Source organism: Pleurodeles waltl, chromosome 7, assembly GCF_031143425.1.
Source record: "Pleurodeles waltl isolate 20211129_DDA chromosome 7, aPleWal1.hap1.20221129, whole genome shotgun sequence".
Lineage (NCBI taxonomy): Eukaryota > Metazoa > Chordata > Amphibia > Caudata > Salamandridae > Pleurodeles > Pleurodeles waltl.
Genome location: NC_090446.1, coordinates 570215741 through 570504098, shown reverse-complemented (window position 1 = coordinate 570504098; position 288358 = coordinate 570215741). Strand labels below are relative to the sequence as shown.

Here is a 288358-nt window from a genome sequence, read left to right as displayed (position 1 = left end):
GGAGAGCATCTATTTGAAGCAATCCACTTTGGTTTGTTGGTGGAGCCGACCTAGCCGGGTGACCTACTTTCAACGATGTTCCCCGGAACTAAAGGGGAACATGGTAAACTGAAAGTGCTTGTGGTCTGCCTTGAACTGCAAGTAATGCCTGTGGGCCGGCGGGACGGGATGTAAAAATATACATCCTCCAAGTCCAGCGCTACCATCCAGTCTCCTTGGTCTAGAGTAGACAAGACTTGAGCAAGAGTGAGCATCCTGAATTTCTCCTTTTTGAGGAAGAGATTAATGTCCCGCAAACCCAGAATAGGTTAAAGACCCTTGTTCTTTTTGGGAATCAGAAAGGAGCGGGAATAACAACCACTGCCTACTTCTGACATTGGGACCCTTTCTATGGCTCCCTTGGCCAAGAGAGTCATAACTTCCTCACAGAGCAAGATTAAGTGATCCTCCATCAGTCGTTCTTTTAATGGAGGAATAGAGGGAGGGAAGGACTGGAAGGGGAGGGAATAGCCCTTCTGTATGATCAGAAAGACCCATTTGTCCGATGTTATTGACCACCAGTGAGGGAGATGAAATTGAATCCGCCCTCCAACTGGATGTGTGTGGTCTTGCAGAATCATATTAGGACAACTTGGGCACTGGGGACTAGGGGGGCTGGGTGGTGGCCGACTTCTGGCCATAACCTCTGGATCTGAAGGTACCACAACCTCGTCCTCGCACAGGATGTTGAGCTGATGGTAGCTGATTTGTGGATGGCGTGGTACCCCACCCCTTCCGAAGCCTCCAAAGGGTTGAAAAGCAGACTGGTGGTGAGCGGGCACCGAAAGGCCAAAGGATCTGGCCGTAGCCCGAGAATCCTTGAACCGCTCAGGCACAGAGTCTGCCTTTTTTCCAAATAGCCGCGAGCCATCGAAGGGCATGTCTATAAGGTGTGGCTGGACATCCCCCCAAAAGTCAGATGTACGGAGTCAGGCGTGGTGACGAAGGGCCACCGTTGATGAAAATTGCCCTACCCAGCGTGTCCAAACCACACTGTATTGTAAACTTTGCTGCACCTCTCCCATCTTTAACAGTTTATAAGAAAGTGTCCTACACGCTCTCTGGGACCTGGGACAACACCTCTGCCACTGTATCCCATAAAGTATGTGAAAAATGGCCCAATAGGCATGAGGTGTTTATAGACCTCAATGCCAGGCTAGAGGAAGAAAACATTTTCTTTCCAAGCTGATCCAGCCTCTTGGATTCCCTATCCGCGGGAGCGGAAGAGAAGGCACCATGGGAAGTGGAGGCCTGGACCACTAAGCTCTCCGGGTGGGGTGTTGGGTGAGGAAACTAGGATCCTTAGGAGCTGGTTGATGGCGGCGGCCAATTGTCCTATTTACAGGAGCCCCTGTGCTGGGTTTGGACCACGTCCCCAGCAGAACATTAGTGAGGACTCCATTAAAGGGTAACATCGGTTCCAATGTGGAAACCCCGGCTGAAACACCTCAGTCAGAAGGTTAGTCCTGACCGGCACCGTAGGCAAATCCTACGCACCACCATAGCGTATGAAGCTCCCTCCTCTGGAGCCACAGTAGGAGGTGGAAGCATGCCAGTATCTGAAGAAGTATCCAGTTTGCTGGCGTCCCCTAGCTCCTCATACCCGTCCATATGCTCCAAACAATATTCTATAGGGTCCTGAAATCCCTCCCATTCCTCACCTGTGCCTGGCTGATCATAATACATCTCAGGCAATGATCTGGCCCCTGTCGGTGCCATTGAAGTCAGAATCGGCGTTGTATGATGCCGATCCAGCTCCAGATCATCAGGAATGAGGTTGGCGCCGCCAACGATTGGTCTGGCTCTAATAGTTAGGTCTGACTGACTCTCTCGGTCTCATATATATTTTGACTCCTCAGTTCCGTACGCGGAGACGTCCATGGGGCTGAGGGTTTCCGTCACCACGGGATAGGTGCATCCTATTGCTTAGTGGTTGGTTGTTCAAGCTTGAACTTTAAAAGGAAAACCCCGATATTGGTGTGCCTTCTCTGACCTAGAGCTATTTTTTACAAATGGCGAATCCTAATGTAGTGAATATAGCAATCAATATGCGTCACCCGCTCACAGGCCATCTGATAGCACATGGACTGACGGTCCAGGGGGGTCCGGTCACTTTTGTGGTGGACGCCCATGCAGCCTATAGAACAGAACTTTTTTATTCTTGGGTCGTATTTCCAGCAGTTGATGGGGGTACAAATACTTTTCACGAATACACTGTTGCGAATGTCCCTGGACAGTACAGGGCTTACGCATACTTAGAGATACCTTTATCTTATCAAGAACACCATAATTGGCTTGATGGCGCCCTCCCACACACAGTAGCACAAGTTAGGTTAGGTCCGCTGAGTAATGATGGTCCTACCTGGCCTTTATTGGCTACATATACACCTCATCCTGCGGCTGCTCAATTGACAGTGGTTGAAGTTCATCGTTTATATACAGACTTAACGTCTACATATAGACGGTTAGTTCAGTTTGTCATGCAGACACTAAATACAAACGCAGCGTGTGCTGCACCGGCGCACCCACAGGCGGTAGTTCCGGGTATCAATCCGGCCACTGTACACTCAGTTATGGGTAAGGTACCGGCTAAACGTGAGGAGACTCCATTTTGGCTGGCGCAAAAAATTAATACGCTGGAAGCAGTGTTTCCCCATACGGGACCTCAGGATAAACATAGAATATTGACGATGTGTTTGCCATATGGGATGGTTCCTCCGGTGGACCTTTGTAATACCTGGGGCACGGTGTTTGCTGCGCTCTACACTACGGCACACGGTACACCGACATTGGCTAATTTACCGGACGTGCTTAAACAAATTCAAGATGAATATGGGGCTGCCCCTGCCTTAGATTTGGGTATGCAGTTAATGGGCAATTTTGCCACGGTTTCTTCTATTATTTTGAGTAATCTCAAGGGAGAGGCTGTAGCACTAGCAGTGCGAATGCGTCTTCGGGACGTTCCGCAGATTAATCAGTAGCGGGAACTTCCGAGAATAATAGCAGAAACCTATTTTAGTATTGGTCGCGATAGCCTAGGGGCTAGACGCAGAAACCCCAATTGCAGGGTAAAAATAATAAAGATAATGCTAAACAACAGCAACCTGAGGGTACTAAAAAGCGCTGGGAAAAGAAACAGCAAACACCTAAAAAAGATGGGGGGCAGTCTCCGCAACCGGAGACCCCGCAGAATAGGGATAATCTTAGGAATAGGGATACTTTGAAGACGCCTGATAGATATCAATATACTGATACACGCCAATCTCGTTCCTTTCAGGACTCCTCGGAGAAGAGAAGTGAGAGAGGTGGGCGGTCAGAGCGGAGGACGGAGTACGTGAAACCGAGACAGGATTCACAACGCTCGGCGGAGGTTTCTATTAAACAAGAAGAGAAACCGCTGCAACAAAAACAGCAATTTAAAAAGAAGAAAGTGGCAGCAGTCTCGGTTAGACATGCCGCTCAAGAAGAGAGTTCTCTTGACGAACAAGACATGGGCGTTAGCACTGTTAGACAGCGCGGCAGAGGTCACAATAGTTCGCCTGAGTATTCTAGAGCATCTGGAGGTGAAAGCAACTGATGACTTCATACAAGTCGAAACGGCGGATATGCGAGTCTCTGATCCTGATAGAGTATATCAAGTGACTCTGCGATTAGAAGGGGACATTGACCGCACTGTACACGCCATCTTTTGGGACCATGTGGTAAAATTATATGATGTTCTGCTGGCCGAACAAGATTGGCCACCTGACTTTGTTCGTGACTGTCCGGTTGGGGAGGAGGTTATTACGCCTTCCTTCTCACCACTTGTTCCGAGAGAACTAGCGGAGTCCTATAGTAAAACATGGGCTCTAGCACAGGCTCCCGCCCTATTTAGAAATAACGTGGGGTGGGATAGACAATCACCTTATCATGTAATTCCAATAAAGGGCGAACCTCAGCCACAGCCGCAGTATCCTATAAAATTTGAAGCAAGGGCATCGGTTAGGAAAATTCTTACACAGTTGGAGTACCAGGGTGTAATTGAGCCCTGTGTCTCGCCGATGAATAATCCCTTATTTTCGGTTGCTAAACCGGACCATTCATTTAGGATAGTGGTGGATTACAGACATTTGAATAGTCATACACGCACATATGCAATACAGAATTCACATAGCGCAGCGCTTATGAATAATATCGTACGTAAGAAGTACAAAACATTGGATATCTCGAATGGATTTTTCTGCCAAAATATAGCACCCGAAAGTCGGGACTATACCAGTTTCAGTGCGTTTGGCTCTCAGAAAAAGTTTTGTCGTTTGCCTCAGGGGTATAAGAATAGCCCCGGACTGTTTTCGGCTCGTGTGACTGAAATGCTGCACGAGTTGGACCCTGAAGCGTTATCATATGTTGATGACATATATCTGACAGACGATGAGATCCTGCAACATCTAAGGCGTGTATCACGCATTGTTGTGGGGTTTGCTGATATTGGCTATAAGTTTAATTTTAAGAACTCAAAGATTGCCTTCCTCAGCGTCATTTTCCTGGGATATGAGTTGTCGAGTGAGGGCAAGAGCTTAGCGCCGCATTTTTGGGAGAAATGTGCTTTATTGCAGCCTCCTAATACGGTTCGGAAACTCCAGTCACTGTTGGGGTTTCAGAATTTTGGCAGAACTTACATTCCTGATTATGCTACGTGTATAAAACCCTTATACGAATTGATTCGCCCAAATTTTTCAAGTAGATTTTGGACGATTGAACATACACACATACTACGAGAGTTACAGACTGATCTCTTAGCAGTTAAACACTTACACACACGGGACAATAAGACACATTTAGTCATCAGGGTGATACCTGGGGCTGTTGGGTTTACGTATGTGACCTTTTATGAGGGTGAGACAGTCCCGATTGCATACAAGTCTCACTTGTATTCTGCTGCAGAACAACGATTTGCACCGACTGAGAAAATACTCACTGCAGTACAGATGGCTGTGATTAAAGAAAGACCGCTTGCCCAGGGCCAACGCATCATTGTCGTTTCCCCGATTCCGGCCTTAGAGGCAGTTACAAAAGCGAGTGTTCCTAATTCGAAAGCTTTACACCCGCGATGGATACAATGGGCTACGTCTTTGACAGCCACTGATGTAGATTACATATTTGACCCTAAACTGCAGACTCAAGAATTTCTTCAATATGAAATGGAGTACCCAGTTTCCGCTGGCACATTGCCTATTGACCAATATCAGGTGGTCATGTATACCGATAGCTCTGCGCAACCAGCGGTTGGGACTAAACAACAGTATTCTGCTGCATGTGCGGTGGTGAGCGGCACTATTGAGGGGGACATGTTCTGCCCCCCACATACTTATACTAAAACCTTGGGGGATTGCACGGCACAGCTGGCTGAGCTCAAAGCTCTATTGTTAGCGTTGGAACATGCGGATCCGGCGATTTTGACCTTGCTGATCTGTGACTCCTACTACTGTGTACAGTTTTTCAATGAATATCTACACTATTGGAAGATGAATGGGTTCAGAGATTCTAAAGGCAACACCATTAAACGCAAATTGTTGTGGGGTAAGGTTGCGGATCTGAAGGAGACGCTTCCTAAGGTCCATGTTGTACATACACTTGGGCACCAGTGCGTTGGAATACACGTTGCTGGGAATACTTTGGCTGATGAAGCTGCGAAATCAGCACTGGCTGTCGCCACTGTGGCCGCTGTGACTTGTTCGAGTTCCAAACCAGACACAGAGATTTCGGCTGCCATAAAAGCTACGGCTGATGGCACGCCATTTCCTAAAGGATTTCCTTCTAAATATAGTTACTGCTTGAGTAGTGCGCTGAATGCTGTTGTTAATATTCCAGGCATTGGTGTACGTGAACTACCCAATAAAATTGAGAGACCTCGATTAATTTCTGCAGCACATGAGGGGGTAGCGTCTGCACATGCTGGTGTGGCTGCCACGATTTCACTTTTACAGGCTCGTTACTGATGGCCTGGTCTCTATAAAGAGACTAAGCAATATGTCCTTTGTTGTGACGTTTGTCAACAGATTAAAGCTTCGTCGGCTAGACGCCCGCAGCAGACGCCCCTTCTCATTTCAAATAAACCTTTACAGTGTGTGTACTTGGATCATTGTGGTCCGCTGACACCAGATAGTGCATACAAATATATTTTGGTTGCTGTAGATTCGTGCTCCAGATTTGTGTGGGTCTGGCCACAACGCTCGGCTGACGCTCGGACTGTTATTAAAGATTTGCGCATCTTTGTCGATACATTTGCAGTTGCGGCTTTTCATTCGGACCAGGGCCCTGCTTTTGCCTCTAAGACATTCAGGGACACCATGGCTTCGTTGGGGGTCCAACTCCAATTCTCGTCTCCATTTCATCCTGAGGGAAATTCTGTCGTGGAGCGTTTAAATCGTGATTTAAAGCAATCCTTAACGGCCAGAGTTATAGGTATGGGTCGTGGTTGGCTAGCCCACCTGTATGGAGTACAGAGAGCACTTAATAACTTGCCTAGAAGGTCACTGGGGGGTCGTACTTCATATGAGTGCCTGTTTGGAACACAAATGTATGTTCCTGATCTAGATGGTCCTGGTGTGGAGGCGGCAGATACGCCCTTTGACTTAAATGATCGTGTCACTGTTTTGCAGGATTTACAACAATTCCGTGAAGATAACTCTTCTGCAAGTGCTGCCTCCTCAGGAATTAAGGATGAGCCAGTAACACCTACTGGTTGGATACCCAGGATTGGGGATCTAGTGCGTGAAAAGGTCGCAGTAAAGAAAGAATTTGGTCCTTCTTATCGAGCACCTGTCCCTGTGTTAGGGGTGAGCGGCACGAGAACCGTGATTTTACCGCCGCTGCAAGGGGCCAAAGCACATCGCTTTGTTTCCATTGATAATGTCAAGTTACAACATGTGGCCGATTCTGCACAGCAGACCAAGAGGGACACCCAGTAGTTCCGGAATCCCTCTCACTACTGGGGAAGAAGTCCCGCTGCAGGTGATTTACACCAACGCTGTTTCCTCTCCGAGCTTGGGGAGGGTGGATGATGATCTTGCGATTGTTCCACAGACGACAATTAATATGGAATCTTTTGATCAAGTTGCTGTACGTCTACTGATGTTTCTGAACATGTGGTTTATAGCGTGCCTAGGCGAGAGCCTCCATCTGCTTCTTTGTTCACAGTTGCACCTTTTGCAAGAACTGCCTCTGGCTGCTTCAACGACACTGATGATGCAGTGTCCCACTCCTTGTCCTCGATGTCTTCTGCCCGAGGTCCACGTAAGCTGCTGGGTTGGCTTAAACGCACATATTTTGTTTTTCCTTGGAACTATTTGTGGCTTTTTATGGCTGTAGTGACTCTTTTTTTATGGTTGGGATTTGTGGTTACTTTTTTTCTGGTAATACATGGTCATTTTCTTCCTGATCGATCTGACATTGAGCACGTGGAGACTGTGTTAAAACCACATTTTTCGTCTCATAAGGTTCGAAGAGACTTGTCCACTGTTAAAATTTCTGCGATACCGATTCCGGATGGGATTGTGTGGGATAAAGTAATGTTTGATATATATGGTCCCACTGAATTGATTCAAATACCGTATGTCCTCAAGTTATCAATGAATTATATTGTTATACCCGACATTGTTTCTGATGATTGGGATGTGAAGACAGTAGATGCTATGCTGACAGATTTGCAATATTATACTGTCTATGACGATGAAGATGCTTACCAATTTAGAGATAATCATGGTGACATGTTTTGCTAAAACTATTATGGACACCACTTTATTCATAAAGCTAGTAGCCCTAAGTCCATCTTTAATTATGTGCAATGGGAACATTGCTCGACTCCCCCACAAGGGAGTTCGAAAACGTATTATGATAAATTTGCATATTTTTCTGGGCATGATCAACGAAATGCTAAGTCTTACTATTTTAAAGTTGCACCGTATTCTAATAAGCAAATGTTATTGACCGATACTAAATTACTGTATTCGAATTTGTTTGTATCTAAACTTTCGGTCGAGGGGTATGAATACTGGTTTAAGACTGTTGACTTGAAAAGTGTTTGGGGTTCGAAAAATTGGCAGATGCGAGGCAGGGACACATTATTTCATGCATGTATTATCCCTGTACAGATGATTTTCCTCAATGACACAGTACAACAGACTAGCTGTTTGGGCTTGGCGACAATTAGGGATTTAACTTTGCCTAGTATACCTGTCCCTTCCAAATTAAACAACTGGCAGCACTATGTGAATGCTACTTTTAGTGAATTTGCACATTGGGTCCAGAATGGTACGCTTAACACTTCATCGATACATCCGGGCGGGTGGTTATTATGGCCTGTGGACACTAATAAGTGTCATCAACGTTTTGTCACCTCTTCAGGGGGGTTCAGGACTAGTAGGGCAGACCCTCGTTACATTTCACCAGAACATGCTGATATTATAACTACATACAGCGTGGGGAAGCTTTGTCAGCAATGGTTGAAGTCATCCACGCTGGATGCAGTTAAGTCACATCTCATGTTACTGTCTAATGATACTGATTTGCAAGATTTTTTGTCAGGTCCCAAGATACCACGGAAGAAGAGATTTTTATACGAAGTTTATAATGAGATTTGGAAGCTTTCACAACAGGAGGCTGCAGCCCGGTTGAGGCAGATTGATCAGGAAAACCTGATGCAGACTTTGTCTGTTGTTGATAATGGCATGCATACCCTTTCTGACCGTGTTTATACGATTGACAGCATTGTTTCCTCTGCTATTGACATTATTAAATCGGACATGTCTTCTTTATATCATGGGCAGAGTCAGACGCGGTCCATCATGCAGCTGGGTTGGACTCTTCAGACCTTGAAGGCAGGTCGCGTTCCATGGCAGCACATTCGTGCCAGAGAGATCTTTGTCTCCTTTAATTTGACTCGTCAACAACAGCTGATGGCTAAAAAGGAAGCGACTTATGTTATGTTGAATATTGAGAAATTGGAGAAACTGCCTTTCACTGTGGCTGAGATTCCGTCAGCTGAGTGGTTGATTCATGGGGTTATTAATCTGCCTATCTCCACTCTGCAATTTACTTCTTGTTTGAAGCACATTCCGGTGGGTAGATATGAACTATTGGGAGACAGTTACATACACGAGGTGTGGGAGCTTCCCTTTCAATACAGATGTGTTAATGGTTTGAGGGAGGTTTTTATTAGCGGCAGCGAATGCGAAGCTTCTGTCAGCCATTCCATGGTTTGTAAACAGCTGTCCTTGCACGGAGCGTGTAACGCTTCGATTGCTAACTTAGCTTGTTATCTGAAGGGAGTTCCAGTCCCGGTTATTAAGAACACTTTCCAGGTGCTTTCTAACGGCAGTTACATTGTTCTTAACAGCGAACGCTGTCGTTGTCAACAAGGCCGTTACGTGCTGCGGGAATGTGTTGTTTCCCCCCACTCAAATTAGGGAGGTAGCGGACATCTGGCCTCATATTGCTACTTCCAAGGTTAATTTCGACAAGTTGAGTCGGCTAAAAGCTTAACACCTTAACAGCTTAAGACCTACACACTTCAGGTGGCGAGGTCATCGGCGGAGATACAGTCCCTTTTGAATACTAACTTTCCGAGTCACTTCGGTGAACTTGTGGGACGTATATTTAATGCATCCAGCACTGCTGGTATTGCACATTTTTTCAAAGCCGTTGGTGTTGGTTTTGCTCGCACCTTCTCTTCAATATTCAGTTTGATACCTTCGGCTATACACTCTATTTTCGGAAGCATTTTTGGGGGTTTCCCGATTACTTTGGCTTTATTGGCTGGAGTCTTGCTGTTGTTGCTATTTTTTCGCAATGGCTGTCCCGCCATGACGAGATCCTATATTGCTGCTCCCGTCGGCGCAGCTGTGTCGTGACCGCATGATGCAGCATTTTGGAGCGACACTCCTGGGCCATTTGAAGTGTGACTGGTCTCTGTCATTCAGACCGGTTTTGGATTGTGTGCAGCCCGTGTTTCGGTGCCTTTGGTGCTCGTTTGAACATGCACTGGCTCTCTGTCTCTCACTGCGGCGCCCTCCGGTGGTCGATCCTGATCTGTTGATGTTCCCGATTAGGGCTCATTCCCAGACTTGTGCACTACGGTTGCGTTTGCTTCGTGAGGCAGTTAATGAGATTCCCTTCCTGGAGGAAGATGGTTTCGTCTCATTCATAGGCCCTGCACGGGGTGCCACCCTGAATGGTTTTGGGGCTTTGGAACACACCTGCTCCATGGAACTTTGTGCCGTGGATCTTCCGATATTGACATATATCGAAGTGGAGGAGCTCCTACTCTCTATTGCTTCTGTTTAACAATTGGATTTTTTTCCCCTCCTGCGAAATTGACATTATATTGAATTTGGCTTCTTTGTCACATGTTTTCTAAATTTATGACTTTGTTGTCTTCTGACCTTGTCGAAATATGTATATAATTTTAGGTATTGTTTATATCTGGGGCATATTTTTATATTATTGGAACCACTTGCTACCGACAAGGGGAGGGTGTAGTGTGGTTTGTTTTACGTATTCTTTGCACGTTAGCTTCAGGCTTTAGGCCTTTGTGCACTTTGCCCTGGATGTGTTTTATTCATTTGCTGGAAGCTTAGAGCCTCTGTGCACTTTGCCCTATATGCTTTTTTATTAGGCTTCGTACTGTTATTTTTCAAATAGCCAGTTCTACGTTTTTTTTTTTTATTCATATCATACTGTTTTGCCTACTTCAGCACTGGAGTTCTCCATAACACATTCACTCTGTGCATCAGTCAAGGATACAGTCTGGTACATTGCCGATAGACGTGGCAGGAGTTTAGACTTGGCATTCCTGCGTAGGGACATTTTGTGATCACACTGACATGTTAGTTATAAAATCACTTCCTTGTCCCAATACACGCAAGAGGGCGATTCCGACCAGGGAACCACAACTAGACGCTGACTGCCTCGTTGCAGATGCTGAACCAAGATCACAGGCCTTTGCTCAGGTATGAGGGCTGATGTCTCCCCAGTGATTCTGAAAGGCAAGCTAGAAGCTTAACATGCTGTGCTCTAAATAGAACAAGCAGAGGGAGAGTAGAAACTGTTAAGCACTATGATAGCTTTGTTCTTATGTTTTACTCTCCTGGTGACTATTTCAATCCTACTGTGTTGTATTGTTCTGGTTATTGCGCCTCACGCCTTAATATCTAAAATACAGTCGTTTTATTAAAACATTATATAAAACTTATACTGTCTTTGTCATTTATATATGAGATCATATTGTAAATGAGAGAGTTGGTTTGGATCTGAGTGACCACGACTTCCCTGAGAAGTTCCAAAGATGTCATGCGCTCGGCTGCCCAATCATCTCTTCCCCGTGGGAGAAATGAGGCACTGCTAGTTAGCCGGAGCAAAAACCGGATTTAGGGTGACAGAGTTCCTTACACGTGGGTCAGACTCAGTCCCCCACACCGTTATCGATCCTGCTGCCTAGAAATCCAGTAGTCTCATTTAGGATAATGAGAGCCCACGCTTTGAGGATTGAAATGGGAGCGTGACTGTTGCTATTGATGTTGTTGCCAGTGAGGGCTTTGAAACCTTTCTGCTGGAAGTCCTGTCGTATGGCCTGTACCGCTTGCGGAATTCCTTCTTTTTATCCAAGCCTGCCACTTTTAGAGTGTCCAATTCAGTATTCATCCTGGACAGCTCATCAGCATGTGAGCCAAAAAGAGTGTTTCCTGATAAAGGAAATCTGATCTGAAGACTTCTGCTTCTGTTTTGTAAGGCACAACAAGGATGACCTTCTAGCACACATGCCATGAGCATAACCATGTGCTGCCAAATAGGAGGCATCTGCAGCAATGCTTATAATTTGATTCGATACTACGCCCTCCTTCACTAATCACCTCTAAGAAGCCCTATCTGTTTTCTAAAGGCAATTTTTCAGTAAATCTGTTTAATGAATTACAGAGAGATCTATCATAGCGTCCCAAGAGAGTAGAAGAACTAGCCACTTTCATAAAAGATGCCCACACATATTTTTGCCCAGCAGATCCATGTGTTTGTTTTCTTTGTCCGGTGGGACCAAAGAAGAGGATGAAGAAGCTGAATGAGATTTTCTTGCAGCTGCCACTATCACCAATTATGAAGAAGGATTAGCTCAGAGTAACAGTGGACTTTGATCAGGAGCCTTATACTCTTTTAGAATTCTATATGGCGCTGGTCCTAAAGAAGCTGGAGATTGAAACAACTGCATTGCAGGTTCCAGAAGGCCAGGGACTAGAAGCAAGGGTGGTCATAAAGCTGTTCTGTGTTGTAGTGTCTTACAAATCACAGAAGATGATGTTGTTGCCATCGGAATGTCAATATTGACCCTCTTATCAAGATACTGTTAAATGTCAATAGGTCATCAATTGGTGAGACTCGCTGTGGAGGTGTGTCCGAGAGAGTGGGAGAATAATCTCTCACTGACAACCTTAACATAGAAGACCAGGATGGTGTTCGTCTTCTGCGAGATCTGGATCTTCTGGATCTAGACCTGGATCTAGTAGTTCTACGAGATCTAGAATGGTGTCGATCTGGACTTCTAGATCTTTCAGATACTTGAGGGTTTCCACAAAGTGTGGTACCTGTAGCTGTTGAAGGTACTGTTACTGTACTGGGAGAAAGTCTAGGTGATGGTGTACTCTTAGGCGATGGCATAATAGGTCTAGAAGGAGAATAAATCTGTGAATATCCTAAGTGTGATGTTGCAGGCCCTGGCCTCTTACTTAGACTCTGAAGCCACTTTGAAGAAACATTCATAGGTGATGCAGATCTATATACTGATCAAGGACTTGCAGAGACCAGGTTTATTGAAGTAATTTGGACATCTGGAGACTTTTGTATGGGTTCTGCAGCCTATGCCATACTGTTGATGTCGAAAACCGCTCCCTCAACGTCGTGCGGTGTGATGCTTCCTTTGTTTTCGACGTCAACTATTTTCTTGACGTCAATGGGATATTCTCTGCTATTGAATGCCTCGACGTCGAGGAATGCCTATGAGTTCCCTGCATTGACTTTACTAGCGAAATGCACCTTGACGTAGAGGAATGTCTTGCCATCAACTGATGATGTGACGTCGAAAGGAAATGTGCCCTCAACGGTGAAGTAGCACTCGATCTTGAGTGTCAGGTGTGTTCTGACATCGTCAGATGAGTTGACCCCACCTTTGACATCAACGGCGAACAGAGAGAAATTTATCTTGATGTCCTACCTCTTGAGGTCGATCTTCTCTGGTGTTTTTTCTCAAGATCTTTCTCTATGGGGTCTTTTTGAACGAGAGGAAGGCTCTTTATAGAGGAAAAGTGGTGTCCCTCAAGGCCTCTTGCTGTTCCTCTCTCCTGTAGTTCATGCAGCCTGATCTTTTCTCTGTCCTCCAAAGTGCGCTTAGAAAACTTCTGAGAGTAAGAACTGGAATGAGGGCGATGAGATTCCGGCAGACAAACTATACAAACTGCGTGAGGATCAGTTTATGCCTTTTTCTTTCCACATGAAGGACACGTCGCAAACAGTGAAGGCATTTGTTTGACAGAAAGAAAAAATATTTTTGGTGAAAAAAGTGAGCTAACAGTACAGCAAATACAAGTACCTGTGAATGAAATCAATTTGAAAAGGTTTTATATGAGTTTTTCAATAGTAAAAAAACAGAGCTCAGTACGCCAGGATCCTTACTGAAAGAGCCAAAAAAATGAACCAACCTGTCACCTGTGGGGCATGATAGGAGACAGGGGTGCTGTGAGATTCTTAAAGGCACAGCGACAGTTGTATGATTTCTATTACAACAGCAGTCTATTGGGTGAAAATGTTCCATATTCCCTTTCCTTTTGAATAAAGGTTTTTCTGAAAGGCTTCCTATGGTCAGTTTTTCATTATTAGCATGTACTGTATTGAGTTATGCTGGATTAAAGAAAGGAGAAAAGTAAAAGTATTCTGACCATTTTCTACCTTTTTTAAAGCTGGGCTGCAGATATATATATATATATATGTATATATATATATATATATATATAAATATATATGGATGGGTAGGTAAAGTACTAAGTAGAATGTTTCTACATACACATAAATATATTATATTTAAGAAGTAATTCGGGGTCCTCGCGTCTGGGTGGGACTATTCACCGCTCAGGACTATCGATGAGGATTTCCTGGAAGAGAATTCAGAGGTCAACAAAGGGCTTGAAAAGATCAGCAGCAAACATCCTAAGTAGATGAAACCACAAAAACTAGGTTTACAGTGCTGACATGGGCATGCAGAGGTCCAGTGCACCATAGGGGGCACAGCCGGTACCCAAGAGTACCCAGAGGGATCATGCAACATGCCAGTGATAGCGCAGTCCAAACTAGAGTCGATGAGGGCTATGCATGTGTAATGCGTGAATGCCGTGGGCCACCTCTGAGAATAATGCAGATTGTCCACTCAAAAGCTGACTTAGTGGGGGATCCTAGGGCCATGCAAGCCCAAAAATGAAGGTAATATGGTCCTAGTGAATAGAACTGAAGCAGATCAGTGTACGGTTATAAGATAGGTTAGGGTCTGCAATCATAAAGACAGAAGATTTAGAAATAAAACTAACCCAATTCTGTGAGAATGAGGTCTGCTACAGAAAGGCTTGACATGCCACCAGTTGCCCTGTTCACACTGGAGACTCCTGAGTAAGGTCTTGAAGGACACAGACTGATTCAAAACAGTCTACTAGGAGGCTATGTCTGAAATCCTGTTCTGGCTGACACTTCAATGTCTAAGGTGATTCAGGGATGCAGTCTTGTAATAAATACAGAACCCACATTTACAGTTGTAGCTCAGAAAAGAATCCGGAAAGGCAGAGCAGCTAGTGCTCAAAGCCAGTGCTCTCACCAGCAGAAAGCTTGAATAAACTGCCATTAAAGTTTATATATGTATTTCTAATAATTTGTGTTTTTGGAAATGTTATGATTGTTTTACTTTATATATTCCCCTGTGTAGGAAGTTGGCTCTGTGTATATACTATTTCAAAGTAAGAAAGTGTGTGCACAGAGTCCAAGGGTTCCCCTTAGAGGTAAGATAGTGACAAAAGGAGATAATTCTAATGCTCTATTTAGTGGTATTGTCGTTGAGCAGTAGGCTTATTAGAGGGTAGTGTTAAGCATTTGTTGTACACACACAGCAATAAATGAGGAACACACACTCAAAGACTTACTCCAGGCCAATAGGTTTTTATATTGAAAAATATATTTTCTTAGTTTATCTTAAGAACCACAGGTTCAAGATTTACAAGTAATACTTTAAATGAAAGGTATTTCACTTAGGTACTCTAGGAACTTTGAATAGTCACAATAGCATGTACAGTCTTGGTAAAAATGGCAATAAGCTATTTTAAAAGTGGACACAGTGCAAAAATCAACAGTTCCTGGGGGAGGTAAGTAAAGGTTAAGTTCACAGGTAAGTAAAACACTTACAAGTCTCAAGGTTGGGTCCAAGGTAGCCCACTGTTGGGGGTTCAGGACAACCCCAAAGTTACCACACCAGCAGCTCAGGGCCGGTCAGGTGCAGAGGTCAAAGAGGTGCCCAAAACACATAGGCTTCAATGGAGAACAGGGGTGCCCCGGTTCCAGTCTGGCAGCAGGTAAGTACCCGCGTCTTCGGGGACAGACCAGGGGTTTTTGTAGGGCACTGGTGGGGGGGGGTGGGGGGGGAACACAAGCAGGCACAGAAAGTACACCCTCAGCGGCACAGGGGCGGCCAGGTGCAGAGTGCAAACAGGCGTCGGGTTTCAGATAGGAAGTAATAGGGAGTCCCGGGAGTCTCTTCAACGATGCAGGCAGGCACGGGGGGGCTCCTCAGGGTAGCCACCACCTGGGCTAGGCAGAGGGTCACCTGCGGGTCACTCCTGCACTGGAGTTTGGTTCCTTCAGGTCCTGGGGGCTGCAGCTGCAGTGTTGGTTCCAGGCATCGGGTCCCTTGTTACAGGCAGTCGCGGTCTGGGGGAGCCTCTGGATTTCCTCTGCAGGCGTCGCTGTGCGGGCTCAGGGGGGTCGTCTCTGGCTACTCACGGGCTCGCAGTCGCCGGGGAGTCCTCCCTGTAGTGTTGGTTTTCCGCAGGTCGAGCCGAGGGCGTCGGGTGCAGAGTGGAAAGTCTCCCGCTTCCGGCGGGAAACGTGGAGTCGTTAAAGTTGTTTCTTTGTTGCAAGAAAGTTGCAGATTGTTGAACAGGGCCGCTGTTACTGGAGTTTTTTGGTCCTTGGTTGCAGGGCAGTCCTCTGAGGCTTAAGAGGTCGCTGGTCCCTGTTGGATGCGTCGCTGTTGCAGTTTTCTTTGAAGTGGGGAGACAGGCCGATAGGGCTGGGGCCAAAGCAGTTGTCATTTCCGTCTTCACTGCAGGGCTTCAGGTCAGCAGTCCTTCTTCTGGTTAAGGTTGCAGGAATCTAGTTTCGTAGGTTCTGGGGAGCCCCTAAATACTGAATTTAGGGGTGTGTTTAGGTCTGGGAGGGCAGTAGCCAATAGCTACTGTCCTTGTGGGTGGCTACACCCTCTTTGTGCCTCCTCCCTGTGGGGAGGGGGGCACATCCCTAATCCTATTGGGGGAATCCTCCTTCTACAAGATGGAGGATTTCTAAAAGTAAGAGTCACCTCAGGACACCTTAGGGCTGTCCTGACTGGTGGGTGACTCCTCCTTGTTTTCCTAATTATCTCCTCCAGCCTTGCCGCCAAAAGTGGGGGCAGTGGCCGGAGGGGCAGGCATCTCCACTAGCTGGGATGCCCTGTGGTGCTGTAACAAAGGGGGTGAGCCTTTGAGGCTCACCGCCAGGTGTTACAGTTCCTGCAGGGGGAGGTGAGAAGCACCTCCACCGAGTACAGGCTTTGTTCCTGGCCACAGAGTGACGGAGGCACTCTCACCATGCGGCCAGCAACATGTCTGGTGTGTGGCAGGCTGGCAGAAACTAGTCAGCCTACACTGGAAGTCGGGTATGTTTTCAGGTGGCATCTCTAAGATGCCCTCTGGGTGTATTCTAGAATACATTGCACACTGGCATCACTGTGCATTTATTGTGCTGAGAAGTTTGATACCAAACTTCCCAGTTTTCAGTGTAGCCATTATGGTGCTGTGGAGTTCGTGTTTGACAGACTCCCAGACCATATACTCTTATGGCTACCCTGCACTTACAAAGTCTAAGGTTTGCTTAGACACTGTAGGGGCATAGTGCTTATGCACCTATGCCCTCACCTGTGGTATAGAGCACCCTGCCTTAGGGCTGTAAGGCCTGTGAGGGGTGACTTACCTATGCCACAGGCAGTGTGAGGTTGGCATGGCACTCTGAGGGGAGTGCCATGTCGACTTAGTCATTTTCTCCCCACCAGCACACACAAGCTGTGAAGCAGTGTGCATGTGCTGAGTGAGGGGTCCCTAGGGTGGCATAAGACATGCTGCAGCCCTTAGAGACCTTTCCTGGCATCAGGACCCTTGGTACCAGGGGTACCAGTTACAATGGACTTACCTGAGTGCCAGGGTTGTGCCAATTGTGGAGACAAAGGTACAGTTTAGGGAAAGAACACTGGTGCTGGGGCCTGGTTAGCAAGGTCCCAGCACACTTTCAAGTCATAACTTAGCATCAGCAAAGGCAAAAAGTCAGGGGGCATTTCCTTACACCCTGTATTTCAATAGTGAAGTGCTTATAGATACAATTAGTATGATTGCATTTAAACCTTGTGATAGATTAGATGAAAGAAAATAAAATAGACCCATAAGCAATAACTTGTATGTAAACTATGCAGCAACTTGTATACATGTTAAGCTTATATATATATATATATATATATATATATATATATATATATATATATATATATATATACACTTATCTATATATACCTTAGGTGATATATACATTTGTTAAGCAGACCTATAATAATATATATATTTAAACCAGAATTAGTATATATAGTTGTGCAAAGAAATGCACATATCTAAATAAATGCATATTATCAAATGATACATGTTTACATGCACAGGAATATGATGTACATTTGTGTTTTAATTGTGGTCATGTAGGAAACAGCCACACTAGTCTTCTGAAGATTAGTTTTATCTGTGATAAAAAGTGGTCCTGTTCCATGCTTTTTGGATGATGCAAAGCAGCACAAGGCAGGGGAGAAGTGGGTGTCTGGCTTTACATGTAGGGTTAGCCTGGCAGCAGAATTCTGAATTCATTGTAGTATTGGACCTTGTAGGAAGGTAGCCTCTTTCTAGCCTTGTTACCCCCACTCTTGGCCTGTTTGTGAGTATATGTCAGTGTGTTTTTACTGTCTCACTGGGATCCTGCTAGCCAGGGCCCAGTGTTCATAGTGAAAACCCTATGTTGTCAGTATGTTTGATATGTGTCACTGGGATCCTGCTAGCCAGTACCCAAGTGCTCATAAGTTTGTGGCCTATATGTGTTCCCTGTGTGGTGCCTAACTGTATCACTGAGGCTCTGCTAACCAGAACGTCAGTGTTTATGCTCTCGCTCTGCTTTAAAATTGTCACTGCAGGCTAGTGACTAATTTTACCAATTCTCAGTGGCACACTGGAACACCCTTATAATTCCCATGTATATGGTACTTAGGTACCCAGGGTATTGGGGTTCCAGGAGATCCCTATGGGCTGCAGCATTTCTTTTGCCACCCATAGGGAGCTCAGACAATTCTTACACAGGACTGCCACTGCAGCCTGAGTGAAAGAACGTCCACGTTATTTCACAGCCATTTTTCACTGCACATAAGTAACTTATAAGTCACATATATGTCTAACCCTCACTTGGTGAAGGTTAGGTGCCAAGTTACTTAGTGTGTGGGCACCCTGGCAATAGCCAAGGTGCCCCCACATCGTTCAGGGCAAATTCCCCGAACTTTGTGAGTACGGGGACACCATTACACGCGTGCTCTACACATAGGTCACTACCTATGTGTAGCGTCACAATGGTAACTCCGAACATGGCCATGTAACATGTCTAAGATCATGGAATTGTCACCCCAATACCATTCTGGTATTGGGGGGACAATTCCATGATCCCCGGGTCTCTAGCATAGAACCCGGGTACTGCCAAACTGCCTTTCTGGGGTTTCCACTGCAGCTGCTGCCAACCCCTCAGACAGGTTTCTGCCCCCCTGGGGTCTTGGCAGCCCAGGCCCAGGAAGGCAGAACAAAAGATTTCCTATGAGAGAAGGTGTTACACCCTCTCCCATTGGAAATAGGTGTGAAGGGATGGGGAGGAGTAGCCTGTCTACACTGGTTCAGGGATTCCCCCAGCCCTGCTCTGGCATGAAACTGGACAAAGGAAAGGGGAGTGACCACTCCCCTGACCTGCACTTCCCAGGGGAGGTGCCCAGAGCTCCTCCAGTGTGTCCCAGACCTCTGCCATCTTGGATTCAGAGGTGTTGGGGCACAATGGACTGCTCTGAGTGGCCAATGCCAGCAGGTGATGTCAGAGACCCCTCCTGATAGGTGCTTACCTCTGTTGGTAGCCAAACCTCCTTTTCTGGCTATTTAGGGTCTCTCCCCTGGGCTATTCCACAGATAACGAATGCAAGAGCTCACCAGAGTTCCTCTGCACTTCCCTCTTCGACTTCTGCCAAGGATCGACCGCTGACTGCTCCAGGACGCCTGCAAAACCACAACAAAGTAGCAAGACGACTACCAGCAACATTGTAGCGCCTCATCCTGCCGGCTTTCTCGACTGTTTCCTGGTGGTGCATGTTGGGAGGGCTGACTGCCTTCCCCCTGCACTGGAAGCCAAGAAGAAATCTCCCGTGAGTCGACTGAATCTTCCCCCTGCCAACGCAGGCACCAAACCTCTGCATCACCGGTCCTCTGGGTCCCCTCTCATCCTGACAAGCGGGTTCCCTGGAACACAGGAGCTGGGTCCAAGTGTCTCCCACAGTCCAGTGGCCCTTCAGTCCAAATTTGGTGGAGGTAAGTCCTTGCCTCCCCACGCCAGACAGCAAACCTGTGTACTGCGTGATTTGCAGCTGCTCCGGCTTCTGTGCACTTCTCCAAGGATTCCTTTGTGCACATCCTAGCCTGGGTCCCCAGCACTCCGTCCTGCAGTGCTCAACCCGCTGAGTTGGACTCCGACGTCGTGGGACCCTCCTTTTGTGACTCTGAGTTCACAGATCTTCTAAGTGCCTGTTCCAGTACTTCTGCGGGTGCTGCCTGCTTCTGCGGGAGCTCTGTGAGTTGCTGAGCACCCCCTCTGTCTCTTCCTCCAAGGGGTGACATCCTGGTCCTTCCTGGCCCCCAGCAGCACCCAAAAACCTCCACTGCGATCCTTGCAGCTAGCAAGGCTTGTTTGCGGTATTTCTGCCTGGAAACACTTCTGCAACATCCACCACACCGTGGGACATCTTCCACCCAAAGGAGAAGTTCCTATCCCTTTTCGTTGTTGCAGAAACTTCGGTTTCTTCCACCCGGAGGCAGCCCTTTTGCACCTTCATCTGGGGTTTCCTGGGCTCCTGCCCCCTCTGGACACTATCGCGACTCTTGGACTTGGTCCCCTTCCTTTACAGGTGCTCAGGTCCAGGAATCCATCTTCAGTGTTTTGCTGGTGCTTGTGGTTCTTGGAGAATCCCCTATCACGACTATTGTGTCTTTCTGGGGTAGTAGGGTAACTTTACTCCTACTTTTCAGGGTCTTGGGGTGGGGTATTTTGGACACCCTTACTGTTTTCTCCCAGTCCCAGCGACACTCTACAATCTCCCATAGGTCTGGGGTCCTTGCGTGATTCGCATTCCACTTTTGGAGTATATGGTTTGTGTTGCCCCTAGATCTATGTCTACCTATTGCATCCTATTGTGATTCTACATTGTTTGCACTACTTTTCTTACTGTAACTTACCTGTTTTGGGTTTGTGTACATATAATTTGTGTATATTACTTACCTCCTAAGTGAGGGTATCCTCCGAGATACTTTTGGCATATTGTCACTAAAATAAAGTACCTTTATTTTTAGTAACTCTGAGTATTGTGTTTTCTCATGATATTGTGCTATATGACATAAGTGGTATAGTAGGAGCTTTGCATGTCTCCTAGTTCAGCCTAGGCTGCTTTGCCATAGCTACCTCTAACAGCCTAAGCTGCTAGAAACACCTCTATTCTACTAATAAGGGATAACTCGACCTGGCACAAGGTGTAAGTACCACAAGGTACCCACTATAAGCCAGGCTAGCCTCCTACAGACCTTGTGTGCAAATCATAGGCGGGGGAAGGTCCATCACTGAGTCTTCCAGTTGGCTGGAGCTCTATGCTCTTTGGTTGGAGTGTAGAGGGTGTGTCCAACCCCACACTGTGCACGGATAAAGGCCGTCCACGGTTTGGTTGTTGTCTGCCTGCGAGTTGGATGCAGGGCGGGGCAGCAGGCCAGGCCCCGCTGCCAACGTCAGCCATGCACGGCATGTGGTTGGCATTTTGCATCAAAAAAATATAAAAACAGAAATTCACTTAAAAAAAACTATGGTTAAAATGACGTTATAGTTAGGTACGGCAATATCTTACTTGGCATTAAAATAACATCAGAAAAGCACTGAAAAAACACAAAGGTTAAAGGGACGTTATAGTTAGGTAAAAATGGCAGCAAAGTAAGATAAATATATATATATATATATATATATATATATATATATATATACATATACATATATATATGGAAAATGTCACTTACCCAGTGTACATCTGTTCGTGGCACGTTCCGCTGCAGATTCACATGCTGTGCTGTACACTGTTCCTGCCATCTAGTGTTGGGCTCGGAGTGTTACAAGTTGTTTTTCTTCGAAGAAGTCTTTTCGAGTCACGGGACAGAGTGACTCCTCCCTTTCGGCTCCATTGCGCATGGGCATCGACTCCATCTTAGATTGTTTTCCCGCACAGGGTGAGGTAGGAGTGGTAGAATGAGAATAGTAAGATGTCCGTGCAATGGAATAGATATGTATGTACATAGTTTGCTAAAGGAATGTTTATTTACACATATATATATATATATATATACAAATTCAAATTGCAACTTAAACTGCTACAGGCTCCCGGGGAGGTGGAAGGGCGCATGTGAATCTGCAGCGGAACATGCCACGAACAGATGTACACTGGGTAAGTGACATATTCCGTTCGATGGCATGTGTAGCTGCAGATACACATGCTGTGCATAGACTACAAAGCAGTAATTCTCCCAAAAGCGGTGGTCAGCCTGTAGGAGTTGAAGTTGTTTGAAATAATGTTCTTAGTACAGCCTGTCCTACTGTGGCTTGTTGTGTTGCTAACACATCTACACAGTAGTGTTTGGTAAACGTATGAGGTGTGGACCAAGTGGCTGCTTTACAAATCTCTGTCATTGGTAAGTTACCTAGAAAGGCCATTGTTGCTCCTTTCTTTCTAGTGGAGTGTGCCTTTGGCGTAATGAGTAGCTCTCTTTTAGCTTTTAGGTAACAAGTTTGTATGCATTTGACTATCCATCTGGCTATGCCATGTTTGGATATAGGATTACCAACATGGGATTTTTGGAAAGCGCCGAACAATTGCTTAGGTTTTACAAAATGGTTTTGTTCTGTCTATATAGTACATTAGTGCTCTTTTAATATCTAATGTATGCAGTGCTCTTTCTGCTACTGAGTCTGGCTGTGGGAAGAAGACTGGGAGCTCAACAGTTTGGTTTAAGTGATACGGTGAAATTACTTTTGGCAGAAATGTTGGATTTGTGCAGAGAACTATTTTATGTTTGTGTACTTGTATAAAGGGTTCTTCAATAGTGAACGCTTGTATTTCACTAACTCTTCGTAGTGAAGTGATAGCTACTAGAAATGCCACCTTCCAGGTTAAGAATTGGATTTGGCAAGAATGCATGGGTTCAAAGGGTGGACCCATGAGTCGTGTAAGTACAATATTAAGATTCCACGAGGGTACTGGTGGGGTTCTTGGAGGTATGATCCTTTTTAGTCCTTCCATTAAGGCTTTAATGACTGGTATTCTAAATAGTGATTTTGTGTGTTTAATCTGCAAGTAAGCAGAGATTGCAGTGAGATGTAAACCCAAAAAGGAGGTGCACCGCCAAACAAGCAAGCACGTAGGATATGATAAACAGAGAGTCCAGTACTCCAGTGGTGAAGATGAAAAGATCCTCCTTTTAATTCTGTTCAAGTCCAATACTTGATATTCGCACAATTCCCTAAATACAGCAATAGGTGCAGAAAAAGGACAGCCAACGCGTTTCGCCCACCAAAGGGGCTTCTTCAGGGCACAGCGGTATCCAGTCGGTCACATGAATGAAGTTGAAGCAAGGAATAAAATGCAGAAAGGCTGGCAGAAGTATGGTTTGAGCTGAATTTAAATTAAGTAACTCAGTCAGAGCGACCGTTATAGTAGATACGGGGCCAGCGAGAGTGTAACGCCCATGTATCCGTGGTTATGTCTGACCAATGTTTGTGGTAAAATCTCAGTCTTCCTCTCACAGGTGATGTGTGCTGGGGGAGGCTGACAGGCAAGTCACCGCTTGTTATTAGTGGCCTGCTTAGTGTGCTGAAATTTCCCCCTTGACCTTGGGAATTGTCCCCTGAAGGACCCGCAAAACCCCCCTCTCTGATATTTTGATTGGTAGGTGGGTTTTGTTTGAGAGGTGGATGCTTCTGAAGGTTGTTGTCTGAAACCTCCCCTATATTGCGGTTTCCTGAATGTCCTATATTGGGACGAGTAGAGCGCACCCATGGCTTTGGCCGTATCAGTGTCCTTCATTTTCTCGATGGCTGTGTCCACTTGTGGTCCAAACAGTTGTTGTTGATTGAATGGCATGTTAAGTACTGCCTGTTGTATCTCTGGTTTGAACCCTGAGGATCTTAGCCAAACATGTCGTCTAATTGTGACTGCCGTGTTCACTGTTCTTGCAGCAGAGTCAGCGAAATCTAATGACGAACGTATCTGATTGTTCGATATTGCTTGTCCCTCCTCTACCACTTGCTGAGCCCGTTTCTGGTATTCCTTGGGGAGATGTCGGATGATATTGCTCATCTTGTCCCATTGAGCTTGGTCATATCGTGCATGGAGGGCTTGAGAGTTTGCTATGCGCCACTGATTTGCAGCTTGTGACGCTACTCTTTTTCCTGCCGCGTCAAACTTTCTACTCTCCTTATCTGGAGGTGGCGCATCTCCAGATGACTGTGAGTTGGCTCTCTTTCTCGCAGCTCCAACCACTACAGAGTCTGGGGGCAGCTGCTGTGTAATGAACACTGGGTTTGACGGTGGTGGCTTGCATTTCTTTTCGACGCGTGGCGTAATGGCTCTTCCTTTCACGGGCTCCTGGAAGACTTGTTGGGCATGTTTAAGCATGCCTGGGAGCATAGGCAGACTTTGGTAGGAACCATGCGTGGTCGCCAAGGTATTAAATAGAAAGTCGTCCTCCAATGGCTCGGAGTGCATTTATTTATTTATTGATTTTATATAGCGCACAGCTACCCGAAGGTTTCCCGGCGCTAAAAACAATGCAAGACAGAGGCAGGCTCAAACGAGCCGCTAAGGCAATTACTGGTTAAAGAGCCATGTCTTCAGCTCCTTTCGAAATCTGATGAACACCCTTTCATGACGTAAATAAGAAGGAAGAGAATTCCAGAGAGAGGGAGCTAGGAAAGCAAAAGAGCGTCCCCCCATCTTAGCACGTCGGAATTTGGGCACCTGGAATTTTAGTTGATTAGAAGATCGAAGAGAACGAGAGGGCCGATATTGTTGGACCAAGATTTTAAGGTAGTTGGGAGCTAAGCCCGTATTAATGTTATGCATATAGCATAGGGCTTTAAATTTGATACGGTTCTCAATTCTTAACCAATGAAGTTCATGAAGTGCACCAGAAGTAGGCGTGATTCTAGGAAGTTAGCAAAGAAGCCTGGCCGCCGAGTTCTGAACAACCTGCAATTTGTGAAGAGCTTCTTTATTCGCACCTAAGTAAAGCACGTTTCCGTAGTCCAGTCTAGAAATAACCAACGCTTGGACCACAGTTCTCTGGGCAGCCACAGGAAGCATCCAGAGAATTTTACGAAGCCACTTCAAGATAACAAAGCAGGTAGAAGCTACTTTGGTCACCTGTTTTTTCATAGTCAGCTGATCATCAATTAGAATGCCCAGGTTACGTGCTGAGAGGGAAGGAATTGGGGGGGCACCCAATTCCAAGGGCCAATGTTGGGGACCCCAGAGAGATTTTTTATTTCCAAAAATTATGAGTTCTGTCTTTTCTCCATTAAGTTTGAGTTTATTAGAATGCATCCAATTGGCTATCTTAGATAGTCCTATTTGCAAAGAGGGAGGATTAACGGTTTCTTTGGAGGAGAGTGAAAAAATAAGTTGAGTGTCATCGGCATAAGAAAAGATAGTTAGACCAGCTTGTTCTGCTATACTCGCCAAAGGACTGACATATATATTAAAAAGTAATGGACTAAGAATGGAGCCCTGGGGAACTCCATAAGGGAATGCGTGAGTCAAAGAGGAAGCTGTATGGGAGAAAACCTGAAAAGTCCTCTTAGCTAAAAAGCTGGACAACCACATGAGGGCTTTACCGCCAATGCCCTTGATATTAAGAATTTTTAGGAGAGATGAGTGAGATACAGTATCAAACGCTGCGCTTAGATCCAATAGGATAAGAGCTACAGTTTCTCCTTTGTCAATTTGTTGGCGGATGATTTCAGTCACGCCCAATAGGGTCGCCTCAGTTGAATAGCCAGCACGAAAACCAGATTGAGATGGATGGAGAATGTTACTAGTTTCTACAAACTGGGATAATTGAAGATTAACATGTTTTTCTAAAATTTTGGAAAAAACAGGCAGAAGAGAGATTGGACGAAAGTTAGAGAAAATTTCCGGATCAGAGTTAGTTTTCTTAAGTAAAGGGAGAACCATTGCATGCTTCCATAATGCAGGCACATAAGCTTCGGTAAGAGACAAGTTAAGAAACTGCATAATGAAGAGCAGTACGGGGGGATTTAGCTTTTGAAGTACTGTAATGGGGATAGGATCTTGCAGGGAACCAGATTTAATGCTTGTGAGAATATTAAAAAAAGAGGCAGTATCCATAGGGAGCCATTCATTAAGTGAGTTAGAATTATTAGCTTGGGTCGTTTCTTGAATGATAGGAGGAAATATAGAGTGATTGGGTTGAGATTTAATACTAATACCGGGATGATTAGAGTAATTGTGAAATTCAGCATAAATTTTGTCAATTTTATCCACAAAGAAGGATGCCAAATCATTAAATTTTTTGGAGTCCAAGTCAGGAGGCTTAGATAGGCGAGAGTCACCTGAGAGTTCCTGTACTACTTCAAACAGCACTTTAGGGCAGTTCTGGGATTGTAAAATAATGTCAGTGGCATAATCGGCGCGCGCAGTGTTACATAAACAATGATATTTAAGAAGGGCTAGTTTGTAAGTAGCTTTTCTATCTGGGTCATAACTTTTTCGCCATTTCCTTTCCAGGTTCTTGCATTTAGTTTTTTCTATTTTAAGGGTTTCTGAAAACCAAGGGGCGGGAGGATGCTGGTAGCCCTGTTTGTTCTTTTTATTAGATAAAGGAAGACATTCATTAGTGGCAGATGAAAGCCAGTCAACAATAACCCCGTCATCTCTTATACTCGTGATTGGAGGTAGGGTTTTTTCCAACATCGAGTTCATAACATTAATATCTAGATTTTTCCAATTCCTACAAGTGCATGCTTACATTATGGGATGCGGCAGCCCTAGCCAAGACTTGGGTGTATGAGGTGCTATCCTCGGGTGGAGAGGGTTTTGAAGGGTAGCACTCAGGGCTATTGTCCGACACAGGGGGATCCTCTTGCGACTGCACAGTGTGTGTGGGTGACTGTGCAGTGAGCGTGGCAAGAGGTGACACTGTTATTTGTGGTGAATGTGGAGGAGAAAGTTCTGGTGAAAAATGGCGAGATGGCGATTTTTCCCTGGGCACTTTAGCCTTTGGCTGTTCAGTCTCTGATCGTCCCTGGAAAGCCAGTTTCCTTTTTAATTTGAGAGGAGGTGCAGTTTTGATCTTCCTAGTATCCTTATGGATCTGTATCCTTGCCTGCGTTTCATCAAACTCCTCCATTTGAAGTTCCTCCTCAAATCTGTCTCTCTCTTTTAGTTGCTGAGATAGTCAATGTTCTTCTGGGGACAAGGCTTTTTTCGGCTCCGAAGCCGGTTTCTTCGGCACCAAAATGCCCATGCTGATGGAAGGCCTCAGCTCCGAAAGACTTTTTCGAGGCTTCGTCGACTCGACAAGTCGGTGTCGAGGCTTTTCAATGACGGGTTCTCGGCTCGAGTCCAAAGACTTTGGTACGATTTTGGCCATTTTCGGTGCCGAAGGTGTTGCTTGGTCACCGCTTTGTTTTTTATGGGTCGAGCCATGGCCTTCAGGCAGTGGCGTCCCCGAGGCCTTATGCTTCTTAGGCTGACTGTGGGCTTGGGTCTGGGCAGGCGTACTCACGTGTTGGCCTGCTGTAGGTGGTCGGTGTAGGAGGCTGGCCTGACTTGTAGTGGGTACCAAGGGGTACTTACACTCTGTACCAGGTCCAGTTATCATTTATTAGTGTAGAAGAGGTGTTTCTAGCAGCTTAGGCTGATAGAAGGTAGCTATAGCAGAGCAGCTTAGGCTGAACTAGGAAACATGCAAAGCTCCCACTATACCACTGGTGTCATATGCACAATATCATAAGAAAACACAATACACAGATATACTAAAAATAAAGGTACTTTATTTTTATGACAATATGCCAAAAGTATCTCAGTGAGTACCCTCAGTATGAGGATGCCAAATATACACAAGATATATGTACACAGTACCAAAAATATGCAGTAGTAGCAAAAGGAAGTAATGCAAGCAGTGTATAGTTACAATAGATTGCAATAGGAGCACATAGGTATAGGGGCAACACAAACCATATACTCCAAAAGTGGAATGCGAATAACGTATGGACCCCAAACCTATGTGAGCTCATAGAGGGTCGCTGGGACTGTAAGAAAACAGTGAGGGTTAGAAAAATAGCCCACCCCAAGACCCTGAAAAGTAGGTGTAAAGTGCACCTATATTCCCCAGGGAGCACAGAAGTCGTGATTGGGGAATTCTGCAAGGAAGACCAACACCAGCAATGCAACCAAAGTGGATTTCCGGACGAGAGTACCTGTGGAACAAGGGGACCAAGTCCAAGAGTCGCGACAAAGTCGGGAGTGGGCAGATGCCCACGAAATGCCAGCTGAGGGTGCAAAGGAGCTGCCACCGGATGGTAGAAGCTGTGGATTCTGCAAGAACGAAGAGGGCTAGAAACTTTCCCTTTGGAGTACGGATTTCCCACGTCGTGAAGAAGCTTGCAGAGGTGTTCCCACGCAGAAAGACCGCAAACAAGCCTTGCTAGCTGCAAGGGTCGCGGTTAGGGTTTTTGGATGCTGCTGTGGCCCAGGAGGGACCAGGATGTCGCCACTTGGATGAGGAGACAGAGGGGGCGCCCAGCAAGTCAGGGAGCCCTCACAGAAGCAGGCAGCACCCGCAGAAGTGCCGGAACAGGCACTACAAAGAGGAGTGAACCGGAGCTCACCCGAAGACACAAAAGGGAGTCCCACGACGCCGGAGGACAACTCAGGAAGTTGTGCACTGCAGGTTAGAGTGTCGGGGACCCAAGCTTGGCTGTGCATGAAGGAAATCCTGGAAGAGTGCACAGGAGCCGGAGCAGCTGCAAATCATGCGGTACCCAGCAATGCAGTCTAGCGTGGGGAGGCAAGGACTTACCTCCACCAAACTTGGACTGAAGAGTCACTGGACTGTGGGAGTCACTTGGACAGAGTTGCTGAGTTCCAGGGACCACGCTTGTCGTGCTGAGAGGGGACCCAGAGGACCGGTGATGCAGTCTTTTGTTGCCTGCAGTTGCAGGGGGAAGATTCAGTCGACCCACGGGAGATTTCTTCAGAGCTCCTAGTGCAGAGAGGAGGCAGGCTACCCCCAGAGCATGCACCACCAGGAAACAGTCGAGAAGGCGGCAGGATCAGCGATACAAGGTTGCAGTAGTCGTCTTTGCTACTTTGTTGCGGTTTTGCAGGCGTCTGAGCAGTCAGCGGTCGATCCTTTGGCAGAAGGTGAAGAGAGAGATGCAGAGGAACTCTGATGAGCACTTGCATTCGTTAGCTAAAGAATTCCCCAAAGCAGAGACCCTAAATAGCCAGAAAAGGAGGTTTGGCTACCTAGGAAGGAGGATAGGCTAGCAACACAGGTAAGAGCCTATCAGAAGGAGTCTCTGACGTCACCTGCTGGCCGCTCAGAGCAGTCCAGTGTGCCAGCAGCACCTCTGTTTCCAAGATGGCAGAGGTCTGGAGCACACTGGAGGAGCTCTGGGCACCTCCCTTGGGAGGTGCAGGTCAGGGGAGTGGTCACTCCCCTTTCCTTTGTCCAGTTTCGCGTCAGAGCAGGGCTGGGGGATCCCTGAACGGGTGTAGACTGGCTTATGCAGAGATAGGCACCATCTGTGCCCATCAAAGCATTTCCAGAGGCTGGGGGAGGCTACTCCTCCCCAGCCCCGACACCTTTTTCCAAAAGGGAGAGGGTGTAACACCCGCTCTCTGAGGAAGTCCTTTGTTCTGCCTTCCTGGGCCAAGCCTGGCTGGACCCCAGGAGGGCAGAAAACCTGTCTGAGGGGTTGGCAGCAGCAGCAGCTGCAGTGAAACCCCTGGAAAGGTAGTTTGGCAGTACCCGGGTCTATGGTAGAGACTCGGGGGATCATGGAATTGTCTCCCCAATGCCAGAATGGCATTGGGGTGACAATTCCATGATCTTAGACATGTTACATGGCCATGTTCGGAGTTACCATTGTGACGCTATACATAGGTAGTGACCTATGTATAGTGCACGCGTGTAATGGTGTCCCCGCACTCACAAAGTCCGGGTAATTTGCCCTGAACGATGTGGGGGCACCTTGGCTAGTGCCAGGGTGCCCACACACTAAGTAACTTAGCACCCAACCTTTACCAGGTAAAGGTTAGACATATAGGTGACTTATAAGTTACTTAAGTGCAGTGGTAAATGGCTGTGAAATAACGTGGACGTTATTTCACTCAGGCTGCAGTGGCAGGCCTGTGTAAGAATTGTCAGAGCTCCCTATGGGTGGCAAAAGAAAGGCTGCAGCCCATAGGGATCTCCTGGAACACCAATATATATTAATCGCGTACTCGCGTTTCCGGGTTGTCATGCAGTCTCACGGAGCCGAAGACAAGCGTACTCGCCTCTCCGGTTTCTGCTCGGTAATCTTGGAGCCTGATTTTGCTCATTTTCTCGATACGATCTGGAGTCGTAATAAAGGTTACTGTATTTGACGGTTACCGATTACTGGATTAGTCATCAGCATAGATGGTTCAAAACCGTACATTGGAGTATAGAAATCCTGTGATGATAGATAAGCATCACTTCCTTTTTGTGTGATATTTCGTGGATTGTGTTTGTTGAAGTTGGGTTAACCTTTGAAAAATTAAGAGCCCTGAAGAAGTCGTGTGGGATCGATTTGAAGTGTTCCCAAGACGAAACACGTGTTGGCTTGAATTGTACCATTTTGGAGATTTGTTCATACCTATGAGGAGCAAATATGTAAAGCATTGAATGGACTTTTTTTGAACTTGTATTAAAAATTGATACTTGAACTTGCAAAAAAAATTTTATGGACCATTTTGATTAGTGTTTGTTGGTGTGCCACACACTGTAACCTCCTGGAACACCAATAGCCTGGGTACCTCAGTACCATATACTAGGGAATTATAAGGGTGTTCCAGTATGCCAATGTGAATTGGTGAAATTGGTCACTAGCCTGTTAGTGACAATTTGGAAAGCAGAGAGAGCATAACCACTGAGGTTCTGGTTAGCAGAGCCTCAGTGAGACAGTCATCACACAGGGAACACATACAGGGCACACTTATGAGCACTGGGGCCCTGGCTGGCAGGGTCCCAGTGACACATACACTAAAACAACATATATACAGTGAAATATAGGGGTAACATGCCAGGCAAGATGGTACTTTCCTACAGTCGGTCTGCGTCGGAGTCGTCCGAGTCCGAACCTTGGATGGAGATAGCCATCTCCTCTTCTTTGACGTCGAGGTGCTCTGAACTTTTCGATGCCATTTGCATCCGTCTCGCCCTCCGATCCCTCAAGGTCTTCTTTGATCGAAAGGAGTTCCAGGCCTCACAATTATCTTCCCTGTGCTCCGGTGACAAACACAGATTACAGACCCGATATTGGTCTGCATAGGGATACTTGGCGTGGCACTGTGGGCAGAAACGGAAGGGGGTCCGGTCCATTAGGCTTCGACGTCTTCTGTGGTCGGGCCGACCAGGCCCCGGCTGGGCACGGAAGCCCCGAAGGGCCACCGAAGCAGTATCGTCGGCGTCGATGCAAGATGTTTCTCGATCGCAAACAATACCAATGCTTTTCGGTGAATTATAGTCTTTTTCCGATTTTAATACGGAGCGAAGAGGAACACGTCTGAACCCGATGGCGGAAAGAAAACAATCGAAGATGGAGTTGATCCCCATGCGCAATGGAGCCAAAAGGGAGGAGTCACTCGGTCCTGTGACTCGAAAAGACTTCTTCGAAGAAAAACAACTTGTAACACTCCGAGCCCAACACTAGATGGCAGGAACAATGCACAGCACAGCATGTGTATCTGCAGCTACACATGCCATCCAATATATATATATTTATATATATATACCTGTAAGCTTCCATTCACATATGTATTGTTTATCTGAGGTGTTGCAGTGACCCTTGATTTAGTGGTGGTACAACCTCAGGTGTGTGTGTCCTATTGTTACCTGCATATCTGCTAATAAGGTTAGGGGAAACAGTACGCGTTCCCTTACAAGCTACCAATTTATACATTAAACTCCCCAATAGTGAAGAGGAGGATACCCAAAGAGCCATTGGGCGCTTCTTCACTAACAGAGTACCACAGAAAAAAGATACAGTGCCGCTAAAGGAGCTTGTCACATCTCAGACTCCAGGTGAGGCTGTGTAACTAAACCATCTTGCTAGTGGATCCTCTTCAGAGGAAACAAGGGAACAGAATGAGGAGTATGGGTCGCATTGTCACTAACCCATAATGTGTTCAGCATGCCAGTTTTTGTAGTTTTTTTCTTGTCCCAAACACTTTCAATTTTGATTGGCAAGAACATATTGCGGGGTTTATGCATAGATCATCTCATCCTTAGCCTGGGAGCAATTCTTCCTTCTGGTCCAAAGCCTTTATACAGAAGATGAAAGTAGGTACTCCATCTCTCCTGGGGTAGTTGCAGCCTCCCTAGCAGGACATGAAGACTAGAGGTTCAGCTCTGATCTAGTGTCCCAGCCAAATTAGTAAATGGATAATGGTGCATGTTGAATTAGCAACTAACCTATGTTCACTTTTTTGCAATATTTCCTGTGCCCATATGTGAGCACTATCTGAAAGGGAGGCAGAACCCCCAAAGTTCATTACACTTGTTCCAGTTTGGGGACATGGCAATGCCATCTGGTTAATCTCTCGCATGGAGGACCAACTGTGGTTCCTGGGGTCAGTCAGGAAGATAGCCCATACTCTCTTCTCTGTTCCCAATGGCCGGCCATCCAAGACTGGCTTCAGTCTTGCGTTGGATGAGTGTCCTGGTGGTCAACTGATTTTGACACCACTGGTTCCTATTGTGAGGCGGTCCAACATGTGCTGGGTGAAAATAGACGGTTTACTCACCAGGTGCAGTTGTGTATGTCTGGCTACTTTTCACTGCCTTGAACAGCTCTGAGAGTTGGTCTTACCCATTAGACAGTCTGCTAGTGGCGTGAACAACTAGCACCTTCTTTCAAAACCCCTGTGGACTGCAATTCCTGCTATACATTTCAATAATAAATACATGTGGATTAAAACCACACACTTTATGCTTCACCCTAAGCCTTCCGGATCTATAGTTTAAATTAATCAGGCACAGGGTAGGATTCCAGGCCGCAAAAAGGCCTCCCATTCCAAGCCACCAACTTTCTCAGTTTTTACTGCATTTATAGCTCGGTATGGGTGACCACGTTCACATAATTGTCTTTCTGCTATCCTCAGGTGAACTATATCCACACTTGTAACCTCTAGCCCCTACCTCTTAAACAGAGACACACACACAAACCAGGGCTTTCCCAGTGGCCAACAACTCTTCTTTGTCAGGTCTCTTGACTCCTTGGTGTCCTGTGGACTCGGGCTCCTGACATACCAGGGTTTGGCATTACAAGAGCACTAATGACCTCCAATATCCAAGCGCTGGAAAGATACACGCTATAACATATAAGTGAGGATATGATAGCGCCAGAGGTTTAGTCAAAGATGAAAATTTTGCGAGTAATTCAAAATTGTACTGGTTGATTATTCTCTTTTTTTAACTAGGACTGTCATGATTGCATAATTTTTCCTGGCGAGTGCCACATTAAAAAGGTTTATTCAAGATTAGTGGACCTTCCTATCCAGGAGATTTGCAAGCACTGGTTTCCGTATTAATGTTATCAGTACAATGACCAGTACCCAATCTTGTCTTTCCTTATTTGTGTCACACCCCCTCCTTTAAAAGCATGGCTACCAACATACCATTTCATGCCATGTCCCAGTCTAAGGACTAATATCACTTGGGTGTTTTCTTTTCACAAGACCGTTTAAGATCTTTTGCTGAGCTCCTCCAGAAACTGCCTTCAGTAAGCCTATCAGGGTGGTACATAAAAAATTAAACTTAAGGTTTTGCTTGAGACACCTCACACATACCACTCAGAGTTAGAATGGAGCTCCTCTGCCCTTTTGAAGCATTGGCCCAAGGTTTCCATCTGGGATAATACCAGGCCACGCCAAGGACACTCCTCTGTGCCATAATCATGCTTATGCTACCTTTTACACCCTCTGGAATTTTTTCCTATAAAACAAAGACTTATTTTCAACAATAGACCGTCCGACTTTCTATTTATCCGTACATGCACATTTGAGACTTCATATAATACAACTTTGTATCTCTTTGTTTTTTCCATATACATGTATACCTTCTATTTAGGTATGTATCTATATATTTACTACTTTACTCCTGCTTTAAAAATAGAAAAAGGCCTTCAACTCTCTCTCATGCACTACTCCATTTCCAATCATATACTGCTCTCAATATATCCTCTACCTCCACTATGACTCATCCCAAACATCATTGTACTATGATTTCCCTTATAACCCTTTCTAGATTCTTCCCTCATCTATCCCTCTTTGACTAATCCCAAACCTCATTTTAGTACTAGCTCTCTTATAACTCTTTCTCAACTCTTCCCTCCCCTAACCCTCAATTGTCTCATCCCAAACCTTAGTCTTCTAATATGATCTCCCATATAACACTTTATAGACTCTTTCCTCCTCTACCCTATTAAATCCAACTAACAGACTCAAATGTACACTGCTCGAAGTAACAAAGTATATTTCCCAACTAGTCCACCACTAATCCATTTTGGGTTCCAAAGTAGCATGCTACTCCCTAAAAAGCACTTCAGCGCCTCGTCAGGGGTAGTAAGTGCTATATAAGGGAAATGTTAGTTACCCAGTAAGCATCTGTTTATGGCATGTAGTGCTGTAGATTCACATGCTTTGCATACTTCCGCCATCTAGTGTTGGGTCTGGAAGGCTGCATGTTGCTTCTGTTTGAAAATTCTTTCAAGTCACAAGGTTGAGTGACTCTTCCTCTTACTAGCAATGCGTGTGATCCTCGACCATTTTCAGACTGTTTACCCACAGGCAGCTGTGAATAGAGTGTAGTGTAAAGATAAGCAAGTGAAATGAACATGCGAGTGAATGTATATTAAGGAACTGTAACAGCCATAGGTGTCCGGGGAGGCGGGTGGGCCCATGTGAATCTGCCGCGCTACTTGTCACAAACAGATGCTTACTTGGTAAGTAACGTTTGATGGCATGTGTGGCTGTAGATACACATGCTCTGCATACACTGTAAAGCAATGCCTCCCAATAAGTTGTGGCAAACCTGTGGGTGTTACAGTACTTTGAAAAAGGGTAGGTAATACTGCCTCACCCTACACTGGCTTGCTGGTGTCCTAAAACATCCACACAGTAGTGTTTATCAAAAGTGTGTGGTGTTGACCATGTAGCAGCCTTACAAATGTCAGATATAGATATATTACCTAGAAATGCCATACATGCACCTTTCTTGTGGGATGAATCTCGTCTAGAGGCAATAGGCAGTGAACTCTTGGCTTTTATATAACAAGTTTGGATACATTTAACTATCCATCTTGCTATACTGGTTTTAGTGATAGAGTTGCCTTGATGTGGTGGAGAAAAGGCAATGAAAAGTTGTTTTGTTTTCCTAAAGGTTTTAGTTCTATCAATACAGAGCATAAGCGTTCTTTTCACATCTAACGTGTGGAGGGCTTTCAGCAACCGAATCAGGTTGTAGGAAAAAACTGGCAACTCATTAGTTTGGTTGAGATGGAACTGAGTTACTACTTTTGGTATACATTTTGGGTTGGTATGGAGAACCACTTTATGCATCTAGAAAAAAAGATTTTGTAACGTTAAGGTAACGTTAATGCCTTGAGCTCACATGCACATCTCAGAAAAGTGATTGCAACTAAAAAAGCTACCTCGCACAAAATAAACTGCAAAGGGCAGGAATTTAGAGGTTCAAAGGGTGGTACCATAAGTCTAGTGAGCACCACATTAATGTTCCAAGAAGGCTTTGGAGGTAATCTTGGTGGTATCACTCTTTTATGTCCTTCCATAAAAGCCTTTTATGATAGTGATTTTAAAAAGAGAAGAATGTTGTTTGTTCTGAAGATAAACGGCTATGGCTGCTAAATGTAGCTTTATAGAAGTATACACCAGGTTTGCTTTTTGCAAATGGAGAAGACACAAAATAATATTTTGTACCGACACTTGGAAAGGGTCCTAGTTTTTAGAAATGCAATAGAGAACAAAGAGTTTCCACTTTGCTGCATAACATGCACTCGTGGTTGGCCTTCTTGCTTCTTTAAGAATGTCAATCCATTCTTGAGTTAGACTTGAATACCCAAATTCTATGACTTCAGGAGCCAAATTCCAAGATTCAACTCCTTGGGATTTGGGTGCCTGATCTGATCTTGGTTCTGAGTGAGAAGGTCTGGGTCGAGGGGAAGCTTCTCATGTGGCACTACTGATAGGTCCAGCAGAGTGGTGAACCATGGTTGTTTTGCCCATGTGGATGGCACCAGAATTAGTGTGAGAGAAGTTTGTTTGAGCTTCAGAACTACATACAGAAGGAGAGAGAGAGGTGGAAAAGCATATGCAAATATTTCTGACCAGTTTATCCATAAGGAATTGCCCTTGAGGGGCGTGGGAACCTGGAGGCAAAGTTTGGGCATTTTGCTTTTTCCTTTATTGCGAACAGATCTATGTCTGGAAATTTCCACTTTTGGGAGTGCATTAGAAGGACTCTGAGGTGGAGTTTCCACAAGTGGGCTTGTTGCTGCATCCCACTGCGGAGGTCTGCAAAGTTGTGTGTCCCTGGGAGGTGTTCTGCTGACAGGTAAATGTTGTGACGAATGGTCCAATGTCAAATAAAAAAGTGAGTGTGTCCCCCCGTTTCTGCAGATAAAACATGGTTGTCATGTTGTCTGTGTGAATGAGGACGACTTTGTTGATGATATGCATCACAAAGGCTTTGAGTGCTAGGCAAACAGCTGGTAGCTCTAGATAATTGATGTGCAAAATTCTGAGTGTATGATCCTAAAGACCCTGGATTGGGAGGTTCTGGAGATAAGCCCCCCAATCCCATCTGGGAAGCATCCATTGTCAGAATGACTTGCTGAACAGGGCCCAAAAATGCTCACCCCTTCACAAGATTGGTTACTGCAGAGAGCGAAAGGTGCAATTGCCTACCAAAACTAAAACCACTAAGTGACCCTGTGCTTGAGATGATTGGTGTGATAGACATTTCTGCAATGGGCACATGTTAAGACGTGAATGTGGCATAATTGAAATGCAAGAAGCCATCTTTCTTAGAAGTTTCATGATTTACTTCAATGTGACTTGCTGGTTAAGGGCGAGAGAGCTGTGGGTAGGCCATATTTCTAACTGTGTGTTGAGTATGCCCCAAAGATATAGCTGTATGTGAAGTGGGGTCAGATGTTACTTTTGGAAATTGATTGTGAAGCCCAATCGGTTAAGCAAGTCTATTGTGGCTTGAATGTGACTGAGAAATTGTTTGAGTGAGCTGGCTTTGATGAGCCAATCATTTAGGTATGGGTAAATATGAATTTTCTGCCTGAGCAAGTGAGCTGTTACTACTGCCAGGCATTTTGTGAACACTCTGGTTGCTGTGGTGACCCTGAATGGGAGCACCTTGAACTGGTAATGTTGCCCTTCTATGACAAATCTGAGATATTTGCGATGTGCTGGGTGTATAGGAATGCAGGAATAAGCGTCTTTTAGATCTAGCGCTGATAGAAAGTTTTGGAGTGTGACCGTATGAAAATGTTCTGATATAATGTAATGGCTTAACGCTTTGAGATCTAGAATGGGTCTTAATGAACAGTCCTTCTTGGGTATGAAGTAGTAAAGGGAATACACACTTGTTTCTTGAAGTTGTACAAGAACTGGTTCTGGCGCTCCCTTTACTAGTAAAGACTGTACTTCTTGTTTTAGAAGAATGTGATCTTGTGAAAGTTTGTGACGGCGAGGTGGGATGTTTGGAGGTGTGGAACTGAGCACCAGACAATAACCATATTAGATAATATCCAACACCCAGTCATCTGTTGTAATTTGTTGCAGATTTTGGAGGAAGAACTGAAGGTGCCCTCCTACAGCTGTTTGGTAATCCAGAGGAAGCTGGAGTGAGTCACTGTTTCGAGGCAATGGCAGAGGTTTGAGGGGAAGGTATTTTACCTCTACCTCTGTAGTTCCCCCTATAGAAGCCCTTGTAAAATCCTCAGTGTGAGGATGTGTGTGGTTTTTGAATACTGTATGACAGAGACATTTCTGCTGTAGAGGGGTTAGAGGCTGTTTTATATTGGGGCCTACGAAAAGCACCACGAGAGGCAGGGAGTTGAAGTGCCCCCATGGATTTTGGCACCTCACTGTCTTTCTTCATCTTTTCTAGTGCCTAATCTACTTGTTAGCCGAAAAGATGCTCCTTGTCGAATGGTACATTCAAGATTGTCTGGTGTACCCCCTGTTTGAAACCGGAGATGCATATTGCCTCTCGTTGCTGTATCAGCCGAGACTAAAGCACAGCATATGAAACTGTTGGAAATAGGATGGCCTTCATTAACAATGTCCTGTCCTCTTTTCCTGTGCTCCTCTGGTAGGTATTGGAACAGCTGCTCCATCTCATCCCAGTGGACACAACCATATCTGGCAAGGAGCCCCTGTCTATTCGCAATATGCCAGGGACTTGCTGCTTGAGCAGGAATACATTTGCCTGAAGCATCACTGAGCTTACTTTCCTTACCAGGAGGAGGAGCATCAGTATTTAGAAATACCACTTACATATCAAGAACACCATGACTGGCTTCAAGGCACCCTCCCACAAGTTAATGATAACTTTAAATTAGGACCCTTTGGTAATAATGGTGCCTCACGGCCAGTTCTAGCCGCCTACACACCATTTCCAAACATAAAATTTACATGAAGCAGATCAGCGTCCACTATTTAATAATCTAGTGATAATATGTAGATGTTTAATACAATTTGTAATGTGGACCTTTAATATGGCCCCAGCGAGGGCTGCTCCACAATTGGCTACACCTGGGATAAACCCAGTTACCATTAATGAAATTACAGGTAAGGCTCCCACCAAACAGGAAGAAGGAAAGTGTTACTTGCTGAGTAGACATCTATTTGTGGCATGTAGTGCTGTAGATTCACATGCTTTTCATAATTCTGCCATCTTGTGTTGGGTCCGGAGTGTTACAAGTTGTTTTTGTTCAAAGAATCTTTTCAAGTCACGGATCAAGTAATTCCTTCTCTCGGTGATACTGTGCATGGGCAACGAGTCCTTTGTTAGATTGTTATCCCGCAGGCCGGTGAGATAAGGAGTGTATAGAGAGTAAAGAAAAAGAGATGACCATGCAATGTATTTACATACGTACAATATTTATATGTTAATGTAACTTCAAAGACTACAGGCATCTGCAGAGGAGGGAGGGCGCATGTGAATCTACAGTACTACATGCCACAAACAGATGTTCACTGAGTAATAAACACTTTACGGTTGATGGCATGTGTGGCTGTAGATACACATGCTCTGCATAGACTGTAAAGCAGTCCCTCCATTTAAGTGGTGGCTAGCGTGTAGGAGTTGAGTGAAAAAGTGTTCTGAGCACTGCATGGCCAACATTGGCTTGCTAATACATCTACACAATAGTGCTCAGTAAATGTAACTGGTGTAGCAGCTTTACATATATCTGCTATGAGGATGTTACCTAGTAAAGCCATAGGAGCCCCCTTTTTTCTAGTTGAGTGTGACCTGGGGGTAACTGGTAACTGCTATTTGGCTTTAGCATAGCAAGTTTGAATACATTTGATTATCCATCTGGCTACACCATTTTTTCATATTGGGTTGCCTTTACGAGGTACTGAAAAAGCAACACAAAGTTGTTTATATTTGCCAAACTCTTTGTTTCTATCAATATAATACGAGAGCCCTTTTAACATCTAGTGTATGAAGAGCTATTTCTGCAGCCGCGTCTGGCTGCGGAAAGAAAACTGGTAATTCAATTGACTGGTTGAAATGGAATTGTGAAACTACTTTTGGAAGGAATTTAGCATTTGTTCCAAGAACTACTCTATCTCTGTGTATTTGGAAGAAAGGTTAGAGCCTGAAGTTCACTTACAAGTCTTAGGGAAGGGATAGCTACTGAAAAGTCACATTCCATGAAAGTAATTGTAAAGGGCATGCATGCATTGGCTCAAAAGGTGGACCCATGAGCCTAGTAAGGACACAATTAAGGTTCCAGGGTGATGCTGGAGGTGCCCTGGGTGGAATGACCCCTGTGAGACCTTCCATGAAGTCTTTGATAACTGGAATTCTGCATATGGAGATGTGTTGTCTGTTTTGGAGGTAAGCAGCTATAGCTGCTAACTGAAGACAAATAGATGAGTATGCTAAATTTGCTTTCTATGTAAATGGACGGAGGCTTTCATTGGGTTAATGTTTAGGTTGATGATAGCATACAAAACATTCCCATTTTGCAGCATAACACTGTCTGGGTGTAGGTTTACGTGCCTCTTTTAGAATATCCATGCATGTCCATGCATTCTGATGGTAGATTTAAGTAACCAAACTCGATGACTTCAGAAGCAGTATCGCAAGGTTGAGAGTTTTAGGGTCTGGATGCCTTATCTGTCCTTGATTTTGAGTGAGAAGGTCTAGCCTGTTGGGGAGCTTCTCATGTGGAACTAATGATAGATACAAAAGTGTTGTGAACCAAGCTTGACATGCCCATGTGGGAGCTACAAGGATCATGGTGAGTGAGGTTTGTCTCAATTTGCAAACTAGAGACGGAATGAGTGGAAGAGGCAGAAAAGCCTAAGCAAGTATCCCTGACCAATTAATCCATAGAGCATTGCCCTTGGACTGAGGGTGTGGGTATATGGATGTGAAGTTTTGTCATTTTTTATTTTCTGCGGTGGCAAAGAGGTCCATTTGGGGTGTTCCTCACTTTTGAAAATTCTGATGAAGGACTTGTGGGTGGAGTTCCCATTCGTTGACTTGTTGCTGCATCCTGAGGAGGTCTTCAGTCTGGTTGTGAATGCCTGGGAGATACTCTGGCACCCATTTCCATATTGTCTGAGAAAGATGGGACAACTGAGAAGACGTCATCCTCCCTAATAGCTGCATCACTGTCTTCACTTTGTAAGTTTGGTCTTCTTGTAATTTGGAAATTAAAGTTTGAATTCGAGTTAGACTGGGATATGCTAACCGTATTTGAGCATTGAACACTGCTCCTAGATAAGGCTATATCGGCAATAGTTGGAGATGGGAATTGAGAATGTTGATGGTGAATCCCAGAGTATGGAGGAGATTCACTGTGAGTTGAGTGTGACACTGACAGTGTTATAACGTACTGGCTTCGATGGGCCAGTTGTCCAAGTAAGGGAAAGCATGAATTTGTTGATGTCTGAGATATGCACAACTACTGCTAGGCATTTTGTGAAGACCTTGGGAGCAGTTGTGACCCTGCAAGTTAAGACCTTGAACTGCTAATGTTTTCCCGCAATTAGGAATCTGAGATATTTGCGGTCTGCTGGGTGAATGGGAATAAGGAAGTAAGCTACCTTTAGATCTAAGGCTGTCATAAAGTTGCTTTGCTGTAACAGTGGAATGACATCTTGGAGAGTGACTATATGGAAATGCTTTGAGATAATGTAGAGATTTAATGGTCTCAGATCTAGAATTGGCCATAGTAAACCATCCTTCTTTGGTATGAGGAAGTATAAGGAGTATACTCCTTACCCTAGCTGTGAGAAGGGGACTGGTTCTATAGCCCCTTTGAGAAGAAGGGATTGTACCTCTTCATTGAGAAGAGCAAGATGTTCTTGAGTGCGAGGGAGAATGTTTCATGCCGTGGAAGTGGGCTCCAGACAATAACCATGTTGGATAATTAAGAGAACCCACGGGTCTGTTGTGATATCGGACAATTGTGGGTAGCACTTTTTCAGTCTCCCCCCCCCCACTACAAAGGTGGGAGGTGGTGGAAAGTGTAAGTAGTCACTGGCACGCAGTGGAGGCAGCTCCTCTGGAGATGGATGCCTTGCCTCTGCCCTTGTTGTTTGTACCTCTGTAGGATCCCCTAAAGAAACCTCTATTGTAGAAATGGGTGCTTCGGTGGAAGGCTCCTTAGAGGAAGGTTTGAAGCCTCCTCTGAATTAAGGGCATAAAAAATTACCATGTGTGGTGGTGAGTGATGGCACCATAGCTTTTGCTGTCTGAGTCTTTTTGAGTTTTTCTATGGTGTTATCCACTTTTTGGACAAATAAGTGTTCTCTGTCAAATGGCATGTTGAGGACTGCCTGCTGTATTTCTGGCTTGAATCCTGAACACTTAAGCCAAGCATGCCTGCATATAACGATAATGGTATTAATATCGCATGCTGCGGTATCTGTGGCATCAGTTGGACACCTAATGGAATTATTGGAGATAGTTTGTCCTTCTGATACTATCTCTTGTGCCCTTTCACAATGCTCCTCTGGGAGGTACTGAATGAGATCCTCCATTTGGTCCACGTGGGCCTGGTCGTACCGTGCCAACAGTGACTATGAACTGGCGATACACCAATGATTGGCAGCTTGCGCAGCTACTCTTTTTCCTGCTGCATCTAATTTTTCGCTTTCCTTGTCAAGAGGGGGCGAATCTCCTGTGGATTGACTATTAGCACATTTGCGTGCTGTACTGACCACTTTTGAGTCTGGAGGGATTTGAGCCCATGTAAATGGAGTGTCTGTAGGTGCTGCTTTGTATTTTTTAGCCACTCTTGGGGTGATAACTCGAGACCTTATGGGTTCTTTAAAAATATCATTAGCATGTCTAAGCATGCCGGGTAACATAAGGAGAAACTGATTCTCTTTATGTGTGGTAGTCAAGGTATCAGAGAAAATCCTCTTCAATAGGCTCAGTGTGCAGCTGGACATTGTGGTATGTGGCTGCCCTTGCTATGACCTGCTGATAAGATGTTGTGTCTTCAGGAGGTGATGGGCGCACTACATATAAATCTGGGTCATTTGGCAAGATAGGATCTGGATCATATAAATCCCATGAGTCTATGTCATGTGGTATGTCACCCAAATTATGGAAGGAGCAGTGTCCAAGGACTCTTCAAAGGTGCGCTTCCTTTTAATTGGAACAGGCGGGGAAACAATTATTCTCCCTGTTCCTTTTTTAATATGGAGCTGGAACTGACAAGCGTCCATTTTCTCTAAACTAGGCTCGACTGGTGAAGCTGCTTCGGAGGAATGACTGAAGTCTCTCAAAGGCACAGTCTTGTGTTCTGAAATTTTCGTAGCCAAAATCTTGGGTCGGGTCGCAGCTGTCGCCTCTGAAGTGATTGCACAGGCTTTTTTCCTCAGTGCCAAAGCGCTCGGTTTGATGGATCTGCTCGATCCTAAAGGTGCCTGTGATTTTGCAGACCGAATGTCGATGCCGAAGATGTCTTAGTTGGTCTCGGTGCCGAGCCTGAAGGCGGGGCATCCAAAGAGGATTTTCAGATTCGACCATAGCACGAATGCAGTGGCGGTCCATCAACCTGCTTCTGTTTTTTTTTTTTTAAGTCTTTTGATGGGGAGTAGGGGCTGTTCTACTAATGGGTTGTGTGGAGGTGACAGGTTGGCTCTCAATATCAGATTGAACATCCGACTCTGAGTCTTTGATGGAGAAGGCCTCTTCCTGTTCTGGCTCCTCCTGCGTGTGCTCTTCCCTGAAGATATTTGAAGTGGTGTTTTGGAGGCCACCTCCAACTGATGAGCTTTTAGGTCCCGGAGTGTCTTCTTGGACAGAAAGGAACAGCAGGTGTCGTAACTCTGTTCGTTGTGGTCTGGGGAGAGACACAAATTACACACCAGATGTTGGTTGGTATGTGGGAATTTAGAATGTAAGCCCTAGACGGGTGCGGATGCCCCAAAGGGCAGTGACCCGGCTACAGTTTGGAGTAGACCAAGCCAAGTAAATACCAGAGCCAGAGGAACAACCGTCCGAACCAGTCAGCGGAGAGAAAACAATCTAACAAAGGACTCGATCCCCGTGCGCAGAATCACCGAGGGGATGAGTCACTTGATCCTGTGACTCAAAAAGATTCTTTGAACAAAAACAACTTGTAACACTCCGGACCCAACACTAGATGGCAGAATTATGCAAAGCATGTGTATCTACAGCCACACATGCCATTGAACATTATGTTTTGGACTGCAGAAAAAACAAATCATCTGTAAGCAGTGTTTCCCCATAAGGGGCCCGAGACAAAGAGTTCCCACAATATGTTTGTCACTTGGAATGGTTCCCTCTATAGGTGACTGAGCCTACTAAGGGGACAGTATTTGCTGCAATTTACACCATGATACATGGCGCGCCGACAGTGGAAAAGTTACCAGATGTGTTGAAACAAATTGAAAATGAACACTGGGCTGCCCCTGTCCTGGATATGGGGATGGGACAGATGGGCAATATTGACAGTCTCCTCAGTCATTTTAAGTAACATGAAAGGGGAAGCAGCAGTATCTGCAATGCGCCAGCCACTCGGATACTTTCCACAAATAGATCAGTAACATGAGCTGCCAAAGATTATCGCCAAGACTTGCACTACTATAGATCGGGATAGACTGGGGCCAGACCAACTAAACCATAGCTTATAGTTAATTTAAAAAAGGACAATGCCAAGCAAGAGCAGGAAGGTTCTAAAAACAACACTGAGACAAACAAAAATCGTAAAAAGATAAAAGCAAAACAACAAGGAGAATGTCCGCATTCAGAGACCTCGGAGAAACAATACAATCTTAGAAATCATGAGAATTTAAAACAATCTGACAGGTATCAGTATACTGCTACAAACCCTTCTTGTATCCTTCCAGGCTCATCCGACAAGCATACCAAGAGAAGTGGGCGGTCAGAAAACAGAAATGAGTACGTGAAACCAAAAAAGGACTAACAACGCTCATCTGATGTCACAATAAAAAAGGAAGAGAAACTTCCACAGTTCAAATCCCAATTCAAAAAGGAGACGCTGCAGCACTTTCGGCAAAGTATGCCACACATACTTAGAACACTACTGAGAACATGAAGCAAAAGCCACAATGAGGAAGATTCTCTCACAACTTGAGTACCAGGGAACAACTGAACCCAGCGTATCAGCTATGAGCAACCCTTTGTTTCCCATAGTTAAGCCAGATCATTCTTATAGAATAGCTTTAGATTACACATTTAAACAGACAAACATACAGATTTCCTATTCAAAATTCACATAGCACAGGTCTTATGAACAATATTGTATACAAAAAAATAGAAAACTACTCTGGATATTTCCAGTGGATTTTTTGGCCAAAATCTAGTGCTGGAAAGCCGGAATATAAGAGCATTCTCCGCGTTAGGCTCTCAGTGTCGTTTTTGCAGCCTTTTTCAGGGGTATAAGAACAGTCAGGACTGTTCTCAGCCCGTGTGACATCAATATTACCTGATATTGATCCTGAGATGTTGTCCCATGTAGATGACATTCATCTGACAGATGACGACCTCAACACACATCTAGCCAAGGTACTAGCATATTACTGGATTACAGACCATACCTACAAATTCAATTTTAAGAAAACAACAATTGCTTTCCTCAGTGTCCTGCTTATGGGATATGAGCTAACAAATGAGGGGTAAGCTCTGGAACCACACTTCTTAGAGAAGTACTGTATGCACAACTACAACCACCAAACAATTTTTAAAAACTGCAATCCTTGGGAGGATTCTTTCCTTTTTGCAGAACAATCACTCCAGATTATGCTCAGTGCATAAAACCACTTTATGATTATGTCCTAATTTCTCAAGTAAGCACTGGACACCACAACATACACAAATTCTCAGATCATTACAGACTAATATGGTTGAAGCTAAACATTAACACACACATGAAAACAAAACAAATTTGGTAAACTGGGTCATCCCGGGTGCCATCGGTTTCATGTTACACATAGCGTACAAATCACATTTCCACTCAAATGCTGAAATGCGTTTTGCACCAACACAAAAAATGCTGGCTGCAGGTCAGATGGCAGTCATCAAGGAGAGACCAATAGCCCAGGGAATACGCATTATTGTTGTAACCCCAATACCAGCTCTTGAGGCTGTTACCTAAGCCAGCGTTCCAAACGCTAAAGCATTACATCCGCGTTGGATACAATGGATCCTTGACTGCCACTGATGCTGATTATGTTTTCGATCCAAACCTTCAGACGTAAGAATTTCTCCACTATGAACTTGAGTACCTCATGCCAACTAATGTCCTGCCTCTTGACCATTACAGAATCATCATTTATATTGATGGTTCAACTCAATCAACTGTAAGTACAAACACTAATACTCTGCGGCATGTGCAGCTTTTTGTGGAGTTATGAGGAATGGTAATTTCCAGCCTCTCCAAACCTACCCCTAGTCCCTAGGGGATTGCACGGCACAACTTGCTGATCTTAAAGCACTGCTCTTGGCATTGAAACATACAGATCCTGAGCTTCCAACATTTATTGTGTGCGATTGGTATTACTGTGTCCAAACCTTCAATGAAAACTTGCATTACTGGCGACTTACTGGGTTCACAGATTCCAAAGGAAACACATCAAATAAAAAATCTTGTGGGGGAAGGTGGCAGGTCTCAATGACAAACTGCCACAGGATAACACACAGTCTTAGTATCAAAATAAGAGCTGCACAACAGAGTGTGAAAGTAAATGTAGTCTGTCTCGCTCCATTTGGGAGCACATTAGTACAAAACTCTGCCTGCAACTGCTTTCATGAAGAATATCTGGTTCGAATGATATATGCATCCCTACTTAAAGGAGCCAATGTCCTGTCAAGGACCACATACTTGAATGGGCTAGAGACCCTAAATACATCCTATGGAATTACAACCAATGGTGGTGGGGTGAAACATATGGAACTTGAAGAATGACCAAGAGTGTGCGTATAAGCAAACCTACAGTACGGACAAGTCATGTGGCAGATAAGCTTCCTCTGCTGCAACAATGAAAAAAAACGTTTTCTCCCAGGGAAACCTGTTATGTGGCCCAAACCTCCGACCTGTCTCAGTCCTAGTTCAACAGTGAGCCTGACTCAACCTTCCCCCGAGGGCCACAATCATGTGTGGAGACACAAAGCTCTTCTTTCAGACTTATTTAGCAAGATGATGGTTCGACAATGGTGGCCACAACAGAATTTAAACTACAGATTTCTTGACTCCTTTTGGTAACTCCAGGCTCCTCTGACCTTGGAGACAAATGTTACTGTCCAAAATGTGCGGCAGTTCAAGTGACACATCAGTGGAAGATATTTTTCACCCTGAGCAGTAGTTTACAAGACATTAACCCCTTGCCTGCCAAGGACGTAGTGCTTACGTTCAGTGGTGCAGCACTGAGGCGCCACGGACATAACCACTACGTCCTGGCATGGGCCCTCGGGGGAAGCGCTGGTGCTCCCCCCAAGGGCCTTCAACCCCCCAGGGCAGGGCTGGAAGGGGAATCGCTCCCCTTTCCACCACCGCCCCCCTACCCCCACCCACCGAGTGACGTCTCATCAGAGGTCAACTCCTGGATGCAGCACGACCCGAGGAGAAACTGATTTGTTTCTCCTCGATACGGGGGGCAGGGGAGGCAGAGAGGCATGAAAAGGGAAGAAAAGGCTTTTGCATCCCTTTTCATGTCTCTCTGTGCATTCCTGCAGCATGATCACATAGCGCTCATGCTGCAGGAATGCCCACTAGACACCAGGGACTTTGTTTACTTTAGTTAAACAAAGAAGGGGAGCAGTCCCTTGGGCAAGGGTGGCGGGGGAGCATTTAATCTAAGGCCATTTCTGCCCCCCAGGGGCAGGTCGGCCTATATTAATTAGGCCGATCTGCCCCCGGGGGGGCAGAAGCCATTAGACACCAGGGATGTTTTTTTTTCTTCCTATATATTGAAAGGGGAGTGACCCCTTAGGCAAGGGTTGCTGCCAGGGGGGGGGGGGTATTTTTTTTATTAGGCCTTTTCTGCCCCCCGGGTGCAGATAGGCTACATTAATTAGGCCGATCTGCCCCCCGGGGGGGGGGGGGGGGCAGAAGCCACTAGACACCAGTGATTTTTTATTTTTAATTTATATTGTTGGGGTAGAAAGTCTACTAGATGCCAGGGAATTAAAAAAAAAATGTGTGTTGGCGGCTACCAACCAGTATGGGCATGGTGATGCCCCCACCCCAACTGAAGGGGGTAACAGTCTTTCAGCTCTCCCCCTGCACAATAAAACATCTTATCCCACAACAAGCAAGAGGACATTTGATTATTTTGGATTTACATTTGGGCCGTGAGAGCTTGGCTAATTCTCAAAATCGTCCCACTTGGAATGGTGAGGGCTGCACTTTTTGGACTTTGGGACGCTGCCATGTAGAAAAATCCACAAGCCCTAGACACATCTGAACACTAAACACCTGATTGAGTCCAGGGTGGTGTGCTTCACATGCACCCCACACCATTTTCTTACCCACAATGCCCTGCAAACCTCCAACTTTGCTAGAAATCACACATTTTTTCCACATTTTTGTGATGGAACCTTCCGGAATCTGCAGGAATCCACAAAATTCCTACCACCCAGCATTATCTAATCTATACCGATAAAACTTCTGCCCCACTTGTCAGCCTACATTTTTTTTTCCAAACTGACCTTTTGGACCCACTTTGGTTCCCCCTCAGTTTTGATTTGTTTTTGGCTCTTCCCTGTCACAGGCGCTTGGCCCACCTACACAAGTGAGGTATCATTTTTACCAGGAGTATGAGGGGACGTTGGGTGGTAGGAAACTGGTCCCAGTCTGGTGATCCCCACAGAAATGTGGGAAAATGTGATTTTTTTTTTTAGCTACTTTTGAGGTTTTCTGAAGATTCTGGGTAAGAAAACATTGGGGGATACACACAAGTCACACCTCCCTGGATTCCAGAACTTTCTGTCACTGAAATGTGAGGAAAAAGTTTTTGGGCTGAATTTTGAGGTTTGCAAATGATTCTGGGTAACAGAACCTATTGAGAGTCCCACAAGTCACCCCATCTTGGATTCCCCTAGGTGTCTAGTTTTTATAAATGCACAGGTTTGGTTGGTTTCCCTAGGTGCCGGCTGAGCTAGATGCCAAAATCTACGTCTAGGCACTTCGCAAAAAACATGTCAGATTTCAATGTAAAAATGTGATGTGTCCATATTGCGTTTCCTGTCGCGAGCATTAGGCCTACCCACGCAAATGAGGTACCAATTTTATCAGGAGACTTGGGTAAACACAGAATAGCAAAACAAGTGTTATTGCCCCTTGTCTTTCTCTAAATTTTTTCCTTCAAAATGTAAGACATTGTGTAAAAAAAGACGTCTAGTTGAGAAATGCCCTGTAATTCACATGCTAGTATGAGCACCCCGGAATTCAGAGATGTGCAAATAACCACTGCTTCTCAACACCTTATCTTGTGCCCATTTTGGAAATACAAAGGTTTTCTTGATACCTATTTTTCACTCTTTATATTCCAGCGAATGAATTGCTGTATACCCGGTATAGAATGAAAACCTATTGCAAGGTGCAGCTCATTTATTGGCTCTGGGTACGTAGGGGTCTTGATGAACCTACAAGCCCTATACATCCCCGCAACCAGAAGAGTCCAGCAGATGTAACGGTATATTGCTTTAAAAAATCTGACATCGCAGGAAAAAGTTACAGAGTAAAACGTTGAGAAAAATTGCTGTTTTTTTACCTCAATTTCATTTTTTATTTCAGCTGTTATTTTCTGTAGGAAAAACTTGTAGGATCTATACAAATTACCCCTTGTGAATTCAGAATTTTGCCTACTTTTCAGAAATGTTTAGCTTTCTGGATCCAGCATTGGTTTCACACCCATTTCTGTCACTAACTGGAAGGAGGCGGAAAGCACAAAAATAGTAAAAATGGGATATGTCCCAGTAAAATGCCAAAACTGTGTTGTAAATGGGGTTTTCTGATTCAAGTCTGCCTGTTCCTGAAAGCTGGGAAGCTGGTGATTTTAGCACCGCAAACCGTTTGTTGATGCCATTTTGAGGGGAAAAAACACAAGCCTTCTTCTGCAGCCCTTTTTCCCATTTTTTTTTTGTTTGTTAGAAAAACGAAAATTTCACTGTATTTTGGCTAATTTCTTGGTCTCCTTCAGGGAAACCCACAAAGTCTGGGTACCTCTAGAATCCCTAGGATGTTGGGAAAAACATATGCAAATTTGGCATGGGTAGCTTATGTGGACAAAAAGTTATGAGGGCCTAAGCGCGAAATGCCCCAAATAGTCAGAAAAAGGCACAGCACAAGAGGGAGAAAAGGCCTGGCAGCGAAGGGGTTAAGCTTTATACTCACCCTTGTTGGCGAAACAATTAGCAGCCACCGAGCCAGAACACAAACTCCTACACTCTCAGCTTACCAAAAGTAGCTTACCCTGCAATCACTGCATGTGTCTCGAGACCACCTGAAAAGGACCATGACTGGCTTTCACTGAAATCCATTGGGTAGCCCTTACTGGCGAAATGGGCTAGGGATGCCCAAATGGCGTCAGTGGACATTCAAAAATACTGACTAAAGAACCAGTCTAACTAACATATTTGTCTTTGCCAGTAGGGTAAGTAAACTGACTTTTGTCCCCACACTTAGAAGTAGAAGCCACTAAATGTCAAAACGGGAACAATGGCAACCCAAACCAAACCCTCTGCAGAGCTATCAGACAATCAGTCTCACAGGCTTACATGGCAGTGTATTTTAGCCCTAAAGAACAACAGAGGATTTCAATAGGAGTCAAAGCCCCATAACGGAAAGTGTTAGGCACTTGGGCCTACATTATGACATTGGCGGTAAGTACCGGCTACCGCTGCGGCAACAGCCGCCAAAAGACCGTCGCCGGGGCTAACAGATGTCCGCCAAATTATGACCACAGCCGGATTCCTGCCACAAGAAGGGAGTAAATCCATCTGTGGCCATGCTGACGGATGGCATTAACGTGGAGCTGCTACCACAAGCAGCGCCACACCAGTAGACCGCCGCCAGCCGTATTATGAAAAATAATACGGCCCAGCAGTGTTCTGCTGGCGGGCACTTCTGGCGGAAGCAGCACCCCGTCCCATCCAATGCTGGAAGAACCCCTGGATTCAGGTAAGTCGGATTTCCTACAAGGGAGGGGGGGGAGTTGTGTATGTGGGGGTGTGTGAATGAGTGTGTGAGTGAATGCGAATGTATGTGTAGTGTTGTTTGCGTGAGTGTATGCATGTGTGAGAATGTGTGTAAGTATGGATATGTGAATGCGTGTCTGCGTGTCAGTGTGAATATGGTGTGGATGTGTGCATGACTGAATGGATGGATGGATGCATGTGTGTATACCTGTGTGAGTGGGTGTGTGTTTAAGCGTGGTGTGTGTCTGTGTGTGTGTGTCGAGGGGTGGGGGATTGGAAGGGGGAGAGCGTGGATTGAGGGGGGTGTGGGGCGTCTGGAGTTGTTGGGGGGTAGGGGGCCTCCAATCAGTGACGGGCAAGGAATTCCCTGTCACTGATAGGGCCTACCGCCATGGTTTTCGTGGCGTTACGAGCACCACGAAAAGCATGGCGGTGGGCAGGGTCAAAATGCCTGAGGCGGTACAATAGTGGCCGGCATGGTGGTCGGAGTGGTCATAATGTGGCGGTATGTACCGCCAGCCTGTTGGCGGTACTACCGCCACATTACCACGACTGCCGGGGTCATAATGACCCCCTTGGTGTTTTCACCTTTGTGGTCTGCTACAACTGCTCTATTTCTGTACTGTTAAATGGAAGAGATATGCCCTTTCAAAGAAATAGCCTTGGCAGGACATTGATATTAAGTTGATAAATATTCTGTTCTGTCGTACCCAAGACACAAAACCATAACCAAGCCCGTCAGCACCTGGAATGCGCAATGCTCTCGGATCCCCGATTGTCTTTTTGAAAACCAGTATTCTAAGGAGACGTTACTTAGTCTTAACACTCTAGGTAGGTGCTCTAATTGTACGTTAATAGACCCAGAGGCACACTTAAGTACATTTTGTTGTACTGCCTGTAACTGCACTCTAAATGTGGTTAATTTTGAAAACCAGTTAAAAACATCTAAGCTCTTCAGGCGGATGGGGTCGGAAGAGCATATGAATACCCCCTTTAATTTTTTCCTGATCAATATGCGAGCTTTGGTTAAACATAGTATTGTATGTTTTGTGTTTCTAGACTCTAACACACCCAGCTTATTTCTTACTGAGACATGGCTGAGTGAAATCTCAGATCCAGACATTGTGGCAGCAATGCCAATTGGCTACACTATCAGTAGACTAGAAAGAGGGTAAACATGGTGGAGGTTTAGCCATAGTACATCACGACTCACTGACTTTATTATGCGATCCTCTTCCCCTACTAAACCGTGAGGCTCTCTCATTTAGGTTACCAAAAAATATACCTTCTATAAACTTGTAATTTATAGACCTCCTGGACCCAAGGCACCCTTCAGGCAAGAAATTTGTGACTATATTGAGGTCACCATACCACACTCCAACTATATTATTGTAGGTGATTTTAATTTTCATTTGGACGATTAGAGGGACAAGGATGCTGTAGCATTAATTGAAACCTTAGGTTGTTTTGACTTCACTCAGCGAGGGCCTATGGCTACTCATAAACTAGGCCACACCCTGGATGGCATTTTTCCGAATGATTCAAACCTTATTTTTGGAAATACGCTGCCGTTGATCTGGTCAGATCACACAGCAGTGCAATTCAATTAGATAATTCCAGCACCTATAAATGGTATCACTAAATCTGTTCAAATCAAAACTGTTCACCAATGGAACAAGTTAAACAATAATGTATTAAGGGGGTGGTTCAGTCAAACGTCACCAGAACTTGTTGCAGATCAATTGAAGCTGCTGCCAGATACTAAGAGTGGCTGAGTGGGGAAATACTGAACCTGGTACCAGAAAAAAATATTAAAGTGCCATAAGAAGCAGCCATCAGTACCCCGGTTTTCACCAGCTTTAACAGCGCTGAAACAAAAATGTTGGAGACTATAGAGAGTGTGGAGACACGACTATAGTGCGGATAGTAAGAAAACATATCAAAGAGCAATTGGGAAATTTAAAAACTAGGTCCCAGATGAAAATTCCAAATACTACAAGGCAAGAATAGAAAGGGCTTCAAACTCCTTAAGAAGATTTTCAAAGTGGTACAAATACTTTCCACTCCACTCTCCTCCCCAGGCCACCCTCCAGCCAGGTTTTTTTCAATAAATTAGCTGATTGTTTCAAAAATAAGACTGAAACAGTTTACAAAGAATTTGATTCAATCGTCTCCATCTCAGGTCTCAGCAAAACATCTTTCAATAATCTTCAATCGGCTGGTCTAGATCATTTTCCTCAATTCAGCATTGACGAAACGGTCAAGCTCATCAATCAAGTAAAATCTGGAGCACTATCGGCTCCATATCCACCCAAAGTTGTGCAGGCCGCTGCAAACTGCATCGCACCAGTTTTGACAACTCTATTTAATATGGTCATTTTGACTGCCATGTTTCCGACTATCTGGAAAAAGGTATCTATTCTGCCATTGTTAAAAAAAATAAAAACCTTATTAGATCCTGAAAATACATTACTGGAAACAACTCAACATGGCTTCCGGCCAGGTTTAAGTACTGAGACAGCCTTGATCACTATCTCTGAAGAAATGAGGACTAAAAAAAGATGAATGTGGTAGAGCGGCAGTGATTTTCTTCGTCCTCTCTGCCTTATAGAATGTGGTCAGTCACTCCATACTATTAAACCGTTTAACTAACATTGGTATCTTGGTTTTAGCTCACAAGCTTATTGCCTTCTTCCTAGATGAAAGGGACAGGCAGTGGCCCTTGGGAATTTCCAATCCAAATCTTTTTCTCTCCCATGTGGGGTTCCCCAGGGGTCATCATTCATTCCCACCCTTTTCAATATTTACATGGTCCCACTGGCTAAACTAATTTTACCTTATGGTTTTGCCTCAGCAGCATATGCGGATGACGCACAGATTGTGGTTTCGGTTCCAGGTAACACTGATCAAGTAGCTGAAAGTTTTAATAACTGTATTAAGACAATAGCTGGCTGGATGACCTTTAATTGGCTGAAACGTAATTCAGATAAAACTGAAGTAATAATTTTTGGTAAGGACTCCACTTTTTAGGGCCATTTTTGGTGGCACCCAGGATTAGGATCACCTCCAATCTTGACCTCAAAGGTAAGAAACCTTTGGGTTTTTTATTTACAAAGATTTATCCTTTAAGGAGCAGGTCAACAAGCTTTCATCTTCCTGTTTCTCGCAATTGAAGATTATAGAGAAGGTGCTTCCTTACATTCCGTTTGAGCACCAAAAATCTGTAATATTGGCTGGGGTCATGTCAAAGATAGATTACTATAATGCCTTATATATGGGGGCAAGACAAGCAGTACTTAAAAAATTACACATACTGCAAAATGCAGCTGCACGTCTCCTGAAGAAAGGGCCAAAGTTTATGTCAGTAGTGAATGTGATAAGAGACCTCCACTCGCTCCTGATAAAAAAGCAGGAGGCTTTTAAGGCATTGTGCTTGGCTCACAAAGCTATGTACAAGACCAAATCTGGATACATGGCAAAAAATAAAATCAGGTGGTATCAACCAGCTCGACATTTAAGATCTTCAGCATCCTATTTTGTATAGGTTACCAAGATAAACTAAGCTTCTTGAGGAGGTCCTGGCTTTGTTTACATGGTTATTCAGCTATGGAATAAAATGCCACTTCATCTTAGTAAATTAATCAAGTCTTCTGACGTTTCGTAAACCTTTAAAATCCTGGCTGTTTACATATTCCCTTTAGTAGGTTTTTTTCACCATCTTGGGTGTAGCAACACACACACACACACACACACTTGTTCCCATTGTTTACATATTGCTTCAAGCAGCTTGACATCATTCGAAGAGGCTCTTCCAATACTTCCAGATCATTAGTGCCAAGACACCCTCAGGTATTCATGCGCTTTTATAAATTCAGCTTCGTTCATTCATTCATTAATAACCATCATCTACTTTGAGGCCTAACTGCTCGACCAAAGCTCTGACATGTGGAGTCTTGGTGGTTCCTTGCAAACAAGAGTATCCTGGAACACGGAGGAGAAACAACAGTATTAAATTAACAATGTTCTTCCCTACAAGCAAAACGTCTTATGACATTGAGGAAAGGCCCGACGCCCCACACTAGGTCTAGAAACTCTGGAGCAACAAGGGCTCCCTAGTCTAAGCCACAGCATCTGTGATCATAACAGCCAGTCGACGAACGCTGTCCCATGTAAGCTTCCAAGTTATCAAGTTTCTCTTCTCACTAGACCCTGCTAACCACTGTCAGTGTACAAAGATTTTGTGGTGCTTGTGCCTTCGTAGTCGCCATGTAAATAAGCCTAGAACTGTTGATTCATCAAACTGCTGACTGGTAGCAGTAGGTCGACCTGACCTATGAAATCTAGGTAAGCAGATGAAAAGTAGTGGACAAGACCAATGCACAACACAAGGTTTTGTTCTACTGGTCCACTCAAACCACCCCAGAGTTCTTGTTCTGCAATACTAGCACCTTGAAATGGATGTATATCACTAAGCTACTCAACACGAGTCAGAATGTGGGGGGGGGGGGGGGGGGGAGTGACAAGCAACACCACTACAACCACACCAACCGTCTTCACAACACAAAGTAATGGATGCAGTTCTTTGTAGCCACCTCACCTTACATGGTAAACGTAAACACTGCTACGCAACAGTCAGAGGACTAACCACCTTGTGGAGGAAGAAACCACCCTGTGTCTCTGGCAACTCACATAACTTCAGAAATACCATGCACTGAAATCACGACAACACTCATAATTAAATTTTATTTTTTTCTTATTTAGCTCCACTCCCTGAGTGAAAATATTTATCATGAGTCCGGAGGGAAAGAAGTCTTCTGTATCATCCAACAACAGCAGCTAGCCCTCTGCCAGCTCCTCAGTTCATGATAAAGCAGCCCTCCACCTGTTCGGCAGTCGGTAAAAACCAGCCTTACATCTGGCCCTCAGTCTGCCAAAGCCAAGCTCACAGGTTCTCAGTCATCATCTGAGCTGGATTCTTCTTCGGAGAGATCCGCCACAGGGAAACGCAAGATGGCCGCCACACCAGTCAACTGACTCAACTCTACAGGAGGTAGGAGAAAAAAAAACATCATTATCATCAGTATCCTAAACCACCCCCACTTGCCCTATTATAGAGAAGCCTGTGAATGTCTACTTGCATCTGCTCTTTGTATGTGCTACTTATAGCCACACATAGATGATCATTCTCCTGGGCTAAGGGTGAGTGATGGAGGAAGCAGCACATGTGTGCGCATTAGTAGCCATTAAAGCACAGGCGGAGGTTCCAAGGTTCCAATGAGGAGCACTCGAGCTGCCATAACAATGACCCCCTAGAGCTATCACAGTTAGTCCTATCATGTGGTTCTGAAGAGGCACAGTCTATTGATCTTGTCATACAAAGACAGAGGTACACCAGTGGTAAATGTATGAAAGAAATGTCCGCATGGGTGGCTGAGAGTGCAGTAAGGACCAAGGTGTAAGGGTAGGGGGCCTGAGGCATGTGGAAAAGTAAAGTAAGCTACAGGGGAGGTGAACGCGGTGTTTGCATGAAGTGAGGTGCAATGGGTGAAGGTGTGAAGAGCACAGCAGAGATAGGTGTAGGATGAGGTGAGCTGACAGGTGAAGGTAAGGGAGGTAAGGCATCTGATAATGAGACAAGTGAGGCACTGAGGGAGAGTCGAGTGAGGCACTAGAGACGAAGTTGAGTGAGGCACCAGAGGGCAAGACAATTGAGGAACTGGGGAGGGGGGGTGAGGTGAGTGAGGCACCAGGAGTAGGGGGGCGAGTGAGTCACCGGTGGAGAGGTAGGTGAGTGAGTCACCCTGGTGCGATTATATCACGGGGAGGCGAGTGAGTCGAGGGGGAAGGGGTGATGTGGAGGGGAGGCGAGTGAGTCACTCTTTGAGGCAGGTGAGTCACTCAGGGGGAGGCGAGTGAGTCACTCTGGGGTAGGCAGGTGAGTCACTCCGGGGAAGGCGAGTCAGTCACCCGGGGAAAGGTGAATAATGGGGGGAGGGGAAGGCACCTTGGGGGAGGCGATTGAGGCACAGGGGAGGTGGCACAGGGAAGGTGAGACAGGAACGGCACTGGGAGAAAGACGGCGAGTTGAACAGCTAGGAAGTTGCTTTTCACAAACTGAGAACTCGACACCATTTGTTTCTTTCGGGGATGTTTTTCCTGGCGAGTCAGGACCTGCAGTTCCCACATACAAAGGGTGTGTGAGGTGGTGAGGAGTGAGAAGAGGGAAGGGAAGAGAGAGACAGAGGAAGGAGTGTTTAGTTGTGAAAATTCATCTTCGGTCCCTGCTCTGTCCACAGATATTTTGATATCTGCATTGTTTCTGGCCAGAGGAATCCCAACATACTTTAATGAGAAAGAAAATGAGCCAGTCTAATTTTCTATTGGCTTTTCTTGGACACCGAGTTACAGACCTTGTCCGCCAAGAGGGTAGCAACAGCAAAGAGAACGGTCGTAGTACAGCATGTCAGAAACCCTGCATAGTCTTTTTAGAAACTAGGTGATGTTACAGACTCCAGTGTTACCCTGCTTATTTTTTTGACAAACTGAAGAGTAGTTTCGCAAGCCTCCCCTCCAAGAAAAACACATGTACACTTCCATTTACCAGGTTGCGGTCAGCCCTTTTCACCCACTGCTCTATTAAAGTGTCACTCATATTTTGCTAATATCCAATACAGGCTTTCCTACGGGCTTTTCCAAAGCTTATGATCCCAGAGTTTTTACAATATACGAGTACATTTTTTAACCCAGGAGCACACAGCGGCTTCCCTGTGGAGAAGCCCAAATAGAATCTGGCAGTATTTGTTCTATGCGGATAAGTATTTTGTGTTCACGAACTTTAAGTCCGGCTTGGCATGGGGATGGGTAGGTTTGCAGTGGATGTGGAAAACGCTGCACTCTCCAATTTGCTACTCTTGCTTTTTAGGTTCACCTCCATCTTTCCTGCACATTACTCTGTCCAACCAATAGAGCCCTCTTGCGAGCTATTACAGTCTGTTCCAGCATAACTTTCTAGTCAGTTCGAGCCACAAAACGTTTTTTTTCATGAACCCCGAGCAGATGTTTCACAGGGTACTTACGTTTGTTCTACTTAGACTGCGATGGGACAGGTAAGGTTGCTCTTCTGTTTTCGTGTTTCCTGACTAGAGGCCTGTCTGCTGCTTCCTCTCACTATACGCAAGCAGATCTGATCTGGTTGTCCCCCGCCCACCCACTCCCCTTCTGTCAGTACACTGGGAAGGAAACATTTTGTTTAGAGACAATATTGAATCTCTAGACGCTACCCACTAGCTGCAGTTTGTAACCATGTGGTTCCACTATTCTTGCTGGCCTAAACCTCCTAAGTTACTTGGGTGGACCAGTCTAAGCAAATCCGCAAAGAAAAGGCTTCCTTCTGAAAAGGTTTTGGGATAAACTTGGATTTTGAACAGGACACTATATCCTGTTAAAACTTTGGAAAATCAAAGCACTTAGGGCCAGATGTAGCAAGCAGTTTTGCCCATTCTGTGTCTATGGGAAAATGTGTTCGTACATATGGCCCTTAGCCTCTTGTGTGTGAAATATAATGGCCCAGAGGTTAAGGGCAAATGGAATAGGCCTTCCAGCAAGAGACGCAGATGGATGTGGTTGGTCAAGGACCACAGGTGCTAAACCTTGAGGGTCCAGACACCCTCACCTTTTATTGGTCTGGCTACAGCTGCAGGATGGTTGAGATTAATGCTGGTCCCTTTTCCAAAGACAAACTTATTTACAATTTCAACTTTTAAGCTTCAAAGTATTACACTAAGGGTTTATTCCATTATTGCGTTTATTTAATGAGAGTTTTGTTGTTACTATAAGTTGTGTTTGAGGTTCACATAGTGCTTTGCATTTTAATTTGACTTTGAGGAATCCTGGTGGATGCACGGAACAGACAGTGGCGGTGAACCGAGAGGTGTGGAGAAAGTAGTTACCAAACACAGTAAAAGAGAAAAGTGTAGCAGTGGAATAGCGCAGAGAAGAGTCAACTATGGAAGAGGCAGGTAAGGAAGGGATTGACAAGGACAAGAGAGGCTAGAAAGAGATAAAAAGGATAGATGAAGTAGAAAGAGGTGAGGAATGAAGGAGCATGACAAGATGCGAGGAAGAGGTACTGAAGAAAGACGAAGAAGAGATGACAGTAAAAAAGAAATGCGAGGAAGACAAGAAAAACTGAGAAGAGAAAACGTGCTCAATGAGTTAAAGGAAAGAAAAAGTGACGTGGAGAACCAGAAAAGAGAAGCAAAAAATATTGCCAGTACTAAGACTACAGCCACTGCTGAGCAAAAAGCATGAGGCACAAAAAACAGGTGCAAACAAAAGCCAGAGAAGTAAACCAATAAGGAGAGCAAAAGCAGCATAGAGGAGGGTTACACAGAGAGGTACACCATCTCCCAGAAGAGGGGAGGGAAGACGACGCACAGAGAACTGAGAAGGAGAGGCTAAGAGAAGAGGCACAGAGAAGTGAGGAGGAGAGATGTAGAGTGGTAAGGCACAAGTAAGAAAGAGATGGGGAAAAGAAGTGGAGCAAACTGAGAGGTGGCAGCGAAAAATGAGGCATATTGAAATGGCAAAGAAGCGGAGTGCATAGAGGTGAACAAGATAATTGTAATGCAGAGAGGGGAAAGTGTAAGATGAGAAGATGTGTACAGAAAGGTATGGCCATAATTCAGTATTTGTAAGAAGACACATGCTCACAAAAACAGATGTCCACAAGAGTGAGACACTACCCTGACACCCTCTACTCATTTCCATGAGTGAGATTTACAGCCTCCACAACAGGCGTCTGTAGATTTGTATATTTATTAAAAAGGCTTAAAGCCGAAAGGCGCTTCGACGCCTAGTCAGGGGTAGTAAGCGCTATATAAGTACTATTACAATACAATACAAAGTATTCGCCCACATAAACTCACCCTTTCAAGGAGTACAAATGAGGGAAAGAATTCAAATAGAAATGTGTTTCGACTATGTAATGATGTCTCGGTGCTCTGCAGTCTTGTCTATAGAATTAGAATAATCTCAGCTATTGGACCACCCCGTCACTTTTCAAGAAACAGCCAAAAAAACAATAATGCACAATCTCCATTAAATTAATTCTACAAAACTATCCGAGTTAAGATATTTAAATGGACCAGAAATTTAAAATAACACGCTTGGCTATCTGAAGATTTAATAACAACCTTCAGGCTTCATGATTGTATTTACTCTCTTGGATGAAAAATACTTGCATTTATGTAATACGACTTAAAAAAACGTCTGTTTAAAATCCCTTTAACATTCAATAACATTCCAGCTAAAAGTTACACCAATTTACCCATTATGGAAAGTATGCTGATACTTCAACTTTGCAGCTGCCACATATTCAGATTATGTATAGGCATTTTCATTGCTGAAAGTCCTAATTCATTTAAAACAGACTATAGTTCGGTTACAGAGTCACCTTCAGCTAACATTTATGTGAATGTTATCCAAACTTGGAAAACAACATATTTCCAGCAAATGATGGTTTTTAACATTTTTCAGGTTGTCACACATTTTTCCGTTTTCTCACTTATTTAAACGTCACTATACAAATATGTTGGGTAGTTTGAATTTTCACTTAAGAAAATCTAAAGGGATGAAAAACAGGGAGAACTGGAAGGAGAGGGGGAACTCTGTAAAGGAGGTAACAACGCTTGAAAGAGAGAGCAAGCACAAAAAAACGTAAGTGAAAGAAGGGAGTGGGACAGTGAAAATATTTCTCACACTCCAACACACCCAACCCTTTTCAAGAGCCAAATAAAGTTAATAACTTTTTCTGATTACGTTTTCAGCACATATGTCAATTACTGCCAACATTATCAGCAAAACAAAAAATTGCTTTTCAAATGGACTTACAGATCTAAACACACCCAGGGTTGGTTTCACTTCATATCAATATTTTAAATGGTAATTACAGAGTTCATGGGGCTACGTAGGTCACAAGGAGTTAAGCAGGTGATGAATGGAGGGATCTACTGGGGCGAGAGAAAAAAACGGACAGATAGGTGAACTGTGAGTTTCGGAGAGAAGATCTGGCACCATCAAGGGAGGGCTGACATAAGGAGGCGGGTGGTGGTCTTAGGTCATAGGGAAGGATGTGTCCAGAATAGGGGAAGGTGCAGGCATAAAGGACGTAGAAGGTCTGAGGTGAAAAGAGATCCAACTATACTTACGTTCACCAGACACGTGCAGACTGGAGAATATTCTGTGAAGAGAAAAAAAAGATGAAGTCTTCTAATTAAAAATACGTATGGGTAGGGATGAGGAGGAGTCTTCGATGAGACTCACATTATTGCCTGTGGGGGGGAGAAACAACTGCTAGAAACCGCAAACATACCACATCCAACAGAAGGAGAGTCTGTACCAGAAGGAGGCCTCTTCCACAGTCAGACCCATCCACCTAAACCAGACCATTCCAGTCATTCAAAGAGACAGCCATCCCGTCCATGCAGGGAGATAACCGCTCCAGGTATCAGAGGAGACCAGTATTTGTGCTCAGGAGAGAAAGCGAACAAGAGAATCACCCCAACTCTCAGAGGGGACATCAATTCCAGATACTGAAGGACGACGACGCTCCAGTCCAGAGAGACTTCTCGTTAAGCCCTGGCCAGTTGTCAGCTTGGAGAAGTGGATACACAGAAACTGGCAGCAGTGTAGTCTTTCACAATCACTCCACATCTACACCAGAATCTCTCTTCCCAAGGCCCTTTCTCTCTACCCAACAGCCTCTTTCTTTCCTTTGAACCCCCCATTATCTATTAGTTCCCCTCATCTCCCTGAACTCCTCTCTGTCCCAGTCTGAATTCACCACACTACACTACACTCTGCGTCACTTTCCTCTCATCATCTCAAATAATCATCTTTCCAGGCCCCTCCTCATGCCCCCTTCTAAACTCTCCACCAGTACCCTCCACGTATATCAGCCCCAAGCTACTCATCAATACCTATCCCACTAGCCCTTTTGTCCCAACCACTCATGGTCCCTCCTCGTTTCTCTCTCGCCCCAGAAGTCCTCTAGCACTTCATTTCTCAAGTTCATGTTTGCGGAGTCTGTCACCTACACCTTCCTCTCACCTACCCCTATATCTTAGTTCACATCTCCTTAGTTTAAATCTTCACCAAGCTTCCTTCTCTCTTTAGCCCCCATCTCTCCCAATCCCTCCTACTTTCTCTTTCCTTCGTTCCCCGTCCTCTTGCCTTTAGTTCCTCCTCCCTTGTATAATCCTTTCCAGGATCATAAATTAGTATTTCCAGTTCCCCTAGACAAGTCCTCGGGACTTTCCACCCTGGCTCAACTATCACTGTCTCCCCATGATCTATCCAGCCGTTTTCTTATATTCCCCGATCACCGCCTCTCTCACAAAGAGTTCTCCTCTTCCTCATCAACACTCCTCTTTAAGGCACCAATTATCCCCAGTCCATCCCCCAGCTCCTTTCTCCTGGCACACACTCTCTCTCTCTGGTTCATTGTCTACTCTCCAGACCAAATTACCTCCATCTTTTCTACTTCAGTATCCACCCTCTCACGACCAATTACATTTTTATCGTCACCATCAATTCCACAGCCATTCTCCTAAAAGCTACCTTCTGTCTCTTACTGTTTCCCCTCTTCCCCGTCACTTTTCTGTTTGACCACCTTACTAGGCAGTTAGCCTCTTACATTAGACCACCCCTTTCTCAGCCTGTCTCCCCATCTAATCCATGCTCCCTCTCTTCTCCCATACTCACCCCTAATTGGCCCACTCAACCACACCACAAAACCCTTTGAACTACAGATACAACCACTCATTTATATTGTCCCTTTACTCCCGCCCCTAAAAGTACACCAATCCTCCTCCCTCCACATCCCTGTACCCCCACTGCCCCCTGTATTCTACAGTCTACATGCTTGTCTTACCGTACTGTACCAGCATTTTCCCGCACACTGTCAACCAGGCGGACATACCGAGCTCTGTTTGCGACGTCCTGGTGTCTGGGAAAAGAAAAGTGGTGAGCACATGGTCAGTTCCTTACAACACAAAGGTGGGTGTCTAACACTTATGTTAAAGTCTTGCCACTGCTGGGCATCCGGCCTCCTTTGGGAACAAGTTGACTTCATAACAAATCAATATCAAGAACAGAGGCTTGTGTGAATTAAGGTGGGCCAAGTTTATAAGGTAAGTTTGGGCAATGAGCTACTGTAGACCAGTGGTAGAACACTGGGTAAGGTCAGGAGAACACCAGGGACAAGCAAAAGAACACAGGGTACAGCTGAAACAACAATGATGGCAGGATAAAAGGCAAGGGGTGGGCAGTAGGTGTCAATGGATGGCCCTATGGTAAAGCATGGTGGTAGAAAGATGACACAGAAAACGGAAACATTCAACAGAAAGATCTGTGGTTAGACAGAGTATCCACCATAAAGTGTGTTACCAAAGGTAATTAACTTGTTCTTCCAAATGATACTGCTAACCAGAATGAATCCCACCCAAAAATATAGCCCTTAATGAAAAACAAGACCTCAGCTGTAGACACATGGTCCAAACGTTATTGAGGCAAGTTATCCAACTTAATAAAGTTATTTTCTGCAGTGCCTCAGCTTTCTTTTCCCCAGACAAACCCATAAACAGCTGACCTTCCACCCGATGTCTCTTGGTAGGATTGATGTAAAAGCTCAAGGCTTTCAGGAATCTAAACGATAGCGTCTCTCCTCCTCATTTCAGGTGTGGGTGTTGAGGAGGAGGAAAGAATGACAGAAGAATAATAGATTGTCTGACATGAAAGGTCATCCCAACCTTTGGCAGAAACGCCACCCTGGTCCGCAACAACAGTTTATCTGGAAAAAAGAAGTTGGATGGTAGCTGAATGGCAGATTGTAGTTCACACAGGTGACAAGCTAAAGTTATCACAATGAGAAAGACTGTCTTGAGTGATAGAAGAAGGAAGGTCAGCTGTGCATTGGCTTGAATAGGCTGCACATCTGAAACGTGAGACCCAAATTAAGGTTCCATTACGGCATTACAAAGTACTTGGGAGGAACAATATGAATCAAACTTTTCAGAAAACGCATCACATCAGATGACTTAAGCAAGGATTGCTGATCATGTAAGCAGAAATAGGTCAAAAGGGAGTACAACATGGCCCAAGACAAGTTGCTGTTGGGCTAAAGACATCACAAAAAGCAAAACATCCGAGATCTTTGCTTGCAACAGGTATGTATGGTGAAAGCCACACCAGGCAACAAACCCATCCCACTGCCCGGCGTAAACAGATTTTGTGGCTGGACGCCTTGCTTCCAGAATGATATCTAGAACCTCAGAGGGCAAGTCAAATACAGTCAACTGAAGCCGCTCAATCTCACTGCATGGTGGTGCAGGTTGAGCAAGCCTAGATGCAAGACACTGCCCCGATGCTGTGACAGAACAGCCTCTTGAAGCGGTAGCATGGATTGGTGGAAAGATGCTCTTGCCTAGAAGTCCCGAATACAACATTCTCCTGGTCCAATCTAGAGTCACTAGGATGACTGGGTTCTGAACTTTTCATAACTCAAGGCAGGGTGGCAGAGGTGGTAAGGCATGCTGAAGTCCCAAGCTCCGCACTATGCAGAATGGGTCTACAAGATAGAGCGCTCTTGTAAACTCTAGCGCAAAAGTGTGGACATTGTGTATTCAGCAAGAACGAGCCAGGGTTCTCAACACTGCTGCAAGTCACCCTGTAGCACCTCAGGGTGTAAGTGCCATTCATGATCCCCTAAGTATCGCCACCTGAGTTTGTCTGCCCTGCTGTTTAAAGATCCCTCGAGGTGGGTCACAACCAGGGAGAAGCCCCGATGGCACAGCTAGTTCCAGAGCCGCAGAGCCATTTGGCACAGGACTTGAGACCTCACTCCGTCCTGTATGTTGCAGAACCACATGGTGATGGTGTTGTCGGGGAAGACCTGAACCTCCCTCTGTCCGATGAATGGTAGGAAGGTCCTCAACGTCAAGCAAGTGGCCTTCAACTCCAAAAGGTTCATCACCAGGTCTACCAGATGACCTCTCCAACCCAGCAGTGACTCATCTGTCACCATAGTCAGCTCTGCGCAGGGTAGGTAGAGGGGTCTGCCACAGGCCCAATTTCGGTCAAGCAGCCACTACAGCAGATCTTTTGGTCCTCCGACACCTGGATTGAATCGGACAGGTTCCCTTGGTGCCGATTCCTCTTGGGTCTGATCCCTCTGAAACTTGAGATCTCACTACAGAGTCCACATGTGCCATCTGGAGTGGTCAACAAGCAGGGTGAAGAGGGCCAGGAGGCCATGAAATCTCAGGGCCACTCATATTGAGACCCAGGACTGGGTCTATGGCTGAATCCTTCGGATCATAGCCTGAATGTCCTGGACCTGATGAACTGTAGGGAAGGCTCAAAATTGCACTGTACCTAGAATAGCTCTGGTGAGCAGGAGCCTCAAGGAAGGAGTTAATTGTGACATTCGCATGTTGATTGAGGAAACCAAAGAGGAGGTTTGTCTTCATCTGAAGGTGGTCTGCAACTGACTGGTGTGAGCCCGCCTTCAGCAGCCAATCGTCGAGGAAGGGGAAGGCTTGTATACCCAACCTCTGAAGATATGCTCTGACTACCGCCATCACTTTTAGGAACACCTCAGGTGCACTGGTGAAGCCAAAGGGGAGCAAGGAAAACTGTAAATGCTCCTGGTTGACCTACAACCACAGGCAAAGCATGTGGGACTGCAAGATGGTAACATGAAACTAAATGTACAGCAGGCACAGCACTACCATCCATGGATCTTGGGAGGATAGAACCTGGGCCAGTGGGCCTTGAATTTGTCCTTCTTCAAGCAGAAGTTGAGACGGTGTAGATCTAAAAATAGGTTGAAGGCCTCAGTCCTTCTTTAGCACCAGGAGATACTGGGAGCAACATCCAGTCCTTACTTCGATGCCAGGACCCTCTCTATAGTTCCTTTGGCCAAACCGGCCTGGATTTCCTGTGCAGAATGGAAAAATGGTCTTCCGATAACTGCTCTGGTGTGGGGGTGGGGAGTATGCAGGGGGTCAGACAGGGGCGGCAGGGCATAACCCTGTTGCACTATTTGGAGAACCCATTTGTTGGCTGAAATGCTCTGCCTCCTTAGTAGGTAACAAGTTCAACTCCAACAGGGTACCCATGTGGTGCCTGGGTAAACTAAAGCAGCTTGGAAACTGAAGTGAAATGTTTGGGGGTATGGACCGTACCATGCTCATGATGACCTGAATGTTGCTGTCTGGATCCCTGACCCTGGCCTTGAAAGGATCGGAGGGTCTCTTGCTGGAGCGGGCATTGGTGTTGTCTTTGAGAATTACCCTTTCAGAAGTCTCAAAAGGGGTGATAGTTACTGGGAATACTGTTGCACAGGCAAAGAAAGGCCTCTAGAGAGCACTGTAGCCCTGCTTTCTTTAAAAATTGACAGTGCCACGCCTGTCTGATCTTTGAAGAGACAAGTGCACTCAAATAGCGTATTTATTAATGATGTGATCTGTGCTAGATTGGTGAAAAAATGGTCACGGACAGCTGACAAGATCTTGCTGACTATATCCCACCAGGCATGCAAGCATCTTCCTAAGAAGCAGCTGGCACATACCAAATGAAGGGCACGACTGGCAAAAGAAAACAGACTCCATACATTTAGATTCACTGTCAAGGAGAGTTGTAGGAAACTAGTTTGGGTTTAGCCTTCTCGCAGATGCCTGGAAAACCAGGCTTTTAGGTCTAGGATGTTTAGTAAGGAAGGCAGGATATAGTGGGGCAGGTCTATGGTGTCTAGCCACTTGCATATTTACTGGGCAGCAGGCAAGAGCAAGGTTTGGCCCAGGTGTCCATAACGTGAGAGGATTGTTGAAATGGAAACGGTTCTGTAGATGCCTGCCCAGGCTGCAGAACTTCTTTCAGCACATTAGTCTTGACATTATTAGACGGTGGCTGTGGGGCAAAACTTCAGCTGCATGTTAGAAGACCACAGCAAATGAGGCTGATTCTTCTGTTGAGAGAAAGGGGTAACTCATCCCAGTGTCAGGGGAGGTGTCCAATCCACTGACAACACGAAAATCCATGTACACATTGTTGTCATCATAATATTGGACATCATCCCCATTGTCATCTCCTAGGTTATGCAGGCTTTCATCAAAGTCTAATCTAAACAGGTTTTGGAGGAATTGTGGGTGACTCCCCGACAGAGGTAGTGTTCTGTCCGAGTTGGAAGGTGGTTGGAGCAACTGCACTGGGACTGGTGCATGACTTGGGATAAGGTCAGACTGGATTTGGCTTGGAGTCGGATAAAATAATTGTTTATTTCTCCGGTGTCGGGGCTGGCCTCAATATGGCAGGAAACAGCCTGGACTCTGGCCCAGCGGTTGAGGTTGGGGCAGATGTCAGACCTGGAGTCAAGGCAGACCTGCACCAGGGTCAAGAGGCACCTACAGTGTTAAGGATGGATCCACCGATGGTAATCCGACTGGAGGCCTCCTGAGATCAGTGTAGGAAGGGTGATGAAAATTCACAAAATAGCCTGTTTAAAAGCCTCTGTTGTGATGTCATCGACAGACCCGGGAATTCCAAGTACATCGCGATAAATTGGGGAATTGGTTCCTAAGTAGAAGACTGATAGACACCTTCACATCCCTGCAACTTCTCAGGTTGAGGGTGGCAGGACAGGGAGGACTCCTGCTTTATTTTCTTTTGTTTCTTTTTTAACTTTGACTTACCTACTGATTTCAAATGTGAGGAAGATATTTCACATGAACAGCCTCCAGAGCGAGAGCGAGAGCGGGTCTCTGCTCTTGACCGGGAGTCCGACTAGCGCACCTCTTACAAGATTTCGAATCGTGCCACGGCCTAAACAGCAGAGAGAGACATCTGTTTGTGACAATCCCTGAAAGGTTTAAACCCTGTAGTTTTAGGTGGGGACATGTACTCTCACACAATGTGAAAAATATTTTTTAGGCAAAAAATTGTTAAAAGAAGAGGTATAGTTTGCGAGCGAGCTCCAGATCAGTGTCAGAAAGCGCAGAAACAAAGAAACTGACAGCGCTATGGAGTTGTGGTTATATGTAGCTCTGGTGTCAGTTACCAGGAAGGATGAAGGCAAAGCACAACCGCATAACACCACCTGCTGGTGCGCGGAAGTAGTGCTCTGAAAAATTTCCGGTTCCTGTCTGGTGCTTTGGGATATCTACAAGGTGAATAATCTGCGATCAGAGGTATCATCAGAAATATCAGATTTAAAGGTAATTATAGGTTAGGTGGGAGTAGAGCGGTACACAACCTTAACTCAATCTTAACGCTAACAGATTACAGAATAACACTGCAGGGTAGAGTGGATCCTTGGAATCCCCTCCGGAAAGAATTTGAACCTGGAACCTTAGAAACTACAATGACAACCTCAAAACCTACTCCTGAAACCTTTAACTGCATGGCCTTAGCGATTCCTAACTTCTTGAACAATTGGCAAAAGTCTTTGATAAGAACGTCCCATGAAGAAAACAGCTACACTCGACAAAGCACCACATCAGCGGCAATATTCACCCAGGAGCTTGCAACATTCAATGCTACCAAGAGAAAACTCACAGATAGAGGAAAAATACTAAACTAGCACTATCTAAATTGATACACGTATCAACTACACATCTGGAGAGAGGTCATTAACATGACAAGCAAAGATAAACCCAACAGGCCTAACATTTGCAAGGCTCCAATGTTTTTTCTCTTTTTGTTTGCAAACATCGGCAATATGCAAAAAAAAAAAAAATAAAAAAAAAAAAAAAAAATACAAAACATCAAAATCTAAGCCAAGGGTGCGGACCAGCAAACCAAGCACACCAGCTCAGACAGTGAAGTGCACTCCTCTTCAGGCGGCTGCACACTTGATCAGGCAAAGTGTTGTCCCTCACAGTGCAAAGCAGCCGAAGGGTGAGGTGGACTAACACACTGCACCATGCTGCATGCTGTGGTGGGAGGAAGCAAAGTGTGAATGGCACTTGAAAAGTACAATGGATGAAAAAGCCTGATCAAAAGCCTCTATTTGTTTTTGGAAAACAGGAGGCTAGAAGCTAAACAGCTAAAGCTCTCTTCATACCAGACCTACAAAATATTCTGCCCATTGCATCTGGCACTGCAAAGGAGATTTTTCAGTACAAGCTCCGACTCTAAAGGCCTCTACAGCCTGCACAAATAAAAAGGTTCCATCACAACCAGTTTGAGAGCCACAGAGGACTCACTGGTTAACTAGGCCTCAATTAAGATGACCAACTCCAATTACCTCTGTGTCCGGAGGCTAATCTACTGGTGTCCTAAAACGTAAACACCAAATACAACCCTTTAACACTCAACTCCCAGGGTAGCGAGGTGAGCAGTCGAAGGGTTTCTCAAGAAGGTGTTGTTCGTGACAGACTCAGAACTAAAGAGTGTGCACAATAGCACTCAATTATGGATTGTCCGTTCAATGCTCACAGATAAAGGGTGTTACACTACTATTTGACCCCTTCGCTGCCAGGCCTTTTCCCCCTCAGGTGCCAAGCCAAATTTGCGTCCTTTTTTTCCAACATCCTAGGGATTCTAGGGGTACCCAGACTTTGTGGGTTCCCCTGAAGGAGACCAAGAAATTAGCCAAAATACAGTGAAAATTTCGTTTTTTTTTTTTAAATGGAAAAAGGGCTGAAGAAGAAGGCACGTGATTTTTTTCCCTGAAAATGGCATCAACAAAGGGTTTGCGGTGCTAAAATCACTAGTTTCCCAGCTTTCAGGAACAGGCAGACTTGAATCAGAAAACCCAATTTTTCAATAGAATTTTGGCATTTTACTGGGACATACCCCATTTTTACGAATTTTTGTGCTTTCAGCCTCCTTCCAGTCAGTGACAGAAATGGATGTGAAACCAATGCTGGATCACAGAAACCTAAACATTTCTGAAAAGTAGACAAAATTCTGAATTCAGAAATGGGTAATTTGTGTAGATCCTACAAGGGTTTCATACAGAAAATAACAATTGAAATATAAAAATATTGAAATTGAGGTGAGAAAAACAGCAATTTTTCTCTACGTTTTTCTCTGTAACTTTTTCATGCAATGTCAGATTTTTGAAAGCAATATACCGTTATGTCTGCTGGACTCTTCTGGTTGCGGGGATATATGGGGCTTGTAGGTTCACCAAGGACCCTAGGTACCCAGAGCCAATAAATGAGCTGCACCTTGCAATGGGTTTTCATTCTATACCGGGTATACAGCAATTAATTTGCTGAAATATAAAGGGTGAAAAATAGGTACCAATAAAACCTTTGTATTTCCAAAATGGGCACAAGATAAGGTGTTGAGAAGCACTGGTTATTTACACATCTCTGAATTCCGGGGTGCCCATACTAGCATGTGAATTACAGGGCATTTCTCAATTACACGTCTTTTTTTACACACTGTCTTACATTTGGAAGGAAAAAATGAAGAAAAAGGCAAGGAGCAATAACATTTGTTTGGCTATTCTGTCTTCCCCCAAGTCTCCCAATAAAGATGGTACTTCACTTGCGTGGGTAGGCCTGATGCTCGTGACACGAAACGCAACATGGACACATCACATTTTTACATTGAAATCTGATGTGTTTTTTGCAAAGTGCCTAGCTGTAGATTTTGGCCTCTAGCTCAGCCGGCACAAAGGGAAACCTGGCAAACCTGCGCATTTTTGAAAACTAGACACCTAGGGGAATCCAAGATGGGGTGACCTGTGGGGCTCTCACAAGGTTTTGTTACCCAGAATCCCTTGCAAACCTCAAAATTTGGCTAAAAAAACCACTTGCTCCTCACATTTTGGTGACAGAAAGTTCTGGAATATGAGAGGAGCCACAAATTTCCTTCCACCCAGCATTTCCCCAAGTCTCCCGATAAAAATGATACCTCACTTGTGTGGGTAGGCCTAGCGCCCGCAAAAGGAAATGCCCCAAAACACAACGTGGACATATCACATTTTCCCAAAGAAAAAAGAGGTGTTTTTTGCAAAGTGCCTACCTGAGGATTTTGGCTCTAGCTCAGCTGGCACCTAGGGAAACCTACCAAACCTGTGCATTTTTGAAAACTAGACACCTAGGGGAATCCAAGATGGGGTGACTTGTGGGGGTCTCACCAGGTTTTGTTACCTAGAATCCTTTCCAAACCTCAAAATTTGGCTAAAAAAACAAAAACACTTTTTCCTCACATTTCAGTGACAGAAAGTTCTAGAATCTGAGAGGAGTCACAAATTTCCTTCCACCCAGCGTTCCCCCAAGTCTCCCAATAAAAATTCTACCTCACTTGTGTGGGTAGGCCTAGTGCCCGTGACAGGAAGTGCCCCAAAACACTAACTAGTCACATCAAAATTATCAAATACAAAACTACCTGTTATTTTGGGGTGGGGGGGGAGGGGGGAGCACAACCGGCGTTTTTGGTCCTAGGCTCAGCAGCAATCTAGGGAAACCTACCAAATCCAGACATTTCTGAAAACTAGACACCCTAGGGAGTCAAGGAAGGTGCGACTTGCGTGGATCCCCCAATGATTTCTTACCCAGAATCCTCAGCTAACCTCAAGTTTAGCTAAAAAAAAAAACACTTTCTTCCCACATTTCTGTGTGGGATCACCGCACCGGGACAAATTTCCTACCACCCAATGTTTGCCTCAGTCTCCCAGTAAAAATGATACCTCACTTGTGTAGGTGGGCCAAGTGCCTGTGACAGGGAAAAGCCAGAAACATGTCAAAATTGAGGGGGAACCAAAGCGGGTCCAAATGGGCAGTTTGAAAAATCATTTTTAGGCTGACAAGTGCAGCAGAATTTTTATCGGTATAGATGGGACAATGTTGGGTGGTAGGAATTCTGTGGATTCCTGCAGATTCCGGAAGGTTCCATCACAAAAATGTGGGAAAAATGCGTGATTTTCAGCAAAGTTGGAGGTTTGCAGGGCATTGTGGGTAAGAAAATGGTGCGGGGTGCATGTGAAGCACACCACCCTGGAATCAACCAGATGTTTCGTTTTCAGATATGTCTGGGTCTTGTGGATTTTTCTACATGGCAGCGTCCCAAAGTTAAAAAAAAAGTGCAGCCCTCACCATTCCAAGTTGGACGATTTTGAGAGTTCCCAAGCTCTCATGGGCCAAATGTAAAACCAAATACCCAAAATAATCAAATGTCTTCTTGCTTGCTGTGGGATAAAATGTTTTATAGTGTGGGGGGAGAGCTGAAAGACTGTTACCCCCTTCAGCTGGGGTGGGGGCATAACCAGACCCATACTGGTTGGTAGCCACCACCCCACTATTTTTTTTTTAATTCCATGCCATCCAGTAGACTTTCTGCCCCCCCCCCCCCCGGAGTGTGGATCGGGGTAATTGCCCCATCTGCCCACTGGTGGACAGAACAACTTTGGCCCCATTTATTCGGGGTGAGGGTATGGCCATACCCCCACCCTCTTATTTTGAAATAAAATCTTCCCGCACTCTGGTGGGCTTTCTGTCCCCCTTGGGGGCAGATATGGCCAACAGTAATGTGCCCCTATGGGGAGCGACCCTTGCCCAAGGGGCAGCCCCCCCCCCAACAAAACGCACACACACACACACCAATCCCTGGTGTCTAGTGGTTTTTGCCCCCACTGGGCCTAATTATATTAGACCGATCTGCCTGGGGGGGGCAGAAATGGCCTAGAAACAATTTGGCCCCCCAGGGAGTGACCCTTGCTGAAGGGGTCGCTCCCTAAACATAAAAGTAAAAACAAACAAAAAAAGAAAAATCCCTGGTGTCTAGAGAATCATCTGCCCCCCCCACCCCCCGGGGGCAGATCGGCCTAATCATATTAGGCTGATCTGCCCCCATTTGCCCCCCTGTGGAGCGGCCCTTGCTCAAGGGGCTGCTACCCTTATGTTCATTTCAAGAACCCCAAAAAATATCCCTGGGGTCTAGTGTTTTCTGCTTTATTATATTAGGCCGATCTGCCCCCCCCCCCCGAGGGGGGCGCAGAAATGTCCTAGAAACAATTTGCCCCCCCAGGGAGCGACCCTTGCTGAAGGGGTCGCTCCGTAAACATAAAAGGAAAAAAAAAAATCCCTGGGGTGGGGGCAGAAATGGCCTAAAAAATATTTCCCCCCCCTGGGGAGCAGCCCTTGCCCAAGGGACCGCTCCCCTTATGTTCATTTAAAAAAAACTAAAAAAATCCCTGGTGTCTAGTGGTTTCTGACCCCCTGGGGGCAGAAATGGCCTAGAAACAATTTGGGCCCCCAGGGAGCGACCCTTGCTCCCTAAACATAAAAGAAAAAAAATCCCTGGTGTCTAGGGGGTTTTCTGCCCCTCCCGGGACAGATCGGCCTAATTATAGTAGGCCGATCTGCCCCCAGTGGGGCAGAAAAGGCCTGAAAACTATTTCCCCTCCCAGGGAGCGGCCCTTGCCCAAGGGGCCGTTCCCCATGTGTCCATTATAAAAAATAAATAAAAAATCCCTGGTGTCTAGTGGGCAGAAATGCTTGCAGAGACATGAAAGGAAAGGCCTTTCCTTTCATGTCTCTTGTCGCCCCCTCCCCCCAAGCGGAAGAGAAATGCTAAGCATTTCTCTTCCGCAATCACGCTGGAAGCATGTTTCCAGTGTGATGGGAGATAACCTCTGATGAGGACGGCACGCTTTTGCGTACTGACGTCATCAGACGTCACTGGGGGTGTGGGGGGGTCGGGGTGGAAGGGGAAGCGATTCCCCTTCCAGCCCTGACCTGGGTGGGTGGGTGGGGGGGCCTCAGGGGGAGCGCTAGCGCTTCCCCCGAGGCCCGGTATATGGACGCAATGGTTACGTCCTTGGCGCCACACAGGCGCAGCCATGGACATAACCACTGCGTCCATGGCGGCAAAAGGGTTAATATAGCACAAACCAATAATAAGTAAAAGGAGTATAATCACTGTAACATCACCAAATTCTACTCAATTCTACGAGGCAACTCTAGTTGGGGAATATCTTAACAGCAGCTTGGAGGTCAGCCTCTCTCCCATAGTGTACTGGCCCTTTAAAAAATAACCCTGGCAATGTTTAGAGCCCATTCCCTGATTATACAAGAGCCGGGTTATCCTCAATATCTGCAGTGGCTTCAGCTGCGAACCGCCCCATCCACAGGACGTCAGACCAGACGCTCAACCGCCTCCTCCTCAGGTGGAGTATCACAGAAGGTCGCAGTACGTTTCAGCTTACCCCCCAACACACCCGAGCGAAGAGTACAACACACCAACAGGTTCGTGCCATAGGTAATTGTTGTCCATTGGATGATTATAGTTTTTTTTTCCTACAGCCTACAATTAAGGATCCCTTGCATCTATGACATTGGTGGTCTGAGGTCACAGGCATACTTGCAAGTGTGGTTCACTCTCTTGACACAATCTTGGGGCATGGTGCAGTCTTGTTTCTGCACAGTACACCTTGGCGTTCAGACAGGATCCGCAACAGGTGCTGGGTGGGTTGCACAATTAAGGCCCCTCAGTCATTTCCTGCCTTGCTGATCACTCCAAGGCCCAGTGGGGGCTACTGGGAATGGACACTTGTGGACACGACAGCAATGCACACCTCGGGCTCTGGCAGCTCCTGTCCTCCTTAAGACGCAACAAGGTTGTTGTGAGCAGTAGGCTTGTTCTATCTGCTTCATTACGGACAGCTCCTCCACCAGAACTATAGCTGGGTTCTTCTTTGGGGAGATTCCTCTGGAAGGGACGCCTCCAAAGTCCATCTCAGCCAGCAGGATGACTCCTCATCCAAGCAGGACCTACGTTTCTCCAGAAACTCGTTGAAGACGTCTCAAGTGATGTCTCCTCCCATCACTGGGAGGCTGAGATTTCCAAACCACCCTGTGGGTAGTGCCTCTAGAAGTCAACAAAAAGTCCTGGTTTGATGACAGCATGCTTCAGTCTTTCTCAAGTACTCATATTCCATACTGGATCAGGCTGGAACGTTCATGTGGTGTATTTATCCTTAGTTCAAGTCACTTTGTCTTCAGGTGATGAGAGAGAGTAGTGTTGGCATTAGGAGCCATCTACTTCTAGCCACCCAAAACACAGGCTCAACGAAGAGGACAACCTTTGCACCCAGCATCTCTATTCGTGCCTGCTTGGAGTGTTGTTATGGAAGGACAAAAGGCCGGAGATGACCAGTGTCTATTCCTGTATTTCCAGGTAGGCAGCTGTCTCCACCCCTGCTATACAAAAGCTCCACTACAGGAAATATATTAGTATCAACCTCAGATGGATTCCACTTGGTTTTCATGCACACCTAGTTCCTATTACAACACACCAGTACTACATAAACACACAGCATGCATGCTGGATGTACTGAAGGATCCAGTTACATGAGGTTGAGCAGATTTTCAACAAGGAAATGCCAGCAGGTTGCTCAGCATCAGAAAGCACAAGTAAAAAGCACTGTCCAAATTCTAATTACATGCTATCACTACTGCCAATCTGGAGTAATCTGGCAAGCCTGAGGTAGTCACAGTTGCAAGTGCACCCCTCCACGCCGCAGAGGCCAACCTTGGTCTCAATGTCACTGACTGAAAAGGGTCCTCAACGTGCATGCATTGTTGTTGTGTGCGCCAGTGCTAAAAAAGGCAGCAAGTACAGCAGGCCTGTATGGATAACTCATGGCAGGAGGGCATGTTGCAAAACTTGCAGGGAACCTTCCCATTCCAACAATTTCTATCTCAACTACTGTGATTCTCTGGCATTTCATTTCACAGGAAAAGCCAAACACCTACATTTCTCCGCTCAAAGTTATCAAGAAACAACAAAATACTTTCAAACAGACGCTCATACCCCAACGACTGAAAGAACCATCTAAGGTACCTTTTCCACCATATTTGATAAATTAATTTTAATAAACTGTTATCACAGAGAAAATAAACCTGTCCTCCATGCAGTCAGGGCGGGCTTCAGCGCTGGTGGCACTCTGTGCGTCTGTATTTTTTGGCACCCCCCCGGCCCATGACCACCTCCTCGGATTCCCTTGCTACCACCCTGCAAATGTGCCCCTCATCTCTCCATAGAACCCTTTTCAATACATTCATTAGTTTTAAAGCGCTTGTGGAGGCTGGCTTTATTAATCCACTGCTAGACTAAGCTCCCATCTGTCTCCCTAGCAGGAACGTTAATTACAAGAGGTCTTGACATTTTAATTGTTTCCTGAAGGCTAGACGCACAAGGAACCTTTCAGTAGGTGCTTTTAAATCTAAAGTTTCGAAAGTCATTTCTAAACACAGCGCCCCCACCTGAGGTCAGCACCCCCCAACTCAGGTCAGCAACCGGTGCGGCTGCACCGCCCTAAAGCCGGTACTGCATACAGTTATAGCTGCACAAATGTTAACCAAGAGAGAACAATGTCAAGAAAAGCTAAAATCCTCATGCATAAACTGATTCTAAAGAAACGTGGTCCGGATACAAATAACCCTGCAAATTACAGACCAAAAGTAACCGGAGGCATCTTGGTAAATAGAAGAGATGGCATCTGGCCTGGTGCAGGCATTTATTGAACAAAGATCAGCAGGCCAGTTTCCATCCCTCTAAAAGTGAAGAAATCTATTCTAGACACAGGCTAATGCAAATGGGGCACTCGCCTTGATATTATAAAACCGCTTAACTGCATCAATCACAGTCAACGAAACAATACTGAATAGACTACAGATTATGGGCATCATGGAAAAGCCTTGAATTAAATGTTCTCCTTTTCCAACCGAGTCAACATAGTCTCCCTTTCTAGTTTCACCTCAGAGCCCTACCACCGGGATACCAGCATTGCTGGGGCTCTGCCTTTCTCTTCAACATCTAATTTACCCTTCTGCCTTGCTCTGATTTGAACAATGTTCTATCTTGTTAGAACTACGCAGAAAACACATTGATCATCCGTAAGCTAAAGAACCTCAAGAACACTGTGACATTGATATTAGCATGACGCTTGGTTGCAGTGAAAGACTGGATGACCCACAACCACCTTAAGCTCAAGCTGGACAAAACCGAAATTCTCACAAGTATAAAAAAATAATTCAAGCTACAGCCATGCTTGTGCTCGCTTTCCTTCGGTATATGTACTGGATAATAACGAGAAGCCTAGAAATCTCTCCCGAAAAAACTACAGGTGGAAAATGTGGCCATGCTGTGGAATTCTATTCCCTTTGATATTAGGGCCGATATTAGGGTCAAATCATCAGCTGTTAAAGTTCAGGAAAGCACTCAAAATGTGGTTGTTGAAAGGAATGTCATCCTACACCCTGAACAATACATTAGCTCTTCTGCAGCGCCACAAAATCCCTCTGGAGTAATAGCGTTTAAATAATAATGCTATTTCTACAAAAGCATTGCTATGACCTTGTCAATCCAGCAAATGTGACCTTGCACTGGCTTATAGTGTCTCGCCAAATCTCTATCAACGTGTTGTGCATAATGCATCAAGACACTGCACAGAACAGGACCAACATTTCTACAGAGAATATTTCACACTAACAGCCCTAGATGAACCCTCCACCCAAATACACTTGTACAACTCAAAGAGGTACTTTTCAACAAAACCTCACATGGAGGTCGCCGTTTCTCAGTCTAACCCCGAAAACTGTGGAACTCCATCACAATCAAGACACGTATACTAGAAAACCACTTCAGGTCCAGAAAGTCATTAAAACTAGCGTCTTCGCATTTTCATACAATTTAGTGATTGTCACCCAACCTAAGAAAACGCCCATCGACAAAAACTGGTGAACCACATCATGAAAAACAAAATAATACCCTCTGCAGGCACAAATTCGACAATTTTGGGTTAAATAAAGCTGCATAATGCACAACCTTCATGTGTAGCACATATCCCTTAAACATGAGAGCACAAACTTCACCCCGCAATGACAAGATCACGTCAAGACCTCACACAACTCATCCAAATCTTTCTACCTACATTTCACTACAAACAAACATTTCTCCAACCAAACATGCAGGTCCAAGGGTAATCACTCTACAATAGAGTGCCACGATGCCAAATTAGTTGCTGAGGTGCAATAAACAAATGTCATATATACCACAGGATAGCATAACATACAATGAGCCAAAGTTATCTGTCTCTTGGACAGACTTAAGAAATACGTTGTATGGTATAGGACAAAACTAGAGGAGCAATTGGTTGTATTATCCCACTGTAAACAAGCTAAGGGGATTATAGCATATCCCCCACCCCCAAAGGTATAATGGATCTGACAGGCAGGGTAAGTCCTTCTCAGAATTCATTCACGACACAGGTCAGTGAGGTGATAGCAGTGTTACATCTATGGTGACAATACAACCTTTCTGGAGGGAATCCTTACCCTTCTAAAAGGCCATCTTTAGTCTCATTATGCTACTGGATCTGCTTACTTGTGTATTTAGCAAATAGGTTTACAATATCTAACATCACTACCTTCATCTCCACTGCCTAATATCTGTATGGCTGTACATTTACTCATGGAGAAAACTAAATCCACTGCCAACACATGAATGGTAGAATGCGATCTAAAACCATCTCACTGTGCACTGAGAGCAGAAATCCTAAGTTTCAATTTGAAACACTTTGAGTTCATCGATTATGTGTAGCAAAGGAATCTCACCGGAATGCAACACCCAAGATATGGGAGACACAACTGCAACTTGACATTTCTCAGAAGGAATTTACTGATCAAACAAAGATTTGACTACAGATCCCAAGAATGCCATCTATCTGAAGGTAATCTATTTCATTACATGTCTATTTTACTTATTAGGACCATGAGATGTGGTATGTACTACGTGCCCTGCTCCTCGGTTGTAACCCTCTACAAATCAGATGCACCAATTTCACTGAATATGTCATGAACTGCTGATGATCATGCTTTGGTAGCCTTGTACTGCCACAAGGTTCTGCATTAATATGACCAGAGTGAAGTACTGGGTAGAAACATACTTGAAAAAGATTGCAACATTCACAGGGTACTGCTCGGAAGGAGTGGCGGGTTTGAAAAATGAGCATGTATGCAGCTTATGACTGAAGTGTGAAGCACAGGTGCCTCAGCCTGCGATTATTGGGCAGTCTTGTCTGAGAATCCTGTAGGTTTTGGAAGGATGGTGCCAAATAGGATTTGGAAGGTGGGAGTAATGGATACTGTAGGTTTTTAAATTGGGAGCAACAGCATAAGAACCCTCCTGAAGTTTACTATGGCACAAACATATACTGCTTGAGAGTATAGTTGTGTCTAAAACCCGAAATACATCAAATATTAATTCGTTCGTGTAGTAGGAGGGAGACATGACAGACACCTTTCAGCACCAATGCCGCATAAATATAGAAGGGAGAGGCTCGGAAATACCGCAGGGGTATCAATAAAGCAGAAAAAGGAAGATGGGGGAACTATTCAAATACCTCGAGAGAATACATAAAGTATCAGAGGGGAAACTGGAGCAAGGAATCCAGACATTTTAGGGTGGCTGTCTTTTAATCTCCAGACACCTGAAGTGTGTTTTTCGAGCACTGCCTCAAACTTCCCCAAACTTTCCGTCATGCTAAAAGTGTGTCTGAGAAGGCAGGTGTTAGACTCGCCCGGCCCCACCCCCGGCAATGCAGAAAGCAAAAGACCAAAGGAGACTGATAATTACACCCCTCCCCGCTGCTGACTGCCCTTGGGTGCTCTCTCCACACCTGTACGGGAGCGGGCTGCCGAGGACTTAAAAACGTCTGTTCCTCACCTGGATTAACCAGGCAAGGAGGGGTGCCTTTAAAGTGTGGGGATAGCTTTTAAAGTGTGTGTGTATTGGAGGGGGGGGGGGGCGCTTTGATCACAGTCCCTTTGATTTTACACTTTCAAGTATTTACCACAGGCACACCCAGCTATATAGCCTGATTGCTTTAGAGATTGAGGTTACCAACGCAACTTTCCTTGCCTTCTTTAGTGACGCGCCCCCACTCAATGCACCTCAGTCCTACAGCCCCTGCCCCTCCACTGATACCACTACTGGGACACTCAAACACCAATCTCCGTCCTGGCCTCCAGCCAGTACTTTCTATTATAGTACTGGGGTCCTTACACAGCTCTGCCAATGCACCTCAATACTTGTCTGGCTGCTCCCCTTACTCCACCTCCAGAGCAGTACAAGGACCTCTCGTGCAGCCCTGTTAATGCATCTCAGTCTTGACCTCCAGATAGATCTCAGACCCCACTTGCAGCTCGAACCTTCTATTTCAGTACTAGAACCCTGACGGACCTCCACCTGTGCACCTCAACCCCTCACCAGCAGTTGCTCTCTTCTGCTCTACCAGTAGTGAGATCTCCACACACAGCTTTAATAATGCACCTCGATCCTGGTGCAACAGTGACTGGCCAAAGTGTAGAACTGGCCGAGTTGCTAGAAGAAGACGACAAACACTGGTGCATCCACTGGCCAGTCAAAGTGTGGCACGTGGTCCTCAGGATACAAAGACCAGTGCAGCAGAGGATGTCCCAGTTACAGTATGGATCAGCAGGGAGGTTATGAGTGACACTCGTGGTCAGTCACAGTATGAATCTGGCTGAGGCATTGGGGGGGTGGGGGGGGGAGAACACCCATGGCCAATCAATGCATGAAAGACCTGGGCTGGGATGCAGGAAGGAGCAGGCAGACATTGGTGAAGCAGTAAAGACCAGTAGTCATTAACACCACAGCTTTAGCTGAAGCCCTGCAATGGGTACATAAATCCCTGTTCATCTGTGCTTGCTCATCACAGTATTGCACTGGATGAAGTCTTGTGGTGGCAGTGACAGGACGAAACTGGACCAAGTCGCCAGGGAGCAGACAGATGCTTCTCCTATTCTTTGACAGATGTTTGACCTTTTCTGCAACAGCTGTACTGGTTGCATGTATCTGCTTGTATTTCCTTTAAACTCTTGCCTACTACCAACAAGGCCATATATAGGTCTGCCCCAGCATTTGTAGGCCTTTGTTCGAGTGCTTAGATTGCTAAAGAAGGTTCTACCCGCTGTTGATAAATGTTATACAACTAAAGTGGATTGTCTCAGCTTTTTTTTATGAAAGCTGCTAAGATTTGGTGTTGTCTCCCTGACAATTAGAAAAAGTAAGGACCATATGATTTCTCGTAGAAAGGCTGAGCCATTCTCCCTTAGTTTTTTTTCTCGTCCAGATGGTTTTGAATCTGCGCTTATATGCCTCTGGGTTTTATAGCACTTACTAAGTGACTTTGGAATGAACTCAAAGGGAAGCAGTGACACCCAGGTAGCAGATACAAGATGGCAGGAGCTTAAGTTTGGAGAGACAACCTGTGGCCAGTCGAAGCAAAGTGGTGCCTCTCCAAACAGATGCCAAGGACAAGTGTATGGAGAAATGAATGAACGAAGCCGTGTACGGTCCAATATATTGGAGTCAGGAAGACAAAATTGGTTTTCATCTGCAGTCAAATTCAATGAAGAGAGTTGCAGGGCTCATTTTGACCAATGCAGCTCTATAGACTATGGCCCTTGGAGGAGCACGAATGTTAATACTCCTGACCTGGGCCTGGGTGTTCCTAATTTTGTGGACTGTTGAGTGGACATATTACTTAATGCACACTACTACGACCTCGATGTCTGATCTAGAATAGTTTAAAACCGTTTTGAAATTCAAGGACAAAAATGTGGAAAACTATAGAATTTTTTTGTGGGGGAATAAAGGGTACGGCTGCACACCCAGCTACGCAAGACACTACTGAGAGGAGAAATCTATGTGAGGTGCGGGCTGTTAAGCAGGGCTGGTTGCAACGGGCTAGTACCTGAGAGACATGGAACAAGCTATGCATGAACTGCTTGAGTCCCACCCTTGAGTGCAGTGTTGCCACTTGACCAGTATTTTACCAGCCTGCAAATATTTTCATGCAGAGAGAGATAAAAATAAAAAACACAATCAGGAAAATCATAAAAATCCGGTATTTGTTTCCTTTGAAATACAAACTGAAAGTAGCACATCCAAGATTAAAACACATCAAAATGTAATGTCATGTAGATGATTCCTAATGATTTTTATAAAATTGATGTATATATTAAAAAAAACACAGCATAGACGATTTTACACAAACTGTTATTCATCTAACAGACCCTAGCCCTTTGTAAACCCCAAAATACAAACAACCAATATTTTTCTCTGAGAAAGGTGACAACACTAAGGGTGAGATGTAGCAAAGTATTTGCACGTCGCAAACGGCGAAAATCGCCGTTTGCGAGGTGCAAATGCCTCTTTGCTATGCAGAAATGCATATTGCGAGTCGGTACCGACTCGCAATATGCATTTCCGACTCGCAAATAGGAAGGGGTGTTCCCTTCCTATTTGCGAGTCTGAGTGGTATGCAATACCATTTGCGACCGCCTACGCGGTCGCAAATGGCATCACAGTTACCATCCACTTCAAGTGGATGGTAACCCACTCGCAAATTGGAAGGGGTCCCCATGGGACCCCTTCCAGTTTGTGACTGGACCCACAAATATTTTTTCAGGGCAGGGAGTGGTCCAAGGGACCACTCCCTGCCCTGAAAAAATACCGAAACTAAAGGTTTCGTTTTTTTTTAAGTGCAGCTCGTTTTCCTGTCAGGAAAACGGGCTACACTTAAAAAAAAAAATAACTGCTTTATTTAACAGCAGTCACGAACATGGAGGTCTGCTGACGACAGCAGGCCTCCATGTTTGCGAGTGCCTATACTCGCTATGGGGCCGCAATTTGCGACCCACCTCATGAATATTCATGAGGTGGGTCATTGCGACCCCATAGCGAGTTGCAGTCGGTGTCTGAGACACCGTACTGCATACCAATTTGCGAGGTGCAAAGTGCGAGTCGCATGGACTCGCACTTTGCACCTCGCAAATTTAAAATTTGCTACATCTGGCCCTTAGTGTGGTTCTCAGGGCTTTACATGGGCCAGGTCCCTCCGGGTCTTTAGGTCTCAGACTCACTAGTAATTAGAAAGGGCCATTGAAATGGGTCTCTATTGGGCCTATATTAATGTAATTAAATTTACTGGCAAAAACACTGATCGATTTCGGAACAAAGAATGTAAAACACCTTAATCCATGTCAGCAATTTAGTTCCCGTTTATATTTTATGTTTTATTAATCTTCCATTCTCTGAGAGAGATTACTATTTCCAGGATGTTGTGTTTCTGTATTTTTTCCTGTAGCTTGCTCTTCTTGTACAGTGCGTACTATGAACTGAGTCGCCTCCAAATGTTTATAAAAGGGCCACGATTGAAAGCTCTGAAGTTGGGCAGGAAGGCAGTATGGGTTTCCCACAGTGACCATCAGTGGGTCAAAAATGTGCTCAGAATACATAGTCATCACATCCTTGGCCTCTTTGGGGAGGGCATAGAGCAATGGTCACCTATTTCAGTTGCAATTGTTATTCTGTGCAAATAAGTGTGAAGGTGCACCATCATCAAAATATTGGCAAGGTGAAATTAAAAGAGCTTACATGTGAGTGGGTATTTTTTTGTGTTTGAGGTGATGAAGCGAAAAAGATGTGAGGGAGTGCATTCAAGAGAGTGTAAAAAGAGGGGGCTGAAGAGGAAAGAGATGAGATTTAAAATATGCAGATGGACGAAATGTGGAGAGAAAAAGGGCATAACGTTTAACGGGGAGAACATAACAGGAGTGATTACGACACTCTGAAGGACACAATCCTTTCCAGGTTCCTCAATAATGTTTAATTCACTGGCTCACAATTTCAGAATTGAAAGATTTCCAATACTATATAGAAAAAAAAATTTTTTACTCATTTACCTTAAACAGCGAACAACCACTGATAAAGTCAGTAGACCTGGCTGGCTCTAGGTGTAAATCAGTTGTGTTACATATCTGGATGCAATAGCAGAAAGCTCGCAGAGGAATCATAGAACCCGGAGGCCACCAGAGAGCCCTCACCCCAACACCTGCCACATGCAGACCGACAAAACTTATTTGCTGGAAGGAATTTTATTTATATATTTTACCAATGATCTCATAAAACACAAACAGTAATAATTCACCTGCAAAACAATATTCAAAACATATTTATAAAAACAATTTCAATAAGGATTATTCATCAACCATAAATCAATGTCACAGGATCCCTTCGTGTCCTGCACCTCCTTTGGACCACACAGGTGAACCGTACCTCACCTGTATCTGTAGGAAAGTACCATCTTGCCTGGCATGTTACCCCCATTTTTCACTGTATATATGTTGTTTTAGTTGTATGTGTCACTGGGACCCTGGTAACCCAGGGCCCCAGTGCTCATAAGTGTGCCTGAATGTGTTACCTGTGTAGTGACTAACTGTCTCACTGAGGCTCTGCTAATCAGAACCTCAGTGGTTATGCTCTCTCATTTCTTTCCAAATTGTCACTGACAGGCTAGTGACCATTTTTACCAATTTACATTGGCTTACTGGAACACCCTTATAATTCCCTAGCATATGGTACTGAGGTACCCAGGGTATTGGGGTTCCAGGAGATCCCTATGGGCTGCAGCATTTCTTTTGCCACCCATAGGGAGCTCTGACAATTCTTACACAGGCCTGCCACTGCAGCCTGAGTGAAATAACGTCCACGTTATTTCACAGCCATTTTACACTGCACTTAAGTAACTTATAAGTCACCTATATGTCTAACCTTTACCTGGTAAAGGTTAGGTGCAAAGTTACTGAGTGTGAGGGCACCCTGGCACTAGCCAAGGTGCCCCCACATTGTTCAGAGCCAATTCACTGAACTTTGTGAGTGCGGGGACACCATGACACGCGTGCACTACATATAGGTCACTACCTATGTGTAGCTTCACCATGGTAACTCCGAATATGGCCATGTAACATGTCTATGATCATGGAATTGCCCCCTCTGTGCCATCCTGGCATTGTTGGTACAATTCCATGATCCCAGTGGTCTGTAGCACAGACCCTGGTACTGCCAGACTGCCCTTCCTGGGGTTTCACTGCAGCTGCTGCCAACCCCTCAGACAGGCAGCTGCCCTCCTGGGGTCCAGCCAGGCCTGGCCCAGGATGGCAGAACAAAGAACTTCCTCTGAGAGAGGGTGTGACACCCTCTCCCTTTGGAAAATGGTGTGAAGGCAGGGGAGGAGTAGCCTCCCCCAGCCTCTGGAAATGCTTTGTTGGGCACAGATGTGCCCAATTCTGCATAAGCCAATCTACACCGGTTCAGGGACCCCTTAGCCCCTGCTCTGGCGCGAAACTGGACAAAGGAAAGGGGAGTGACCACTCCCCTGACCTGCACCTCCCCTGGGAGGTGTCCAGAGCTCCTCCAGTGTGCTCCAGACCTCTGCCATCTTGGAAACAGAGGTGCTGCTGGCACACTGGACTGCTCTGAGTGGCCAGTGCCACCAGGTGACATCAGAGACTCCTTGTGATAGGCTCCTTCAGGTGTTAGTAGCCTTTCCTCTCTCCTAGGTAGCCAAACCCTCTTTTCTGGCTATTTAGGGTCTCTGTCTCTGGGGAAACTTTAGATAACGAATGCACGAGCTCATCCGAGTTCCTCTGCATCTCCCTCTTCACCTTCTGATAAGGAATCGACCGCTGACCGCACTGGAAGCCTGCAAACCTGCAACCTAGTAGCAAAGACGACTACTGCAACTCTGTAACGCTGATCCTGCCGCCTTCTCGACTGTTTTCCTGCTTGTGCATGCTGTGGGGGTAGCCTGCCTCCTCTCTGCACCAGAAGCTCCGAAGAAATCTCCCGTGGGTCGACGGAATCTTCCCCCTGCAACCGCAGGCACCAAAAAGCTGCATTACCGGTCCCTTGGGTCTCCTCTCAGCACGACGAGCGAGGTCCCTCGAATCCAGCGACGCTGTCCAAGTGACCCCCACAGTCCAGTGACTCTTCAGCCCAAGTTTGGTGGAGGTAAGTCCTTGCCTCACCTCGCTGGGCCGCATTGCTGGGAACCGCGACTTTGCAGCTACTCCGGCCCCTGTGCACTTCCGGCGGAAATCCTTCGTGCACAGCCAAGCCTGGGTCCACGGCACTCTAACCTGCATTGCACGACTTTCTAAGTTGGTCTCCGGCGACGTGGGACTCCTTTGTGCAACTTCGGCGAGCACCGTTTCACGCATCCTCGTAGTGCCTGTTTCTGGCACTTCTCCGGGTGCTACCTGCTTCAGTGAGGGCTCTTTGTCTTGCTCGACGTCCCCTCTCTCTGCAGGTCCAATTTGCGACCTCCTGGTCCCTCCTGGGCCCCAGCAGCGTCCAAAAACGCCAAACGCACGATTTGCGTGTAGCAAGGCTTGTTGGCGTCCTTCCGGCGGGAAAACACTTCTGCACGACTCTCCAAGGCGAGAGGGATCCGTCCACCAAAGGGGAAGTCTCTAGCCCTTTTCGTTCCTGCAGAAACCTCAGCTTCTTCTGCCCAGTCGAAGCTTCTTTGCACCCACAGCTGGCATTTCCTGGGCATCTGCCCATCTCCGACTTGCTTGTGACTTTTGGACTTGGTCCCCTTGTTTCACAGGTACCCTAGATTGGAAATCCACAGTTGTTGCATTGCTGGTTTGTGTCTTTCCTGCATTATTCCTCTAACACGACTATTTTGTCCTTAGGGGAACTTTAGTGCACTTTGCACTCACTTTTCAGGGTCTTGGGGAGGGTTATTTTTCTAACTCTCACTATTTTCTAATAGTCCCAGCGACACTCTACAAGGTCACATAGGTTTGGGGTCCATTCGTGGTTCGCATTCCACTTTTGGAGTATATGGTTTGTGTTGCCCCTATCCCTATGTTTCCCCATTGCATCCTATTGTAACTATACATTGTTTGCACTGTTTTCTAAGACTATACTGCATATTTTTGCTATTGTGTATATATATCTTGTGTATATTTCCTATCCTCTCACTGAGGGTACACTCTAAGATACTTTGGCATATTGTCATAAAAATAAAGTACCTTTATTTTTAGTATAACTGTGTATTGTGTTTTCTTATGATATTGTGCATATGACACTAAGTGGTACTGTAGTAGCTTCACACGTCTCCTAGTTCAGCCTAAGCTGCTCTGCTAAGCTACCATTATCTATCAGCCTAAGCTGCTAGACACCCTATACACTAATAAGGGATAACTGGGCCTGGTGCAAGGTGCAAGTACCCCTTGGTACTCACTACAAGCCAGTCCAGCCTCCTACATTGGTTGTGCAGTGGTGGGATAAGTGCTTGAGACTACTTACCACTCTTGTCATTGTACTTTTCATAAGAGAAAAATATACAAAACAAGGTCAGTGTATATACACATAGCCAAAAAAGGTTTTGCATTTCCTCTTTTCACTCTTTTCTAAGTGCTGAAAAGTACTCCAAAAACTTTCAAAAAGTTCTTAAAAGTTTAAAAAGTTTTTTTCTGTCTTTCCAAAAAGTTCTGAAAACTTTTTTCTCTTTTTCTATCACTTTAACTCTCTCTAAAAAATGTCTGGCACAGGCAAAAATGTTGAACTGTCCAAACTTGCATATGATCACCTTAGCTGGAAAGGAGCAAGGAGTCTCTGCATAGAGAGAGGTTTGAGTGTAGGGAAGAATCCTTCCTTAGAACTGTTAATTAATATGCTTAGAGTACAGGATAAGGCCATAAGTGCCCAATCTGGTGAAAAAGTAGCTAATGGTTCTCAATCTGATCCAGGGACTCCCCCAGGAAAAGGTTCAGGAAAGAAACTTCTCAGCCTGCCCATTACTAGACAGTCTAGCATAGTTGGTACAGAGGTTGAATCACACCATACTGATGGTGTGCTCTCACATTATACTGGTAGCCAAGCTGTTAGGGTGCCCTCTGTAAGGGACAGGTCTCCTTCTGTTCATTCCCATCATACCTCTGTATCTAGAAATGTCCCTCCCACCCACCCTGATGACAGATTGTTAGAAAGGGAGCTCAATAGATTGAGAGTGGAACAAACCAGACTGAAGCTCAAGAAGCAACAGCTGGATTTGGATAGACAGTCTTTAGAATTAGAGAAGGAAAGACAGAAGTTGGGTTTAGATACCCATGGTGGCAGCAGCAGTATTCCCCATAGTCATCCTGCAAAAGAGCATGATTCCAGGAATCTGCACAAGATAGTTCCCCCTTATAAGGAGGGGGATGACATTAACAAGTGGTTTGCTGCACTTGAGAGGGCCTGTGCTGTACAGGATGTCCCTCAAAAGCAGTGGGCTGCTATCCTATGGCTATCATTTAGTGGAAAAGGTAGGGATAGGCTCCTTACTGTAAAAGAAAATGATGCTAATAATTTCCAAGTTCTTAAGAATGCACTCCTGGATGGTTATGGCTTAACCACTGAACAGTACAGGATAAAGTTCAGAGAGACCAAAAAGGAGTCTTCACAAGACTGGGTTGATTTCATTGACCAGGCAGTGAAGGCCTTGGAGGGGTGGTTACATGGCAGTAAAGTTACTGATTATGACAGCCTGTATAACTTAATCCTGAGAGAGCATATTCTTAATAATTGTGTGTCTGATTTGTTGCACCAGTACTTGGTGGACTCTGATCTGACCTCTCCCCAAGAATTGGGAAAGAAGGCAGACAAATGGGTCAGAACAAGAGTGAACAGAAAAGTTCATACAGGGGGTGACAAAGATGGCAACAAAAAGAAGGATGGTAAGTCTTCTGACAAGGGTGGGGACAAATCTAAAAATGAGTCTTCATCAGGCCCACAAAAACACTCTGGTGGGGGTGGTGGGTCCAAATCCTCCTTTAATCAGAACAAGGAAAAGAAACCATGGTGCTATTTATGTAAAATAAAAGGCCATTGGACAACAGATCCCAGTTGTCCAAAGAAAGGCACCACAGCTCCTACCACTACAACCCCTACTGCTACACCTAGTGTCCCTACTAATAGCAGTGGTGGTGGGAGCAAACCTACTAATAGCCAATCCAAGGGAGTAGCTGGGCTCACTTTTGGTAATTTAGTTGGGGTTGGTCTGATTAGGGAGACCACAGAGGCTACTTTAGTCTCTGAAGGGGCTATTGATTTAGCCACTTTGGTTGCTTGCCCCCATAACTTGGAGAAGTACAAGCAACTAACCCTAATAAATGGTGTTGAGGTCCAGGCCTACAGGGACACAGGTGCCAGTGTCACAATGGTGATTGAGAAACTGGTGCACCCTGAACAACACATACTTGGACACCAGTACCAAGTAACCGATGCTCACAACATAACACAAGGCCACCCCATGGCTGTTGTAAATCTCAACTGGGGGGGGGTAACTGGTCCAAAGAAAGTTGTGGTAGCTTCAGATTTACCTGTAGACTGTCTATTAGGGAATGATTTGGAGACATCAGCTTGGTCAGATGTGGAGTTGGAGGCCCATGCAGCAATGCTGGGCATCCCAGGGCATATTTTTGCTTTGAGAAGGGCTCAGGCCAAAAAGCAAAAAGGACAGGGAAGCTTGGATCCTGGAACAATGGACCAAGTGCTCCCTAAAGCTAGGGCTAGTAGAAGCAAACCACTTCCTACTATCCCTCCCTCTACAGTGGATTCTACTTCTGAGGAAGAAGAATTCCCTCCCTGTGCAGAACCTACACCAGAGGAGCTGGAAGCAGACACTGCTGAGCTTTTGGGTGAAGGGGGGCCTGCCAGAGAGGAGCTGAGTGTGGCACAGCAAACCTGTCCCACATTAGAGGGTCTCAGACAGCAAGCTGTCAAACAGGCTAATGGGGATGTCAGTGACTCTCACAGAGTTTACTGGGAGGACAACCTCTTGTACACTGAGCATAGGGATCCTAAACCTGGAGCTGCCAGGAGATTAGTGATTCCTCAGGAGTACAGAAAGTTCCTCCTAACACTGGCACATGACATTCCCTTAGCTGGGCACCTGGGTCAAATGAAAACTTGGGACAGATTGGTACCATTGTTTCATTGGCCTAGGATGTCTGAGGACACAAAGGAATTTTGTAAGTCCTGTGAAACCTGTCAAGACAGGTGGCACTCCAAAGGCACCCCTTATCCCACTGCCTGTGGTTGGGGTTCCCTTTGAAAGGGTAGGGGTTGACATAGTTGGCCCCCTTGACCCTCCTACTGCTTCAGGCAATAGGTTTATCTTGGTGGTAGTGGACCATGCCACAAGATATCCTGAAGCTATTCCTTTAAGGACCACTACAGCTCCTGCAGTGGCAAAGGCCCTCCTGGGAATATTTTCCAGGGTGGGCTTCCCAAAGGAAGTAGTATCAGACAGAGGAAGCAATTTCATGTCTGCATACTTAAAGGCCATGTGGAAGGAGTGTGGTGTAACTTACAAGTTCACAACACCCTATCATCCACAAACAAATGGACTGGTGGAGAGATTTAATAAAACTCTCAAAGGCATGATTATGGGACTCCCTGAAAAACTCCGCAGGAGATGGTATATCCTTCTACCATGCCTCCTTTTTGCCTACAGGGAGGTACCCCAGAAAGGAGTGGGCTTCAGCCCCTTTGAACTTCTTTTTGGACACCCTGTTAGGGGTCCACTCACACTTGTAAAGGAGGGTTGGGAACAACCTTTAAAAGCTCCTAAGCAGGATATTGTGGATTATGTACTTGGCCTCAGATCAAGGATGGCTGAGTACATGAAAAAGGCCAGTAAAAACCTTCAGGCCAGCCAAGAGCTCCAGAAGCAATGGCATGATCAGAAGGCTGTTTTGGTTCAGTACCAACCAGGGCAGAAAGTGTGGGTCTTGGAGCCTGTGGCCCCAAGAGCACTCCAAGATAAATGGAGTGGACCCCACACAATTGTTGAAAAAAAGGGTGAAGTCACCTACTTGGTTGACTTAGGCACTGCCAGGAGTCCCCTTAGGGTGCTCCATGTCAACCGCCTGAAACCCTACTATGACAGGGCTGATCTAACCCTGCTCATGGCAACAGATGAGGGACAGGAAGAAGACAGTGATCCTCTACCTGATCTCTTCTCTTCCACAGAACAAGATGCTCTTGTGGAAGGTGTAGTTTTGGCTGATTGTCTTACTGCTGAGCAGAAAGATAATTGCATAAATCTCCTAGGACAATTTTCAGAACTCTTCTCTACTGTGCCAGGCACCACTTCTTGGTGTGAGCACACTATAGATACTGGAGACAGTTTACCTGTCAAAAGTAAGATCTATAGGCAGCCTGACCATGTCAGGGACTGCATAAAGCAAGAAGTTCAGAAAATGTTGGAACTAGGAGTGGTTGAGCACTCTGACAGTCCATGGGCTTCTCCTGTGGTACTGGTACCAAAACCCAATTCTAAAGATGGAAAGAAGGAAATGAGGTTTTGTGTAGACTATAGAGGTCTCAACTTGGTAACCAAAACTGATGCTCACCCTATACCCAGGGCAGATGAGCTTATAGATACACTGGCATCTGCCAAGTATCTAAGCACTTTTGATTTGACTGCAGGGTATTGGCAGATCAAATTGTCAGAAGATGCTAAACCTAAAACTGCATTTTCGACCATTGGAGGACATTACCAGTTTACTGTAATGCCTTTTGGTTTGAAAAATGCACCTGCCACTTTTCAGAGGTTAGTGAACACAGTCCTGCAAGGGCTGGAAGCTTTCAGTGCAGCATATTTGGATGATATAGCTGTCTTTAGCTCTAGCTGGGATGATCACTTGGTCCACCTTTGGAAAGTTTTGGAGGCTCTGCAAAAGGCAGGCCTCACTATCAAGGCTTCAAAGTGCCAGATAGGGCAGGGTAAGGTGGTTTATCTGGGACACCTTGTTGGTGGGGAACAGATTGCACCACTTCAGGGGAAAATCCAAACTATTATTGATTGGGTTCCCCCTACCACTCAGACTCAGGTGAGAGCCTTCCTAGGCCTCACTGGGTATTACAGGAGGTTCATTAAGAACTATGGCTCCATGGCAGCCCCTCTTAATGACCTCACATCCAAGAAAATGCCTAAAAAGGTATTATGGACAGCAAACTGTCAGAAAGCTTTTGAGGAGCTGAAGCAGGCCATGTGCTCTGCACCTGTCCTGAAAAGCCCTTGTTACTCTAAAAAATTCTATGTCCAGACTGATGCATCTGAATTAGGAGTAGGGGCAGTCCTATCACAACTTAATTCTGAGGGCCAGGATCAACCTGTTGCTTTTATTAGTAGAAGGTTGACCCCTAGAGAAAAGCGTTGGTCTGCCATTGAGAGGGAGGCCTTTGCTGTGGTCTGGGCTCTGAAGAAGTTGAGGCCATACCTGTTTGGCACTCACTTCATTGTTCAGACAGACCACAAACCTCTACTTTGGCTAAAACAAATGAAAGGTGAAAATCCTAAATTGTTGAGGTGGTCCATATCCCTACAGGGAATGGACTATACAGTGGAACATAGACCTGGGAGTAGCCACTCCAATGCAGATGGACTCTCCAGATATTTCCACTTAGACAATGAAGACTCATCAGGTAATGGCTAGTCTTATTGTCCTTCGTTTGGGGGGGGGTTGTGTAGGAAAGTACCATCTTGCCTGGCATGTTAGCCCCATTTTTCACTGTATATATGTTGTTTTAGTTGTATGTGTCACTGGGACCCTGGTAACCCAGGGCCCCAGTGCTCATAAGTGTGCCTGAATGTGTTACCTGTGTAGTGACTAACTGTCTCACTGAGGCTCTGCTAATCAGAACCTCAGTGGTTATGCTCTCTCATTTCTTTCCAAATTGTCACTGACAGGCTAGTGACCATTTTTACCAATTTACATTGGCTTACTGGAACACCCTTATAATTCCCTAGTATATGGTACTGAGGTACCCAGGGTATTGGGGTTCCAGGAGATCCCTATGGGCTGCAGCATTTCTTTTGCCACCCATAGGGAGCTCTGACAATTCTTACACAGGCCTGCCACTGCAGCCTGAGTGAAATAACGTCCACGTTATTTCACAGCCATTTTACACTGCACTTAAGTAACTTATAAGTCACCTATATGTCTAACCTTTACCTGGTAAAGGTTAGGTGCAAAGTTACTTAGTGTGAGGGCACCCTGGCACTAGCCAAGGTGCCCCCACATTGTTCAGAGCCAATTCACTGAACTTTGTGAGTGCGGGGACACCATGACACGCGTGCACTACATATAGGTCACTACCTATGTGTAGCTTCACCATGGTAACTCCGAATATGGCCATGTAACATGTCTATGATCATGTAATTGCCCCCTCTATGCCATCCTGGCATTGTTGGTACAATTCCATGATCCCAGTGGTCTGTAGCACAGACCCTGGTACTGCCAGACTGCCCTTCCTGGGGTTTCACTGCAGCTGCTGCTGCTGCCAACCCCTCAGACAGGCAGCTGTCCTCCTGGGGTCCAGCCAGGCCTGGCCTAGGATGGCAGAACAAAGAACTTCCTCTGAGAGAGGGTGTGACACCCTCTCCCTTTGGAAAATGGTGTGAAGGCAGGGGAGGAGTAGCCTCCCCCAGCCTCTGGAAATGCTTTGTTGGGCACAGATGTGCCCAATTCTGCATAAGCCAGTCTACACCGGTTCAGGGACCCCTTAGCCCCTGCTCTGGCGCGAAACTGGATAAAGGAAAGGGGAGTGACTACTCCCCTGACCTGCACCTCCCCTGGGAGGTGTCCAGAGCTCCTCCAGTGTGCTCCAGACCTCTGCCATCTTGGAAACAGAGGTGCTGCTGGCACACTGGACTGCTCTGAGTGGCCAGTGCCACCAGGTGACGTCAGAGACTCCTTGTGATAGGCTCCTTCAGGTGTTAGTAGCCTTTCCTCTCTCCTAGGTAGCCAAACCCTCTTTCTGGCTATTTAGGGTCTCTGTCTCTGGGGAAACTTTAGATAACGAATGCACGAGCTCATCCGAGTTCCTCTGCATCTCCCTCTTCACCTTCTGATAAGGAATCGACCGCTGACCGCGCTGGAAGCCTGCAAACCTGCAACCTAGTAGCAAAGACGACTACTGCAACTCTGTAACGCTGATCCTGCCGCCTTCTCGACTGTTTTCCTGCTTGTGCATGCTGTGGGGGTAGCCTGCCTCCTCTCTGCACCAGAAGCTCCGAAGAAATCTCCCGTGGGTCGACGGAATCTTCCCCCTGCAACCGCAGGCACCAAAAAGCTGCATTACCGGTCCCTTGGGTCTCCTCTCAGCACGACGAGCGAGGTCCCTCGAATCCAGCGACGCTGTCCAAGTGACCCCCACAGTCCAGTGACTCTTCAGCCCAAGTTTGGTGGAGGTAAGTCCTTGCCTCACCTCGCTGGGCCGCATTGCTGGGAACCGCGACTTTGCAGCTACTCCGGCCCCTGTGCACTTCCGGCGGAAATCCTTCGTGCACAGCCAAGCCTGGGTCCACGGCACTCTAACCTGCATTGCACGACTTTCTAAGTTGGTCTCCGGCGACGTGGGACTCCTTTGTGCAACTTCGGCGAGCACCGTTTCACGCATCCTCGTAGTGCCTGTTTCTGGCACTTCTCCGGGTGCTACCTGCTTCAGTGAGGGCTCTTTGTCTTGCTCGACGTCCCCTCTCTCTGCAGGTCCAATTTGCGACCTCCTGGTCCCTCCTGGGCCCCAGCAGCGTCCAAAAACGCCAAACGCACGATTTGCGTGTAGCAAGGCTTGTTGGCGTCCTTCCGGCGGGAAAACACTTCTGCACGACTCTCCAAGGCGAGAGGGATCCGTCCACCAAAGGGGAAGTCTCTAGCCCTTTTCGTTCCTGCAGAAACCTCAGCTTCTTCTGCCCAGTCGAAGCTTCTTTGCACCCACAGCTGGCATTTCCTGGGCATCTGCCCATCTCCGACTTGCTTGTGACTTTTGGACTTGGTCCCCTTGTTTCACAGGTACCCTAGATTGGAAATCCACAGTTGTTGCATTGCTGGTTTGTGTCTTTCCTGCATTATTCCTCTAACACGACTATTTTGTCCTTAGGGGAACTTTAGTGCACTTTGCACTCACTTTTCAGGGTCTTGGGGAGGGTTATTTTTCTAACTCTCACTATTTTCTAATAGTCCCAGCGACACTCTACAAGGTCACATAGGTTTGGGGTCCATTCGTGGTTCGCATTCCACTTTTGGAGTATATGGTTTGTGTTGCCCCTATCCCTATGTTTCCCCATTGCATCCTATTGTAACTATACATTGTTTGCACTGTTTTCTAAGACTATACTGCATATTTTTGCTATTGTGTATATATATCTTGTGTATATTTCCTATCCTCTCACTGAGGGTACACTCTAAGATACTTTGGCATATTGTCATAAAAATAAAGTACCTTTATTTTTAGTATAACTGTGTATTGTGTTTTCTTATGATATTGTGCATATGACACTAAGTGGTACTGTAGTAGCTTCACACGTCTCCTAGTTCAGCCTAAGCTGCTCTGCTAAGCTACCATTATCTATCAGCCTAAGCTGCTAGACACCCTATACACTAATAAGGGATAACTGGGCCTGGTGCAAGGTGCAAGTACCCCTTGGTACTCACTACAAGCCAGTCCAGCCTCCTACAGTATCCCTTGGGGGTGGGGAGGGGGGGGGCGTGTTTACGGGGGTGGCGGCTTCACCGTTCCTTGTCCTCATGCTCTGGGTTCCACCCCCTCCCGAAACACGAATCTGCCAAGGGGGTGTAACGGGGCAGCCAGGAGCGGGAGCCCCATGGCCACCCCAGCGATCTGGGCTCCCTAACCCCGAAGCTGGTGTGTACATCCACAGGTTAGTTCAGGACTTCAGGATCCTATCTCCGGTGTTATCCAGGGGCCCCAGCCTTGGGGACCCCTCTGTTGGTTATGGTGACTTTAGTACTTCCTCTCCCGCCACGAGGGCGACCAGGGGCCCAAAGGTCCTTCACCCTCCCCACCCCCAAACAAGCTGTGAGAGAAGGACCAAATATCCGCAGTAAATTGATCTGTTCCTGCGTCAGATAAATGTACCATATCACTGTGAAACATGTCTGGTCCTTTTAGAAGTTTGTGCGGAATGTTCCATAAGCGGCCAGGACCAGGGCACAGTCTTGACATTTCCGCGTTAAGCCTACGAACAGACACATTGATTGTCCTTGATTTAATGTCTGGACCCCAGTTGCGGCGAGGCACCATATGCGACCATGCGATGGCAGCATTCGGGAACTCTTTGAGTAACCTGGAGATTTCTGCAAAAATAGTTTCCCTGAGTTTTTTGCGTCCCATTCGCACCAAGTCATTTCCACCAATATGAATAATAATGAGATCCGGGATCTGAAGTCCCTCACACCTTCTTGCCATTTCCATGAGTTGCTGGAGCTGCGTGATTCCAAGTCCACCAACACCACACCAACGAAAAGCCACATCCTGAATCACCGCCGGCTTAGGCTTACGGAGCAGTTGCAACCTGTAGGCCGCCCGCCGGACAAAATAATGCCCTAGTACCCAAACCACGGGAGATGGCATTGAACTGAAACAAAAGAAAATTGCATGAGTAACCATCACAACATTCACAAAGCATGAGTGGGGGAACACTCATCACTGCAATTCAGCCCTTATAACAATTAGATGACCATCTCCTGATGGACTTTACGTCTGCTACTGACACCCCTGCATAGGCCGCTAAAGTTGCCGCCCCAATCCTGAAAGAATGGGAGGAGTACCCCAAGGGTCGACCCCTGCAGCCCCAAGGGTCACCTTCAATACTGCTAAAAATTGGTACCGTGATAAGCATTCCCCGATTGTGTTTAGAAAAAGGGCAGATGACCCAGAGAGAGGGCGGGCTGTCAAGTATGAGCCCAAGCGACCCACTGGGCATAACAGAGACCCAGGCGCCGCTCTAGGATCAATGTGTGACCTTTTTCTTAATTGATCTGTCTTGGACTTTTGTAATTGAATTGTCACCAACCCCAGGACGATTCACATGTCGGCCCACTGTAGGCCTCCTGTGTGGTCACCCTTGGAAGATCCCACTAATTTGCTAATGTGAAAAGCCCCATAAAAGGCTGTAGTAAATGCTGTGGCAAATAACGCTGCCTCAAAAGGTGTGGAACAAACATTGAGGAGACTGTCCAAGAGCCCCCCTAATAAGGGAGCAGTTATGGGTCACCTAGTGTCCTTTTTTTGCCCCATCTAGACGAGCCCAACCAACGACTGCCCTCTTAATGACAAAGGCGTTCAGATGGGACTCCGGATTCTGTAGTTTTGCAAAGAAACGAACAGCGGACAGGTGGGACTTCGCGAAGGAAACTGGTTTGCCCATTTCCTTCAAATGACTTAAAAAACCACAAATGGCCTGTGTCGAAAACAACTCAGTAATTTTTGACGAATTCAGAAAATGTCTGTATTGTTGGAATGATTTTTCATATGCCCCCCTGTTACAGGATGGATGCCAATGATCACTCAGTAGTCGTCAAATCTATAAGTAAGTGGTCTTTTATTGACTGTATGGAAAAGTTTGTGATGGTTGGTGGGGTTTTGCTTGTTGTATTCGTGCTCTCTGTGGTTCTTCTTCTGGCCGGTCTTTATGAACTTCGTCATCTTCTTTCCTTTTCCTCCAGGTCTCTCGGGAAGCACATGTGGAAAGAAGATGAATACACCTGGTAAGTGTTTTGTGTTTTCTTTTCCTATCTCTTCCTGCCGCTGTCTTTCCCTGGGTCTCCCTCCGCTATCTCTTGGTCTTTGTGCCTCCTTTTCTTTCCTGTGTTTGTCTGTTCGACACTACCTCTGTTTTCCTTTCTCTTCCTATGAGAGGGGATTTCTTGCTCTCTTCTCTGTCCTTACTTTTTCCTTCTTTGGTCTCACTATTTCGTTGTCCTATTGTCTGACTGTTGTTCTCGTTTATTTGTTACTTTTCCTTTAGTACATGCAATTTCTCCTTTCTTTTCTATGTATCTCATCTTCTCTCTTTCCTGTTTTCCGTCTTTTGTGCTTACTCACTTTCCCTCTTGTCCCTTTCTCTCTCTTGCTCCCCGTTCACCCTCCCTTGTGCATTATCGGTGTACATGTGCCCTTCACCCTTTTGTTTACGTCTCCTCCCGTCCTCCCAAACCTTACCCCAGAAAACCCAACGCACCTGCGTCTGCCATGCTTCTCCTGAAGCGTGGCTGGCACTCGCGTCCTGCTTCCCGGAGTCTGTCTCCTTCGTCCCTGGATGGGGCCACTGGCTTCTTGGTGTTCTCCTTTGGGCTGTAATCAGCTGACGGTGCGGCCGCCTCCGCCCAGCTCGGGGATCCGCTAGATACGTCTCTGGACTCACCGTCGTCCACGCCTTCCTTCTTCCCTTTGGTCGTCTTCCTTTCCTCTGCAACACTCCTGAACGCCAGCCCCCCAGGAAGAGTCGGCGGTCCCTTTAAACATCTGGGTTCCGAAAATGCTACATCCCTCGTAATCCCATTCTCCAACCACTCAACTGGCCAGTCCCCTCTGCACCAGTTGCTGCCCAGAATGGCTCCAAAACCTACACTGCCGGCTGCATGGGTGAACAGTCCCAGAGTAGGACTAGGAATTGGACGAGGAGGACAAATAACTGCCCCATTAAAATCCTGTAAAAAGGCAGCCCAGATTTTTAAATCCTCTCTAACTTCCAGCGACAGTCTGGTGTGATGATGCTTCTCAGTCAAACCCGCCATTGCCCTAGCGATAGACCTTGAAAAGGGGCGAGCCATGGGGATAATCCGTAAAGCGAAATTCAGTTGACCTACCAGAACTTGCAGCTGATGTAGAGTGACCTTCTTTTGTGCCAGTACTGAGCTAATGGAATTATTAAAAGCCAGCAATTTATCCGAGGGTAGGCAACACTCACCCGCTACTGAATCTATCTCAATCCCCAGAAATGTAATACAAGTTGTGGGGCCCTCAGTTTTGTCTGGGGCTAGTGGAACACCAAATTCTTCAAACATGGAAGTCAAAGCCTGTAGAGCCCACAGGCACCTAGCAGAAACCGCAGGACCCAGTACCAAGAAATCATCCAAGTAGTGTATCACTTCTTTGTGTCCTGTGCGCTTGGTGAAGATCCATTGCAAGAAGAAGCTAAACTGTTTAAAGTAACTGCCGGACACACTACAACCCACTGGCATGCATTTATCATAGAAATAAGACCCTCCAAATTGAAATCCTAATAAATGGTAATCATCCGGGGGTACTAGAAAGAGCCGAAAAGCCCCATGACCTCAGTCGCGCAACTTCACCAGAACCTGGTCTACAGTTGCATATCGGACTGAGCATAGTTGTGGGTCAATTGCTTCGTTCACAAAAGACCCCCACAGAGCTGAGAGGTTATGTATCAACTTGAACTGGCCAGGCTCTTTTTTCGGAACCATCCCCAAAGGAGAACAGACAACATTTTTGGCTGGAGGAGAGGAAAAGGGGCCCGCTAACCTGCCTAACAACATTCCCTTCTCTAACTTCTTTGCAACCACCCCAGGATTTCTCAGGGCTGATATTAAACTTTTGCAATACAGAATAGGAGGGACTTGTAAGGCAGGGATCCTGAAACCAAAAGAGAAGCCATTAAATAGAAGGTCTGCAGAGTCTTTGTTAGGATAGGACTGTAACCATGGGAGAAAAGCGTTAATCTGTATGGGTGATGGCAAAGTTGAGTCAGCTAGACGGCTTACTCCCCTACTTAACCTTTTCCTTGGATTTCTTAATGCACTTGAACTCTGGGTGGGAAGGGTGCCCGCAGAAGGAGTAGGTATGTCTGAATTTGCAAGACCCTGCTGTGCGAGAACATACTTTTCTATTGAATGCCCACCAGGAACCTTTTTTATCACTGGAATATTGTGTGCGAAAGGGCTGCTCACCAGGCAATTTGGTATTCACGCATTCTAGCCATACATTCACTTCGGTTTGGTCCCAACCTATTTCTGGGTCCTCTACCTTAGCCCACCTGACGTCCCTATCATATTCCATCCAAGCATTACCCTGATACATATGGTGCGCTCTTAAAATCTTATTAGCATAGAAAATCATTGATATTGCTAAGTCAGGCTTCTTCTCCAGCATGACGGACATATAAACATTAAACTCAAACAATCAGTTTGTTATGTTCTCTTCCACTCTGTTTTTTTTTTTATCACTAGAGGATGATGCCTTCCCATCCTTGTCTTTCACTTCTATCTCACTTCTTTTAGCTCTCTTTTCCAAATCTTTTCTTTTATCTCTGGCCCAACATGAGCCGCAAGCTTACCTGGTTGGCATAATAGAGTGTCTTGTCGGCTCCCGTTGCCGCAGTACCACCCCCAGATGTATTATTGTTGTTCTCAGTGATCTTACATTTGTCTATGCTGTTGGGGGTAAGGGACTGCACGTCCGGTGACGGAATGACACTCGGACCTGCAGTCCCAGAAGGCGCTGTTTTTAGCACTGCACGCTGCTGCAATTGCCTCAACCTGGCGCTTGAGATCTGCCACTGAATTCTTTAGAATGTCATTTGTGGCCCATGGAGCAGGAGGTGGAACGGGGGTAGATGGAGCATCAAGGTTGGACAACCGCAGCAGAGCTTGCGTGGTCGCATCCTGCGTAGGTACCTGGGCAGTGGAACTGCCCTGCCCTTGCAATGGCGGGGGAGGAACAATTGGTGCTGCAGTCTGGACTACCGGTATTGCAGGGGGTACAGTTAAGGTTGACAGTGTCTGCTGAATGTCTATTAGAATTGCCAAGAACCCTAACTCGGGTGTAGGTACTACTCTTTGCTCCACTGGGGGGGACCTCTGGAGTGGTGCATAAAGCTACAGCTAATGTATCCACAATAGGGAACTGTGCAGGAAGAGGGGTTGATGTTGGGGCGGCAGCTGGCTGCTGTATGTTTGAAACCTGCTTCTTTCTTCTGCGCTTCACAGGGGGGAATGCTCCCGGAGGGGGCACATGTGAGCACCTAGGGCGGTCACTCTCTGCATAATTGTTTTCCCCATCGGATGCGGAGTTCCCGCTGTCCGTATCCCCACTGCCCTATTTGGCTAATACTAATTTCAATAGCTCTGACAATTCAGGGTCCCTGCCCTTCCTCTTACCAACCTTTCTGCGGTTGCAAGCCATGATCCTTGAATTGCAATCAAGATTGCCACAATACAGGATAACGTATGATTTCTAAATGCGCAAAGATAATATACAACACAGTATTACTAGAGTCCCAATATAAATTTATTTTCTATCCTTATGCGCAAAATAATTATAATAAACAATTACACAGCGTTCTTACCACTATTACAACCCCTCCCCTCAATGACCCCACTTACCCTGAAATGATGAGCGTTCCTGGCCCAGACCAGGCCGACGTTGCATGGATAGAAAAACCTGGCGTCACCCAGCTAGGTCAGGAAGGCCTAGCAGTAACTAAGATCTGCAGAGTAACACGCAAATTAATTAAGGGTACGAGGGAACAAGGGCCTGGGTACCTGGGGGAAGCGTACCTGGTCAAGCACTACCAAAGAATGCTAAATAGGCCGGCAATCAGCGCAAGTCAAATTCCCCCTTGACTAGATAAACAGCAGAGGTAACGAAAGAAAAGGGGCCCAGAAAAAGCCCTCTTTAAAGAAAATTACTCCTAGTAACATACGGTAAAGATTTCAATAAGCAATAATCGTGCCTCGGTTAGATCTCATTGGCTACGACACTGGCATGCGTAAATGAAACAAATCTAGCCTTGGCGCGCCGCCTACTGTACTGTACTGTTATCAGCTAGTGCAGTCTGGCGACATGCGCAAATTCTTGCCAGCTGGCCTGTGCGTGAAATGCCGCAGCATCGCAAAAGAGGCAAATGGGGAGCCGAGTGGGATAACGCATGACAGGGGGCCCGGTATGGAGCGCGCGCCCAACAAACGCGCCGTGCAAACCTCCGGCCCACAAGCCAAGCGGCAGAAGGTGGAAGATCAGGAACAAGCACGCCGTGCAAACCTCCGGCCCGCAATCCAAGCGGAAGAAGGAGGAGAAGGTGATCAGGTCTCAGAGAGGCAAAGGGGGTGTCGAGCGGGACAACGCGTGTCAGTTGACCCGGTATGGAGTGCACTCCAACAAGCGTGCCGTGCAAACCTCCGGCCCGCAAACCAAGCGGCAGGAGGACGAGAAGGGGGAAGATCAGGTCGTCGATCCACATCTGACTCAGACACCACGTCCACCTGGTGTCCGACGTTCCTCAGCTGACTCCTGGGACCGATTCCTGGTGCTCCAACACTGGTCCCGGGTGCTCCGACTGGCACAAAGACAGAGCCTTTTTGGGGGGGTGCTTAAATAGCCCCCACTCCAGTGTGCGGCGGCCAGGCCCAAGAGTTACGCGGCTCCTGCGTGCCCCCAAGGTATTGCTTCCACCCCCACACCTCGCGAGGTGTGAGGGCAGAATGCCTACGGCCAGCCCGACGCACAACTAGTGCGTGAGGTTTGGGCCATGGCGACCCCGACTACTAAGGGGCAGCGCTCCCCCCATTTTGGGGGGCGCTCTACCAAAATATTGGTTGGGTGGCACATCACAGAATTTGAGTTTACATGTTTAAGCCACATCCTTAATTAGATAGGTCAGGCCCCTTTCAAAGACCCCCCTTACCACACTTTTTTTTACATCCAACTTAAAGCCCTAGAGGGTTTTACAGTAGTCACTAGTTTGTTTAAAAAACTGTAAGATTTCAAAGTGTTTTTAGGAGGCTGTTGTGTGCTGGCAAATACCAAGTTAGCCAAAAATTAAGAGCTCGTGTCCTTTTTCTCCTGCCACCCTAAAGTTCTTGTCTTTCTCACTTTGTCACTGTTTTCTTGCCTTTCTACTCTGTTTTTCTCCCTTGTCTTGTTAGGGGTCAAAACCTGATGAAAAATAACACCTCTCCAAACATTAATGCCAGAGCAGATGATGCCATCCATCTGTAACCACAGAGGAAAATCAAGCACTGGGGGCATTTAAGGATGCAGCTCTTTTAGGTCTGCACCTCTGCTGTTATTAACGGAGCACACAGCCCAGCTCGAGGGGAGTGAAGGGGAAACCAACAGACTATGGAGGACCCCTGGGTCCATATGGAGTGGAACTGTCGCGCCGCACCGCGCGGCGCGAGCCGAGCGTTCGGCACAAGCCGCGCGTTCGGCTCGGGCCGCGCTTCGCGTCTCTAAGACGCGGCGCGCCCCGAGCCTTTCTTGCACCCTGCGAGGCCCCAGGACTTACTAGGGGCCTCGCGCTGCGCTCTCCCCCCGTCTTGTTGGGGTGTCCTGACCCCTCTTACCTGTTTGGGGCTCCTCTTTCTTCTTTTCTGTCTTTCTTCCTTTTTGGGGCTGTTCTCTCCTCTGTCCTTTATGTCTTTTCCCCTTCCCAGGTTACCTCTGTCTTCCCAGCATTCCTCCTTCCCTATTCTCTATGGTTTCTGCTCCAGTCTATTCTATCTACTTTTCCCTATGCAAGATGGTGTCCTTTTTCTTCCTGTGGGTCACTTCCTGTTTTTTGGTATATAAGGGCTGTGTTTTTCCTCCTTCTTTGCGCTGCAACACTTTCTGCTCAGTTAGTGTCTTCGCTCCTGATTTCCTTGCCTTTTGGTTTTGGACTCAGCATTCTGTGTTTCTGATTTTTGCTTCTTTTGGATTCCTGTTTGTTTGCTCTTGTTTTTTCTCCAGGAGTCTTCCTGTTTGGAGGTTTTTTCCCCTTTTTAAGGGGTTTTTTCCCTCTGGCGCTACTTTCTGAAGGGCACGGTCTGTTCTTGGTGTCTCCATTGCCTACAGCACCGTGGCTACCAGAAAGAGTCGCCCCTTTTTGGGCCAAAGTCGAACATTGAAGATTCACGCCACCCGATCTGCAAATTCCAGGCGCAAGCAGCACGTGAGTCGTGACAGATTGCAGCGCCAAACCATTCCGACGTCCTCAAACACCATGGATAATACAGTGGCGGCTGCTGCAGATCCGGAGCAATCTCTGTTGACCACGATTCAGCAACAAGCCCAGGAATTGCAACAACTACGTAACGAAAATGCTGCGTTACGACAGGCTTTGGCCCTTCGCACCAGTGATGTTCCGACAATCTCCGCTTCTACCCCTTGTTTCTCTGGGGAACCAACCAAGCTTCGCGAGTTCTTGGATGCTTTAACGGTGTATTTCGCCTTCCGACCTACTCAATTCTCCCACGACAGGACCAAGGTGGGTTATCTTATCAGTGCCTTATCCGGTCCAGCCTTGGCCTGGGCAACCCCGATGGTGTCCTCCAACGACCCTGTATTGTCAGACTATTCCGCCTTTGTGAGTCGCTTCAAACAGATGTTTAGTCGTCCGGGATTGGAAGCCTCCGCTGAAGAAGCCTTGTGCGACATCCAACAAGGCTCCCAAGACGTCCTGCAATATATAACCCGTTTTCGTCAGCTGGCGGCAGAGACCACTTGGGTGGAACGTACTCTGGTAACATTATTTCGTAGAGGGCTCAAAGAAGAAATAAAGGATGAACTAGTGCATTCTACCAGAGCGGAAGATCTTCGTGGCCTGATGGATCAAGCACTGTCCATCGAATATCGTCTTCAGGAACGGAGATCGGAGAAGAAAAGGAGTAGAGGGTTTGCCCAGCCAAGTAGCTCACGTGCATACCTGCAGCGTTCCGAGGAACCTCGCACTCCTGCTAGAGACACCGAAGGGGAACCCATGCAGGTGGATACTACCCGAGGTCCGCTCTCTGCTAGTGAACGAGAAGACAGACGCAAGAGAGGGTTGTGCCTGTATTGTGGTTCTGCTGGTCACATGCTCCGTACCTGTCCAGTACGTCCGTCCAGGCCTTCGGGAAACGCCACCTCCCGTCCTCTGTAAGAAGGGAGGGGACGGGATCTACAGCTATACCTTCCATCAGCTCCTTTAATGACAATACAACTGCCTTGTTCATCTTTCCTGTCCTGTTACAACTTCCTGACGGTCGTCAAGAAAAGACTATGGCATTACTAGATTGTGGTGCTAGTGGTATATACATGGACAAGACGTGGGCTGCTGCTAAACTAGTTCCTACTCAAGCAAAAGAAGTACCCGAACAGGTACACACTGTGGATGGATCTTTGATATCCTCTGGTCCTGTAGACACCACTACCCTGATGTTAAGTCTACAGGTGGGAAACCATCACGAACACATCTCCTTCGATCTTATTACGTCCCCTAACCATACCATCATTCTTGGAATTCCGTGGCTCATCAGACATAACCCATATATAAATTGGGTTACCCGGACAGTCTCTTTGTCTTCGCAATTTTGTCATGAGAACTGTTTTACTTCCGACAAATATTGGTCTCCGAAAAGATCCTTAGCTACTGAAGGTGCCACTGGTATGTCCATTAATACGGTCCAAGGGATCCCAGACCACTATTTGGAGTTTCAGGATGTTTTCCAAAAACCGTCAAAACCTGTGCTACCTCCACATCGAGAATATGATTGTGCAATTCCTTTGGAACCCGGCACAATTGTTCCTTTTGGGAGGATGTACTCCCTCACGGAACCCGAAAAGGAAGTTCTAAAGGAGTATCTGGACGAAAATATACAGAATGGTCTTATCGTTCCATCGTCGTCTCCGGCTGGGGCCCCTCTCTTTTTTGTGCCCAAGAAGACTAAGGATCTTCGTCCGTGCCTGGATTTTCGAGGTCTGAATAAAATTACCATTAAAGATCGTTATCCTTTGCCTCTCATCAGGGACATTCTGGAAGCAATCAGAGGGGCCCAACGTTTTACTAAATTGGATTTACGAGGAGCCTACCACCTTTTACGCATAAGAGAAGGCGACGAATGGAAGACAGCATTCAGGACCCCATTTGGCCATTTTGAATATAGGGTTATGCCATTTGGTCTTACTAACGCCCCCGCAATCTTCCAGAGATTTATGGACTCAGTGTTTTCAGACCTACTGAATCAGACAGTCGTGATCTACCTAGACGACATTCTTATTTATTCTAGAAATCCTGAACTCCATACTTCCCATGTGAAACAAGTTCTTCAAAGACTTCGTGATCATCAACTATTTTGCAAACCAGAGAAATGTGAGTTCGACATGACGGAAGTCAAATATCTGGGCTATCATTTAAGTCCCACCGGCATAGCTATGGATCAAGAAAAGGTACAAGCTATCCTAGAGTGGCCTTCTCCTTCTACCATAAAAGAAACACAATGTTTCCTAGGTTTAGCAAACTTCTATCGACAATTCATTCTAGACTTTGCCAGTCAGACTAGCCACATAACTCACACCTTAAAGAAGGACAATTTAAAGAAGGGGTTTGTCTGGACTGAGGCTGCTGAAGCAGCCTTTCAAAGCTTAAAGAGAGCCTTCACCCAAGCCCCCATCTTAAGACATCCAGATACCACCAAGCAATTTATAGTAGTAACTGATGCTTCTGAGAGAGCCATCGGAGCTGTCTTACTCCAACGACAAGAGGATGACGGCCTTGAACATCCTGTCTTCTATTTGTCTCATATCCTTTCCACAGCTGAACAACATTATTCCGTACTTGAAAGGGAATTATTGGCTCTGAAAACAGCCTGCCTTGAGTGGAGACAGTTTCTGATGGGTTCCAAGGAACCATTTGAGGTGAGGACAGACCACCGTAATTTACAATGTTTAAGAAATTTTGTATGTCAGAATAGTCGTCAGGCCCGCTGGGCCTTTTTCTTCAGTCAGTACGATTTTTATATTACATATATTCCAGGGTCTCAAAACATCCTGGCTGATGCTCTGTCTCGCCGATATCCAGAGTGTTCTCCTTCCTCATCTCAGTATCTTCTAGAACCCAGTAAGATCATTGGAGTGGCTCAGTCTTTCCTGGAAGAAGTACAACAAGAATACGCCAACCGATCGGACCATGACATAGAAGAACTAAGACCATTATTGTACAAGAAACAAGGATATTTTTATTACCAAGACCTGATATTCCTCCCTACAAACAAGGTGCAAAAGAAAGCATTACAAATGTGCCATGATTCCCCTGTAGCTGGTCACAGAGGCATCAAAGCCACACAAGAATTACTTTCACGATTTTTCTGGTGGCCTACCTGGAAACTGGATGTGGAAAAATACGTTCAGGCCTGTCCCATATGTGCCCAAGTCAAAATACCTCACACCAGACCGGCAGGATTACTACAGCCTTTGCCTGTTCCATCGGCCCCATGGCATACTATCTCTACTGATTTTATGTGTTCGCTCCCACCATCAGCAGGAAACCGGGTTATCATGGTCACAGTGGATTCTTTCACAAAGATGGCTCATTTCACTGGCCTAAAAAAGCTGCCTACTTCTCAAGAACTAAGTCAAATATTCATAGATCATGTCTTCCGTCTCCATGGACTTCCGCATACCATAATATCTGATAGAGGACCTCAGTACATCTCCCGATTTTGGAAGCATTTTTGTAAAACCCTGAATATAAATAGAGCCCTGTCTTCAGGGTTCCATCCTCAGACCAACGGACAGACTGAGCGTCTGAATCAAGGACTAGAGCAATATCTTCGATGCTTTTGCAATTCTACCCAAAGTAACTGGAGCACTTACCTCTCTTTAGCCGAGTTTTCCTACAATAACTCAGTCCATAGTGCCTCCAAGGTCACCCCCTTTTTCTGTTCCTATGGTTTTCATCCTACCTCTTTCCCTACTTCTCCACAATCCAACTCTCCTCTACCTGCTATTAACTATTTCTCCAAACGCCTTCTCCAACTCCATAAACTAATTCGATCTAATTTGTTACATACCAAGAGGTATATGAAGAAGGCTGCAGACAAGAGACGTACAACCAATCCAAATTATCATCTGCAAGATAAAGTCTGGCTCTCCTCCAAATTCTTGCCCTCACGTCTCTCTCAAAACAAATTCACACCTCGTTACTATGGGCCTTTCCGTATTCTCCAGTTGGTCAATCCTGTCACTGTCCGTCTTCACTTACCCCATACATGGAAGATCCATCCGGTTTTTCATGTTTCTCAGCTTAAACCTTATGTGCCTGATCCTTACTCACGTCAGTTTCCTTGTCCACCTCCTGTCCTTGTGGATGATACTCCTGAATATGAAGTGCAGGAAATTTGTGACTCTCGTCTTTTTCATAAACGACTTCAGTATCTGATTCATTGGAAGGGTTATCCTCTCAGTGAATGTTCATGGGAAGATGCCTCTTCCGTTCACGCTCCTCTTCTGATTCAACGCTTTCACCGTTTATTTCCTTTCAAACCAGGGCCTTCGGGAGGGGGGCCTACTGTCGCGCCGCACCGCGCGGCGCGAGCCGAGCGTTCGGCACAAGCCGCGCGTTCGGCTCGGGCCGCGCTTCGCGTCTCTAAGACGCGGCGCGCCCCGAGCCTTTCTTGCACCCTGCGAGGCCCCAGGACTTACTAGGGGCCTCGCGCTGCGCTCTCCCCCCGTCTTGTTGGGGTGTCCTGACCCCTCTTACCTGTTTGGGGCTCCTCTTTCTTCTTTTCTGTCTTTCTTCCTTTTTGGGGCTGTTCTCTCCTCTGTCCTTTATGTCTTTTCCCCTTCCCAGGTTACCTCTGTCTTCCCAGCATTCCTCCTTCCCTATTCTCTATGGTTTCTGCTCCAGTCTATTCTATCTACTTTTCCCTATGCAAGATGGTGTCCTTTTTCTTCCTGTGGGTCACTTCCTGTTTTTTGGTATATAAGGGCTGTGTTTTTCCTCCTTCTTTGCGCTGCAACACTTTCTGCTCAGTTAGTGTCTTCGCTCCTGATTTCCTTGCCTTTTGGTTTTGGACTCAGCATTCTGTGTTTCTGATTTTTGCTTCTTTTGGATTCCTGTTTGTTTGCTCTTGTTTTTTCTCCAGGAGTCTTCCTGTTTGGAGGTTTTTTCCCCTTTTTAAGGGGTTTTTTCCCTCTGGCGCTACTTTCTGAAGGGCACGGTCTGTTCTTGGTGTCTCCATTGCCTACAGCACCGTGGCTACCAGAAAGAGTCGCCCCTTTTTGGGCCAAAGTCGAACATTGAAGATTCACGCCACCCGATCTGCAAATTCCAGGCGCAAGCAGCACGTGAGTCGTGACAGGAACGTAGGAAGGTCAGGGGAGGTTTGAGGAAGAAAAAGCAGGAACATTCAAATAAAACGGAAGGAGGGAAAGATATGTCCAAAACTCAAAGATGACAGCTAGATAAGCAGGGCAGAGTGGAGGTCCAGCAGGCGCAAGAAAAGGGGACAAGATAAGGAGAGCTTCTAAAACCTCAGGAGCACGAGGGGGGAAGTGGGGTCCAGTGGGAGGGTGACTTGTGGGAGGAGTCAGGGCCAGGAGCAGATTATACATTAGCATAGCATTCTGGGTAACTTTAGCCCGTAGGCCTTTGGCACCAGGTGGTGCAGGTTTAGGACGTTACCAATCTTTAACAATAGATTTGCAACTTGCCATCGGACAAAGACTACACGTATTGCACTGAGTAGTTGTATGGAGAAAGTGACCTTGGCGTTTCTTAATAGTCATGTCCCACATGTGCATTTTGCCACACACTAGAAACCTCGGATTGCTGGTTTGGAAAGATGTCTACGCTTCTAGCACGATACTGTTGCTAGGAACAGGGGTCCAGCAGGCAGACTAGAATATATGAGTGACTGCTTCCCTGAACAGACACACACGCATACAGAGCATCAATCAGTAGCAGAGAGCTTGAAACTGAAATTATTCGTAACAGCCAAGAGCCTATATTCCTTCGTGAAACCCCAACTCTTTGATGAAATACATTTCTGTGTTGTGGATGTCAAGTAATTCCAGTGCTCAGGACAATTCCTTTGTGTCTCAACAGAAAGAACTAGACCAGAATTTCAAGGATAGTGTGCCGCCAACATATAGGAATACATTCAGGGTCCAGGACACATGGATGGGTGAAGCTCCTACCAAATCTGTGCCAATATATGTGCCTTAAGAACTAGAAACTGTCACCGGTAACAATACATTTCACAACTACTAAAACTTTTTAAAAACAAAAGACCGTGGCTGATGCTGGACAATTCCAGGAACAGAAAGTAGGATAGTCATCCGAGAAATTCTAACCCAAGTTAAAATGAGCGAAATGTTTCATGATTATAATTGTTAATTAGAAAAGCAGACATTTCTTGCGATAAGGAGTTTACTTTTTGGGTTACGTTCTTCGATGCAGCAAGCCAGGGTTTACTTTTCCTCACAAACAAAAACAGAAAGCCTTTTCAGAAATAAATAACTCTTGACTCTATTTGCGATTTTTGATACTCAGTATGGCAAATCCAACGGGGAGGCTTATAACTTTCTGAAAGGGCTAACCAGCAACTAGAGAAAAAGTGGCATTATATCTGCTAGAACGGCGGTGTTAACCAGGAGGCTGAGGAGGGTTGGTTCCAGGGGAGTTTGCTGTTCCACAGCAGCAGGGAAACACTGCTTGGAGGGGGGAGTGTGACTGTAGCAATCCAGCAGGTCCACGCACATGGAAACCAATCAGTGCCCTCTGTTGCAGGTGTAACTGCTTGCTAGGGAAAATGTAGAGCTTTTCCTCTGCTCCAGTTTACAGCAAAACTATAACAAAGGCTAGTGGTATCGCCGATAACAACCTTGCCCCATCCAAGACCTCTTCTAGCCTACTGCCACAGTGACTCCACCTCCAAGCAGAAGGGCATGCGACTACAACCACTAATACTTCTTCCATCAACCCACTCTTACCCTCTCTCTTATGCTACGACAGGAAGTGCTAGACAGCCATCAAGGTTCAACCCCATATGATAAAATAGGCTTTGCAAAATTTCCCAGCATAAAAAAGTTTAAGTCTGTAGTTTGTATCGGTAGCCACATTTCAATTGTCTTCTGAATTTCATTTCATCCTCTAAGTTTATGTCTAATGAATATTTCAGTGTTTTTATTTTTTGGCCTTTCTCTTCCAATTCTTTTGCAATTCTCCCAACTCTCTGTTTTCTCCACATTAACCTATTTTGCTTCTTTTCTTGCCATAATTTTGGTGTTCACTTTTTTTTGTACATTTCCTTATTGAAATTTACATTTTGCATGAAAAACAACCGTAGTGAAATACAAAGTACTCCACTCCAACATAAATACTATACTAAGTAAGACCCCAAAATGGAACAAAAAAGAAAATAGGTAAAAATGGAGGAAAAATAATCCTATAAGGAACAAAAGAGTCATCTCACTTAACAAATACAGTTTAAGCAATGCTTAAGATAGCCTATCTCCACAAAGTATACACCCAAAAAACAAATGGATTAAACCACCAGCCTCAAACATTTTATCCCAGAATTATATCATAGATGAAAGTATTCAAATCGCCACCATAGTTGAGCGGATAAAAGAAGTATACATACATAAGAGGAAGATAGTTAAAAATCACATAACCTAAAAAATGGACCCCAAATCTCGTTGAATACCTGCATTTGATCTTGATCCTTATAAATCCAGCTTTCATATGTAGCTAACTGGCAATGTTCAGCTAGCCCGTCTTGATGCGTGGGCACCTGAGCTGTATACCAATGCCTTAAAATGCAAATCTTAGCCACCATACGGGCCGTCAACATCTATCTTCACCAATGAGAAGTAGCACTATCTGAAGAAATAAAATTGTGTAACAAGGCTAGCTTGTTCAAATCTTTGAAAGGAATAAAACTAGTTAAGCGTAGTGTCTCCCATACAGAATGCTTATATATGGCAAATACTGGGCATGACCAAGGCATGTGGTACGAATCATATGCAACGTCTGAACACCTCCAACATGTCATACTAGGAACAAGATGAGCCTTATATAGTTTGAAAGGACACCAATACCAGCTATGGAGGATTTTCAAATAGCACACGTCTGAGTGAACGATCACAATACTTAAGAATTTCTTTCCAGTCACCATCTCCGTACTCTACACCCAGCCACTCCTGTTAATGGGATTTAACCACAAAGCAACTATCATGTGAGTAGAGATTGTCAATGAGTATTTGGAACATATTCGTCACCCCTACCTTGGTAAAGCCTCACAACTTGAGGTTTTTTAGAATCAGTGGAGCCAAGAGATGAATCGGATCCCGGCCAGAGCTGTGACTGGGGAAGCGAAATTGCTGCTTTATCTTCTCAAAGAAGCGAAACAAATCTCGCAAAAAATGTTGAGCCAGATAGTGAAGCAGCATGTCTGGAAAATGGAGACCACTGGGCTGGTATCCGCATGAAACTCTGACGATTTAAGATGCAGTTTCCTGCCAGCCCAGATAAACCTCTTTATGCTCCGATTTATGTTATGAAGGGTACGCGCAGAAATCAAAAAGGGCAGCATACCAAAAACATAGTTACATCTGTAAGTCCCCATCTTAATCATCTGTACTCTACCCCAAAAAGAGACCTGTAGGGCACACCATCTTGTGAAGTCCTGCTCTATTCTATTCATCAATGGTTAGATATTATCAGCCACAATATTGTCCAACCCCTATTTATCAGTAAACTCAGTTACTTCAAACCTGGGACCTTCCACTAGAAGCTTAAAGCATCTTGGTGAGTTCTACAATCTTTATGCGCGAGTGGAAGTTCCCCACACTCAGACCAATTTATCTTATATCCAGAGAAGACTGAAAAAGCATAAATTAAATACATGAGTTCTGGAACAGAAGAGTATAGCTCACTCAGAGTCGATAAAATCTATATCTGCATTTAACAAGATTTTGCAGGCACCAAGAGGTTTTTCTATTCCCAGCACAAGGGGAAACTGACAGATTGCTGCTGCCAATGATTCAATTGCTGAAAGAAACAACAATGGTGACAACAGACAACCTTGTCTTGTGCCCCGCGAGATATGAAAGGCTTTGATAAATGACCTCCACAGTCAATCCTGAGTATATCCATCGGGAGTTTTGGACAGAAAGCCAGGCCCTATCCCTGCCCTGTTTAACGTACAGAAAATATACCTGCTCTCAACCAGGTCAAAAGCCTTCTCTGCGTCCAAAATGTTCATCTAAGTAATTTCGTATTTACATGCAAACTCTTGATCCACAGCTACAAGGCAATGCACAACATAGAACCGGCATACCTCAACCACCGCCTCGCCTTTTACATACCCAACAGACATCCCAGTTCTTCCCAGCTCACACTTGCAGCCGCTTCCAAGATCCAGAAAAGCAGAGCAGGAGGAAGATCCTTCTACCTAGCAGCCCGGACATGGAACGCATTACCTCTCAAGCTCAGGCAGACTGCATTACTGAAGCAGTTCAGGAAGGACCTCAAGACCTGGCTCTTCGACTAAGCAGCATGCCCACAAACAGTGCCTTGAGACCCTACCGGTGATTAGTTGCACATTACAAATCACTGATTGACTGATTGATTGAACAGAAGACGCATACGAATATGGGAAGAACGTTGCAGTAAAAAAAACAACCTGGGAGCTATGAATCAAACTGGGGAGAACTTTCTTGAGGCGGCTTGCAAGGACCTTTGTAAGAATTTTCTTGAGTGCATTGATGTAAGAAAATGGATGATACTATGAGCAGGTAGTAAGATCCTTATAGGGCTTCAAAATAAGGCAGTTAAAACAGCCAGGTCTTTAGCCATTTTCAAAACTCGACAAAGGAAGTACACAGACTGGGTAAGGCACAAACTAAGATTAGATGGTCTCATGCCATTTTGCACACTCAAAGACACAATAATATGTGTGCCTTTACGGTCATCCCCCATTACCCAAAGAATCTGGCCTCAAGCACATTTTGCAAATTCCACTGAAGAGTTCTGGCAACTTTGTGCAAATTTTACCTGATCTGTCCAACTGTTCTACGCTTGCAGCACATGTGCCTTCCAACTGTTCTACGCTTGCAGCACATGTGCCTTCAGCAAGGGCCTTCTGAACCTAAAAGAAGAACTATCCTGGACAACAGTCTTCATCGTTTCTCAGCCAGTTTTCAAATGATGATGCTGTTGCTAGGAGCAGGTTTTCAGAATTGCTAGGAGAAGGTTTTCAGAAACATATAGTTAAGGAAACATCTGTTAATGCAGTAACAGATACAAATGAATGATAGGGAGGATGTCGTCACTGGAATGTATGGTTAAGGTGATATCTTTTCCCAAGCTAATTAGTTTACTTAATTGGATTAATATTGTAGGAATCCTTTCAATAGGGGGCATTGACAATTAGAAACGAAAATATAGTTTGTTACAGAATGATATATATACACACCTCTATAGTATTATTAAATTTAAGTCTTAATGAAAATGATATAGTCTTGATTTTTTAGGTTTATCTGTGCCTTCATCACCAGGCCAAACTAAATTTATTTCACCCTATTGCAGCTAATGTCCGTTATTCAGTTGGTGCTTTTGAATATCCTGACAATCAAGAGACATCAACATTAAGTGCACTGCTTGATGCATCTAAAGCTTTCAAACTAGAGAAGTGGGATGTTTTGTAGTCTAGAATGGATTTATTCTACCTCCCAGGTAACCGAGGTACTATTTGCAAGATCGTTAGTCAACTATTTTAAATGGACAGGAGCACAATCCACTTTGATAGAGATCTGTGGCAGAGTTGTCAATCCTTGTTTATTTGATTAGTTAGTTCCATAGAAAAACGTAGCATAAGTGAGTTGATGGATTTAGACCAAAGAGCTATTTTAGTGATGCACAGGCACAAAGCTTCAATGAAGTTTTATTTCATTGATCCAGAGAGGCGATAAGCGGCTTGAAAGCATCACTTATAAACAAAATCCAGCCTAAGGTCTACAGGCGAGTTTTCAAACTATCTCAATCAACCTCGCCAGCGCAGCTTCATTTGGAATTAAGGTTAGTTTGGCAAGACCTGACAGCAAAAGCTGAGACAATAAAGATCTGGTATAAAATTAGTCGCTCAGCTGATAAATTAAACAACGCCCTGTGGTTGGCTTTGGAAACTGACCTGCAGTCAACCTATAACAAATATCTACAGTCATTCATTAGTCAACTACATCTGCAGGAGCTGTGGGTGGCAGCACCTTCATATAACACATTCACAAAAGGTGCCAATAAGGCCAGCAAACCTTGGTCTTTCATTCAAGATAAAACTAAATTCAGTGCCTGCTCCCACGCGTGGATGGTTACAAGGCACTATGTCAAACTAGAGCTGGCTGCATACCTTTCCATACCATACTCGCCGCTAATGAAAAACCAGCTATTGATAATGCGATTGGGCAATTTACCAACTACAGCAAACATTCCAGTATGGAGGAATTCAAGTCCAGCGCAAGGTAGGCATTGCAAACGCCACAAGGAAGTTCTCATTCATATAATCTGTGCTTGTCCATGTCTGTATGACATCCGGAGGAGGCTTCTCAAGAGAACGTTTAATAATAGAGGGTTCGAGACTTGTAGAGCAGCCATAGCAGCTTGCTTCAATCCACAGAATCCGCACGTTTGTTAGGTTTGAGGCTCTAGCGCTGCAGTAAAAGTGGTGCATATGTTCTTAGCTCATTGGAATAGTTATTAAAACAGTTTATTATTTAATCTCTTTGAACTAATAGCTGCTATCTTTGTTAGTATTTGCTATTGATACAGCACTTGCACTCTGGGCATCTGTAAAGGAACTATTACTGATGTTGGGTGCACAAGCGCACCAAAGGCACTTTAGTCTGACAATGTTCAATAGTTTAAAAAATGTGATGTGTCGAATTATAGCTGTTGGGGTGACAAGCACATTTTAAGCACTTTAGCTAGATTTAAATTATAGATGTTTTAATATTAAGAGCACTTTTCAAACTCTTTTAAACCTTTAGGGTATTAATGAACAGGACGTCATAGTCGAGCACCTGGACTTTCCACTTCTAGAGCCTAGGAGGGCTGTGGATAGTTAAAAGATAATTTGCTGTGCACACTCCACTTTAAAAGCACTGGAGAGATGTTAATGTCAAGAAACCTTTTAATTTTAAAGATGTCCATTTTGTAAAGGAATTTTAATTGTAGTAAAATGTATTTAACTAATATATAAGATGCACAATCGTTATGGTTTTAATTAAATGAAACAATACAATCAAATATATCATTTTGCTGTATTAAAGAGCAGGCAAAAGAACACAGAAAAAACTCTGGTGTAAAAAGAGCTCTGCATTAAGAACTAAGAATAAAGCTAGCTCTGGTGAATCAGTTACAATTGTCTTTCCCGGGTAGGGGACAATATGAGCTTTGGAGGGCCTAAGTCTGTGGGAGCGTGAATTAATTATCTACAGTGAATTAAATGTCTCACTTAGAAAATAAATTAAAATCATACAGACAACCACCATGCTTTTGTTGTTCCCACATGTGCTCAACAAACATTTTTTATAGGATAAATCAGGTAAAGATTGTATGGGTGGGAACAACTCACAACACAAGCAAATTACCATACTGTTCTTCGTGGGGAGAGGAGAGGACAGGAGAGGGAAGGGGAAACAATGTTGATCAGAACAATTTAGTCCTTTATACTTGCTGAGGTTAGGTTTACTCCCCCCCATCTGCGCTTTCCACATGGTTCCATTCACAAAAAAAAAATCTTACATTAGTTAAAGGTTCCTCCTGTAGGCATGGATCTAAATAGGCATACAGTAATATGCCACAGCATTTTGGGAAGTTCCACAGGGGGAGGGTTGGGATGGGGGGCATTTGATGGGGAGCAGGTTAGGGAAAATGTATAAAAAATGCCCTTGTTAACGCGTCCCTCTATGATAATTTATTACACATCAGGACTCGTTTTAGGCCAATGAATCTTTTGACCCAGTTGAGAGACACCTTAGGACGAGATAGTTAATCAATATGTCAATCAATACGTCAATAATGTCATCAATATTTATTATCACAATGCATTTTACTTTAGTCAAAGGCATTATTCAAGTCAGGACACCACCATGACTCTGCAGTCATGAATAACCACACCAGTTTAGTAGTATTTTATGAGATTTATTCCCTATTGATTACAATTCTAAAAGCAGATTTATTAATCTCACAACCAAGAAACACAATAGCATCGTCACGATATGGCAACTCTGATAAGACTTCATCAAAGCAAGAATCATAAACATCAGAACATAACACGGCTTGAACATAAACTATCTTTAGCAGAATATCGCCAACACAGCATTGATTCAGTCGTTTGTCTATTTGCGTCAGTTTTAGTGAATCCCTCTGAACTAACCTCTAATTAGCATTGGCATGTTGGGCTTCATGCAAAACAATTTAGAACACCAATTTGGAAAACATATAGCTATGATCTCTGTCAAAATAAGCAGTTGGTACCTAGAAAGGAAAAGCAAACAGACAAATCACAATTTCATTGTCATAGTTACCCTCCAAGGTTTGGGTCAGCACTCAGGTTCAATCTTCGTCTTCAGGACATCAGTTGATTCATCATCAGTCAAAACTCAGCTCTCAGGAGGAAAAGGGGCACTTCCCTCATAAGGAGGTAGTGTAAAATGGGCAATCTAAGGAAGAGTATGGTTTAAGTAAAACCAATAAGCCACCAAACAGAGTGACAAAGTTTCTGGATCAAATCAACAGCATTTCCCTAACCAATCTAAATGGCTCCGCGTGTCATAGGTTTTCATCCCTTTTTCGTTGTACATTCCCCTAAAACTTGATTGGACGGATGTTGCACCCCACTATCTCAATAAATCTTTCACCCCACATTAGTTCACAGACAGTTTATTGGTCCATGTGATTGACGTCTTCAGAGGTAGCACGTCTGGTATGATTTCATCCTTCTGTAATTCTTTGCACATCTTTTGGTCAGTAGCTCCATTGTCTGTACCGATCTGAGCGACCTTGTACATTACATTAATCTACACTGTTGCCTTTTAGCTAGTACATGTCTACAAGCAATATGAATTTCATGAGAACGGATCTACTATGGTTACATTCAGCTTCTAGTTCGAAGAAAACAAGAGGTCATGTCCTTTTGCAAGTCAGCACACTGCACGTTTAGAAAGCACATTTAATATGAGAGCCAGGCAGCTAAGCTTCGGCTCATGCTAACTTAAGGCCTACAAAACTTATTTAGCAAAAACAAAAAACTTCAATAACATAATCATTAATAATTAAAATAAAACTATTCAACTACAATAATTCATAAACATTAGTAGTTTTCATTAGTCCAGGTATACATTGACGGCCACTCCCCGTGGTCACATTTCAAGTGCACGTTTTAGCAAAATATACTAATACAGTTTCTATGCAGCATCATCACACATTAATTCATAAACATTTCATGTTAATATAGATTATATAAGCTACGCTCTCTCACCCTCTTCACCATCATTCTAATAAAGGGCAGAAAATATTGCATACTTTGAGCGAGAGAAATGATGAGGGAGATAATGATATTGACCTGCCATGTTAATGACCTTCATACTAAACAAAAGAAAAGACTGACAGAACAGTATATGCGGGATAATGAAGCCCAGGTTTTTATATTGGAGGAAACACATTTGACTTCATCAGATTAAGGCCATTTTTCGTAAACAGAGTTGGGTAAACCAAACAGTAAGCGCTAATCAAGCAATTAATTCTTAAGGGTGGCAATTCCTACTGAGAAAAAATAGCGGAGATTGCTCTGTATTTTAAAAGGTCTAACACAACAGGTAGATGAGTCATTTGGAAGCTTAGAGGTGGAAGGATAATTTGTACTTGTGCAGGATACTATGGTCCAAACTGTGACATCACAGCTCCTCTTAACACTCTCTGTTCGAATTTACTAGAGTCCCCAATCCCCACTGTGATCAGGGGAGTTTTAACACCCTCCAAGACAGTGAGCTAGATAGTTCAACCAAAGGGCAGGGAACAAATACTCCTACGGTAGCGAAGACGTTAAAAAACCTGATGCCGCATTATGGTTTATATGATGCTTGGTGTAAAGTATCTGGTTTTAACAGGGGATATACCTTTTACAGTAAAAAAATATACTGTAGCTTCTCCAGAATAGAACTATTTCTTGTAGCTAACACTTTAGCACTTAAAGTGAAAGAAGTCAGGTATATCCTGGTCCTTTGTTCTGATCACTCTGCTGTCCCCTTAACACTACAATGCCCTGAATTGAAAACAGAGGTTAGATGGACAGTAACCCAGATACTTTTGGCCGATCCCCAGATAATGCACAAGCTGGGAGAGCAAAGCAAACAATATTTTGGAAATAATATTGAGACTGCTGTTCCCCAGCAATGGTATGGGATGTCTTTAAGGCATGCATATGTGGGATACTGCATATAGTGGGATCACTAAAAGCATGGAACACCCGAAAGGAAGACAGGAAGCATGAGGAAAAAAATCATGACTTAGAGAACTCCTTTTTTGGAGTCTACCTCTCTGGAGTAAACAAAGGTCAAGAGGCAAAAGTTTTTCGAGAAATAAGAGGTCTTTAAGGAATTAAGAAAGAGTAGATTGAGAGCTAAGTGGCATGTGAGTCAGTTGGCATGTTATGAATATGGGGAAGAGAGTGACCAAACGCTGGTGTGGAAAATAGGAGCAGACAAGACCAAGATTTATATTGGTAAAGTAATAGTGGATGAAGAGGGTAATACATCAGATGATCTCAAGCAACTTGAACCAGGTGTTTTGGAATTTTTATACAAAGACAAACAGCCCTGACCTTTTATTCTTAACAGAATGGCTAGAAGATAAACAACTTCTGGTCTTAGCAGAGTGAGATGGAAAATTATCATTACAGAAAAAACAGCAGAAGTGATCTTAGAGCAGAGTCAATTCATCAAGCAGTGGGAAGGCAGCTGGCCCCAATTCCCTTCCAGTAGAACTTTATAAAGTGCTGAAAGACATTACAATTCAAGTTTGGGAGCATTTTTAACATAACACATTCAAACAAGGTGGAGATACCCCCGAGTTGGAACAATGCTCCAATCACTTTCATTTTTAAACGCAATAAAGATACGATAAAAGCAGATTGCTACGGATCAATATCTCTCCTCAATTATGGTTCTAAGATTAACCCATGGATTTTTGCAGTAAGACTCTCAATGACAGCTGGAAATGATATTCATCTAGACCAGAAAGGCTTTCTGCTGGGTGCACACATCCATGGCCTTACGCACCTTCTAGTATTCTCTATTCATAGGGAGACTTCATATTCTGACCTGTTAGCCACAGTTATTTAACAGTTTTAGAGGTACACAGCAGGTACTCCCATTCTCCCTGGTACTGTTTGGGTTACACATACACCACGCACAAGCCTGTAGAAAGGATGAAGGGACTGTTCCATACTCAGGATTTCTGAGAACAAGATTGCTGTGTACGCAGATGATATTTTCTACACTAAAGTTTCAAGTAAAACGGTCTCCTGAATGGAAGAGATTACAGACACATTTTGGTGTTCAATTAATAAGTCAAAAACCAAAATAATGGGCAGGAATTTAGCAAATATTAGTTATAAAAAACCGCAATCTGAGATCAGGTATTTGGGCATCGTAGTTACACAAAAACTTGAGGAGTTACCAATATGTAATCTGAGGAAGATAAAAGCGATCAGTGAGCTACTGCATAAATGGAGGAATCTCCCTCTGACAATATATGAACGAACTTGATCAAAATGCCGATTAACACATTAACATATTTGCAAAGATTCCGGTTAAGCTGTGCAGTTCTATATGGGCATCCAAGGGCAAGAGACAAGCTGGAAATAGTTGAGAAGGAAGCTTGCGGTTTGGCACTCCCTGGTGTGCAGATGTATTGCTACTGCTTCCGGTTTAAGAACTGTAGAATACTTTAGTTCAGGTTTGATGATTCACGTAGAGTAAGGGTATTCTCCTCTTTGATAAAGTAACAGTGCCGGGAAAGTTTCATGCATAAATTTAGTGATCCCATTTTCTTCAAACAAAGTTTGTCTGAAGGCACTGCAAGCTACTTCAGAGGTTCTGGCGTAACCTGAGAAAGATACTAAGGATTGAATACTACACAACATTTGCTCCCACCTAGCATTCCCCTGGTACGCCGGCTTTTCTGGAAGCCAATTTTAGCCTCTCACTAAGAGAGGAAGGCCTAGTACATTGGGGCAACTGGATAATCAATGGGAGGCAAGGTGCTAACTGAGGCGTAAAGTGGTACAATCTCAACGTTCAAATACCTTCAATTAATATCCTAGTGGTTCACACAAAAGTGGGCGGTATGCGAAGTTTGGAAATATGAGGAGAGAATACAGGATCCATCACAGATAAAAATGGAGGTGCGCTTGCAGCACTGGGAGCTAATAAAAGCAAAGGACAGGAAGTTGAAGACCCGCTACAACCCTGGGAAGGATACGTGTCAACATCAGAGCAGACACATTTATGGCAAGCATCTCTTAGTATTCTTTACTCCATTATAGGACCTACTACCTAAAAGAATAATAATTTTTATAAGCTCCACAGAATTTAACTGACCATAAGGAAGATAGCAAAATTCGCCAAGTGTTCAGTGCCAAGTTGTAAATGGTTTAGAGAGAACAGAGCCACCGACCGGGCACATGCTCATGACCTGTCCAGCACTTGTCAGCTTTTGGGAAGACATGTTTGGCATATTATTGCGTATTCTAGGCATGAGAATAAAGGTAAGCCTCTCCTTGAGCTTTTTGGCACCGATATCCGGCTCAGTGCACTTATATTGTTATCTCAGCAAAAACATCTCTGTGGATAAAGCATGCAGGCTGGGATTAGAATCCAGTGACATGACAATAGATAAAGACTCGTGGGCTGACTTCTTACTATGGCATACAGGATTTCAGTATCCCCATATCTCTTAGGAGTAACCCAATAATGGTTGAAATATTTGACTCTAGAAGTCTCATTGGACCGAAAAATACAACAGTGCTTTGCTAAGGGCTTTCCAGTCAGCCCACAATTACCATCTAATGGTGAGTGAGGGCAAAAAATAGTTAAATATGAACTTTTTGTGGACAAACCAGCACAACAGGAGAATTGAGTTAGTGTGCACAACAATTAAAGAAAAGCGAACAAAAATAAAAAACGTCAGACCCCAACCTAAGTAATAAGAACAAAATGTAATATTAGTTCTGAAGAAAATATGAAAAAAATAAGGAAATTAAGGTGGGCGGGGGCAAAATATTCAGCACTATTATAAAACGTTTGGGATTTTTACTATCAAACGTGCCCACTAGAGGGCAGTAGGTAACCAAAAATAACCAATGGCTAAGGAAGCGGAGCTCAAGGACGACCATAGACCACAAAAGAGCTAGACAAGGGTCAGTTAATTAGGGACCACGGGCGGGCTCTGCTTGTTTACTTTTTAGAAGTTCCGACATGGGGGCTGGCAATAGTTTTTTTGTAACCGTTATTGTTCCCACGTTGTTCGGGGCGGGTGTCTAGGGATCCAGTCAGGAAAGTTGATGCCAGTGGCGTATCTCCAATGGGTATTAAGTCTATGCAGCTCTCCCTACAGGCACAGCCATTATCCTGAATTCTGTGCCCTGGTCTAGGTGGTCTAAGGTTTTCAGTTTTCCGCTTCTGTCCTTTTAGGGAATTCAGTTCTTCCAGGAGACACCTTCTGCCCCAAGAAGAGATGGGTGAAAACATTCCAGAAATCCTGTTCAGGATGTGGCTTACAGACATTCCTTGATCCACACACAGGAAGCAAAGACTTGAGTAAGAGAGAGGACGATCTTTTCCAATGTTCTTGTAACTGGAAGTGGGCAGAACGACTGCTTTGTCATAAATGATGTCATTTCAGGTGTAGCAGTAATGTCAATAAAGTCATAGAACGCCATGCGTGATGGTATATGTGAGGTGGCAAGCAGTGCAGGGTAAGGATGCGAGTTGTAATTAGTTTAGGGCATTATTTATAGTTACTTGAGATCACCATAGTTGGTGAAATTTCAGTGGTTTCGTTTGTTTAAAAGGATGTGTTTCAACTGATGTTTTTACCTAACTAAAATGTCCCTTTAACCTTTGTTTTTTCTGTGAATTTGTAAGGTAAAGTAACATAATATTACAATTCCTAACTATGCTACCACTTTAACCTTTGTTTTTTTTCGAATGAATGTCACAGCCCTCGGGGAGTAATAAACCCCTGCTGTGCATTTGCGTGGGATTTGGTGCAGGGAGTGACCTGAGGCCATGCCCTGTGCCTTACTGCCTGGGAGCGTGCACAGCTACGTTATGTAACAATATATATAAAATGTGTCATTTGAAGGTAGGCAGACCTACTGTCTTTGTCAAAGGGTCAAAATATAACAAGCAAGGGCACTACTGGCTTTATCAAGGGGTCAGCACATCAACATTATATAAAGGAGACCGGATCACCTATTGGTGCTTATGTGTCTAAAGGAAGTGGGCTCTCTGTAAACAGCTACGCAGAGGACGAAAGATGTGCGTAGTAGGAGCTTTGGCGCATAATGGACCTACAGTGTCTGGAGGTTGGGGGCTCTCCTTGAAAACTTGTGCACATGGCGAAGGATGTGCACAGTGAGATAGTGTGTCTAGAGGGAGAGAGCTACAGTGGAACTATTTGATATAAGCACGTATGTTTATGTAATTTTTGTTTTAAATGATTCTGCACCAACCATTTAGTACTTATTTTTAAGTCTGTAAAGTTATAGAATAAACTGAACAAAAAGATTAGTGGATAATGTTATAGAACAGGTCATGGTAGGGGCGAACATTATAGTTTGCTCAGTAAACAAAAACTGGTGAATTTCAGTGTTTTTAGGTTTAAAATTGCATTTTCTAACTGACATTTCCACCTAAATATAACATTACTTCAATATTTCCACCTAAATATAACATTACTTCAACATTGAATTTCTCAGTTTTTTGTAAGGTAAAGTAAGATATTGTTACCTTACCTAGCTATAACGCCACTTTAATCTTTGTTTTTTTTCCAGTGAATTTCTAGGATTTTTGTTTTAACGCAAGTATGTTCTTACCCACTGGAGGCACCCACCCCTGACCCCCTTCCATGGAACAGCTAGCCAATGAGAGCGCTCATGACAAAATAAAAGGGTGTCATTTTAAGCAGGAAGCTGGGTTCTGGTAGAAGTACCCCCCATTTTTTGCCTGGTTTTTGATGCAACTTTGACTGAAGTGCACTGGGTTACTGCTAACCAGGTCTTCAGTGCCAATGTTTCTTACCCAAAACAAGACACTTAGGGGGTCATTCGCCACCGACCACGGGAGCACCGCCAACAGGCTGGCGGTGCTCCCACGAGCATTCTGACCGCGGCAGTTCAGCCGCGGTCAGAAGCGGCAAGTCGGCGGGCTCCCGCCGACTTACCGCTGCTCGGGGGAATCCTTCATGGCGGCGGAGCGCGCTCCGCCGCCATGAGGATTCTGACCCCCCCTACCGCCATCCTGTTCATGGCGGGAAAGCCGCCATGAACAGGATGGCGGTAGGGGGGGTCGCGGGGCCCCTGGGGGCCCCTGCCGTGCCCATGCCAATGGCATGGGCACGGCAGGGGCCCCCGTAAGAGGGCCCCGCAAAGTATTTCAGTGTCTGCCTTGCAGACACTGAAATACGCGACGGGTGCCACTGCACCCGTCGCACCTTCCCACTCCGCCGGCTCGATTACGAGCCGGCATCCTCGTGGGAAGGGAGTTTTTCCCTGGGCTGGCGGGCGGTCTTTTGGAGACCGCCCGCCAGCCCAGGGAAAAACTCATAATACCCTCGCGGTCTTCTGACCGCGGAGCGGTATAATGGGGGCGGAATTCTGGCGGGCGGCCTCCACCGCCCGCCAGAATCAGAATCACCCCCTTAGTCACTTGAGCCCCAAGTGGCCAGGTCCCTTTAGCACCTCTGTAAGTCCCTAGTAAATGGTACCTCTGGTAACTAGGGCCTAGGTACTAAAGAGGATCCCCAAGAGCTGCAGCATCCCTTGTGCCACTCTAAGGGACTCAACACCAACCACATGCAGACTGCCACAGCTGGCTGCCTGACAAGGTGCTCCCAAAAGTGAAAAAAAAACATGACACACAGCCTGTGTGCCATGCCCCTAAACACTGCAGGTAATATTTATAAACCACCTCTACACCAGGGCCTTACAGCCTTAAGACAGGAAGCATTACATTACATGTGTGGACATATCTGCAAGAGCAGATATGCCCCTGCTACATCTTTGTCAATTCTTATACATGGTAAATGAACTGTGAAGCCATTTTAAATACATGTGGTGGAAGCTGGTCAAGACGAGTTCCCGAGCTACATGTGGCTTCACTGAAAATAGGGATGTTTGGTATCAAACATCTTGTATTAATAAACCCTCACTTATGCCAGTGGTGAATTTATTAATACATATACCCAGGGGGCACCTTGCAGGTGCCCCCTAAAACACACCAACTGCTGGTGGGCTCACTTGACTAGCTGCCACCAACAGACAACGTTCTGACCCCAGGGGTGAAAGCCTTTGCTCTCTGGAGATCAGAAACAAATCCTACTCTGGCAAGGGTATTAACACACCCCTCCAAACAGGATGACCCACAAATCTGCATTCCAAAGCAGGGGAGCTTCAAATAAGCCCACCACCTTTGGTATGCAGATATGGCCTTCCTCCGAGGAAGATGCACAGTCCCCCCTAATCCCTCCCCCCATCCAGGGCCCTTCTGGTACCTGGACAGGGGGGAAATTAGCTACACAGGAGGCAAGTTGCATTTCCAGCCTGGACACACACCTAGGGTGGCCAGCTTGAGATGAACACAGCCTTAGGAATTCCACCATCTTGTGTGTGGTGGAATTAGGAATTCTAGGACAGGGTGATGCCCACTCCCCAATGGAAGTGGTCATCTAGGGGGTGTAGTGGCCCAAAGGTAAGGAGTCCATTGGCTACTCCCGTTCATTCCCCTTAACATCCCCTTAAAATGAATATTTAGAGGATCCCCCTGATACCAGCACATCATTTCTTCGCTAGACACAAAAGGAGTAGACAAGAAACATGCTTAACCCAAGAACCGAGGAACACGATGGACTTGGTGCCAACTCTGCTAGCTTGCCTGCTGCACCCAGCCTCGATGAGCAATTGACCTGACCTGCCGCTGCAGCCTCCAAGAAACCCAGAGAGTTAGCTGCCAATGCTACGCAAATCACCAAGAAGAACTTCTGTGGAGCACAGGAGCAGCTTCCCTGCATCTGCAGCCACAGCAAAAAAAAAAAAAAAAAAAAAACTGTGAGGAACGGGACTGCTAAAAAACAGACGCCAGACATCACCACTGCACCGACCCACCTAGCTCGACCTGAAGTAAGCAACGGTGTCAGTATGGTTCACAGGTCCTCCAGAGACGAAGCCCCTCTGAGTTTGCCCATCTTGGACTTCCCGACGGCGTATAGAGTCTGAATCTGCATACCACCCCCACCTTACAGCGCATGTGACCTGGAGACAAAGACCCGATGCCTCAGGACACCGCTGCACCCGTCCGCACCGGACCAAGGAGAAGTGAAACAAGGGTTTCCCCATGTCTCCCAGCCTCCATGAGACCTACTTGTTGGTTTGGTTAGCCTGGACTCCCAGTCTACACCTGTAGCATAGTTCTGTGGCCCCCCCTCCCACGGTGAGTAACTCCAGCACCAGACCCAACACCAAAAGACACCACTCCACCTCATCCCTGCAGCCCAAGAAGTGAACCAACGATATCCCCACATGCCGTAGGACCTGAAGAGTCGAGCCCCCCTGTGGGTTACCCCAGACTGACCTTCCAGTCCAAACTTGCAGCAACTTTCCGACCAGACCACTTCCCATTAAAGTGAATGGGACACCCAAAGCCACAACATACCTCAGCACCTGGACAAACAAGAGCTTCCTGAGGTGACCCGTTGGTGTGGCCTTGGACCCTGCCCCATACTCACCATAAGCCCTGGAGAATAGTCTTGTGAGTCGCTGTGAAGTGCCTGAAAGCAGTACAGGTTTTACCCCATAGGTTAACATTACAGATCCCAAAAACTGCACTGTCAACTCTAAAAATTCCTATCTCAAAAAGTACTCACCTGATTCCGGTGATCTAAATTTCTATAAAAATATGCGTTATTTTTATAAATTGGTGTTGGATATCTCCAAGTGTGTGTCTCACTGAATGTGTGTGTGTCTTACATGCTTAGCACTATCCTCTGATATAACTGCCTGCCCACAATACCATAAAAGAGAGCATTTGGGTTGTCATTTGTGCCTCTGTGATACCTATGGGATTTGCTTGGACTCTGCACAGTGTACCTCATTTTGGTCCACTATAGAAAGAGCCAGCTTCCTACACTCACCACATCAATATATAAAAAGGCATGCCTACTGGCCTTGTCTAGAGGTGACCACGGCAATATACAGGTCTACTGGTTTGTATAAATGAATTTTGGAGGGTGGGGGGGCTCTCCCTGCAGACCCCCACAACACTTTTGTGACGTATTGATAGTGCCCTGGCCCAGACTGGGCTGGCCACAATGCAGAAACAATATACAAATTAGACCATGAATGCCATTAAGGGGAGCTCCTGGCCCGGAGCTGTGAATAATAAATGAGGCCCTTTAGTCAATCACAACGCTTTAAATTTTGATTTTCAGCACAGTGGTCCAGACATCTATAAGTTATGAACCGTAATTTCCTCAAAAACTATTGAAAAGAATTACATCAAATCACAAAACGCACACTTTTTGGGTAAAGATCTAGCTTTCGGCCACATTTTGGTGTAATTCTGTTCAGCAATTTGTGCTGTAGTGCTGTTAAAACTGCCCTATGGAATTTGCATGGGGAAACTGTGTTTTGGGACCCTTCTTTTTACAGTCCCATGCTAGAGGGACCACTCCAAGAGTTTCCAGGAAGCAATTGTGGTGCATGAATTTTTTGGAAAGGAATATGACGTTTTGTCAAACAGTGCCTAAGGGCCAGATGTAGGTATATTCCAATTTGCGACTTGCAAATTGGAATGTAGGATGGTGTCCCTGACACCATCTGCGACTCGCAAGGGGGTTGCAAAGGCCCACCTCATTAATATTCATGAGATGGGTCGCAATTTGCGACCCCCTTGAGACCCGCGGCACATACAGGGATGGTGGCCTGCTGGAGACAGCAGACCACCATGTCTGTGACTGTTTTTAAATAAAGCAGTTTTTTTTTTTTTTGTAATGCAGCCTGTTTTCCTTAAAGGAGAACGAGATGCATTACAAAACTAAAAAATTAAACTTTTTCGTTTAATTTTTTCAGAGCAGGCAGTGGTCCATAGGACCACTGCCTGCTCTGAAATTTTTTTTGCAGTTCCATTCACAAAGGGGAAGGGGTCCCATGGGGACCCCTTCCCTTTTGCGAATGGGGTACCACCCATTTCAAATGGGTGCAAACTTTGATTGCTTTGGGACCGTGTTCGCAGTCCCAAAGCAATCTGGCACTGCACTGCGACTCGCAATTAGGAAGGGGACTCCCCTTCCTAATTGCAACTTGCAAACCCGTTTTGCGATTCGGTAACCAGGTTACCGAATCGCAAAAGAGGTTTTGTGCTTTGTGACGTGCAGACTGTTTGCTACATCTGGCTCTTAGTTATTAGTAAAACAAAAAAAATAACTTGCTACAGTAACTAGGCCCTAACTATATCTTCACATTGGTGACTGCCACTGTGTAATATATACACATCCACATGTACAGCACAATGTTACTCCATGGCTCAGGGGCTCAGTTTAATCAAAATAGGTTTAGCTAGTAAGTGAAAATAATTAGTATTAATTAACACACTTGCTGCAGATACCAGCAAGCAATCAAAATGGCCTTAATGGTATTAAACAAGAGTGTTTTCTTGCCAGCTTCTGAGGATTTCAGTGTCTAACATCCATTTGTGTGCATGATACATTTGTGACACGTGCCATACACACACATCCTTTATGGTAAAAAGATATTTAGATGTTGGGGAGGAAGTCTTCTGCATGGTTTTGGAGGGTGTGTCTCCTTACCCTATGCAGCACTATTGTCGAGGTACTGGGAATTTGCTGTAGGAGTTTCTATTTTTGCCTCAGATACCAGAAAATCACACATGTCTACTAACTTCTCGCTGTTTACGTGGACTGAGAACCTAGAGCTTGGTTCTGAGGTCAAGGGAGCATACAAAGTGCACCCGTCTTTTAGACAGAGTAGCTACTGCTCTCTCTGCCCAGGCTGTGGTAGACTGACAGTGGTGGTAGCATTATTCTATATTTGGAGGTACTCGTGTCCCATAAGAAGAGCTGGCTACCAGTCCCTCCAGGTAAATTCTTTGGATGTTCCCTTACCTGGGTTCTTTTTGCCTATTTCATGGACAGAAATGTGAGCTGAGACCGAGTATGCACACTAAATGGCGAGTTGTGTTTACTGTAAGATGAGCTTATATCTGTTGGACATTCTACCTTTCCCTGCCCCTTCTGAGTACATGCAGAAGCTTGATGGGTTGGGGAAGGACCAGCACTTATCAGTACTTAGCTTCGACCTGCGTTGGGACGCACCTCTTCCCTTCTGCTGGGTGATGGTCATGGTTTTCTGGGTGTTAATTAACATGGGCTTGCCCAAACAGGTATCGAGAGACCAGCGTGGAGGGCTGCAGGCTGTCCTCATGCACTGATCACACAGTGAATATGCAGGAAATATGCCAGAGGGTTGGAGGCACACACAGTTGTGCAATAAGTAGATATCCAAGAATGGGATCCCTTGGACTGTCTCTCTCCCTGTCAGAGTCTAGGCTTGAAATATATCTCTATGAAGGATTGCCTGAGGAAAGGAATTTACTAGTTGAACAGATGTTGCTTGGCTTCAGCTCATCAAAATGAATTCCAGGAGAGAACAAGCTCTCTGTAAGAACTGGGAGGTGTTTGGCACTTTAAAGCACTAGAAAACTCCAGGTAGCTGTTCAAGATAAGGAAACATGCTGCACAGCAACATCGAGGGAGACAGGAGAAACCCCTTACCGTCACTGCAGGTGAGACTCTTTGCCCCCAACTCCTCCCCTGTGCTGTGGGAGCCTGTGGGTGCTTCCAGGTAAAATCTGTAGTTGGGAGAAGAGTGCCCTGTAGAATAACTTACAATCTGAACCCTTGACCCCTGCACTGGGACCTGCATAGTCTCCAGATTTGTCCTTCCCTGTGCCAGCACTAGTAGCAAGCAGCAGTGTCCAAGTGGGTACCCTACTATTAGAAACTCTAGACTGAGTCCAGTGGGCTCTGTGGAACTGGTCCCCGCCCTTTTTGTGCCATCTGAGGATATCGAGTGTATTAACACCCTGACCAGCCATTACTCTCCTACAGCTAGCCCAAAGACTACTGGACTAGGGGGACTCCAGTAACTGTGCCAAGATACCAGGTATCCCCAACTGTACCCCTGACACCAGCAGAGAAGTATCCTCTCCAGTGAAGGGTGGGCACATGTGTCCTTTTAGAGTTGAACGGTGGGTGGACCAGGAACATTTGACTTCAAAACAACTATTGGTACTGTTGCACTAGCTTTAAAGAGTAACTCTGTGTAATCTGGTGTGTACATTGAAATGTTACCTCATTTTAAAGAGCTTTGTGTCTGTGTGCTGTAATACTGTTGGGGGTCAGAACTCTGACCCAGAAAGTTGTAAAGACTACTGGTTTTTAGTGTGTATTTTATGTTTAAGTGTAATTATTACCTTTCTCACGTGTATTAAAGGTACTTTTCTTTTATAAGGTAAATCACTGAGTGGGCGTTGATCTGATTAACTGGCATTACAGTGTAAACTGTACTATGAAAGTCTAATCCACCTCACCTTCTTGAGTAAGCCTTGGACGGCTCTGTGTTGCTACCCACAGAGAGAGTCAAGTGCTGGAGAGGAGTACTTGGTTGTCGAGTTTGGGGGTCCTACAGTACTGTTGCTTTAGGACACCAGTGATAAATGACTTTGAATAATGCAAATGGAGCCCAGTAACTCTGACTACACTGGCGCCCCAGGAAACTGACTGTCGCAATTTGTTTTAAAATAAGCTCTCGGCTGAAGATGGACAGTGCCTTGATGACAGTATAGGCGACAGTGCCTTGAAGACAGTACAGGCAACAGTGTCTTGATGACAGTACAGGCGACAGTGCCTTGAAGACAGTACAGGCACTCCTTCAGGAAGAGCCTGAACAAGCCCTATGTTGCCTTGTGCATTGCTTCCTGGGCTGTGGAACGGAGGCAGTTTAGTACCAACAGCTCCGGGGAGTCTAGTTTGGTGAACTAGGCTTTATTTGCATTAATTTATTTGCCACCCTAGCACAATAAGAAGCATATTGGTGCATGAGCTGTTCTACTAGTTAGCTGGCCTAGATCGGAAAAACTAAAGATGAGTCCTGAAAGGATTTTGAAACATTTAACAGAATAAAAATTGGGGCTTAAACCTAGCCCAGTTCTTTAAAATAACTTCTACTGTTTCCCAGAATCCCCCACGGAAGGAGGATTCTCCAGAACATGATGTAGTGGCCTCCTTTTCTTACCTCAGGGCAGCCTCTGACCCAACACCACCACCAGTGAGACCACTTGAAAGGAATCTTGCCTCGTCTTTGTTACTCTGTCAGAATACAGGGAGCAGAGAATTCCCAGTGTCGGAGATGGACCACCTTTTGCAGAACGGCCTATGAGAGTGCCGAATGGCAGATTTGCAATCCCCTGTCTAGGCCCACCCATTTTCTGGGACTCGTATCATGTTGAAGGAGGAGTTTCAGTGATTGTAGGCTTGGTCGTTAGGAAGTGCAAAGAGGGGTCTGTGCCTCCTAGTGGGCGCCAAGCAAACACAATTCCATATCCAGAATCAACACAATATTTAGGTCAACTGTGAGTGAACATGTGGGTATTTCAAGCCAAGTTAACAATAAGAATCACATTGAAAAATATTTACTGCCACCAAAATCGCCACCTAACTTAAGACTCATTCTATATTTTATACTAATAAGACGGGGCCCAGGAAGGAGAACCTGTGCTCAGCAGTCAGATGAATGTTATTCATTTTTGGCTCTGGAAATATCCTTCGTCATAGAACTTCATAACTGATCCAACTGAAACGGGACAAAAAAAGAGACCTGTACCTTCCAGCTGTCTTACATTGGTCTACTTAATCGTATGTGTACATCTCCCAGTGACAGCCAAGTGTCAGGACACAGAATCAGGACTGGCCTGTATTCAGAGCAGCTCCAATGGCAGAAGAAAACGGAATATTCAAACAGAGCACGCGTACATCAGTCAACGGAGCAGAGTTCAAAAGTTCACAGCTCGAAATTGAAATGAAGGGAACACAGTAGGCAATAGGGTTTCCTATGCTGTGGACGCAAGTGAATCTCCAGGTGTTGGCCTGTGTCTTACTGAAAAGAGCTTTCTCCCCTGAAGACCACCATGGCCTGAATGGTGTGCTACACAGAAAACCTAAATACTGCTGCTTAGTGGTTATTTGGCTAAAAGAAGCATACTATCCAAGCTCAAACAGGGGAGTCACAAATCGCACTGAAAGAAGGATGACAGACCAAACTGTGACAGGTTGTACCTGAAGAGGGAGTCACTGATCATCAAGGTGTCCACCGCCATCGCCTCGTTTGCTTTCTCCACATGCTTAATCCTGCAGGGAGGTGGAGAAAGCACAGGCATAAGTATACAGGATTGCATGTTTGTCTACTTGAACATCTCCTACACATGCATGGGCAGAGACACATACACGCACAAACACAATTGTCCACTAGACTCCCTGCAAGACTCAACATCACAACTACATGCAGGAAGAAGGCCACAGGTGGTTTAATATGCTTCCTCCTAGCTTGGCCAAACAAAGAGGCAGGAAGTCTCAAGTCTGGGCACAATACTTGCTGTAAGACTCGTGTATACGTACACCTACAACCACAGGAACAAGGCTTCACGATTGTGCCGGGGCAACTAAACTCATTGACCTACGTACGTCAATCAGCACATCTCAGGCACTCCACTGTCAAACCCACAAACTCCCTAACCTCTTTAGTCATGTCAGTTTATCACTTTCCAACTGTATCATCTCACTCCAGAACTGAAGCCATACATATCAAACTCTAATGTACACCCAGGAGCAAGACTGAGGCAAGTGCCAATTATGTATAATTAACGTCACCGACTCATCTCTGCGGGGCTAAGGGTGTGGCACTGAAGGCATATTTCTAATAAATCAATTGCAGAATTATTTGGAAGCAGAATAGTGCCGGAGTCTGTCCTTTTCCACACGCACCAGGTGGGATACACCACACTCCCCACCTTCATCCCTAAGTGTCTCATTCTGGACTCATCAGAAGGTGGGTTTGCCTCCCTTCCTTACAAGACATGGACTGCCAGCCACTCTTCATTGTTATTTTCAGATCAGCGGTCTGCCCAACCCCCACACACGCTTCTATTTAACCCACCCGTAGAAAGCTCGGTCCGGCTCGTGCTGCAACATTTTGTAGAACTCTTCCAAAGCTTTGACTTCTCCTGCTGCCTGCAATGAGAGGAAGAAAGGGGTGGGATAAGCTGCTGCCTATTAAGTTAACCGTGAGTGATGTGACCATCCCCCCATGGTACAACACAGTAACATCTGCAAGTGAGTAAACGAATTACGGCTGTTGGAGGTGAGTCGTTTACTACAACTGCTCAAAGAAACAGGCAATGTTTTCAGTATCAAAGCATCATTAAAGTTATGGCGAGGTATGCGGAATGTGATCACATTTACATGTAATGAGATGGAGCCCTTAATACACAGCATAGCTCTTGCGAGGTGACATGGGAAAAAGGCTCACACAAATGATACACAGCATAAGAATAATTGGTGCTTCTCTGCGAGATATTTTTAGGTGTGAGGCAAAGCAACCATGGTCTTGCCTCCTCTTTCAAGGTAAGCCCTGGATGAATAGGAAAACACAACATGCGCATGAATTCCCCAGGATGCAAAGGAGGAGCAGCAACACCTGGACTCAAACTGGGAGGACAGGAGTGTGCCATCGCAGGAACCAAATATGAATTAGCAACTTGTGTGTGCCTTCTAGGATGGAACCCCCTCCAATCCAAGATGACTACCTGCTCACAAAAACCCCACCCTCAGAATGAGCAACAGGTGCCCTATGAATTTTACAATGTCATTTTTTGGTCCCTTGTGACAGGGTATCTGTCTCCAGACCTAGTGTGATCAACCTAAAAATGTTTTCAGGAGTATTACAGAGGGGCTTTGGCGCCGCCCCCATGTTGGTGGACAGGAGTACGTGTTGTGATTCGGTAGAGGTTGTGTGCTTTTACAGAAATGGTGTTTCCCTTATTCATGGCTGTGATTATATTATTTATCCAGGTGCAAGAGTCAGCAGCAGTAGAGCTCTGACACGTATAAAGTATCAAGCTTAAAATGGGATAGCACTTGAACTTTCTGGGTCAGAAACATGGCACGCAAGATTGTTATGGAGCATCCAGAGAAGTAGATAATTTAAGGTGTTTGTTTTTCTCTGGCAGCAGCAGGGAGCCTCTTCACTTTCCGTCACTGCCTTTAGATTAGTGTAGTTATGGGCTGGAGAGCAGTATGGGATGCCTTTTTATTTCTGCCTTAACACCGCTCGCTCTTGACCTTATGTGATCAACAAAACAAGCTGTTGATGGGGGGCTTAGGGTCCTCCCACATTACGGTATAAATGAATAGAGGATCTGACTAGGACAAAATTATGTACTTCCACTTAAAACAGTGCTTGATTGCATGTTTGGCTTGTAGAAAAGCGTATTCTCATCGCAGCAGGACTGGGTTAATTATGGTGACAAACCAATGATAATGGTAATTAACCTGATTTGTTTATTATGAAATGGTATGAAAAAGGCAGTAGTTCTGATATATTAATTGTGAAAACCAAATGTTACAGTAAATAGGCATTTAAAGGCAGATTGTATTTACTCTATATTAAAGCTACAGATTGGTGCTTTCCTACATGGAGTCTAACAGATTACCGTACAAGAAAAGGGTTTTGGTATTGGTTACCAAAGAAAAACCATGGATATAGAATATTTACTCTGTAAGAATCCTTGTTAGGCCCTCTTAGAGTAACACTCCGACCCAACACCAGATGGCGAGCTCATGCATACCATGTGTATCTACAGCGACAGATGCCATCGAACAGTATCTTTCTTCACCAACTGTAAGTATGTAACCTATCTAATTGTTTTACTGTAAGCCTAATTATTTCCCTGTGGAAAGGTTGACACTCAAAACAGTAGGCAAGAGTTGGTTATGGTGACAAGCTATAGGCCTGGTTGGTGCATTGGGAAACAGATGTCAAATGTCATCGGTCTGATCTACAGACCCATCTCTCTGCTCCCAATCCCAGCCAAGGCAACAGAAAAGGCCCTCAACCAGCAACTCATCAAATTACTTGAGACACCCCAGATCCTAGACCCATCCCAATCCGAATTCAGGAGCAACCACAGTACCAAAGAAACAGCCACAGATGACATACATGCCATACTGGACCACAGAGACACGGCTGTACTCATCCTCCTCGACCTCTCCACCACATTTGACACTGTCTCCCACTCCTGCGCCAGACTCCACGATACCGGCATCCACGATGAAGTACTGGACTGGATAAGATCCTTCTTTACCAGAAGAACAGAGTGTCAGACTACCACCGTTCACATCAGAACACAAAGAAACATGCTGCGGAGTCCACAAGGATCCTCACTCAGCCCGACACTCTTCAACATTTACGTGGCCCGCTCGCCCAAATCATCAGAAAACGCGGCCTAAACATAGTCTCCTACGCTGACGATACCCAACTGATCCTCTCCTTGACGGACAACCCAGCAAAGGCCAAGAGAAATTTCCACAATGGAACGAGAGCAGTCGCCACCTGGATGGAAGCCAACTGCCTCAAACTCAACTCAGAAAAGACGGAGATCCTTGTACTCTGCTTCACCCCCTATGCCTGGAGGCCTACCGCCCTGGGAAACGCCCCTGCTCCCACCAATCACGCACGCAATCTGTGCATCAACCCCAACTCCTCTCTGTCCATGACCGTCAAGTCAACGCTGTCTTGTCATGCTTCCACACTCTTCGACTCCTTTGAAGGATCTTTAAGTTGATTCCCACTGAGACGATGAGGAGAGTCACCCACACACCCATCAGTAGCAAACTGGACTATGCCAATGCACTCTATGCCGGCATCACAAAGAAACTGCAGTCAAGACTACAGAGAATCCAGCAGCCAGGCTCATCCTGGACATCCCTTGACATAGCCACATCTCTTCCCACCACAAAGGCCTACACTGGCTCCTGGTCAACAAACGCATCAGCTTCCAGCTTATGACGCACACCTACAAGGAACTACACAACACAGGACCAGCCTACCTCAACCACCGCCTCACCTTCTGTGCATTCAACAGACAACTCTCTTCTTTTCAGCTTGCCCTCGCAGCCATTCCCAGAATCCAAAAAATCACAGCAGCAGGACGATCTTTCTCCTACCTTGCAGCCCGGACATGGAACACAATACTACTCAAACTTGGACAGTCCGCATCACTGAAGCAGTTCAGGAAGGACCTCAAGACCTGGCTATTCAAGTGAGCAGTAAGCCCGCAGCAGCGCCTGGAGACCCCACAGATGATAAGCTGCGCTATAGAAGTATTGATTGAGAGAGGCTACTGTGGGGTTTCTCGCCAAGATGAACAATAGTGAGCTTTATAGCGCTGTGATAGCCCCCTGGAGATGAATGATGCACTCTATAAAAAACACAAAATAAAATTGTTTCGCAAACTGTATTTTTCTACGTCTTTGCAATTGTAGAACTGTATGCTTGATGGTTGCAAACTTACGTGCACTTTAATAGATCTGCACTGAGATAGTATTTTGCTTTGGCATCTCTAATTATGTATACAGTTGTAATTTTAATGACTGTATGCCTAGTGGTTGCCTTATTAGAAACTTACACTGAGTACAGTAGGCCTGTGTTGGTTATAGTGACAAGCCAGATATACCAACTAAAAATCTGATTGGTACGCACGGATTTGCAATGACAAATGCCATAGGTCTGGTTTGATTAGTATAAAAAGGTATGACAAAGACCGTATGTCTGGCTTACTTATTGTGAAAAACATTTGTTAAAGACAATTGGCCTCAACAAGTGGATTTTTATCACACTGTTACAAGTTGTAGACATGTAGTTAGTTACATGTAATCCCACAGATTCCCATAGTAGTTAAGTGTTTCGGTGATGGACACCCACTCTACAAACACTGGGATTATAAGATTTTCATTGTGACAGTTTTGGATGATGGGAAAATCCTGAAATTAAGTGATTGATACCATCATAATTTACATTTCCCCCACACCTAGAATTTTGGTACACGTAATCTTGCAGATGACTGTTTTTGTGGGTTACTGAAACCCTTGCTTAATGAAAACTAGTAGTAGAAGATTTGCCCTATGGTAATCCTTATTACGTTAGCTATACGGAAAGGCGTTCGACTCGACTGTAATGAAACCCCGGTAAGGTTGGGCACTGCGTGAATTGTGTCACATTTGAATATGGTACGATTGGAGATAAAAGATAAATGAGTACAGTGTTGGTGCGTACGTTTTGGCCAATTCAAACCTGGAAACGGGATCTTAACTCTTACTAGTACAGAGAAATAAGCCTTGATAAAGTCCCCTTTGGGGACGAAACACGTGTCGGCTGTATTGGATCACTAATCTACAAATTGACCTTCTACATCGGATTCAATCGGATTATTAATCTATACATTGATCCTCGACATTGGATGATAAGAACTTTCAGTGCTACAAGCTAATGATTTGGACATTATTTGTTTGCGTTATGGACTCTTTGGAGCATGATGACTTGACAGTGGGGTTGTCGAATATTGTTAGGCTCTGATTAGGCCAGAGGTTTTGGGTCAAATGTGGGTTATCTATGTTTGTTTCTGATTTGGTCACATATAGATGTTTTTTTGTGTAGTTTTGTTTCTTACTTTTCCGTTGTCATACATGTATAATATATCTGTAACTTTTTCCTTTTGTATTAAAAAATACAATTGTAATAGTACAGTCTTTGAGATATTACACACCTACACCATTGCCATATACATATGCTGTCTTTTCTTTTTTGATTTTATCATGAGTTTGCACCAAACTTTATAGTAGAATTCAGAATACATGGACTTGATTAGACAATGCAACTTCATTTACTTCCTAAGTGTGCTCCATTCTTAGTCTAAGCGGTAATCCTTATTATGCCTGGCATATTGATTGCAAAAAGCATAAATTAAGTTAAATCGGCATTTAAGAGTGGATTGCGATTACTCTACATTAAAGCCTGCAGAGAGGTATTGTTATATGAAATCTCACAGATACCTTTGTAGGGAACAATTTTGGTGTCGGTTACACACTTTGACAAACCCTAGGAGTCGAAGATTTGCACTGTAATTATTCTTCTAAATCTCTTCTGAAAGCCTGAAATGCCACTGGGTAGTTTGGTAGTTACAGTTAGGATCATGGTTCTATAGGAAATGGCTTTTCTGTGTTGCTTATAAATGGCGCAGTGCGACAAAACTTCGTAAGCCCACACCAGCCATTGGCCAGAATGGTCTGGTGTATACTCAGATTCAAAAGCTCTTTAAATGGTGCACTAAAACAAAGTACACCATGCAGAGTCCAGTGAAACCCCAACTGGTTGACAGAGCCAAAATTAGATAATACTAACACTCTATTTTGTGGTAGTGTGGGTGCAAGCAGTTAGGCTTATCAAAGGGCAGTGCAAATCATTTGCTGTACTCACATGAGGCAATAAATGAGACACACACTCAAAGAATAAATCCCAGACCACTTTAGAAAAACACTTCTTTTTATATATGTTTTGAAACCAAGAACTTTGTAAAAAAAGAGTACGTTTTTGCTTTCGTTATTATTTCTTACAGGTAATTAAAGAGTTCAAACCTGTGTTTTTACATGCAATACAATTATATGGGATGAACAATTAATAATGCATAAAGGTAAGTACAGTCAGTTTCAGGGGTTCACCTTCTGGGTTTAGAGATGTAGAGCCCAAGGCCCAAAGTACTAGCAGCAGTTTGCCGAGAGCATCCCAAATTCCACTGGGAGAAGGGCGCTGGGGAGGTTGTAGCTGGGCGCTGTGGAGAAGGGGGGCCAGCAGGAAACAGACTTCAAAGGTGGGTTTTGCAACAAGTCCAAGAGATCCTAAACAGGAGCTTGGGTTGCAAGGGGCCTTAGAGCAAGAGGGCACAGCCAGTTCTTCGGGATCCGGGCTGGGCGGCTCGGATGGAGAGTGGATTGTGTGCACAAAGATGCTCCTTGCGGTTAGCGCCAGAAGTTGGCAGGGGCAAAATCAAGACTGCTGGGCCACACACAAAGTGGATCTCAATTGTGCTGACGTCCCTCGACAGCTGCTTGGTACTGGTGCAGTGGGAATCCGGAATAAACTCTCACTTTTGGTGCTTGGTACAGGGCATCTGGTACCCGGGAATTAGTGCTGCACAGTTCCGGTTGGCCCTGGTGCCGTCACACTCTGTGGGGAGTCCTGGTCCTCCAGGGCACTGGTACCTCTTCCTGGTCATCTGCGATGTTTGTCTGGCCAGAGAGCTTTAAGACGGTGGACTGGACTCTGCTTTTTGGTGCCTGCGAACTTCAGGGAATTAGCTCCTCTACTCTAAAGGAAACTGGTGGCAATTTGCAAGATGCTGGCAGGCTACCCAAGGCTGCTTTGGTAGTTCTCCACCTTTGCAGGACAAGTCATTCTGTTGCGATGGTCGAGAGCTTTTTAGCCGGGCAGGGTTTTGTGCCAAAAAGTCCTTCGCTCTTCTGCTGTTCTTGCCAGGGAGTGACTCTACTTCTTCCTTTTTCTCTTGATCCGTCGAATCTGAGTTCTAGGGTTCAGGGGTGCCACCTAAATACAAAATTTAGGGGCCTTAAGGGTAGTGCCAGGTAGCAGTCAATGGGTTGCCTACCTTTAGGGTGACTACACCCTCTATATGACCACTTCCACTGGGGAGAGTGCATAACTCTGACCATAGAATGCTAATTCCGTCAAAAACAAGATGGAGGAATTTGAAAAGTAATGTCCATACCACCTGGACCACTTTAGGGTTGGGACTGGCATGATGTGGGCACATCTCCTATTAATTTTCCTGCATGTTGCTGCCAAGGAGTGGGTTCAGGACAGTGGGGTAGTTTTCTGCCATCTGGAGACACCTGGGTAGCATAACAAAGGACTCTGGTCCTCTGAAACTTCCCGCCCTGGACTGTCCATCCTGCCAGCAAGAGGTGATAACACCTCCACTTGGACCAGGCTTTGTTCCTGGCCTCCGAGAGCACTGGCCCTCACCTCAGGTGATCAGAAATCTGTCTAGGGTCGCTGTGCTGGTTTAGACCAGTCAGTCAACACACTAGCAGTCGGCTGGGTTTTCAGGGGGCACCTGTAAGGTGCCCTCTGGGTGCATGTATTAAAAAATCCATCACTGGAATCATTGAGGGCTTATTATTACGAGATGTTTGATACCAAACATCCCTATGCTCAGAAAAGCCATCATGTAGCTGGGTAACTCGTATTGACCAGTGTCCAGCACATGCATCTAAAATGGAGTCCCTTCCCACTTACTGTGTCTAAGAATCAATAAAGACATTGCAAGGGCGTATCTGATCATGCAGCTATGTCCTCACATGTGATATAATACACACTGACTTAGGGCTGTAGGGCTGCTGTAGATGTGACTTAGAAATATCACATGCAGTGGTAGAGAACCTGGCATTCGGGGATATATGACAGGTCATGTTTTCACTTTTGTCTGCACCAAGACACGCAACCTGCATATGCACTGTGTGCGTTTGATGAGAGGTCCCTGAGGGTGGCACAATCTGTGTTGCAGCCCTAAGGGACATTCTTTACTACCCCAGGCCCTAGGTACCAGGGCTACCATTTACTAGGGACTAACAGAGAGTGCTAAAGGTTGTGCTAATTGGGAGAAACAACTGTACAATTTAGGGAAGGAGATCTGGCCCTGGGGACCTGCTTAGGAGGAACCCAGTGTACATTTATTCAAACTCATATCTGATACCAGTCAAAAAGTGGGATCTAACCATGCCAAAAGCTCCCTTTCCTACAAGCTCCATTCTAGCTTTACAAGTAAGAGACACACTCAGTCCTTAACATATGGTTAGCCACAATGACTCCCTGACAACCCAAATAAACCTCCAGGTTCAGGTGCCCATTCATGGTCCATGTCTGACTGATACAGAGGGTAAACAGAGACCAACTGATTGCTGAGACACTATCTGATAATTAGTCAATAGATACTCTGACAAAAGCCAACCCTTAACTACACCACAGGAAAGGAAAATGTTACTTACTCAGTAGACATTTGTTTGTGGCATGTAGTGCTGTAGATTCACATGCTTTACATAAGTCAGCCATCTAGTGTTGGGTTTGGAGTGTTACAAGTTGTTTTTCTTCGAAGAAGGTTTTTGAGTCACAAGATCGAGTAACTCCTCCTCTTGGTAATACTGTGCATGGGCATCGAGTCTTTGTTAGATTGTTTTCCCCACAGGCGGGTAAAGCACAGGGTGTGTACTTGTGTACATAGATAGATATAAGAAATGAGATGTCCATGCAATGTATATACATATTTACAATACATTGTAATGCAACGGCTACAGGCCCCCGAGGAGGAGGAAGGATGCATGTGAATCTACAGCACTACATGCCACGAACAGATGTCTACTGGGTAAGGAACATTTTCCATTCGATGACATGTGTAGCTGTAGATACACATGCATTGCATAGACTATAAAGCAGTCCCCTCCAAATAAGAGGTGGACAGCCTGTAGGAGTTGGATGAGCTTGGAATAATGTCTTAAGTACTGCCTATCCAACAATTGTTTGCTGACGAGCTAAAACATCTACACAGTAGTGTTTAGTAAATGTGTGTGGTATGGACCATGTAGCAGCATTACATATGTCTGCTATAGGTAAGTTCTCCAAGAATGCCATTGAAGCTCCTTTTTTGCTAGTGGAATGAACACAAAACCGGATCTTCATACATGTGGCCCTGACCCCTGTTGGGATATGGGTAGTTACTCTATGGCTTCTTTGAGCAGTAGTGATTGTACCCCCTCTTTTAGTAGGCTGAGATGGTCCTGAGTAAGTCTGTGCGAATGAGGGGAAATGTTTAGTGGAATAGTAATGAGTTCCAGACAATAACCATGTTGGATAATGGACAGAACCCATTGGTCTGTAGTGATGTCATGCCACGGTGGATAAAAAAAAATTACCAGTCTTCCTCCTACAGATGTGTGTGCTGTGGGGATGGTGAGTGAGTCACTGTTTAGTTGCAGAAGAGGAACCTCTGGAAGAAGATGGTTTGCCTCTTCCTCTATTATTGGATGCTCTGTAGGAACCTCGAAATGAACCTCTCGTATAGAATTGTGAGATGTATTTTTGCTGTGAAGTGGATGTTGTTTCTGTGGCCGCTGACTTGAAACCAACTCTAAATTGTGGCCTACGAAAGCCCCACCCTAGCAGGTGTGTTGTATAATGCACCCATTGCTTTATTCGTTTCGGAGTCTATTTTCTGCTTTTCTATAGTTGTGCCCACTTCTCTGGGTCAAACAAATGTTCCTTGTGAAAGGGCATGTTTAAGACAGCTTGTTGTAATTCAGGTTTGAAGACTGAACATTTTAACCAAGCAAGTCTTCTGATGACCACACTGGTGTTTATGCCTCTGGCTGCGGTGTCAGCCACATCTGTAGCATATCTAATAGTGTTACTAGAAAGTGCCTGTCCTTCTGTAACTATTTGCTACACCTGCTTTTGATGCTCTGGTGGAAGGTAATGTAGTAATTCTTCCATCTGGTCCCAGTGAGCCCTGTCGTATCTAGCTAAAAGAGCTTGGGAGTTAGCTATTCTCCAATGGTTTGCAGCTTGTGAGGCTACCATTTTTTCCTGCAGCATCTAACTTTTTGCTCTCCTTCTCTGGAGGAGGAGCATATCCTGTTGACTGGCTGTTAGCCCTTTTCCTTGCTGCACTAACCACTACTGAACCTGGTGGTAATTGTGTTCATATGAAAACTGTGTCTTAAGGAACCGGTTTATATTTTTTGTCTACTCTAGGAGTGATAATTCTGGCTTTTACTGGTTCCTTAAAAATATCAGATGAATCTCTAAGCATCCCAGGTAGCATTGGGAGGCATTGATATTCCTTATGTGTGGATGTTAATGTATTAAAAAGGAAATCCTCCTCTATCAGGTCTGTAGCATCTGCACATTAAGGTATGCAGTTGCTCTTGCTATGACCGGATTGTATGCTGAAGTGTCTTCCTGTGGAGAAGGTCTAGCGTGGTACAAGTCTGGATCGTTTGAGGTAAGGGGATCAGAGTCATATAGATCCCATGGGTCTGCATTTTGCTGAATATCACTAAGATCATCCCTGTGTGGTGATACTAAGGATGTCTGTGGTGAGAATTGTATATGAGAATATGTGGGTGATGATGGTGGTGGTGTGGAAGGAGGAAGAAAACGAGAATGTGGTGGGGAAGGCTGTTTCTGTTGAAAAGCCTTTTCTTACTCTGACCTTTGAGACCTTTTTTGGTGGAGGGTCCAGCATCTAATGTCCCTTAAAAGGTTAACTTCCTTTTGATAGTCACCTGATCAGAAGCAATTATTGTTTCTGTGCCCTTTTAATTTTGTAATTTGCGCTGTCTTGCGTCCATGACCTCTAAAATTGGTTGTATGCCTGAGGTTTCTTGTGTGAAAGTAGTAGGCTTACTACTTGTAGTTTTCGGCTACGGAGATTTAGTCACGGAGTCTTGCTTGATGGAATGAAATGGAGTTCATTCCATCAGCCTGACATTGAAGTATGTCCTAAAAGGGCAAGGCCTGTAGTAAGGGCAAAAAATTAGACCCCAACATTTTAATCAAATCGACTCCAGATAGAAAACGCGATCAAAACAATACCAACGGTATTATAGACAGGTAGAATAAGTTCATAAGGGCTGAACCGAGATCCACCGGAACAAGAGGCAACATGTCCGAACCCGACAGCAGAAAGAAAACAATCTAACAAAGACTCGATGCTCATGCGCAGTATTATCGAGAGGAGGAGTCATTCGATCTCATGACTTGAAAACCTTCTTCGAAGAAAAACTTGTAACACTCCGAGCCCTAACACTAGATGGCAGACTTATGCAAAGCACGTGTATCTACATCTACACATGCCACTGAACACCTTTTTCTCGTCCGAAAAATTCATCCCAATCAAGTAGTAAAAGCTGTGAACAGACAGGTCTAAAACAAACATTGGCAAAGCCAATAGGTTAGGCCTATGCAAGAGCTATTGGCTTTGGCACTGTGTTCTGCCATTATGTACACCAGTATGGCTACTATCCAGCATGGCAAAAGTTAGCGGTGTGAAGAATCGGGGTGGAGTGGGGGAGCAGAGTGTTGTAGAGTGGATTTGTTGGAGTGAGGTATAGTTGAGTAGAGTTCAGTAGTCCAATGGCAGGGAGTGTCAGGGTGGAGTGGAATAGGGTGGAGTGGGTTGGAATGGATTGAGGCAATGGGGTGGATTGTATTGGAGTAGAGTGGGGTGGACTGGATTGAGGTAGAGTAGGGTGGATTGAGTGGATTGGATTGGAATGAGATGGACTGGATTGGGGTAGAGTGGTTTGGACTGGGGTGGACTGGAGTGGTGTAGGGTGGATTGGAGTAGGGCTCAATGGATTGGACTGGAATGGGTTGTATTGGACTGGGGTGAACTGGATTGGAGTGGGTGGATTAGATTGAAATGGGGTGGAGGTAGGGTGGATGGATTAGACTGAAATGGGGTGGGGTGGACTGAACTGGGATAGGGCGGGTGGACTGGACTGGGACAGAGTGGGGTGGATTGGAGTGAGTGGGGTGGATTGAAATGGAGTGGATTGGGGTGTGGTGGGATGCACTGGGATGGATTGGATTACAGTGGGGTGGATTTGATTGGAGTGAGGTGTGTTGGATTGGACCGGTGTGGATTGGAGTGAAGTAGATTGGAGTGGGGTGAAGGTGAGTGGATTGCATTGAGGTGGGGTTGTTCGGAGTGGATGGATTGGAGAGGGGTCGATTGGGGTGGGGTGGATTGGGGTGGGGTGGATTGCAGTGTGGTGATTGGAAAGAAGTTGTGTGGACTGAACTGGGATGGGGTGGTGTGTATTGGAATGGGGTAGAGTGGGGTGGATTGAGGTGGAGTGGATTGAAATGGGCTGGGTGGACTGGAGGGGTGGATTGGAGAGGGGTGGGGCAAATTGGAGTGGGTGGCGTGACCTGGATTAGATTGGGGGGATTGGATTGAGTGGGGTGGATTAAACTGAGTGGGGTGGACTGGACTGTGTGGGGTGGACTGGATTTGGGTGGGTTAGATAGGAGTGAGGTGGACTGGCTAGGGGCAGGGTGGGGTGAATTGGAACCAAGTAGGGTGGATTGGAGTTGGGTAGGGGCACTGGATTGGAGTGTGGTGGACTGGAGTGGATTAGGGTGGATTGGACTGGTGTACATTGGATTGGACTGAAGTGGGGTGGACTGGATTGGTGTGGATTGGGGTTGATTGGACTAGTGTGGGTTGGATTGGAGTGGGTTGGATTGAGTGGGGTGGATTGGATTGGTGTGAGGTGGATTGGATTGGAGAGGGGCAAACTGAAGTGGGTTATATTAAGGTGGTTTAGAGTAGGGGGATATGTAGACTGCATTGGACTGGAGTGAGGTGGATTAAAGTGGATTGTGTTGGAGTGGAATGGCTTGCGGTGTGATGGGGTGGATTGGATTGGAGTGAGGCGGATTGAGTAGCAGTGGACCTGATTGGAGTGGGATGGATTTGAGTGGGTGGACTGGCTGGATTGGACTGGAACAGTGTGAGCAGTATTGAAGTAGGGTGGTTAGGATTAGAGTGGGGTGAGATGGATTGAAGCGGGGTTAGATGGATTGGAGTGGGTTGGATTTGAGTGGGGTGGATTGGATTGGAGTAGATTGGATTAAACTGGAGTGCAGTGAGTGGGGGTGCAGTGGATTGGATAGGGGAGAGGTGTATTGATTGGAGTGGGGTAGATTGAAATGGGCTAGATTGAGGTGGGTTGGATTGGTATGGGGTGGGGTGAATTGGTGTGGGGTGGACTGGAATGTAGTGGGGTGGACTGGAATTGAGTGGGGTGAATTGGAGTTTTTTGGATTGGAGTGGGTTGCTGGGGATTAGATTGGGGCAGTTTGTAGTAGGGCAGATTTGAGTGGGTGGATTAGAGTGTAGCAGATTGTTTTGGATTGGAGTGGGGCAGACTGAATTGGGGTGGATAGGAATAAAGTGGATTGGAATGGGGTGGGATTGGGTTGGTGTGGAGTGGATTGGACTGGATGAGAGTTGGGTGGATTGGACTAGAATGATTTGGGATGAGAAGAGTGGATTGGAGTGGGGTGAGGGATTGAATTAGAGTGAGATGCATGGTTTTGGATTGAAGTTGGGCAGATTGGAGTGAGGCGGAGGGGAGTGGGACAAATTGTTTTGGGTTGGAGTGGGGCGGACTGGAGTAAAGACTGGAGTGGGGCAGATTGTTTTGGACTGGAGTGGGGGAGTTTGGAGTGGGGCAGATTTGAGTGGGACAGATTGTTCTGGATTTGAGTGGGGCAGATTGTAGTGGGGTAGATGGGAGTGGAGCATATTGTTTAGGACTGGAAAGGGGCATGTTTTGAATTGGAGAGGGACATATTGTTTTGGATAGGAGTGGTGTAGATTGCTTTGGATAGGAGTGGTGTAGATTGCTTTGGAGTGGGGTGGGGTGATCTGGAGTGGGGCAGATTAGACTACAGTGGGTTGGAGTGGGGTGGATTGATGTAGGGTGGATTGCAGTGGGGTGGATTCAGTCATGCCAGGTTTCCCAGGTCCATGTGTGATTTGCTGCTCCATTCCAGTTTTTGACTTTGAATTCTGGGACTTGTAGTCTTGTTTTTTCCATTATAAAACAAAGTTACAACTCCCGGAACATAAAAAAAGAACCTAGAGTGGAAGAGCACATCACGCATGGACCTGAGAAGTTTGGCAGCTATGTGGATCTGGGTGTACTGCATGATTATGGGTTGAAGCATTATTTAAAAAATTACATATAACATCTTTTGAGAACAGCACCCACAAGCAAAAACAAAAGAAAACTTGAGCGCAAAGTAATAAAAGACAACTTGGCAAAATAAAGGGACGACAGTTATAAAAAATAAAACTTTGCAATTTTGTTTGTCCTGCTCAGCATGTTTTTGACAGTCACAAACCTGATTGCGGGGCACTAGAAGTTAAAAAGAGCAAAACAGTACCTAAATCACGTCAGGAGCAGCGGACAGGCACTGATTACGATGAATCAATCAGTGCTTGGTCCCTGCTCCACACAGAAGAATAGAAATAATGCCACACCTGCAGTGACGAATTACAAGGCCGTAAAGCAGAGAGCCACACAAGCCAACAAATGGTAAGCGACAGGTAGGCTCCTAGCCCTTTACTGTACACAACAGAGTCTCGTAAGCAAGACACCTGCACTAGCACATGCACTTACAGGCTCAACCTTAAAAAGAGACAGCTCCAATAGGAGAATGGATAGCAGTAGCCTGATCTTTAACACAGAGATTTTTTTTCTCTCTAAGAGTAGTAGGGAATTCGAAAGGCGGTTAAAGAAAAAGACAGATTGTCTTTTACATATACGGTCCAGATTTTTAATGCCTTGTCCACAAGCTCAACTATTCAGAAGAGGATATTGTGAAAACGCAGAATAGACTTGGAAGTACATGGCGCTTTGTTTATCCTCATCTAGTCTTTTTAAATGTACTCCCTTTCCATGTTAGCTATCTGAAGCATAGTTTGTGTAAGCTTAGGATATAGCCTGATTCAGTTACTTTCCACATAGTGTTAGCAGATTTCTTATCTATTTACAATTCGAGAAATTGAATATGAATCTTTGGTGAGCTGGCTTAATTTAATTTATCGCTTACTGTGGATAAAATGAATAAAATCATTAACATAAGCCACTTGGCTAAGGGTAAAGGTTCGAGGTTTGGCAGTGCAAGGAATCCTGTCTGAGATGCAGGTAACTTACAGCTTGTAAATAGGTTATTCAGTATATAACTAATGGTGTGATTGAGTTAATTCCATGTCAAATAACAGGAACGAAGGCCTGCAGACAATAAATTAGTCCTGCCACCACAGCTGATACAGCTAGAAGAGTGGAAAGAACTCTGAAACCCATGCCTTTCGCTATAAAAAGGTCTTGTTTATTGCTTATGCCAGAAGTATATAAAGAAAGCAGAAATCACAGATAAAATGGAGAACGAAAGTTATGGTGCTGCCTGTAATAAAGTGGTGCCACATAGCAATAGGCCTGTTCAGCAAAGAAAAGTACAAATACAGTCTTGCAGGCTTACCTTGGTATCTGCTAGGCGGCTTGTAACAGCAGGGTCAGACAGGACCTCTAGGAAGGGGAAAGGAAGAGGCCATCACAAACGGAAGGGAGAAGGCACAGTCACAACACACTTCATAAAGCTTTGACGAAGAAGCATAGTAGCCAGATCAATCAGTAACCACCATCAGCCTGTTTGCTGCATGATAGAAATAAGAAACAAGAACCTGCCCACAACTCACCGTGCAGCAGAAGACTCTAGTCGACCATATGGTTAAAGGGTACATCTATCATGGCGAGGCAGACATCTTACCTTAGGGAGTACATCAGTCTGGGGATGGCGGGGGTCTTTACATTTCAACCTTGTTTTTGGCATTAACGTTAAAGGTTCGAGTATCATCTTTGAGAAAGTAGTTATGCTTAGTGGACTACTCTTTTTCCAGATGGGACGACATGGGTCAAAGAGATGACCATTAGTGGGGAATCTCACCTTTTAGAGAGTACTTGTGTCCGGATGAGGCATGCACCTGCATGAACTTTGGTCTATTCTCCAGCAGCACTTTGTTGTCCATCTTCACCGCCTGCTGGAACATGTAGTCGGAGAACTGATCACGCACAAAGCCTGGACTGGCTATGAGTACACACTTCACCACTGTGGACACCAGAGGCAGGTTGGGTTAGGAAGGAGAAGGGAAGGCACTGACAGGACAGAAAATGGAAGAGGAAGGAAGAGAAGAACAATGGAAAGATAGAGTGAGGGGAAGAATAAGAGAAGGAGAGGAGAACAATATAGAGAAGAGGAGGGAGAGAGCAAAGTAAGGTTTAAAGGGTAGAGGGACAGAGCGTAAGGAGCCAATCCAAAGGGGGAAAGGAAAGTGGTGAAATGCGGAAGATTGTGTGAAATAAAGAGGGGAGGGAAGTGTGTGAAATAAAGAGTAAGGAGACAGGAGAGAATAGGTTTTATTCAGAAGAAGATGAAAAAAGAAGTAAGAGGAAAGGCAGAGTGGATTAAAAGGAAGAGTTCAATAAAAATTAATATAGGCAGCAAGTTAGATTAAGAATTGGAAGGAGGAGTGGATGCAGGATTGGAAAAAGTGCATAGAGAAATTAGGTGATGTGGGGAAAGAGTCACAGGAAGTAGAAGAAAGGGAATCAAATAAGAGTAGAGGAGAGAGTGCAGGAAAGAGATGAAGTCAATGGCGGAACAAGAGAAGCGAAAAAGAATGGAGAAGAAATATGAAGGAGTGGAGTAGGATGGTATATTGGCAAGAGCAAGGCAAGGAAAAAGGGCCAGTGGAGGTGAAAAGACAGAAGGAGAAAAAGAAAAAAAGAGGAGAGATGGAAGGGTGTAAAGAAATGAAGGAAATAGAGAGGGAAGGAACGGCGTGAAATGCATGTCAGGATCTAATATTATACTTTCATCAATGCTTAAGTGAGGTTTTTATTACATCATACTATTGTACCACAAACTTAGTTCTAATTCTGTAAAAGCTATGTAATCTAGGAGATAGAAACGATGCTCTAGTCTGTTAGATCCTTTTACGTGGCTGGTTTTGAACAAGCCTATAAGAGCTTCATAATAAAAGGTGGCATTGTTCCGAGTTCTCTAGAAATCTGTATAACTGAAGAGATATCTCTGCAGGCTGAGCCTGTAGGAAATATTAACACAAGAGATAACTCTTCTGCTGAAGCCCTGCAAATCGTTTTAACTTCAGAATAGCCCTGTGCATGAACTACAAGATCTAAATCAACTAAAGAATCCACTGCTCCACGTGATTTGAGTAGGCACAGCCTGATGGTTAACTCTGCTCTCTGAAGCCGGTATGATTTGTGAAATCTGAACGATAGTAAAACTGTTGGAGCCTTAAAAGACTGGTATTACGACAAGTATACATCTGCTGTACAAGGCTGAAGACTGGAGTAAGAGTCAGCCCAGTTGTCTGAAACAGTTAGATCTATGTATCCATAAGATAGCTCAGCTGTTTGGAGTGTGATGCTGTACTATATGTATAACTCGAAATTCATCTCTATGCATATTGTAAGATTTGCATAGTGGAAAGGACAGTTCTTCTACATAGGCTTACAAAGATGTGTAACCTAATGTCGGATTGCTGAGACCTGTGAAACCAGAGAGACGGTCCCAGTGTCTGAGGCCAAAGCAGTAAAGCTCTTTTCTTTGTAAGGAAGGGGTAAGGCCCCTACTTGATCAGCCTCCAGAAGACAATTGTTTTTGCAGAGGAGCTCACCTTCAAAGTTTATATGTCGGAGGATCCCTTGCATCACCTGTTCATAAAATCGATCCAAAGCCTGTAGAGCAGAGAGATTTATCAATGTTGTGTCCACAAGTAACTCAATGTAACAGTATCACAGGAATACCAGACAGAAGCCAAGTGCTGAGAAACGGACAAAGCAAGTGGAGCACCCCCAATCCACTATCCTCTCAAATGGCTGAGGCACCTTCTGAGTAGAGGGCCACATGCACATGCCTTTTGTTCTAGGCTGGTAATCAAACGTAAGCACATTGAATACCTTAAAAATATATCTGTACGTACACTAATGTGTACACGACAATGGAAATGTTTATATTTGGATAAGAAGTACTCATTGTGCAACAGTTATTCTAAATTTCTGACACACAGAAGAGGCGTATTCTACTGTGTCAATCTCACAAACAGCAGTGTACGGAAAGGCCTGGACTGAGTGACAAAAACAGGAAGAGCAGGTCAATGGGCTATCGACAATAATAAGGCAGACGAAGAATCGAGTAAGACTTCTGTTAATCAGCACAGTGCTCAGCTGACAAGACAACCATCACATTCACATTTTATCAACATGCCTTGTGTTCCCTAATTAACAGAGAAGTAACCCACATAGTATAGAATACATCTCCCTTTCTAAAGGACGAAACTGTTAACGTTAAGAAACTAGTGATAATGAAACAGTTACAAAATATTAACTAAAAATCAATAACGATTTGTTTAAAGAAAAATGTTCACAAATATGATTAGGGGCAGCTACATTTTACAGATGGTGTATTTACCCTACCATTCCCTCCAACTTAGTTGCCAATTGTATAATTATCTGTAGCAATAATATCCAATTAATGACTGATATATTCACCAGGGAAACTGATATCTTCATCAGGCAAAACAGCACTGGAATCTCAGTCATGAACAACAGTACCAACCCTATTTTCCCTTATATAGGGGCTCAGCTGTAACTCAATTCTTAACAATGAAGATCCCTCCAAGGGCTTATCTGGGAACCTCCTTCCCCTCACTCTTCACAATAAGCCCAAAATTCCAAACATGATCATCCTGAGTCACAACTTTCTGAGGATTAAGTTTCACAATCGTAATTGGTCAACCAAATTTAGAATCTCCTTTATTGACCCACCTGGTTCTAAAATTCTTACCCAGTCTCCCTGCTGGATGTAGTCTTCTGCATTGTTTATGAACGTGTATCTCAGCACTGAGTGCCCAACTGTACTGTTCTCTGGATCCCTAATGCTGATTTTTGTTGTCATAGGCAAGCACAGACCATGCATGTGTGCCATGACATAGGCCTATCATGGATTGTGGTCTTGTTAGACCGGGAGGGGCGCCCAGCGTGCTACCCTCGGACAGGTGGAAATCTACTGCCTTCCACCAGGAGTTAAGCAGCATGAGTGCAGTGGTGTCAGCATAGTGTGTAGTGATCCGCAGTGGGAGTGAACAGGTCTTTTTTTAACCTGCATCACTGGAGTGAGGCCTACAGGTTCACTCCCCTTTTTAAAGTTCCGCTGCCGTGTGCTTAACTCGCGCTTCACCTAGAACAGTTAGATGTAGAGTGCTTTGAAGAGCAAGAGTGGTGGAACTGCACTGAATGTATGTGTGCACCTCGGAAGGGTACAGTGCAAGGATAGAGCAATCCTGTGAAGTACATGCATGGTGAGTGCGTATACTGGGTGTATGTATGTCTGTTAGGGATACATTACATAAGAGAAGTATTGCTGTGCAAAGCATGCACAGTGGAAATGTGGTGGATGTATGTGTGCTTGTTAAAAGTACTATATATGAAAGGTGAAGTGCCGTCCAACACCCGCATGCTGAGTGTGTGCGTGTTTGTGTGTGTGTAGCAAACCACAGCACAATGCAGAAAAGCTAAAGTACTGAGCAGTGGACTTAGAATGAAATAGTGGGCTGAATGTACGTGTCTGTGATGGCACAATGCATGGAGGTAACAGTACTGGGTAAGTGTACATGCTATGGCCATACACGGAGTACAAGTGTGCCTATAATGGTACATTACATGGAGGACCTTGGTTTCTATTTTGGGAAGCCCAGGCCGGCCTGGTTAAGACGTGAGTATGGAAATCCCCCCATACAGATTTGTATATTGCAACATTTCTGTGAGCTTAGTGGGACACTCTGGAGAAGGGAGAGAGAGAGAGAATCCCCCGTACACTTATAAGGCTGCTCTTCGATTCAGTGAGAAATCACAAGGGAAGGGCCTGGACACATCTCAGGAAGGAGAAGGGAGCAAGACTGCAAAGTCGTTGTCTGTTCCTGGAAGACACTCTGCCACGAGGTGAATGTGGTGTTGAAGAGCCCACTTCCATATTGTTTGAGAGAACAGTGACAGTAGGACAGCTGTGTCCCCCCCCCATGCTTTTTCTGTAGGTAATATATGGCTGTCATGTCGTCCGTGTGGACTAAGACAGCCTTGTGGGATAGGTGATGAAGAAAAGCTTTCAGGGCTAAAAACACTGCCAGAAGCTTGAGGTAATTGATATGTAGGGATTGCTGACTGAGATCCCAGAGGCCCTGCATTGTGAGGTCTTGAAGATGAGCAACTCAACCAGTCAGTGATGCATCTATGGTCAGTCTGACCTGGGGCACAGGGTCCAAAAAAGGCCACCCTTTCAACAGGTTGGTGAAATTCCACCATTGCAGAGAGTAGTGAGTACGGCAGTTCTGACAGGATGTACAGGTTTAGTAGTCTGAGTTCCAGAATAGGTCTGAGAGAGCCATCGTTTTTGGAAATGAGGAAGTATAGGGAGTATAACTCAGATCCCCGGTGTTCTATGGGAACAGGCTTGATGGCTACTTTGAGAAGAAGGGATTTAACCTCTTGTTTGAGAAGAGTGAGCTCTCGTAGCTTGTGAGAGTGACGGGGAATAGTTGGAGAAGTGGTAATGAGCTCCAGACAATAACCATGTTGGATAATGGAAAGGACCCATTGGTCCGTGGTAATGTTGAACCATTCTGAATGAAAATTTTGGAGCCGGCCGACAACAGGTGTGGAGTGAGCAGGGGGGAAGACAAAGTAGTCACTTCTTTGCAGTGGAGGAAGAGCTTAGGAGGTGGTACTTATACCCCTGCCCTTGATATTGTTGCTTCTGATGGACCCCCTATAAAAACCCCTGGAATAGAACGGTGGAGTCTGTCTGGTTTGGGAAGTAGACGCCTCAAAGGATGTGGATCTGTAGGTGCCTCTGAAAGTGGGGTGAAAAAAAGTGCCCCTTTTTGTGGGGAACTGTAGAGCACCTAGGGCCTTTGCTGTTTCTGTGTCCTCTATAAGCTTCTCAAGAGTAGTATCCACTTGAGGGCAAAAAAGATATTCCTTATCAAAGGGCATGTTAAGGACCGCTTACTGTACTTCTGGCTTGAAACGGGAGCAGCAGAGCCATGCATGCATCCTTATTAGGATACGTGTATTGATGCCACGTGCAGCTATATCTGCGGCATCCAGGGACAGAATCATTAGAGATTGTTTGCCCCTTGTAGGAAGTTGGCTCTGTATGTGCTATTTCAAAGTAAGGAATAGCATGCACAGAGTCCAAGGGTTCCCCTTAGAGGTAAAATAGTGGTAAAAATAGATAATACTAATGCTCTATTTTGTGGTAGTGTGGTCGAGCAGTAGGCTTATCCAAGGAGTAGTGTTAAGCATTTGTTGTACATACACATAGACAATAAATGAGGTACACACACTCAGAGACAAATCCAGCCAATAGGTTTTTATATAGAAAAATATCTTTTCTTAGTTTATTTTAAGAACCACAGGTTCAAATTCTACATGTAATATCTCATTCGAAAGGTATTGCAGGTAAGTACTTTAGGAACTTCAAATCATCAAAATTGCATGTATACTTTTCAAGTTATTCACAAATAGCTGTTTTAAAAGTGGACACAGTGCAATTTTCACAGTTCCTAGGGGAGTTAAGTATTTGTTAGGTTAACCAGGTAAGTAAGATACTTACAGGGCTTAGTTCTTGGTCCAAGGTAGCCCACCGTTGGGGGTTCAGAGCAACTCCAAAGTCACCACACCAGCAGCTCAGGGCCGGTCAGGTGCAGAGTTCAAAGTGGTGCCCAAAACACATAGGCTAGAATGGAGAGAAGGGGGTGCCCCGGTTCCGGTCTGCTTGCAGGTAAGTACCCGCGTCTTCGGAGGGCAGACCAGGGGGGTTTTGTAGGGCACCGGGGGGGACACAAGCCCACACAGAAATTTCACCCTCAGCAGCGCGGGGGCGGCCGGGTGCAGTGTAGAAACAAGCGTCGGGTTTGTAATGGAAGTCAATGGGAGATCTAGGGATCTCTTCAGCGCTGCAGGCAGGCAAGGGGGGGATTCCTCGGGGAAACCTCCACTTGGTCAAGGGAGAGGGACTCCTGGGGGTCACTCCTCCAGTGAAAGTCCGGTCCTTCAGGTCCTGGGGGCTGCGGGTGCAGGGTCTCTCCCAGGTGTCGGGACTTAGGATTCAAAGAGTCGCGGTCAGGGGAAGCCTCGGGATTCCCTCTGCAGGCGGCGCTGTGGGGGCTCAGGGGGGACAGGTTTTTGTACTCACAGTCTTAGAGTAGTCCTGGGGTCCCTCCTGAGGTGTTGGATCGCCACCAGCCGAGTCGGGGTCGCCGGGTGCAGTGTTGCAAGTCTCACGCTTCTTGCGGGGAGCTTGCAGGGTCCTTTAAAGCTGCTGGAAACAAAGTTGCAGCTTTTCTTGGAGCAGGTCCGCTGTCCTCGGGAGTTTCTTGTCTTTTCGAAGCAGGGGCAGTCCTCAGAGGATGTCGAGGTCGCTGGTCCCTTTGGAAGGCGTCGCTGGAGCAGGATCTTTGGAAGGCAGGAGACAGGCCGGTGAGTTTCTGGAGCCAAGGCAGTTGTCGTCTTCTGGTCTTCCTCTGCAGGGGTTTTCAGCTAGGCAGTCCTTCTTCTTGTAGTTGCAGGAATCTAATTTTCTAGGGTTCAGGGTAGCCCTTAAATACTAAATTTAAGGGCGTGTTTAGGTCTGGGGGGTTAGTAGCCAATGGCTACTAGCCCTGAGGGTGGGTACACCCTCTTTGTGCCTCCTCCCAAGGGGAGGGGGTCACAATCCTAACCCTATTGGGGGAATCCTCCATCTGCAAGATGGAGGATTTCTAAAAGTCAGAGTCACCTCAGCTCAGGACACCTTAGGGGCTGTCCTGACTGGCCAGTGACTCCTCCTTGTTGCTTTCTTTGTTCCCTCCAGCCTTGCCGCCAAAAGTGGGGGCCGTGGCCGGAGGGGGCGGGCAACTCCACTAAGCTGGAGTGCCCTGCTGGGCTGTGACAAAGGGGTGAGCCTTTGAGGCTCACCGCCAGGTGTCACAGCTCCTGCCTGGGGGAGGTGTTAGCATCTCCACCCAGTGCAGGCTTTGTTACTGGCCTCAGAGTGACAAAGGCACTCTCCCCATGGGGCCAGCAACATGTCTCTGGTGTGGCAGGCTGCTGGAACTAGTCAGCCTACACAGACAGTCGGTTAAGTTTCAGGGGGCACCTCTAAGGTGCCCTCTGTGGTGTATTTTACAATAAAATGTACACTGGCATCAGTGTGCATTTATTGTGCTGAGAAGTTTGATACCAAACTTCCCAGTTTTCAGTGTAGCCATTATGGTGCTGTGGAGTTCGTGTTTGACAGACTCCCAGACCATATACTCTTATGGCTACCCTGCACTTACAATGTCTAAGGTTTTGTTTAGACACTGTAGGGGTACCATGCTCATGCACTGGTACCCTCACCTATGGTATAGTGCACCCTGCCTTAGGGCTGTAAGGCCTGCTAGAGGGGTGTCTTACCTATACTGCATAGGCAGTGAGAGGCTGGCATGGCACCCTGAGGGGAGTGCCATGTCGACTTACTCGTTTTGTCCTCACTAGCACACACAAGCTGGCAAGCAGTGTGTCTGTGCTGAGTGAGAGGTCTCCAGGGTGGCATAAGACATGCTGCAGCCCTTAGAGACCTTCCTTGGCATCAGGGCCCTTGGTACTAGAAGTACCAGTTACAAGGGACTTATCTGGATGCCAGGGTCTGCCAATTGTGGATACAAAAGTACAGGTTAGGGAAAGAACACTGGTGCTGGGGCCTGGTTAGCAGGCCTCAGCACACTTTCAATTGTAAACATAGCATCAGCAAAGGCAAAAAGTCAGGGGGCAACCATGCCAAGGAGGCATTTCCTTACACCCCTCAACAACAATCTGTTGCTCTCTCTTGCGGTGTTCATCTGGGAGAAATTGTAGGAGCTTATCCATTTAATCCAGGTGAACCCAGTCATATCTAGCCAGTAATGCCTGGGAATTGGCGATACACAAATGGTTAGTTGCCTGAACAATCACTCTTTTGCTGGCAGCATTGATTTTCCTGCTGTCCTTTCCAGGAGGAGGAGTCTCACCTGTGGCCTGGCAATTGGCACGTTTTATTGCAGTAGTGACTACGATGGAATCTGGAGAGACCTGTGATCCAACGTATAATGGGTCTGAGGGAGCAGGATTATATTTTTTGTTTACTCTAGTGGTGATAACCCTAGAGCGAATGAGCTTCTTGAAAATTTCATCTACATGACAAAGCATGCCAGGGAGCATCAGGAGAAATTTGGTATCCCTGTGAGTAGATGTGAGCGTAATAAACAGGAAATCCTGTTCCATAGGTCCCTGTGTAGTTCCACATTGTGCAAGGCGGCTTCTCTTACCATTATTTGCTGGTAAGATGTAGTATCATCTGGTGGTGAGGGGTGTACGGGGTATAAGTCCGGATCATTGGACAGGATGGGGTCAGGGTAATAAGTGGCACATGGATCCGGGTCAAGCTGTGTCACACCCAAATCTTTCCCAATGTATTAAGGGGATCCTTGAGGGGTATAATCCCCTGGAGTACGTGAGACAGGATAAAGAGGAAGGGAGGGAGATGGAGAAGAAGAAGGGGTGGAGGAGGAGAAGGTCAATCAGGAGTAGGAGGAAGAGGAGAAGGCTTGCGAGATGGGCTGGCAGCCTCTTCCTTGCTTCTTTTCTTTGGAGGTGGAGAAGTGTCCAGGGCTTCTTGAAAAGACAGCTTCCTCTTCATCAGTATAGGAGGCGAAGCAATAATGTGTCCTGCACTCTCCTGAATATGGAGGCGGCGCTGACAAGCGTCCATAGTCAACAGGATTGGTTCCATGGGAAAATGTGTAGCAAACGTCTGACTGGAGTCTCTCTGCTCAGAGGTTTTCGGATCCATAAATTTCAGCACCAAAGGCTTTGGTTAGTGTGATTTCGTTGACACCGAAGTGGAGGCGGCGGCCGGTCAGCTCGGACCCAAAGTTTGGACCAAGATGGAAACGTTGTCTCGGGCCGAGGTCGAAGCCGAAGACAATGGCTTTGTTTTGTCTGTTTTCAAAGCCGAGCCAGTGGGTGGGGCAGCTGAAACAGATTTTCAGATCAGGCCATGGCTTGGTGGCAGTGATGGACCAGTGACCTCTAAAAGGAGCTTTTTCGGTGTCTTGGTGGGGTAGGTGGGGCCACGGTATCCACGGGTTGTGCAGATGTTACCTCGTGGCTTTTGATGTTCAAATGCACGCCTGGGTCTGAGGCCTGGATAGACCCAGGGAGCCTTGGGCTGACTGACCATAGCTCCCACTGATAGCCAAATGCAGTAGGGGTACTTGGCCGAAGTTGCTAAGGAACCATAGTAGGTCGGGCCCTGGGACACCAGGAGTATAAGACCTCAACTCCCACAGTTGGACTCAGTAACTCATGCATCCCCCGTGGCCCTCTGAAAGGGGGTCTGACACCACCACTTTAAAATCTGGAGTCATCATATGTTTACAACAGTCATGTGTTTTTTAATCTGTTCCAGTCTTCCTGATATTTTCTTAGGTACTACAACCTGGTTGCAACTCATAGAACTCTTAGAGCTCATCTTCTTGAACCATCAGGGATTCAATCTGCTGACTAGCTCGCTACCGTTCTGTGATTGGAAGGGACTTACTTCACTGAGGGTATAAGGGGTAATTCTGTACAACCACCATTTTTCACGTACTACTCTTTCCATTCATGCACAAAGTTACATGCCCATTCTTTGCAATCTTTGAGAACCCAGTTAAATCTCTCCACTTGACTGTTACACTACGGGACATATAAGGCAGTCATATTATGTTTAACCATATTTAGTTAGGGCCTCTTCCATCGCATATGACTTAAGTTATAAGCCATTATCTATAACTGGGGAACTTGTTTGTCTTTCCCTATTGAAGATTTATTTAAAGAAATAAATTATTTCAATAGTAGCGGCCTTTCATATACATTTTATGTCACACCATTTAGAATTGTAATCCACTAGTGCAAATCTGGCCTTAGGTGGAGAATTATGAAATATCGAATTCAATTTCTTCCCACCATTGACTTGGCAGAAAGAGCTGGATCGAGGGGCACAGAGTTAACTTTAAACATCCTATCACAACTCTCATACTCTGGACAATATCTTCCACACCTATTTGTCATCTTATCAAGACCAAGCCACCAAACATGCTCTCAAAGTCTTCTCTTAATAGCAGACATACCTGGATGTCTTTCATGGGCCACTTGAAAAATTCCTTATAACGGAAGAATACATTTCTCACCTTTAAGCAACAATATTCCTTCTACTTCTAGCTCTCTGCCTACATTCCACATTGCCAAAGTTTCTGCAGGAAAAAAATCTGTTTTGGCCAACCTTCTACCACCGAATCCTTAACTTTACTACTCAGTAAATCCTCCTTCTCCAATCCTTTTTAGAGACAGCTACCACAACTAGAGAAATTATGTCTCCAAATGTTTCTACTACTTCCACATCCTTTTTTACTGTCAAATTTGCTATCTATGTTAGAAACATCCAAAAGTAATAGTGAAAGGTAATCAGCACCCTGGAGATAAAATTGCAACTTGCAGCTTGCGATCCATACATATAAGGAACAGAGTAGTCCACACATAGTTTCAAACATGCTCCACATGTACCACTGCCCATGTGCACGCCAACAATTCTCTTTCAATTATCACATATCTCCTCTCTGTCGCATTCAAAGACCTTGATGCAAATATCAAATTCCACTGCTGCTTCCCTGCTCTTTGAAACAGAACAGCACCAACGCCATATGTTTCATCCACAGTTATTACACATTGCTTACCTACACCAAAAGGTTTGAGAGTTAGTGCCTCAATAATATCCCTTTTTACTTGTTCAACTGCCTTTTGTTGTATATCTAACCACTCAAACTCAATATTGTTCCTTAATAACGAACACTTAGGCTCTATTTTTATTCAGCAAAATTACTGACAAACTTACTATAATATTCACCAGGACCTGTGAAAGAAAGTAGTTTCTCCTTATTGTTAGGAGGTGGGGCATATTTTGATAGCATCAAGCAGGAAAGCTCTAGGTACCACCTAATTTCCTGACAAACTGTCCCAAATATTCTACTTCGCTGAAAAATAAATTACATTTTTGACCTTTAAACGTTAAACCATGTCGTTTTAGGCAGTTGCACACTTTCTTCATGTGGTCTGTGTTCTTCTTCTGAACTACAGTAAATCATTAAGTTTTGGAAACATTTTACATACATTTCTATGTCTCTGAAAATGAAGAACATAGCTCTTTAAAAAAACGGAAGCAGCCGAGGCTACGCCAAAAGGTATCCTTTTATATTGATACAAGTCACATGGTATTAGAAACGCAGGGAGATGGCTGGACCCGGTGTCAATAACCCTTTGTCCAATGTGGAAAACAACTTAGCTCCATTCAAAGTAGAAAATTAACATTCATATCTGCCAAAGGATGACAGTGAATAATAATATTTGCATTTATGACTCGGAGGTCCCCACAAAGCCTCAAGTTATCTAATTTTCTAGCTAGAATTAAGAGATATCCCTTCTGATGAGTCTTTCTTCAATCATACCTTACTTGATCAAAGTTTACAAAATTATTTTCAATTCATGTATTCATTCTTTAACTCCTTCATTTCGGTCAGGAATAGCCTTAAAAGGTACAATACATACAGACACATCTCATAAATATCAATTAAAAATATGATATACAAAGTAATATAAACAAACCAGAATCATAGACACCATAAAAAGGTAATTGCTGCATAACTAAATTCATAGCGTTTCCTAACATCAAGTAAAATATCTAACAAAAATCAGTCGGGCTGTCGGACCTCACCTTGTGCCATATCTTTTGTAGAATATGCTCCCAGTAGATATCTTTGACCCAGCTGATTGAGTTAGTCCTCAACTTGCTAGGGTCTTCCCACACGCCCTCAAGTTTTAATTCGCTACATAGAGTTTTCACAGCTTTAATCTTTAGCGTGGTATATTGCTTATCTAACAGCAGTAACTCCTGCAATGCAGCTTTAGAGGGGGCCATCTTCTGCGTTGTCCATATTCTAACCCAAAAGGTTGAGGTTTTTAGGAGAGCATGTTGGTCAGCCCTTTTAAGGCTCATGTCCCATCTTTACAGTGTGAGTGGGGTACTAACAAGGACACCGAAGAGAGATCTTATGAATTTATTTTCTGTTGTATTTAGTTTCAAAGTGTCCCCTGAGTCCCAGATTTCCACCCCATCCAAAGCACCTCCCAAGTCCACAGCTATGTATTCCTCAACAGCTGGTGGCACAGCCCCGGTGGTCGATGCTTTGCGTTTCCTGGCAATGGCTGTTGCTCTGTGTGTTAGTGTAGAGTTGCTTTTTGCCGCTGAAGGACCCACGAAAAAAACTCATCAGTGAGCCTAACTCCCTAGTAGTCAAAGCTCCTGACTTGGGGAATTCTGGATCCATCTGCAGTCATCTTGTTTCCAAAGGTATGATGAGTATTAATGGCCATAAACTTGGATTTTCCTGCATTACGTTTGAGGCATGGTCCCTGCTGACCGACCCACACAAAGTAGTTTAGCGGTGTTTGCAGGCCCATGGGGGTACCGGAGAGCAGCAGTGTATCGTCAGCAAAAAGCAGAACAGGGATATGGGCACCAGCTATCTTGGAAGCATCGTGCTGACATTTATTCAGGACTTCAACTACACTAATGTACTTACAGCAGATGGTAAAAAAACGAAATATCTGGACTACATTACCTATGTTCTTACAGATACCTGCCTAGAGGTTTGACAGGACCTGATGTTCTTCCATCCACTCCTGCAAATGAAATAGGACTGACCTACAGAAGATTTTCTGAATGTTGTCAACAAAACAAATTTGCCTACAGTTTGCAGGAGTGTCTCTTGTGCCCTTTTTGTGGATTGGGAAGATAATGGCACCATGCCATGTCTCTCGGATTTCCTTCCTGTTCATTACAGCTTTGCTTAACTTATACAGGTAAGGTACCCTCATTTCAGGCTCAGAGTGGAATAAATCCACTGCTTTAGTATAAGGGCCAGGAGTTTTTCGTTCCTCACATGTAAGAGAGCGACCCTAGTTTCCTCCTTCAAAAAATATAAAACTGTATTTAAGAAGCACAAAAACAGAGGGGGCTTGTAATGCTGCCAATATACTAGCACCCATGTCCTCTTCCTGGGGACAATTTCCATTAACTGCGGTTGCACTCGCACCATATAGGGCCATGAAATGGTCAACCCAGAGGGCAACTTGATCGATTACATCGTGAAAGGTAGAACCACCACTGCTACCGGTAGCAACTATTTTCCAAAGGGTTCTATAGTCCTGTTTCCCAAGTACTTCTAGCATTTTATTTCACTACCCCTCCCCTCAGTGACCCTTAGCATTGCTCAGTATAGCCTTATAGGCCTTCCTAGCATGCGATTAATCTGTTTTGAGCCTTCTTTGATGATCTTATTTAAACCCCATTTTGCCCATCTACACTCTTCAGAAAACCAAGGGCAGCCCAAATAGACAGCACATCCCTTCTGGCTCTGATTCATGAAATAATGTTTAAGGGTACCAAAACATTCAGTGCACTTACTGTTAAACGTGGCAGCATCCCAGTTGAGGGAATTATAGGTTGCAAATGAGCAGCTCTGAGTCCAAGGTCTAGGCAAAGATGGAAGATTGGCCATTTTGTGGTTGGCTTACTTGTGAGCTCAGGGATGCTGCACTTCTCATCCTCGCCGGCCGTTAAGGCTGAGAGAGGTTCGAGTTGTTCAAATTTGGTGTAGAAATCACCAGCTATTATCAGAAGCCAAGAATGATGTATATTGCCCTCTACTAGAGCTGGGAGGGCATGTACAGTTGTAGATTCCAAACTGTCGTAAATACAGCAGATCTGTGAAATGACAGCGGATACCCAGAATATCCCTTGACTCTGAATCTACTGCTTTTACTCACCCTATCATTTCTGGAATTTTTTAGCCAAATTATTAGGCCTCCTGAAGCTCTCCCAGAACTAACTGGGGTGGCACTTACAAAGAAAGTGAATAACCTGGCCTATAGATTGGCTCTGTGGCCCTTGTTTCCTGCACTAGAATTATTTGGAGGCTCTCCATGAAATCCCCCATTCTAAATCATTTTGTTTGGCATGCAATCCTGCCACATTCCATGCCACAAATTTAACTACAGCACCTTGTCTCGCCTCAGATGTAACTGGCACCGGGGACTTCTATTGAGCTGAAGAAAATCTGGGGCTGTGCAGAAGATATCGCTTAAGCAATCACAGACATATTTGACCTCTTCCTCAAAAAGGGACCTGTTGGTTGCTAATCCATGCTTCTCTCCAACAGCAGATGGCACAGTATAAGAGCTAGTGTCACCCTGGGTAACGTCATGGAGGAGTTAGTCTATCTTACATGTGGCCAGGGAGCTCGCACTATCCACCCTCATTTCTTATGCTTTTTTTGGGTCGGGGAAAAATCTTCTACTAACTTCAGGGGATGTTATTGGTGGAGGTTTTATTTTGGTAAGTATATTTGAGGAGGTACTTCTCGTCCCCCCTCCCCCACCTTCAGTTTTACTGAGTGCTTTCTCCTCCCTTTGGGCTCGTTTTCACTGCTTTCTCCTTCCTTTCCTCCATTTTTCTGAGAATTTTCTCCTGCTTTTTGCCTCCTTTCTTTCTCTATTCATTCCCTTTATTACCCATTCCCACCCCCGTCTGCTGCCCATTTTCCTGCCTCCCACCTAGTCCAGCCCACCGCCTCCCAGCATCCCTCCCTCCTCCCAGGACCTATTTAATGGAGGCCGCAACAAGACTCCATTGAGCAGGTCCCAGGCCACTCTCCCCTGCTGCTGCATCTCTCTCCTTTTTCCTACCCCACTCTTACTACCTTCTCCTTCTCTCCCCATTTTTCTGAGTCCACTCTCCTGCTTTCTTCCTCATTTTCACAGCTTTCTCCACGTTCCCTGTTTTTCTGAGAGCTTTCCTCCGCCTTCTGCCTCAGTCTCACTACTTTCTCCCTCCGTTTTTTCCTGAGTTTTGCTTCCTTTGTTTCTCTGTTCATTCCTTTTCCCCCCCCATTCCCACTCGCTGCACGTTTTCCTGTCTCTCGCCTAGCCTCGCCCACCAGCACCCTTCCCTCCTCCCAGGACAGACTAAATGGAGGCTGCGTCGAAGGCGCACCAAAGACAAGCCTGTCTGCACCTGTATGTGCCTGGGATGCGCCCCCCACCAGGACCTCTGGCTCTTCCACCCCACAAAGCTACACCGTCGCTGGCCTCCGAGCCCTGGACCCCAGATGCACCAACAACCACTGCGGACTCTTATCCCTGCGTACCACCAGAGGACCGTTCTGCCAACACTGAGGCCTCACCTTCTACACTGAAGCAACCAACCCAACCGATACATCGACCGAGACCACCACAACACAACTCCAGTGCATCCGACTCAACGCATGTTCACAAGTTAAACATGCCACCGATGTCTGGTACACGATCTCCTCCCTCACACCGGACATCATCTTTCTGAGAGAAACCTGGCTTTAACCCCACCTCCGTACCAGACATCGCCACTGCCATCCCTGAAGGTTACAAGATAATACACCGGGACCGTACAAACAAGCAGGGAGGCGGAAAATAGAAAAAGGTATCAGAAGACCAGTGCAACAACAGTGTCCGCTCCCACCTCTTAGACTCCATACATGACCCTCAACAAGCAGCAAAGAGCTTATCCCAGTGGATCACAGACTGCGTCAACATCATCATCCCCACCAAGACAGCCAAGGCCAAAGAACAAAGCAAAAGAGCAAGCTGCTTCACTGAGGAACTGCATTCCTCCAAATGCAACTGCCGACAACTTGAAAGGAAGTGGCACATCAGCAAAAAAAAAAAAAAAAGAAAATCGCCCTCAACCAGTACCACCGCCTTCTGAAAGGAACCAAGAAGAACACACTAGCAGACTGCATCAAAGCCAGCACAAATCACAGCAAAGAACTCTTTGCCATTGTGATTGAGTTCACTAATCACGAAGCAACAGAGAACATCACTTCTTACCAGGAACTATGAGACAACCTCGCAGGCTTCTTACACAACAAGATCTCGACTATCTACAAAAGCTCCAAACTCCAAACCCTCAGCCGCAGACACCATAAAAAAACTCACATGCACAAACACGAACCCTGAATACCTTCTCACCCACTGGGAACACCTCACCATGCAAAACACTATCTCCATCATGAACTACGTACACTCTGGAGCACCCACAGACCCTTGCCCCCACCATGTCTTCAACCTCGGAACCAAGACAATTGGCGACAAGCTCAGGAAGGTCCTGAATACCTCCATCACAGTGGCCTCCTTCCCAGAGGTCTGGAAGCACGCTGAAGTGAGGCCCTCCCTCAAACAAATATCTGCCGACCTAGTCGAATTAAAGATTTACCGGCCCATCTCTCTCCTCCCCTATTCAGCAAAAGTCTTTGAGAAAGCGATCAACCAGCTAAGCACCAAACAACTAGAAGACCACAACCTCCTGAACACACCCAGTCTGGAATTTGAGCTAACCACAGCAGAAACACAGCCCTGACTGCAGCCACAGATGACATCAGAGCCCTCCTGGACCATGGGGAAACAGCAGTCCTAATCCTCCTGGACCAGTCCACCACATTTCACGCCGTCTTCCACCACATTCTGATCAACAAACTCCACACCATTGAGATTCAAGGAAATGCCCTCACCGGCCCAACCCAAAGGATGAGTCTCTCACCATTCACCACAGAGCCCAAGAAGGTCATCTGTGGAATCCCCCAGGATCATTCCTCAGCCCGACTTTCTTCAACACCTACATGACCCCCCTGGCCATCACCGTCAGATCATACGGATTCAACATCATCACCTACGCTGAAGATACACATCTCATCCTTTCACTGTCCGAAGATCCCCCCCACTACAAAAGCTAACTTTCACAGATGCATGATCAACATAGTGGATTGGATGAAGGACAACCGTCTCAAACTCAACACCAAAAAAACTGAAGTCCTCATCTTTGGGAAAAACACCTCGCCATGGACTGACACATTTTGGCCCGCAGAGGTCATCACACCGGGTGCCCCAACAGACCACACCCACAACCTTGGCATTATCCTGGATAGAAAGCTATCCATGAAGAAAGAAGTCAGCGGAGTCTCATCTGCCTGCTCCCACACCCTTCGCATGCTCTGCAAGATCTTCAAGTGGCTCCCAGCAGACACCAGAAGGACCATCAAACAAGCCCTCATCGCCAGCAGACTGGACTACAGAAACATGCTCTACATCAGAATCACCTCATGCCTCCTGAAGAGACTCCAGACAATTCAGAACTCAGCGGTAGGACTCATACTCAACCTCCTCTGATGGACCTACATCACACCTCATCTCAAAAAATGACACTAGCTCCTGAGTCAGAAGAGATGCCAGTTCAAGATGCTGACCCACGCCTACAAAGCCCTGTACAACGAGGACCAACCTGACCTTCCACGAACCAACCAGACACTTATGATCAGCTTCCTACTCCCTCGCAGACACCCCATTGAGCCAACACCAGAGGATGCTCCTTTTTGCACCTGGCACCCAAGGCCTGGAACAACTTTCCCCTGCACCTCAGGACCGCACTGTCACTCCAGCGATTCAGAAGAGAACTAAAGACCTGGATGTTCGAATTATTATTCCTCCAGGCAGTAGCATACAGCTCCAGCACCTTGAGACCCTCACGGGTGATTTCTAGCACTCTATAAAAGCTTGACTGATGCTACAAATTCTCCACTAACACAATGGAAAATTACTCAGGCAACCAATTTCCTTGGTCTCAGCAACCCCTTGTTTTTTTGATCCTGGTGTTTAATATAACCCCCACTTCCTCATGTTCTCTTAGCAGATTCCTAGCCACCATCAACGGTGTGGGGAACAACATTTGTGTGAAGTGCTACACCCCAGTGGTCATTTGTTCAAAAGTTCCTTCCCCCTTAGTGGGAGAAATGTTCTGTCCGAGAATCTTTGTCCAGTGGCTGTGGGTCCTGTTCACCCTTTTCCCTGCTGAGCTGGAATATTGCTGGCCTCAAAGATAAGATAATAAATCTAGTTTGGCTCAGTTTGATTTCCAAGCATGATTTTGTGGCACTGAAGGAAGCTTGGTTACCACTCCTATTTCATGTGGTGGCTTTGCTGGTTATTCTTGCCCTGCAACTCCCTCGCTTTGTGGCAGAGCTAAGGGAGGTCTTTCTATCTGGGTCCAATTGAACCTCAGGTTGGAAGTCATGGTTCTATATTCAGGGAGTCCTGCCTTTCAAGCATTGCTTGTTATAGATACCCCGAGAGTCCCTTTTAGTTTTATTTGGTGAATTTCTATAATAATGATTTTACAAATTCAGTTTGTGTTTATTTTATGTAGTTGTTTTCTTTTTTTAACTGTTCTGAAGTCTTTTGGGGAGGGGGCATGCTCTCAACTAAATTGTTTATTGTGTGGGAATTTTAATGTTAAATTAGCAGCCTATTTTGAGTAGTTAGGGAATGAAGTCCAAGCTATTTATTTTAGGCAGACTAACCTTAGACAGAAGGATCTGGGTTTTCATCTGGCTGCCCATTACCTTGTTGATGCAGTTTGCAGATTCAGCAGAGAAGGACCCACCCTATGGTCTCTTTTAGTGGGTGGGACGGGCCTCTGTTATTGATTGATTATGTATTTGTAACTAGGGCCTTACTATTGTTGCTATCACACGGTTCTATAACAGAGACATAGCGGGGGGTCATAATGCTTTAATTGTTGAAGGTTACTTCCCTGAGCTCAATGCGAAAGTTTCAGCTGCCTCTATAGCAATCACGCAGCACTCTAATGATGGCCTTTACTAGTATGGCTGAGGGCACCTATGTTCACACTTGGTTTTCTCTTAAGGAATTATCAGGCAACTTTTCAGGGTTGTATAGCAGAGGAGAGTAGTAATGACTTGTTGGCTTACTATGAAGATCTTTGCTTAAGTATCAGAAATCACTTGTTGAAGCCAAGTTGGCGTGTGCAAAAGTGTCCTTGCTGGTTTGACGGGATTTGTCCTGTGGCTAGATTCCAGTTGGAATCTGCAACCATGAGGAATAGCAGTAAAGTGTTTTGGGATAAGGTGAATAGGATCAGCAAAGGAATACTAGTAAATCCCGTTTTGCCATGTAATGTCTGGTTCAGATTAGGTCACACATTTTGGCACCATATATAACATTGCAGAAGATAAGAGCTTGGGGGCTCTTCTACGGGACAAAATGAGAAACTCCCCCTCTTTTTTTATTACATTACAGGAAGTAGAAGCTGCTATAAGGTAAAGTCTTGGTGTTAATGCTCCAGGTCTGGATGGGGTATCCATGGACCTTATTAAATGTAATATTGATATTTGGGGCCCCTTGCTCACTAATGTTTTTAATAACTCCTTTTGTAATAAGATTCCATGTTCCTGGGTGGTGTCCATTTTAGTTCCTATCTTTTAAGAGGTGATTGGAACTTGCCTAAATGTTAACGCCCTAGCTCTCTTCTTGATAGCACAGTCAAGATTGTGGGTAGGGTGGTTTTACCCGTGTAAGAGCCTGGGCAAATCAAAATAACATCTTGTGCCCCACCCAATTTGGTTTCTGCCTAGAGTTGGGTACGGTGGAACAGTGTCTGAATTTGTTCTTGACTGTTGGCAAGTACACTATCGCCAGACACTGCCCAAAGTACCTGGCCTCTATGGACTTATCCACAGCATTTGACTATAAGCAGAACTAAATTGTGGCTGATGCTGTTGGATTTAGGGTAGAGCTTGTACTGGTGATTTTTTTATTTACCCTGCTTGAGAACTTAACCGCTATGGTAAGATATGGCTCTGCGGGTGAAACATTGGACACCTTCCCACTTGCAAGAGGGGTGCACCAAGGATGTATCTTGGCTCCTCTATTGTTTATTAGTTATAGAAACAATTTGAGTTCACACTTGTCCAGTGCAACCACTGACGTACCAAGAATAGCGAATCTGCTTGTTTTACTTTATGTAGACAATGCATTTCTGTTGGCCTTGACTCCTAGAGGTTTGTGTATTCTGCTGGAGGCATCTGTGCCCCTTATGAGTACCCTTGACTTAATAACCAATTATGGGAAGTCCCATGTCATGGCATGCAGCTTGGGCAAGAAAGGGTCTTCTTTGTTGGAACTTAACAGTCAATCACTGCAGTGTGAACAGTTTCTGCTACCTTGGTGTTGTTTCGACTAATCAGAATCCCGGCAGTCAGAGGTAACCTCTGCACATTTGAAACTGAGTAGGTTAACCAGGGCTGTTTTTAATCTTCCCAAGGCTATGGGAAAGGTAACAACTGTACTATTTTTAAAAATATATAATGCACAGGTTTCTTTTTTTTTGCAGCTTTGTACAGCACAGTGCTTTGGGGCTAATTTAATCCCTCCTCCCTACAGTTAAAGGAGAATCATATCTGTGGGCAATTCCTTCACCTCCTTCTACTAGCTCCCATTTTATTTATAATTCAAAGCTTAATTTAATATTCATTTAAGACAAAATTAAGCTGGCCCCACTTTTACTCTGTGTCAATGTTTGAACTAATGCTGAGGCTAGCCTGTGCGGGGGCATCCTTTTTAGACTGCCACAAATTAGATAAGGTCGCCCTATACCCAGGTTGAATTAGGTCTTAGAATTATTTTATGAAGTAGGTTTGCCAGATATGTTTTATGCAGCAAGCCCTTTACTTAAGTCTGACAAGATGGTGGTCAAGGCTAGATTTAATGATTTTTGCCATTCTAATAGTGTGTGTTCTGGGTCCAAAAAAAAGTTCAGTAAAGGAGTACATTGTGCTTAGCATGCCTGAGAGGCCAGTGGTTTATTTACGCCTCTCTTTTTCAAGAAAGGGGAGATTGCTTCTATTCAGTTTCAGGGCTGGCGTGGTATAGAGACTCTTTAGATTTCTAGTTTTCAACCATCCCAGGGTGTGCGCATCGGCCTGTCAGGTTGTCCGTTGAAACCTTGCTGCACTTTGTTTTTTGTAAATTTTATAGGCCATTCTTTCTATTTTACTTGAAATCTATTTTAAAGCATCTTGAATTCTAGAAGTGCAGAGATGCACCACTTTATCTCCAACTTTTTAGTTATGTGTGTTTTAGAGTTATTTCTTTTCTTAAAATGGCAGCAAAATGTAGGAACTCAAAGATGAGTAAGGTTCTACCCCATGCTCGGAGTGCAGTGTGTGTGCAGCTAGGAGTTTATATATTCTGTTCTTTTGTTTAGTGACATTAAATGCCCCCCTGTGGATCTAGGGTTGAATCATTGTCACTGTAGTATTACCAGTTTCTGACTGCAAGCAATTCAAAATTTGCAATTATTTTACGTTTAGTTATGGTTTTAACTGCCTTTTTTTCCAAAATTTGGACAAAGATGACTTGACTAGAAAATGTACATTTATATTTGGCAGAGGACGGCAATCAATAATAATATTTGCATTTATATCTCTGAGGTCCCCACAAAGCCTCTAGTTGTCATCTGATTTTCTAGCTAGTAATAAAGGAGCTACCCCTCCAGATAAGTCCATGTCTTCAATTCTAACTTCCTTGACCAAGTTCTCCAAAATGATTTTCAATTTGTTCCTGGCATTTAAAGATACATTCCAAACCTTCTGTTTTACTGTTATATTGCTTGTTCACTTTAGCCTGGTGCAAACCCTTTTAATAATCCTAAATTATTCAGAAAAATGTTGGAAAATTACTCATGCAACAAACTTTCTTTGTCTGAATCAATAACCACAAGAACTTGTTTTTTGCTCCTGGTGTTTGATATAATCCCCAATTTATACAAATATTTCTAACAGCACAAAAACCCCTATGACCGCTACATGTAATGTAATGGCTGCAATTCTTTCCTTGAATATCAAGTTCACTCTAGCCCACCATTGCAGTCTTGGTACCATCAAAGGTTTCAGCTAAAACATCAGATGTTTCAAGATGATTTTCTAGAACCAAGTCTTCAAACTCTCCTTTGAATTGATCCCATTTAATAATGGTCCACAGAGAACCTGAATCTGCTAGGAGTTCCAGTGCTTTGCTTGAAATCACACCTTGACATTTGGGTAGAGAACAAACAAGAAACTCGCTCACTTCTCTGCTCATCATAATATTTAAGGACCAACACAACACCTTTGCCTCTTCATATAAATATTCACTTCATATAGCATTACAAATTGTTTTTTTACTTTCATCATGTTCACTTGTCCAAGCCACTTTTCCTTTCCTCATTTTGGGATTTTTCTTTTCTGTACATACTTTGGCAAAATGTCCTAATCTCCCACAAAACTTGCACTTGTTACAAATTGCAGGACAATTTTTGAAAATGGCTGCAACAGTAAATGGCTGTGGCTTCCACACTTGTCAAATGACAATCCTTTGTCCCTCTTAGTCTTTTTTTTTAACATGGGGTTATAAGACCCACCACACTGCAAATTCCTGTGACTTTTAGTGCATTATTTCCTTTATCAACAGTTTGCAAAAAGTTCTGACGGTTCAATGGCTTTATCTTTTGCTACAATATCTTGTACTTTAGGAACACTCAAGACCCACAATTGCGGTTAATTTATTGTATTATTATTTTTTATTTTTTTACTTCTGACATCAGTCATCTTCCCACTAATCATTTCATCTTCCATACTACGAAAATGAAAGACCCAAGGCTCTCAATACTGTCAAAAATTTATCAAATGAGATTCACCCTCTTGTTGTGCCCTAGTAAAAGAAATGTATGTGTCTAATGCTAAACTAATACTAGGTTCGAATCTTGTTTCCATTCTCAGCATAGTGTCTTCCAATTCATCAAACTCCCTTTGACCCTCAAAAGGCAATTGTCATTGTAAAATATGATGAACAGCTTAAAAGTGTTAAGATTTCATGTCTTTCTGCTGCTCTAAAGAAAGACAGACAGCACATGCCATCAAAGGACAGATTAAAGGGAGGCAGATCTACAGGAGACCCTGACAGACAGCAAATGGAATGAGGCCTGTGCAGGGGTTCAAATGGTGAAGAGCAGTGCCAGACTTAAGTCATCACAACTGTATTATTTACAGTGCACCTATTTTATACGACAGAGACTTAATAAATGTTTCCTATGGGACCAGCAATATGCCATAGATGTGGAATGGTGTTAGCTAGATTTATCTAGATAACATGGACCTGTATTGAGGTATTAGCTACTGGCAAGCGATAGTGAAGATGCTCTACTGGGTGACAGCACAAAAATGATGCACTATGGTGAAACAATGCATAGCGGAATAAACAACAAAACCAAAGAAAGGCTGAAAAATATGAAATTTGTTTATGTTTACTGCACTGCTGCTTTTGGCAAAGAGATGTATAGCCATACATTGACTCTTACCTTGTGCCCCTTAACGTCAAACGTGGATCCTAGATGTGACACAATGGGCTGTTGGCTATGGGAGCAAGGGAAGGATTTGAAGACAGAAGCTGATCTGGTAACCTGAAGGGAAATGATTACTCGTTTGACGGTAGACCCTGAGGGCCCGCACTCCCAACTGACGGACCACATGGAGGATTCTTCAGAAGAAGGGGAAAGTGTTTTATGATGGAGCAGAGTTGACAAAGTGGGGAACTGAAGGATGTACTTCTGACAAACAATGGAACTGCTATGCTTGCTGGTTTGTTTCACTATATTGTGAACAGAATGTACAAGACTGCAAGTCGAATTGACTAAGATATTTGGGCATGTAATGCTATGATTCACACTTATTGTTAATGTGTAAATATAAAATAAATATGTTAAAAAAGTACAATAAACTACTTGTCCTTCAGAGCCTAAAGCATCTAAATATATACTCTTCTATTTTATTACAGACATTTTGTCGTCCTTATTAACTTTCATGAAAAAAATGTAGGTAGTGGATCACAGTTTTTAATAACAAACTAAATGAAACTTTTAATACTAGTAGTAAGAAATTGCACCAACAATCCTTTATTAGTAGGAATATTTGTTACACTGTGATGTCAATTATGTGCGCACCTCACAGAGAAATTCTTCAATAAATAAGCCTCAAAATCATAATGTTTGCACATCCCAGTTGTAATGATTCAATTTCCAATTTGTTGCTATTGTTGATATCTGATGTTGTTGGCAATGTGTGCACATCACAGAAGACGTTGAAAATATGAATGTCTTTGAATGCAGTTAGATTCTCATATAGATGACCACCCGAGCCTGAAAAAACACTTGTGTTTTCACTTTAACGATCAGACATATGCAGGTTGCTGCTCTTTTCTGTTTTCCACATAAAATTGTTTCACTTATGAAAATTATAGAAAGTAGACCTATAACTACCAGATAAGTTAATTTGTTCCATGGTTTCGATCATTAACAGCCAAGGTGCAATTATTTGAAGTGCCTCTGTTTGTATGTAATCATAATGGCTGCAATTGTTTACTGCATAAACCTGTGTCTGTTCGTATGCGTAATGGCCAGGTCTTTTTTCCTCTGCTGTTCACGTCATAAAATTTGCGTGCAGCACACATTACATTCAACTGGCTAAAACTGTACTGCATAGAAGTACACAATTCTATCTCATTATCAGATTTTATTTATGTGCATGTGCTCACATCAGGTCAACCTCATTACATACATGCACTAGCCTTGTAGCGGAACCTTGTTATGCACAGGTGGTAATGCTCAGTCATTTTGCTTTTATGCTGGAAAAAGGGAAGTAATGCGCAGGCATTAATTAATTGTAATTTTGCCTTCTGTGTTCCCCAAAATCGTGTACTGCTTTTAACAAAATATATGCTTAATACTTGTGTAACTTCTCTTTTCTTTGTGGCCTTACAATTCCAATTTCAAGACTACTTGGACCGTCTAGTCCATCCGGCACTGTTCGCAAACTGAGTGGGCCCATGACTGCATTTGCTACTGTGCTGGACTGATTGCTGAGCAACAGAATCACTGTTACTGATATATAATAACGATGAGACAAAGACAAAATCATGCAATACCTTCTTTATTCAGGACGGTGCTCGTATGACAAGTCAATCATCACATGTATATTCTATCAACATTCCTTGTGTTAACATAGAAGAACTTCTAATGCAAGTCGTATAAACACAATGGTTGTGAGATTTTAATTTGTATTGTCTCCTGTTTGTCAGCCTGATTGATGATAGGATGAGAAAGTGTGCTTCAACAGCCTGCGTGCCTAGAGGTACACAATATTTTGCCAGAGGTCTAAGACACAGTCTTCAAAATAGAAAAAGGCTACATTTCTCTGGGGCAGAGGACTACTCTCTCCACAATGACAAAGAGATGCACTGTTTTTTCATGAAGAAGGACTCACCTCTGGTACACGCTTGATCTCACTCTTTTATGATGTTGAGATTTGTCTCTGCCTTTGGAACAAGATTTTCCCATATCAGTTTGCCTTTTGAAGTGGTGGAACTTTCTCCAAAGGGTGTTTATTTTGTAGTGGAGAAAGAACCACTAGATGTTGTGGGAGTACAAGAAGCAACACCTGAGTTTGAGGATATTTCTTTTGGGCTTGTCAAGTTTAAAATATTGTCACTCAGTATTCTACTTAAGGCTCAACTTTAAAAAAGTGGACAACTTTCATAAGGCTAGGGGCATACCAAGCTCCCATCTATTTTGCTGGCTTAGGACCAGTCACAGGTGGGTCTCTCTGTTATTGCAGAAGATCAAGCTTAATCCACATGTGAGATAAATCTGCCCTTCAATCTCCCATATGAATCTTCTGGCAAATATTCCAATCATCAATGAGATACTAGTAGTCTAAAAGAAAAATGGTACAAACTGTGTCCTCAAAACACTAAGATGTTTTTTGACCAAAAGAATGACAGATGTAAGCACAGCAGCACCGCGGCTAAGGAAACAGTAAAACACACTATTTTTGGGAAATTTTCAATTATATGTTTCTAGCCTTAGTAAAAAGGATTGAAGGAGAATGCACACCCTAAAGCAGAAAACTGTCGTTCAAAATCAGAAGCATTGCGGAACACTGTGGATACTGTATTAAAAGAATCTGCATCAAAATTGTCTTATCTTATTGCACTTTACAAAGTTTCTTATGTAAGGTGCAATAACTATAAACATGATTTCCTATAAGTACCACTCCCTTCTTTGTTTCTTCCTTATGTGATAGAATTAAAATGGGTTTTAAAGGCAAATATTAATAACCAGTGAATTTCAACCCAAACTGAATGTACTGAAAGAAATATAAAATGTTTCCTGTATGTATGTTTTCTTTACAAGCTCAATACCACAAATGTGTGAAAAAAAATCTGTGTTCTGGGATTCTTTCACAAAGGCAGAAATATTTTCGGTTAATGACAATCCGAGATGTTCCCGTAATGTAGAAAACAAACAATCCTAGCCATTTGGGTGAGATTTATGTCCCAAAGCAACAAGATCTGAGCGACTGAGCATGTGTATAAGAGTTGAATGTTGCTCTACAATTGGCCTGTCCATGTGGACGTCTGTATATGTATGTATGTATGTATTGGTATATATAGAGCAAAACTAGCTGTGAAGAAACAGAACACTGTACATTATGTGAGGTCATAGGAGATGATCTACAACATCTTGTAAATCAAGCGGGGATTACACAAATCCATTTTACACTCATTTAGGCAGAGGGAGATGGAGTGAATTACCCAAACTCTGGGTCTCCAGTTTCCAAGGGTGGCAGCTTGAGCCGCTAGGCCAAATCTCCTCCCTGGGCATACTCAGCAGGTATATAGCGCAGGTCTACCACACCACTGTCCAGTTACTCATCGACATTTAGAACACAGGTATTGTTTGGAGCAGTGTTTCCCATGCAATGAGTCACATGCCGATTTTTGGTGGTCATGAAGTCCAAGAAACAAATGAGGATACTTTTAAATTCTGTATATATATCTTATCACATTTGCTGCATTTCAAAGACAGAGGTCAAATGTCAGGCTATGTCTCCTGATTATTTTTTTAACATGGGGATTGGTGTATACAAACTCCCCTCACATTGTAGTCAGAGAAAAAAAAGTAAAATTAATTATGTAACAATCTTGCAGGATTACAGGAAGTGTGGAAACGAAAGCTCAAAAATGTAATTATTTTGTAATGCACAACAAAATGTAAATACCTGTAAATGAACTGTACACGTTCTTAGCTAGGAAAGCAAAAATGAAGCACATTGTTTTTTGTAATACCCAAGTGTGATGGGAGCAAAGTTTTTAATAGGATCAAAACAAATCAAGACATGTCACTTGGTGATGCATAAATAATATATATTCACTGACACCCGATTTCCACATATTGGTATTTGTTTGCAATACAGTTTTATCAAAAAAATTGTACATTTCTGCAAATGTAGTGTCCGTTTATATGGAAAATTACCTGTCTGTAAATAATAGTGTGCTACCACACTATGCTTTAGTTACATTAAATAAATCCCCAATCTCAAGTCCATTAAACCTAGGTTTATCACAAAGGTTTGTCATTCTCAAAATTGGGTCATGGTTCTAAAAAGCTTGGGAAGCACTGGTTTAGAGCTATACACTGTGCTGATGTACCTTCATGACAATAAAGCCAGCTATTGAACAATGATTAAATCCCAAAGACAGCTGCACATATATACAAAATATAAGCTCAGCTTACATTTGAGAATAATAAAACCATTGTGTTTTGATGAACACACTCTTTGGCTTTCCCCAAGTCTGTCAACGGCTACCATTCCCATTACATTATAGTAAAAAGATAAACATTTGCTTTCTGTTCACCCATCACCCCTGGTAGTGGTTCTTGTATCTTTCTTCCTAAAACGTAGTCTTTCACTAAAACATACTTTCTTCGCTCTAAGATCCACGCATTTTCTTTATTAAGGTTTCTGTTCCATTGCTCGTTCTAAAACATGTTTTAGAAAACAAAAACGCATATACAGTTATTTCACTTCTTAAGCAGATTTGGATGGGTCAAAAGCATTTCACCACACTGAAATTTAGGTATGGTGAGATTTTAGATTCTTAGTGAAAAATGTAACCGATTGCTCTGGCCGCTTTCATAGCTTCGCCCTGCATCTTCACTCCATATCTCTCATTGAATAATTTTACCCACACAAGTTGTGCTCCACAACTGAAACAAGCACAATGAGGATGTCCGAATGAGATGTGAAATTTGGATTTCCAGAATCTCAGGCACCTTGATTAAGGAAATATCAGTTTCACACTGTTCCTTTAACTCTAGTATGCATGCTGTTTCATCAAGACCTAGGCTCAACGGGGGACGATTCAAAAAGGCATTTAATAGTAGGTTAAAGAAGGAGTCCTGCAGTATTAGTTCCCCATACTCATAAATGTTTTTGTGACTTCGCCCCTTTGAGGGTGGCCATTTTGATGTCTTGAAACAGGTGACTGATTGTGATGATCAGCTACCTCCCCTCATGTGCCATTCTCCACTTAGATCCCATTATGAATTCAGCTACCTCATTCATCCAGGTGTGGGCGGAGGAATGCTGCCCCCTAGCCACAGCGGCAGCTGCAAAGCCTTTAAAAGAAAATGACAATAAACGTAGTTTATTACCGTTTTCTTTTAAAGGGGCGGGGCCATGGGGGTGACAAGCAGTGAGGGGGGAGCGCACAGCACAGTGTGCTCTCTCCAGCCCAGCAACACAGTTGTTGGGCTGGAGAGAGTCTGCCTGGTGCTCCCAGCCAATCCAGACGCTGCTCTGAGCAGCATAAGGATTGGCCACAGGGCAGACTGGAAGCCTGTGCCTGCACCCTGAAGCAATGAGGGATAGGGAGAGGCACGGCGGCGGAGAAGGTAAGTGTTTTTTTTATTTATTTAATAAATTTGTCTATTCCTACCTCTTCCCCCCCCGCGTGCCACCCCACCCCTTCTGCACCCTGATCTTGAGTGTATCCTTCTGTGAGCACTAGATGACCATGCAACATGGCAATGTGCTGTCTTTCTCAGGCCTTGCGCTGACAAGCTGTGGGTGAGACTTATGTGTGGCAGGCTACTTATGTGGTTCACTTCTATGTGCCACTAGTCTTGACTTTTCTTCCATCAGAGTTGCATGCTCTGGTGGTGGGTGTGATTACAATAACACTATATATCCTGGGCACCCTGAGGTGATTGTCAACAAACTGCAGAGGATCCAGAACACAGCACTACGGCGGGCCGCAAGTTTACATGTGTGTTGTCACATGTCTAGAGCCCATGTGCATTATACTGGCTCCCGGTGAAACAACACATCCACTTTAAGGTCCGGCCTTGTTCACAAGGCCCAGCACACCAAGATGTCCTCTCACTTCCTGGATGTCGTAGAACAGACTCTCTTTCTCTCATTTCTATGCTACCTTGTAACAAAGAACACTGAAAAGATCATTCTTTTTTAAGGCTTCGGCCCTAACTTTGGAATGCTGTCCCAGATCGATCTGCAATAAACATCCAACTTTGCTCCATTTAAAAAAAAAAAAAAAAAAAAAAAAGCTAAAAAATGTCCTTTTTGTTAACTTCCCATTTCAGTACTTTCAGGTTAGTGTGCAAGGGTCTATTTCCTGTGTGTCCCCTTTCTAACACGATGATGCCATTGCTTTATACATTAAAAAAATACTTTAAAATAAATTCAAGGCTACAAGACATTCTGCTCAGGCGGGTGTGTAAGGTAATCCACTAGCACTAATCTATGCAACATTGTCTTGGTTGGCAATCTGTTCATATTGCACCAAATAACTTTCCTGTGCTGTAGGTATCCACACACTAACCCAAGGCCTTCTATGAATGGTCTAGGGCAGAACAAAACACAATTAATCCTTCTGCATAAAAGCTCTGAGGTTGCCCAGTTGTTTTACCTAGGTCTATACTGCAACCAGACCCAGTTTAGAAAAAGGGGGCAGCCACAAAATAGAGAGTTAAGCTCACCATATGTATTCAGAACAAGACCCTATTATCTGAGTACTTATGCAGGAGGCATGTCTGAAGCATCTGGTTCAGATAGTGTTTTTAGTTTGCAGCCTACCAGGCATTGCAGCTGTCTGCTTGTGAAAGATCTCCTGGCATTCACATAGTGCACAGATCGATGGCTCCACTACCAGAGCATAAAGCAGATGGGAGAGGGGGAATCTCTGCTGGGTGCCTCTACCTATGGCAACACCTGCTTGGACAGTGCATTAACTAAGTGAAGGAACTTCACGCCAACCATCTTCATGAAATTCCATGCTATGGAGTTGAATGCCTTTTCAGCATCCATAACTACAACCACTGCCTTTGAATGAGGAACCAGACACTGCAATGCCCCAAAACAACTTTCTAGGGTTATGTACCAGTGAGTGAGCCAGGTCAAATCCGGACTGTTAGGCCCACAACTAATGGTAGTATTGATGCCAGATGATTGGCGAGAACTTTAGCATAGATGTCCATATCCATATTCATATTCAACAATGACAGCGGTCGATATAAAGAGCAGCCGTTTGCTGATTTCCCCGGTTTCAGGAGTGTAGAAAGGAGTGCCTCTCTCATAGTGGGGGGCATCTTGTCACCTGTGGCCATCTCCTCAAATAGTGTAAGTAAGGGAGGTATTAGTATATCTTTAGAAGCCTTATAAAAGGCTATTGTGAACCCATCCGTACCGGGAGCCTTCCCAGCTGTCATGTCCTTTAGAGCCAGCCTAATCTCTCCCAGCTCCAACGGAGCGAGCAATCAATATCTATCTCTCTCTCCCTCCCTCCCTCTCCTCATTAGTGAGCCTTTTCATAGCTATGTGTGCTAGGTAATCCTCTGTTGATTCATCATCTGTAGTTGGTTGTGCCTTGTAGAGTGGTGTAGTATCTGCGAAAATGGCCTGCTATAGCCTCAATAGTGTGCACCGAATGTCCCTTTTCATCGAGTACTTTTATTACTACATTGTTGTCCCGGCGGGGCTACAGTGAGGCAGCCAGTGTGGCACTCGGGTGCTCCGCCTCACTATATTCTTGTGCTATTGCATATTTACCGAGATGCTTCACCTCGCTCTGAGCCATATCATGGTACTCATCTATTTTCATTTTGTTGTCGGCTATCAAATGTTCCTCTCCAGTCTCTCTATGCTGCTGTTCCAGATCTGCAAGCTCTCACTCCAATTTCGCTAACTTATTTTGGATAGACCAGAGGACCCCTGCATGTTTGGACAAGGTAATGCCTCCGATATCAACTTTGGACGTTTCCCCAAATCATTGTAAACATGTCCACTGATACGATATTAGTGCAAAATAATTCTATGGCATGTTTCAGTTCCTTCTTGAAGGCCTCATTTAGTAATGAGTATGGAGGAAAGCACCATTTGAAGGGAGCTTGCTTGGGGAGGATGGGGGTGGGGGGAATGTGACTCAAGTTCCAGCCCCACTGGAGAATGGTCTGAAAATGTGCGAGGAAGCAGTTCACATTGGCCAACCTGTGGTATCAACTCGCCAGACTGCAACCAAAAATCTATGCGTGTGTGCAGGTTGTGTAGCAGGAATAAAGTGTGCATCCTGGTGCGTCTGGAGAGCGACAGCGCCACACAACCAGTAATCCACTTTGCGCTGCGATATCTTTGATAGCCTGCGCCGCCGCCACTGGGCATCGGCGCGGCCTCCCAGAGTGGTCACTTTCAGGACATAGCACACAGTTAAAGTCAGCACCCCACAATTGAGGTATACCTGTACATTGTGCCAGCTCAGCACTTAAGGAGTAATAACACTGTGGGTTTTAATAGTTACAGCTGTAAACTTCAACCAACAAGACCATCAAGTAACCTTTACTACAGCCCACGACCAAGTACGTTCCCCAAGGGTCTACAGATATTTCCTGTAGTGTGATAGCACAGCCTCTACGAGTCCATATAAGTACCCCACTAGCACGTGAGGTGAACCCTACAGCACAGTACTGTCCCTGCATTCTGCGATATGTCAACATACCACTCTCTGGTGTTAAGTGTGTTTCTTGTAGAACAGCTAAGTCTATCTTATGCCTTTTGAGATATGCCACCACCTTACGAAGTTTCCTGCAGTTGTTTAAGCCTCTCACATTCCAAGTGAGGAGCAGAACCAGTGAGAAGCCCGTAGGGCTCCCCAGGGATCCGTGCGTATGGTCATTCTCCATACCCAACGCCCATGCTCCAAACAAGTATTCAATCTCTGTTGTAGGCCTGTCGTACAGGTCAATGGCGGCTGTATGTAATAGACTTCTCCCACACTGCGTTGTACCCCAACTGGCAGAATGTTATCATATCCTCCCTATACCCAGTCAAACCCCAACAGTTTCGCCTCAGATATGCAACCAGTGGTAAATACATAGGAGGGTTGACAATTGCCCTGCCCAATAGCACAATGCCCATTTTGCAAGCCAAGCAGATAAAAAGAATCATGTTGAATGAACCCTGGTCCTGAACATGCCCACACCCTGCCATCAATCCGTCCACAGTGAACAGAGTCCATCCCAAATATTGTAGTATCTGAAAACGGTAGCCTCAATCAAACACCAATCTCCAACTTCTGCTCCCACAAAGTACCCCTCTTAACCTAAACGATCTTAGGGACATAGCTAACAAATATAAGGAGTCAACATACATTAAGTGGAGTAAATACTAAAGCATGCAGTGGGAACACGTAATGACAAATATATATGTTACTAATACTCCTGTCGATTGCCACTTCATGAGGGTCTCCCATGACGGAGGCAATGTTCCATGTACAGCGACTGGGATGCAAAATCACTCCACAGCATTCAAACAATTTCCTTCCTCGTCAGCCTCAGTTACCGGAGAGTAGCCTCACAAGCCCTTTGACTCCCTACACTTCAGGAACTGCTGCAGTGAGTTGGTATGTGAAAAAAAGAGTAGCTTTACCATCAACTATAACTCGCAGTCTTACAGGATATAGCATGTTGTACTCAAGACTGAGTTCACATAGTTTACGTTTAGCTGAGTGAAATTGTTGGAATGTGTCTTGCACTTGTTGTGGATAGTTTGGATAGAGACACACCACTGTGCCTCCATACCATAGTTCCTTGAGTTCCCACGCTCTGCAGAGCCTTGCATTCCTGTCCCTATAATTTAGTAGTCTTGCAATTACTGGCTCTTGCGGCACCTCCAGAAAAAGTTGAGGCGCAAGGGATCAGTGCGCCCTCTCCACAACGAACATGGCTGAGAAAGGTTCACGTCCTAGTAGGTCCTGCAACAGCTGCTCCACAAAGCGCTCCATGTTTTCTATGTTGATTTCTGCAACTTCTGCTGAGTTTTGCCCATTTTCATGCCACTGTTTTTACCCCTGCGCAGACCTGCTTGTGATGACACCATCAAGGGCTCGCCTTTATGCAACTGCAATTATTGCATGCCCGCTTCAATCCCAGTGTTTCCTCAATGATTCAGCATGATGAGCCAGTGTAGGGCCCCATATCTATAATGGTATATTACATTTGCGTACACGCCACTACCTCTCTGTGGCATCCGCACCCCTGGGTGCACACCACAATTACACAAGGTGCAGAGTTCCTAGCTCCTCTGAGTGTCAGTTCACACAAGATGGATGTAGCAGGCCCACCCACAGGAGTAAGAGGGGTCCCAGTTTCATTCAAGGCACACATACAGCCATTGGGCATTAAGAGGACTACACAGTTGACTTAGCCACTGACTTAGGACCAGGGAGGGCCTCCAGTGTCGCAACAGCAGCCAACCGGTCTGCAAGGTACATCCCACAGCATGGCTCCCTCTGAACCGTTGATTCCAGGCCTGCTCTCAATACTCGCTTCCAAGAAGGAATGGTTGAGTGGGTAAGGTACCAAGCACCAAACTTATCACACGCTGTGCACAGGTCTTCCAGGCGTGCCTGCCAGTAAAGCACCTTATAGCTCCAGCGTGCTCACCTAGTGTCCCAGATGACAATGCCAATATCTCACTGGTTGGGGGGGGGTGGGGTCATCGTCCCAATTCTGTCTATCGCAGCGGGTCGTCCCCCGGTGACTGCACCCCTTTTCCACATTGCATTCACTCACCTCCACGGTCAGGATGCCTCAGCTTTCACTAGGCCCGGACTAGGCCGCTCCAGCCGCGTTTCTCCTCTGAGCCACCCACTGAGAGCGGCACCAGCTCAGACAGGCCCCAGGGACTACAGGAGAGGCACCAAGTGCAGCAGCTTAAACCAGGGGTAACTACGGAGCAGTCTGCCTTTGAGGCACACCCGAGCAGCTCCATGCAGCGTCCCAGCCGACCATCCGCACTTCCAATACCGCTGCCTCTTCAGGGCTGCGGTGCTTGGAGACAGCTATCCATGTCGATGGGGGTAGCCAAAGTAAAAACGGATACAGCAGGGTCACTTGGTGGGTGTGGGCAGTCTTGCCAGCAAAATTGCTCACTTTGCTCCGTAGGATATTTATGATCGAACATGGCAAACTCCAACCCCCCTCACACAGTGCTTTATGCACCCCCTACTCCAAGTTACCATCTTACTTGGGTGCTTTTGCCTTGCCCACCAAATGCCCATACTGCTCACTCAATAGTGTGCCTCTCTGCCCCCATCCCCCAATGCTCTCCATATTCCTGTCTCGCCTATGTGCTTCTCCACACCCTCAGTGTTGCTTCAACTGCTCCCCAGGCTCATTTTCCCATTACAATTTTGTTAAAATAATGTTTTGTGCTACCCTTTTTTATTTTACCAATCCATCTTGGGCCGGCAAATGAAAAAGAAAAAAAAATAGGCAATGATGCGACAGCTTCATTTTGTAGACGAGCATGTGTTGACAGCATTAACAAAGTCAATAGGTCCTGAGGCCGAGACCTGTTGACTTTGCCACTGCTTATTAGCATTAAGAAAAAAGGCTTCTTCCCCAAAGTTTCAAAGCATTATCCACTTATTGACTTTGCTAATGTGTGTTTGTACCTGTAAAACCAGAGTGAAACAGAGGGAAAGGAGACTCACTTTGATTATCATGTTCTACACTTGGAAGCGACAAGTGCCACTGATTTATTTTACACAAGCTCATTGGTTTTTAAGAGGAGCCTTCAATACTGCCGCTTTGGCACTCATTTCCATTAACGTTTCTTTTTAAATATAAATCAAGGTTTTGGGTCAAACAATTTTGATTCCTTGTGAGGCAGCAGGCTCTTGACAGATGATCGCTAGCTAATCAAACCAAACCTGCCCCAGATAGGCTACCGCGTCTTCCGGTCCTCTGACCATGACCTCCCATCCAACCACCCTTCCTTCAGTAAGCATGCGAGACCCTGGGTGGAGGTAAAAGATTACAGTTTATTAACATTAAGTTATAAATCATGAGGTGGTCATAAATCATCATGACAGTAATTGATCATTGATAAATGCCATAAATCATGCAAAGAACAATCATAAATCAATCATCCAGTCATAAACCAGTGATTCCCAGTGTTAAGCCAGTTTGGCAACACCGTAACTCATCTTTGACAGCATCATCTGACACTGGTTCCTGTCCATGCGATGGATGTAAAGACCCCTTGGGTTGAGCACAGCATCTTCTAGGCTTCACTTGCTACCGATGTGGGACATCCGAGACCCCTGCCGGCCGTGCCCGGGCTACAAGTGCCATGCCTGCTTTGCGACTAACCCCTCTGGCTCTCACCGTTGCCCGCAAGTGTCCCTGCCGCCAGGCATCCCAAGGACCACTGTTATGGCAACTCTTCTCTTTGGACAGCCTACTGTCCGCCCTTATGTGTTATTGATGCCATTTAACTGCGAGGTCTCCACTGTACCATGTCTGCTTTGCAAAAATTTCCTCTGGTTCGCTCAGTAGCCCCCACTCAATGCCCTAGTCATCAAGCATCCCAAGGACCACTGATATGGCAACTCTTTTCTTTTGACAGCTTACTGACTGCCCTTACGTTTTATTGATACCGTTTCATCATGTCCTTCGTAGTGGAACACTTCCACCCCATAGCTGGCAGCCACTGCGACGACTGCTGTCCTGATAGGTGAGGGTGGTTGGGGCAACCTCTGCAGCCAACAACTATCCGTTGACACTGCTCTCAGCCATTCATGCCTCCCCGCATTGGACCCTACAGAAGTAGCCAACCAATCCTGTGCATGGTTTCCCTGTATTAAAGTATGGCTACCTACCGAAGCTGAATAGGGAGGCATCAAGGTGCACATGTTCTCTGTTTCCACCCTCACTCCTTCTCCCTGATGCCCGTATGCCCTGGAGCCTTCAGGGCGCTTTAGCCGTGGTCCTCTTATGGTGTGGCTTCACCTCCGCCACCCACTCTTCCTTCTTCGGTACAGTGTGGGTATTTTTGCTGCAGAATGGAACAGCGGTGGGGCCCGACCTTGTTATCATAACACTTGATTTTTTCTCTCTGAAATGCCTTGCATGGCAGCCGTGGAGCCTGCTTGATAGGCAACAGGGCCAGACTCAAAAACAACATTCAGCTGGAGAAGCTGGGCCTGTCACAAGTTGGTTGAGAATAGAGCAGTCATATTTTAACAAAAACAAGTGTTTCATTACACAAGCAGTCACAGAAATATGCAACTGAGCAGTAACTAATAATTAGCCACAAAAATATAAATCTATTGCAGGGAACTAGCCAAAGAGGACTCAGATTAAGAAAAAGCTTATTAGCCATGTGAACAGAACAAGGTGCTATACAGATGCTGACAATGTAACAATTTACAAAGCACTAACTACAACTGCTAGGAAATATTACTCCTTTTATCACCTTTGAATGGCCGAAAGACTTCATTAGCACTTCTAGAATTTAAATTTAACTTTACTGTCTCTGCCTTGACACGAATCACACTGAGCTAAATGTGTGCCATTCAGAACTCTGACTAGTTTCTCTACTGCTTCATGCTGGTCACAAAAACATATGCTAAGACAGTTCTCGGCAACTACATTGTACCACAACATGAGTTGTCATCTCACTGCAATACTATCAACTAGAAAATGACTACGAGTTTGGAACCTTCTGTGTGGGTACTTTCAGAACACCACTCGAAATCAATGCATGCCCTCAAAATTCTATGTTATATTAAACATGCTAACAGATCTTAGGGTAAAATGTCAGAGAAACAGAATGTAAGAATTCAATATATAACAAAAACATCAGTTTCAAGTCTTCTCTACATACAAACTTTAGCTGTCTGCTGCTGAAGACCTATTGCAGTCATTATCAATACTTAAAGTGTGCTTTAGTCCATCCCAATGCTCATCATTGGTTGCCTTTATCAATTGTGTGTGCTTGCTTCTTCATCTCTTTTTCCTCTTCTTGCATTTGTTCTTCCCCTGCAGTACATATTCTTTACCATCCTCCGATGGCATGATTCGTATCATTCCACCGTTCACATTTAGGAAAGTGTTTTTTTCTTTTGATTTCAGCACTCTATTGGAGTAGATGCATTCTCCTGTGCTCGTGTGCTATTTTCGCTTGAATCCCTGTTTGTCCTTGCTCACTGTGCTGCTCCCCACTCCTCTGTAAGATTGTCCGTTGTACTTCCCATGCCTCTCTACGTAGTTTTAAAAAGAAAATCTATTTGTCGCCCCCTTCAATTTCAACTTCTCCACTGTTCCCGGTTGCTCTTCTACAGCTGCAAACAACAGTGGCAAAGTCAAAAGGTCAGGTAATGCCATTGAAAGGTGAGACCTATTGGCTTTGCCAATGCTTGTTAACATATATGACTGTTTTTATCTGCCTCCTAGGAATATGGGACTAGCCACTGAATCTGCAGGCCTCCACCAAGCAAAAATAATCAGATAGCTTAAAAGGTTTTAGGCAAATTCCTCTTGAAGAAGCATAGACATCCCTCTGGCTACAGAGTGGACGACTTTCCTAAATCATGCCTGCCGAGTTAAAACCAATTGGGTCTGTGCTTCAGTGATGTTGGTTCTATGCCTACTGCAGACAAATCAATGGTGGGCAACCAAGTGATAAGCAACAGTTAGGGGTTGGTTGTGCATGGAGGATCGATTATCTTAATCAGAAAAGTGCATAGTACATCAGTGCAACCTGTATTATACCTTTTAATCCTTTGCAGATGCAAATGTTCAGTGCCATTCCAGCAAAGGGTCTGGAAAGCAGGAGTACTAAGAAAGAGCAAGGTTAGGTGCAGCAATTGTCCCTTGAGGCCTGGTTTAATGCCCTCAACTTAGTGCCAGCACGACTTTAATATTGAATTGTGCACGGAATGTTTCACACTTTGGTAGTGCCCCGCAACATACACTCACCACTTTACCCAAGCAACACACTCCTAGAACCATTGCCATCTTAGTCAGAATATCACTTGCTACTCTCTTGTTTCATACACTTACAAAAGGTTGTTGTGGGTGTTACTACAGCTTAGCATCAGCAACTCAAGCACTTGTTCAAATGCCAACCACACTCAAGAAAATGTGCTTGGGGTATATACTGTGGAGTAGAATTTGTGGCCTCCCCAAGATCTTGCTCCAGATTCAGTTGTTGAAGCAGCAGTTGCTGATAAATTAAAAGCCATTTAATTACGGACTTGACAATCTTTGTGACAGAAGCGGCAGAAGCAAGGTGCTAGATAATTTATTTATAAATGTTCTTGATCCACTTTCTGCCTTCCAACTCACTACATTATGCCCATATAATCCTTAGAATTTGCTGCCTTTGCTTTACAATGTAACTACATTTTAATACAACTGTTTGTTGAGGTACTACCAAAGCCGCTGCTCTCTGCAGCAACTCGAATAACAGAAATTATCATAAAAGATGGAGACTTCTGGAACCAGATACAAGAAATCAATCTATCACAATTTACTCCAGTCTCCGTGTGGAACACATGCTTCGTTTCAGTCAATCTAGAGCCACAGCCTTTCTTCACCACTCGATTAAGGATTCATGCCCATGTTCTCAAATGAAGGTCCTCAAGCAACAAAATCCCTTACCTTATCGTGCTGTGTGCAATTTCCTCGCCGTTTCCTGGGGATGGTGGTCTCAACTTTGGCCCGCAGCAAGGTCATGCTGGGCGTCACCAAACAGATGTTGGCAAGACCTTCCTGCATCACAACAGCAGCTACATCTGCACCAAAGGCTGGGTCACAGGCTTGCTCTGGAGAAAGAACAAAGTACAAATAGATGGATGGTTAGGAGTGGAATGGCACCTCAAGAGTTAAATATAAATTACTAGGCCACACATATGCTCTTGTCGTAGCGGGTGGAAGCAATGGTGAAGTGGTGGGAAGATAGAGAGAGAACGTTACAGAGAGGTGACAAACAATTTCTCAGAAGTAGAAAGTGTCTCTAATTGACCCAGATCAAACCAGACGGTGACTCCATACATTCAAATTATGTTGAAGTCCTGCTGTGTCCAACATTAAGCTCAAGTAGAAAGACACATTTCTTCTTTCAAAAAAAAAAAAAAAAAGCTTTAAGCAAGTGGTTGGGATGGAAAAGTCCTCTGCATGGTAAAGACATGTACCCCTGCCCTGAGAGCCCAACTGTACTGTTGTCTGGATTCCTAATGCTGATTTTTGTCATGGGCGGACACGGATCATGTGTGTGCACCATGAAATAGGCCCGTCTCACAGATTATAGTCTTGTTCGACCAAGAGGGGTGCCCAAAGTGCTACCCCTATAGAGGTGGAAGGCTACTGCCTTCACTAGGAGTATACAATACCAGTGTGGTGGCGGCAGCATACCGTGCAGTGATCAGTCGTAGTGAACATGACCTTTTTACCCTGTGTCACTGGAGTGAGGCCTACAGGCTCACTCACCCTTTTAAACTTTCTGCTGCTGTGTGCTTAACTCACCCTTTGACTACATCAGATAAGATGTGTAGTGTAGCACAATGCAAGAATATTGACCGCTTTAGTTTCATGTATGCCCCTGGAGAGTACAGTACAAGGATGAAGCAGTACAGTGCAGTGCATGTGTTGGGTGTACATGTACTGGGTGTATGTATGCCTAAGAAGAATACATTATATGAGAGATGTAGTGCAGTGCAGTATGTGTGGACATATGATTGCCTACATGAAGGTTGAAGTGTTGTGCAGCATGCACACAGTAAATGCATGCTGGCAGTGAGTGTGTTTTGAAATCACACACTCTGGTAAAAGACAGAAAAGAGTAAGTTCTAAGCAGTGCATGCAGACTGAGTGTTTGTACTGAATGCATGTGTGCATGCAAAAGTAATGGACCGAGGTATTAGCGCTGGTCAGCAAGAGCGCTGCAAGTGTTTTATGAGTAGATGTGCCTTCAATGGTGCCTCGTATGGTTTCTGTATTTGGGGAGGGGCTCCCCAGAACCTAGGAACCCAGATTCCTGCAACCTAAGAAGAGGACTGCTAAGCTGAAAAACCCTGCAGAGAAGACGGAGACACCAACTGCTTTGGCCCCAGCTCTAGCGGCCTGTCTCCCCACTTCTAAAGACACTGCTCCAGCGACGCTTTCCACAGGGACCAGTGACCTCTGAAGCCTCAGAGGACTGCCCTGCATCTAGAAGGACCAAGAACTCCCGAGGACAGCGGCTCTGTTCACCAAAGACTGCAACTTTGCAACAAAGAAGCAACTTTGAAACAACTCGTGTTTCCCGCCGGAAGCGTGAGACTTGCCACTCTGCACCCGACGCCCCCGGCTTGACTTGTGGAGAACAATCACTTCAGGGAGGACTCCCCGGCGACTGCGAGACCGTGAGTAGCCAGAGTTGCCCCCACAGCGACGCCTGCAGAGGGAATCCCGAGGCTCCCCCTGACCGCGACTGCCTGCTTCTAAGAACCCGACGCCTGGTAGGGACACTGCACCCTCAGCCCCCAGTACCTGAAGGATCCGACCTCCAGTGCAGGAGCGACCCCCAGGTGGCCCTCTTCCTTGCCCAGGTGGTGGCTACCCCGAGGAGCCCCCCCCCTTGCCTGCCTGCATCGCTGAAGAGACCCCTTGGTCTCCCATTGAAACCTATTGCGAACCTGACGCTTGTTTGCACACTGCACTCGGCCACCCCCGTGCCGCTGAGGGTGTACTTTCTGTGTGGACTTGTGTCCCCCCCGGTGCCCTACAAAACCCCCCTGGTCTGCCCTCCGAAGACGCGGGCACTTACCTGCTGGCAGACTGGAACCGGGGCACCCCCTTCTCCATTGAAGCCTATGCGCTTTGGGCACCACTTTGACCTCTGCACCTGACCGGCCATGAGCTGCTGGTGTGGTAACTTTGGGGTTGCTCTTAACCCCCAACGGTGGGCTACCTTGGACCCAAACTTGAACCACGTAGGTGGTTTACTTACCTGCAAAAACTAACAAACTCTTACTCCCCCCAGGAACTGTTGAAAATTGCACTGTGTCTAGTTTTAAAATAGCTATATGTGATTTATGTGAAAACTGTATATGCTATTTTGCTAATTCAAAGTTCCTAAAGTACCTACCTGCAATACCTTTCATTTGAAGTATGACATGTAAATCTTGAACCTGTGGCTCTTAAAATAAACTAAGAAAAGATATTTTTCTATACAAAAACCTATTGGCCTGGAATTGTCTCTGAGTGTGTGTTCCTCATTTATTGCCTGTGTGTGTACAACAAATGCTTAACACTACCCTCTGATAAGCCTACTGCTCTACCACACTACCACAAAATAGAGCATTAGTATTATCTCTTTTTGCCACTATCTTACCTCTGAGGGGAACCCTTGGACTCTGTGCATACTATTCCTTACTTTGAAATAGTGCATACAGAGCCAACTTCCTACACCAACCTGGTAAAGACATTAGGTGGAGCGTAATCCCCAGACAGATTTGTGGATTGATGCATTCCTGTGAGCTGGGTTGGGACATACTGGAGGGAAAAGGAAGAGACTCCCAATACATTTCAAAAGCCTTCTCTTTGATTTAGTGATAGATCACACAGAAGAGCCTGGACACACCTCAGGAAGAAAGATGGGGCTGATAATAGATTCAAAAAGATTAGGACTGGGGGTCTGCGATTAACCTTTTGGGTGCACATATCACTGTGGCTGACATCCAGGTGTGAAATCTGGTCACTCCTATGAATTGGGTTGTGGAAATCAGCTTCAGAGTCTAGCCTGCTGTGACAGACCTCTTTCATGACGGAAGATAAAAAGCAGAAGTACCCACTTCAAAAGAAGCAGAACACCAACATAAAACCCTAAATCACATTTGGTGCCTGGAAAAGGACTATAAGGGGAGTTCGAGCCCCCAAAAATGTGCCATCTGCCATGCAGCCAGACAGGCTGTGTGAGAAGAGGAATCTCTGCAAGACTTCAGCTGTGACGCGGACTGGAGGCCAAGGCCTTTTAGTCTCCCAACTGGGTGTAGGGGCATCACCCAGGAAAACCAAAACTACCTGTCCTGGTGCCTGGAGCATCAGCGCCTGCCTGCTTGCCCTGAGGAGGAAAAGAAGAGCTTCGGAGGGAGCAAGGTCCATTGAGGATTCCTACCATGTGAGGATTTGGCTGTGCACCGATCGGGCATAGCCTGCGTGGAAGACTATTTTTGGCGATCCTTGTTTGCCAGAAGAGGGCCGGCATAGACTGTGCCAAGTATTGAGCACAGTGTGGAGGGCACAGAACCAACACTGACTCACTGCGGTGACAATGTATGCCAGAGAGAGTCACCAGTGAAAAAGATGTGAGAAAAGAGTGCCAGGATTTGTGAATGCCTGTGTGGCAACACCATATGCCTGCTGTGGACGACTGCACCTAAGGAGTCTATGTTGCATCTGGAAGGTACCACATCACCCAAGTATGCTGGGATCAAATCAAAGACTTTGGGTATAAAAAGATTGGATTATATTCATTACTCCAATGGTTCTTCGAAAAACATGGACTTCCTAATTGTGGGATACATTTTGTAAAGAATAAAAGACTCCAACAACAAAAAAACAAAAAAAACATTTTAACAAAGGGCATCTTAAATAAAGCATTCTTGACTATAAACCCAAAGTTACAACAAATAGCGAGTTCCCTTGTGCCTCTTTCCAACAGAGTCTTCCTAATTACTTAAACTGTAGCCAGAATGTTGTAAGACTATTGCTACTAGATTACTTGGAGTTCCAGTTGGTCCCACCATGGGTCACTGCCAGTGTCATCCTGTGTGCCTCAGTAGTTCTGGAACCCGTAGGTACATACACACATTCATGTCTGCCCTAGAAGAAGTGTTCCACTGCGCCAAGTCTAGGATCACTGTATATGGATGAACAAAAATTCACTTCAGACCGCTTTGTGCTGCACTGGGGAATTATCCAAGAATTCACTCAAATAATAAATGAGGCGAACTTCAACTGCCATGCCCGTCTCTGATACGACAGCTGAAGACCAATAACAATATAAATAGATCTAGTTAAGAGATCACTCATGTGGTGCACTGGGGAATATGCTGAGCTTGCCTCCTAGGGACAGCTGTCTGCGATGTACCACTCGCTCCACTCTCTGTTCAGGACTCCGCTACTAGGAGGCAAGAACCTTGGCATTGCGTGCTCTGCTATTAGCTCACAAATGACTCATGTTCTCATACTGTCAGTACAAATCAGAGCCATTCTAACCACATACAAAGGAATGAAGGACTTAATACACAACTGAGATTGAAGACATCAAGCATTTGGGCGACAATTATAATCTTCTGCACAGCATAGATATTGAATAGGTCGACAAACCGACATAGCCAAAGTCAGTAGTCCCTGGTGAGGGCCTCCTTTGGATCATGAAAAGTAGCATGGTACTCCCTGAGAAAGAAAGCCCCTTGAAGCTCAGCTGAACTACAAAAAAAGGGATAATCTCTCTATCCACTCTCGTTTACTTGTACATTATGCTAGTGCAGAGCAGCTTGATGGCAAAGGCCTGTAACCGCCACTGTATTTTCATACATCAAACACTCGGAGGGAATAACTCTCATATAAAAGTGAGACCAAGCCAGCAATTCTCAAAGGCAATGTTGGAAGCAAATACTCAAAGACCCTTCATTTTTTGATTGGCAGCTTCATACAACCTTACTCTCCCATATCAGTTTCTCTAATTAAAATTCTTCTAATTCTAATAGTGATTGTGTCCTTGACACAGAAGGTCGTTTCAAGGGAAAAATAAGCACATTCAATTAGAGGTGTCTGTCAGCGGTTTAATCATTTTCCAATACAAGCACTTCCAACAACGACAAAATCAAGGCTTTTAAGCCAAGATGGAGTGCTTAATAAAGTGAAAATTATTGTTAATAAGTAAAAGAACAAATACCATTTTTCGAAAGCGTACAGTTGGCGCCAACCCGTTCATTTAATTAGATGACAGATGAAACTCTCCTTTGGAAGACAGTGCCCTGACTGATGGCTGAACGTGGATTCATAAAAAAATGATAGAAAGATGTGTAGAACTGGTCTGACAATGGAGACCAATAAAACCAGTCAAACCAGGAAAAAAGAAGAAAATCATCTGAATAAATCTTGCTGCATGTTAGATCAAAACTGAATAAGGTTCCAGGCATCAGATCTGAAGGCAGACCTCTAAAGAAGTAGACAACGTTTCGGAATATTTAAAAACTTTCTTGAACAGCCACACTATGCCAGAGAAGTGCAAAGCATTTCAATGTTTTAAAAAAAATAGTAAGTTGTAAAATGTCCCCTGCTCTGATTTTCACAAGTGGAATACTGTATGAAGCTCTAAAGGCAATAGTCTGACTAGTAGGCCCTGTTCTATAAACATAATCGAGAGTATGTTATCCACCCCTCAAGGCCAAGAAGCCAGAGAACAGACAGGCGACCAAAATGGTTAAAGGTTTAAATATGAAGCCCTTTGAGCAGAGCCTTGGAAATCTAAATATATCTAGAGTGGAGGAAAGGAGTGAGAAGTAACATGTATATTGGAAATCAATGTAAGGAATAAAAGGAAGCAGTGGGGTAAGAAGAGGAAATTGAGAGACTGAGGAAAGAAAAGAGTAACAAGTGATAGGAGTGCAAATGATTAACAGGAGGCTGTGTTAGCCACTGCTTACTACTAGAACATATCTAACCAACTCTAGAAGTAGGCTCAAACTGCTCTCTGAAACAGTCATCCATTTGCTGATACGCTCACCGACATGCTCCAGCCTCACATTGGGCCAAAGACACCAGTGTTGCCATGCTCTGCTATCCTCTCCAGCCCCGCACATCGCTTAGCCACACGTGCCTTACTTCGCCGTATTCACAACGCTTCTGTTGCACTCACCTATCCGCTCCAGCACCACGCTGTCCCACTGCTTCTTGGCCAGAGTGAACTTGCGGTTGAGCTCCAGCTCAATTGTGTGGTAAGCTCCCATCTGAAAACGGCACAAAGGGGACATGCATTGGTGAAACAGATCATAGCTGACAGTCACCCGCCACCTGTTTTTACTGACAACATTATCCTTAAGGCTCTTTGAACTAGACTAAGACACTTACCTCCAAGTCAAATTCCATATGCAGAGGCCTTTTCCATTGCTCAAGCATACCCAGCGAATAGGGGCTGCAAAGCCCGTTATCCTCTTCCTCCAAGCACTGTGTGACTTCAGACAAGCCATTTCCTCTTGTGTCTCTAACCCTGTGTCTATCACCAAATGGTGCATGACCTCAATGACATCTGTTATCCTCCATATGCCTCTAATCTGGTCTCAGCAACAGTGTACAACATCAGGTAAATCAACTAGACCCCCTGATCCTCAACCTAACTGATGTACTTGGCGAACGAACAAAGGCTGAGCAAGGCTTGGGCCAAAAGCCTTCCTCTTCCCCACTCCCTTGGAATGGTTGAGCCACTTCAAATCTAAACCGAGCATCTTGGGTACTACATACTGTCTTCCTTGCCTAGAGCCGTTCTGAGTTTTGGAAAGCAAGTACCCTGTTAAATGAAGCAAAAATGGAAAGTATGAGATACTTGGTGAAATCAGTTCCAAGACGCATGGGTTTTCCTTGAACTTCATCAAGTCAAACAGCACTTTAACTGTTAAATAACCCTGTGACATATCTGCTGACTGCAGCTGCATTTCACAGATCTTTCCCTGAATGACCATCACCTGGGAGATAGTTCTTTGGCACCTCTGACCTTTCAATTGCTGATATATCTAATTGTCCCCTTTGAGGTGTAGAGGATCTCTTAAAAAGTTTTGTTTAAGTTATAGGAGACCACTGACAATAACAAGTGGATTATTAATTTGCACAGATTGCGTTCTCTTGTGCTTTTGTCAGAGACAAGTTAAATTACTGAAATGTGTATTGTGCATGATTCGCCATTTAGATGACCATGCTGTCCTGTTTGGAGTTCAGATCTCTTCACACCCTGAAACGGAGGATCTCAGCACAGACTAGATTCCGTTTTCTGCTTCGTTAACATGGATAATCAGTACTGTACGTGGAATAAAAACGACACTTTCATGCATATATTTGGCCATATTTGGTACAGGCATTAGTAGCGTTTAGTGGATATATGTTTAGTGTGTGTTGTAGAGGTGTGGTATATTGTTTGTGAAGAATATGGTGCTATTGTGAACTCTGAAGTCCAACTAAGTGGCGCCTCCGAGCTGTACTGGATGTACGTACAGTGTTCAGTCTAATGTTGTCTACCCCCGTGTTCTGTGTAATGTTATATCTGGAAAGATATTATAAAACAGGATAAACTTGATTTAACATGTGCAAGCATTTATTTTCCAATTTAACTGAACACGGTGTACTTATACGGCTCTTCAAAGACAACCAATCAGCGTATGTTCAAAGACTATATCACTCCAAAATTATAATATTGCCTATTTAAATAGTGCACATTACATCGTCAAATGAGATGTGATCCACTGATATCAAAGTCAATAGGACTCTGAGACTGAGGTTTATTCCTTCTTTAATCTTTCCAAGTTCATGTTAAGAAATAACTCATTAGATGTGGCAGTGGGGGCCTGAAGCTGTCTGGAAGGCATATTGTTACCAAATGTTTGTGACATATAGAAAGATTGAGGCTTTGGTTCCACCGCGGGTAGCAAAACTCTCTAACCTCAAGCTATTGGCTGACTGGTGTATCATTTCGCCGTCCAGGAATTCCTCCATTTGAATACATTGCAATCTATTTTACATCTGAAAAGTACAATCATCATGCAGTTTTCACACTGAATTCCTTATGTCCTCTATGCATTATTTACAGAAACTAATCCTTTATTGTTTTTCCTCAGTATTGGCAAAACCAAAAGGGCTTGCTTTAATGCGTTAACAGCATTTATGCACACAACACATGTAAACAACAGCATGTGTCAATGCCTGTGTTTAAATGCACTGACATTAAAGCCAGACCTACTTGCTTTACCAATACTTGTTTTAATAAATGCTACTCAATGCAGTAATATAACCTAAAGAACCGTTTACAAATGTTAAATAAATGGAATATGCTGTTTACACTAGGATTCTACTGATGATTCAAAGTCTGACTTTTAGGGCAAACTTAGAAGACTAACTCCACTCCTATTATGAATTGACTGGCTTAGCCGAGTCCTGGAAAAAATATAAATAAAACTGCCATTAGACCTATAGGTCAAGTAACTTAATAAAAATTCTAGGTCCACCAAGTCACCACTCAACCTCATAATTCTTAAGAAGTCTTTGTTTGTCTGCATTCTTAAGGAGGTTGTGTGTGCCTGTATTGTTAAGGAGTATGTGTGCGCCTGCACCTTATTGTCTTGTACTGCATAGTACACAATGGATCCTGGAATCCTTTTATTAAAGCTCGTCTCTAATTTCATTATTACAGTTGAGGCGACATTACAATGCCTGTCGCCAGCAGCCAAGGTGAAAGGCAGGTCACAGAGCATACTTACTTCTGAGGATTGAACAAAGAAAACAACATACCTTTCTCCTTCCTCTTATTTTGTTTTCTAAAATGGAGCAGCAATCAGCAGAAAGGAGAGATTTATGGCACATTTTGCAAGCTTTGGGCAATTACAGGAAAGACAGACTCTCGCTGCAAGTTTGTACACATTCTGCTCTACAACATTTGTTTAAATCTGACTTACATTAAACTGAATACATTATCTTTCTGCAAAAAATTACTGTTTTTGTTGTGTTTGTTTTCGCCCTACAGATTTTGTTTTTACTCTTCATGTTGACAACCATATATGAAAGAGAAAGATACCAAGGTTTTCAGCAGTTTGTCGGAAGGGTTATGGTATTATAAGGGATACAACACACTCTGCCGAACGTAAAAAGGATACTGAACGTCACTTTGAAGTTCCAAGACCGATGGCCTCATTCCTGTATATGGTCATGAAACTCTTAGGGGACTTGGTATACCCTTATAATGTGCAGCAGGGGTAGTTTAGGATAGACGTGGGGTGGGGGCTGGGGGGGTGCGTGTGTGATGTTTCATAATAGACAAATCGGGCCGATACCACTGATCAATGGCTTGTTTCCATAACCGACACAGCTTTGCTGTGTTGAATAGACGTAAGCCACAAGGCAAAAAGGGAATAGTAAAAGCACTCTAAGTGGAAGAACACAACTTCTACCCAATCAAAGTCTATACAAGATTTCATTAACACCTTACGGAGCAAAGACGCCCTCTCAGCAGGGCTTACTAAAGCTATTTTTGGTAACTGCTGCACAATTGCGTTCAAGCCAGCCGTAAAAAGACCAACCAAAAGGAATACATGGCTTATTGTGTATATTATGTGCTGTATACCGTCAATGTAGATGCTATAGAATATATACACACACATTTGCATTAACCACGGCTGGTGACTCATTTAACTAATGCATTATATGCAGGCAATCTGCAGTTAAGTGCACTGTCACATGTTCAAATTCCGTTGGGTCTACTCAGGCTTTCATCCTTCTTAGGTTGTAAAATGAATATCACAGAGTTGGACACCAAAAAACATCAGTTTTCCGTCAATAATGCCAAGAGAACCATGGGATGAATGTGCACACTACAAAGGACTATTAAGTGTTACAGGTTTACTTCATTGCTATCATTTAATGCAGTCGCGCGGAGGCACAGGGAGCTAGATGCATGAGGTCATTTCCTGTGCAAGGCTGATCTGGAACAAACAGCGCAGCCAGCCTACTAGGGATGGTTCGAATATAGGGATATACTGAAGCCAGCTCTAGTAATCTTTCAGTGTTGTATAAGTGAGTCTCCACCACGTCTCCTAGACTTTCACGTGCGCATTGCCTTACCACTGATTCCTACTCTCCCCTACTTTATGGGGGATCATGGCATGTGATCGATAATTTGTCACTCCTACCAGCCTATCAATAGCCACGCCATCACGTGGTACACTCAGCTCACCTTTCAGAGATGATCCAGACAGGTTAATGTAGGAGGGTTAGTAGCCACATCCCTTGTCTGACACAGTCATCTAAGTTCAGGCTACTGAGTCACACCAGTTTTGCTTTTTTCTATTACTAACGTGGTTCCACGTGGTTCAACATATCAGTAAGTGAAGTGCTGTTTGCTAATAAGCGAGAACTGGCTGAGGGTTTAAACCCTGACATTAGGTCACTGAGCTGATGTGACTGTTCTCCTGACATAAAAGTCATTCAGGAGCACATTAGGGAGGGGCAGACACGCAAATGATAAAGTACAGAATACATTTTGACAAGTCAGACAAATATTGCCTAAGTAACCGCTAAAGTTACCAAAGTTTTTCACAAATGGAGACTTTAAATGTAATATTTCCATGCCCTGCAACATTACTAAAAACTCAAAGATGCACTGAAAGGGAAAATAACTTGTCACATTAGTCAAATAAAAAGGTCAATGCATCCAACCCCTATAAATCGTTGTCGTAATCAGTGATCCAAAGGGATACTGCAAGGCCTGCCCATCTCTAATCCATCAGCAACTTCAGGAGAGGGCCTTCCTCTCCGCTTGCTTCAGTCCAACTCTGGCTCCGTCACCTACGTCCCTTGGGGCAACGTCCCTGCAGTTTTAACCCGAGCTCGGTTACTTACATGATGTAATCTTACAAAATTACCTTCACCTCCCTGTGTCTCTAATCCGGGCCCACACATGGACTCAATGGGATACACGAAGAGAGACTCCCTGACCTCAGTTTATTCTCTGGTTCCCGAGGGTCAATTGCTCACCTTCACGTAGTCATTCTCCTGGATGTTGGTTCCCTTCACTCTTAGCTGACAGGCCTGTGTGTCAAAGTCTATGGTCTCTACGCAGATCGTCAATGTTGTGCGCACACGGTTGCTGCCCACACTTCCTGTTGCCGACTCGGTTTGCACCTTTCTAGAACACAAGAGAAAAAAGAAATGATCATTCACATTAGCCTCTCAAACAAGAATGCATTGCAAGGAGGCCTCGTTATTCACAATTTTATGGGCAACCTCTGTTCCTATCTAGCTAAATGACTGCACCAGACGGGCATGTGTGATGCACTGTTGCGCTACTACTGCACACAAGAGAGTAAAAAGAAGCTGGCCTGGGTGGTGTCAAGCTGGGGCGTCTCTGTCTAAGAGTGAAGTACACGCAATCCATACACGCTCTACATATACTCTATAAGGGAGGTGTGCCTGACTTCTGCTTGTGCTGTGGATGGTATGAGGCGAAAATTCTACAAGGTCTGCTATCATGATGAACATTATTTGCTTAGTGGGGGGAGAGAGAGAGCGAGAAGAGAGTGTGGGGGGAGGGGGGGGGGGGGAGAGAGAATAAATTCCCACATTACTTCTGCCTCTGTTGTGCTTATTCTGTCTGTAAGACAACTGTGCTGTCATAAATAGAAGCTTGGGTAGTCTGCTCTCTAATTCCCTCTTGAGGAACAACTTCGGCAACATCTATAGTTTTGAACAGCACAGAGCTGAGTTTTGTCCCACACAAAAAACACGAGTAGGCAAAGGCTAAGACATATACTACAGTGGTTAGGTAATTGTACCATCTCCTTTCCTTGGTCCACTAAAGGATTTTGAAGCATCTTTCTGGTGTAAGGGGCAGAAAAACTCGACCCTCTCCACCCTCCCGCCGCACCCCCCCCCCCCCAAAAAAAATCTCTCCCTCAGTTACCAGCAGCATTACATGGGTGCATAATCACTTTGGAATTGTACAGTTTGACATTACCAAGTCCCTTAGCCCCACAGAAACACACTAAGTTCACAAAGACTTTCTAAAAGCTTCAAAAGCAATCACACCGTCCTCTGACAGCACAGCGTGGGATAACTGTTTTCAAGTTTTAATCGATTTGAGGTTACAAATCAGATAGTTGGGTCAGCAACAACCTGTCTTCTTGCCTTTGTGAACCTATAAGCAATTTACTATTTAAGTAAAGTAATTAATAAGGAATTCTACCATCACCCTTGATGTACCAAGGAGACGTACTTGCCTATCAGGCTCTAGATTGAGACAGCACCAACCCCACCATTCTCATTACTCCATGCCCAGTAAAGGTAAACTTCTGCACAGTGATGTAGCAAGGGATCCTAAAACAGCTCACTGGCAGGTTAGTAGAATTAATTCAGTACTATGTTTTGGCTTCAAGCGAGCTTGACAAGTGTGAAGACTAAGTGACTCCTCAAATTGTTGTTACTTTCAATGACCTTCCCATGACAGTGAAGACTGGAAATCGGCCAACCTTGCTAAACTTTGAAGATTTTTTAAGAGGAGGTTATGCTATTGCCTTTTTACCTGAAGGACATTTTACCCCGAGCTAAAGATTCATTAATTAGTAGCAGGTACAGAGAATTATCGCAGGCAGCTGCTTGAGTAGTCAACCAGGGCAAAGTCACGCACGACAGCCCGAACAGCTCAGCCCGAACAGCTCTGGCTAGAAAAGAAAATCAAGTGGTATTTTGAGATACTAGCAGAAAGCAGAGAAGGGCAGGTTTGGGCCAGTCCGAGACCGTTGTAACCGAATCCATTATGTCAGGGCTGATGTTAAGGCTGTGAGCAAAGCTAAATAAAATATTCTGATCCTCTCCCTTTTGCCCTTTCAGGCAAATGGTGCTCAAGATGGGGAAAAAGGAAGAGGATTCTCCAGATGCATGGCTGAAAAGTTTATAGAAAGTCCAAAATACTTTTATAGAAACAGGTAAAAAGTTTATTTTACTTTGTCTGACTAATGAATTTCTTCTGAATAAGATAAACTGTCTTATTTCCAGGATTGTAGTTGGTGCACCAGCATCATCATTCTAATCAACATGTCACTTTTTCTATTAGTTGCCCTGGGGTCATGGTTCTGCATCGTGGAAACCAAATGAGCTTTAAATGGCATCCGAATATCTGAAGGTCAGTGACACCCAAGAGCTCAGTTTAGACAGAATGACATCGGAGTCTCCGACAGACTTGAATCGGGGTATAGTTAGTTATTTCGCATCTGATGGTGCAGGTGTTGACACCGCCTCCCCCTAACCTTATGCAAAAGTGGTCATGCTCGTCATCAGCCCCTCCTTTTAAAATTATTTTCCCATACCGGATGGTAGAGGCCCGCAGGCTGTCCCCCACTTGCAGCAGGTTGTATGTGTGCCACATATCTTCGGCTTCGTCTGGGATCAACGTCACTTGTCTGGAGAGGGCCAGAAAAGGGGAAGGAAGTGGATAAACAAAAAAGAGAAAAAAAGTTAGACTCAGTTAGTATGGCGAATCGTATTTACTATCATCAAAACCTGCAGCTGTAGGTGAAGGGAAATACTTTGTACCCTCTGTGTGGTTTAATTTACATGAACTACAGTACAAGCAAAGTCGAGAAATGCTGATCGGCAAAATAAAGATAGGTCAGAAAAGGAAAGCAGATATTTTTGATCCAGAAAACTCTGACAACGTACAAGTCAAATGACCTCTACATAAAAAACAAGAGCTTTGCACCTTCCCAGGAGTACATTACTTAGAAGAGTTTCAAATAGTCAATAAAACACTCCATAGGGCTTCTAATATTTTGTTACCCACTTTAACCTTTCTCCTTAAATTAGGAAGAAAAAAAAGAGCAGTCTCATTGTTAATCATCACTGGCACCCCGGTGCCAAGAAAAATCTATATATCTACCTTGTGCAGTGGCGGTCGCAAATGTGTATAGTTAGATTAGAATTTCCATATGAGGGGCGTCTTTGTTTTACTAATATTTAGTCGCAGTTTGATGAATCTTGATGAAAATTTCCACCAAAAAAGTTCATCCACCTCAGCTACTTCTTTTAATTTTGTGTGGTGATCTGTCAAGCGGGGGATGAGAAAAAAAAAGGGGGGGGGGGCGCATCTCGCAAACACTTTTGTCACCATGCAATTTCCATAGGGAATTTTGACAGCGCTACAGCCAAATCGGCTGACTGTACTACATCAAATTTGGTGAAAAGCTCGAGCTCTACCCAGCAATTGTGCTTTTTTGGGTCGGGCGCGCAGGCGCTCTGGCCCCTGTTGTAATCTCTCTGTGGGCTTTTAACCACGCCCCTCAGTTTGGTTGGTTCGTGGGCTTGCCTTTTAAAATTCGCTTGATTTCATTAGTGAAAGGCATGCATACGTCATGCCTTTTCTGGTGTTTAGCCCTCTTCGAGAGCACCGGTAAACTGCTGAAAACGTACGAGGCTCTGTGTGTTCCACATGGCTTCTGGACAACTTATTCTTTTTATTTCCTACGGAGCGCGATCTCGCTGGGCAGTAGTTGAGCGCTTTGCGTGACATCAACCCTGTTACATGGATAATTGCACTTTTGCCGATAGGTTTGACTGCAAGGTAACTTCTGTTTCCTTTTGTGTGTCTCTTTCACACTGAAACTGCTTTACTTTTCATTTTCAAGTTATGTGGCAAGAAAAGTCCGGTTCTGCGCTTACAAAGCTAATAGGTTTAACTTGGGCAATTGCGAGACCCATTGCATTGCAAATGCTTGTTGTGATTTTGTGTCAATCTGTTCAGTAGTGTTTTAGAAATTACAATTTAAAATGTACAGATATATTGGCAATTGGCCAGAAATTAAAAAATTCAAGGCTGCTGATTGACTGAGCAGGCTTTTGTGGAGAAAGCGCATGAATTAGGTGGCGGCAAAATTAACAGGAATGTTGTGGTGGCTATTACAGCTCTCAGGGACCTTGTTTCATATCCTGAAATATTATATAACTAGAACATAAGGGGCAGGGTAGGGATACCCCCTAGTAATTGTGGGTGGGGTAAAAGTAAAAAAGAAAAAAGAAGCAGGCCCCGTATTTCTCAGAATTTCCTTTGGGGTGGGCATGGACTTTGGGGAGGGGGTGGGGCTCAGAGCATATTTATTTTTGTTATTTAGGGAGGAGGGTGTAAAGGCTCCCTCCCTGTGCCATCCTCAAGACAGAGTCAAACTGTCTTGTGGGCCATCCGGATGGAAGACAGGAGGAAGGCATCTCCTGCCCGGCTGGAATGGAAAGGAAATAGCTGCAGGCTCTAGAGAACAGGGTGTGTGTGCAGGGAGCCTGCGGGGTCTTGGGGCTTCCCTCGCAGGCCTCTCAATAAAAGTTAAAGCTGTGGGTGTGCTGGGTGGGAGCAAGGCACAATTGTTTTTTTTAATAATGTGGTGCAAAGCTGCCAAAAGTTCTAATAAATAAGCGGCCGGAGCAGCTCATTATTCACTGATCCTGGAATAAAGCCCTTTGTGGCTAATTTATCTATTTATGTCTGCATTTTTGTGCCCCAATCTGGGCAGGGCAACCACCAACTTGTTACAATTTTGGGAAGCTACAGGGAGAGCAGCAGCCCCCCCAAATTCATTTCTTAAAAGTAACCCTACGTTTCCTGGGGCATATACAACGTGGCCCGAAGAAACGCTGATGTTGTTTCTAAGCATTCCCAGAGCGGCAGCTTTTGCTGATCAGTAAAGAAATGCAGGTACCCCTTATGATTGTTCTTACGGCTGGATAATGTGGCCTGAGAAGTGTTGAAGAAAGACAGTGTTTACAGATGTTGACAAAGTCAGCAGGCTTTCCTTTATACATTAATGTGGCAACACCTTGACAAAGTCAATAGGCTTGCCTTATATACTGAAGTCATCAAATATTAACACAGCTAATAGGCTTGCCTTTTACATAATGGTGTGGTGAACCACTAACAAGGCAGTAGACCGCATTTATTTATTTAAAATTACACCCATTTACATTGTGATAAGGGCTCTCATTGGCTGACTGTGCACAAGAGGTGGGGTGGGAGGTGGATTGGCTTTGGTGGGGTTAAATGCAGGGACTGTCCACCACAAGCCAGTGGTGTTATAGTTAGGTATGGTAGTAAGATCATAATGTGCATTCAAAAACAATGGATGCTCACAGAAAAAACAAATTTTAAAAGTGACGTTATAAGTTAGGTCTTATCTTATTTTACATTAGAAAAATAATTAAAAGTCACTGAAAAATACAAAGGTTAAAGTGAGGTCACAGTTAGGTATAATAGTCAAAATACAATTTTAAACTAAATGAAACAATGAAATAAAAAAGTTATAGTTTACAGAACATAACGTACTGCCACCATGCACTGCTTATGACCTCACATATTACATAACTCATGACATGTTCAATAGCATTGCTGATGACATTAATGACACCTCATACTAAATCAATGATGGCATTGTTGATGACATCATCCACCATACTGATGTGCAATTTGCTTTAAAAATCAGTACAGCCTTTGAAATAGTTAAAGTACAAAATGGTACGGAATTATATAAAAGCATAAAATACATAAACATGTGTTTATATAAAATAATTAAATTGTATCCCACTCCCTCTGGACACACTAGCCTATTTGGTTGCGAAGTCCCATCCTTCGCCATAGGCATTCATTGTTTCAGAGACCCCTACCTTCTGGACACTCTAGCCCTATTAGGTGCCAAAGCTCTTCCTACATACATTCTTCGCAGAGAGGCCACTCCATACAGACATCCAAGCCACATTAGGTGGCTAAGCCACTACTATACAAAGCCACCCCCCTGTGCACAACTTTTCTTGGAAAGCACACTACCTAAAGGCTTTCAAACCCCATTTGGTGGTGAAGCGGGTATTACGCAAAACCTTTATCCAAGGGACACACACCACACATCGAAGCCATGTGAGGAGGTCAAGCATGTTCCTCTAGATGTAGACCACTAAATACCTTTCACTGTCAGAAGCGTGTAGCAAACGGTCACACCCATTGGATGACATCATCAGTGAAATCATGTGAGATGTCAAGAATGATATCACAGAACATGTTGTGAGCAATGTAATATGTGAGGTAATAAGCAGTGAAAAGCAGGGGTGCAAGTTGCAGTTAGCTCAGTAATATACAATTTGTGAACTTCATTGTTTTTGTTAGCTTAACATGGTATTATTTTAGCTGACATTTTCACCTAACTATAACCTCACTTGAAACATACACACCTATGTATATATATACACACATATTCATATATATATATATATATATATATATATATATATATATATATATATATATATATATATATATATATACACACACACACACACACACACACTATGAGGCTTTTTTTTAAATATCTACAATCTATATACTCATGCTTTTCAGTTTATCTGTCATCCCCCTTTAGCTCTTCGCATAGCAGGGAAAGGGTTCCTTCTGGTCTACAGAATTCTCGGCGCATTATGATTTAACATCTAGGGGACAAGGTGGTTAAAGCTCAACCTATCAACATTCCGGAGATGCTTTTTTAAAATCTGAATGCTTACGAGAGAATCTGTTTGGAAAGTGCACCTGGTCTTGGATAAAGATCTATCCAGGTGACAGGAACTACAAATAATCCTATATTTTACTCACCTACTGAAAGCCTCTTTGGGAGGATTTGGGGAGGTGGGGGCTCGGGCAGAAGTAGGGGCTGGGGGCGTGGTTAGGTTCAGCTGTGGCTTTCGCCCAGCTCACAAGGTAAGAGGCAAGTTTTAAGCGTGAGAGGAAATTTCAGCTGACCACATAGCAGCTTGTACTATGAGCATACTGTATTTAATCTCTAGGAAACCAAAGTATTTTGTTCTTGAACACACTGCCATTCACTGTCCAGGCTGGCGGGACATCTAGCAGTACTCTGCAGTGAGGACAAAGAGTGCAGAGGTGCCCTATGAGGGACTAGTTTCGGTGTGCGAGGTAAACGGGATGGAACAGCTGAAAGCACAGAAGGTAACCAGCAAAATGCAGCTTTGAAACGTGTTTCAGATCTAGGTTTCCAGCAAGGCCTTTTACCAGACCTTATGGTATAACGACAAAAAGAGCCCTGAAATCCATTACTGAGGGGCTTAGGGTCGGATGTTGATGCTTTTCTCCAGAAGATTTTGATTGACGATTAGGTGTGCGCTTTCACCGAAAAACAGCGTTTGTGTTGTCTTGTGGGGAAGCTTATCCTCAATACAATAGGCCAGAGATGGAGAGTGACAAGCCAGTGATCAAGGCTATAGAACTGATCAGTTCACTCGGAAAAGTTATGTCACATACAACAGATCTGATCTGTTTATTATGAAACATGGTGACAGGATACTCGGCCGGACTCGTTTATTATGAAAAGCATATGTTAAAGCTGATGGGCCTCTATGGTACAACTGTTATTCATTCAAGGAGAACTAGGGTACAGGAAAGGGAGTTATGGTGGGCAGAGGTGAGAATGCTGGAACATTCTTCGGTCTACAGTCTTCAGTCCAAAAAGTAAACTGGTAATGAGACTGTAAAATCTCATTTTTGAGACTGTAATAAAATAAGCTTACAGAAAAAGAAATGCATAACTGCTGGTGCCAAATGGCCAGGGAATTGCTTGTTTTGGCACAATTGCAGAGCACGTCTAGCAAACAAAAGATGCTACATTCTACCATAGCCAAATACATATTTTCACTATAGTATAATTTTATGTTAACAGTTTTTTTGTGGTATATATTATGAATTCTTTGGGAATTACATTATTTATAACCATCAGAGAGCTACGATCATCAGTGCAGGGGCTTGTCTGTGCTTAAAGCAGACCACATGCCGAGTAGAAGCTCGCTTTCTAACAAGTCAATACCTTTGAAAGGCTAGTAGGGCCATCTTAAGCCTGTAATGTATTGTTGAATGACAAATGCTGACCAGCCTTTCAATAAAACTCAGTCAATCCCTCCCGAAAAGAGCCCATAACAGTATTATTCAGTATTGTACTCTGTTGCTACGGGTTACAGTGTAAGCTCATAATATTATAGTATCACATGAAGGCATCATACAGAAAATGAGATACAGTATAGATTAGGACAAAACAGTGGTTTTGAGCAGCAGCTGCTGCTAAGATCTGTACATAACCTGCAGGTCAAAGATATATATTCCAACAGAACACATCTTTTCATACTTCCCGAATGGATAAAAAGGTCCCATAATTTATGGTTTTATTTGCTATGTTATGTGCTGCGATGGTAAACACTATGTTAATACAGTTACTGATGTTATAATCCAGGTGTCTCAGACATTTTCTGTAGTGAGAGCTCCTTCTGAACAGTGAAAATCATTGTGAGCTACTGAAGGCCGAGCCACTCATGCAATGTTGCCAGACACCCCTACACCCCCACACCCAGTTTCCTTGACTTTAAGCCTAATGTCCATAGAGCCAAAGACTATGGATTGAACAAAATATGTTGACTAGGTGCACCATTACAGGGCTACCATGTGTGTCAGTGAGGGTGTGATCTGTGGGGATGTATGAACATATATGCGTATGATTGGGTGAGAGCCTGTGTTGTATGTACTTGTGGCACAGTACATATCATTTTCCATATGTGGCACGGTTACATGTATAACAAACTTTCAACCATTTTTTTTAGGTCTTCCTTGAGACATGTTGATATATACTTTGTGGGCTTCCACAAGCCCACAGACTTTCCATTTGCTGCCTCCATCATCGCTCTCCTATTCTTTCTCACCATTTGTCCATGGCATGCATTTGTCATGCCTCTTGCACAGTTTAGTCCTCCCAGAGAGCAAGGACTAAGTACTATATCCATCTACTGGTCACCATTTTACCATCTGTTCGGGGAACTAATTTTATCTTTCATGAAAAGCAAACCACACAATGATTCCTGTTTTCACCGGCTACAAGCTCTGCTCCATTTCTGTAAGCAGGCCTGTAAATCCTGTTCTTGTCACATTTGCTGAGCATTCAAAAACTGAGATCAAATGTCAGACACTGTTTTCCAAGGACGCCTGTTTACTTTTCACCCTGTTTGCATTTTGCTAAGAACACTGTAAAATGACAACTAAAGTGTCCTTTTTCAGTTGCTGCAGCTGTGAATGTGTCTTTCAGGTTGTGCCGGTGGTGGTCACTGCTGTTTGAGGCTTCAGCTTATGTTTCCACTTCTAGCTCCAGTGGCCAGTGCTTATGTTGCCATGTTGAGTTGCCTGCTTCGGATGGGAGCCTGGGCAGGTTACTATTTCTCTCTCTGCAGCTCTCCTCAGCTTGTTTCTATGGTGATGGTTCCCAAAGGCAGCAGTTCGAAAAGATTGCAAGTCCTGCAGGACTTCGGTTGCAACCTGTACGCCAACTCTGCAACACTTTTCTTCAGCAATGAGTTCATCGTGTCTGTAATCCTCATATGTTAAATGACTAAGCTTTCAGCTAGTTACCCCCACAAGCTGCGCCTGTCCTGTTGATATCTGCCCTGTGGTATGTCAAGCAGTTTTATCTTAGTGTTACAGTGAGAAATCTCCTGTCCATCCGATCGTTGCAGAAGGGTTTGATTTGTAACAACAAAAAGTACACACCAACATGATTACTAGTTAAATATGTGACTGGAGTCACACCTAGAGGCTATGTACAAATTATGACTACGATTCTAATTACTACAAGCACCACAGCTATGTATTGTTCATTTTCACCAAAAACTGATGAAAATACATTCAAAAGTACTTGTAAAGCATTCTAGCACCTTAGCCAAATGTCTATCAACATTATTAAAAAAACAAATAAATTCATATTAGATATGGCAGCTCAATCAGGTGTCAAAGGCTTAACTTTATAATAATCTGCAATGCTGCCAAATCGTCCATGCTTTCACGCTTTCAGTTTGTCTTGTCTTTTTGGCCTATGAAAAGGTGCATTCTGGGAGTTGTAATTGTTCATTAAACATTGTAGGTATGTGCTAAAAATGTTGATCTTAAAAGCCAAAACTGGTTGACGACGTCGCTCACGACAAGCATCAGTTGGTAGTTAAAAATGTTTACTTTTATAATTGAAATTTCATAACGTCATAAATTACAAATCTTAGTAGTGCACAAATCAATGGGTCGCTACAATTTATTGACCCAGAAGTACATATAGTGATGACCCTGACATGAATAATATTATTCAGCTGTAGATTATACAGACAAGAGCAGAGAAATGTAACTCACTGCACTGATGCATTTTATTGTGTTTATGTGCGCAGAGCCTGCATTCGTGCTAAAATGGATCAAATGCTGTTTTCAAGAGTTTTTATTGTTTGCTTCCAAGGGAATGGAGCAAAGTGGTTGCTCCTGTAAATATTATATCAGGGCAAAGGGCTTACGAAAAAATTGCAAGATGCATCCTATATTCATAAATCATTTCATATGTGTATTAAAGTTTTATTACAAATAAAAACTGAACCCAAAATAAGAAAGCAAATTGATTATAAGAAAAGGGAAACAAATTTAACTCAAATTTATTTTCATCGTTCACATTTTAAAAGTTGCGGAATTATATTTGGTTCTTTTCTTGCTGTGCAGACACTACAAATCAGAGAAAATTCGGCATACTCCATTTTCTGCCCCGGTGCTAAATGTTTTGTGTACTATGGACTGCGTTAACTCCTGTTAGCTCAAATCGCTGGAACTTTATTGGTGAAGAGGCAGCTACTTTCTCTGCTATTCACGTCCAATGGAAGAGCTGAACACTCAACAGACTTCTGATGAAAACACTTGTTGTCCACCAATAGTGTGGCTAAGGGAAAAAACAGAGACCTGACATCCTGGCCTTGTGAAATACACACTACCATGGAGAGAGGGCATAGCATTCCCACCTGCCCAAGGGAGGTATTACACGGCTCTCATGTATCGTAGACATGTATCTCATTTCAGCAGCAGGGACATCAAGCTGTAAAAGTGTTTAAATCACAGAAGGCCATTAACTCAAATGGATCCTTAAGTATCATAGGCAAGCAAATATCATTGGCAAGCCTTCTACAAAGCAGGATATGACAGAGATAAATCACAGGTCTTGAAAATTAAATCAGGCCCCTTGAACAGGGTAACATGACCATTCATTCAAGCAACAATTGCGGACATATGCACTTTTTTAGGTCTCAGCTAGACAATGCTTGCGAGACATGCTGTGCCTTTGCAAAATCTATTGGCTGCGTCTATTATTTTTAGCCATGTTGTACGGCATTGTGGCTGTTGTGCAGCGTGGTCATATGTAAAAAAACTTTCAACCATGCTGCCCAGCAGCCGTGATACTGTATATCATGGCTGGAAAAAACTGACAAGGTCAATCGATCTTTCAATAATCTCTGCATTTTGATGATTGTTGGGCGTGATTATTCTAACCAGTCAGATAGCTTGCAGCAGTCATGTGTGCAACATGCAAGTCACAAATATGAATTGCACTAAGGCAGACGGTACCTTTTGTTCTTGAGAGGTGAACAAAATAAGTATCTTGATTTTACTTGGTAACTTTGGCAGCACTCATTAAAGGGAATTGACACATTTCATATTGTGTTTTGCTCTCTTTCAAATGGTAAATTTAATTAGGATGCCTTGTTAATGTATGCACATGGTTACACAAAGGAGTAAAGGTGCATCAGCTGCAGGAGCTTGGGTGCTACATCTGCCTGGGGAACATTTACCATCTGGCCAGGCAATTTTGAAACACACTGACAAAGCCAATAGTTCTTGCATTGCAGAGACCGACTGGTTATGCCATTGCTTGTTTTCTATTGGGAGAAATTTGAAGTCACAGAAAAAAGTGACAAAAAATGTTCTGCAAAAAAGGTTCATAATATGTAACAGTTTTCGGCACTTTAAATTTGTCCCACTTAAAAAACACAGCTTTATGTTTCATAAACATGACATTGTCCCTACAAGCCACTGGAAGCAAGAAGCCACCTGTGTGTAATTGTGACACTTTGAAATGTGAGAAAATTAAACTGAAGAGTTAACTTGGATTCCATAAAACTTATCAATTAAATATTCTCCCATTTCAAAGTGGCACATTTACAAACAGTAGGCATCTTGCACTCATGGACCTCTAGATACAGTGCCATGTTTGTAACACAAAAATACAGCCATTTGTTTACATAGGAGGAATTTAAAGTGAAGAAACATGCTTCATAAAATATTAAGCCATAATTGGCTTAACTGAAAGTGGAGAAAAACATTGACAATGTTTTATAGAAATATTTGTATTCACTTTATAGTTCTCATATTTTACACAGAAACTCCATCAAGATTTCCACCAACACCAACGACACCCTAGACACCGCAGAGCACCTACACTTTCAGGTACACATCAATGCCAACACCACCCTAACAGGAACCCTCATCTACAGACCACCAGGACCCCGCCCCCCATTCTGTGACACCATCGCCCACACTATCATCTCCCACGCCCTCACCTCCACAGACTGCCTACTCCTTGGTGACCTTAACTTTCACCTGGAAAGCACCCACGACTGCAACTCTACGGCCCTGCTGGACAATCTCGCAAAGCACGGCCTCAAGCAACTGGTCCTCTCACCCAACCACTCAGCCGGACACACGCTAGATGCCATCTTCACGTCCAGCAGCCACATCGCCTTCACTCATAGCACCGTACTCCACTGGACTGACCACCACTGCGTCCATTTCTCCTTCCTGAAACCCACCACCCACAACATCCTACCCCCTACCGCACGTGGAACAAGATCTCCAAAGAACAACTGATCTCCAACCTCACACAAGCTCCACCTCCCAGTACCAACGACCCCAACACCGCCGCCCTCAACCTCACACGATGGCTAGAAACATGCGCAGACTCCCTCACCCCATTCAAAATAACCAACAACACCTGCAACATCAAGACCGCTCCCTGGTTCACCACAGAACTTCAGTCTTCCAAACGAGAATGCCGAACAATTGAGAAAGCCTGGCGCCAAGAACCCTCAGTGAGCAACTTCTCAAAACAGCCATGTGCAAACATCACTAACTCATCCGGATCACCAAACGATCCTTGTACAAAGAACGAATAGACAACAACACACACAACAGCAAGGAACTTTTTGCCATCATCAAAGAATTCACCAAACCCAAATCCTGCACCATCGACCCTCCACACTCCCGAGACCTCTGCAACTCCCTCTCCAACTACTTCCACCGCAAGATCGCAGATATACACGACAGCTTCACATCGTCATCACCCACCATCACCACCTCTGACACAACCAACACCACAGCACCCTGCCGCACCAACCTAATGAACACCTGGACCTCCACCAACAACGAAGAAATCAGCAAAACCACGAGCTCCATCCATTCGGGCTCCCAAACAGACCCTTGCCCCCACCACATCTTCAACAAGGCCAGCCAAATCATCGCTGCCCATCTCCAGGCCATCATCAACAGTTCCTTCAAGACCGCAACCTTCCCAGATATTTGGAAATACGCCGAAGTCAACGCTCTTCTAAAAAAAAACAAAGTAGACCCTGAAGACCTCACAAACTACCAACCCATCTCTCTAATCCCCTTCCCCGCAAAGGTCATAGAGAAGATAGTAAACATACAACTGTCTCAATTCCTAGAAGACAACAACATACCCGACGTCACCCTCATCGCCTGTACAGACATCAGGACCAGATTGGACAAGGGTGAAACCCTCATCCTCCTAGACCTCTCCACAGCTTTTGACACCATATGCAACCAATCCCTCTGCACACGCCTCTTCGACGCCGGAATTCGCCACAAAGCCCTGGACTGGTTCACCTCCTTCCTCTCCGAAAGAACCCAAAGAGTTTGTCTCCCTCCTTTCCGGTCTACAGCCACCAAGACCATCTGTGGGGACCCCCAAGGATCCTCCCTCAGCCCCACCCTTTTCAATATCTACATGGGTCCTCTCACCAACATCATCCGCCCCCACGGCCTCAACATAATTTCATACGCTAACGACACCCAGCTCATCATCTCCCTCACGAGGAACCCATCTACCGCCAAGGAAAACCTACATGTCGGACTCCTCGCCATCGCTAACTGGATGACAGCAAGCCACCTCAAATTGAACTCAGAAAAAAACGAGATCATCATCTTCGGTCCCAACAAGACAGCATGGAACAACTCCTGGTGGCCCACTACCCTTGGACCACCCCCAACACCCACCACTCACACACGCAATCTCGGCATCATACTGGACTCATCTCTAACCATGACTCAGCAAATCAACGCCATATGATTCTCCTGCTTCAACACCCTTCGCATGCTACGCTAGACTTTCAAATGGATTCCTTTAGAAACAAGAAGAACGGTCACCCACGCCCTCATAAGCAGCAGACTGGACTACTGCAACGCCCTCTACGCAGGGACCACAGCCAAGCTTCAGACAAAACTCCAGTGAATCCAGAACACAGCCGCACGTCTCATCCTCAACCTCCCTCGCCACAAACACATCTCCGCCCACCTCAGATCCCTACACTGACTGCCCATCAACAAAAGGATCATTTTCACAATCCTTTTCCACGCTCACAAAGCCCTCCACGACACCGGACCGGCCTACCTCAACGAATGAATCAACGTCTACAAACCAACTCGACAGCTCTGGTCCGCCGACCTCGCCCTCGCTACAGTCCCCCGCATCCAACGCACCACCTCCGGTGGCAGATCCTTCTCCCACCTCACCGCCAAAACCTAGAACCCCCTCCCCACCAACCTACGCAAGACCCAGGACCGACCTCCTAACCTTCAGAAAGCACTTCAAAACATGGCTTTTCGAGCAGTACTACCCCAGCGCCTTGAGACCCTAGTGGGTGAGTATTGTATTGTATTGTAATAGTATTTATATAGCGCTTACTACCCCTGACGATGTGTCAAAGCGATTTTCAGTGAGTAGCATGCTACTCTGGAACCCAACAAGAATTAGTAATGGATTAGTATCAGGAGATATAAGTAGAGTTTTAATATTATTATGAGTTAGTTTGAGCCGCGGATATGAGAGTTTGTTAGTTAGATTGACTGGAGTAATGGAGGGGTGGAGGAGGAAAGAAATCCAGAAGTGTTAATTGGGAGTATATCCCTCATTTACTCAACCCAAAGGCTTGGGATGTGTAAAGGGGGATGGAGGAGGGAAGAGTGTGGAAGGGTTAGGGAGAGCATACTAGCAGGGTGAGATAAATGAGAGAGAATTTAGTAGGGTTGTGTGGGAGGTCATGGTAGTAGAGTGAGGTTTGGTGCGTTAGATGTGGAAGCGGAGGGAAGAGCTTAGGCAGAGTTATTTAGGAGATGAAAGTAGTAGAAAGGATTTGGGATGTGTCAGAGTGGGAACAGAGGATAGTTTGATAGAGACATGACATATGATGATGGCCAGATAAGTGTGATAAGATGAGAGCAGGGATTCATAGATATCTAGTATAACAACCCACCCAGGAGCCATGCAATGACCCACAAACATGCCAAGCACAGAAACAACATATACACATATTATATATATATATACACATATTATATATATATATATATATATATATATATATATATATACACATACATATATACATACACACACACACACACACACACACACGAATACACACACATATATGTACATACACTACATTATTAGAATCATGGGTAAATATATTAAGGTGTAAGTACCTAGGGTACCCACTACAAACCAGGCCAACCTCCTACAATAGTACCTTCCGTTCAGTTCACAAAAGGCTACCAAGAACACAGTTTTAGACAGAGGTTTAGTGATCTTAGTTTAGAGTTCATGGGGTGCTTAAATATCAACTCCTGGCAACTGATTTCAAAATTACAGCACATGGTGTGGGGTAGCAAATTTAGACATGCATACAGTTTACAGGACGGATGTGTAGAAGTGGGCAGATAATATTGGCAGTTCTCACATTTACAAGAGGCTCAGGAGACTGGAAAGCCTGATCAAATACCTCATACTAGATTATCAGTATTCCCCTTAGAATTTTTATGTGGCTACCCATTCAAATTGTCAGCTTCAGCTTCTGGTAAGACTTGTGTAGACCAGAGTGACCTCAATCAGTTTAGTGCAAACATTTGCCCTAGTCATTTATTCATATATATTGCAGTTTTCTAGCATGCAGACAAGACTTAAATTGGGGGGCGTGGGTCAAATAGCTTTACACAGAACGTAATTACAAGTGAGAACCAACACATTAAAACGTTGGACTATTTTTTTTATAAGGCCATTTCCATGGCTCTATATAGACTTATCACAGGTGAGTGCGATACAGAAGTAACTGATATTTTGATCCTCTTTAGAACGTTTTGAAGAAATTCTTTTGGCACGCACTCAGGCAAGGGTTGTCAAAGTGTTCTTTTCATTTGGAAGGCTGTAGCTCAGTAAGGAGGATACAATATGTTCAGTTTACCCAAGGCTAACATATAGGCTCATAATGCACTGGGAGATAAATTTAGTCACACTGGCTGGTGTGAAAATGTAAGAGGTGGAACGAGCCAGCCCATTTAAACTTCTATGAGCTGGTCAGATAACCTCTGTTACTGTTGGACCCTTATGTACAGTTATCACCATGAATTGGAGAAACTGGTAACACCTAAGCATCCATAGTAGTGCGCTTAAGAAATTTGTTTGATTGATTGATTGATAGATTTACTTTTAATTAGGATTTAAATACCTCAGTACTTCAGTTCTTCACCTTTGGTCCCCTGTTCGTAAATCTGACTTGAGCACTGCTCATTATCAGGCCCTGCTTTCTGCAGCCTGAAGATAATAATGTAGAATAAGCACAGCCTTCCCTGAATTTTAAAAAGAAAATGTGATCTTGTGCTTATTTTAAAATGAACAAAGATGTTAGCTACTCTGAAGGCGTCTGTGAGCTACTGGTACTTTGTAACTGACTGGTTGAAGACACTTGCTAGAGTCATACCCTAAAGATAAACTGCAATTGAACGTGTGATGCTGCAACTGTTTGCTTTCAACTTATGCTTCATTTAAGTTATTTGTACTGTTCTTTTTTAAAAATAAAGGGTTTTTGTTCAAATAAGAGGGTCTGGTTTAAATGTGGCTAATATGTTTTGATTACCTTGAGCTAAGATCAATAGCAAAATTAAAGCCCTAAAGGAAATGCAGGGCGAATGCATCATCATCACATCAACAACTTTCACAGTGTGCAGGCTCCAAAGTTCATAGCACAGTAACACAGTTTAGCTTAACTTCTAGTTTTACTTTTTCTGGAGATTGATTGCGTTTTCCTTACATAAGGAGCCTCTGGCATGTGTGCTACAGAACAGTCCATGGCACGTGAGCTACCACACGCAACCCTAGGGTGCACTATGTCACAAGCACATGGCAGGTGCCTTACATGTTTCTGATGTTGCTCCCAAGGATAGTACTTGACTCTGCTGAGATTGGGTAAAACGTGGTGGCAGCTGACGGATAGTCAGTAAACAGGCTAGTTATATACACTCCAGATCAGGATAGTGGACTACTATCCATCCATGGTAAATCTAGGCAATCTGTCTTGACTAGAATCCCTTATGGCCACTGGAAATATTCTCACGTACACAAAAGTACAATGTACCTATACTGTGAACTGTTTTCTCCCTTACATTCAGGAACAATTTGGTAGCACTTACAGAAGCTGCTATATCTAGTAGTAACAAAACATGGGACAAAAGGGCAAGCAACAAAACGCGGACAGGAGCAAGCAACAAACAAGCTACAAAAAGAGGGGACAAGCAACAAACTTCAGGGGGCAAGCAACAAATAACATGTAATGGGAGCAAACAACAAAACTCTGGATAGGGTGACAAGCAACAAACAACTCAAGGTAGGTCGGCAAGCAAGGAACAACACAGGATGGGGGGCAAGCAACAAATAATGGGGACAAGCAAAACACAACAGGGACAAACAAAAAACAACAGGGCCAAGCAAAAAAAAAAAAAAAAAAAAAACAGGGATGGGGGAAGCAACGCAGGACGCGGGCAAGCAACAAACAGTGCAGGCCAGGGCAAACAACAAACAATGCAGGGCGGGTGGCAAGCAACAACCATCGCAGGACGGGTGGCAAGCAACAAACAATTCGGGACTGGTTGGCAAGCAACAAAGAACTCTGGCCCGGGCGGCAAGCAACAACCCATGATGGACATTGGCAAGTGACAAACAAAGTCGGGCAGGGACAGGCAAAAAATAACAAGGGATGGGGGCAAGCAAAAAACAGTGCAGAATGGAAAGGGAGGAAACAAACAGCGTGGGACAGTGGAAGGCAACAGACAACGCAGGAAGGCAAGCAAAAGTACGGAGCACAATGGATCAAGCAACACCATAGATGGAAGGTGGGGCAAGCAACAACATGGAGGGGAACAAAAGCACATGGGTATGAGACAGCAATATGGGGAGGGGATAGAATCACAAAGGAGGCAGTGGAAGGCCAAAAATTCCTAGGCCATTGTAATGACATTACGCTTGTTTGACCACTGACTTTGTGTTTCACCACTGTGCATATTAGTTGTTCAATGTTCACCAGTAGCACATTACATTTTGTATTCAGTTTAGCTGCCTATTGGCTTTAACGTGGCATTACACATTACATTCTGTATTCAGTTTAGCTGCCTATTGGCTTTAACGTGGCGTTAGACATTGCAGTTGAGACACTGCAGATGAGCTGTGTTTTTCCATATGGTAAACCAAGCTTGTGCTTTTCTCTTACCGAACACTAGCATGATAAGGAAGCGCATATTTTGTGTTTTTTTCTAGTGCAGCCTTGGGAAAGACAGCCTTGAAAACTTGGCCAACTTTCAACGTTTGTTTTCTTCCAACTCTGACCTACAGTAGCCAGCATGTTTTGACTATTAGAGGGAAGGGCCTTTTAGCAGGCTTTTTCATTATTCAATCTATAAAAGGTGTCCCTGGGCAGCAGTGAGGGGAATTTTCCAAGACTTCAGTCAGGAGTGGACGTCAGCTGCCCGACCTGTCCCGTAAGGGTGGAAAATCTCTTTCTCGCAGTTGAACAGGAGTCATCAACTTGCCGGCATGAGAAAGATGACGAGCAGTGATAGGCCCTACGGTGATGAATTTGGACTTTTATTCTTTGCTTTGGCAGTTTTGCTATAATATAATCACATACATTTGCTGTGTACATTGCAATTGCGAATCACTTTGATATATTTTCCTTTCATTGCTGTGACTATCTTTAAACGTGTGCCTCCAACCTACTAATCTCCTCTCTCGGGAACCTCATGGTGAAGTAATAAGAAATGTTTTCTTTAAACTAAGAAGTGCATTCCAGAGATTGTTTTCAGCTCGGTCATTAGTGAAAGCAAAACAGCCATGCGCCAGGGGATGGTCAAACACACAAAGAGGAAGTGAAACTGACAGGCAATGACCAAAGCAAAACAAAGAAATAAGAGTGACAGTAAAGCCAACAAACAGTAAACAGTGGGTGGACTCTAAGCCCGCTGTAAGCTAACAAAATATCTTACAAGCAAGTGTGCATGCACTGTCTCAAACAAGACCTAAAAAGTTCTTATGAGCAGGTGAGCTAATTAAGGTTCAGTCTAAAGGCTTTTGGTCCCACCAGACTGAAGAAACATCACTGCTGGCAAGGATCACTGCCCATGTCACCTCTCCAACTCCCCAATGCATGTTAGAAAGAAAATAAATAAATAAAAAAATAAAGGAGGAAAAATTAAACTGAATTCTGTGCCATATAGGGTGCACAAATATTCATAACAAACTGTTGCGCGGTCTCTTTGTTTTGTCAATTTTTTTTTTTTTACTTTGAGATGCTGGGCACCTCTTCCCTGCACTGTGGGGAACAATACTCATGCACTTTTAATCCATGCTGTTTGATAAATTGACCTATGTGCATTTTCCAAAAATGTATTAACTTTTTTTCGGGCTCACCTTTTGAGACTGAATCCTACTTAGCTTATACAACTTTATGTGACAAGGGTCTTATATGGTGTTTGATTGATTTATCATGTGAATTGCACATGTTGTAAGCGAGGATTATAGGACGCCTGTGCTAATTTATTGTGTCAATGACCTCTATGCACAAGCAATGCTCTTTGGTGTAATATCAACAACAAGAAGAAAGATCTACTGTTGTTATAGAAGACTCAAATCCAGACTACCGACTCAGCTATATTGTGCCATGTTGAGCAAATCACTTAAAGGTGCATACTTTCCCTTCACTGCAAAATTTGGGAGCACCTAAAAGTGATTTAGTTCAGAACAGTGAATGTGTTTGCCTGTAACTAAATATACTTGCTAACATATGGTTTAATAGGCCATATTGTTGCTCTATATACTGACTGACACTAGCGACCTTTTACAGTGCACATAATGGCAGCCGGTAATTTGAGGTTGGTGAGGTGGGCACACACACATTCACACTCATCCACACGCACACTCACTCACACCTGTCCATTCATCAGCGCACACACATAGACCCACGATTCACAAGCACATACACACACCCATTCACAGCACAGGCACATACACTCATACATGCACTCACTCAAACATAAAAAAAGTACTTGCTGAGTGACAGCAGGTCCAAGAGGGGAAGCAGAAGGCACTGGAAGGAGCAGGATGCCTCCAAAGGGAAGGGAAAATAGGGTTATCCTGCCTCCTCCTCTCATTGTCTGACATTGTCATGGGTCAGCCAATGAGAGAACCTTCCCTATCACCTCAGAGAGTGGGATGGAGTCAGTGAGAGTTGCTGACCCCACTCCACTCTGTGATGGGGCATAATAATAGTCACTCAGCCCTGGACTGTTCAGAGCTTAAAACTGAAGTACGTAGGTCTGAGGCTATCAGTGATGCTGCCCCTCGTCATGAAAAGTGAGGCTCTCAAAGGTCTGTACCGGGCTGATGTGGTCACACCTTCAGGGATATGAAGTCTCCAAAAGCTTGGCGCAAGCTGACAGGCAACTGTGCATTTAGCGTATGTACAGTGCCTTACCTGACCATGAAGAGTGAGCATAGGTCAGCCAGACACACTCATTATGCTGTGCAAAAGGTAGAGATCCTCCGCCTTTAATGACAGGCTGCCTATGCGTGCACACCACAATGAACTGTCTACTGAAATTTTGTGGAGCTGGTTTTAAACATTCTATAAGTTTAGAAGTCATTTATTTTAATAAATGCCACTATGTTCAGTAAATTAATTGAATGTGCTAAACTAAAACTGCAATTGTTTAAAAATTGCTTAAAAATACCATCTCGTCTTTTAAAGCGTTATCATAATTTTAAGAGCCATCCGTTACAATATTTGACAATTCTTTGCTTTCGCTTTTACGGTCATGATGAACCTCTGGCTCCACTTTCTATCTGCCAATTTGCTGACTTGCCCACCTCTAATTATTCTATTTAAAATAGTGTCACTCAGACAGTCATACATCAGTAGGGCGGCCAACCATTTCATTTCCAGGAGATTGTGCCACATTTGAGTAGTCTGTCCCATTGTTTGCAGTGAAGTTTTCTCAGGATCCTAGTGTCCTAAATTTTGATGCTTCCAGGACAAGCAAGATCAAAGCTTATCAGGAGCATCTGAGCTACTTAGTGGGATGCCAGAAACCTGGCAGGGTGTAGCGTTCTGTTCTTTCAGCTCTACAACAGCTGTTAACTAGGGGCAGTCTGCAGCAAGCATGTTTACTGAAAGAGAAAAGCTACACCACATGAGAGTTACTGCACTACCCAGCTTCAAGAACACATTCACATTAAGAGATGCTAACAAGGAAAATAGATACTTATAGTTAAACATCCCCGAATGTATGAATGAAAACCATACTGAGGACCTGTCCTCCAAATATGTCCTTCGTGTTTATTTCTTCTGTTCAGCTGGATTCTAACTGCACACATATTGTCTAATTAGGGTATAGAGAAAGTATGATTTGCCCTAGATCAAACATTTTGGTAAAGCGGGAGACTCAAGATGGCAATGCAGTACATCTTCCTAAAAAGGAACTGACTTTACCCTCAAATTACTTCGGATGAATTTTAGTGACCAGAGCTTGCAATTGGTGTTGGCAAGTCCCCCTAGCCCACCCAACCACAACAAAGTAATATAAAGTTCCATTTGCCTGGTAAACACATAGTTTTCATAGTGTTTCAGAATAGTTCTAAACACTCCCATGCTAAGCAAAACATAAGAGCAGGACATTAAGTTCAAATAGTGGTTGTTCCACATGCACCATAAACAACAAAAGACACTTGTTATATTACCACTGTTTAACAAATAGTAATAGAAAGTCAATGTCTGGAGACAAAAAAACACATCCCATATATTTTCGGAAAAATAAGATATACAAATATTAACTTAAAACATGTATTCCAATGTCCTGTAATTAAATAATGATATCAAAGTCCTATTCAATTCATATTGATGAAGATTATCGTATATGTTGTTCCAATCTATTTGATGACCAAATATCAATGTCCCAAGCTGTTCAGTCCATACTCAACGGTGTTTTCCATATAAGTCTTTCGATTTCATCCTCACAGCCAACACGTGTTTCGTCCGGGGATTAACCCGATGACTTTGTCAGGGCTGCAAATGTGTATCAGAGGTATTCATATTTAGTCAATCTGACTCAATCATCAAGGTTTCAAGATAATGTACAGGTCCACCACCAGTTCACCAAAGGGTGGGATAGATGATCATGAAATATTGAGAGTCACATGCTTTTTCAAACATGTCAGTACCACGTGTCTACTCATAAGATAATAACTACCCATAATTCTGTGCGTCATTAAGTACTGAAAAGTCGTGATATTGGAACACACGTGTGAAAAAATAAAAAATAAAAATAAGAAAAACTTTAAAAAAATATAACTGCTATAAGAATTCTTAGTCCATGTACAGTAAAGTCACCTTCTGAATCATCAAAAAATCTCAAAGCAAAATAGTCCTCCTATATGCCCCGATATTAAAGGACCAAATCCAAAGTTATACAAATGTATTAAAGTTACCGTATTTTTGCAGTATTTCAACTGCTGGGAAAGAAATTTCTCGTTGTTGCTAGACCCAAATGTATTTTGCTTGATAAGCGCTCTTAATCTAGTGTTAATTGCATCTGTCGAATAAGTAAAACAATATGAACTAAGTAGCAGTACCCATAGATCGCGTAACACAGTTCACACTAACCTTCTGAAATCAAATATCTACCTATCTCAAAACACTCAAGATACAATTAAACGATTGTGTATCTAACCCACATAGTCACTTCCAATGCGAATGGTCAGTTTGCATTATGCCAAAATGGTTACCTATTTTTGTTCACCATATTCTGTGCCAATACAGCACTCGCTACGCTGACTTACCCGATAATAGAAACAGTTAAGTGATCAATTAAAGATGTGGCGTCCCGAACGAGAGTACGCGTAGGACTGTTTCGGCTGCCTTTCCGCCTTAGTCAGGACGTCCAGGTATCACCATAGAAGATGGACTGTGAGTTTGTCCGGACCACAAGTAAATATCGCACTATTCACAATTCAATTAGCCACAAAAATAGAAAAGAGACTAATTCATGGCGGCCATCTTAGGAGGGAAAATTACGCGATTCCATTATAGGGCAATAACCCACTTAAGAGAATAATCAAATTGTACACGGCACATAACCAGAAAAAGTATCACCAAATCATAATGATTATAAAAAAAAGAAATAACAAAAAGGGAGAGACCCCCAATGCAAGTTAGTATTAGGTGGTAATATTGATGTCACTAGATTAGTAGTGTGTAGTGAATATCATGAATCAAAGAATTTGAAATACATATCATCATTATACAAAAAAAGGAATAAGTTATTATTTATAACATAAACAAAATTATCAATAATAATTATACCCAGATTGCAAAAACAATGACTAGAACACCATAATCATCATATACAACAAACATTTCGCTTAACTTCAGTACAAAGCTATAGAAAATGAGCACCTCGCCCAAATGACTTCATGTACTAATTACTTACATTAAACAAGTACATGTGAACATACAAAGTAAGTTTACCATATCCACCTAAATTAAATGATACATATTAAGTCATTGGAAACAACTACTTGTCAACATCTTTATGGATTAACTCCAGCCTGTCCAGTAAATATATCAAATGTTGAATAATTAGCAATAACTATAACAACCTAGACCATGCAACATCTAATAATATACGCTGCTAATCCTAGTCACCTAAAAATATTCAAGTTCCCTGTCTGTATTAAGACCTACTTCTACCGCTCTCAAGCGTAATACCCATAATGCCTCTTTTCTTCTTAAAGCCAACTCTATATTATCCCCCCCCCCTGGGATCCATCCCTATATGTTCGATACCAAAAAATTCAAAAGATTTGCGAGGTCCTTGCAACTCACATGACATCATGTGTGCTATCAGTGGATATCTGTAATCCTCATGTGCAAGTGCCCTCGCAAGTTCTCCAATCCTTATTCTAAGTAGACGAATTGTGCTAACAACATAGTAACATTTAAATTTGCAGGAGACAATATATATCACAAAAGAGGTTCCACAATCAATCTTTGATCTAATCTTGAAAGTCTTGTCCGAATTATCCGTGAATTCTGTGCTTTTTACGACTGGCCCATTTACATAGTCCACAGTGTCCACAATTGCAAAAACCTATTGTATGGGCAGAAAGCCAATCCTCCTTGTTGTATTTTATAAGATAACTGGGGCTCAGAATACTTTTAAGGGATTTACCTCTCCGATACATGATTTCAGGTTTAGTACCAATGATGCCTCTCAAAGAGACATCCTGTAACAAAATGTGCCAATATTTATGAACAAACTTTCGCAAAAGTTTTGAATTCTCTATATAATCCATTACCAATTTTACTTTATCTTGCTCACTCAGAGTAGTGCGTTTCTTGGATTTTAGTGTGTCCTCCCTGTTGATATACTTTATTCTCCGTTTTGCCTTTTTAATAATGTGCCTTTGGTATCCCCGTTGTTCAAACTGCTGACACATATCCTCAATACAAGTTTCAAACTGGTCATCTTTACTACAATTACGTCTCGCCCGAATCATTTCACCATAAGGTATTGCAGAAATTTGATGATGTGGGTGGGCACTTGTAGCATGTAAAATAGAATTACATGCAGTGGATTTTCTGTATAACCTACTATGAATTCGATTATTTTCTATGAATAATTGTATATCCAAGAAATCAATGCAATTGTTACTATATTGATAAGTACACTTCACATTCATATCAGTCAAGTTAAGAAATTTGCAAAAACCAGTTAGCTGCTCCACACTCCCTGTCCAGATCATGAGGCAGTCGTCAATATAACGACCCCAGTACAGTATGTCCGTGTGCCATCTGGCGGCGTCTGGGCCCCAGACCCACCTCTCCTCAAACCAACCCATAAATATGTTGGCGTAAGAAGGGGAAAATCTTGAGCCCATCGCCACACCTTGCTTCTGTCGATACCAGTCCCTTCCAAAAAGAAAGAAGTTGTTATTGAGAATTAATTCTATCATATCTATTATCATTCTTGTATGTTCCCATAAGGTTACCGATTTCCTATTAAGAAATGATTCAACGGCTTTCAGGCCCAAGTCATGTCTTATACATGTATATAGAGAAACAACATCCAAAGTAACCAACAACATATTAGTGTCTCATTCAAAATCACTCAATATACTTAGAATATGTGTAGTGTTTTTAATGTATGATGGAAGGTTGCTAACCATGGGTTGAAGGAACACCGACATTCTGATATTTTTTCAGTAGGCCCAGAGATTCCCGAAATAATGGGTCTCCCTGGTGGGAATGGTAATTCCTTGTGTATTTTTGATAGGGTGTATAGACATGGATACCTGGGACGATCCACCAAGAGATATTGATATTCATCTTTATGGAGTAATTGTTGCTCATACCAATTTTTCAATTTTCTCTGGATTATGTTAATTAGGCCCGGAATCGGGTTGTACGTAAGTTTTCATAGCACCGTACATCTTGTAACTGAATGGAAATTTATTTTTCATAATCACACTTATTCATTACCACCACATTTCCCCCCTTATCTGCTTGCCTGATCATTATTTGATCATTGTGCCGAAGTTCTCTGCTTAATAAAAAAAACACATCCCATATATTTCCGGAAAAAATATGATATACAAATATTAACATAAAATGCAAATGAACTTAAAACATGTATTCCAATGTCCTGTAATTAAATAATGATACATGATATGTTAATATTTGTATATCATATTTTTCCGGAAATATATGGAAATGTGTTTTTTTGTCTCCAGACACTGACTTTCTATTACTATTTGTTAAACGGTGGTAATATAATGAGTGCCTTTTGTTGTTTATGGTTTTGAGTTGTGCGTTTTCGCACACAGTTAGGGCTCAGGGGTGGGGCCCTTCAAGGGTGCACCGTTGTTGATATGGTCTTCACTTGATATTTACTTCATTGCCTCGAGCGCTAATTTTCTCCCATTAGGTCACACCCGCATTAAGTCAGAATTGTTCCACATGCAATTTGGTAAAACGAGGAGGCCGGTATTAAACCCATATCTCTTTGTTCCCCAGTTTAGAACTAGCTCACTAGATCTCTACCACAATGAGTGAGATTCTGATGGCAAGGCCAACATCCTTCCCAGGGAATTGTCGCTGTCATGTGGGCCCTACCCAGATTTATAATACAGAGCATATTTCTAGAATATTTAGGTAAAGTGTAAAACTAGAATTCGATGTCAAGTGTCCTAGTTCTATCGCTAAAACCTACCTACTGAACCACATGTAATGGCAGTGACTGCTCCATACCAGTCCACCTTGTTAGGGGTCCTGTCAATATGCTTTTTATAGTGCCCACTACTGAGCCTACTTCTAATTTCCCCCAATAGTTTCACATATTGTGGAAAAGACAGAAGTAGATTTTGCGAGTCCTGTATCATTGAGTCTGAGGTATTAGGTGGTTACTGAGCAGGATCTGTAGTGGGTACTGTTGTTCACCATTAATGTTTCATTGAAGACTATTTCTTTCTATTTGCATTACAAATACTCAATTCGTAAACTTGTCTCATGAAAGGCAGCAACAGTGAGCAGTTAGATATTACTGAAGGCGGTGGTAAAGGGGTTGGAACTCAAATGCAATATGACAAAGTAATGGCTTTCAATATGCTCAATATCTGGCTAAATTATATATTTCAAAAGGGTGTTGTACCATTTAATGTATCTACAGCACATTATCTGTATCACATCATGCTTGTGCATTCTTAGAATGTTAGCAATGCTCTTCTGTTCCATTTAGAATATTGTAAAGTCATTATTGCCTTGGATGAGAACCTGTATGCAACCAGGATTTTTAATGCTACCTACCCCTTGTGGGCTTGTGCACGTTCCTAATTAAACTTTCGTGATCCTTCCTTATAGCATAATTTATGGTTTTATCAACTAAGGCCTCTCACAAAAATTTGGCCATGAACTCCAGTATTGCAGAAGATACAGATGGAAAAGGACAACAAGATCTACAGAGAGGACCTGAGCTATAAGCTGCCATGGTGTCAAGAGATATTTCAAAATGGCTGCCCCCGCCATTGATTAAAGTGCTTACCTTTAATTTGCATAGTGATGTTATTCCAATGACTCTGGGTGTGCCAGGCAGGAACCGCAAGTGCCCTGGCTATCCTGAGGTGCCACATGCATCTAAGAAAAGTATACTTATGTTGCGGGCATGTGACGTGAGAGGAAGGTGAATGAAGGTGCAGTGTAACCCCATAATGCCCATAGTCATAGCGTAGTTCAAACTCTGTAAGATGTGAACATGGATTTCAGCTTTGGGCAATACATATATAAACTAAACTATTTAAAGTACATTTAGTGACAAGCTTATTGTGACGACAACTAAGAGTTTGGAATGCTAAGCCTATTCAACGAGTGACGGTAACACCAGTGGCACACATATTTTAATATTTCCCTCTTTTTCATTTCATTTCTATTTCTTTTTTGATTTGTCAACTATAAAAGAATAAAAAAGAAGACAGATTCGCAATAGCAACAGACATAGTCGGCATTAGGATTATTATTATTTTTTTTAAACCGTTTTATTAGCATTTTGTATAAACACATTATCATGCTCCCTTGGGGGACCGAGACAGCAAAAGCATTGATACAGCAGGACACAACCACAGAAGCTTAAAATGATGTTTCGTATAAATTGAGGGTAGTGTTACTATCCCGTTCAGGTCTATCAATCCAGACTTTCAACAATACCATTTACATACAAATGTCCCTGCCTTCTCAGTAATGCATATGTTATAAATCATAATGGGCTTTCCAGGGGACCATACTGTAGTGAATTTTCTTGAACAACCACGAGCCTGATAAGTTGCTCTCTCTGCCGTCATGTAGAGATCAATCCCTGCTCGCCATTCCGTCAATGTGGGGGGCTCAGGGAGCAGTATTAGGATTATTATTCTATTCCTGAGACTGACATGGCTAGGACACAGAGTTTCAACCAACCAAATTTTTTGCAACAAAATCCTGGCACGCCTAGTCTCAAATGGAAACACAAGCACCATGAATCTGAGAAGAATTTAATATCCATTATTGGCAAAGCATTTGTATCTGACAGTAAAAAAGCTTTATTATTTGGGCATGTAGTACAGGAGATTTTTGACAATCTTTTGGCAGTCAACTGGGGAATACAAAACAACTTTGAGAACTCTGGCAGCATCTTGTGAATTTGGAGACTAAGCTGACACATTTGTGATCAATTTGTATTCAATTGTGCCTCAAAAAGATCTTGGACGGACTTTTGTCATGTTGTAATCCTACCTTAACTGAAGTGTTGAGCCTAGCTAATGAGATTGAAAAAGCAGGTGTCATTAAAGGCATTAGGAGGGGAGGATTCTTTTGCAGCACCTTCAATATGTCTGTGTCCTGTGTGGCACAAACATAAAAAAAGCAATGGCAAGAAAAATGTACGTGCAACAAGTGATGATCTATGCTGCACTTAATAAATAATTCGAATTATTCTGCAATTGGAAAAGGGTGTAGCAGGTGAGAGGTGGGAAAGATGGACTCTTTCAGAGCTTTTGTGGGAGTGGACGATGTACTACATCTGTAAATTTTAACTCAGTTAAAGATTTTGAACAAATTTTAATTTACAATTTGGTACTTACTGTTGGAGCTAAATGTGTGAACAAGGCAGTTAATGGGCTTAAGGGACCACTAGACAGGGTCCTAATTGTTAGTGTAGGCACAATTGTTATGATAGATTTGAGCTCACTGATAACGATTATATCAGATTCTACTGATGTTAACTCCAAAGCTGTAGGTGGGTTTGATATATCTATGCCTGGTTATTTTGCAGATATGTCTTGAATTAATGAGTCAATCTATTACTGCAAAAAGACGGTGTCGCAGAAAAGAGTAGGAGTATTGTAGAACTGCAAGATTAGGGGGTGGGGGGTTGATCATCATACTGAGGCCAGGTACCGACTATCCCCGACACTTAGGAAAATGCCTTTTCCCATTTTAGTAATTATGGTGAACAATGTGGAAATAAGTATATTCTGGAGAAACACAAGGAAGTATCTGCAGCTCGTATTGTGTGTAACTGCCTTGGAGCAGAAAATTAAGCTTAAAGTGAGCTGTACAGTCATTCAAAAGGTTCGGCCAGTACCTTTAAGTGTGAAGGGGTCCTTAAAAACCTCCTTGATACCATATGTGAAGAAGGGATAGCTAAACTCCAAAACAACAGGCAAGCTCTGTCTTTGTGTGGATTTGCACTCTCTTAATAAGGACATAGTTGTGGATTGGCATCCTCTCCCAAAAATCCATGAAGAGCTGTCAGCTGTGGATGTTGCAAGTGATTTCTCTATTGGGGACTTAAAATCACATTACCAATCAGGCTAAATTAGTCAAAGAGTCTTGTTACTTAACCGCTTCACCACCCATGGGGTGCACAGAGATCTTAGATTACCTTTTAGGCTGGCTCAGTGGCCAGCACTTTCCAAAAGCTTATGGATATATTGTTTAGGGGCATGCTAGGAACTAATTGAAACTTTTCAGGATGATCTACTAATTGATGCTAAAAATCTTGACCATATGTTGTTAGACAAAGTTTTGCAATTCTTGAATGATGAAGGAATGACTATTAGTACTGATAAATATAAATTTAAGAAACGAGAGTTAGGATATTTGGGTCATACCATAAGGGAAAATGGCATAAGACCCAAGACAGATGGCTTTGATGTCACTAAAATGGCAGATAAACCACATGATAAAGATGCCCTTTGATCTTCATAGGCTTTGGAGAATACTCTGCAAGGTTTGTTCAAGACTACCTCCATTATGTTGAATCTCTGAGAAAGTTACAGAGGAAGGGAGAGCATTTCATTTGGGGAACGGAGCAAGATCAAGCTGTTGATGCTGTTCAGCGTATTATTGCAAATAGTCTTGCACTCAAAATGTTTGATGTCACAGTTCAGGATAGTTTGATAGGTTTGTTGCTTAATCAGTTATTTGGTAAACAAACGTTCAGTGCTTTGGTTTCTCATATGCTCAGAGGCTCACGAGCTAATTACAGTACGATTGAGAAAGAAGCATGTGTGTGGATCGTGGAAGGGCTTAAACGTTATATTTAGGTCAAACATGTTGAGTTATTAATTGATCACAAGCTATATATATATATATATATATATATAAAAATAATGGAAGGGCTTAAAGGATATTTGCTTGTTTGTAGAGCCGGATGCACTTAGAGAAAAACGAAATAAAAATGCTCCGATTGGACACCCAGGATAACAACGACCAAGAAACTCCTCAGATGTCACTTTTGGCTGCCATCCATGGATGTTAATGGGGATGCCCATGTTAATGAATGTAATTAAAGTTTACTTTCCAATAAATGTTGGAAATTGACTAAAGAACCCATGGGTTTACGAAGTTTTCCTAGTACGTGTAGTAGCTTTAAAAATTTTTTTTTAAAAATTGCAAATAAGTATCAGGTGAAAATTATTTTAGAAAATAAATGGCTTTAATGATGCAGTCATACCCAATGAATTAATCATGCTGCACCCAAAACAAATTTACTAGCTTGTTGTGAAATTCATTCTGTGAAGTAGTTATGCCACATTTTTGTGTGATACATAAGAACAATTGGTTCTGTTGGATGGAAGGTTTTTGTTGTGCTACTAGTTACTGTAACATTACATACGGAAAAATAAACAAGGAATAATAACACATAGGTCTAAAATATATCATGAATCACATATTTCATGAAATTGAAGTCGGAATGGTCAATTTCAACAAACAAAAGGCTTCATACGTGGAAAGTGCAAAAAGTGCTTGTGCAATGCATCCATAAAAGTAAATTGTGCATATAAACAGATGACACTCGCATAGGAGCAGCATTTCACTCAGAAGGAACACACTACATTGAATCAAGTAATAAGGGTCAGGAAGAGATGAAGTTCTATATTTTACAATAAATCTTAGGGTACTCCCTTGTATAAGCAAGCGAGATTGATTTTTACCCACTGGATACCATTGGAATATTTTGTCTAAACAGGTTTAGACATAGTTAGCCTTCTGCCCCAGGTTCCTGCATTCCAGTCCCGAGGAAGACCCTTTTAGATGTATGGGAACAACAAGCTGCATTAGAGTGTCGAAACGTTGACAATACTACAGTTCACCTGTGCTGAATCTCCTATGGAGAGCTGAATTTGGTCCACCAAAGAGAGACTAGACATTTGCACGGACTGAACAGGCCTTTCATGGAACCCTTTTGATTTTTCATCCGTTTATATGTACAGTTTACTTTAATTAATGCACTGCACAAGCACTTTTTTCCACTTTGCACAAATGGAGCTCCTCGTTTATTGAAATGGACCACTCAGACTGCAATTTCATGAAATATATGTGATTCATTATATATTTCAGACATAAGTGTTATTATTCTTTACTTTTCTGTGGTAATATTAGAGTCACTTATAGCACAGCAATGTTGCTTCCATCCAACAGAAGTACTTGTGTTTATGTACTATATGATGCCCAGATTCTGAAGAACACAGGGAAACCCCATTGTTTCTGGTGTCTGCTCATCTTGCTCCTGCTTTTTCCCCCTCCCAAATAGTGTCCTGCTGCAAACTATCTATCCTCGTGTTTCTGTGGAGCACCAAGGGAATGACGTAAAAAATTAAAAGATGACCAACTGTGTTAGAGAGAGTGTATGGTGGGGGTGTGGCCTAGATGGCGGGTGCAAGTTTGTGAGCTTCCGTCCACAGTGCTCTTTGACCTCCTTCTGCAGGTCCTGGCGTGCCTAAAGCTGGGTAGGCTGCCATTACTCCCCCTGGCAGACAGTGGCAACCGTCTTGAGTGGTCCAAAGCAGTTTTCTTTGCTCCCCGCCACCATGGATGACTCCGACCTGAGGCGCGTTGCCACCAACGTAGAGACTCAGGTCTGAGTGCTGCCTCCCCCCTGAGACCCCAGTAAGTTATGCAAGCCCACTTGAGGGGTGGCGACCCCTGGCACCGTGGGGCTTTGGCTGCATGCGGTGCCGCCCCCCCATGAGGGTCCAATCACCACGCTGGGCTTAGTGGGGCCTCTGACAGAGTCAGCATGAGCTGCGGCCTTTGCCTTGATCGTGGATGCCGCAGTCTCCTCTTCTCCAGTCCCAGCGCCATTTGCTCCTGGCTGAGGGGCTGTAGGAAAGTACCATCTTGCCTGGCATGTTACCCCCATTTTTCACTGTATATATGTTGTTTTAGTTGTATGTGTCACTGGGACCCTGCTAGTCAGGGCCCCAGTGCTCATAAGTGTGCCTGAATGTGTTACCTGTGTTATGACTAACTGTCTCACTGAGGCTCTGCTAATCAGAACCTCAGTGGTTATGCTCTCTCATTTCTTTCAAATTGTCACTAACAGGCTAGTGACCAATTTTACCAATTTACATTGGCTTACTGGAACACCCTTATAATTCCCTAGTATATGGTACTGAGGTAACCAGGGTATTGGGGTTCCAGGAGATCCCTATAGGCTGCAGCATTTCTTTTGCCACCCATAGGGAGCTCTGACAATTCTTACACAGGCCTGCCACTGCAGCCTGAGTGAAATAACGTCCACGTTATTTTACAGCCATTTTACACTGCACTTAAGTAACTTATAAGTCATCTATATGTCTAACCTTTACCTGTTAAAGGTTGGGTGCTAAGTTACTTAGTGTGAGGGCACCCTGGCACTAGCCAAGGTGCCCCCACATTGTTCAGGGCCAATTCCCCGGACTTTGTGAGTGCGGGGACACCATTACACGCGTGCACTACATATAGGTCACTACCTATATGTAGCTTCACAATGGTAACTCCGAATATGGCCATGTAACATGTCTATGATCATGGAATTGCCCCCTCTATACCATCCTGGCATAGTTGGCACAATCCCATGATCCCAGTGGTCTGTAGCACAGACCCTGGTACTGCCAAACTGCCTTTCCCGGGGTTTCACTGCAGCTGCTGCTGCTGCCAACCCCTCAGACAGGCTTCTGCCCTCCTGGGGTCCAGCCAGGCCTGGCCCAGGATGGCAGAACAAAGGACTTCCTCTGAGAGAGGGTGTTACACCCTCTCCCTTTGGAAAATGGTGTGAAGGCAGGGGAGGAGTAGCCTCCCCCAGCCTCTGGAAATGATTTCATGGGCACACATGGTGCCCATTTCTGCATAAGCCAGTCTACACCGGTTCAGGGACCCCTCAGCCCTGCTCTGGCGCGAAACTGGACAAAGGAAAGGGGAGTGACCACTCCCCTGACCTGTACCTCCCCTGGGAGGTGCCCAGAGCTCCTCCAGTGTGCTCCAGACCTCTGCCATCTTGGAAACAGAGGTGCTGCTGGCACACTGGACTGCTCTGAGTGGCCAGTGCCAGCAGGTGACATCAGAGACTCCTTGTGATAGGCTCCTTCAGGTGTTGCTAGCCTATCTTCTCTCCTAAGTAGCCAAACCCTCTTTTCTGGCTATTTAGGGTCTCTGTCTTTGGGGATTCTTTAGATAACGAATGCAAGAGCTCATCCGAGTTCCTCTGCATCTCTCTCTTCACCTTCTGCCAAGGAATCGACTGCTGACCGCGCTGGAAGCCTGCAAAACTGCAACAAAGTAGCGAAGACGACTACTGCAACTCTGTAACGCTGATCCTGCCGCCTTCTCGACTGCTTTCCTGGTGGTGCATGCTGTGGGGGTAGTCTGCCTCCTCTCTGCACTAGAAGCTCAGAAGAAATCTCCCGTGGGTCGACGGAATCGTCCCCCTGCTACCGCAGGCACCAAAGAACTGCATCACCGGTACCCTGGGTCTCCTCTCAGCACGACGAGCGAGGTCCCTTGATTCCAGCAACTCTGTCCAAGTGACTCCCACAGTCCAGTGACTCTTCAGTCCAAGTTTGGTGGAGGTAAGTCCTTGCCTCCCCACGCCAGACTGCACTGCTGGGAACCGTGACTTTTGCAGCTACTCTGGCCTCTGTGCACTTCCGGCGGAAATCCTTTGTGCACAGCCAAGCCTGGGTCCACGTCACTCTAACCTGCATTGCACGACTTTCTAAGTTGTCCTCCGGCGACGTGGGACTCCTTTGTGTGACTTCGGGTGAGCACCGTTTCACTCCTCTTCGTAGTGCCTGTTCCGGCACTTCTGCGGGTGCTGCCTGCTTCTGAGAGGGCTCCTTGTCTTGCTCGACGCCCCTTCTGTCCCCTGACGCAATTGGCGACATCCTGGTCCCTCCTGGGCCACAGCAGCATCCAAAAACACTAACCGCACAATTTGCAGCTAGCAAGGCTTGTTGGCGGTCTTTCGGCGGGAAAACACTTCTGCACGACTCTCCACGGCGTGAGGGATCCGTCCTCCAAAGGGGAAGTCTCTAGCCCTTGTCGTTCCTGCAGAAACCTAAGCTTCTACTGTCCAGTAGCAGCTTCTTTGCACCCACAGCTGGCATTTCCTGGGCATCTGCCCATCTCCGACTTGCTTGTGACTTTTGGACTTGGTCCCCTTGTTCCACAGGTACCCTCGACTGGAAATCCATCGTTGTTGCATTGTTGGTTTGTGTCTTTCCTGCAGAATTCCCCTATCACGACTTCTATGTCCTTTGGGGAACTTTAGTGCACTTTGCACTCACTTTTCAGGGTCTTGGGGTGGGCTATTTTTCTAACCCTTACTATTTTCTAAGAGTCCCAGCGACCCTCTACAAGGTCACATAGGTTTGGGGTCCATTCGTGGTTTGCATTCCACTTTTGGAGTATATGGTTTGTGTTGCCCCTATCCCTATGTGTCCCCATTGCATCCTATTGTAACTATACATTGTTTGCACTGTTTTCTAATACTATTACTCATACTGAGGGTACTCACTGAGATACTCTTGGCATATTGTCATAAAAATAAAGTACCTTTATTTTTAGTATATCTGTGTATTGTGTTTTCTTATGATATTGTGCATATGACACTAGTGGTACTGTAGGAGCTTCACTCGTCTCCTAGTTCAGCCTAAGCTGCTCTGCTAAGCTACCATTATCTATCAGCCTATGCTGCTAGACACCCTATACACTAATAAGGGATAACTGGGCCTGGTGCAAGTACCCCTAGGTACTCACTACAAGCCAGTCCAGCCTCCTTACAGGGGCCCGCCAGCTCGGGACATCAGTGGCTGGCCTTGAGGCCCCCTCTATGTCTTCACATCCTGTCTGGCTGTTGGCTTCACCTGGGGCACTTGGACTTATCAACTCCCACTGGATTGCTGTGGGGGGTGGGGGAGCCTCAGTCTGTGCACCACATGAGGGACCCCACCATTAGTGAAGCAGTATACCCAAGGGACGCAGCACCGGCTGGGTCTGTCTGTCCCCTCTCTCGGACAGTACAGTGGCAGTACCCCTAACCTACAACGCGGGAAGAGGCGCATGAATTAGCTGCTGTAAGGAAATGCCTCCTTGGCATGGTTACCCCATGACTTTTTGCCTTTGCTGATGCTAAGTTTTGATTGAAAGTGTGCTGGGACCCTGCTAACCAGGCCCCAGCACCAGTGTTCTTTCCCTAAACTGTACCTTTGCTTCTACAACTGGCACAGCCCTGGCACTCAGATAAGTCCCTTGTAACTGGTACCCCTGGTACCAAGGGCCCTGATGCCAGGGAAGGTCTCTAAGGGCTGCAGCATGTCTTATGCCACCCTGGGGACCCCTCACACAGCACATGCACACTGCGTCACAGCTTGTGTGTGCTTGTGGGGAGAAAAAGACTAAGTCGACATGGGACTCCCCTCAGGGTGCCATGCCAACCTCACACTGCCTGTGGCAAAGGTAAGTCACTCCTCTAGCAGGCCTTACAGCCCTAAGGCAGGGTGCACTATACCACAGATGAGGGCATATGTGCATGAGCACTATGCCCCTACAGTGTCTAAGCAAAACCTTAGACATTGTAAGTGCAGGGTAGCCATAAGAGTATATGGTCTGGGAGTTTGTCAAATACGAGCTCCACAGTTCCATAATGGCTTCACTGACATCTGAGAAGTTTGGTATCAAACTTCTCAGCACAATAAATGCACACTGATGCCAGTGTGGAATTTATTCTAACATGCACCCAGAGGGCATCTTAGAGATGCCCCCTGAATACCAATCCGACTTCTAGTGTGGGGCTGACCAGTTTCTGCCAGCCTGCCACAACCAGATGAGTTGCTGGCCACATGGGTAGAGTTCCTTTGTCACTCGGTGGCCAGGAAGAAAGACTGTACTGGGTGGAGGTGCTTCACACCTCCCCCTGCAGGAACTGTAACACCTGGTGGTGAGCCTCAAAGGCTCACCCCCTTTGTTACAGCCCCACAGGGCATCCCAGCTAGTGGAGATGCCTGCCCCTCCGGCCACTGCCCCCACTTTTGGCAGCAAGGCTGGGGGAGATAATTAGGAAAACAAGAAGGAGTCACCCACCAGTCAGGACAGCCCCTAAGGTGCCCTGAGCTGAGGTGACCCCTGCCTTTAGAAATCCTCCATCTTAGTTTTGGAGGATTCCCCCAATAGGATTAAGGATGTGCCCCCCTCCCCTCAGGGAGGAGGCACAAAGAGGGTGTAGCCACCCTCCAGGACAGTAGCCATTAGCTACTGCCCTCCCAGACCTAAACACACCCCTAAATTTAGTATTATGGGGCACCCCAGGAAATCAAATTCCAAGCCTGCAGAGACGACGGGCGACGACAACTGCTTTGGCCCCAGCCCTACCGGCCTGTCACCTGACTCGAAAACCTGCAACCAGCGATGCATCCAACAGGGACCAGCGACCTCTGAAGCCTCAGAGGAGTGCCCTGAATCCCAGGACCAAGAAACTCCCGTGAGCAGCGGCTCTGCTCAACAATCTGCAACAAACTTGCAACTTTTCTACAACTTTAAAGACCTCACTCTTCCCGCCGGAAGCGTGAGACTTCACACTGTGTACCGGACGCCCCCGGTTCGAGATCCAGAGAACCAACACCACAGGGAGGACTCCCCGGCGACTGCGACCCCCGTGAGTAGCCCGAGACAACCCCACTGGACCCCCATAGCGACACCTGCAGAGAGAATCCAGAGGCAACCCCTGACCGTGACTGCCTGTAACAAGGGACCCAACGCCTGAACCAAGCACTGCACCCGCAGGCCCCAGGACCAGAAGGAACTGAACTTCAGTGCAGGAGTGTGTATTTACTTCAAATCTTGAACGTGTGGTTCTAAAAATAAATTAAGAAAATATATTTTTCTATATAAAAACTATTGGCCTGGAGTTAAGTCTTTGAGTGCGTGTTCCTCATTTATTACCTGTGTGTGTGTCCAACAAATGCTTAACACTACCCTCTGATAAGCCTACTGCTCGACCACTCTACTACAAAATAGAGCATTAGAATTTTCTAATTTTGACACTATCTTAACTCTAAGAGGAATCCTTGGACTCTGTGCACACTATTTCTTACTTTTAAATAGTATATACAGAGCCAACTTCCTACAGCCGCTGAGCAGTTTTTGCTGGAGCCACGGTGGAATTCCCCTGTGCCTGCCAGTGCCGCAAAGATTTGGCCTGGGACCTGCTCCTTACTTATGACATCTCCAGCTCAGGAGGAAGACCCCTGTGGCTGCACTGGTTGCACCCCACTGCAATAGGGGCTTATCTCAAGACCACGCTGTGGGGAACCCAACACGCATTTGAAACTGTGTCGGGACTTGGCACTGACTGCTTGTGCTACCCGGGCTGAGCGCCTGGTGCAAGCGGGTCCGTTGCTGTTCAAAGCATTAACCAGCTGCGCATTCTACATCACGTTGTGTTCCCCAGTGTGGACCACGATCTCACTGCCCGCCTCTCTGCACCACCAGCTCAGGATGGGCTGGAATAAAGGTCAAACTGGCAAAACCAAGATGGATAGATAAATGGCTACCCTAGGGAACATGGAGGGTGCATCGGGACAGGACCAGATGCCCCAATCAAGAATTACACATCCCTTGTCCTACAAGCCATTAATGACTCCAAAACACTCCTGGAAACCAAGATAGGAGAAATGCAGGTGGGTGTGTACCTGCTGCACCAGGATCTTCGCCAAACTATTGAAAGGGTCTCGTATGCGGATTTCAACTTTAGAAGATACCGTTAAACAACTTTCCTCTGAGGTATCACAACTGTCCAATGACGTGAAGCTCCTCCAAGACCACACGGAAGACATCGGAAATGGAGCATGACACAGCAACCTGTACATTATTGGCTTTCCTGAGGGGTCCGCCGGCCAATCTCCTGAAGGCTTCCTGGCTAAAACCTGAGGAGCTCTCTTCTTGTTTTCTTCTTGAGCGGGCACATCACTCCCTGGCTGGCATGCCCCCTCAATCCCCAATTGCTCACTTCCTGAACTATAGGGACCTCGACACACTCCTGAGGGGAGCTCGTCGGGCCAAAGAACTTAAGTACCAGTCTGGGCAAATACTGGCTTTTGCAGACTATACCCGCATGGTAGAGGCACAACGCAAGTCATTCGACCAGGTCACGGCCAACCTGTGGAACATGCATATTTCCTATCTGTTCCTCTACCCTGCAAAACTAAGAATTTTTCACAATTTCAAAACTGCTTCGCTTTGATTCTCCAACAGAGGCATGGACATGGCTCACGGAACAACGTCCACATGCCACTAACCCTATGCTCTCCTAGGGCTCCTCCGACCTTACTTAGACCGATGATCAGCACCGGGGTGGGGACGGGGAAGCCAAAAACCCAACGGAAGAGGTTGCGCCATTGACCGACAGGTCATTTGGATATAGGCGCTACTAAGGACTCCGATGGGGAGAAGAGCCAGAGATCAGGGGACTCATAGCCCTAGGCCCTACCTTTAAAGCAAACTCTGGATGAACGGTCCGTTTGCTATAAAACTTTTGTTTGCAAGCCAGCTACACAAATAAATATTGTTGAATGCAGTTCTGAGAGCAATGGTCGGGGGGTCCTTTGGTCCACTAAGATTCCGCTCCCCCTAATTATTCCTGTTTATCACATGTTGGGAAAGGACGACAGATGCTTCTTATGGGTGGGAAGTATAGGGTGGGGGAAGTTGGGGGGGAATGGGATTTGTTCACTATGTTTTAGTTATGTTTACATTATGGTTTTTTTTGTGTGCTTTGCATGTACCTTGGACGGACGTAGGTCTCACAGTCCCCCAGGTAGGAACCCCAGCTGGTGGTCTTTGCCGCAAGTATCCCTTCCACTGACACCACCAATCTCTGTCTAACCCACACATGCAGTTTGACACTTATTTTTCTATATCCAGCCATGACTCAAACATTCTCTGGTTTGACATGGAATGTTAATGGCCTATTAGACTGCATTAAGAGAGGGGCGGTATTTCAGTTCCTCCAGCACTACTCCCCACACGTGGTGCTACTACAGGAAACGCACCTCCAGGTCACCAACTGGGTGCTCCATGCCAGGTATTTTAGGGGCTCCAGAGGGGTGCTATCCTTCTTCATAGGTCCCTCCCGCTGGCCATAACCACTGTCACACGAGAAACCCTGGGTATCACTGGAAGGCTTCCTGTATAACATTCTATGTATTTATGTCCCCCCCAACAATGCACCAAACCATGCTGACATGCTGAAAGTTCTTGGGGACTTAGTAGTCGCCCTCCTTCAGACAACAAAGATATTAGGGGGCAACTTCAATTATATTATGGACCCAAAGGAATGGTACAGGCACAGGGGACTCACTCCCAGATGCAGTTGGGGTTCACAGGACGCTTGGTAGTATGGCATCCGGGTGATCTGGGCTTTACTCATGCATCAGCCACTCCAGGCTCCCTCACCCACATTATTTGTTTCTGCCAGCCGCTGACCTACTTCAAAGCTCAGGATCCCAGATCCTGCCTCGGGGATACTGGACCATGCACTGGTCCTGCTTTGGCTCGATTGGACCCCCAAGGACAACGCCCTATCTGGTGTCTTAACGTTTGGTTCCTACAGGACGAGCAGTTCACTGAACACTTATCAACTGAATTTCAGACATTTCAAGACTAACCAGGGGCCTGTTGACTCTGCCACAAAGCGGATACAGCTTATGTGAGGGGTGTAGCCCGTTCCTTCCTTTGGGGAACCAACCGCAAAAAGCACCTCTGGATTTTCCAGCCCAAAACCTTGAAAACGTGGACCGCAGGGACCCTCACAGCCCTGGAGAAGCGCCAGGTAGAACTAAATAGGCCTTCTCTATGCCAAATATGTTTGGACGAACCTCCAAATGCTGGATGGTGTCCATGCTCCAGGTCTACAAGTGGGTTGACAAATCAAGTAAACTGTTACATGGGCTTGCTACACACCAAGTCGAAAACAGGGTGATACCCCGCGTTATGGGAAGCTTTGGAGCATGGGTTGAGGTCTCGAGGGGGATCTCTGATGTTTTCGCCCAATATTGCAAGGAGCTTTATGCTCATAAACCCTGTCCCAACATTGCCAAGGTGACCTCTTTGGTAAAGGAACTTCCCTTTCCCCATATATCCTCTCAGGATAAAATTGCAGTGGACCAAGATATTACGGCAGAGGAGATTCGGGATGCGCTGGTGGACTTCAATTTGGGGAAAACTCTGGGACCAGATGGGCTTCCCATGAAGCTCTATCGCAGGATCTGCCTTGTCGTGATTCCACCCCTCCTCACGTTATATATTGTGGCAGTAACCCACGGCCACTTCTCCCCCATGATTGACCTCATTGACCAAGTCACTATTGTGGTCCTTCCTAAACCGGGCCACTCTCCAGCAACTTCTGCTTCTTTTCAGCCCACATCCCTGATTAACACTGAGGTTAAAGTATATGCAAAGATTTTGGCTAACCGGCAACTGATGGTCTTCCATGCCTTGGTCCACCCAGATGAATGTGTATTAATTCCCTGGCGCAGAACCAGACACTGTATCTGTCGAATGCACATCACACTTTCCCTTATAAGAACTCTAGGAGGCCTTGTGGCTCTCCTATAATTGGACTTTGAAAAGGCTTTTGATACAGTGGATTGGGCTTATCTTGACGGGATGCTCGGCGACATGGGACTTGGACCTCATTACCACGCGCATGTGAAGGTCCTCTATGTGGGTGCGTGAGCCCAAGTGTGTGTTAATGGTGTCTTATCGAACCCCTTCCCAGTGAGGAGGGACACCAGGCAGAGGTGCCCATTCTATCTGCTTTTGTTCGTGCTCGCTTTCGAACTGCTGGCAGTGTGGATTTAGTGTGATGCCCAGGTATGGGGATTCGACTGGGGGCTGGCGGTGGAGGACCGCAAAGCCCTGCATGCAGATGATGTCCTATATTTCTGTCCAAACCAGGTGAAACCGGACTCGGAGTTCTTCAATCCTTAGCATTTTTGGGGAAGAATTGGGGCTTCAAGTCAACTGGGGCAAATCCTCATTGGTCCCGCTAAAAGGGGCCGCCATGACGAGGCCTGGCAATCCAGAATACTATTGCATCGGGTTAGCTAGCACCACCCTGGGGTGTGTATCTCACGCGAGCCTGACTTAACGTGGAGCCTGCATCTCTCCCTTGTGTTGCGCAGGCCTAAAAAGGACCTCTCACGGTGACTTAATCTCCCTCTTAATAACATGGGCAGGATCGCCTTGCACAAAATTATGGTCTTGCTCAGACTCCTCTTAGCTTTACAAAACTATCCCTATCGCATTCCACAAACATGGTTTGACCCAGTCCTGGCCATGGGACGTAGATTTATTTGGGGCGGAGATGCCCCCAAGGTGGACTTTAGGAAATCCACTCGGACAATATATGACAGGGGCCTGGGCCATGACGGACATATGACTATTTTACTGGGTGACTCAATTTCTCCCCATTAATGACCTACTACACCAAGTACGGAGTGGTCTGGCCTACAGGGGCAACTTGGCCCTATTGGGACTAGACACTGTGCTCCATGTCCTATAAGGCACTCCTTTTCCTTCTGATGTCCCGAAGATAACCCAAGTGGCATTTAAAGTGTGGACAGCAACCCTTTGGTGACTGGGCTCACAAACTTACTAGGGAGGCCCCACTCTGGGTGGGTAGATGGGTGGCTCTGGTGTCCTCCCTGGAGGGATTTAAAGGGTGGGATTCTATTGGGATATCATGCCTCAGAGATGTTTAGGGCAGCCACTGCATGAAGTCCTTCCATGAGCTCCAAACAGAATTCCAAATGCCAACCTCCCATTCTACTGATATCTACAACTATGACGCACCCGTCATACCTACAAAGCTGACCTTCAGGGTCTTTCCTAATACAGTTCCCTGGAAAACAAAATCCTCATGGGCCATTTAGGCAAAGGCAGGTTGTCCCAGATTTACAGATCCCTTGTGATACATTCTCTAACCTCTCCGATTCTCATGAAAGAACAGTGAGGGGGGTGGGAGGGTTGGTAGGGACATTGGATGAAGCAGACTGGTGAGACACCTGTATGGCTCACCGCACTTTAACTATTTCGGCCAGACTCCGCTTTATCCAATTCAAATACCTCCATCACACCTATATGACCTCTCTCTGCTTGTGGAGAGCAGGTTTAATAGACTCCACGGCATGCCATAGGTGTAAGAACCCCACAGGAGTTTATGTCCATGTTGTGTCACAATGTTCAGTGATACAGGGGTTCAGGACTGCTGTTCTGGCCGTGCTATCTGTTGTCGTGGTAATGAATATTAAGGCCAATCCAAAAATTGATCTGTCTGGCAACCTGGATGAATTGGGCAGGCCTAGCGGGACAGGACTTTGGTTGGCCTGGGTACAATCTTGGCCAAACTAGATATTGCTCGCAATTGGACCTCTTTTGCTGCCCCTTCGATTGAGGTTTGGACTAGGGGGTTGACTTGGTGTGGCAAAATGGAAGAAACTATTTATGAAGCCAAGGGGTGCCCGTGTAAATATGATAACATCTGGAAGAAATGGTGGGACTATCATGGTTTTGAAATCTAGATGCCACTCAAATGTTAGCCTGCAGAAGGTCAATAAAGGGTTTCTATTAAAAATAAAAATAAAGCGTGTATTGTGAATGAAGCTTCCATCGTGTACCACAAGTATCATATTCAAGGGCTTCTGCTGGATGTACTGTTGTAGGTGTGCTAATTCTATGAGCCATTGTTTAAGGAATGTTTCATTTTGTGTTGATCATTTCCTGAGTGCAGTTAAGAAGATTTCTCTTACTTTAAGAAATTGGTTATTACTAAAGATTTTAAAATATAACATTGCTGTTTCTTATTCGCCAATGCGACCCCAATCATGATCATACCATAATGAATTTGCAGAATCTATTAATAGCATTTGTGAATTGTGTGTAAAACCCTTGGGTTTCATAATCGTGTGGATCTTTTTTTTTCCAGTGATGCTTCAGCTGCTGCTGGGGTGACTTTTTAGTTTTCGCGTGAGACTCTGTACATTTAATCTTAGTTTTTCTTATGGGATGCCATAAGTACTCTTTATGAGTTTGACTTGCAAGGTTTTCCCTCGACTTGACTGATTGGGGCTATGTTTTATGACTTTGTATTTATGTATTTGAGCATTCATGGTACTTCATGCAATTTTCTCTGCACCGTTTTTATTAATAATTCCGTAAAAATTGATGCTTCCACTTTTATTTTATTTATTCTATTAAAGTATATATTTTTCTGATCAGGAGTGTAGTCTCTAACCCATGGGTACTCACAAACTTTTTCTCGGGGGCCAAAATTGCAGTATGGTTTGCGGCCGAGGGCCGCAGTGAAGTGACAGCGGGGGGCGGGGCTTAGAGGGGGCGGGGCTTAGAGGGGGAACAACCACCCCACCCCCTTTTTCAAAACAATGCCCCTACCCCAGTAACACACACAGCGCGCACACATACAGCGCCATCTGCTCTCACCCCTACCCCAGTAACACACACAGCGCCATCTGCACACAGCGCCATCTGCTCTCACCCCTACCCCAGTAACACACACAGCGCCATCTGCTCTCACCCCTACCCCAGTAACACACACAGCGCGCACACACACAGCGCCATCTGCTCTCACCCCTACCCCAGTAACACACACAGTGCCATCTGCACACAGCGCCATCTGCTCTCACCCCTACCCCAGTAACACACACAGCGCCATCTGCACACAGCGCCATCTGCTCTCACCCCTACCCCAGTAACACACACAGCGCGCACACACACAGCGCCATCTGCTCCCACCCCTACCCCAGTAACACACACAGCGCCATCTGCTCCCACCCCTACCCCAGTAACACACACAGCGCCATCTGCACACAACGCCATCTGCTCTCACCCCTACCCCAGTAACACACACAGCGCGCACACATACAGCGCCATCTGCTCTCACCCCTACCCCAGTAACACACACAGCGCCATCTGCTCTCACCCCTACCCCAGTAACACACACACACAGCGCACACACACAGCGCCATCTGCTCTCACGCCTACCCCAGTAACACACACAGCGCGCACACACACAGCGCCATCTGCTCTCACCCCTACCCCAGTAACACACACAGCGCGCACACATACAGCGCCATCTGCTCTCACCCCTACCCCAGTAACACACACAGCGCGCACACACACAGCACCATCTGCTCTCACCCCACCCCAGTAACACACACACACAGCGCACACACACAGCGCAATCTGCTCACACGCCTACCCCAGTAACACACACTACATTAAAAACAAATAAATAAATAACCAAAGAGCCTTACCTGACTCAAAGCACTGTAAAGATGCCACAAATCTGGAACAGCAGGCAGGCAGGCGGGCAGCAGACGTGGAGCCGGTGACAGCAAGCAGACGACCAAAGCCCCGTAAAAGTTAGCTGCAAGCGCTGACTTTTATGGGGCTTTGGCTTCCACGATCGTCAGGGCAACGCAATAAACAATGGCCGCCGTATGTAAACATAGAGGAGGGCCGCGGGAGCATGCTCCCGCGGCCCTCCTCTATGTTTACATACGGCGGCCATTGTTTATTGCGTTTGGTGTGCGTCTCGCGGGCCGCCAAGTTAGGTCCGTGGGGCCGCTGGCGGCCCGCGGGCCGTACTTTGAGTACCGTTGCTCTAACCGCTAGATCTATTAGAGAGTTTGAAGTCGAACTAGGAAAAAAAAAAGAAAAAAAAAAAAACACACACACATCGGGTACTTCAAAATATTGGGGTTCAACTGATTGAGGATTGGTTCCCCAAAGGTTACGCAAAATATTTCTATTACTTCACTAAATGCTACAGCTCTTCAGCACAGAAGAGGTACTTTATAGTTGTGGCATTAATTTTCAAAATGGGTGCCTTATTCGTTCTTGGATAGTCAACTACAGATGATGTTCTGTTTTTTTTTTTTTTGCTAAAAATATTTTGCATTGAAGATGTTCCAAAAAACTGGTGTCAGACAATGGGATAATTGGTGTTGAGATATTTTGTGTTTAATAAATATTATGGCTTTGAGCAAGTAAAGCTATTCTTATATTGTCCTTATGCCAATTTACCAAGTTGATCGCACTAACAAGTCTTGAAAGAAAGCATACAATCTGCTTTTGCATCAAATTTGAATGTAGTAAAGTATCTGAGGGAAAAGGTATGGTTTTATCGCAATACATCAAACTCTTGTAATATTTTTCCCCTTTTAATCAGTTAAGGGGAAGAAAAGGTCAGATCCGTCTGATACCCAGGTAGGTCACTAAAAGTGGAGCATCTCTTTGGAATTAGGTTATTGTGAAAGAATAACTGTTGAAGAAAACGACTCCAGAGTAAAACTCAACAAGACACATCTACCAAAGCAAATGGGGGGGGGGGGGGGGGGGGAGGAGAGGGGGGGAAGTAATCGTAAGTGATTAGCTTCTCATTAGAAAACCTATTAAGAGTTCCTAAAGGGGAATCATCTTTTCATAGCCTTTACAAATAAAAAAAATAAAAAAAGGTTCGGCCATTGCTGTGTTACTCAAAGCTAGGGGCTGGTGGAATAAAGGTTCAATTGTTGTGTTCTAGCCAGGGCACCAGCGTATCCTCAAGAAATCTAGAATAGTGGGTCAAGCTGGATTTTTTTTTGTTGGACTATTTTCTTGGTGACCATGGTGCTGAAGTTACTCTCTTAGGCTCATCAAATGCATCTAGGAGTTCTGATATGTGTTATCACGATATTAGTCTTCTTGTATGTTCTGATGCTGTCGCTGTTAGTAATGCCAATTATGTTTTTCAGGGTTCTTCTGTCCCTTTTCTGAATGGCAAGTGGTGATTAAGAGTCTCTGCAAAAGTCACTGAATTTATCCTTTACTAATTGTTTTTCGGAATGTATCTCCTTAATTTTGTTCTGTTAAGAAAGGAGGATGCTGTACTGTCTTATTTATCTACAGCACATTATCTGAATGACGACAATTGTGCGTTCTTAGCTTGTTAGCAATGCTTGTATGTTTTATTTAAAATATTCTGGGGCCATTCTTGACTTAGATAAGAAACTATGGGACAGATGTACAACCATTTCATTTTGCAAGTCTCTAATTGTGTTTCACTGTGAATCGCAAGTAGACTCGCAAAATGAAATGCACAAATGTGTCTCAGACACATTTAGCAATTCCCAATGGGGTTTTAAATGACCTACCTAGTTAATATTCATGAGGTAGGTTGCAATTTGCAACCCAATTGGGAATAGCCATATTCACAGGAATAGTGACCGGCTACGGACAGCGGACCATCATATCTGTGACTACTTTTTAAATAAAGCATTTTTTTTAAGTGCAACCCGCTTTCCTCAAAGGAAAACGGGATGCATTTCAAACAAAAAAATGAAAAGTTTTCTTTTCATTTTTTCAGGGACCACTGTCTGCTCCGAAAAAATATTTTCTCTTTCATTCACAAGGGGGAAGGAGTTCCGTGGAGACCTTTTGCGAATGGGTTAACACCAATTTGAAATTGATGTTAACTGTGATTATTTAGCGACCACATTTGCGGTTGCAAAACAAGCATACATACCACTTCTACTCGTAATTAGGAAGGGACGCCCCTACCAAATTGCGAGTTGCAGTCCCTATTCTGCAAATTGGTAACTGCGTACTGGCTCGAAAATAGGGATGGTACATCGTACCTGGCCATTTTGTGATTGCAAATCACATTTTCACCTTTTGCGACCGCAAAAAGGAGTCGTACATCGGGCCCTTAGTGCAGCTGAGATACTTAATGTTGCCTGTCTCTTGTGGACCTGTTGTATGCATTCACAATTATACCTTCCAGAAAGAGTATTATTGCATTGTTTATGGCGTTATCGACTATGGATCTTCATAACAAAAGGGCCTGATTGAAAGGAGGTGGTTATGGAGTGAATTCCAGAAAATGACCCGATGATACACAGTCACACTCGTTCCCCAACAGACGTCTTCTGATGGAAGCGCATGAGAGAGCATAGCTAATATAATCTATATTAACATGAGATGCTTATTAATTAATGTGTGATAATGCTGCATAGAAACCGAAATAGTGAATTTTGCTTAAACATGCACCTGAAATGTGACCACGGGGAGTGGCCGCCAATGTATACGTGGACTAATAATGATGACTAAAATGTTTATAAAATGTTATACTGAATAAGTTTTATACTAATTATTAATGATTACACTATTGAATTTGTGCTGAAAACCTTGTAGGCCTTAAGTTAGCGTGAGACGAAGCTTAGCTGCTTGGCTCTAATATTAAATGTATTTTTCCTATCTTGCAGTGTGCTGACTCGCAAAAGGACATGACTCTTGTTTTCTTCAAACTAGAAGCTGAAATGTAACCATACTAGATCCGTTCTCACAAATTCTTCATTGCTGTGAGGGTGATATTAAACAAAATGAAACAGTGTAGATTAATGTAATGTACAAGGTCATTCAAACCGGTAAAGACAATGGAGCTACTGACCAAAAGATGTGCAAGGAATTACAGAAAGATGAAAGCATACCAGACGTGCCACCTCTGAAGACATCGAACAGGAGAACCAATGAGAGACTTGTAAAATAATATGGGGTGAAAGATAAATGACCTAATGCATTTTCTAATAGGTTAAAGATAGTGGGGTATAACCAATGTCCAATGAAATTTTAGGGGAATGTACAACGAAAAAGGGATAAAAACCCATGACACGGGGAGGCATTTAGAATTAGGTAGGGAATGCTATTGCTTTTATCCAGAAACTTTGACACTCTGTTTGGTGACTTACTGGTTTGCTTAGAACCATCCTCGTCCTTAGATTTGTACATTTTACACTTTACCTCCTTATGAGGGAAGTGCCCCATTATTGCCCCAGAGCTGAGTCCTGACTGAGGCCGATTTGACTGATGTCCTGAAGACGAAGACTGAACCGGTGCGCTGACCTAAACTTTGGAGGGTAATTATGACAATGTAATTGTAATTTGTCTGTTTGCTTTTCCTTTCTAGGTACCAACTGCTTACTTTTGACAGGGACCACAGTTAGATGTTTTCCAAATTGGTGTTCTAAAAATGTTTTGCATGAAGCCCAACATGCTAATCAGTGGCTAGGACAGGTGTTCACTAAACTGACGCAAATAGACAAGCGACCGAAACTATGCTTTGTTGAACTGATGCGTTAATGACACTCTGCTGAATTGATCTATGTTTACGGCGTGTTATGTTCTGATGTTTGTGATTTTCGCCTTAATGAAATCTTATCAAAGTTGCCATATCGTGACTATGCTATTATGTTTCTTGGTTTTGAGATTAACACATCTGCTTTTAGAATTGTAACTAATAGGGAATAAAACTCATAAAATTCTACTAAACTGGTGTGGTTATTCATGACTGCAAGGTCATGGTAGTAGTTTTAATTAATTAATGACTTTGGCTAAAGTGAAGTGTATTGTGGTAATTAATATTGATGACATTATTGATGTATTGATTGATATATTGATTAGCTATCTCGTCCTAAGGTGTCTCTCAACTGGGTCAAAAGATTAATTGGCCTGAAACGAGTCCTGATGTGTAATAAATTATCATAAAGGGACGCGTTAACACGCACATGCGCACTGTACTTCAATTTGGTAAACGAATGTTGGCCAGCGTATACAGTCCAGCTAAGTACGAACACATCCTGGGCGAGACTAACGCATTTCGGTGCCTGACACTGCATCACCGCAATTAAATGCATTAGTTACGCAACCTAGACCCTGCTCGATGTGCTCGAACACCGCAGTGTAATTTACAGCCAGTGCAAGCTGCCAACTCAAGACCTGCCGCGCTGCCCTGTAGAGCTCAAGGTTGAGAAGAGAGAGGTTACTATGGAGACCAGCAAGGGCTGATGTTTTCATTGTCCAGACATAAGTGTTCTTTATTGTCTGTGCTCTGTCCAGAACACTAAGAACCAAGTGTCTAGCAGAAAATATAAAGACCATTAAAAAAATTAAAAAAAATTATCTGTGTTATACAAAACGTATGAAGCGTCATAAAAAGTGAAACACTGAACCGCTGGCAAATCAAATTTTGTCGTCCTTGTAGTGAGCAATTTCACACTCAAAGCATGTGTTGTCTGCAAAGTTTACATGCTGCGTTGAACAATATAATGTGCAGTCAAACGTCTCACTCTGTATAATCTAAGCACTGTTTCCAGTTCCCGTGTTTCGTTTATTAACAATGTACTGTGATATGAAGCAAGGTGACTATCATACATATAACTCATATTTCTTTATAAGCACGACTGCATACAACATACATTGTTAAAGATAAAAAGCATCGGTCAGGTGAATCTCTATGCGCCCAAATTAGAAATATTCTTTGTCAGTGTTGTGTAGTGTAGTTGAAAGGTGTTGTTTTTAATCGAATATGAATGACTACAAGTACCATATTGCACCTGCAAAAACTAAATAACATACTATTGCATGAGACATGACAACTACAGTTATATCTGTATAACTCTCAGTAAGGAGGTCGTGGACATATATGCACAGTGCACTCCTCAGTGACATCTGCAAGGCAAACTTTTGGCTTAACATAGGTACCCCCCAACGCAGCAATTCAGAGCATTGGCTGATCTTTGTCTCAAAAAGAAAAGTCGGCACAGCTCGTGGCGTGGCGCCAACGACGCCGTAGGAAGCCACTGTTTGCAAGGGAACTTGTAGACGGTGTGCTTGCTTAGAACTAGGAGGGTATTTGTGCAGCCATGAGCGGGCCTAAAGAGAGACAATGCCAACGTGGCAGCTGTGCACTTCATGCCAGTAGTGAGATCGCCTCAGATAGGAAGTGTGACCCCCATGCTGAAACTATAATAATCGACTAACAGCATTCACAATGAAAAACTGCACACAGGTGGGGAGGGAGCGAAGACTGGCAACATTTTTGACATTTGCTGCTTTTAAGGTTCTTTGAACAAGATCCCTCACCCGGTATTGTCTTTCTCGATGTCCTTGCTGACCAGCTTCATTTTAACTCCACTGAAGTCTTCCTCCTATGCAACTGGACGGGTCTTCTTCACTAAAATAACCACATGGTCACTACATACAGGGACTGCACGTAGGCTCAGTTCAATGTCCGTGTCCGAAATGTCACTACTTCCGGGTCGCATAATAGCCAATGCCCTGCGTGCTCGTATTTTGGAAACAGGAGGGACTGGTAATGTGTAAGGTGAGCCAAGAATGGAGCACTGGTAGCACTTTATCCAATGGTAGTGCGCTACACAGCATCTCGAAGCGCTCATTGGTCGTTCATTCCGCACGAGTGTCTATGGAATGTAAACACTAACTTGGTGCCGCCTTTAGGCTGCTGAGGGGCAAAGTTGGAGCTCTGGGACCTCCTCTGGCGGGTAATCTAAATTCAGCTAGTTACGGATTTTTAATAACATTGAGCCGGGTGTTGTGCGCGTAGGTGCTTCAGATGCACTCAGTGTTCGGGGTGGGAGTCGCGAAGGACGAGTGTGCTCTTCTGTAGCGGATGCATGGCGCTTCGGGGGACTGTTTTATGTGTACGTGAAAGAGGGCGAACTTTACTTGACAATTCTCTGACAAGCATATTGTCGGCTAATCCAGACTTTCTATTTTGCCTCAAGTTAAGCGCCCCTCCTCCACCACCCTCCTCACAGCAGCAGGAGAAGCTTCCTTTACCCATTCTGCGGCCTTTCACGCCATAGGCAGGAGTAAGATTTATATTTGCTGATCCAGTTAGATAAGACGGGAGAGGGTGATGCCAGTACTAATCAGTGATTAAAAACAATAGAGCGAAAAACCTAGTTTTGAGGTTTATAGTGCAGCATGTCCAGCCTTATGTTGCGCATTCACCAACCCTAGTTTAGTTCCCTTCAACCCTTGCAGTTTGTTACGAGGATCCATACACAATGACCGGAATGATAGGACCAGCGGTCGAAGTGCATTAAACAAAGTGTGGGAACTGTGATGCTGCATGCGGTGGGGGCCGAGTCAGTGAGCACAGGGCGGGGTCAGAGGTGTGGTTAAAAAAATAGTCTGAGAATTTTTTTGTCTTTGACCTTCAGTAGCTATATATTTGTATGTATATAAAATATCGCACAGCTTCAATGAGAAGTACATTTAAAAAAAGTTGTTATTCAGTGGCATATGCACTACACTATGAAAACTATTAGGTAATACACTTCAGAGATCTGGATGTAACCATTGATCCATGGAATTAAATCTTGGTTAGTGCAGTGGAGAACAGTGGCTTTTGTATATTTAGTGCTACAAGGTCCCAGCCTGTTAAAGAAAGCACTGTGAAAATGTAAGCCTTTTTTTATAAACTTCTATTACGCACAGTGAAAAATCGACTGCTGCAAAATACTCAATAATGTTTGATAAAACGGTGCTTACAAATTATAGATTTTAGCAATACCCCAGCCGTACGTAATACATTTTTTGTTTATATTGCTGCCCCTTAAAAGGAAGGACTTCACAGCTCCACTGGTAACTTCCTTGCACTACATTTCAAAAAGAGTAAATTATTCTCATTTGAAAGGGCCAAGTGATTCCATCGATTGAAGTCAGTACCGGCTCTCAAGCACCCTTTACATTTTGCATATTACCAGTTGCGCACATATGCATTTATTTCACGCAAGCAGGCACCCTGGCAAGAAGGCTTGTTTATTGTTTAGCTGTCTCCCTGCCTTCGAGCTCACAACACAGGAGACTCCCTGAATGATACTCCAGCTGAATTATTTAAGCTATCGGAATTAACCAGCGGCAGCCGCTGCAGATCTGAAGGATAGGGGCAGTGGGGGCAATAAGGAGGGGGAGGGTGCAGATCATAAAAAAATAAAATAAACTTACCTTTACCACAATGCCGCTGTCTCCTGCCGCCTCGCTTGTCATTCTTCTTCCCTCATAGTGGTGCCCCAGCATTTAGTGGGATACCAGCACAGACTCCCCAGCAATCCTGGCCCTGCTTTCATGCTAAACCTAGCATGAAAGCAACATCAGGGTTGGTCTGAGCGGCTTGGACTGCTGCTCAGACACAACCCTGGTGTCTGTGCAGTTTCTCCAGCCCAGCTGTTCAACACAGCCCGGCTGGAGAAACCTAAGTGCGCATGTGTGTTTGGCCGGCCTAAGACAGCCAGCCAAACACACCTGCACTTAGGTGCACTCTCTCCTCCTCCTCCCACCTTCCCGTGGCCCAGCCCGCCCTTCCGTTCACATGCTGGCTGATCCTAAGGTTGTGTTCACTTCAGACCGGTCACCCTAGAGGTGTGTCTATCCAGTAAGCGCAACACGCCTCCTAAATAGCTTATTTTCCCCTCTGTCCAGGTGCCAAATGGGCACTGGGACAGGGGAGTTGGCATCTCCTCACCTCTGAGGTAAGTCACATCTGCATTCCAAATGCAGTGGGCTCATTGAAGCTTCCATGCCTTGGAATGCAGATTTGCAGGTCATCCTGTTGATGGAGATGGGGAGGGGGGTGTAACACCCCTGCCAGAGGAGGCTTTGTTCCTGACTGCCCGAGAGCAAAGGCTCTCACTGTTGGAGGTCAGAAACTTGTCTGTTGGTGGCAGACTGGTGGAAACCAGTCAGCATGCCAGCAGTTGCTAGTTTTTCAGGGGGCACATCTAAGGTGCCCTATGGGTACATGTATTAATAAAGCCATCACTGGAATCAGTGGGGGTTTACTGATACGAGATATTTGATACCAAACAACCCTAGTTTCAGTGAAGCCATCATGTAGCTGGGGAACTCGTATTGACCAGTGTCCAGCACATGTACTTAAAATGGCTTCCCTATTTACTTACTAAGTCTAAAAATCGACAGAGACATAGCAGGGGCTTATCTGTTCATGCAGAGATATCCTCACCTCAAATATAAAACACCGTGCCTTAGGGCTCTAAGGCCTGCTCCAGGGGTGACTTACAAATATCATAGGCAGTTTTAGGGGATATGGTACCCAAGTGTGTGTTATGTCATATTTTCACTTTCTAGAGCACTTTATCGCACAGCCTGCAGTGACAGTCTGTATGAGTTTGGTGATGGGTCCCTTGGAGTGGCACAAGTTATGCAGCAGCTCATATGGGACCCTCTTTAGTACCTATGCCCTAGGTACCAGAGGTACCACTTACTAGAGACTTATAGAGGTACTAAAGGCATAGGCCCTCACCTCATTATGACATTGGCAGTAAATCCCACTTACTGCTGCCGCAGTGGATATCTGTTCACCATATTATGACACACACACACCAATCCGTCAGTATTCAGCCACATACACAAATCCGCCAGACCAAAGGTCAGTGATAAAGTAGCAGTATCAAAACCCACACCGTTACGACAACAGAACAACGCTCACCACATTATGACCCACAGATCACTACGGTGAACATTCAACAACGGTAAACCATTGGCGGTACATACAGCCGCGCTCACAATGGACACCCACATACAAAACAACACCACATTGGACAATTCAAATAACACACACCTAAAACCCATACACACACCACACCCACACCACTATAAAACACACACACACATTACCCACAACCCACTACGATTACAAACCTTTGCCAGCAGAGAGACACCAAGACCACTGACACAACTAGAGCCACACATTATTCACACCTATACATCACTCACGCACCACATCACACACCCCAACACACCCAACACACATCACACAACAACCATGGCACCACAAAGACACCCCCGTTTCACAGAGGGGGAGCTAAGGGTCATGGTGGAGAAAATTGTCAGGGTAGAGCCACAGATATTTGGAGCACAGGTGCAGCAGATATCAATAGCCAGGAAGATGGAGCTATGGCGGAGAATCGTGGACAGGGTCAACGCCATGGAACAGCACCCAAGAACTAGGGATGACATCAGGAAGAGGGGGAATGACCTAAGGCGGAAGGTATGTTCCATAGCAGCAAAACACCAGCTCGCTATACAGAGGACTGGCGTTGGACCCCCATCTCCTCCCCCACAACTCACAGCATGGGAGGAGCAAGTCTTGGTTATACTGCATCCTGAGGGCCTGGCCGGAGTCAGAGGAGGACTGGACTCTGGTAAGTCAACTCTTCACTATTATCACCTGCACGCCATCAAATACCCTCATCCCCATCACCCACATCACTCCATTACATCCCACACACCCCACCATCACAACCCACTCATCTCAATGCCAAGCCCTGCATGCTGTACCAATGCATGGATCCCTCACAGCCATGCATGGGCACTCATCACTAAAGCATGCACACCATAGAGAATTAACTATCCCACCATACACTAACATACACAAGTGAAAGCTGGCAGGGCAAATCCAACCATAGAGGGGAAGCCACGGATGTACAATATGTCAGACACAGAAACCATAATGCATCATTTACATTCCCACAGGTACCCCAGCCAATGTCAGCGGAGAGGAGCTGCCAGCACTATCCAGTCCCCCAACTGAAGAGGTCCACAGTGATGACAGCAACTCTGGTCTTCAGGATCTGGATGACCTACCTGGCCCACCAGGGACCACTAGACAGCCGGTTCCCCAAGCCCAGTCACACACCACCAAAGAGCCTCCCCATCAGGAAACACCACCACAGCACCCACCCGACGTACACATACGTCTGTCCCCAGGACATGTCAATCAGCAGTGTGTCCACCTCTACAGGGTCCCCAGGGCACACCCGCCCCCAAAACAATCAGGGACCTGGGGTTAGTTGCAGTGGGCACACTGTTCAGGGGACAGAGGCACAGGCCACCAGGGACACTGGGAGGACTGCTGTGCGCCATGGGGAGGACAGGCCCAGGGAACCGACACTCCAGGAGGCACTCTCCAAGATCCTGGGAGCCTATCAACATTCCAAAGACACGATGGGCCAGATCTTGGACAGGCGGCTTCAGGAGGGACTGTTCCAGGGGATCAGGGAGGACTTGCAGTCCTTCAACAACACCCTGATCTCCATAGCAGGGGTGCTGGCAGACATGGCCAACATTATGAGGGAGGCAGTCACACACCAGCGGGTCCCTACCACTAGCCAGACATCTGAACAGCCTTCATTCTCTGTTTCCGCTAGTGGCCAGGAGGCCCTGCCACAGGACTCACAGACCACCAGCACCCCTCCCCTGCAGAAGGTGAACCACCCCGCAAACGTTCCCTGCGAGTCAGACAGAAGCCAGAGACACTTGCCAAGACCCACACCAGGAAATGAGACTCTCCTGATTGTCACCCTTGTGTCCCACTCAGCCACCCTGTCCACCTTGAACCGCCATTGCTCCCCTTCCTATGTCCCCTTTGACAATGCACTTGTGCTACAAACAGACTGGAACAATACCCTGGACTTTCTTCCATCATCACCCCATCCCATTGCACCTGCCCCTCAATATATTAGCACTTCAATAAACACCCTTTAGAAAAAAAACATTTGGATTATGTCATGAATATCAAATATGTATTCATTGAAACAGGTACAAACATTGCAAATCAACTGTACAGAGAATGAGCATAGATTAATGACCTGTAGCTGGCTGCAGTGATCACATCAGGAGTATCTGCCAGGTCAACAACGTTTGCAAAATGAATTGCCAGAAGGAACAATAAGTGGGCATAGAAGTGAAAAATATCAGCATGCTATTGCCACACAAATTACAACCAGAGTCATTGAAATGTGAAGTTACACTGTCCCACCTGTGTGTCATTGGAAGTATTGTCGGAACACATATGTTCCGTTGTCCTCATCCTCTGCCTCCTCATCCTCACTGTCCACAGGGTCTACTGCTGGCACACAGGCATCTCAAGCCTCCTTCTCCTGCAGGAATGGGACATGGCGTCTGAGGGCTAGGTTATGCAACATGCAGCATGCCACCACTATCTGGCAGACCTTCTATGGTGAGTAGCACAGGGAACCACCTGTTAGATGGAGGCACCGGAACCTGGCCTTCAGGTGGCCAAAGGTCCTTTCAATGATCCTTCTGGTTCGCCCATGTGCCTCATTATAACGTTCTTATGCAATATGTGTTCCATCAATTTCCTCAATAATGTTGGGGCTATGTCCCATTGCATAAAACTAGGCCTTCACAGTGGCCAAATCCTCAACCTGTCGGGGGGGGGGAGGGAATGTAGCTGCACATGTGTTTTATCAGGGCAGACAACACTCTTGTCAGCACATTTGAGAACATTGGCTATGACATTCCTGCTGCCAAGCCAACTGTCACTTGGAAATAACCAGTTTCCAGGAAATGGAGTACTGATAGCACTTGCACAAGAGTGGAGATCCCAGTGGGGTGACAATGGCAGATATCAGGTCAGGTTACAACTAAGCACACAGCTCTGTGATTGTGGCCCTGTCAGGTCTGTAGGTGAGGATAATGTGCCTGTCCTCCAGTGTAGCCAAGTCCACCAGGGGTCTGTACACAGGGCTATGTCTCCATCTCCTATTCATCCGCAACAGTAGGAATCTAAGGGACAAAAGAGTGAGGAGTCAGTCACAAACTGAACAATGGAGCTACAACAGTAGTTTACATCCTGTAAACATGTAATGGGTCAGTGTGATTTATCCAGTATGTGCTAATATCTCTTGTGACGCAGCATTATTCCAGTGCCTGCCCCCCTGAAATGGCGCCTGCCTGTCCTCTGTGGAGGGACAGGTGGAAGTGAGGTAATTCCGCTGACGTTGTGCGCCTTTGCAGGAGGCAGTCGGGAATCACTGTGCAACTCCTCATTGGTTAAAATTGGGCCCTATGGGGTACAGTGGCCAATGGTGATCTACGCCTGCGGTGACAGTATGCACCGCCGCGGACGTGCCCGCCATTTTCTGTCTGATTCCTCACTTGGTACCAGACCTTCCATAGGAGAGGACCTACACTGCATGTGCTGCTGTGACTTGTGTCTGGAACCTACCATGGCCTGTGTGACTGGGGCAAGGGCTCCAGCCTTCACGTCGGAGGAGTTGGAGAGACTGGTGGATGGGGTCCTACCCCAGTACACACTGCGGTATGGGCCTCCAGACCAACAGGTGAGTACACTGTGGGCACGATGCATGTGGCATGAATGCATGGAGTTGTGTGTGTGTGTGTGTGAAGGCCTCGTATAAGGGGGGGGTGGGTGGATGTCCTCTTAGCGGCGTATAGGTTGTGTGCTGGGCCATGTGTGTGGCAATGGTGATGGGAACGGGTATGGTGGGCCATATGTGTAACAGGCAGGACTGTTTGTCTAATGGTATTTTCCTGTGTGTATTGCCTCTGCAGGTCAGAGCCCATCAAAAGAAGGGTATATGGCGTGCCATCGCCAAGGAGGTGCGGACCCTGGGGATCTATGGCAGGCGCAGCACCCATTGTCGCAAACGGTGGGAGGACCGGAGACACTGGGCATGGAAGATGGTGGAGGCCCACCTGGGGATGGCCTCCCAACGAGGAAGGGGTGCCCATCGCACCCTGACCGCCCGATGGCCCGCATACTGGCGGTGGTCTATCCAGAGCAGGATGGGCGCTTGAGGGCATCACAGCAGCCACAAGGGGGTGAGTACAGTGCCCATCATTACAACTTACGCATGGTAGGGTGGTATCCGTGTGGTGGATGTGTGTCAGTTGGTGCCCCTAGGCCAGGCCTGACATTGCAGCGTAGATCCCCTGGTGGCTAGGGTTCTAAAGGGATAATCCTGCTACCTAGCTCGTAGGCATCCGCTACTGGTCAGGGCTGCGTGGATTCCAGGTGTGCTGCATATTGCGGTGTGTGCCCCTCCCCATGCCTTGGTGGCAAGCTATTTCTCTGGTAGTGCAATGCATAGTGCGTAGGGCTGTTCCCTGTGTGTGAGTGAGCTGTGTATGCCAACGGTGGTTTTGGTTCAGCCATTGACTCAGTGTATCCTTTGTCTCTACCCCCCCGGCCCCCCTTCTTGTTTTGTCATCCTGTCCTTATGTGCATTCGCATCATCTGGTGGAGGAGCAGAGGCACCGGTGACGGAGGGAGCTGCATCCCACATGACCCAGGAGGCAGAGTCCACTGACTCTGAGGGCACCAGTGGGACGGAGGGCAAGGGGAGCTCCACAGCAGAGACTGGAGGAGACACTTCAGACACAGATACCTCCTCTGATGGAAGGTCCCTGGTGGTGGCGGACACTTCTGTGACCACCCCAGCTACAAGTACAGCCACCAGCCCTCCACACTTCATTACATAGGCACTCACACAAACACCATCCAGTTGCAGACACAACAACTTCCACTATTTCCACTGTCTCCCCCTCCTCCACCTCCCTCCCAACCACGTCCACACTCATACCTGCATGCACTACATCATCATCCACTACCAGCATCATCAGCACACCAAGCAGAACACACACCTCACTGGTAGACACCTCCACAGCATCCATGCACATGTCCCCTGTGTCCTCTCCCACTGTGTCTGTCCCCCACTAAAGTACACAAACGCAAGCACTCAGACACCCAACAGCCATCAACCTCACAAAAGCATACAGCCCATGCACCTGCACCCAAGTCCAACAGTCAGACACCTCCAACAACCACTCTCTGATCCTCCACTCCCATTCCTTCTCCCTCTTCCCACCCAAATGTCCCTAAAAAACTGTTCCTATCCACCATTGACCTCTTCCCTACCCCTCCTCCCATGTCCTGCACGTATGGCCAGGGTATCACGAACCCAGCCAAGCACCTCAGCCACACAGTCCACGGGCCCAGTCCTAACCACACCCACTCATGGCGGAGAGGGATCCAGGCCACATGTACTGAAGGGGAAGGAGCCTGCACCAGCCAGCCTAAAGGGGAAGGAGCCTGCACCTGCCATCCAAAAGGTCAAGGAGCCTGCACCTGCCACCTGAAAGGCCAAGGAGCCTGCACCAGAAGTCGGGAAGGCCAAGGAGCCTACTCCAGCAGGCAGGAAGGGCAAGGAGCCTGGACTAGCAGCTGTGACGAAGCCCCCACCACCGACCATGCTTCTGCATCCGTCCGAGGGTGCAGAGGATGTGCAGGAGCCTCCCCCCACCAGGAGCACCACCACTGTGTATCTCTCCGAGGGTGCAGGGGATGTGCAGGAGCCTCCCCCGCCAGCAGCACCACCACTGTGCATCCGTCCGAGGGTGCAGGGGATGTGCAGGAGCCTCCCCCTCCAACAGCACCACTACTGTGCATCCGTCTGAGGGTGCAGGAGCCTCCCCCGCCAGCAGCACCACCACTATGCATCCGTCCGAGGGTGCAGTGGATGTGCAGGAGCCTCCCCCCACCAGCAGCACCACCACTGTGCATCCGTCCGAGGGTGCAGGGGATGTGCAGGAGCCACCCCCACCAGCAACACCACCACTGTGCATCCGTTCAAGGGTGCCGGATATGTGCAGGAGCCTCCCCCCACCAGCAGCATCACCACAGTGCAGCCCTCACCGCCGGCGGACACAATGTAATCATGCCTCCATGGGCTGCTGTGCGGGCTGCCCCCTCCAGAACCAGTGGGCAAGACACCCACTCGAGAGACTTTGGCCCATCACTCCCCAGGATCAAGCACATGGCATGTTTCCCCCTCCAGAACCAGTGAGCAAGACACCCACTCAAGAGACTGTGGCCCATCACTCCTCAGGATCAAGCACAGGGCAGGTTGCCCCTCCAGAACCAGTGGGCAAGACACCCACTCGAGACACTGTAGCCCATTACTCCCCAGGATCAAGCACAGGGCAGGTTGCCCCCTCCAGAACAGTAGTTTTGTTTCATCTCCCGGCTGAGGTGCCCCCCCCTAGTCCCACCCAGCTGAGGTGCCTGCCTATTTACCAACTGATGCCCCTGCAGTGTTCTCTCTGTGTTGAAGCAGGTGGCAAGTGGGGCCTTGTACTTTGGCTTATGGCCATGTGGCCCACGCAAACTGAGGACTGGGCTGTGTCCCTTTTTCTGTAAATTTGTTTTTATCTGTTATATTGCCTAACTTATTATTTCTACTGGGTTGATCTTATTACAAACACTTTGGCGAAATTGTTTTGTCCTTGCATTTTTCAGCCGGTTTAGGGGGGTAACTTGTTTTCTTGTGCATCTGGTTGTGTGTATGGGGTGTGTGTTGTGTGTGTGTGTGTGTGTGTCACTGTTGTTTTCCTCCCCCCTCCCCTGTGTGCTAGGCGGCTGTACTCCCCGTTGTCGTCTTCTCCAGCATTGGTTTCGTGGTGGAGCAGGACGCAGAATATAATCGGAAAAACATGCAGTTCTGGTTCCATGGCAGCGTGGTTCTTCCCTGTGTCTCCAATGGTGAGTCCTTTCTCTTCTGTGCAGTGTTTCCACCAGGTTTTTGATGTCGTTGGTAGCACCCTGGAAAAGGTGGCAGATTGTCTGGTCATAATATGGTGGGCGGAACATTGACTTCCACCTGGCCGTAGGCGGATACCGCTGTGGTGCCTGTTGTTTCCACCCTGGTGGTCGGTGTAGTACATTGTCTGTCTTTCGGAGATCTTTGTGCCATGGTCATAATTTGGCGGTAGTTACCGCCAGCCTGTTGGCGGTATTACCGCCACTTTTTCACCGACTGCCAGGGACGTAATGAGGGCCATAGTCAGTTAGGGATCAAGTGGTCAGTGGTCTTGTTTTTGGGGAAGGAACACTGGCACTGGCAACCTGGTTAGCAGGAGCCCAGTGCACTTCAGTCAAAGTTGCATCAAGAAACAGGCAAAAGTGGAGGGCTTCTGCAACCAGAACCCAGCTTCCTCCCACACAACCCCCTCCCCTCCGAACATGCCAGGAGATTCAGCCACAACGTTTGAGAGTCTTCCTAGCCCGCCAGGTGTGGAAAGCAAGGAAACAGGGTGGATGCTTGGAGGGCCTACTCTGCCTTACATCCTCCTCTCCAGGTCATTTTGTTTTGTAAGCTGACCTACCTCAACAGTGTTAGGACCCCATTTAAAGTGCACTTTGTCTGCTTCTTTAGTTTCCTCACCCATTCTCTTTTCTTTGGGATGAGAGATGTCCGCCTCTGAAACCCTATATTAGCCAGGACAACCCCTAGCTTAGCCAGAGAGGTCACCCTCAGATTGAGTAACCCCACCATGACCAACAGGGTCAGGGGGCTTAGTTTGCTATTTGACATGGGGTGAGACCACCATGCCAATGACAGTGCAGACATAAAGGCTAGCACCCAGCAGAGGCCATTGACAGCTCTCAGTGCCCAGAACCACACCTTTAGCTCTTCACTGACAGGTGAAGGGGCTAACTTATAGGCTTCTTTGATTTCAGCTAACGTGTCTGCTGCCTTAAAGTGGGGGTTACTACATCCTGTAGCAAACACCCTTCTTCCACTAGTTTTTCTGTTAGCCCAGGAGCCACCACCTCATGCTTAACAGTTGCCTGACTAGTCAGGACTTCTTGTGAGTCAGGTAGGGCTCCACTATTGCCAACTGTGGAATTATTCGTTACTGGACCAGTATCTCAATGGCTTACTGGCACTTTGGCTAAATATTTCCCACCTTTCCTACACCTTCTCTTTTTCATCTTATGGGGGCAACTTGCACTAACCTCAGGTTCAGCACGTTCAGAATCCAGGGGAGAGGTCTGGCACTGGGTCCTCTTTTTTTGGGCTTGACCAACCTCTGGGAGGTAATTTCCAAGGAGACAATCTAGGGGGAGGTCTGTACTGACTACAACCCTTCTCCGGCAGAAGGACCCAGTTATTTCTAGGGGTACTAAAGCCACAGGCCTATCAGTAACCTCCCCTGAGATAGCCCTTACTCTTTTAGTCTCACCTGAGATATTCTGGTTTGAGAGTACCAGCCTGTTATGCACAATTGTGTGACCAGTACAGGTATCTCTCATGGTTGTGTCTGGTATTCCATTCACCAGTAGGTGGTGGAACTGTCTGCTTCCCTCTGGAATTCCCAACTCACGCTTTGGTCCCACCTTCCAGTTAAAAGCTATAGGACCACTTCCTCATCTGAAGAATCATTCCCAAATGCTACACTGGCAACCCCTGTGGGCACACTAGTGTGTTTGTTTTTAGGACAGGTTGGTTTGGTGCACTGTCTGCTTATAGTCAAAGCACTAAGCATTTTTGGGATCCCAGGTCTTACCTTGGTACCCACTTTTGTCTTGTGAGGTATCCTGGGGCCCACCCTCCTGGACAGATTTTTGGGGGCCTACAGCAGACTAATTTTCTTTATAGTTGTTCACCTTTTTCTCTTGGGGGGGGGGGTTCTCTACCCCTTTATTTTGGTCACTTCCTCCATGGCTCTTCTTGGGCACTCTAGTTTGTACTCAGTGATCAGCCTCTCTCCCCAACTCCTGGGGAGAGACCAGCCTCAGGTCCACCAGATATTGAAGCAACTTTTCAAAAGTACAGTTAATTAACAGATGTTCCTTCACAACTAAAGTATAAAGTCGATCACAGTCACGCACCCGACTTCCCTTCATCCAACCTAGTGTTTTCATTGAAAAGTCCAAATAATCATTCCAGGACTGACTCGATGTTTTTTCTGTCTTCTTGAACCTAATACTATAATCCACAGTGTTGAGTCCAAAGTTGTTAATTGTGGGTTAACTTTATGAAGTCTTAAGTCTCAGGCTCTGCCTCATCAAATGTCAGGCGTCTATCCCTGTGCTTTCCTTAAAACAGTTCCCAGAGTAGACAGCCCCAATCCTTTTTGTTGAGTTTCTTCATTCTACATGCCATCTCAAAGGCCGCTAACCATTTGGTGACATCATCACCTTCCTCATATTTGGGACAATCCCTTTGAAGATTTTAGGGTCAAAAGCTTCTTCTTTCTCCCTATTTAAAGTTTTGCTGCCACCAGAGATGTGTCCTAGGCCCACCTCAAGTATTTCTTTTTCTATAGCTATGAATTTGGCTTCAAGGGCTACTCTTTTGGCTAGTTTATGTAGCTTCAAGTCTGGACCCTCTAGCACCTCCCTGGGACTGGAGGAGCCTGGCTTACCTCCAGGTGCAGCTCTAGGGTAGAGGTCTGTTTTGTTTTCCTCTCCCTCTGGGACACTGAAAGGGGCACCGTCCCCATGAACACTGTTGTCAGGCTCGTCTTCACTGACAGTGTCATCTTCATGACAATCAGGGTTTTCTTGGAGTGCCTGAGCCCTATAGAACTCAGCAAGCAACTCCTGGAGATGTGCTTTTGTTTGTCGATGCCCAGGTAAAATTTTGCAAGCCTTACAGAGGTCCTTTAGATGCTTCAGGTAAGTCGTGAAGTTGAGCTCCTCAACTCTATCCTCTGATGGGGCCTTTTTAGCACTCACACAAACATTGTAAACAGTTTTTAAGGTCTAACTATCTCGTAAACGTTTTAAATTTCTAAACAACCAGGACTGGGGACTTAACAACTAAGGCTCTAACAGACCAGATTAAAAATGTTTTGTTTTTTTAAACTGAAGACCGAAACAAAATTTTACCAGCTAAATTTAATTGTGGATTCCTTAGTGAAACCATAATACTGGCAGAGTGGTACAGTACATGCAAAGTCTTCTAACCTACCGGTGTACCACCAATGTAGGAAGCTGGCTCTTTATATGGTGGACTAAAAAAAGGTACACTATATAAAGAGTCCAAGCAAACCCCAGAGGAGTTACAGAGGCACAAATGATGCCCATAATGCTCTCTTTTGTGGTAGTGTGGGTGAGTAGTTAGGCACGTTGGAGGGTAGTGCTTAGCATGTAATGCACACACGCAGGCACTAAGTGAGACACACACTCAATAAAGAAATCTGACACCGATTTTTACAAATATCACATTCTTTTTAATAAATTTAGATACCAAGATCATCATAATTAGGTGAGTACTTTTCAAGATGAATCTTTACAGTTTTTCAAAAGTTGACAGGGCATTTTTCTGTAGCTGCAATGTTGCCCTAGGTGAGTGAAAATATGTACGTCAAACAGGTACTCCACAGCAACTTACAGGACTGGTCTCCAGGACTTAAGGTGATTATGTGGCAAGGTCCACGGCCACACCAACAGGTCATCTCGGGAGGCTCTGGGGGGTTCGGCAGAGGTATGTTAAGGCATCAGGTGTCCTGATTCACTTCAATCGGGAACGGTCCGCTTACAAACATACTGGAGGGGGTTCGGTTCTTGCGATGCTCAGGGTCATAGGGACACTAGTGGTTCGTGTCTCCTTGGTCCAGCCAGGTGCAGAGGTGTCTTGGACCGTCAGGTTTCCATCACCAGGGGCGGTCGCAGTAGAGGGGACCCACAGAAACAGACTGAAGAGGTAGACGGGGATTCCAGTCCGACTGAACCAACAAGTGGGCTCAGGTCTCATGAGGCTCGGGGACATAGGAACACCATTAGTCCTCTTCTCCTCTGTCTGTGTCTTCAGGGTGCAGAAGTGCAGTGGACCGTCGCGTCTCTGAAAACCGGAAGTGGTCACAGTAGAGGGGAGCCTGGAGTGGCTGCAAGCCCCTTTGGCAAACTCAAGGTTGGCATTGTCTCTGGAGGGCCGGGTAACCACGCTGACACAGTTGGCCCACTTCAGCTCAGACTAGGAGGCACAGGTGCAGTGGTGCTGTCCGGCATCGGGTTTTGGTGGTCCTGGGTCCTTTTAGCTCTTCTTTGGGTGCCTGCAGATGCAGGGAAGTTGCTCCTATGGTCCAAGGGAGAAACTTCATGTGATGTGCAAAGCACTGTCAGCTCTCTGGGTTTCTTGGAGTCTGCACATCAGCAGGACAGGTCAGTTGCTTGACATGGGTCGGATGCAGCAGGCAGGCTGGCAGGGTTGGCGCCAAGCAAGTTGTGCTTTTCGGTTCTCAGGTCAGCAGTCTTCTTTGTCCACTTCTTCTCTTATATGCAGTGGAGACCTGAGGTCCTTGTATCAAGGGGTCCCCTTAATACTCAATTTAGGGGTGTTAAGGGGAGTGATGGGTAGTGGCCAATGGGCTACTTACCGCTGGGTCACTACACCCCCCTAGATGACCACTTCACTATTTAGAACACCTTGTCTTGCAGTCTGTACTGACAGTCTGTATGATTTTAGTGCTGGGTCCCTTGGAGTGGCACAAGTTGTGCAGCAACTCTTGGGGGACCCTCTTTAGTACCTGTTAAAAATTGAGTCTCTGGTTGGCAGTCAGTTTGCACTCTGTCCAAGCAGGAACCCTCGCTCTAGTCAGGGTAAGGGAGTTACACTCCTAAGACAACCCCTGCTCACCCCCTTGGTAGCTTGGCACAAGCAGTCAGGCTTATCTCAAAGGCAATGTGTAAAGTATTTATACCAAGACACACACAGTAATACGGTGAAAACACTACAAAATGGACCCCACACCAGTTTAGAAAAATAGGTAACATTTATCTAAATCAAACAAGACCAAAATGACAAAAATCTAATAAATATAATTGACACAGGACTACTTGCACTTTAGCACTGGTTAGCAGTGCCCAGAGTATCAAAAACAGAGTCCAGCACACAGTCAAAACATGGGAAGCAGAGGCAAAAAATACAAGGGATACTACGCCAAGGATGCCGGGTCTAACAGTGCCTATGCACTAGGTACCAGAGGTACCACTTACTAGGTACTTTGAGAGGTACTAAAGGCCTGGTCTCTCGAGGATGAAGTGACCAGTGGTCTTGTTTTTGGAGAAGGAACACTGGCACTGGGGACCTGATTAGCAGGAACCCAGTGCACTTAAGCCAAAGTTGCATCAAACAGTGGGGAGCTTCTGCAACCAGAACCCAGCTTCCAGCTTCCAGCCACCAGCCCAGGACTCACCTACAACCTGGGAGAGGCTTTCTAGCCTGCCAGGCGAGGAAGAGTAAGGAAGCTCTGGGACACTGGAAGGGGAGCCGCCCCCTGAGTGCTTTTTCAGGCTCATCTTTACTGACTATCTTATCTTCATGACAGTCATCAGGTTTTTCTTGGAGTGCCTGGGCCCTATTGAACTCAGCAAGCAACTCCTTGAGCTGTGCTTTTTTTGGTTGAAAACCAGGTACAATTTTGCAACCCTTACTGAGTTCATTTAGCTGCTTCAGACTAAGTTGCAGGTAAGAGGTGAGGTGAGCTCCTTAACACTATCCTCTGAGGCTGACTTTTTTTTAAAACTTGGGACCTTTTTAGATCTCACTCAAAAAATATTTTAAAATGTTTAAACACCCATTGGGGAACTTAACCAAGGCCCTAACAGACCAGATTAGACATTTGGAAAATATTATTTCTTTTTAATTGGAAATTGAAAAATATTGTTGGCAACTAAAGTCAAATGTGGATTCTTCAATGGAATCACAGTAATGACAGAGTGGCACAGTACATCCAGAGACCTCTATCCCACCACTGTAGGAAACTGGCTCTTCATATATTGGACCAAAAAGAGGTAACCTGTGTAAAGAGTCCAAGCAAACCCCAGAGGAATTACAGAGGCACAAATTACACCCCAAATGTATTCTTTTGTGGTAGTGTTGGTGAGCAGTTAGGCATATCAGAGGGTAGTTCTAAGCATTTAATGCACACACATAGGCAGCAAGTGAGGCACACACTCCATAAAGAAATCCCATACCAATTTGTAAAAATAACACATACTTTTATATAAATTTAGATACCACGATCATCATAATTGGGTGAGTACTTTTTGGAGTTATGAATTTTTACAGTTTTCTCTTTATTTTGTTCTAAGCATTTTACTGATTTTCAAAATGCAGAAAAAATACAACACCCATGATACAAAAAATAACATATAATGTAAGAAAGAATGAGGCACTAAAATCAATATATCAAAAATAGTAAATATCTGCAACAAATGCAACTATTATGCAATTACAAAACTATGAAAAAGAAATACGTAAAAAGCACATAAAAGAAAATAGAAACTCAACAATCTTATATGGTTGGAGATGAAAGTAACTACAGAAATGGAAAATTGTAACAATATTCAAATCTGTTGACTGGTTTCCTAGCAATATTGCAAAATAAGAAATGTAATAAAACAATATATAAGGGTCTCAATGATAAATTATTTCAGAAGAACAGGGGTGTGGAATTTAATAAAATATCTACTTGGATATGGGACAGGCTGCTTCTTGAATCTACTTGAAAATAATCTACTTGTCCCTTTGGTGCCATGTAGTGCAGTGACAAATTATGGCAGCAATCTCATAATATAAGAGCTCGGATAATAGCCTCTCTGATTATGCCAGGGCTACTGCTATAGTAAGGCTTGAATGCTTGCAATTTCAATCCCTACTATAGCAATTTCCTTATTTTGCCACCATTCAACAGATCTACATACTGGGGCTGGAGGAAGCAGTAAGCAATTCTTCCAGGGATGGAATGACTTTAAATTTACAAACCTACTAACTTGCATCTTATAAGGCTTTTCACAAGCTCTTCTCCAATCTTTTCCCATAATGAGAAAGGTTGGAAATTTACTCCTGACAATGGCCGAAGTAGAAGTTGGGAAAAAAGTGGTTGGAGGGAAAGTGAACTTGTAAACACTCAATAGATTTTCACATGATTAAATCTGGATGTGTATATTTGCTCGTGCTAAAATACAGTTCACAAATATTTAGTACAATTTCTTGGTCTACTTCTGTAAGTTCTTGTGAATTCATGAAACCAACTAATTCAAAGACATATACCATGGGTGCACTTTTGTGACTTTAAGAATTGGGTCCCTAATTAGGTCTGGCGTTAACAAAGGCATTTTGTTTTTTATTAAACTTCTATTTCTTTCTCTATCTATTGGCTGGCTTTACTGTGCGGGATCACATTCTTCTCTTCCTCAAGGAGCATATTGGCACACAAAGTAGTTTTGTTCAGTGCCAATAACTACTGTGACAATCAGTGGCATAACAACACTGGAGGGCCCCGTCGTTGAAAAGAACATGGAGGCCCCCCCCTTCCAGACTCACTCTGGGCAGGTGCTGTACTGAGGAGGCCCCTGGAGAGGGGCACGGGCCTTGGTGGCAACGTGTGCTTTTTAAGACCAAAAACTTTTTTTTTTCTTTTTGCCAGTATTTGTTACAATGGTGAGGGCCTGGCAGCTCCCTCAATAATAAAATGTTACACATTGATGAAACCAAAAGACTCACAAAGAATATCAGATTTGTTGGCTTTGCCAGTGCTTGTTTATTTTCATGCTTCCCATAATCTTGTTGAAAATGGTTACACTGATTTTCCATTAGGAATATTTTTTGGAAATACTAGCATGCATCAACACATTTAACTAAATGACGCTTCAAAGAAACAGCCCCTAAAATGTCGTAGTAGCGAAACGTTATTTTTCCTACTTGTGATTTTTTCTTAACATTTTATTTTGAAAGCAAAGAATCATCACTCTTGCTTACAAGCTTCTGCAAACATTTACTTCTAATCAGAGAGCATTCTGGGAGCATTATACTTAGCCTCATATTGTTAAACTTTCAAACATATGTACGCTTTTTTTTATTGGAACCACTGTCAGTAGTGCAGTGTCACCTTTATTTACAGCGCTCACCCTAATAATGAAGGCTTTCCATTAATTAACCATGAATACAAGTTTGAACAGCATTAACATATGCACACACTGCCTCAACTGCAGACAGTTTCCTTCTCTGTAAACTGGCCAAAGGGTTTGTGCTGCAGGGGGTTGGGCCTACTTGTCCCATGGACAAAATAAACATGAAAACTTGTTGCCCTTAACCGCGAACAATATGTTCCTGGCTCAGGCGATAGGAATTCCACATCCCTGGAAGAACAACAAACAGAAAAAGAAGAAAAGAACGACAAAGAAAAAGGAAGAAAGAGTAAAAAGAGGAAGAAAGAGAACGGCACGGGGTAATAGTACCTAAAAAAAAGATAGATACCTCCAGCAAAACGCAATCATAGAAAATAATAACAGCTAACAAATTATGTTGAAGCCATAAAAACATCTAATGTATGCCAGAGTGACTAAGGGGACAGGGATCTTTGGAGAATAAGCTAAACTTTTATGTATGCTTCTAAGGTAGGTAACCCATGCCCACCATGTATGCAATGATACATTATTTAAAGGTTTCCATTGTAAAACGCTAACCTTGATTGCTACTGTTAAAAGAAGATCTAACAATTCTATATCTAAAGGAAAAGATACAACATATGGGCCTAACGTAATATGAGTAACAGATAAAGAAAGAGATATATTAAAAGTGTTAGAAAGTCAAACCTGCATGTCCGTCCAATATTCAGAAAGGTATTTCCATGTAAAGAACAATAATCGAGACTGCAGCATCCTTGCAAGACCAACAAAGGTCAAAATCAAGAAAACTTAATTTAAACATTTTAGAAGGCATCCAATGGAGAAAATATGCAGTATGGAAGCATGTCTGGAATAATCTGGGAATTCATTAATTGTTGAGAATTTTAGAGGAAATGTTTGGCCAGATCTCATCAGGAATCAAAGGGAGATTTGCCTTTTGAAGATATATTGACCAGGATCTTTAGAATGGTGAAGAATAAGTCACCATCGCATTCTGAAGAATTTTCTATATTTTTGAGGCTACATGACCACGACCCCCTTTGCTCAACTGTTGGAGAAAGCGAAGAAAGTTTGAAGAAAGAACATAATGAACCAAGTTTTGAGAGTTTTGCTTTAATCTTTAAGAAACTATAAAAATTCATGTTTGATACGAACATTTATTTTGTAGTGAGGCAAAAGATAGGGGTAAGCTATTGTCCACCAAATCAGACACCACATTTATACCTTTTGCAGCCCAAACAGGACCCATATCAGCTGAAACTTCAGTAAATAGCTTGAAATTATTCCATAAGGAGATAGTCGATGATGTGGACAGTGCGACTGTTAAAGTCATATCTAAAAGTTTGGATTGTATCATGGAAAATATGAGAAGAGTGAGGTAAATCAAACGAGTTCATAGTCAGAGCTAAAAATAAAGAGTACAGGGATATAAGATGATGCTCAATTAGAAGCCACAAAGGGACCATAGCAGATGAAAGATCGAGCCAAAAAACTCCTTGAGGTATAAAAAAAAGTGGTTCGATTGTTATACCATTCTGTTAAATCACACTCCCCCATTGAACGCAGAAGTCTGTGTTTTTTAAGATTCATTCTGGGTTTTTTATTAGACCGCAAAAAGTTAGATGTTAGTTTATCTGAGAAAAGAAAAGATATATATATAAATAAGAAAAACAAACAAGAGCACAGACAAAAACACACAGCCCTAAGTGAGCTCTGAAGAATGAGATGACAAGTCCCGAGGGGTGAAGTATAAACCTAAGCGGCTGTGGAAACATCCTTAACAGATGGAATGTTCAGCAATCCACAGTGCCAAACATCTATTTAAATATATCAGTACATGAATTCAAGTCACCAGAAGGTGACGGGGAATATATAGAATCAACTTTTGAATATAAGAGAGCATAAGAACAAATATGAAACATACCAAGTGTCTCAAACAATTGTTAAATAATAAGACCAACAACAAGCGAAAAGAAAGCACTATAGAAGGGAGAATTTGAATAAGGTTGCTTACACATCAGTATTGGAACAAAGAAAAAGACACTATCATATCTGCAGAAATTTGAATGATCATTCTCCATCTTCAAAGAGTATAGACATCATTGGCGTAAGAAAGTAAGAAAGAGAAGAAGAAGAGAAGATTAGAAAAGGACCCTCTCACCTCTCCCCCTAATTCATAAGGAATAAAAACATGATATAAATCAAAAAGTAACTTAACAGTCTTAAGTAAAGTAATAAACATAATTGTCAGTGAAAAAAAAAGAAACACAATCAGCCATTAGCGTCTCTATTAATATCAAGTCGAAAACTATTGTATTCCAAAAGGAAGCCATGTTAGCAAGTATTGCAATCCAAAAATACACTTTTTTCATGTAAATAAGAAAGGATATACCAATATTTATCAATAAAGGTCAAGTTGGAGGGAAATGCAAAGAGCTGGAAGAACTATCTTCTTCCATCTGTGTTTCAGATGTATTGTCCAAAAACGTAGCAAGTTCTGAAGGGGTACTGAAAATGTGAGGTTTACTCTTTAAAATAATCTTGCAACAGGAAGGACCAGCAAACAAGAAGGGAATATCCCTTTCAGAAAGTCTACTGCATAAAGCTGGAAAGCCCTTTCTTCTTGGCACTATCTTTAGTGAAGCCTTGAGAAATAGAAATCTTAGGGCCCTGCGATTTCCTAATAGCGAATCTTAGCAATTCGCTATCAGGAAATTGCAAACTGCTATGTCTTACAGTGTGTTTAACACAGTTTGCAGTTCTCAAATGGGTCGCAAGAAACCTGCCTCATTAACATTCATGAGACAGGTCGCAATTTGCGACCCATTTGGGAATGGCCACAATCAGGGATGGCAGCCTGGTGGGATCAGCAGACCACCATGTCTGTGATTGCTTTTAAATAATGCAATCTTATTTTGTGTAATGCCGCCTGTTTCTTTTAAAGGTAAACAGGATGCATTGCAAAAAGAAAACTGAAAAGTTTTCTTTTCTTTTTTTAAGAGTAGGCAGTGGTCCGTGCTCATTAAAAAAATGTTTGCACATACATTCAGAAAGGGGAAGGGGTCCCCTAGAGACCCCTTCCCGTTTGCGAATGGGTTACAATCAACTTGAAGTTGGTGGTAACTGCGATTGTTTTGTGAACACATTCCCGGTCATAAAACAATCACACATGGCCCTGCGAGTTGCTATTAGGAAGGGATGCCCTTGGCATGCCCCTTCCTAATAGCGAGTCACAATCCCTATTCTGCGAGTTGGTAACAGGTTATTGACTCGCAAAATATGGCCAGAAATCTTTTACTGGTCACAAATGGCCCATTGGGTTGTTTGCACCTGGTAAAAGAGCTTCATACATCTTGCCCTTAGGTCCTTGCCAAGAAACTCTCTTGGATCTCCTCACTTGAACAAGAATGAAATTTGCATGTTGAAGACGCAAAGGTCTAAAAATTATTGGGTTTGGGGTTGTAGGGTGTTTACATGGAAAAGGTGGACTTCAGTAGGCACGCACTATTTCAAAGTCTCTATGGAAGGTTATTTGAAGAGTAGCCGGGATCCAAGATTCCAAGAAGTTGATCATAGTTGAAGATTTGTCCTCCAATCCTTCAGGGAGACCAAAGGTTCTAAGAGTGCCACGTCTACTCCAATAATCCATGTCTGTGACCTCTCTTTTGAGGAGAGAAACAATCTAGTCAATATTTTGGAGTTGTTTTTCCTTGAGCAGATGCATGCTCTTCTATATTACTAATTCTGCCCTCTGTATTTTTGATCCTAATGGTCAGATCTTTGATATCTTTCCTGATGTCCGCAATCTCCACTTGTAAAATATCGGTGTTAGTTTTAGTACTTTGAGCAATGTTGTGAACATTATTAAGTTTGGCTAATGTAACCTCCACATTGTTACAAAGTCACTAGATTTGCCCTTAAGAGGGGGCTCACGTAGTGGAGGATCTTGCTTTAGACATTTTAATTTCCCCTTAATGTCTTTTTCTTTGGAGTCTCTAGATTCAGCCATTATGTGAGTCAAGAGTGAAGGTAAACAAATTAATTTATGTTTCAAATGACATCAACCATCATCTGCTGCAAATTTCACAGTTGCAGAGCCTATTATCCCTGTGGGCTATTGTTGTTATCATAGCTCAATATCAGACCATTTTTAGTGGGAATACGTATGAGAGGTAAAAACAGTGGATCATAAGATATTACACAGTCACAGAATAAATTAGTGACCTGAAAGAAGTCTGTCATGCTGATGATTAAATATGACACATTGATTCATAGAGAAGTTATCCCCACTAATTCCATCCACAAATCATGGGTGTAGTTGTCATATTCATTGGGACAGAGCACTAGAGGGTGAATCCCAAAATAGGACCCTCCAAACTGACTCTGCAGCCTTCCAGTGTCACAACGTCTTATATGTTTCCAGTAACACCTCTCCTGTTATAGTTCTCCAGACAGAGTACTTAGTTACAGAATGTTAAGTGCTGAAGTCTGGGCAGACCTCGGGGTAAAAAATGACTCACCCGCCATAGAGAAGAATGATTAAATACCTCCAGTATTTCCTCCAGCAGCACAGTGTTTGATTCTACTCAGATGGTCTTTTCAGTGTTCCACGCTGTTGGAAGAGAAAGCGGTTTAAGTTTAAGGGAAGCACGGTGTAGTTAACAACCTAGAGATGAAGAAGGTTGCCACACTACTTATGCTGGCTTCCACGGACAGCGCGACTCCCTCAACCCCATCGGGAAACAAGGCTGATGGGCGGCGCCATCTTGTGAGTCACCCAAGCCAGCAGAGGCAAATAACCAGCAATGCTGAAAGGTGAGATCAGGATCCCCAGTTCAATATACCACTTCAGGAGATTCTGCATGAATATCCCTATTCATATGCATTCATTTTCTGGGGCATCATGCTTTTTAAATGATTGGTGCCATGGCGGTTCACTGACGCTCACAAGAGAGCCGCCATGCAGCCCGACGTCCAAACCTCGCCCCTTGAATTTTTACAGTTTTCAAAAGTTGACAGTGCGTTTTTCTGTGGCTACAATGTTACCCTATGGGAGAGAAAACATGTACAATAAACAGGTACGCCAGCAACAACTTACAGGACTGTTCTCCAGGACTTAGGATGAGTATGGGACAAGGTCAAAACAGTAATCTCGGGAGGCTCTGGGGCGTCCAGACACAGAAGTGTGTTAAGGCGTGGGGTGTCCAATTCAGTTCAATGGGGAACGGTCTGCTTACAAAGATGCTGCAGGTAGGTACTGGTGATCCAGTCTGGGTGAACCACCAAGGGGGTTCACTTCTTGTGATGCTCGGGGACATATGGACACCAGTGGTCCTCTTCTCCTTGGTCCGGGGTGGCCGAGTGCAGAGGTGCCTTGGAAGGTTGGGCTATGTCACTGTGGGCAGTCTCAGTAGAGGGAGCCCACAGAATTAGGCTGAACCTGTAGGCTGGGGTCCAGTATGACTGAACCAACAAGTGGGCTCAGGTCTCATGAGGATCTGGGATATAGGGACACCAGTGGTTCTCCTCTTCTCCATCTGTGGCAGCCAGGTGCAGAAGTGAAATGAACTGTTGGGTCTCTGTCACTGGAGGCAGTCGCAATAAAGAAGAGCCAGCGGAAAGAGGCTGCAAGCATCATCAGGAAGTGCACAGTGAGTGAACTGAAGGTGAGCTTCATCTCTGGAGGGCCTGGGAACCAAGCTGACACTGTTGAGCCACTTCAGCTCGGGCTAGGAGGCAGGGGTGCAGTGGTGCTGTCCGGTATCAGGTTATGGTGGTCATGGGTCCTCTCAGCTCTTCTTCTGGGCGCCTGCAGAGACAGGAAAGCAGCTCCTCTGCTCCAAGGGAGACTCTTATGGTGATTTGTGAAGCACTGGCAGCTCTCTGGGTGTCTTGGAGTCTGCACAGCAGCAAGACAGGTCAGTTGTTCCACAATGGTTGGCTGGAGCAGGCAGATTGGCAGAGTTGGTGCCAAGTCAGTCATACTCCCTGGTTCTCGGGTCAGCAGTCTTCTTTGTCCACTTCTTCTTTTGTGTCCAGTGGAGATCTGAGGTCCTGGTATCAGGGAGTCCCCTGAGTGCATAAAGGGGAGTGAGGGGTAGTAGCGAATGGGCTAATTACACCTGGGGTCTCTATGCCCCCTAGATGACAACTTCCTTTGGGAAGAGGGCATCACCCTGTCTCAGAATTCCTAATTCCACCACACACAAGATGGCATGTTCACTTCAGGCTGGTTACCCTAGAGCAGTGTTTCCCAACCTTTTGTGGACCCCCACTTTATCAGTACTCTAACCCGGGGACCCCCACTGAATCATCACTGGAATCCAAGAACCCCCTTAATGAAACTGGGGACCTAATTTCTTGATATTATTAAAATTTCTAAGCAGTCACGGACCACCTGGTAAGGCTTTGCGGACCCCCAGGGGTCCCCCGACCACAGGTTGGGAACCACTCCCTTAGAGGTGTGTCCAGCCTGCAAGTGCAACATGCCTTCTGTATAGCTAATATTCCTGCCTGTCCAGGTGCAAATGGGCCCTGGGTCAGAGGGGTTGGCATATCCTCACCTTTGATGTAAGACAGATCTACATACCAAAGGCGGTGGGCTCTTTGAAGCTCCCCTGCCTTGGAATGCAGATGTCCAGGTCATCCTGTTGGGAGGAGTGTGTAACACACCTGCAGGAACAGGCTTTGTTCCTGACTGCCCAAGTGCAACGGCTTTCAGCATTGTGGGCCAGAAACTTGTCTGTTGGTGGCAGACTGGTGGAAACCAGTCAGTCAGCACACCAGCAGTTGGTAGGTTTTCAGGGTGCACCCTCTTGGTGCATGTATTAATAAAGTCATCACTCAAATCAGCGGGAGTATTAATACAAGATGTTTGATAGCACACATACCTAGTTTGAGTGAAGCCACCATGTAGCTTGCAAACTCGTATTGACCAGTGTCTAGGAGGTACCTAAAATGGCTTCCCTGTTCACTTACTATGTCTAAGAAACGACAAAGACATAACAAAGGCGTATCTGCTCATGCAGAGATGTCCTGACCTGTAATATAATGCACCCTGTCTTGTACCTCGGGTGACCCCGGTTAGATCCAGTTTGCTCGGTGCAGGGTACTTCTAGCTTCTCATGTTCTCCCTGTGTCAGATGATTCAGTACTTCCTGGCACTGTTTGGGGAGGCGGTGAAAGTGGCAGTTCTTCCTGTGGGACTGGCGGTGAGTAAATTGCCTCCTGGTCACCCACAGCTTCCTGCAGGTATCTGTCTGTGGACTGCGAGGGGTCCTTGGGAGTTCCTATGAACAGCTTGAAATGCGATACGTTTCATGTGATTTTTTTTCTCTGCATCTGGATGCAGCTACCTTTGTTCCATGGATTCTGATGAGTTTCCATGCTCTTTCAAAAGGAAGCCGGAATTTCCTTCTGGGTGCCAGCCTTTCACCAGCACCCAGTCCCCTGTGAAAATCTGAGGGGCATGTCGACGTTGAGATGCATGGCGGTTCTGTTCTTCTTAGAGAGCTTGATCCTGGCCTGGTCATATGGGAGTTTGCCCCCAGCAGGGGTGATGAGGGATGACAGCCACTACCCTGCACCCAAAGCATAGGTTGCTAGGGGCTACTTCTCTGGTGGAATGGGAGGTTAATCAGTAGTCCTTTAGGAAGGTATAGATGTCTCTTTCCATGCAGTGCTGCTCTGTCTGTGCACTGCAAATCATTTTTATGATATTCTCTTAAATGTTCGACGTCGCTTTTGGCTTGAGGCCAACAGGGGGGGTAGTCTCGAGATGTTTGGTCCCTCTTGTTGTCAGGTAGTGCGCTAGGTCCAGCCCATTGAAAGGTGGGCCATTGTCCATGCAGAGTTCCTGGATCAGGCCGTGGGTTGCCAGGACCTTTTCCAACTTGGGGACTGCGTCTTCTGTAGAGATGGTTTTTACAATTTCAGCTTCTGGCTTTCTAGGAATAGTCTTCTATCACCACTAATAGGTCTCTGCCGTCCAGCAGGCTGCCAAAATCGGCACTAGCCAGTCCCAGGGGCCGTCAGAAGACTGTTCGATGATGACCAGAGGAGGGGGGTCCCCTTGTCCGGCGGCTTGGCAGATGCTGCACTGTTGGACAGTCCGTTCCACTTTTTCATCAAGATTGAGAAACCACACTTTGTTTCTTAGCCTGTTTTTCTTTTTGACGGCCCCTTGGTGTGACCCGTGAGCAAGTCTACCATTCGCTGAGTCAGGCTGGCTGGCAGCACAAGTTAGGGCCCTCTGAGTAGACATCCATCCATTGAAAAATGAGTTCTTCTTTTACTTGATGTAGAGACCTGAGAGAGCCCTGGGCTTCTGCTGACTTTAGGGATAAGTGGGCGGTGATGGTGTCTTACCTCTCCGACCGGGTGTCTGTCATAGCTTGCTGAGGGCAGTCATCAGCCTGGGTGGTGTTGGTCATGTTGGTTAACAAGACGGGGAGATGATGTGACCATTCTATGATAACCCTCACATACTCTTCAGCTTCTTCAGCCTCTTGCTCCTCCTGGGGTGTGGCGGTTTGGGCGTGCTGAGAGGGTTAATCTGCAGGGTTGTGAGTGCTAGGTCAGTACTCTAGGAAGAACTGGTACTCCTGCAGCTGCAGAATCCACTTTTCTATTTTTGGCGGACGTTTGGATGCTGAGCCTTTAAATAGTGGTGTCAGGGACTTGTGGTCTGTGCTGATAGTGAATTGATGTTCATACAGGTAAATGTGAAAATGTTGGCACCCCTGTGTATTGTGATGGCGTCTTTCTCTATGTGAGAATACCGTTGCTTGGTGGGGGTCAGAGCATGGCTGGCATAAGTGATGGGGGCCAACTCTCCATATGGTTGATTCTGAGACAGTTCAGCTCCCGGCCAGTGGGGCTGGCATCCACTGACAGCTCTGTATCTTTGCTGGGGTCAAAGTAGTCACGTGTGGTGCTGGCAGACAAGGCCTATTTGGTGTCTTGAAAGGATTTCTTTTGTTCGGGACCCCACTGCAGGGGGTAGATGACTTAGTAGGTTAGCACAGTGGTCTTGTTAGTTGAGTCAGGTTCTGCATGAAACAGCCACAGTAGGTAATCGTTCCCAAGACGCTTCTCACTACAGTGAAAGTGGAGGGTGCAGGCTCAGCTTGAATGTCATGGACCTTTGCAGGAATTGGCGGTTGATGCCTTTCTCAGAGAACCGGTATCCAAAAAACAGATCTCCTCTTTGAGGAATTCACATTTCTCCATGTGTAGAGTTAGGCCGCAGCCTTGTAGCCGGTGGAACACTGACCTAAGTCTTTGGAGATGTTCTTCCTGGGTAGGGGGGTGGACCAGGATATCGTCACTAATGTTTAACATGCCTGTGAGGCCTGCCAGCACTCTTCTTATGATGTCTTGAAATACTTCAGTGACACTGGAGATGCTGAATTTGAGGCATTTGTATCGCCTTAGATCCAGCTGGGTGGAGAATGTGGTCACATGCCAGGATTCGGGTGCTAAGAGTATCTGGTGGTAGCTCAACCGTAGGTCCATCTTAGAGAATCACCTGGAACCGGAGAGTTCCTCTATGATGTCATCCACCGGTGGTGTTATGTAGTTTTCTCTCTTTATGGTGGTGTTTGGGAGTCTCATGTCGATGCATATGCACGTTTCCCCTGGCTGTTTTTGGCTTGCGAACTATGACAGTGGGCGACACCCAGGGTGTTGATCCTTCCAGTTTTCCAATGATGTTGGTTGTTTTCCATCCTCAACAGTTCTGCCTCCACTTTGAATGTAGGTGGCAGGCCACTCGGCGGTGCCATAGTGTGACCCGTTGTACTGACGGGGCGAGGTGGAGGTGAACTACCCGGTCTTTGAGGCATCCAGTGCCTTTAAGAGTTGATCAGGTTCCTCTAGGAGGGAGTCAAGGATGCAGATTTGGACTCCGAATGTGAACTGATCCAGATGGAGCCGTTATGTGGTGTGTCAGCTGAGTTGCATGTCAGCTTCTTCTTCAGTGATGGCGGGGATAGCATTTCAGTGCCCATTGACAAAGGCAAAATGTTAATGGAGGTCACTGTGTCAATGAGAGCCACTATCTCTTGTCTATGATGATTTGGCATCAGGGGCATAGCGGATGCGACCTTGGCTTGGCTCCACAATGTGTATTATATGAACTGTGCCTTTGAACTCATCGTCATCCTGTAGGAGGCTGGACTGGCTTGTAGTGAGTACCAAGGGGTACTTGCACCTTGCACCAGGCCCAGTTATCCCTTATTAGTGTATAGGGTGTCTAGCAGCTTAGGCTGATAGATAATGGTAGCTTAGCAGAGCAGCTTAGGCTGAACTAGGAGACGTGTGAAGCTACTACAGTACCACTTAGTGTCATATGCACAATATCATAAGAAAACACAATACACAGTTATACTAAAAATAAAGGTACTTTATTTTTATGACAATATGCCAAAGTATCTTAGAGTGTACCCTCAGTGAGAGGATAGGAAATATACACAAGATATATATACGCAATAGCAAAAATATGCAGTATAGTCTTAGAAAACAGTGCAAACAATGTATAGTTACAATAGGATGCAATGGGGAAACATAGGGATAGGGGCAACACAAACCATATACTCCAAAAGTGGAATGCGAACCACGAATGGACCCCAAACCTATGTGACCTTGTAGAGGGTCGCTGGGACTATTAGAAAATAGTGAGAGTTAGAAAAATAACCCTCCCCAAGACCCTGAAAAGTGAGTGCAAAGTGCACTAAAGTTCCCCTAGGGACAAAGAAGTCGTGTTAGAGGAATAATGCAGGAAAGACACAAACCAGCAATGCAACAACTGTGGATTTCCAATCTAGGGTACCTGTGGAACAAGGGGACCAAGTCCAAAAGTCAGAAGCAAGTCGGAGATGGGCAGTTGCCCAGGAAATGCCAGCTGCGGGTGCAAAGAAGCTTCTACTGGACAGAAGAAGCTGAGGTTTCTGCAGGAACGAAAAGGGCTAGAGACTTCCCCTTTGGTGGACGGATCCCTCTCGCCGTGGAGAGTCGTGCAGAAGTGTTTTCCCGCCGAAAGAACGCCAACAAGCCTTGCTAGCTGCAAATCGTGCGGTTAGCGTTTTTGGACGCTGCTGAGGCCCAGGAGGGACCAGGAGGTCGCAAATTGGACCAGCAGAGAGAGGGGACGTCGAGCAAGACAAGGAGCCCTCTCTGAAGCAGGTAGCAACCGGAGAAGTGCCAGAAACAGGCACTACGAGGATGCGTGAAACGGTGCTCGCCGAAGTTGCACAAAGGAGTCCCACGTCACCGGAGACCAACTTAGAAAGTCGTGCAATGCAGGTTAGAGTGCCGTGGACCCAGGCTTGGCTGTGCGCAAAGGATTTCCGCCGGAAGTGCACAGGGGCCGGAGTAGCTGCAAAGTCGCGGTTCCCAGCAATGCAGCCCAGCGAGGTGAGGCAAGGACTTACCTCCACCAAACTTGGACTGAAGAGTCACTGGACTGTGGGGGTCACTTGGACAGAGTTGCTGGATTCGAGGGACCTCGCTCGTCGTGCTGAGAGGAGACCCAAGGGACCGGTAATGCAGCTTTTTGGTGCCTGCGGTTGCAGGGGGAAGATTCCGTCGACCCACGGGAGATTTCTTCGGAGCTTCTGGTGCAGAGAGGAGGTAGACTACCCCCACAGCATGCACAAGCAGGAAAACAGTCGAGAAGGCGGCAGGATCAGCGTTACAGAGTTGCAGTAGTCGTCTTTGCTACTATGTTGCAGGTTTGCAGGCTTCCAGCGCGGTCAGCAGTCGATTCCTTATCAGAAGGTGAAGAGAGAGATGCAGAGGAACTCGGATGAGCTCTTGCATTCGTTATCTGAAGTTTCCCCAGAGACAGAGGGTTTGGCTACCTAGGAGAGAGGATAGGCTAGCAACACCTGAAGGAGCCTATCACAAGGAGTCTCTGACGTCACCTGGTGGCACTGGCCACTCAGAGCAGTCCAGTGTGCCAGCAGCACCTCTGTTTCCAAGATGGCAGAGGTCTGGAGCACACTGGAGGAGCTCTGGACACCTCCCAGGGGAGGTGCAGGTCAGGGGAGTGGTCACTCCCCTTTCCTTTGTCCAGTTTCGCGCCAGAGCAGGGCTAAGGGGTCCCCTGAACCGGTGTAGACTGGCTTATGCAGAATTGGGCACATCTGTGCCCAACAAAGCATTTCCAGAGGCTGGGGGAGGCTACTCCTCCCCTGCCTTCACACCATTTTCCAAAGGGAGAGGGTGTCACACCCTCTCTCAGAGGAAGTTCTTTGTTCTGCCATCCTGGGCCAGGCCTGGCTGGACCCCAGGAGGGCAGATGCCTGTCTGAGGGGTTGGCAGCAGCAGCAGCTGCAGTGAAACCCCAGGAAGGGCAGTTTGGCAGTACCAGGGTCTGTGCTACAGACCACTGGGATCATGGGATTGTGCCAACTATGCCAGGATGGCATAGAGGGGGCAATTCCATGATCATAGACATGTTACATGGCCATATTCGGAGTTACCATTGTGAAGCTACATATAGGTAGTGGCCTATATGTAGTGCACGCGTGTAATGGTGTCCCCGCACTCACAAAAGTTCAGGGAATTGGCTCTGAACAATGTGGGGGCACCTTGGCTAGTGCCAGGGTGCCCTCACACTAAGTAACTTTGCACCTAACCTTTACCAGGTAAAGGTTAGACATATAGGTGACTTATAAGTTACTTAAGTGCAGTGTAAAATGGCTGTGAAATAACGTGGACGTTATTTCACTCAGGCTGCAGTGGCAGGCCTGTGTAAGAATTGTCAGAGCTCCCTATGGGTGGCAAAAGAAATGCTGCAGCCCATAGGGATCTCCTGGAACCCCAATACCCTGGGTACCTCAGTACCATATACTAGGGAATTATAAGGGTGTTCCAGTAAGCCAATGTAAATTGGTAAAAATGGTCACTAGCCTGTTAGTGACAATTTGGAAGAAATGAGAGAGCATAACCACTGAGGTTCTGGTTAGCAGAGCCTCAGTGAGACAGTTAGGCACCACACAGGGAACACATACATATAGGCCACAAACTTATGAGCACTGGGGTCCTGACTAGCAGGGTCCCAGTGACACATAACAAACACACTGAAAACATAGGGTTTTCACTATGAGCACTGGGCCCTGGGTGGCAGGATCCCAGTGAGACAGTGAAAACACCCTGACATACACTCACAAACAGGCCTAAAGTGGGGGTAACAAGGCTAGAAAGAGGCTACTTTCTCACACATCCATGTTGTCGTCCTCCTCTAGCATGGATTCAGTGTCTACGAGGCTGGCCTCCTTTTTCTTGGGCCCTTTTGCCAGGGACATCAAGCAACAGACTTTGGCAAAGTGATTCCTCTTGCCACAGGCTGAGCATTTTTTCCTTTTGCTGGGACAGTCATCCACGTGTGTCGTTGGTCCTCTGCACCACCTGCACGGTTTAGCAGATTGTGACGTCTTCTGGTGGTCTTTCTTGCCAGTGGCGCTCACTAGGTTGACGGGTTCAGCTTCAATGGCTTACTGGAGCATAGCTTCCATGTGGGCAGCTTATGATTTTGATAGTTCTTTTGACCTACCCATGGTGAGGATGTCTGCCATCGACATGCGGGGCTCTTGCAGAACGTGTTAGTGGAGTTTTGCTGATGCGTATTCCCAAATGAATTGAGCGCAGATTTCGTCCTGCTCGTCCAGGAGGGTGCAGGTGCTGTCCAGCTCACAAAGGCTCACATAAAACTTGTCCGCTGATTCTTCAGGTGTCTGTCAGGCTTGCTTGAGTAGAAACCGCTACTAGTCAGGATTTGCCAGGGGTCCAAAGTGAGCAGTTAGGGCAGTCTTGAGCGTGGTATAGGTAAAGGTGGGGCCGACTTCACCTATTGTCCTGGATAGCTTGTGGATGGTGGTGCCCCTAAAATGAGGAAACATCTGTTCCGCCTGTCTGCCTCCAGTCTGATTGCTTCAAAGTATGTTACCAGATGTTGCCCGTTTGGCGACTTGAGAGGATGGTGCGCCAGAGACAGTAAAGGGTTCGATGATGGGCATCGATGCCATGTGCACAGTTGTCTGGTGCTGGAGGTGGAAACCAGGGTGGCATGGTCCTTTTTTAGCAGCCATACGCAGGGTGAGAGTTGGAGGTGATGCTCTTTGTTGTCCCCCTTTTGGTGATGATGTGAGCTATGTACAGTGGGGCCTTGGGAAGTGTAGGCCGGGATGCAGTGGCTTGCAGGCCCAGTGGTGCTGAGGGCACTGGTATGGCCTTGTTAAGCCCTTTTTTCAGTGGCTTTCAGGCCCATTGGTGCTGAGGGAGCTGGTGTGGCCTTGTTGAGCTCTAACCCTCAGGTTTACAAAGTTCACTATGTCTCTTTTTTAGGTTTTGCCTGTCTGCACTGCGCTTGCGCTGTGCTTGTGAAATCTATTGTATTTAATATAAATCTTAAAAGGGGCTTTCAACCCGCCCCCTTGGTTTCCTTGCTTTCATTGGTTCCTGTGCCTGCCACTTACTTTTCCTCCGTTTCTATTGGCTGTCACACTATTTTCTTGCATTTACCAATGCTTGTTCCTTGTGTGTTTCTTCTTATCAATTTCCTGTCGACCAAGTACAGTTTCCATCCGCTTTGGTTTCGGAACTTGGAAACCCTATAAGGTTACATGAAACCAATTTCATTCTAGTTCCTTTGAGGAATAAAAACAAAACGGCGTTCTTTGCTTTAAGGGCATTCCGCATTTCAGAGCACGGGGTTCCTAGCCTTTGTAAAATGGCCCATGCTTGCGTGTCTGCATTTTCCAAAACATAAAAAGTCCAGGTGAGCTTTAAATGTCAAGCATGTTGCCTGCTGTCTTCAACACCTTCCCCTGCCCTGCCCTTGTCTGACAGCGTGACTCAGTGGTCCCCTAAATAATCCTCACATGGCTTCTGGTTGATGATAGATGTGTTTATTTTGGTGACAGAATTTTTATTGCTTGTTCTCCAATATGTGCACAGCTACCATTCAGGGAAAGGGTGGTGGCATACCGCTCTATATTGCAGCAGGGACAGTGCTTCTTGGCCCAGTGGCTTAAGGATCCCTCTGCATAAAAAAACGCTTGAGGGAGACACATTCTTGCCCCCCAAGCGCTAAGCACTGGGAGGAGGACAGAATGCAGACTCCCCACGCAGCGATTGCAGCACTGACATCTGCCTAATAGCCCACTCATCAGCAGGAAGAGAGCATCCAATAAATTTAGGCCACGTTTGGAGGCTGTACACCGATAAAAGGCTTCTCCCTGCCTGTGAGGGATTTACATATAAGTAGCCGGACACAACATATGTCAGAAATACTCTGTGTGTGGAAGGGCTGCTGCTGCCCTAGTTTGTGGTGGATTACCCCCCATCACAGCATGGGATATCACAAGAAGCATCTTGGAGGAGAGGATGTGTGGAGCCCCCGCCCTGAGTGCTCTCCCCAGAAGATGCCCCTTCGGAGCAGAAGTAAGAACTCTGACTCCTTTAAAAAAAAAAAAAAAAACACTGCCACGTCACTTTCCAAATCCTACATATCTGCACTCTGCTCTGCCAGTTAACAAGCTTTGGCAAAGCCAATAGGTTTCAGCTGTTTGACAATGCTTTAGTCTGTTTTGATTTCCTCAATCTGTAGCAGAAGCATGCAGGGTCGCCTACAGATTCCTTCAGTAAACCACTTAGCAGGGATGCAAATGCTGTCATAGCTGCTGCAAAATCCTGATTCTAAAGGCATCACCATCTCTGCCTGTGCGGGAGGCGATTGCTGGCTGAACGATATGGAAGTGCGTGCTCCGGCTGAGGGGTGCGATATACATGTTTTTGTCCAGCAGCAGGCCAGCTGCCTTCTCTTTTGCTTCCTCTGTTTATGAAATATGGATGGTACCAGTTTCAATGTTTGGAGACTAAGGCCCTCATTATGACATTGATGGTCTTTTCCGAAGACCGCCATGGTGACGGCTGCCAACAGACCACTGCGGAGGCGATAATCCGCCTGCCAGATTATGACACACAAACCAAAAACCGACAGAAACCAGCCACAACCACAAGTCCGCCAGACCCAACGAAGGCGAAAAACTGTCGGACCCACCACCCTCCCCGCTATGCCAGCAATACACCGCCTTCCAAATTATGACCCACGAATTACCACAGCGGACATTCAACAACGGTCAGCCATTAGCAGTGCACACCACTGCTTCGGAAATGGCCACCCAACACCACTTGAAGCCAACAGTGACCAGATTAAAAAAAACACACCTGACACATATAGACACACCCTAGACACCCACCAACAGCGCTATAAATACATCTCCACATAATCCACAATCCTTTGGAAACACAAAAAGACTGCTACATCTTGCCAGGCCAAACCCTTAGAGAACTGCTCACATACACCACATCTATCTAAACACCCATCACGCATCACACCCTACCACAACACCGAACACTCTCAACACAACACACATACACCACACAATAGGCATGTCGCAACAAATACACCCCAGTTTCACTGATGAGGAGTTGCGTGTGATGGTGAAAGAAATCATTAGGGTAGAGCCTCACCTGTTTGGTGCACAGGTCCAGCAGATCTCCATTGCCAGGAAGATGGAGCTATGGCGGAGGATCATGGAGAGGGTGAACTCCGTGGGATACTAGCCACCCACAAGGGACGACATTCGAAAGAGGTGGAATGGCCTATGGGGGAAGGTGCGTTCCATTACATCAAGGCACCAGGTTGCTATTATGAGGACTGGTGGTGGACCCACACCTCCTTCACAACATTTGACAACATGGGAGGAGCAAGTCTCCTGCATCCAGAGGGCCTCACAGGAGTCACTGGAGGGCTGGACACTGGTCAGTCACCATTATTAACCTACCTCCAATGATACCTGCATGGCAAGTCACCCCCTCACCCTGACTCCGTACACCCCACTCCATCCCATACAGTGCACCATCCCAGTGATCACACTCAGTTCTGTACCCCTGCATCTCCTACCCACTGCAAGCACACCCCTCCCAGCTCTGCATGCACACACAACAGCAATGCATGAACATCATGTAGAACTACCAATCCCACAATCCATCACCATACACTACCAAAGGTGAGAGGACAACACCAAACCCATAGTGAAAGCCAGAAATGCAGAACATGTGACAGACAATGACCGTAACAAATTACTTACATCTCCACTGGTGCCCCATGCAGTGTCAGCGGTGAGCAGGTGCCACAGCAACCCAGTTCTCTACCAGAAGATGCCCTCAGTGATGACGGCAACTCTGGATGTCCCGAGCTGGATGAACTCCCTGGCCCATCTGGAACCACAGGTCAGTCGGCTTCTACATCCCACAGTCAGTCCACCACAGGGCCCCCCTCCAGCTCCAACACCACAGCAGCCACCTAACATCCCCAAACCTCTGTCCTCAGGACACGTTGTGTGCCCACTGTACAGGGACCCGAGTCAACACCACACAGGAAAAACGGTGAGGGTCCTGGTATAAGTGGGAGTGGGCACACCGTTCGGGGGACTCAGGCACAGGGGGCCAGGGACCGTGAGAGGTCAGCGGTGTGCCAGGGGGAGGCCCATGCCCAGGGAACCGACTGCCCAAGAGGCACTCACACATGTCTTCGAGGCATACCAAAAATCCCAGGGCAGGATGAGCCAGGTGATCACCATCATGCAGGGGAACCAACGGCTGCTAGGGGTACACCACCAGACGGTCATGCAGCAGTTGCAGGGCCTAAATGCCAACGTGGCCTCTATTGTAGGGGTGCTGGGTGACATGGCCAACACAATGCGGGAGAACAGATCACACCAGCGGCCCACTTCCAAAAGCCAGTCCACTCACCAGCCATCGACATCTGCTGCAGCTAGTGGACAGGTTGAGCTGCAACACCACCCACAGGCCAACAGCACCCCTCCCCCTCCAGACGCTGGACCTGTGCCACAAACCAACTGGGCCACTACACTCAAGTTTTCGTCAACCATCACCCTACTCTATTGCACTATCCCTTTTTGTCACTTGAATAAACACCCTTGAACACAACTGGAGTATGTGTGCTTTATCGTACAGAAAATTGCAGTGTATTGGTGTTTAAGCAGTCTGTAGTCATCACATCAGTACACAGTTGTGACCACACCAACATTTGCAAAAAGGAAAGGCATAAGTGAGAGTCAATTGAAATGAAAAGGTAGTGATTGGCACAACACAGCTGGCACACAGCGCTTAACTGAAATGGGGATATGAACAGAATTGCAGTATTACCTGAATGTCATTGGAAGTACTGCTATATGATATGTGTCCTGTAGTCCACATCCTCCTCCTCCTCATCACTGTCTTCAGTGTCCTCTGCTGCCGCAGGAGCATTGTCTCCCCCCTCCACCTGCAGGTAGGGCACATGGCGCCTTAGGGCCAAATTGTGCAGCATGCAGCAACCAACCACTATCTGGCAGACCTTCTTAGGGGCGTAGCATAGGGATCTACCTGTTAAGTGGAGGCACCGGAACCTGGCTTTCAGTAGACCAATTGTGCGTTCTACAACCCTCCTGGTACCGCCATGTCCTTCATTGTACTGATTTTCAGCCTCTGTCCTCAGATTCCTCACAGGGGTCTACAGCCAGGAGAGGTTTGGGTATCCAGAGTCACCTAGAAGTAGATAGGGACACACATTACTCATGTACATTGGCATGGAGTACAACTCAAGTTAGCATACACTGACATACACTGTGTGAAGAATCAAGCTCACCTATGAGCCACACTCTGTGCCTCTGTAGTCGTGCCATCACCTGTGGGACACTGTTATTCCTCAATACATAGGCATCATGCACAGATCCAGGAAACTTGGCAGTGACGTGGGAGATGTATTGATCAACAAGGCACACCATCTGGATATTTTAGAGAGTGGTAACTCTTCCTATTCCTGTAGACCTGCTCATTTGCCCTGGGAGGGACCAAGGCAATATGGGTCCCGTCAGTGGCCGCAATCACATGTGGTATGTGTCCCATAGCGTAGAATCCAGCCTTCACAGTGGGAAAATCTTCACTCCGGGGGAATAAGATGTTGCTGCTTATGTGTTTGAGCAAGGCAGCCAAAACCCTTCCAAGCTCAATCAAAAACATTGGCTGTGACATTCCAGCCACCAAGCCTGCTGTCACCTGGAATGAACCACTTGCCAGGAAGTGGAGCACTAACAGTACCTGTACTACAGGGGGAATTGCTACGGATAGCAGGAATCAGACCTGGCTCCGATTGTTGACACAGCTGAGTAATTGTGGCCCTGTCCAGATGATAGGTGAGTATGATGTGCCGGTCCTCCAGTGTATCCAAGTCCACTAGGTGTTGGTACACAGGTGCTTGCCTCCTTCTCCGAAGTGGTTGGTATCTATGTGAGCCAAACGAGATGTGTGTGACTCCAGGAAGTTTGGACACACAATATCACAGTACACTGAGCATGTATGTATGTAGAAGACTGTAATTGTCTTGGTGTGTACATTCAATACCTATGATGCACATAAACTTGTCCTGTATGCAGGGACATGTGGAAGTAACCTCACTCCGCCAGTGTTTGGCGTCATGGCAGAAGGCGGTCTGCACTGCCGTGCAACTCCTCATTGGCTAACATGGAGCTCTATGGAGTACAGGAACCAATGATGATCAACGCCGGCGGTGCAATGTTCACCGCCGCGGACGTGACCGCCATTTTCTCTGTACCACTTCAGTTAATTCCTGACTCTCTACGGTTCCACATATCCACTGCATGTGCTGCTGTGTTCTGTGTCTGGAACCTGCGATGGCCCATGCTACAGGGGAAAGGGCCCCAGCCTTCACATTCGAGGAGTTGGAGATGATTGTGGATGGAGTCCTACTCCTGTATGGGCAGTTGTATGGGCCTCCAGTCTAACGGGTGAGTACACCATGGGTACGCTGGATGAGACATGGCTGCATAAAGATGTATGTGTGTGCTTGCAGTGTGTCATTTGGGGGAGGGGGTTTGGCTGCATGCAATGTGTATTTAAAGGTACGGGTCATGTGTGTGCTTAATGATGGTCATATGCAGTATGTAAGCCGTTTGTGTTACAGAATGGAGTGTTGAGTTCATGGTGTCCTTCTGTCTGTGTCTCCTCTGCAGGTCAGCGCCCATCAAAAGAAAGGGTTGTGGCTTGGCATCGCCAAGGACGTGCGGACCCTGGAGGTCCATAGGCAGTTGAGCACCCACTGCAGGAAACGGTGAGAGGACCAGAGACGCTGGGCCCGGAAGACCACAGAGGCCCAGCAGGGGACGGCTTCCCAACGAGGGAGGGGTGCCCATCGGGGCCTGACCCCCTTAATGGCCCGCATACTTGCGGTGGCCAATCCTGAGTTGAATGGGCACTTGAGGGCAGCACAACAGCCATAAGGGGGTAAGTACAGACTGTGTTGTATTTTGTTTTTGTTGCCTGCAATGGGGTTTGGGTGCAAGGTTCTAGTCAGTGGATGCCCCAATATGCCGGTTTAGCTATTCTTGTGTAGTCCTGCATAGCAATGT

General features: G+C 45.1%; 1 protein-coding gene, 1 non-coding gene and 1 pseudogene across 2 annotated transcripts; all 3 read right to left on the bottom strand.

Moving 5' to 3' along the window:
• Nucleotides 1-55675: 55675 nt before the first annotated feature.
• Nucleotides 55676-249597, bottom strand: PELO (pelota mRNA surveillance and ribosome rescue factor). The gene is made up of 13 exons (XM_069244350.1): nt 249428-249597; nt 200926-201018; nt 198599-198749; nt 193725-193815; nt 187478-187641; nt 150222-150282; nt 148466-148627; nt 148001-148047; nt 132974-133047; nt 132097-132168; nt 62884-62958; nt 61160-61191; nt 55676-55992 (listed from the first exon to the last, which is right to left on the bottom strand). Exons 1-13 carry the CDS (start codon nt 249466-249468, stop codon nt 55904-55906), a joined length of 1152 nt encoding a protein of 383 aa, XP_069100451.1. The 5' UTR covers nt 249469-249597; the 3' UTR covers nt 55676-55903.
• On the bottom strand, nt 101335-101441 carry LOC138247481 (U4 spliceosomal RNA; annotated as a pseudogene).
• Nucleotides 215085-215214, bottom strand: LOC138247536 (small Cajal body-specific RNA 24). The gene has a single exon (XR_011194565.1). It is a non-coding gene; the product is annotated as a small Cajal body-specific RNA 24 (non-coding RNA).
• Nucleotides 249598-288358: the final 38761 nt, after the last annotated feature.

Excerpts from the sequence above, each read along its gene's own strand:
- PELO (XM_069244350.1), bottom strand. The coding sequence starts at position 249,468 with ATGAAGCTGGTCAGCAAGGACATCGAGAAAGACAATACCGG. Across the intron at positions 201,019-249,427 it reads ATCGAGAAAGACAATACCGG|ACAAGTGACGTTGATCCCAG; the intron begins GTGAGGGATCTT and ends GGCCCTCTCCAG. Across the intron at positions 187,642-193,724 it reads CGTGGTGCTGGAGCGGATAG|AGCAAGCCTGTGACCCAGCC; the intron begins GTGAGTGCAACA and ends TTCTTTCTCCAG.